The sequence below is a fragment of the Pan paniscus genome, chromosome 12 (assembly GCF_029289425.2).
Source record: "Pan paniscus chromosome 12, NHGRI_mPanPan1-v2.0_pri, whole genome shotgun sequence".
Classification (NCBI taxonomy): domain Eukaryota; kingdom Metazoa; phylum Chordata; class Mammalia; order Primates; family Hominidae; genus Pan; species Pan paniscus.
In genome coordinates this window covers 116,503,227-116,791,584 of record NC_073261.2, presented here as the reverse complement: position 1 = coordinate 116,791,584, position 288,358 = coordinate 116,503,227, and the positions used below count along the sequence as shown (strand labels likewise).

General features: G+C 45.9%; 2 protein-coding genes, 1 long non-coding RNA gene and 1 other non-coding gene across 7 annotated transcripts; 2 read left to right on the top strand and 2 right to left on the bottom strand.

The window, feature by feature from the left end:
• Positions 1 to 5,299: 5,299 nt before the first annotated feature.
• On the bottom strand, positions 5,300 to 5,440 carry LOC112439034 (U4 spliceosomal RNA). The gene has a single exon (XR_003027331.2). It is a non-coding gene; the product is annotated as a U4 spliceosomal RNA (small nuclear RNA).
• Positions 5,441 to 35,816: 30,376 nt separating this feature from the next.
• Positions 35,817 to 49,078, bottom strand: LOC117979063 (uncharacterized). 2 transcript variants are annotated; one of them, XR_004669674.2, is made up of 3 exons: positions 48,819 to 49,078; positions 44,898 to 47,063; positions 35,817 to 39,612 (listed from the first exon to the last, which is right to left on the bottom strand). It is a non-coding gene; the product is annotated as an uncharacterized LOC117979063 (long non-coding RNA). The 2 variants fall into 2 exon arrangements; XR_008624428.1 differs by having other exon boundaries at positions 44,898 to 44,972.
• Positions 49,079 to 108,302: 59,224 nt separating this feature from the next.
• Positions 108,303 to 202,169, top strand: TAF1B (TATA-box binding protein associated factor, RNA polymerase I subunit B). 3 transcript variants are annotated; one of them, XM_024927717.4, is made up of 15 exons: positions 108,415 to 109,637; positions 111,300 to 111,398; positions 115,450 to 115,537; positions 117,620 to 117,717; positions 120,711 to 120,806; positions 134,712 to 134,865; positions 142,323 to 142,476; positions 149,155 to 149,254; positions 171,310 to 171,457; positions 177,193 to 177,370; positions 177,968 to 178,014; positions 180,055 to 180,145; positions 185,657 to 185,727; positions 186,213 to 186,435; positions 201,560 to 202,169. In XM_024927717.4, the coding sequence occupies exons 1-15, from the start codon at positions 109,620 to 109,622 to the stop codon at positions 201,759 to 201,761; spliced, it is 1,767 nt and encodes a 588-aa protein (XP_024783485.2). In that variant the 5' UTR covers positions 108,415 to 109,619; the 3' UTR covers positions 201,762 to 202,169. The 3 variants fall into 3 exon arrangements, 2 of the variants coding, with proteins under 2 accessions (XP_024783485.2, XP_024783486.1); XM_024927718.4 differs by lacking the exon at positions 108,415 to 109,637 and adding an exon at positions 109,652 to 109,821; XR_010109318.1 differs by lacking the exons at positions 186,213 to 186,435; positions 201,560 to 202,169 and having other exon boundaries at positions 108,303 to 109,637; positions 177,968 to 178,013; positions 180,053 to 180,145.
• A 17,254-nt stretch (positions 202,170 to 219,423) lies between these two features.
• On the top strand, positions 219,424 to 269,548 carry GRHL1 (grainyhead like transcription factor 1). The gene is made up of 16 exons (XM_034952595.3): positions 219,424 to 219,607; positions 222,661 to 222,847; positions 226,516 to 226,586; positions 228,773 to 229,163; positions 230,183 to 230,259; positions 231,616 to 231,772; positions 231,965 to 232,076; positions 233,017 to 233,111; positions 253,868 to 254,026; positions 258,441 to 258,492; positions 259,753 to 259,892; positions 260,953 to 260,990; positions 263,598 to 263,689; positions 264,035 to 264,120; positions 266,241 to 266,305; positions 267,864 to 269,548. Exons 1-16 carry the CDS (start codon positions 219,588 to 219,590, stop codon positions 267,976 to 267,978), a joined length of 1,857 nt encoding a protein of 618 aa, XP_034808486.1. The 5' UTR covers positions 219,424 to 219,587; the 3' UTR covers positions 267,979 to 269,548.
• The last annotated feature ends 18,810 nt before the right edge of the window (positions 269,549 to 288,358 follow it).

Genomic DNA, 288,358 nt, shown 5'->3' with positions numbered 1-288,358 from the left:
GAACAGTTCTCTGCAATTTCAGAAATACCTATCATCAAGCTTGAGGGGCAAAACTGCAGAAGTAGTTTAGGGGAAGAAGCCTGACCCCTATATAGGGGATGTTGTATCATAATTTTATCCCACATGACTGTCATATTTCAAGGCCTGGGGCAAATGGCACCTCTTCCAAGAAACTACAATGTCACTATTATCTTTTCTGGAGAAACTTTCTTTAACTTCCTTATGCTCATCTAGCACGTCCCCTACTGACTCTGTTGGAACACCTGCTGGGCCTGCCCTTGTATGAATTTAGTTGGATTATATGAATCCATTAAGCAACTGCAGAGGTCCACCCATGCCAGGACCTGCACCAACTCTGAGGATGTAGAAATGAAAACATTGAGTCCTTGTCTTCAAGGAAGGAAGCTCACCCCAGAGATCACCTGGAGATCTTTATCTGCATAGTAAGACATTTGTTCCTGTGCAGCTCTGCCTCTCACCTTCCTGTAACTTGTCCCATCTAGCTCTGAAAGAGAATCAATTACTAACCATTGTCTGAGCATTGGGCCTAGTCATTTCCCCACTCCCCTCTCTGTTATGAAGAGGGCATTAAGCCTCAACCATCTGGTCCCTCTTCGAGTTCATGTTTTGTAAACACTCTTGCACATGTGTGCACATAATACCTTTGTTATGATTTTCTCTTTTTAACATGTTTTTTGTTGTAGGGGTGTTGGCTGTGACCCTTTATGATGGGGAGAAAGGGGATCACCCCTTTCTGTCCCTACATTTTCAAGGTTTATGTACATTCTAGCATGTGTCAGAATTCCATGCCTTTTTATGGCTGAATAATATTCCATTGTGTGAATATGCCACGTTTCGTGTATCCATTCATCTGTTGAAGGACATTCGGGTTGTTTTGCTATGGTCAATAATGCTGCTATGAACGTGAGTGTACAAGTACCTGTGTGGGTCCCTGATTTTCATTCTTTTGGGTAGATACTTGGGAGTGGAATTGCTGGGTCACATAGCAGTTACTGTGTTGAACTGTGTGAGGAGATTCCTCCCTCTCAGCAGCTCTTAGGCTCACCTTCCTTTCTGTGTCTACTGCTGCCTTCTGCCTTCAGAAGCCCCCTCCTTCTTTCTGCACCTGGGCTAAGACAGCAGCTTCCTATTCGGTGTCTGTTTCCCACACCCACCTCTAGAGCTCATCCCAAAGAGTGATGGTGCTGTGGACCAAATTGTCTCCCAAATGCATGCATTGAAGATCCTACCCAGGACTGACTGTATTTGGAGATAGGGCCTTTATGGAGGTAACTAATGTTAATGGCGGTTATAAGTGTGACCTCAGTTACCTAATCCAATAGGACTGGTTTGGAAATAGATTTCTGTTGCCTAAGCTCCCAGCCTGTGGTGTTGTGTTATGGCAGCCTGAGCAGATGAATGCAGATGGTGAGCAGCTCTTCCCCTGAGCCACACCGCCGAGGCTGCCCTGCTCAGAACCCTTTGGTGTTGCTGCCCTGTAAGACGGAATCCTAACGCTTCATCATTTGAGGCTGGCCCATTCTCAGCCTTGCCTGCACTTCCGGGATGGTCTCTCCTTGCTCTTCCATCCCCAGGCTCTTCTTCAGCTGAGCCAGTGTATTGGCTCTTTCTGGAATAGGTGTTGTGCATTTGGCCTCTGTCCAAATGTCCCCCAACTCCCCCTAATGCCCTACTCACCCTAGTACCCCCCACTTCCTCTAGTACCCCCTACTCCCTCTAGTGCCCTACTCCCTCTAGTACTCCTCACTCCCCCAGTAACCCCCACTCCCCCAGTACCCTTCACTTCCTCTAGTACCCCTGACTCCCCCAGTATCCCCCACTCCCCCAGTGCTCTACTCCCTCTAGTCCTCCCGCTCCCTCTAGTACCCCCACTCCCCCTAGTGCCCCCCACTCCTAGTACCCCCCACTCTTCCTAGTACCCCCACTCCTCCTAGTACCCCCCTCCTCCTAGTACCCCTACTCCTCCTAGTACCCCCACTCCCCTTAGTGCCCCCTATTCCCCCAGTGCCCCCCACTCCCCTTAGTGCCCCCTACTCCCCCAGTGCCCCTCACTCCTCCTAGTACCCCCCACTCCCTCTAGTACCCCCACTCCTCCTAGTAACCCCCACTCCTTCTAGTGCCCCCTACTCCCCCTAGTACATCCCACTCCCCCTAGTACCCCCAACTCCTCCTAGTACCCCCACTCCCCCAGTGCCCGCCACTCCTCCTAGTACCCCCATTCCCTCTAGTACCCCTGACTCCCCCTAGTACCTCCCACTCCCCCTAGTGCCCCCCACTTCCTCTAGTACTCCCCACTCCTCCTAGTGCCCCCCACTCCCACTCGCCCAGTCCCCACCAGGCACTTTGGAATGCCTTCTCCTGCTTTCTGCTTATTCCCCTCCTGCAGAAGCTCCCCTTGGGGATGGGGTGCAGGAGTCCAGTGATGTCCACTCGAGAAGCTCCTTGGGACATTTGCATTAGTACTATCTCTGTGCACATACAGTGGCGCACACAGTTGTTCAGCCCAGAAACTTGTGAATGCACAGCTACTACTGACCAAGCACCTATTCCATGAGGACTTTAAGAGGATACTTTGAGATATAAATAACAGAAAAAGTCAAAATGGCTTGCAATAGTCATAGCTGACACTTACATGACACTTACCATGTGCCAGACGCGATTTGAATACTTTCTGCACATTAACCCCTTAAATCCTCACAATCATCTCATAAACCAGATACGGTTATTATCACCATCCCCATTTCACAGATGAGGAAACTGAGAAAAGAGAGAAAATAAACAAGCCAAAAGTCCTCAGTGGTAGTGGTGGTGGATTGGGCAGTCAAGCTCTAGAGCCTTTGCCCCGACCCCCACCATCCCGTGTCTCTGACCTTGGGACAGCGTTCTCTCACTTAATGAGATGTCTCAAGGTGGGGACATCCCAAGGGAAATTAATTCAACCGCTCAAGGCTGTCACCAAGGACTTGGCTTCTTTTCATCTCGACACTCTGCCATTGTTAGCCTCTTGGCTTTTATGTTGGGTATTATCCCTTTATGTCACAATATGGCTGCAGCAGTTCTAAGTATCGTGTTCTCACCCAACCACACCCAAAGGTCAGAAAGAGAGAAAGCCCCTTCTTTATAGCTCTTTTTTTAAGAATAAGGGAAACTCCCCAAATTCATCCAGAGACTTCCTCTCGTGTCTTGTTAGTCAGAATGAAGTTACATGCCCGTTCATAAACTAATCACCGGGTCACCGTGACTGGCTTAGACCAATCAAGACACTGTGCTAGGCTCTGAGGGAGTCCTGCTTCTCCTGAAGCATGTAGCTGCCAGAAACCCTGAATAAAACAGGCCTCTGGCTTGCTGGTGAGGGAGAGGAACTGGAAGGGTTGCGGGCCCGTCACACACCATCGCTATTTCTGGCTCCCACATCAGCCTTGTGAGATCAGGGCTTTTATCGTTTTACGAATAAGGAAACCAAGACTCAGAGACAATGAGGTGCTTGGCCAAGGTCAGCGGCTGGTGAGTGACAGAGTCCGCATGCTCAGCCCATCCCTAGGAGTCTGGCAAGGCTGGAAATTGGTCTTTCTTTTCCCATCCTAGATGGATTGCATTGGAAAGATTCACGCTCCTGTCAGCTGGCTCTTGCTGTCCTTTCCTGACAGCTGCGACTCTGAGAACAGTTTAATTTCAGAAACCCTCACAAGGTGGCTCCTCTCCCTGCCAGGCATCAGGAGGCCCCAGAGGAGCAGCAGAGGCAAGACTCGCTCTCCAGACTCCCTTCTGGGGAGACTGCGGTCAGGGAGCCCAGGCTGACCCTCGTGTTCTCATGCCTCGGTCCTGTTGATAAGAGGGAAGTCTGTGCTGGGTTCCTATCCACAAAGCCCTTGCGGGGAATGGGTCCCACACGCCGCTTCTGCAGACCCAGCTCATCCTGTTTCCGGTTTCTATTTTCTATTTTCTTTTTTTTTTTTTTTTTTTTTTTGATACGGAGTCTCGCTCTGTCGTGATCCGCCCGCCTCGGCCTCCCAAAGTGCTGGGATTACAGGCGTGCGCTACCGCGCCCGGCCCTGTTTCTGGTTTCCAATTCTCTTAGGATGTCAGTGCCTTTGATCCTCTGAGCCCCCGGAAGGGCTCAGCCCTCTCACATCTGCCTTCCTCCTAGAGGGATGGCGCCTGCCCTTCCGCCAGGGCAAGGGAGGGGAGTGACTTGGCGCCCAAGTCCCGTTTCCCGTCCCCTCTCCCTTGCCTGTGCTCAGAGCCAGGGACTCTGCTATTTGTAGGCCCTGCGGGCTCTGTCTGGGGCCTTTCCCCAGGTGAGGGTGTGCGTCCGGGAAGGAGAGGCAGCCTGGAGTTCCTTCTGGATGCCGGCCAGGCCTGCGCTATTTGCCTGGAGAGGCCATCGGCATCACTGAGAAGGTCCCTGGAACTCGCTGCTCAGACACATATGTGGCAGCCAGTCAGGAGCTACGTTCTTCTTTGCTGGAAACAAGCAAGGATAGACTGTGATTTTCCTCTCCCTCTGTTGTGTATTTTTCACTCCTGTCTCTCCATCAACCCACTCACCCATCCATCCATTCATCCACTCATCCATCCACCCATCCATCCACTCATCCATCCACCCATCCATCCATCCATCTACCCATCCACCCACCCATCCATCCACCCATCCATCCATCCTACCATCCATCCATTCATCCATCCACCCACCCACCCACCCATCCACCCACCCATCCATCCACCCATCCATCCAACCATCTATCCATCCATCCATCCACCCATCCACCCACCCATCCACCCATCCATTCACCCATCCACCCATCCACCCATCCATCCACCCACCCACCCATCCATCCATCCACCCACCCACCCACCCATCCACCCATCCACCCATCCATCCATCCACCCACCCACCCATCCATCCATCCACCCGTCCATCCATCCATCCGTCCATCCATCCACCCGTCCACCCACCCATCCACCCATCCACCCATCCACCCACCCACCCATCCACCCATCCACCCATCTATCCATCCACCCACCTGTCACATAGCGTGGCAAATACAACAACGACTCACATGTGGTTCCTGCCCCTACACCCTCAACACTCATACCCTAGTGGGGACTCCTCCAACCAACGACTGCAGAGGGTTTTAGCTCCCTGATGGGCATTTGTATTTGAAGTTGGGGGGTGGGGGGCTGCACAAATGTGCACAACTTAGTAGAGGTCCTTCTGGCATTGTGCCAAAGTGAAGCTGAGGAGGAGTTAAATTTTTATGTTTTTTTGGTTGTTCAGCCTCTGTAGAGAGTCTCCAAAATTCTCGATGCCAATTATATTTCAAGTTGTCATGGCAAGCTATAGGGAAAAGTTTTCAATTAGCAATAATCATGTCTCAGGCAAACCTCATTGGCTATGGTACCACCACTGCAGAAATCTGAGGAGTTATTTTTAAGCAAGGGCGCTGCCTTCCCAGCATGTCTTAAATTTCTCCAGGGTGAGTCAGATCACCCCTGTTCTTGGGGACCTCTTACACCAGCTACTGGTCGCCAGGTCTAGGGGAGGTTAGTGACCTCAGCCCTGGAAGGGGAGCTTCAAAGTCACTGGTGAGCCTCAAAAGAGGCTGGCAGGGCTGCCTGCCCAGACCCATCTGCTACAGTTATAATGGGGAGTGTCCTTGGGTAATGAACTGCTATGTAGAGCTCCTGATTAAGGACTAATTAATTATTAATGCACTGTGTCATAATTTTGCCTGGCCCTTTCTATGCCAAAGAGTTGTATCCCGCAATTCCATTTGTGACCCTGCATTTTCTGATTTGTGGCCGTGGTGGCCCCTTTTCAAGCTCACCTGTCTCTGCAGTGGCCAGATGGATCACTGAGGGTACATGCACCACGAGGTCATTGTCCACTGGTAGTAGGTGGCATGGATGACGACTCATGGGTGTAACGTTTGAACAACAACAGATACACCGGCTGGAGTCAGCCACACTTGGAATTCTGGCTGTAATGCTACTGTGGTTTGGATATTTGTCTCCCGAAACCTCATGTTGAAATTTGATCCCCGATATTGGAGGTGGGGGCCTATGGGAGGTGTTTGGGTCATGGGGACAAATCCCTCATGAAGGTCTTGGTACTGTCCTTGTCCTTGTTATAATGAGTAGGTTCTTGGTCTATTAGTTCCCTCAAAAGCTGGTTGTTTAAAGAGCCTGGAACCTCCCCCTCCTCTCTCTGGCTTTCCCTCTCCCCATGTGATTCTTACACATACCGGCTTCCCTTTGCCTTCTGCCATGAGTGGAAGCAGCCTGAAGCCCTCACCAGAGGCAGATGCTGGCACCATGCTTGTTGTACAGTCTGCAGAACCATGAGCCAAAGAAACCTCTTTTCTTTATAAGTTACCCAGGCTCAGGTATATCCTTTATGGCAATGCAAATGGACTAAGGCAAATGTACTCACCTTGGTGTTACCTCAATCATGTTACTTAAGCCTTTGAGCCCTTCTCATCCATACAGGAAGGAGAAGAGTAGCACCTGCCTCACGTGTTTAACCAGAAAGAGGACCTCAGGCTCCAGTGATGGATCGGGACATGTCTTGTCCTGAGGTTTCCTTTGCTGTACTTCACTTGGGGCCATCTCAGGAACCAGTGTAAGGTCACTGGAGATGCCACTTGGAGGAGGCACTCAGCTGTGCCTCTGGCCTGCACCTGTGCTTGGTTTATGGGTGGGGTCAGTTGTTGGGACTATTTTAGTTACAGGTTCCAGAAATCCATCTTCAAACTGCAAAGGGGAATTCTTGTAAGGATTTGGGGGTGTCTCCCAGAATCTGAGGGTAAGAACTGAGCCGGCTTTCAGGAGCGATGGGAACTCATGGTTCAGCTCCACCTGAGTCTCATCCTGGCTTCTCTTTATGAATCTGCATTTTTCTTTTCCTGGAGATGAGATTTTCCTCCTTCTTTGTCCATGTGGCATGACATGTAGTCACCACTGCCCCCAAAATTTAGCTTCTCGTAATCCCAACGCTTTGGGAGGCTGAGGCAGGTGGATCACCTGACTTCAGAAGTTCAAGACCAACCTGGCCAACATGGTGAAATGCTGTCTCTACTAAAAATACAAAAAATTAGCCGGGCATGGTGGCAGGCGCCTGTAGTCCCAGCTACTTGGGAGGCTGAGGCAGGGGAATCACTTGAACCCAGGAAGTGGAGGTTGCAGTGAGCCGAGATCTCACCACTGCACTCCAGCCTGGGTGACAAGCGCGAAACTCTGTCTCAAAAAAAAAAAATGCAGCTTCTCCATTCAAGTTATTAGTTAAGACTGAACTGACATGTCTTGGTCCTAAGTTCCAGACGTCCAGCTGGGGCCAGGGGTCTGCAGCCACAGGTGGGGTCTGAGAGAGCCGGCAGCTTTGCTGGCAACATGTGAACAGTGAGAAAGCCAGGACAGCGTCCTCAATGAGGCCAAGTGGTGCTGGGACGAGCGGGGTCCCAGGAAGAAGGGCTGTGGAGACTGCTCTACCGCCCCTGCCTGGGGCTGCTCACTGAGAGGACACACTTTCTTGAGTGTCATCATTCCTCCATGATGGCTTCCAAGAGGCTGAGTGAGCATGCACTTAGGGCACCAGCAAGGCCAGCAACAACAGTGAAAACATTTTTTTTCTGACAAAGATTGTTTGGGTTTTTTTGAGACGGAGTTCTGTCACCCAGACTGGAGTTCATTTGCTAGATCCCGGCTCACTGCATCCTCTGCCTCCTGGGTTCAAGGGATTGTCCTGTCTCAGCCTCCCAAGTAGCTGGGACTACAGGTGCGCACCACCACGCCCAGCTAATTTTTGTATTTTTAGTAGAGACAGGGTTTTGCCATGTTGCCCCAGCTAGTCTCAAACTCCTGGCCTCAAGTGATCCTCCTGCCTCGGCCTCCCAAATGCTGCAATTACAGGCATGAGCCACCACACCTGACCAAAAATTGTTTTTAAAAATCAAATTCATCATAGGAAAAAAATTAGAAGCCTTCTGGACTTTTCTTACACTTCTTATAAAGTTGTTGACTGTTTTTATCTTGAATGATATTATTGGGTGCATTGGATTGCATAGCATCCCCCCAAAATTCATGTTCTTCATGAACCTCCAAGTGTGACCTTATTTGTAAATAGGGTCATTGCAGATGTGATTAGTGAAGATGGAGTCATACTGGAGTAGGGCAGACCCTAACTCCAAAAAAGATTGATGTCATATGAAGAGGAGAAGAGACAGAGACACCACACACCAGGGAGAGAGCCACACAGGGAGGCAGAGACTGAAGTGAGGCACCTGCAAACCAGGGAATGCCAGCGGCTGCTGATGACACCAGAAGTTACAAAAGTCAGGAAGGGTCCTCCCCTGGAGCCTTCAGCATGATCACAGCCCTGTTGAACTTCCTATGTCAGATTTCTAGCCTCCAGTGTGTGAGGGGACACGTTTGTGCTGTTCTAAGCCATTCAGTTTGTGGTTCCTCCTCACAGCAGCCACAGGGAATGTCCACTGGGTTGGGGAGTTTTAGGCTTTTCAATACTTGCAGCATAAAACGCCCCAAATTCTTAGTTTATTCCTGCCTAGAGATGAACAGCACAGGCTCCAGAGTTGTCTGTGTCTGAAGGAAAACCTTAGCTTTGCTATTTATTAGTTATATTCCCTTGGGCAGGTAACGTAACCTCTTTGTGCCTCAGTTTCCACGTCGGTAAAATGAGGTGAATAATCCTACCCAGGTAATGGAGGTGTAAATCAGCTACTGCATGCAAAGGGCTTGACAAGGCGCCTGGCATGTGACAAGGCCTCAGTGTAAAACAGTTGTTCTCATCACATCCCTCAGCAGGTCGGACGATGGTGGGGGTGGCCAGTCCAGGGGCTGTGGGCTCCCTTTCTGGATGGGCAGGCTGAGAGGGGTCATCTGCAGGGACCTGGCTTTGTTGGGGGTTGCCTGGGAACCGTGAACGTCCTGCAGGAAGAACTGTTCTCCTGGGGCAGGCCGCTGTAGGAGGGTCCTCTGGCACCGGGACACGAACTGAAGCCGGTCTTGATCTGCTCAGGGACTCAGCAGAGATGCAGCCCCAAGCCACCCGGCCACTGGTCTAGTGGGAGAGGTGTTTACCACCAGGCCCTTTGCCCCATGATTCTCTGCCCGACGGATGATTGGCCCCAGTCCAAGCCTTGCTGGGTACTTATGACCATTTTAAACACATCTGCAGATGCTGTCATATTCAATAAAATATATCCTTGGAAAGGCAATGTGAAATTTATAGTGGCTTTTCATTCTTGCACATTTTCTCAATTACGGATACTAAAAGCCTAATCATGATCATGTGAGGCTTTGTAATAAAATGGTTTCATAAAATGTTGAGAAAGTGTCTGAAGAATGTTGGAAGCCTGTCCCACTGGAGGGTGACCCCTCCACAATCCTGGCAGGAGGCTGTGCGAGCTGGAGTCCACACCTGCCGCAGGAGCTCCCGCCTCCAGGGGAGCCTGTCTACAGGCAGCTCTGATTTTTGGAAAGCCGACAGCTATGCTGCCTGCGACCCTGCCTTCCTGTCACCGCACTCCACAGTCCTGTTATCCCTCCTGGAGCACCTGAGAACAAAGGTCTGTCTTTTCCCCACCACAGTCCTCCCCATCCCCCCCTTCTGCCGACTTCTATCTTCAAGGTCACTCCCCGGGCCACCTCAGTGCGGCCTTTAGCCCAGCTCAGCCCCTTCTGCAGGCAGCACCATTGGCGCTGGTGGCTGCCCTGACTCTTGGTCCCCTGTGAGTGTCCTGTCTATTTTGCAGCAGGAAGGGAAAGGGTCCAAGGAGAAAGCCAACAGGTGTCCTCATGAATCCAGAAATGTCTCTCCCTTCCCACCACCTTAGAGAAGTGGTGCCTCCCCCTGTTACTGCCATCCCCTTTCCTCCCCACACCCACTGTGTGAAGAAGCACAGTGCCATGGAAAGGCCTAGAACTGGGAATCAGGGCACATTGGGTGTGCATTCCTTTTGTACCACTCACTAGCTTTGCAACCCTGGCAACTTCCTTGACCTCTGACTTCAGTTTCTTCATCCAAAAATGAGATTGGCAATTCCACCTCCCAGGGCTTTTATAAGGATTAGGTGCATGGTACTTAGTAGATGCTTTGTAAATATTAGATAAGCCTTGATCTCCTGGGCTCAAGCAATCCTCCCACCTCAGCCTCCAGAGTAGCTGGGACTATAGCTGCACACCATCACACCCACCTAATTTAAAAATTTTTTATAGCGACAGAGTCTCGTTCAAGTGATCCTGCCACCTTGGCCTTCCAAAGTGTTGAGATTACAGGCATGCACCGAAATTCTTGAACAGGGGCCACAGGATCATATTACAACTTCATAATATTTACCTGGAGAGAATTAAGCTGATAAGTGGATATAACAGGTGTGAATTTCATCTTTTTCCGGGCCAGAGCACCTGAAGAAGAAAACGATCCCAATCACCTTTACTGAAGCAAATCCTATCCTCTGGTTCTATCTTCACCTGGGGGCCTCTAGCATCCTTCGAAGACGCTTCTCCGCAATTCCTTCTAGAAGTCTGCAGATGCTTGCCTGTGCTTGGCCATGCTGGAGTGACCACGTGGATCACGTCCCGGCTCTTCTTCTAGGTGCTCAGGACCGCTGGGGGTGAGGGTAGGACAGTGAGAAATTGGAGGCTGATGCATTACCTATGGATCCATAGTGAGTACCCCAAAACCTAGCAGCTTACAACAGCTTTATGATCTTACACAATTTCTGAGGGTCGGAAGCCCAGCTTAGCTGGTACCTCTGGCTCGGACTCTCCTGGGAGGCTGCAGTCAAGTCGTTGGCTAGATCTGCATCATTGAAATCCCGGAAGGCCGGAGGATCCATTTCTAAGATGGGGAACTCCCATGGCTGGTGGCTGGTGTCCTCAGTTCCAGGATGGCTGTTGGCTAGGGCCCCCAAGGACCCCCAGCCACCTCCAGACTCCACATAGGTGTCTCCAGGGCAGTTGACTCCCCAGAGTAAGTGATTTGGGAATGAGCAAGTGACAGTGCCACTAAAACAGAAGCTGCTGTGTCCTTTATAACCTAACCTCAGAAGTGACATCCCATCACTGTGGCTGTATTTACTGAGTTGAGTCCACACTCCAAGAGCAGGCTGTGAGGGCCGGGAAATGGGATCACTGGGCGCCCCCCTGGAGCGTAGAATCCAAGCAGAGAGGCCTGGCCACTCTTAAGTGACATTTCCCTCAGTCTGGGCAGCCCAAGGAGTTGTCGTCTACTCTGAGCGGGGGTGGGAGAGCCATCTGCTCCCAAGCTTTTCCTGGGGCAGTGCCAGATAATCCAGGCAACCCCCCTTTTCTATAAAGTTTTTCCTGGTGGCCATTACATTCCTCTTCTTTGATCTAGACATCGCCCTACTGTTGCCTTTACCATGAGCTTTCCAAACAAACAACCTCAAATTAATAATAAGCACAGCTCTCGTACTAATTACCATTTTAGTCCTAGGCCTAGTCCTAAGTCCTTGGTGTGGAACTCCCACCTGGGGAGGCTCAGCCAGTTATCCAAAGGACCCGTCCTCATGTTAACCTGCCCCCCCTGGTCTCAGGGGTTCTGGAAGGCACAGTGTTCCTCCTGTGACCCACAAGGCAAACCTCCTGTCATGGCATCAGGACCAGGCTACACAGTTTGGGAGGCCCAGTGCCAAATGAAATGTGTGGCCCCTTGTTCAAAAATTATTAGGAATTTTGGCAGGGCTCAGTGGCTCATGCCTGTAATCTCAGTGCTTTGGGAGGCTAAGGTGGGAGGATCACTTGAGTCCAGGAGTTTGAGACCAGCCTGGGCGATGTAGTGAGTGAGACTCCATTTCTACAAAAAATTTAAAAATTAGCTGGGTGTGTTGGCATGCACCTGTAGTCCCAGCTACTTGGGAGGCTGAGGAGGGAGGGTTACTTGAGCTGGGGAGGTGGAGGCTGCAGTGAGCCATGATTGCACCACTGCACTCCAGCCTGGGCGACAGAAAGACCCCATCTCAAAAAATAAAAAAAAATTTTTTAACATGATGACAACATTAAACTAATCACAGGAGCCTTGGAAGTGCGGGGCTCTGTACAACTCTGCAGGTCACATGGGCATGAAGCTGGCCCTGCACAGCATAGAATGCAGCAGGTCTGTTGGAGTGAAAGGTGTCACAGTGGGTTTGTGTCTCTATCCCAGGTCCTGGCACTGGGATGTCCCCCGCTTGGCCAAGGCTGCTCATGCCCCCAGCCCTGGGGAAGATGTGGCTGATGGTCACAGCATCTTCACAGACCCCTCCCCTACCCCCAGAGAGTCAATTCACTTCACTTCATGGGTCACGGGAGTCTGAAATGTTTATGAAGCTGCCTGTTAGTTCTTACTTAGTTTTAAACGTGGCCCCTTATTCTACAACTCAGACAGAAGTCACATCAGGCTTGAGGATAAACCCTGCCTACTTAATTTCAATTCTCACAGACTCCTCAGCTTTTCAGAAATATATTTTATGTATGTATGTATGTATGTACGGAGACAGGGTCTCACTTTGTTGCCAGCTGGAGTGCAGTGTGATCACGGCTCACTGCAACCTTGAATTCTTGGGCTTAAGTGATCCTCTCGCCTCAGATTCCCAAAGTGCTGGGATTAAGGGCATGAGCCACTGTCTTTCAACATATAGTAGCTGGTTTATTTCATAATTGCTATGTTTTGAATGTGTCCCCCAGAAGTTAGGGCTTTAGAAACCTAATCCCTTTGCCCTCTTGAATGGATTAATGGATTCATGAGGGCTTTGCCTTTATGAATGGATCAATGTCACTATCATAGGAGTAGGTTCATTATCACAGGAGTGATTTTGTTATAAAATGGAGCTCTCTGGCTATCTTGCTCTTGCTTTGTCACCATGTCCTTTGCTGGGATGCATCGTCATGCAGCACAAAGGCCCTCGCCAAGGGCTGGTGCCATGTTCTTGGACTTCCCAGCCTCCAGAACGGTGAGCTAAATAACCTTTCTTTAAAAAAACAAATTACCCAGTCTGTGATATTCTGTTGTAGCAACAGAATACAGATTAAGACAGTAATTCTATGTATTATTTTATTTGATTCATTATTGGCAGCCACCAAACTACCAAAGGGGTCCATGGCACAAAAAGGATAAGACTGTCAGGAAGAGATGACCTAGCAAATGCAGATGTGGAAAAGGAATAGGCTTGGAGCAAATGCAAGGTTTAATCGCTCTTTCAGGGTTGTATGCTCCCTGCCCCTACTAATTTAGTAAATGGCTTTGTCACGGGTGTGTTATTGTTTGCTTTTCTTTATGGCATCCCTCATGTCTGGGCTAAGCAGGTGACTAAGCACTTGGGGCTTGATGGGCTGAAGATGGGGCATCCCCAGGCTCTCTGTTCTTGGAGAAACAGCTGCAGAGTGTTCCTTGAATATGTGTCAGGATCTAATTTTACTAGGAGGAAAACAACCCTGTGAAACTATAGATGCGAATGTGAAAGAACAGAGGGGAGGTTATCTGCCTTGGGCCTTCCCTTCTCGTCCTAGTCATTTGTTGAGCATTTACATGCATTGCCCCCATTTAATTCTCGTAGAGCGTGGGAAGTAGTTTCCTATTCCTACTTAACAGAAGAGGAAATGTTACAGGAGGTATTTCAAGACTTACTCCAGGTAAAGCTGTTTGCAAATGACAGAGCTAGAGCTTGGTGGTCCCAAAGCCTGTGTCATGCTGTTCTCACTGCCTCTGTGCCCAGCCTATGTAGGGCAGGGAGAAGAACACCAGGGTGGCATTAGGCAACTCATGGGTGTCTGGAGAATCAAACAAGGCAATATATACCTGATGAAAGGAGCCTCAGAAATTCAAAGCAAGTGATTGCTTTCATCTAGGATGGTCCAAGAAGTCTTTCTTGAGCTGGATCATAACAGATTCAGACATGGAGAGGTGGAGAGAAAGCTGTGGGGCTGATCGTGGGGGGTAGGGGCAGCAAGCGGATGTGTAAGGACAGATCAGAGGAGGTGGAGGGGATCAGTAAGAGAGGGGGCTGGTGGCCTGGGATGGATGAACGCGAGCTTGATTGCCAAGTTGAGCAGTTTATACTTATTTCAGTAGGATATTGGGGAGCCACCAAAGGTTCTTCAGAGGGGAAGCTGTACAATAAAGCTTCACTTTAAGAAATGAATTGGGAGTTAGGGGGTGGCAGGCCTGGAGACTGGGAAACTGGTTAGGAAGTTATTGCAACTGCTTGGGTGAGAAATGCTGAGGACCTGAAATAAGGTGATGGAGGGGAGACAGGAAGGTCAGCAGGAGCTGGACGCCTGATTGCATGGCAGGGCACGGGTGGCTGGGAGGACCCAGCGGGGCATGTGGACAAGAAAGAAGTCATGGGAGGCTGAGAGGACCAGCTATAGGCTTTTAGCATTGGAGTGGCCACAGGGAGTTTTAGCTAATTCATCCTGCAGGTTCCCATAGGTTCTGCAAGGGAAGCCCAACTGGCCTGTGATAGATACCTGTCTGGAGCCCAAGCTCTCCAAGTTGTCTCCTGGTTTCCAGGAGAGATCAGCCCTTGCCCCAGGCCTGCTACATTGGCTTTCGCTTTTCCCAGTTTAGCCCCAGAAGTGGTGGGAGCAGATGCTTTGACCACAAACTGGAGCCATGAAGCCAGTCGTGGTGGCATGGAATGAACTGGGGAAGTATTGCACCTGTTCATGGAACAGGTGGGATGAATGAACTGAGGAACTGGCCTCAGACCTGGGGAAGTATTGCACCTGTTCATGGAAGATGATCAAAGAAGCAGCAGGTGCATTTTCTTCCTCCTTTGCAAATGGCCAATCGCCCTGAGTTTTCCATGAAAGAAAGGGCCACGGAGAGTAATGGTGCAGCTCTCAGACTCTGGAGCCCAACTATTAGAGTTGGGCCCAAATCCCAGCTCTGCCAGGTACTTGCTGTGAGACTTTGGGCAAGTTACTTAATCTCTCTGTCCATCAGTTGCTTCATCTGTAAAATGGGAATAATACTGGTATGCACCTCCATGGACTACGGAGGATAAGTGAGTTAAAACACGGAATGCTAATCATGCCTGGTATGTAGTTGGTGCTTAATAAATAAATGTTGAATGAATTAGTTTTTTAGAATGAAACATCCCAAGGAGAAAAATCAGAGGTGATTTTTTTTTCTCTTTTGCATGTGAAATGGAAAAATCTAGATAAGAAAGGGCCTAGCTTTGTTCTGGCCACTTCACAATAGTCCATTTGAGTTGGGGGAGAGGGGAGTTACTGGAGGGAGTACCCTAAAAACTCATGAAAAATGATTTCCTTTCTCTGCTTGTTGAAATTCTCCCTTCAAGGCCCAGTTTAAGTGTCACCTCCTCAGAGCAGCCCTCCTTGGTTTCCACCCTTCCTCACCCCTGTCAGACTCGTGGCTTCCTCCTCTATTCTCCCCAGTGTTCAGCATGTAGGTTGATGGTAGCACTCACTAATTCTGCTTTGTTTTACCTGTACTCAAGTTCATGGCTGTCTCCTCTCTGTGGTGGAGCTTTGGGTTGGACGGGTCTGGGAAGTCCCACCTACAGCTGACAGGCTGGGCTGGGCTCCAGGCCATCACAGGTCCCCCAACAGCAGCTCTCTCAACCCTGGCCTTGTGCCTACAGACCAAATGTGGCCAATGCGTTGAATTAGCAGCACTTTCAGGATCAAATCACAAAGCAACTCCTTCCTCTGTCCTGATTTAGTCAGGGGAATCACCTCTTCCCTGGCCACTGCTGCAAACTCAGGCAATCCTATTACGTTTCTGGTTGCTCTTAGTTAATAAAAACTGTCTCACTGCAGGAAGGTTAAATGTCCCGTCCTGAATTTGAGTGAAAACGAAGTCTTCTTGCCTCTGCTGTCTTGAGCTTGCTGCAGGTAGGAAGCCTGCAGCTGGGAAGGGGCTTAGCTTTTCCCTCCTTCCTCACCCAGCTCACTGCCTGCATGCTACTCAGACTTCCCTGCATCTGACCCAGCAGACCGCTCCTGCTCCTGCTCCTGCTCCTGCAAGTGTCTCCCCTGGCTCCTGTGAGGCCCACTGGCCTGGTGTCCGCTCTTTCTGAGGCTGTGACATTGGAGCTGTCTCTTTGGCTCTTCTCCATCCACACTCTGTCCCTGGAGAGCCGCACCCCAGCAACATTCCCGTCTCTCCCTTCAACCCAGATCCTCCCTGAGCTCCAGACTCTAGTTTCCAATGTTGTTTTCCAGTGTTCAACCTGACAGCGGCCGTTGGCACCAAGGCTTCCTGAACTCAGTAACTGCCCCACTTAATTGCTGAGACGAGAAACCCCTGGTGGTGCTTGTTTTCTCTCTTTCGCTCCAAATCCACGCACAATCTAGCCCTAAGTTCTGCAGGCTCTGCAGCAGTGGTTCTCAGCCCAGAGGGACCGTGGCCCCCAGGGGACATTTGGCAATGTCTGGAGACATGTTTTATTGTCATAATTGGGGGTGGGTGGGGCTATAGGTTTCTAGTGGATTGGGGCCAGGGATGCTTCTAAATACCCTACAGTGCACAGGCCAGACCCCACAGTGAAGTGTCTTCCAGTCCAAAATGTCGGTAGCAGCACCCCAAGAAACCCCGCTCTGCAGCCAGAATATGCACCCTGCACCCTACGCTCCTCCCGCCTCCACTGCCGTGGCCCGGCCAGACCCACGTCTCCGCTGGCCTGAGTGACTGCAATGGCCTCTTCCACTCTTGCCCTCCAGCAGACTGGTTTCCACCACGCAGCCAGCAGTGCCTTCCTTCCTTCCTTCCTTTCTTTCTTTCTTTCTCTCTTTCTTTCTTTCTTTCCTTCTCTCTTTCTTTCTTTCCTTTTTTTTTTTTCTGAGATGGAGTCTTGCTCTGTCACCCAGGCTGGAGTGCAGTGGTGTGATCTTGGTTCACTGCAACCTCCGCCTCCTGTGTTCGAGCGATTCTCCTGCCTCAGCCTCTTGAGTAGCTGGGATTACAGGCGCGTGCCACCATGCCCAGCTAATTTTTTTTGTATTTTTAGTGGAGATGGGATTTCATCATGTTGGTCAGGCTGGTCTCGAACTCCTGACCTCGTGATCCGCCCGCCTTGGCCTCCCAAAGTGCTGAGATTACAGGCATGAGCCACGGCGCCCAGCCAGCAGTGCCTTTCTAAAGCATGAGATCCTGCCCTTCCCCAGCCTAAAACCTTCTGGTGGCTTTCCCATGAGAACTGAACTCATCCCTGGCCAACAAGGCTCCAGACAGTCCCTGCTGCCCATCACCCTCCAGGCTCAGTCTCGGGCATGGCTGTCCTGGCCGCTCTCTCGTCCCTTGTTGGGGGACTTTGCTCTTGCCATCCCATGGGCTTAGCATGCTCCTCCCAGACCTCAATGCACCTCCTCATCTCTCAGGTCTCTGGTCCCATGACCCAACCTCAGGAAGCTGGGGGTGCGGTGGGCGGGCTGTGGCCCAGGGCGGGTTTGGGGCTGTGGTTTGTGACTCAGCGCTGGTTCACTTCTCTGCACTGGGGTGTGGTGGGGGTGATGCTGCTTTTAGTCAAAGCAGCTACAAAACTCCGAGAGCAAGTCGGCCGTTTTCTACATCTGGGCCGGCCGGGCTCCTTCTCGGATTTATCGCAGGCGGGCAGCCGCTGACCCCTCCCTTTGCTATTGGAGGTGAGGAGAAGGAAGGGGACACGGGCCCTGGGAACTCGCCCCTGCTGAGTTACTCTACTTTCGGCAGCCTGAAGTTCAGGCTCCTGGCCCAGCATTGCAAGTTCTCCACTGTCAGGGTGGACCCCAGGCTCAGAACCCTCATCAGCTCAGGGCTCTACCCCCGCCTGGAACCGACCCACAGACCTTCCCTTCCCTCCCTTGGCTCAGGACGCAGGCCAGGGCAAAAGTACGGGGCACAAGTGGGGAGAAAACCTGTGGAGGTGCCTGCTTGGTGCAGGCTCAGGCAGAGGCTCTTGACATGACACTTCCCCTTTAACTGACTCATCACGCCCAACTTCCAGGGTGTGTCATGCCCGTTATGCAGAGAAGTGAAATGAATCACAGAGAGTTCATTAACGGGACAAAGCCTCGCAGGGGAACAGGATTCAGTCGTAGAACTCAGGCCCAAATGACTCCGCAGCTGCTGGCACACCACGTGTGCAAGTGCAGACACACACACACACACACACACACACAGCCTGCCTGTGCTGCTGAGGATCGCGATAAGGACCAAGACCAAGAGAAAGAGTAGCCAAGGGGAGAGGGAAAGTCCTTTGTTGGGACAGTCCTGGTGGCAAAGGGCATTTTGGCTGATAAACCCCTTAAGTTAGATTTTACTCCATGACTTGGGGTGGGGGGCACAAGCTTATCTCAGAGCCATCAACTCCCCTGCTCTGGGGTCTGGTTAATCTGTGTCAGGGACACAGCCCTGTGTGCTAAGAGGGAAGCTGGCCTTGTGTATGGGGCGGGACGGGCACCCAAGGGCCCCGTGGCCCTCCCTTTTCTTCCCCAGGTGGCTGCCCCGCCCCAGAGGCGCTCCTGCCACCCGCCCCTCCGAGGGGGGTGCCTCCAGCCACTTGTCCACAGCCTCGGGAGTCCCCACAGCAGAGGCAGCCGTGGGAGGGTGAGTTCTGAGGAGATTGGGATCCTCTCCAGGGATGAGGGAGCCGGGCTGGAGGGGCTCTGTGGGGAGCGGGGAGACTTCGCTGGGGGACTCTGCTCCTGCTGATAGAAGAGAAGAGGAGCGCGCTGTGGGCGTCTAGCGAATTGAGGCTGATAGAAAAGAAGGGGCCCCTGGCCAGGCTCCATGCTGAGGGCCGGGCGTGTTTGTTGCTTTTGAAGACAGAGAGCCTGGGGCGGGGAAGCTGGTGGCTCCTTCTTCCTCCCTCAGCTTGTCCCTTTGCCCTGACCAGACACCCGGTGGGGCTCAGAGTTAATGGGGTCACAAGGGATCTCCTGAGCTGGCAGCTCAGGAAGGAAGGTGAGCAACAGGGACAGCTTCGGTTCTCCCATTCGGGGCGGGGTGGCCTCGGGCAGCTTACCCCATGGCTCTGCTCCTGAGCCTCCTCCCTGGGAAACTGGGCCAACACCTCCTACCTCACGGGCAGGCCGTGAGAACCAAACCTCGGAGTCATTCGCCACCAGGAAATGCAAATGAAAGCCACGGTGAGATGCCACCACACGCCCACGGCAACAGTGACAGACAATCAGTGCTGGCCGGAACGGCAGCTGCCCCCCTGACCTCCCCACTCCTCTCTGGCGGGAACGGAAAACAGCGTAGCCCCCTTGGAAAACAATTTGACCATTTCTCAGAAAGTTCCACGTCACCTCCTTATACTAGATGGGAGAAGAGTGTGTGATGAATGATTCCATTCAGATGTTTCTAGAAAATGCACACTCATCACAGTGACAGAGGCAGATCAGAGTCTGTCTGGAGAGAGAGGGCGGGCAGGGGCAGGAGGGACGGGCGACAGAGGGGCACATGGCTTCAGGGGGCGGTTTCACAGGTGTAGACATGTCAAACTCATCAAATTGTACTGCTTCATTAAATGTCAGTTATACCTGGGTAAAGCTGTAGAAAATATCTTTTTGGAGGCAATAAAGGGCGGATTTACACTGAAAAAAAAACGCAAGGCAAGAGAGGCACCTGGCACAGGACTGTTCAGTCGATGCCGACTGCTGAACATGTGAGCCCAGTTTCTCGCAACTTCCATTCATTCTTTCCTCCCAGAACATGGAAACGGAGCAAGGGGAGGGACAGGAGCTCTCAGCCCTGCCTGCAGGAGCGCCCAGAGACACGCATCACAGAACTGGGTCAGGGTGCTAGGGATCCAGGACAGGAGGGCCTCGCAGATGCCCAGAAGGTTCGGAGGAAGCAGCTGCAGTTTCCGGAATGTGCCAGGCTCCCTGATGCTTCTGAGCGTCTGCAAGTGTGGCCCCCCTGCCTGAAACACCCCCACCCTCCTGCTGGTCTGGCCACCTCCCAGTCAGCCTTGTCCAGTTACCTTTTCCTGCCTCACTTCCCCACAGAGCGAGCGTGGCTCCTCTCAGCTCTCCCAGCCCCTCACCCTTGGGCCTCTAGTTTGGCAGCTGTCACACGAGCTACAGTCACGACTGGTCTGTCACCCATTGCAGACGGGGCTCCTGGAAGGGTGATGCTACGGCTCCCCCGGCCTCTAGCACGGGGCCCAGCACAGAATGGGAGCTGAGGAAATGTTTGCAGCAAGAGATAAAACTGCTTCACAGTGTGTGTTATGAGTTGAACTGTTTCCCCCAAAAAGATATGTTGAAGTCTTATGACCTGAATTGTGTTTCTCCAAAATCCATATGTTGAAGCCCTAACCCCTGTACCTCAGGATGTGACTGCATTTGGAGAAAGGGCCTTTAAAGAAGTAGTGTAATTAAGTTAAAATGAGGTCATGTGGGTGGGCTGTAATCCCATCTGCCTGGAGTCCTTACGAGAAGGGAAGATATGGACATAGCCATGCCCGGAGGAAAGGCCAGGTGAAGACACAGGGAGGAGACGTTCCTCTGCAAGCCAAGGAGAGAAGCCTCGGAAGAAACCAGCCCTGCGGACCCCTTGGTCGTGGACTTCCAGCTTCCAGAACTGGGAGAAATGCATTTCTATTGTTTAAGCCCCTGGGTCTGCAGTACTTTGTTATAGCAATCCCGCAAACGAATACAAAGTCCTAACCCCCGGTGCCTCCGAAGGACCCTTATTTGGAACTAGGGTCATTGCCGATGTGATAAGTTAAGATGATGTCATACTGGAGTAGGGTGGGCCCTGATCCAATATGAATGTATCCTTATAAAAAGGGGAAATTTTGACACACACACACACACAGGGAGACCGCCACGTGGACACGAAGGCAGAGATTGAGCTGATGCATCTAGAAGCCCAGGAATGCCAAAGGTGGCCAGAAAACCACCCAGAGCTGGGGAGGCCTGGAATAGAGTCTCCGTCAGAGCCCCAGCAGGAACCATCCCTGCTCACACCTTGATCAGAGACTTTTGGCCTGCAGAACTGCAAGGCAGTGAATTTCTATTGTTTCAAGCCACCTAGTTTGTGGTACTTTGTTAGGGCAGCTCTGGCAAACTAACAGAATATGGGAGATTAAAATATCATCCCACTACAAGTTCATCCCAACAAGGGGTTCTGCCGGCGGCAGCACAAAGCTACCATGAAAACACCTAATTATGAGAAATGAGCTCCCAGACCCCCCTGCCCGTCACTCCCTGATCTTATCAACTTCTGCCCCGTCCACTCGCACGGACAACTGGTTTACCTGTCTGTGTCGCCCCCAAGCCAGCCACCCCCAGAACCATGCTCTGCCCATTGCTGGGCTCAGTAAATACTCTCACTTGCGGCTAAATCACCCATCCAGAATCATACTCTGCTCCCTGAAATCCCAGACCCAGGCTGCACTGAGCCCTCCCACACGGGTACAAGAGCACATTTAGACCAAATTTCAGCAGGTCCAGGAAGGCCCTGGATGCCAAAGTTTGCACCTTCTGGTGCTTCCCGACATGCCACCCATGGCTGACTTGCATTCTCTGCCTTGGCTGGTACCTGTCCAGCTGCACACCTGATATGCCCCAGCTCTAAATAAGGAGAGGAACTAAACCCAGCACTGCCCTGTGGCAAGCTGTGGAGAAGGAATGGGAGTGGGTGGAGACATACCTTCCTGCTCCATGGACGTGTGGTTAGGAAACACCATTCCCGGCCAGGAGCAGAAGCTGGGCTGGGGTGAGCCGAAGTCTCGGCCAAGACTCCTTGACCTTTAGGGAGTGCCTGAGATGCTACACAGCCAACAAGCTGCTGGGCCAGGGACAGTTGCAGAACCAGGATTGGCCTACTTTAGCCCCCTGCCCAGGGCTCGAATCCCCTCTGCAGTCTCCCTGCTTAGGGGACACCACTGTGTTTGAACACCTCAGCTGATATGGGACTGCTGGCATCTTTCCTGCCTGGACCTGAGAATGGCTGGCCAAGGCTGAGGCTTGGAGCGGCTCATTCCCTTCCAAACTTGCCCATATCCGTGCAGTGGGCCACAGTTCCTGTCTGGGAGCCCCCCACTCCTGCAGGTCCTCCTCAGCAGCCTTCCCCATGGCTCTATGTAAAATTTCACCCCCACCCCTTTTTCCTGCCATATTTCTCTTCTTGTCACTTTCCACCCTCTAAGTCTTGTTTGTGCATTTAACTGATAGCTTTTGGTCACCGTCTGTCTCCTCCCGTAGAGAGGCCGCCCTGGGAGGGAGGGTTTATTTGGGGGCTCGGGGTTGCTACAGCAGGCACCAAGTCAGCAGCTGTGGCCTGACCGAATAGGAGAGAGGCTGGAGTGTTAAGCGGAGGCGTTTCTGCAGTGGGGCCACAACCACGCAGGGCTGGCTGGAGGGGGCTGGGCGGGGGTCCTGCAGGGAGGTGATGGGTCCCGGTAGCTGCGCCGGGTCTCCTGCAGAAGAGGTTGCATTTCAGATCCGTGAGCTTCCCCTCATTCCACACACTGGCTTCCTCCACTTCTTTTTCCTCCCCTGGGAATAATTGGAAAAATGATTCCTAAGCTGTCAGGAGAAAATAAAGGAACCATAGCGACCGATTCGCAGCCTCTCCTAAATCAGCCAAATGAGAAATAGATTTGGAACCACCTCTGGAGGGGGCGGCTAACATCTCCAGGAAGGCGACAACCATAGATTTGTGTTTCAGCAGGCGGGGAGGGGCAAGGCTGGGGGTAAGCTGCCGAAAGCCCGCCTCAGCCACCCGCTGCGCTTCCAGTCCCTTCCCTGGCTCAGGGCTGGCTAGAAAGACAGAGACGTTTCATGCTGGCAGGCGTTCCACACCCATTCCCTCACTTCTCTGGAAATAGCCCCGGGAAGTAGGCAATGTTACTGACTCCGTGTCACAGACCAGGAAATGCAGACCTGCCTTGGCCGCAGAGCTACTTCATGGGAGGGGGATGGAGCCAGTTCTCACGCTGACATTGGCCTGGTCCCCACAACTGTGCCTTTTCTGTTGTGTCCCCAGAATTTTAACATTCTCCAGCCAGACACAGGCCAAGACCGACAATGCTTCACTTGGTGAAGACCATTTTCTGTTCCTCCAGCAGCCTCCGTGACCTCGGGTGGGCCATTCGGTCAAGTAATCCTGAATTTACCTCCCAGTGACATTGTGTCTTTGAGTCATCATCAGGCTTCTTTCAGGGCAGACCCACGGGACTGTGTAGAAAAGGGCTTGAAGGAGGAGATTTGTGACGGAGCCCCTGGTGCTGTCAAAGTCAAATAAAATATACGGACAAATCTCTAAGTTTAAAATGTTTTATTTGGGGAGCAAGAATTTCAGTTTGGGGCATACACACAGACTGGGTGGTCTTCAGTATGTCCAAAGAGCAAAGAGAAGGTTGTAGGTTTCATAAAAATGAGAAATGGTATGGATTGTTAGGAAAGCAAGTTCATTAGCACTAGCAACGTTTTGGGGATCCGGCAAGCTCTGATTGGTGAGTGGGTGAAATTAGTCTTAGATTTCCGCAGGTTGTTTCTGTAGCTATTAGATCAAACCGGTTTCAGGTTGCAACACTTGTTCCAGCAGCCAGGGTTGGAGACAGTTATACTCTTGGAGCAATGTTACGTGGTCCAAGTGCTTTTTCCCGTGGTCTCAACTCTGCTTGGCTATGACAACAGTGTCCTTTGTATGATCAACTTTCACAGTGGCCACAGGAGGAGACAGATTTGAGCCCATGCCCATGCCTTCTGGCTGGCTTTCTCTCCCTTGCTCCTAGCAGGGCAATGCAGGGTGAGTGACAGAAGTGGACTCAGCTACAGGCAACATCGAGTGATCTAGGTTCGAAATATGGCACTTTATCTGTTGTCTTATCAACATAAAGATACAGCGCTTTGAAATTTTGTCGAATTCAGGTTTGAGCAACCTGATGCAGAAATTCCTGGGTCAGGGACTCCAGGGCGGGGAGTTGGAGGGGTGAGCTGGCTGCAAAGTCTCTGGTCAATGTGGGTTCTGGAAAAGAAAGAAAGACGGAAGGGAGTCTCCTCACTTCACCTCTCTGGTCTCTCCAAGTGTCCACCGTTCTGAGCCCTCAGCTGCCTGTAGCTCTTTACAGAACAGACCCCACCCTGCTTTGTATCCAACTTTGTATCCAGCATCTCAGATGTTGCCACAAGGGGCAAAACCAGGGGTTGGGTGACTCCCTAGCCAGAACTCCAAGGCTACACATAGCTATTTAGACAAAAGAAGTGTGCTTATTTATTTGCTTTAGGATGCAATTTCATGAGTGACATTTAGCATTTGTTGAGCCCCTATGTTTACAAAGTGCTTCCACCCACATGGTCTCATTGGACCACCTGTGAGGGAGCACAATGTGACCTCCACCTTAAGGACTGAGGGTGGGAGTTGGCCAGGAGCCCAGGACTGTCCAACTCCTATTCTAGGGGGTTCTTTACATCCACAGAGGTTTTGAAACCCAGGAGCGTGCCTTCCGGAGCACTTAAATTGCATTTGATGTTTAATGACTCTTATTTACTTATCACAAATACAATTTTTAGTGATACGAGAGCCAAGTCACAAAGACTAGATTAAACATGTACTCTCTTCTGTTGCATTGGCTTCTCTACATCATGGTAACAGGTTGTCAGGTTCAACTGCAGCATTGCTGTTAGAGGCAAAGGTAGGCAGGAAGCTCATTCTTGCAATCCCTAGAACTTTAGTAAAAACTCAAAGATATCTATTTTTTCCTTTCCCTAGAATTTTCGGTGTTCTCACTAACCAGATACTATTAGCTTTATTTTGCATCCATTCATTTACTGAAGCCTACATGTGTTTCAGTAACTATGCTAAAAGATTCTGTTTGTCCCTATTTGAGGGCACTCTTAGTTCAGTGGGAGTTGGTGGCAGTGGCAGATATGTACAGTTACAAGGTGATGCAATGACAGTGACAGGCAGAGGGAGGTCTGGGAGCACAGAGGGGAGGCACCTAATCCAGCCTGGTTATATCAGGGAGGGCTTCTTGGAGGAGGTGACATCTGAGTTTCTCAAAGAAGAAGGTAGCCAAGGGAAGGAAAAGAAGATGCAGGAAGTAGAGAGAGGCTGTTGAAGGAACTGGGGCACGGGAGCATTGGGTACTCAAACAAGGAGTGGTTTGCGGACACGGACCTTAGGGAACACAGTGGATGTGGGGAAAGCTCAGCCCAGCCCTCTGTCATGGGTTTTGTATGCTGAGCCACTGGGAGACTTAAAAAAAGAAGACCTTTTATAAAGAGCAGTTTTAGGTTTACAGCAAAATTGAGCAGAAGGTTCAGAGAGTTCCCATAGAGCCCCTGCCCCCACCAGAGTTGTACATTTGTTACAATAATAAGCTTGCATTGACACATCATGTTCATCCCACTGGAAGATTCTGAGCAGGGAAAACATTTTCACATTACCTTTTACAAAGTCTTCTTCCTGGCACTGAGTCACAGTCGTTTTTAAACAATTAATGGTGTAGGTTGCTACTTAGCATTTCCCCAGAGCAAATGTTTCTATGATCTCCAAAAGACAGAGGCTATGATGTCTTCTTGCCCCACCCTGTAGATCTGTAAACCTAGAACAATGGCTGGTCATAGCAGATGCTTAGAAAGTAGAGGAGGGTAGAGGCGGGAGGAAAGCAGGGGTAGAAAGAAGGAGTAGAGGAGGGTAGAGGCGGGAGGAAAGCAGGGGTAGAAAGAGGGAGTAGAGGAGGGTAGAGTTGGGAGGAAAGCAGGGGTAGAGAGAGGGAGGGAGGAAGATAGCCACAAGGTCTCTTGTGTATTTCAGAAACATCATTCTGGCAGCAAACAGAGGAAAGATGGCAGAGGGTGTGGCTTGTGGTCAGGGACGGTTAGGAGACTACTGTCATGCTCCAGGTGCAAAGCGCAAGTGGTCTGAGTAGGTGGCCGCGGTGGAGAGAAGGGGACATCGAAAAGGTGGGATCTACCCCACCAGGTGCCTGAGGGTGTGAGTGCAGTAGAAAACCACTGGGAAGGTTTCGAGGCCCAGGCCCAGCTCTCAGTCTTCTCTGAACCATCCAACTAGAGGGAGAGTTTGTAAGGACTCCAAAGGGAAAGAGAACAGGGGAGGGAAGGAGGGTTGGGGAGGGTCAGGTAGGATGCTTAAGGTGGATTGAGTTTGAAATATACAAACTAAGAAAAATGTCAGATGGTTCTTGTTTATTGTCTAAAGAGTAGAGGGGAGAAAAACAGAAAACACGTTTATGTTGTTGGGTGTTAGATAAAAGGCCCTGCGTCCTCTGCTTCTGAGTGAGAATGACGATGTGCCGTAGGATGACAGGGCCCTTTGGAGGTTCTGTCTGCAAGATAATCTGTTTGCAGATGAGCTCCAGGCACAGGGAAGGTGCGTGGTGTCAGTGTGGCTTGCTGAACTCACAGCAAGCCATTTCAGGGATGCTAGGATGGAAGCTGCCCTCCCTTTCCTGCCTCTGCTTCCAAGTTCTTTCTCTGCAGCCCTGTCAACGCGCCGCCTTTGCTTCATAGCACATCTCCTAATGGGCTCTGGCGGTGCTGAGGCAGCCTTCATATTCCATTTGTTCCTTGGATAATAAGCTTAGCCTCGAAGCCAAAAGAGAAAGCCCTGATGACTATTAAATACACATGCACAGGGCTGACTGCTCCCCAAAACCTCCAGCTGGACATCGCACCAGCTCAGCAAGGCCATTTGCATCCAGGCAAATGGCCCTCAGTGACTAATAGAAATCCAGCTCTGTCTTGGCAAGGAAGGCCTTCGGTACGCAGCATTAATTTGGTTTGCACAGTGGGATGGAACACATCTTTAGTTCCTTTTAGGGAACTGACTTACGCTTTCTCCAAAGGGTGCTTCCTGGGGGCTCCCAGACATTGGAAATGCTGGGTGTAACTCATCTCAGGGGCTCCCTAGTCCCAAGCACAATCTGCCTTATTTTTTTTTCCAGTTTTACTGCTCAGAAAGGATTGTGATGACGAGGTCACCTGAATCCTAATAACGCTTCAAGTCATCATTAGGGCTTGATGCATTTGGCCTGGCATGGACAGCACCGCTGCAGCTCACAGCCAGAATGATTCTGTCTGGCTTCCCCCTCCACACCAGAAGTCTGGAAATGCAGCCTGTTCTTTTCCATGTGGAGTCCTGGGATCTGGGTTATTATTGCCACAGGCAAAGGAATGAGTTTCTAGAATTATCACTTGGAGGAGCAATGCACCAGGGAGTAAACCTAGGAAGTTTCCAGAAAGCTAGAAGGTGATTATCTCCACAGTGTACTCTGAATGTGAAAACCCAACTAACAGAATATTCGGACGTAAGTGCAGGACTCCTCAGCCTGTCTCCATCAGGACTTTTAGTCAGTCTAGGAGGGCAAAAAAAATCACTTCAATTTGAGGATCTTACTGCACTCTTGGGGCAAAAATAAGCCTGTGGCCTTCAGGGGTCTCCAAGACACCTGCTCAATAAGGATGTTTAGTCTCAACCTCCAGAATGAACTAGGCTCAATTCAAATAAAATTGGTGAGGACCCACTAGTGCCAGGTGGGAGGTGACTAAGGTGGGTATAGGGGAAGGGATGTCCTCAGTCCTATGGTCATGGGCTTGCTAGCTGGGCCCTCACCCCAGAGAGCATTCGCCCAGGGGCTGCAGCAACAGAAGGCCTTCCCCACTGTTAAAGCCTAAGGCCTTGTCCGGGAAGACTAAGGCCTGGAGGAAATCACCTGGCGAAGAACCGGGACTAAAGGGCTGTGCTTTGTGCCAGGATCAGGCATTTTCCAGGTTTTCTGAGCAGATCGTGTGGTACATGGGCAGGGCCAGCACATACGGTTGTGCATGTTGTCCACTGTGCAAGGACATCCAGCTGAAAGGTGAGCGAGGGCTAGATTCCAGCATGCCTGCCGCTCACCACACTGTGTGCCTATGGTGTTGCGTCTGTCCAGAAGGGGCATCCTTCTCTAAGTCACACAGACAGACCCTGTGGGCTCACTAGGGCCCTGGACATGAGGAGAATGAAACACCCCAGGGAAGGGGTCAGCGAGATTTGGCTGAGCAGCGCAGGGCTGCAGACAGGATGGAAAATACTCCCTTTACCACACTGGCTGCCTTGCCTTTGGTGCTTTGGAAGGGAATTGCAGGAATTAATAACCAAACTCACTCTATTCTATTCCTAGAACCTTGTACACATTCATGGCCATATTAACTCTACCTACGCCTCCTCCTGGGCTTGCGTGCAGTTATTCCCAGCGAATCCCTGCAGGTGCTGTAAGAGACAGATCTCTGCACAGGCAGCTCGTCCTGCCAGCTGGAGTCAAGGTTATCTCATCCAGGCTGGCCAAAACCCATAAGCAGCCCTCTTTCAGAATTCCGCCTGCTGTGCTACCTAAATATAGTTCATGTTACCTGTCTTTTAAAAATATTTCTAGCCTCTCTTTTCTCCCCTGTATATTCATGATTTAATTTTGTATGCCACTTTTTTCCGTTGCTACATGCTAAGCATTTTCCATAGTGCCACGTCATTTCCACACTGCCCTGTGTCATTATGGCCATATTATCGCCAGCTAAGCAGGGCTCTGTAGTCTGACTAATCATTATCAAATGGTTTACTTAGCAGACACATGTCCCCCTGGTAGGAAGTGTTAAGTGAGGGGTAGAAGATCTCTCCTCAACTCTGTTCTATTCAACATTTTTGCTGATAGCCAAGATGAAGGTGTAGCATGCAGACCACTCAACAAATTGGCAAAAGACACAGAACTGGAAAGGGTAATACATTGTTTGGACAAAGTAATCAAGATTCAAGATTGCCCAGCAATGCTTCCCTGGAACCTTCTTCTTACCTACCCCTATCTGCATAGGGTTTTGTCAGAAAACATTTTAAATGGTCCACTTTCAAGGCATGATAAATCTAAGCACTGGCAGCCAGCCTGTGAATGTAACAAATGGCACAGCTCATGCACCTAGAAGGTCTTGATAAACAAACAGAATGTAGAAGAGGGGTCAGCCCATAAAAGGGAAGAAATTTCTATTATTGGGAAATTGAAACTTAAGAGGGGAAGAGGACAGGGTATAACCTTATAAGGGGGATAATGGCACTTAGGCAACATCCAGGAAGATTGTCACCCCACAGTACTCAACCATGAGGAACTGGGGGAGGGACTTGTGTGCTAGGAGATAAATTACCTGCTGTAGCTGCCCCAGGTGTGCCTGCCTACCAGCCACCCGATCTTGCAAGACCTCTATTAAAAGTCTCACTTTTGCTGTTCTTTGTCCTCTGAGTCCATTGTTTGGGTTTGCACAGGTGAGCGTGTTTCTCCCAGTTTTACTCAGCAGCCACAACCACAGCAGGTGGCTCATTGGTGCAAGGTGGGCAAGAGACCCGAACTGGGCCAGAGAACCTTCCTGATGATTTTGGAATTGGGGCTTACAGATTCCAGGCGTCTCCAGGTGGCTTGAGCATAGCACATCAGCTAGGGAGACACTGTGGCTGTGTTTTGTCTTGTGACCCCGAAGTGGCGGAGGCTGGCTGGGAGAGAGACTCAGTGAGAAGGAAGGTGCAGAGAAAAGCAAGAGAAAAGAGAGGCAACTAGAACCCTGCTTCATTTGTTCCTGAAGCCTAGTCACATTTCTGCCCCCTTATTCAGAAAGTCCATATCATGAGAATACAGTCCCTCAGCCTGGCATCCGTGTTCATTGCAGCTGAGAAGGTCCCAGTGAAGCCAGCAGACAGAAGATCTGCAGTCTTGGTCTCCAGTTGACTCAAAGTTCAACAGAGTCAACAGGCTGCAGAAGAATCAAGCCCCAAATTGGGGGAAAGACCACATTTGGAGGGTGACAGTTTTGGTGTGACCTCAGCAAACAGTAGGATGCCTGAAGAAGTCCCCTGGACAGTAAAATCAGGCTCTACACTCAAGGGCTGAAAGAATTAGATAAATTTTGGCAGAAGAAGGGAAGAAGATTTGGCAGAAAGACACATTTGTCATATAGGGTGTGGAGAACCAAGGTCAGAACTAGGACAAACAAATGAAAGATGCCTGAATGCAGATTTTGGCAAGTTTTTTTCTAGCAGGTATCTGCTAGTGGATGGGGTTTCCTGGGAAGAGGCAGCCAACAGGCAGGAGTTTTAGCAGAGGCTGGGCGGCCGCACGTTGGGTAGGTGAACCTCCTGACAGAGGTGGTTGGACGCATCCAGCCCCAGCCCATGGTTCTGGGGTGGTGTGAAGTGGCATTTTCCCTCTCTTCTGTAGACTGAGAAGTGACCCTCTAACAGATGTTTCAGAAATCCCAGGAGTAGAACGTTTGGCTTGAACTCCTCCTCCCAAGCAGTCCCTCATTTAGGAAATCACCCCAATGGAAGCAGCAAAGGAAGCTTTCTCTGAGTGAAGGGCAGTGCCCACAGTGGCCTGCCAAGAGTATGTGGCCCTCCCTGACTGTCCCTACCTCTGGTGGGAACCTAGAGGGGGCGGGAGGACATATGAGTAAGTGCACCCCCTAAAGGACACGGGGGCTGTTGCCTTGCAGAGGGTCACATGCTGGGCTTGCCTGGTGAACTGGAATCTCTCAATTCAAAGTCCACAGGCAGACAGGGAAGTAATTTCCTAGAAATTAAGTCTGAACACTCCACAGCCTCTCCTCAAAGAGTGAATATGGGCCGGCAGCTGGGGTACACGGGGGCCTTGTGTGTGCATGTGTAAGGGTGTGTACTGTTATGTGTGTGCACATCCTCACACACGTACACACCCTCACACATGTACATACGCTTATGTGTGCACATACCCTCACATCTGTACACACACACCTGCCTCTACACACACACATGTGCACACACTCACACACCAGGGCACCTCAGAGAAAGATTTCTTCTCTTCTGAGGAAGTCGGGGAAGCTCCTGGCAGGAGAGTTGAGCTGGGCCGGCCTGAGGCCTGCAGGCCCAGGAGGCTGAGGGCTGGGAAATGGTGCAGGGCCCAGCAAGCTGCAGAAACCTGCCCCCAGGCTGGGCATGTCAGCACAGTGACCATGCAGCAGCAGCCCCGCAGGCGGGGGCTCCCTCCCCAGCCCAGAAGGTTCCCTATAGGGTGCAGAGCGGCCGGCCAGCCCTGGGCCCACTCCAGTTAGAGCTGAGCCAGCAGTGTCTGTACTCCACCAGCCCTGCCCCCGTGGCCCAGGCTTGTTGCTTCCTCCCGCTCCTGGAGCAGGGCCCTGACTTGTTCACACCTCCCAGGCTTGTCCCCCACCTCCCACTCGGTTCCCAACACTGTCCACAGACATTCTTTTAAAGGAGACTTTGCTTGCATCACTGCCCTGCTTAAAACTCAACAGTGACCCATTCCTCAGCCAAAAAGCAGATCTTCTTCAGCGTAGCGTTTTAGAATACTAACACATTGCTCAAGCCCTGATCTGAGTGCTTTTACATACACAGTTGACCCTTGAACAATACGGGTCCACTTATGCACAGATTTTTCTCAATCAATGTTATACCATACACCCACCCTTCCTGCCTCCCCTCCCTGCCTCCCCTCCCATCTCCGCTACCTCTTCTGCCTCTGCCACCCCTGAGACAGCAAGACCAACCCCTCCTCTTCCTCCCCCTCCTCAGCCTACTCAATATGAACACAGCAAAGATGAGTCTACTTCCCCTTAATGAATGGTGAGCATGTTTTCTCTTCCTGATGATTTTCTTAATAACATTTTCTCCTCTCCAACATACTGTATTGTAAGAATACGGTGTGTATATATTATATATACTGTATAAAGTATGTATTAATCAACTGTTTATGTTATCAGTAAGGTTTGTAGTCAATAGTAGGCTATTAGTTAACTTTGGGGGGAGTCTAAGGTTATATATGGATTTTTTTTTTTTGAGACAGGGTCTCCCTCTGTCACCCGGGCTGGAGAGCAGTGGCATAATCATGGCCCCCTGCAGCCTCGACCTCCCTGGCTCAAGCAATTCTCTCACCTCAACCTCCTGAGAAGCTGGAACTACAGGCGCATGCCACCATACCAGAGTGTTTTTATTCTACTGTTTGTAGAGACAGGGTCTCCCTATGTTGCCTAGGCTGGTCTTCAACTCCTGGGCTCAAGTGATCCTCCCACCTCAGCCTCCCAAAGTGCTGGGATTACAGGTGTGAACCACTGCGCCAGCCTTCACATGGATATTCAACTCCATGGGGGTGGGGGCCAGTGTCCCCTAATCCCTGCTGTTGTTCAAAAGTCAACTGTATTTGCCTCTTCGTCCCCACAATCACCCCCTTGAAGTAGGTATTATTATTATGATCATCTGCATATTATAAGTGAGGGAACTCAGGCAGGAGGAGGAGGTCATCACTTGCCCACTAGCACAGACAACAGGGGACAGATCCAAATTCAAACCCAGACAGTCTGACATCTCAGCCCACACCCTTGCAGCTCAAAGTGTGGTCCCTAAACCAGCGCATCAGCATCACCTGAGAGCCTGTTAGAAATGCAGAGGCTCAGGCCCCCCAACCCTGCTGAGTCAGGAAGGTCCCCGAGACCTGAGAAGCTCTGCTTGTGCTTCAGAGCCAGGTCCCCTCTCACCCACCTGCCTCAGCCCTGTCAGCCCCCTGCCTTTGCTTGGCCGTCCTTTAGCCTGGAGCTCTCTGCCCCGGTGTGTGGACCCTCCAGGCCCCCCACCACGTCCACAAGTAGCTCGCGTGCTCCCTCCTCTTCTGACCTCCCTGGTCTGTGGCTCCCCCATCCCCTAGGGAAGGATCGGTCCCTCCCACCCTGAGCTCTCGACGCAAGGTCATGCCTCGGTTATTGTTCTGACATTGCAGAGGGTATTTGTGAGTGAGTTGGACTTGACGAGTTCCCCTTTTTGTGTGAACACATGCGTGAATACACACACCTTGTGCTCCTCGTGGAACAGGAGAGCCGGCCTCTGAACCCCAGTCCCTGTACCTGTCAGCCGGGGCTCCCCTCCTTCTCTTTCCCACCTCCTTGAATCCAACTCCGAGGACCTTGGTCTTATGTTGTCCTACATGCCTGGCCTGATCCCTAATGAAGCCCTTGATCTCAGAACTCAATGCATCATTCCCCACCAGCCAGGAGGAGCCGGACAGCTTTGCCTGCCTTTTGCCTTTCCCTTCTGATACTTTCCCCTTGATCTCAAGCCCTGTCGGTAGCAAAGGGCAAGCAGGGGCCTCCCAGCAGAGCAGCTGGTGCCCTTCGCCACTGGTCACCCCTCCCTGCCCCAACACCTGGCCTTGGTGGCTGAGGGCGATTGGGAGGGGTTGGCTGGGCAGCAGCAGCCAGCACAGAGGGCCCAATGTGGCCCGAGAGGCAGGTGGGCAGAGTGCTGGAGGGAGCAGGCAGGAGAAGAGCAAAGGCTTGGGAGCTGAATCCTGTCTCCACAGCATCCCCTGCGGCCTCACTCCTCAGCACTTCGGCTCCCTCCTTCTCAGCTGGGGAGAATGAGACAGCCCACGAGGCTGAGGCCATTATGAGGATGAGAGGAGGAGGCTCGTGTCAAAAGAACTGAGTATTTAGCCAATCACCATTTGATGGACTTCGGGACAGTCAGAACTGGAGTTCATAAGGAATCATTACCAGGCAGGGAAGCTGTGTGCCGTGCAAGGGGGCACGGCCAGCTGTTAACAGAATGAGACGACGCTTCTTGCATCCTGTAGTGCTGCCCGTGGCCCTCTGTGGCTCCCCTTCGTTGATTAGGAAAATGGAATCAGGGTAGCGCCTCAGGAGAAAATGCTGTGGATCCCAGGGCCAAAGCTCATTGTGCCCTTGGTGAGCTGTTTGCCCTGAGGAGAGCCTAGCAAAGATGGCTCCCAAGTCGTCTCCTTCAGCCACTGCTGGGCCTGGACGTCCCTAGAGAGTGGGCCAAAGCCAGGTCATGTTCCTGTCGTTGGGGAAGTGGAAAAAAAGGGGCTGCCATCCCGCCTCTCTGACAAACACAGGGAGGTGCCCCCGCGCCTCCGCCACTCTGCCAGGGATACAGACAGACACTCAGGAAGCACCACAGGCCCCAAGAGGCACAGGCACACCGACAAAAGCAAACCCATACCGGGGACACAGATACCACACACATTTAGTCATTGCTGGCGGCCCCCAGGTGCCAGAGACTCTCACAGAAGCTCAAGGACTCGAATGAGGTGTTGGTGTGTTTAACACCCATGCCCCCCCACACACACCTGTGTATGCCCACATGCTGCCACTCTGACCTGTGGGCGGGGGCAGGCACGTGAGTGGGCACTGAGTCTTGGCCTGAGCATGTGCGTGGGTGTCCCCCCCGCACTCAAATGGGCAGCTGGAAAGGAGGGTCAGGCTCAGGTGCGCAGAGCACAGTGGCCCTGAGCGGGGGTGGTGGGCGTTGCCATGGAGATGACAGCCAGAGAGGCAGCACTGCAGGCGAGCTCCGTGTGGGCGGCTGCTGAGCCCGCAGATCCACAGATCTCGGGAGGGACTGGGCAGTGCTGGAGGCTCCGGGATGGGAGCGGGGGGGCTCTTGAGGTGGGGGTGAGGCTGAGGAGCTCTGGAATGGTCATGAATTTGTGGTCTTGGCTGGGAGCACAGACTATGGGGCCTCTGCCTCCCCCATCAGTGCCACTCACTCCCACTCCTGTCCCCCACCAGCAACTGTGCTGAGCTCACAGCCAAGGCAAAGCTATCAGGGAGGGCGAGCAGAGGCAGGGAGCTAAGGATTGTGGCTGGTATTAGGAAAACGGAGGAGGGTCTAGCTGATTCTCCCCACCTCCTGGCATCACCTGACCTCTCTTTCTTTTCCACTGGTCCCTCCTTTGCAGCCTAGTGGAATGGGAATCACGCAGGACTGGGAGTCAAACAGTAAATCAGGATGCCTGTCCCTGTCGACCAACTCTGGGACCATGAGCAACCTGCCCAGTGAATCTCAACCTGGGTCTTCACATCTGTGAAATGGGATGAGGAACCCTGATCGACCTACCTCCAGAGCTGCTGAGAAGGTCAAATGACTCTCAAGAAATTCAACTGGACAGACATGGACAGATGCTTACTATGCACCAGCACGCCGTGGCGCTCCAGGAACGGAGAGAAGTACACTCTTGCGGAGCTCACCAGTGAGTGGGTGGGAGACGAGCGCGTGCAAACAAGACAGCTCGGATAAGCGCCAGGACTCAGCCTGTTCCAGCAGCTCCTGGGAGTGCCTGCTAAGGGCCAAATACCGGGATACAAAGAGGCAAGAGCGGCAGAGGAGCCCAGGGACTGCACGGGATTCAAATCACGAAAGAGCAGCGGCCTCCCCCAGAGCAGCCCTCAAATGCATCCGTCTCATTCATCCTCATACACCGCCAGGTGGAGCCACTGAATGCTCTCCCCATTTTACAAGTGAGAAAGCTGCGATCAGAAAGAAGAAACAGCTGGCCGGGCGGGGGGCTGACCCCCCCACCTCCCTCCCGGACGGGGCGGCTGGCCCCCCGCCCGGCCAGCCGCCCCGTCCGGGAGGGAGGTGGGGGGGTCAGCCCCCTGCCTGGCCAGCCACCCGGTCCGGGAGCTGAGGGGCGCCTCTGCCCGGCCGCCCCTACTGGGAAGTGAGGAGCCCCTCTGCCCGGCCACCACCCCGTCTGGGAGGTGTACCCAACAGCTCATTGAGAATGGGCCATGATGACGATGGTGGTTTTCTGGAGTAGAAAGGGGTGCAAGGTGGGGAAAAGATTGAGAAATCGGATGGTTGCCGTGTCTGTGTAGAAAGAAGTAGACATGGGAGACTTTTCATTTTGTTCTGTACTAAGAAAAATTCTTCTGCCTTGTGATCCTGTTGATCTGTGACCTTACCCCCAACCCTGTGCTCTCTGAAACATGTGCTGTGTCCACTCAGGGTTAAATGGATTAAGGGCGGTGCAAGATGTGCTTTGTTAAACAGATGCTTGAAGGCAGCATGCTCGTTAAGAGTCATCACCACTCCCTAATCTCAAGTACCCAGGGACACAAACACTCTGCCTAGGAAAACCAGAGACCTTTGTTCACTTGTTTGTCTGCTGACCTTCCCTCCACTAGTGTCCTATGACCCTGCCAAATCCCCCTCTGTGAGAAACACCCAAGAATGATCAATAAAAATAAAATAAAATTAAATAAATAAATAAATAAATATAAAAAATAAAAAATAAATAAAAAAAAAAAGAAAGAAGAAACAGCTGTCCCAAGTGCAAACGAACCCTGGGAAGAGGTGGAGCTGGGATTTGACTCCTGTCTGGCAGGTCCCAGAGTCCCTGCTTTGGGCCACTGAGCTCAACTGCTTCTCCCGGCCTCACCCTTCCATGTGCCTATGGCCTCCGAGAGGGAGCTGCCTGGTGTCACAGGCCCTCCCCTGCTCCCTGCCCCGGCCCCGGCCTGGGCTGTGGTCCCACCAGCCACTCACCCCTCCGCCTTCCCTGTTCTCTCCTCCTTGCCTGCCTTCAATAAGATGGTCCAGGGGCGTGGACAGATAGCACAGTGTCACAGAGCCCGACAGCACTGACATCGGCGTCCTGCGCCACCACTTGCGAGCTGGGGCAAGGCCACGGAGCCTCTCTGAGCACTGTTTCCACGCTGCAGTCCACACACGGGCAGTGCGGGGCATGAGCCAGACCCTCAACACCTTCAGTGCTCGCGAGGCACCCTGCACCCCCAGTGCTTCCAGAAGGGGCCATCTGTCCCCTGTTTCCAGGCAGTGGAAGGTGGAGTCTAGCCTGGCAGGACAGGAGGCAGAGGCTGGGCCTTGTCTCCAGAGAAACTGGGGCTCCACTCCTGCCTCCTCCCTCACTCGCTGTGTGTCCTGGGGAAAGTCACAAGGCCTCTCTGAGTTTTGTTCTTGGGGCCTCCCACCCCAGGGTCCCAGACGGGATCCAGCAGGACCCGAGGCCCATGGGTCTGAGCTGGCAGGATCTGAGCTCAGAGACCTTGCCCCTCTCCAGAGGACCCCCACCCCTCCCAGCTCCTCCAGGTGGCCCCTGGTAGCCTCCCTGGGCCCTGTGAATGGGGGAGGGGGAAGTAGGCGCTGTCACCTGGGTTTGAGGTGGAGGGCACTGGTGGATGGCAGAGGAAGCCTGCCTGGGCTGGGAGAGGGCACCCTATGGCTCCCCTCTCTGGGCCTGGCTCCCCCACTGCTGACAGCCTGGGCTGTGAACAGGCCCGTGGGAGGGCCTGCATGGGGCGGGGGATGCCCCCACCTCCCCAGGGAGGATGTGAGGCCAAGGCTGACCTAGGTCTCAGGCACAGCCTTACAGTGGGCAGCTTTGAGAAACCCAGTGAGAAGGGCCAGCTCTGGGCTCAGAGGCCAGGGAGGGCGTGGGAGAAACAGGCAGCGCCCCCGCACTGGCTGGCATCTCTTGAGGTTTCTGTAGAAATGTTTGCTCCGGCAGGAAAAAAAAATCTGTTGCCATGGTAACCTATGTCTTCCCTCCCCAGCTGAGTCCTCAGAGGGAAAATCATCTCAGAATTCCCAGGGATGAGTGGCCAGCTACACTTAGGGGAAGCTTCCCGAACCCAGGCCTCCCAGCAGGGTGAAGGAGCCACATTCGCTCAAACACTGGAGCCTCATTCATTCATTCATTCATTCATTCAACAATCACTGGGACTCTACGCCCCACCCTGTGCTGGGCCTGGGGATGTGGAAATTCATCCAACTCGGTCCCAGAACTCAAGGAGCTCAGACTCTGGTGGGAAGACAGGTGTGTAAGCGTGAAGCCATGGAGGTGGTGAGAGCTTTGACAGGGGATGGCAGAGTGCTGCAGAAGCACAAAGGGAAGGTGGGAGGGCTTCCTGGAGGAGGCCTGCTTTGGCTGGGTCTTTGGGCTGCTCTAGACCCTGGAAGCCCTTAGAGCCCAACCCCCTGCCTGGTGTTCCACCCATTTTACAGAGGAGAGCACTGAGGTCCAGATAGGGTGAATGACTTGCCAGGGTACAAGGAAATGAGTGACAATGTGCGGGTGGGGCTGATGTTCATAAAAGGAAAGGCAGCTTCATATCTGACCTGAATAAATAATGTATTCTGGATTTTAATTATTTAAAAAGCCTCCATTTCACTGGTGTCTCATCAAAAATAGAAACTCTCTTCCTTTCACTCTAGATTTCTTTTGAAAGTGGCAGGTGGGCGCAGAGGTAGGGCCTGGGCCTCTGAAGCGTCCTGCTTGTGGCAGCGGCTGTGAAGCAGAGGCCGCAAGCCCCGAGCCTCCGACGGAGAAATGACAAGTGACCGTCATCCTGGAGCCTCCCCCCTGCCTTAGGCCAGTCTGCACCTAGCCCTCAGATGGGTGGTCAGCGCACCGCTGTTCCCACAAGACTCGGGTGGTCCCCCAAGTCCACCAGCTTCTCTTTCCTCCCGGGCACACGGGGGTCATGACAGCAGCACCTCTTGGAGATGTCGAAAGAATCCTGCATTCGGTGTCTCTGGGGGGTCCCATCTCTGTCCCCAGACCGGACACACCGTAGACCCCCAACTTATGGACAGTTCCATCTTTCAAGGACAGGCCTTAGAGAAAGGAAAGAAAACCAAATCGCCAAGAGGTGTGAGAAGAAAGGGCTGGGGAGGGAAAGCCGGGACACACCAGCCTACTCCTTGCCGTTGGGGTGATCTTGTGGCTTGGAAAATCTGGATCAGTTCCCCAAAACACAGCCAGTCAGGGGCTCTCCCTCCCCACCGTGCTCTGCAGCATTCCTGCCCCTTGTTCCTCGGTATCTTACCAAGCCCAGATCAGCTTCTTTTCCATCGGAAGCAGCCAGTGAGCTGTCAGAAGAAGGTCCCATTCCCCGGCTCCAGCCCAGCACCAGATAGAATCTCGCCGAGGCTCCCAACTGCCACCACCCCCATCTGTCTTCCTTGTCGTGTGTCCCTGGGGCTTAGCTCTGAACAGAGATGTCACCCAAACAGGGTGAGGCCACCACAAGTCAAGGTCTCACTTCCAAACCAGAGCACACTCAACTCCAGTCCACCTGTCCCCGCTTGGCTGTCCCCAGACCCCATCTGTAACATTTGCATCTCTGTTGGAGAAGGTCGAAGGTCAACCACCAAACCCCAAGCTCCCTCCAGCTCCTGTGCCCGCCACACTGCCCTTGACATTCCTCCCTCACGCTTGGACCCTCCGCTGGGCTCTGTCATGAACAAGAACTGCAAAACTCTGGGGAGCGCTGCTGCTCTCCAGGTGATTTCTATCAAATAACGCCGCTGGTCCCAAACCATCCTGGGAGGTAAATACTATTATTAAGTAGCGGGCAAGTGGCCATGAGCTAGGGAGTGGCAGAAGCAGGGCAGAAATGGAGGTCAGCGTCTCCGCCTCCAATTCCTGCCCTTCCCCTCTCTTCAGACTTCTTTATCTCATTTGATCATGACAGCTGCAGACAGCTGCCACTCCCCACTTTACAGGCTAGGAAGCCTCAAAAAGCAAAGTGACTTGCCCAGAGCTCTGGAACAAATCCCTTGACCTCCACAGGGGCTGCATGAATATCGTTGGTGGCTTAAGCCACCAAAACGTGTTGTCTCCCAGTTCTGGAGGCCAGAAGTCCAACAGCAACGTGCAAGCAGGGTTGGTTCCTCCTGGGGCTATAAGGGAGACTGCTCCAGGCCTCTCCCTCTGTGTCTGGCAGTTTGCTGGCCATCTTCCACGTTCCTTGGCTTCTAGATGCATCTCCCAGTCTCTGCCTTCATGCTCACATGGCCTGTGTCTGTGTCCAAATGTCCTATAAAAATAAGGACACTGGTCATAGGTCATAGTGGGTAAGGGCCCACCCTACTCCAGAGCGGCCTCATCTTCACAAATCACATCTGCAATGACCCTGTTTCCAAATACAGTCACATTCTGACTTCCAGGGGGTTAGAGTGTCAACATGGGAATTGGGAGACACAATTCAACCCATAAGAGAGGCTCAGGGGTCATTCCCCAGGAGGCAAGGTGTGGTCATCCCATCTCTACCCGCAGAAGCCACTGCAGAGGCAACTGGCCTGGCCCCAGGAAAGCTTCCCGAGGACTCTGACTTCTACCAAAAGGCTAAGGAGCAGTTGGAGCAGGAAGGAGGGAGCTCACGTGGAGGCCATCCCACTTCTCCCGGGAGAACACGTCATTCTGAGAGCCTGGGCCTGGACTGAGGGGCAGAGTCTGCAGTTCCAGTCCCCGAGATCTACTCTCCTGCCCGTGACTCCGGTCCCAGGGCTCATCTCTGTGGTCCTTAAAGGCAGTGACTATGGCAGCAGGAGTGGGGATGGCAGAAGGACGTCTACACAGGACTGCTTGGGATCCCAGTTTCCACGTGTTAGCTGTGTATCTTCAGACAACTGACTTTTCCCTTCTGAACTTGAGTTTTCTCCTTCAGGAAAAATGGGGCTTTGCAGGTTTGCTGTGGGGACAGCGCCTGAGCTCACCTAGGCAGAGGCAGCAAGTTCCCACCTGGTCCCAGAAGAGACCAAGCTTGCTGTCCTAGCGTCTAAAAAGCCCCCAAACCAAGATGCCAACCCCACACCCAGCATGCCCCAATACCTAGCTCCAGGCACAATCATCTTCACTGGGTTAAAAAGAAAAATCTCTTGGGACCCCAAGGCAGGCGGATTGCCTGAGCTCAGGAGTTCAAGACCAGCCTGGCCAAGATGGTGAAACCCCATCTCTACTAAAATACAAAAAAATTAGCCGGGCATGGTGGCGCACACATGTAATCCCAGCTACTTGGGAGGCTGAGGCAGGAGAATTGCAGTGAGCCGAGTGAGCAGAGGTTGCAGTGAGCTGAGATCACACCACTGCACTCCAGCTTGGGCGATAGAGCAAGACTCCATCTCCGAAAAAAAAAAAAAAAAAAAGATGAGGTCAGATTGTAAGTCACCCTCCGTGTTCTTCCCCGGTGCCAGACAGAGTGGACCTGAGGGCTGGCTTCAGCCACTTCTGTCCGGAAGCCTGCAGGCCGCCTGTGAGTGAGTCGGCCCAAACAGAAAGGTGAGGTTTAGATAAGAGAAAGGGGGACATCATTTGCAATGTATTTTGGGGGTGTCCTGTTTCCTTTCTCTTCCTTGGCCAGGATGAGTCCCTCGGGGAGGGGGCACAACAGGACCTCAGAGGTGGGTCCTGGTTGGGGTCTCAGGAAACGGAACGTGTCGCCATTCTGCCTGCTCTCCACCGTGGGATGAGTCCTCACTGCCATGGGACAAGTGAGAGTTCCAGACAAGGACCTGCCACAGACCAACCCAGCCACATGGGGCAATGACTTTCTCTCCCTCAAACGTCCGTTTCCTCACCTGAGGTAGGGAGATCTCTAACCTCAGCCAGCCCCTTTCATGAAGCCATTGGGATGGTCAGAGGGCCAGTGTCGAATGTGAAAAACGCCTCGGATGCCATGAAATGCCACAGGGGTGTCAGCTTTGGGCGAGGCCACTAGAGTTCCATGGCAACAAAGGGCTGCAGAAGCCATGCTGATGATCCATGGGGACTCTGAGCTCCAGGGAGAGAAGGGGAAAGTTCAGCCTACACAGCAGGTTGGGATAGAGCAAGCGGGGAGCCCAGACCTGCCGACCCCCAGGCCTGGCTGAACCAGCCCTTCCTCTGGGCCTGCAGGGGGTTGGAGGGGCTCCCCTTTGCACAGTAGAGGTGCTCCTGGGCACAGCAGCCTGGGATAAAGCATTTTAAGCCCAAGGTGTTTGGGGACAGGTCTTGCTGTTGGTTACTTTCACAGGGACAAGTCAGACTCAGTGCATAACGGCAGGGGCTGAGGACTGCTCGTGGCTCCGGGGAAGGCTGGCAGGGCTTGGTTGGATCTTGCACTGCCTCCCTCCTCCCTCCTGGAGGCCAGATACACCATCCTGCCCCCCAGCCTTGGCTAGAGATGTCCCCTCAGCCTGGCTGTCCTCCCCACTCCTTCCCAGCTGGGGAGCAGCACCCTTCAACCACCTGTCCACGGCCCCTGCTCCAGGAAGCCCACCTCACAGCCAGCCAGAGGTGACTCTGCCCCCCCTGCCCTGGCCATGAAGTGTGGAGTGGTGGAAAGGGTGAGGCCCAGATCTGGAAACCTGGCTTCTCCTGCCACCACACCGTGACTGTGAAACGTGAGCAAGCACTTCGCCTCTCCGAGCCTGGTTCCTTATCTATAACTGAGTTTAATTCCCAGGAGTACTGAGGGGAGGAGGGTTAAATTCGTACATGGAAGAAATACGTTTGAGCATCTATTAAATGCCAGGCTTAAAAATGTACACTTATGTGTTAGTCATAAAAAAAAAGCCAGGCCTGACTTTAGGCATTTATCAAAAAAGACAAAGCCTGTATAAGTGAATATTCTAATGGGGGACACAGTGGACAGATGAACAACGACTCAAAGAATAACAGGCAGGATAAGGGTGTAGCCTCATCCACGGAGGGTGCTATGCTCTCTATAGACACCGTAGGTACTTAATAAATGCTGAATGCATGGATGGATGGATGGATGGATGGATGGATGGATGGATGGATGGATGGATGAATGGGTGGATGGATGGGTGGGTGGATGGATGGATGGATGGATGGATGGATGGATGGATGCATGGATGGATGGATGGATGGGTGGATGGATGGGTGGGTGGATAGATGGGTGGGTGGATGGATGGATGGATGGGTGGATGGATGGATGGGTGGATGGATGGATGGATGGATGGATGGATGGACGGATGGACGGGGGAACAGGTGAACGGGTGGATGGATGGATGGATGGATGGATGGGTGGATGGGTGGGTGGGTGGATGGGTGGGTGGGTGGGTGGGTGGATGGGTGGATGGATGGATGGATGGGTGGATGGACGGATGGACGGGGGAACAGGTGAACGGGTGGATGGATGGATGGGTGGATGGGTGGGTGGGTGGATGGGTAGGTGGGTGGATGGATGGATGGATGGATGGATGGGTGGATGGACAGATGGACGGGGGAACAGGTGAATGGGTGGATGGGTGGATGGATGGATGGGTGGATGGGTGGGTGGGTGGATGGGTGGGTGGATGGATGGATGGATGGATGGATGGATGGATGGATGTGTGAATGGGTGGATGGACGGATGGACGGGGGAACAGGTGAATGGGTGGATGGATGGATGGGTGGGTGGATGGGTGGGTGGGTGGGTGGATGGGTGGATGGATGGATGGATGGATGGATGGATGGATGGACGGATGGACAGGGGAACAGGTGAACGGGTGGATGGGTGGATGGATGGATGGGTGGATGGGTGGATGGATGGATGGATGGATGGATAGATGGATGGACGGATGGATGGGTGGGTGGGTGGATGGGTGGGTGGATGGGTGGATGGGTGGATGGATGGATGGATAGATGGATGGATGGATGGGTGGGTGGGTGGGTGGGTGGATGGATAGATGGATGGATGGATGGATGGGTGGGTGGGTGGGTGGGTGGGTGGATGGATGGATGGATGGATGGATGGATGGATGGATGGATGGATGGACGGACGGACGGGTGGGTGGATGGATGGATGGACGGACGGACGGGTGGGTGGGTGGGTGGATGGGTGGATGGATGGATAGACAGACAGATGGATGGATGCTGCATCATACCCCCACCTCTCATAACCAACAACGGCCATGGCTGTCACCCACAGTATCTCCTTCTCAGAAGAGCTCGCCAACCCCCCAAGGTGGGCCAAGGAGCAGCCAGAAGAGGGCTCTGAGTGGAGGTGGGCCTGGCACCCCTCCCACGCTACCTCCTCCTCTCCTAGGACCATCTCGGAAGTAGCCTCCCCTTGCAAGGAGGCTGGCAGGGCAGAGAGGGGTCACCCAAGGCCTGGAAAGAGCCCCAGCAGCTGGCAGCAAGTGTCCCAGGCACAGGGCGAAGGCTCTGCCTGTTTCCTGTCTGGACCTCACAATGCCCTGGCACGGCAGGGCGTCCCCCCGGGAGCTGGTGCTGAGAGGGTGGCGGAGGAGGAGACCCCACCTCGGGGGACCAGGGATCAGGAGAGTCAGCAGGGCCTTCAGAAGTCCCCTGATTCAGGCTTCTCACTTCTAGGTGGGGACATGGAGCCCTACAGAGGGTGAGGACTGGCAGAGGTAACCCAGAGTCAGGGATAGGGCAGAATTAAGCCAGGTCTACCTGAGTCCCTTTACAATTTACCTTCAAAAGGCCCCAGCTTCTGCTGAATGTTTCCTCCCCTTTTAAATGCACCCTGCCCTTGTCCTTGTCCTTGACTCTGCCCTTGGCCCTGTCCTTGGCTTTGCCTTTGGTCCTGTCCCTGCCCTTGGCTCTGTCCCTGTCTTGGCCCTGCCCTTGACTATGTCCTTGTCCTTGTCCTTGGCTCTGCCCTTGGCCCTGTCCTTGGCCTTGCCTTTGGCCCTGTCCGTGCCCTCAGCTCTGTCCTTAGTGGCCCTGCTCCCTGGCATTACCTGTCCCTCACCCACCGCTCCCTGTCTTACTAATCCAAGGCCACCCTGCTTGTCTCCCATGTCCCTCATGCCTTTTGTCAACTGTGGAGATGACGACACTCAGTGGGTAACTATGGCATATGGCTTGTGGCTTAAGGAAAGGCACTCCAAGTTTCCACTCCACGTGCTCAGTCTCTAGAGGGTCCTAATGTGAGACCACAGTCTCAGGCAACCCATTCCAGGGCATGAGGCTGAAGAAGTGGCTGACAGTCCCAGGCCAGGCAGCACTGCCAGCTCCTCTCCTCAAGGTGGAGCTCTCCTCTCCACCTCCGCAGGAGTCGGCAGTTCACTCAGCCCATGGGTGCACAGGCACATGTGGGCACACATGGGCGCACACATGGGCACACACGGGTACACATGGGCACATGCAGGCACACACAGGCTCACGTGGACACACACAGGCATACAAAGGCACACATGGGCACACTCGGGGCACACGGGCTCATGTGGGCACAACATGGGCATACACAGGCCCACATGGGCACACTCGGGGCACACATGGGCCCATGCAAGCACACATGGACACACACAGTCACACATGGACACACATGGTCACCCACACGGGCAAACATTCCCAGTTACTCCAACCTACCTCCAGACCTTCCCGACCTGGATCCTCCCGATCTGGGCATCCTGGGTGGAAGGTAGGGCTCCCCCTAACACCTGCCTGACCGAATAGAAAAAGAAAATAAAAAAAAAAATGGAGCCTTTCCTCAGCTTCTTGGGGAAGTCGTGGGCCGGCCAGGGGTTGGCAGGAACCAAATGGGCTGGGTCAGCACTGCATGAATCAGAGGATTTGAGAATTGCTGGGCGAGAGGTTCTGCAAATCACCAGATCAGAGCACTATGGAGACACGGTGTTTAACATCACAGAATATCAGAATCACAGACCCTCGGGAACAAGCACTGCTGTTCCCAGCCTCCTCCCTACAGATGTCTCCAAATCCCGGGCAGCACCCGCTGAAGCCCCTGCCTGGCTTCCCTGCTGCTGTCGGCCTCACTCCCTTCCTGTCCACGCGGCCCACCCTCCTAAGCGACCTTCTGCCCAGCCACAGCCATTAGCTCCCTGCTGCTCAGAAGCCATAGCAGGCTCATTTTTGTGACGAGGACAGAGTTCATTAGCTCACCCTCTGCCAGTCCCCTCACTACCAACCTCCTTTCCCTTCCAGTCTCCCCCAGAGGGGCCACACTATAGCACACATAGTAAAAAAAGTCTGGGCACGAGCCCTGATATACATCTATTGTTTGTTTGAAAATGATGTCCCTGACAGTGCAAGACGACTGGCCTCCTCCTGGGGTGGCTCAGGGCTCCCAGAGAGCACGAGAGGAGGTAGTGGAAGCTGCTGGCCTCCCGAGGCCCGGCCCGGCCACCACCCACCTTCCCTTGGCTGCCTCTCAGTGGCCAGAGCAACTACAGAATCTGCCCGGATTCGGGGAGTGGCATGGGGTGGGGTGGTGGGGGTTGACGATGGCTCTAAGAAACGGCTTTGAAGATGGAGGGAGGGCCATGAGCCAAGGACCGGGGCAACCTCAGAAGTGGGAAAAGGCAAGGAACCAGCCTCCCCGCAGAGTCTCCGGAAGGAAGATGGCCTGCTGGTGCCCCAGTTGTTGCCCGGGGAGATCCGCTGCAGACTTCTGACCTCCAGAACTATAAGATAGTAAATGTGTCTTGCAAAATAACAAATTAGTGGCTTAAAACCACGAAATTTGTGGTAACTGTGACAGCAGCAATAGGAAATTGATACAAGTATGTATCCGACTATTATGATATGTGTTAAGTTTTGTCAGAGTAGCGAGAAAACAGACATCAGCTTTAGCAAAAAAAAAAAAAAAAACCCCACAAAAAACCCAGAAAATGTATGAAAAGATACTGTCCCAGCTCACAGGATCAAAGTGCTGAGCAACCACTCACAGGAAGCAGGAAACACGGAGGCTCTGGGTGGATCAGCGAAGCGAGAAGTTCTTGCTCTTCTCTCAGGGCACCTGCCTGGCGGGGGCTCCATGCAAGTCCCAGGCTCCATGAACCTGGATCCCAAACTCACTGGAAAGGGAAATCCAGACCCAGCCTGCCTCTGCCTGTGATGGCTAGGAGAGGGAATTGCTGGGCCAGGAAGCCACCCCTATGGGTACCTGCCCCATAGTAAGCCCCATTCTAGTAAGCTGCAGCTGGTGCAGAACTTAAACCTGTGGCCCCAAGGCCACGCCTCCCTCCAGGCCACAGTTGCTCTCAAAGGCAGGCTGGTGAGGAGGCGTGTGTGGCCTGAGCAGGATGCTAGAGAGCCGGGGAAGCTGCGGCAGGAAGAGGCATTGGCTCCAGCTGGCAGAGCCCTGGAGTCAGGAGGAGAAGCCGGAGAAGTTCATGAAGCCCAGAGTCTGCGTGCTAGGGACTCGCGAGCCGCATTTGGCCACAGACGGTTTTATTCAGCTTGCGTGGTTTTTGTTTGCCTGTCTGTATAATGGCTACAATATGCTGAAGACATTAACAAGATGGATTTGCAATTTGCTTTCAAATCGTGTTTCTTTGCAGCCCCCCATCTCCAAAGTGAGGAATGAGTTCATGGCTTCAGAGAAGGAGGTGAGGTTTCTACCCTGTGCCAAATAAAAGGTCTTCACTTTGAGACTGAAAGTTCACTTTTCAGAGCACAGAGAACTTTTAGGGGTTGGCACATGTTTCTGCTGAGGGCTGGGTAGGAAATCTTTTAGGTCAGTGGGTTTGTGGTCAGCAGGCTTGTGGTCTCGGTTGCAACTCCTCAACACTGCTGTTGAAACACAAAAGTGAGCGAACATGGCCGTGATTCAATAAAACTTTATCGGTCCTGGAATTTGCACTTCATATAATTTTCACATGTTATGAAACATTCCTGTTTTGATTTTTTTCAACTATTTAAAAATGTAGCAACCATTTTCAGGCAGCTGGCTATATAAAAGACATGGCAGGCTGGCTTTTGGTCCCTGAACTGCTGTTTACAGGTATTTATTCTAAGACTAGAGTTAGAGTGACCACTCGTCCAGGCTTGCCTGGGACCTTCTGCTTTAGCATGAGAGTGCTCTGCTCTGTTGGTGATTAGATGCAGGGATGACCCAGGTTTGTCTGCCTTGGGTCTTCCCTGGCTCCCAGGTGATCCCACCTGGAGTTAGGAGGTTCTGAGGGGACAGGGGCTGTGCCCTTGTAACAGAGGCTGCTGGACAGATGGACCGGGCCCAGGATGGGTTGGGAGGCACAGCCAGACCTCAGGGGGTTCCTATAGCACTGGTGAAAGTGAAGGAGGTTCCTGTGAGAAGGAAGGACCTTGAACCTGACAGGGCTAAGGGACAGCAGATCTCAGACCTCAGACCTCTAGCCTCAGGCATCGCACAGGCCAAGCAGGGACAGGCAGACATGGGGTGTGGGCCCAGCGGCTAGAGGAGCCAGCTCGACTGTCCCCAGCCAGTCCATGTCACTTGGTTTTGTCCCCTGCCTGACCTTTGTAGACTCCCAATTTCCAACCCCTGGTTGGCGGCTGGGAGGTGTGGAAAGGGAGTACTGGGCGCCAGGAAAATGGGGTTCCCGGAAGATGACTCAGGCAGCCCCAGAATATGTCTCCATCACTAATAGAGTCCAGAAGCAAGCCTGTGCCCATCCACTGCGATGAGGGTTTCTACGTGATGTTACTGTCATCAAGCCAAACCTGCGGTAACACCAACCCCTAAAGGCAACCAGGACTTCAGCCAAGTTCAAGTCCTGCATTGCATCAATACATTACGTGGACTTTGAGCATGTCAGTTCTCCTCTCTCAGTTTTACTATCCTTGTCCATATAATGAGGTGGGGTGGGTTTCCCACTGGATCTGAACATCTGTTTTTTGTTTTTGTTGTTTTGTTTTTTTTTTTTTTGAGACAGAGTCTCACTCTGTTGCACAGGCTGGAGTGCAGTGGAGTGATCTCGGCTCACTGCAACCTCCAGCTCCCGGGTTCAAGCCATTCTCCTGCCTCAGCCTCCGGAGTAGCTGGGATTACAGGCATGCACCACCAGGCCCAGCTAATTTTTGTATTTTTAGTAGAGATGGGGTTTCACCATGTTGGCCAGGCTGGTCTCCTGACCTCAGGTGATGTGCCCGCCTCGGCCTCCCAAAGTGCTGGGATTGCAGGCGTGAGCCACCTCACCCGGCCAACATCTCAGTTTTAAAATCTCAAGCTACTACTGACTGGTAAGAAAGAAAAGCAACCTCTTCAAATGGCAAGAGCCTCTCTACTAACCCCTGTAGAATATAAAAAGAAAATCAGCTGGGTGAGCACGGAAATCCTGTTTTAAGGGCAAATTTTCTGTGGGTTATAAATAAGCAGTTCTTAGCGGAAGGTCCCCCACACTGGACCTGGGAGGCCCACACCACTTTACCCTTGACCCAGGCATGCTGATGTCGGCAATAAAGGATGTGACATGCCAGAGGGAGCTGAGGTTCCTGGTGACAGCTGTTGCCAAGGTAACAACATGCCAGGCTGCAAACAGGTAGAAACAAGAGGCTCTTCTTACTCACCTCAGAAATTACCAGGAAGCTGATTAAATCTTCTTAGAATCACAGATAGGAGCCGAGAAGCCTTCTTCTCAGGAAACTCACAGCGCAAAGCCACCCTTGCTGGGCTGGGAAAAAGAAGCCTGGGTTCTCATGTCTGTGCCGTGATTGCAGGCACTGCTTACTCTATTGGACCTCAGATACTGTGCAGTTTTTACAAATTGAAGGTTTGTGGCAATGCTGTGTCAAGCAGGCCTATCGGCACCATCCTTCCAACAGCACCTGCTCACCCTGTGTCTAACGCCACCTTTTGGTAATTCTCGCAATATTTCAAACTTTTTCCTTATTATTATATCTGCTCTGTTGATCTGTGATCAGCAACCTTTGGTGTTATTTGATGTTACTACTGTAATTGTTTTGGGGCACCATGAATCGTGCCCATATAAGATGGTGAATTTGATTAATGAATGGCATGTGTTCTCACTGCTCCACTGACCAGCCATTCCCCCATCTCTCTCTCTCTCACTTCTTCTCTTTCTCCCTCTCCCTGGTTCTCCTTGTTCCCTGAGACACAACAAATATTGAAATTAGGCAAATTAACAACCTTATAATGGCCTCTGAGTGTTCAAGTGAAAGGAAAAGTCAGTCTCTCACTTTACTTCAACAGCTAGACATGATGAAGCTAGTGAGGAAGGCACACTGAAAGCTGAGAAAGGCTGAAAGCCTGGCCTCTTGTGCCAAACAGCCCAGTTGTGAAGGCAGAGAAAAATAAGTTCTTGAAGGAAATTAAAAGTGCTACTCCAGTGAACATATGGATAATAAGAAAGCAAAGCAGACTTATTGCTGAAAGGGAGAAAGTTTTAGTAGCCTGGATAGAAGCTCAAACCAGCCACAACCTTCCCTTAAGCCACAGCCTAATCCAGAGCAAGGCCCTAACTCTCTATGAAGGCTGAGAGGGGTGAGGAAGCTGCAGAAGAAAAGCTTGAAGCTAGTAGTCCGTTCTCACACTACTGTAAACAACTACCTGAGACTGGGTAATTTATGAAGAAAAGAGGTTTGATTGACTCACAGTTCCACAGGATTAACAGGGAGCATGATCGGGAGGCCTCAGGAAACTGACAATCATGGCAGAAGGCGAACGGGAAGCAAGGGCCTTCTTCACATGTTGGCAGGAGAGAGAGCCGGGGGGATGTGCCACACACTTTTAATCCATCAGATCTCATGAGAACTCACTCACTATCAAGAGAACAGGAGGGGGGAAATCTGCCCCCATGATCCAATCACCTCCCACCAGGCCCCTCCTCCAATTCGACATGAGATTTGGGTAGGGACACAAATCCAAACCCTATCAAGGTTGAAGGAAAGAAGCCAGAACATAAAAGTGCATGGTGAAGCTGCAAGTGCTGAAGAAGCTGTAGCAAGTCATCCAGAAGATCCAGCTACCATCCTTGATGAAGGGGGCTCCACCAAACAACAGGTTTTCAATGTAAATGAAACAGCCTTCTATTAGAAGAAGATACCATCTAGGACTTTCATAGCTAAAAAGGACAAGTCAATGCCTGGCTGCAAAACTCTGGAGGACAGGCTGCCTGCCTTGTTAGGGGATAATGCAGCTGGTAACTTTAAGTTGAAACCAATGTTTGTTTACCATCCCAAAAATGCTAGGGTCATTAAGAATTATGCTGAATCTACTCTGTCTGTGCTCTGTGAATGAAACACTCAAGCCTGGATGACAGCACCTCTGTTTACAGCATCGTTTATTGACTATTTTAAGCCCACTGTTAAGACCTACTGCTCAGAAAAAAAGATTCCTTTCAAAACATTACTGTTCATTGACAATGTACCTAGTCTTTGATGGAGATACACCAAGAGGTTTGATGGAGATGTACAGGAGATTAGTGTTGTTTTCATATCTGCTAACACAACATCCATTCTGCAGCCCAAGATCAAGGAGTAATTTCAACTTTCAAGTGGAATTAGTTAAGAAATCCTTTTCATAAGGCTATAGCTGTCATAGCTGCCATAGATAGTAAATCCTCTGATGGATCTGGGCAAAATACACTGGAAACTTTCTGGAAAGGATTCACCATTCTAGATGCTATTAGGAACATTCATGATTTATGGGAGGAGGTCAAAATATCAACATGAACAAGAGTTTGGAAAAAGTTAATTCCTCCCCTTGTGGATGACTTTGAGGGGCTCAGTGGATGAAGTAACTGCTTCATGTGGTGGAAACAGCAAGAGAACTAGATTCTAAGCAAATAAATGTGGGAACAAAAACCAAATACTGCATGTTCTCACTTACACGTGGGAACTAACTATCGGGTACTCATGGACATAAAAGTACTGATGGATACTGGGAACTACTAGATGGGGGAAAGAGGGAAGGGGACAAGGGTTGAAAAATGTTGGGCATTATGCTCAGTGCCCAGGTGACGGGATCAGTCATGCCCCAGACCTCAGCATCATGCAAAGTACCCAAGTAACAAACCTGCACACGTGGCCCCTAAATCTAAAAGAAAAGTTGAAAAAGAAAAAAAGAGAGAGAACTAGAATGAGAGGTGGAGCCTGAAGCCGTGAGTGATCTCATGATAAAACTTGAGTGGATGAGGAGTTGCTCCTTATGGATGAGCAGAGAAAGTGGCTTCTTGAGACAAAATCTCCCCCTGATGAAGACACCATGGACATTGTTGAAATGACAACAAAGGATCTGGAATATTCATTCCCAAGTAGCTGGGACTACAGGCGTACACCACCACACCTGGCTAATTTTTGTATTTTTAGTAGAGGTGGGGTTTCACCATGTTGGCCAGGCTAGTCTCCATCTCCTGACCTCAGTGATCTGCCTACCTCGGCCTCCCAAAATGTTGGGATTACAGGCATGAGCCATTGCGCCCAACCACATATGTGTAAATTAATGTACATTAGGTTTTTTAGACACAATGCTATCAATACTCTTGTACACTTAATAGACTCTGGTACACTGTAAACATAACTATTATATGCATTGGGAAACCAAAAACATCGTGGGCCTTACTTTATGATACTTGCTTTAGTGCAGTAGTCTGGAACTGAACCTGTAATATATCCAAGGTATGCTTGTACTTGCTGTGTTCCTCCAGAAAATTACTTTTTCTCTGTTTCTCCAACTGGAAGGATTATATTAAACCTGGGGAAAGGCCCTTGAAGGACTCTGGCACCCTCAGCGGACACTGTGGGCCTGAAAATGATATTATTTTTTTCAAGGGAACTCTTCTATTGTATAAAATTTTGAAGCATTTAAGTGACAAAGAATACTATAAGCAGAATAATGTTTATTTTTAAAAAAGAAACATAAAACAAGAAAGTAATGGTAGGAAAATGTTAACTCCTTTAGCCTATGAATTTGTTGCAAAATGAATAAAACTACTGATAGGTTCAGTTAGGAGTATCTTTTGGGTTTTTTTTTTTTTTTGGTACGGTTTGCAAAACTCTTTTGAGGTAAATATTAGGGTGTTTTATGTAGTTCTGATAACAGTGCATAGCATATAGAAATGTTCTTTATGGTTTCTCCTGTCTCCATCTGGGCATGTCAAAGTTCAATTATGGTTTAAGCCATAGAGGACCTTTTATCACTTCTCGGCCTTTTGGCTAAGATTAAGTACAACAGTGGATCTTTTGTCTCAATCAAATTACCATACTTAACTATTTCATTCCAGAGGGCCAATGAAAAAAATGTATTTACAAGGATTATATTAAAATCATCAAGTACATGGGCCAGGCGCAGTGGCTCATGACTGTAATCCCAGCACTTTGGGATTCTGAGGCAGACAGAAGGATTCCTTGGGCACAGGAGTTCGAGACCAGCCTGGGCAACATAACAAGACCCTGTATCTACAAAAAACAAAAAAGTTAGCTGGGTGTGGTGGCACATGCCTGCAGTTCCAGCTACTCAGGGGGCTAAGGCGAGAGGTTCTCTTGAGCCCAGGAGTTTGAGGTTACAGTGAGCTATGATGGTACCACTGCACTTCAGCCTTAGCGACAGAGCGAGACCTCATCTCTTTTTCAAAAAGTTATCAAATATATAAAGAACACTATTTTAGGAAATATAGTTTTGTTTTTTTGAGACAGAGTCTTGCTCTGTCACCCAGGCTGGAGTGCAGTGGTGTGATCTCGCCTCGCTGCAACCTCCGTCTCCCAGGTTCAAGCGATTCTTGTGCCTCGGCCTCCCAAGTAGCTGGAATTACAGGTATGCGCCACCACGCCCAGCTAATTTTTGTATTTTTAGTAGAGATGGAGTTTCACCATGTTGACCAGGCTGGTCTTGAACTCCTGACCTCAGGTGATCCGCCCACCTCGGCCTTCCAAAGTGCTGGGATTACAGGCGTGAACCACCGCACCCAGCTCAAAATTACTTTTAAAGAGAAAAAACAGGCAAACATCCTCTGCTGTGGGGCCAGCTGCTGTGAAGGCTGAGTTATGCCTGCATGTAGCTCTGGGTCTGAGAACCCTCACAGCTTGGCCCACCTCCTCCCTGGGGACCTGATGATGCCCAGGTCCCCAGTCATCCAGGGCCGTGCAGGGACAAAGGGCCCTTCGGGAAATGCTAGAACTTAAACTCCGCTTCCCCCAGTTTCTCTCTACTGCAGTCACTTTCATTTCTTAGTTTAATGAGCTTTTTCTCCGTGGAAAGAGCTGCCAGGCTTTTTTGTTTTTGTTTTTTTTGAGACGGAGTCGCTCTGTCGCCCAGACTGGAGTGCAGCGGCGCGATCTCGGCTCACTGCAAGCTCCGCCTCCTCCAGCCACCTTTCTTGAGTGGTTTCCGTAGGAGGAGGCGGTTCCCTCCAGGTCCTTCCCAAGGTCTTGGGCATCTTTCTGCAGAGTCGCGCTTCTCGGGTGTGTGGCTGACGCTTTCAGGCGCACTGGAAAGTGTCTTCTCCATTTCTAAGCAGTAAATTTCCTCTTCGATGACTTTTCTGCGAGTTTCTCCTGATGTTCTTACCGTAGGGCAGGCAGGTTGGGGAGTTTCGCCTGAAGCCTCTGAGTCTCACTTGCAAGCTGCGGCCTTGCAGACTGCAAAGATGCTGGCTCAGTTTGCAGACTCTTCATTTCAACTGGAAGCGCTTCCTTTGTTTGATTTTCTTCACGTGGCTTTTATCTGGCTTTTCTCCCTCAAGCCTTCTTAAAGAATCGTCTAAGCTAACCGCATTGATCGTTTCTTCAAATCCTTTTCTGACGGATTGTCTTCGTCTGCATTTTCCAATGCCCTCTTTCTGTCTGATTCCAAGCTGCGATCTTCTCTAAAGCGAGCATGACAGCTTATCTCCAGCACCGTTCAGTCAGAGGTCTCTGCGGGCTCTCTGTCACCGCATCCTGTCCCATGTGTATGTTCTGGTTTCCAAGCCTTCATGCCTTCGTTCCTGTCCTCTCGCCTTCTGTGCTGTAGTTGCTGGGGAGAGCAGTTGGTATGATCTGGATGTTTTTTGGGGTTTTTTGTTTGTTTTTTGAGATGGAGTTTTGCTCTGTTGCCCAGGCTGGAGTGCAGTGGCTTGATCTCGGCTCACTGCAACCTCTGCCTCCTGGGTTCAAGTGATTCTCCTGCCTCAGCCTCCCGAGTAGCTGGGATTACAGGCACCAGCTACCACGTCTGGCTACTTTTTGTGTTTTTAGTAGAGACGGGGGCTTCACCATGTTGGCCAGGCTGGTCTTGAACTCCCGACCTCAGGGGATCCACCCACCTCAGCCTCCCAAAATACTGGGATTACAGGTGTGAGCCACCGTGCTCGGCCTGATCTGGATGTTTGCTCCCTGCAAATCTCATGTTGAAATGTGATCCCCAGTGTTACAGGTGGGCCTGGAGGGAGGGGTTTGGGTCTTGCAGGCGGATCCCTTATGAATGGCTCGGTGCTGTCCTTGCAGTAATGACTGAGTTCTCACTCTATGAGTTCATACCAGATCTCATTGTTTAAAAGAGCCTGGCCTCTCCCCTCTCTCTCTTGCATCTGCTCTTGCCATGTGACACACTAGCTCCCTCTTCACCTTCCATTATGACTGGAAGCTTCCTGAAGCCTCACCAGCAGCAGATGCTGGCATTGTGCTTCCTGTTCAGCCTGCAGAACTGTGAGCCAAATAAACCTCTTTTTTTTTTTTTTTTTGACAGAGTCCTGCTCTGTCACCCAGGCTGGAGTGCAGTCGTGAGATCTCAGCTTACTGCAACCTCCACCTCCTAGTTCAAGCAATTCTCCTGCCTCAGCCTCCCAAGTAGCTGGGATTACAGGTGCCCGCCACCATGCCTGGCTAATTTTTTTTTTTTTTCAGTAGAGACAGGGTTTCACCATGTTGGCCAGGCTGGTCTTGAACTCCTGACCTCATGATCCGCCTGCTTTGGCCTCCCAAACTCTTTTCTTTATAAATTACCCAGCCTCAGGTATTCCTTCATAGCAATGCAAAAGGGGCTAATTCAGCAGTTTCAGGTTTTCCTGAAGAAGAGTGAAGATGAAGGTTTTTAACCTAACCATTGGTATTTTCTTTAGAAGTTATTCCATGTTATTCGGAGATGCTTTCAGGATGTGTTTGGCATCAGTCACTTGGGATCTGTGGGATTTCAATGCATCATTCAGGGGCCCTGTCTGTGCACCAAGGTGAATCCATGTCACCACATGGAATGAAGGTTTGGGGGTTATTTATTTTTTTTCTAGAGGGTCTCCCTCATCGTCAAGTGAAAAGGCAGAACTGCCACATGTTTATCAAGTGCTGCCAAGAGTTTGTAACTTCAGGGGCCTGACCTCCATGGCAGAGGATCGTGGGCTCCCCACCTGTGGCATCGCTCCAAGCTGCTCCCTGACTTGACTCTTCAACTCAGGCAGAAAGTCTCTTGGCTAGTTCTTTTTCCCTTTTTAAAGTATGTCGGGTCTTTACATAAAGTCAATCATAGCAGCATTTACCAGAATCTTCCAAGCAAACCTAGAGCCCTGAGCCTCATCTTTCAGACCACGCCAGCAGAGCACGGCACAGCAGCCCCAGGCCCACCTGGAAGGACACACGCTGGCCGTCAGCAGGCCCTCCTCAGCAACAAGGGGCCCCGCAGCTCTGCCCGTGTTTGCCAGTGTCCTATTGACTACAACTGACCACATGGAAGCCCAAACAAGTGCCCAGCCACCAGGGCAGTCCGCCATGGGCTGGAGAGCGGAGGCCAGGCTCCATGAGCCCATGCCTTCTTGTTGTTTACTCTGGCCACTGCTCAAATGGACTGTGTTCCCATGTCTAGCACACTGGGGAAGTGGGAAAGGCCGAGGCAGCTCAGGCCCTCCTGGGCCTCCAGGAAACCTAAAGGAACAAAGCAGGGCCCAGCCAGGACCCCTTGTGTGCTCAAAAGCTCGTTAGGGCACGTGGAGGGCACAGAGGCCGCCTAGGGGACTTGAGTGCCACATCCCCAGGTGAGGGTCCTCCTTCTCATGTTAGCTGTCTCCCGCAGGCCCAGCCTGCCTACAAGGTCACAGGACCCTCTTTAAAGTCCCCTCTGTCTCTGCCCTGTCCTTGTTCCTGAAGGCCCCTCCCTCATTTGTGTCTGCTTATCTGCTGGGCAGGGGCACAGGACCAAAGGGCCTCACAGAAGGCCTACTTTTCACTCATGAGAAATAGGGAGAACCATGGAACAGGCCATGTCTCAAGGTTTTATGGATGTTCAGTGGAGCTGCTTTGTCCCCATTCAATCTAAGCATTCTGAAGGGGAGAGGAAATTCTCCTGGGTGTAACCACGACCAGACCCCACCAGGTTTTGAGCATGCAGTTTCCCCGGTTGCCTGGGGTCCACAAGGGTGCCAAGTCTTCAGAAGTGTGCTCTGTGGAGTGGCTGTCCCAGCAGTGGGGACTTCTTTCCACTGAACTTGTCATCTCGTATTTGTCTTTTTTTTTTTTTTTTTTGAGACAGAGTCTCACACTGTCACCCAGGCTGGAGTGCAGTGGCATGATCTCGGCTCACTGCAACTTCCACCTCCCGGGTTCCAGCGATTCTCATGCCTCAGCCTCCCAAGTAGCTGGGATTACAGGCACGCACCACCATACCCGGCTAATTTTTGTGTTTTTAGTAGAGACGGTGTTTTGCCATATTGACCAGGCTGATCTCCAACTCCTGACCTCAAGTGTTCCACCTACCTCGGCCTCCCAAAGTGCTGGGATTACAGGTGTGAGCCCGGCCCACCTCTTATTTCTTTAAACAACATCTCCCTCTCTAGGCCTGTCTGGCGGGCTCAGCTCAGAGCCCCCTTGCCCATCACCTGCCCATCTGCAGTGATTTCCCCTTGGGTCTGGGGGACCAGATAGGCACCTGGAAGCAGGACACGGGTCCCTTGGGATATCAGGGACCGTCCTAGAGGGGAAGAATGAGGGGACCAAATGCCTGATGGGGAGCCAAGAGGTCTTGGAAGCCAGGTGAGGGCTGCAGGGAGGACAGGTCACACTGCCGCAGCCCCCGCTGCCTGCACCTGCACTCCGCAGCCCTGCTCCTGGCCTCTGGTGGAAGAGCTGGCCTTTGCTCAGGCTGTGGTCCCAGGGCTGGCAGTATGGTGATCAGTTTTACATCAGGCTTCTGCTCAAGATTTCATCTGAACAAATGTTTACTCAGCGACAAAAATTAGTTACCACTGAACAGGACACTTGTAAACATGGTTAAACTGGTAAATCCTGTGTGTGTGTGTATATATATATATGTGTATATATATATGTGTGTATATATGTATATATACACGTATATATGTATACACACATACGTATATATATATACACACATATATATGTATACATATATATGTGTGTGTGTATATATATATACACACACACATATATGTATACATATATATGTGTGTGTGTATATATATATACACACACACATATATTTTGCCACAATAAAAAAAATCAATCAAACATCAGACCAGGTCATCTCTAAGACTCTAAGGTGCTCAGATTCTACACTGTAAGGTCTAAGATGTCACCTTTGGCCAGGTGCGGTGGCTCATGCCTGTGATCTTCCACTTTGGGAGGCCGAGGAGGGAGGATTACTTGAGGTCAGGAGTTCAAGACCAGCCTTGCCAACATGGTGAAACTCCATCTCTACTAAGAAAAATACAAAATTTAGCTGGGCATGGTGGCAGGTGCCTCCCAGCTACTCAGGAGGCTGAGGCAGGAGGATCACTTGAACCTGGGAGACGGATGTTGCAGTGAGCAGAAATGGCACCACTGCACTTCAGCCTGGGTGACAGAGTGAGATTGTCTCAAAAAAAAAAATGCATGAAGAGAGGTGGAGAGGGACATTTTGGCAACAGCAGCCAAAAATCAGAGAACAGCCCTTATCTTATGTTTTGTTGTCTCCAAATGCAGTCTCCCAAATAGGATGAGAAGTCAAAGGACTAAATATATACAAAGGTTAAATCCAAGTACTTATATAACAAGGTGAGAAGGATTTTTTAAAAACATCTCTTTAGCAACTGGCACCAGAATTCCTCTTGGCAAGGGGGAGAGGAGTGTCTTTGTCCAGAAAATACTGTGAGTGGCGCCTGGTGTGGGTGACAGGTCAAGGCTCTGGGCCTCCAGGACGGTGGGGGCTGTTCTGCATAAGACCAAAGGGACAATCTGCTATTTTTGTTCCTAAGCAGGGCAGGGGTAGAGGAGGTCCCTGAGATGGGGGAGGAGGGTAAGAGGGGGAGACAGAGCACGGGATGATGGAGAAGGCTGGGCGGTGGGGAAGAGCAGCAGCCTCAGTACTGGGCAGCTGTGCCCACCGCACAGTGTGGAGGTGGTCAGTGCTGCCCAGCGAGGTCTTCTTGTCAGGAGAGAAGCACTGAGAGGGGCTGAGATTTACACCTGGGCAGAATTCCTGAGGGAACAGAGCCCAGAGGCTGCAGCGGTCCTGGGAACTCGGCAAACTTGGGCAAGACTTTGAGCCTTCTCCAGCCATGGAGCTAGGAGGGCTGAGTGGACACAACCCAGGTTTCCAGGGTCCAGGCATCTGAGTGACACCTAAAGAAGGTAGGGACAGCCCAGGCACAGTGGCTCATGCCTGTAATCCCAACACTTTGGGAGGTCGTGGTGGGTGGATCACTTGGGGTCAGGAGTTCGAGACCAGCCTGACCAACATGGTGAAACCCATCTCTAATAAAAATACAAAAATTAGTTGAGTGTGGTGGCGCACACCTGTAGTCCTAGCTACACAGGAGGCTGAGGCAAGAGAATCGCTTGAACCCAGGAGGCAGAGGTTGCAGTGAAACGAGATTGTGCCACTGCACTCCAGCCTGGGTGACAGAGCAAGACTCTGTGGCAAAAAAAAAAAAAAAAAAAAGGTGGTGGGGACACAGTGCCCTGGGATTCCCATGGAAGATGATCTTCCGCTGCCTAACCAGCCCCCAGCCAGACCTGCGAACCTGGCTTCGGGATATACAAGCCCTTGGGGGAAGTGAGGGCCCCTCCCCAAAAGGGGAAATCCTGCCTCGCCTTGACCACCCTCAGATGGCTTTGTTGTTTCCAGAGTAGAGAAGGGGGGACCCTCTGGACATAGGGGGTTTCCCAGGCTCTTCCGCACTGCGGACCTGCTTCCTCCTCAAAAACATCCGGACAGCCCAGCACAGTCGCAGCTGTGCTCAAAATAACCTCACAGCAAGGGCTGGCAGAGCCTCCTCAGTTAAAAATAACCTGCAGTGGCCAGGCGCGGTGGCTCACGCCTGTAATCCCAGCACTTTGGGAGGCCAAGGCGGGCAGATCACGAGGTCAGGAGATCGAGACCATCCTGGCTAACACAATGAAACCCCGTCTCCACTAAAAATACAAAAAATTAGCCAGGTGTGGTGGCACGCACCTGTAGTCCCAGCTACTCAGGAGGCTGAGGCAGGAGAATTGCTTGAACCGGGAGGCAGAGGCTGCAGTGAGCCGAGATGGTGCCACTGCACTTCAGCCTGGGTGACAGAGGAGACTCTGTCTCAAAAATAAATAAATAACCTGCAGCTGCTGCATCCGGACAGAGCTCGGGGCCCCCACAGGACTCATGCTCTCCATGAGGGGAAGGCCTCCCTGCCCCCTGAGGCTAAGGGACAAACAGCACACGCGGGGCTTCCTAGGTGCCAGCTGCTGCTCTCAGTTAAACTCTGCATCAGCCCTGTGAGGTGGGCACTGACCTGGCTTGGCTCTATGTCCCCACCCAAATCTCATCTTGAATTGTAATCCCCACGTGGGGAGGGTGGGGGGTGACTGGATCATGGGGACAGTTTCTCCCTGCTGTTCTCCTGATAGCAAGTGAGTTCTCATGAGACCTGATGGTTTTATAGGGCAGTTTTCCCTGCTTTTGCTCACTCTCTCTCTCTCCTGCCGCCCTGTGAAGGTGTTGGCTCCTCCTTCCACCATGATTCTAAGTTTCCTGAGGCCTCCCCAGCCATGCAGAACTGTGAGTCAATTAAACCTCTTTCCTTGACTGGTCTCGGGTATTTCTTTATAGCAGTGTGAGAACAGACTGACACAGGCACCATTGTCATCATGGCACAAAAGAGGACGCATATGCACGGAGATGTTAATTAACCAGCCCAAAGTGCCACAGCTCGGGAGTGGCAGAGCCAGGCTCAAGCCCAGCAGTGCAGCCAAGTCTGTGGCCCTGCGTGTTGCCTGTTCCTCCTTCTGAGCCAGGAAATAGTGAGGGGCTGAGCCTGCTCCCTCTGCTCGGGTAAGTTGCTGCCCCTCAGCCTCACTCTCCTCACAGGCAGTCAGGTAAGCAGCCTATTCGCAGCTGGGGATGTGAGGTCAGGTGCAGCCAACATGGAGACCTGGTCCAGGCGAGGCGCTTCTGAGCCGGAGCCACGCCAATTCCACAGATGGGAACGCTGAGGTCCACAGGGAGGGGTGGGGTGCATCTGAGTGGAGAACCAGCTCCCCGGACTCCCAGCCCGCACCCTTCACTGACATCTGTCCCTCATACCACTCGCACCTTATATTTGTATTCCATTTTGTACTTTTCAAAGCAATTTCTCATCTACCTTCTGATTTGACCTTGACCACCCAGAGGACAGTCGGGAGCACAGCCCTGCCGTGGTCGCCCCGGCCTAAAGCTCTTCAATGGCTTCTTGTTGTCCTTAAGCCCAAGGCCCAAGCCCTCACCAGGGCACCCCCCGCCCACCGCACTGCAGGGCCCCCCGCTCTGCCTGCCACCCTCTCCCCCATCTCTGATCTCCCCTCTGTGTGTGTTGGACCGGTCACCCATCTTCCTCCATCCCTCGCTGCTTTTGAGCTCCCTCTTCCCCTGGCCTAGGACACTCTCTGCCCTCTACCCAGTAACCCTGTTCCCCTTTCTCAGCTCAGCCCAGCCCACCCTGACACCCTCACCCCCGGGGCAGCAGGTCAAGGCCCCCGTGATAGACTCAGCCCCAGATCGCCCTTCCTTCACAACCTTCTCAGAGCTGCCAATGGTGGCGTTATTTGCATTTTGTCCACTTCTTAAAAAACTTGTATTTTAGGTTTAGGAGTACATGTTCAGGTTTGTTATATAGGCAAATTGCGTGTCATGGGGGCTTGGTGTATGGATTACTTTGCCACCCAGGTAATAAGCACAGTAGGTGGTTTTTTCTTTCTCACCGCCCTCCCTCCCTCCCTCCACCCTCGAGAAGGCCCCAGTGTGTTGTTGTCTTCTTTGGCGTCCATCTGTACTTACATTTTACCTGTTTAATGTCAGTCCGTCTCACATGGTTATAAGCTCTAGGGGGAGGGTTTGCACCTGTTTTTCTCCAAGCTGTGGCCCCCCAGTGCCCTGGGCCTAGCTCAGTGCCCACCATGCAGTCAGCCTCTGTAATATTAAGGTGGACAGGCCTTCCCCACTAACAGACAGGATGAACCCAGAACAATGAGGAGAGACTTGCCGGAAGTGGAGCTGGGCCTGGGGTGCCTGTCTGAACAGCTGTGGCCACAACAGCCAGCTGCAGAGTTGGGGACACAACCCTGGAGCATCCCATCAGGCAGGAGGGGAGCCTGCAAGTGCCCAGAGGACAAAGGTCAACACTCCTGTCTTTGGTTTCTGATGTATGAGATGTGAAGGTGACTCAATCACAGATGTCACAGTTCCCTCCAGTCACGTAACACACGGCCCCGTTTTATTCAGTCTCACGATGTTGTGGGTTAGGAATTCCGTGGGGCTGGACTGAGCAATTTTCTGCTCCTTGTGGCATTGACTGGGGTCACTAAGTGGTGTGCAGCTGGCGGAGGGGCTGGCCTGGAAGGTCTCAGACAGCTGCCCTCATGCTGGGCGCTCAGCAGGGCGAGGAAGTGACTGGGTCCTTGTCCCTCTCCATGGACTCTCAGGGCCTCTCCACACCGGAGGGTTGAACTTGGCTTCAGGAGACCAAGGTGGAAGCCACCAATCCTTGTAAAGTCCAGGCCCAGTCTAGGCTGGCACAGTCACCTTGCTGTACCCTACACAGGCCAGCCTAGGCTCGGAGGACCAGACCCCACCTCTCAAGGCAGGTGTTATTGTCTCTGTCTTACAGATAGGTAGGTTGAGGCTCAGAGACATGAAGTAGCCAAGGTCACAGAACTTACCTGGGACTCACACCTGGAGATTCACACCTGGGACTGCAGCCTGTGGTGTAAGCCTAAAGTCCGGGCTCTGAGCTGGGCACAGTGGCTCATGCCTGTAATCCCAGTGCTTTGGGAGGCCAAGGCGGGAGCATCACTTGAGGCCAGGAGTTTGAGACCAACCTGGGAAACATAGCAAGACCCTGTCTCTACAAAAATGAAAAATAAAATTAGCCAGGAGTGGTAGCACGTGCTTGTGGTCCCAGCTACTTGAGAGGTTGAGGCAGGAGGATTGCCTGAGCCCAAGAGCTCGAGGCTGCAGTGAGCCATGACTGAGCCACTGCCCTCCAGCCTGAGCAACAGAGACCTAGACTCTAAATAGATAAAACCTGAACTCCCCTCCCAGGCTGCCCTGCCTTCCTCAATGTTTGCTACGGTGGCGTGGATGGGTCAGGACTGACTGAGCCAACTCCCACATCTCACCTGTGGTTCCCAGCCTGGCTGCTCACTCAGCTAAACAACTTGGATCATCACAGGTTCCCTGGCCCTGGCTGTAGAAGGTTGACTTGAATTGGTCTGAGGTGGAGTCTGGACATTGGTATTTTTTAAAACGCTCAGGTGATTTCCATTAAAGCCAAGGCTGAGAATCCCTGGTTACAACCAGAGGCTCCCCTCCCTTGCCTGCTCCTGCCTGGAGGGCCCCCCTGAGCATCCAGCCCCTCTCTCCAGTCAGTGGGGGAAGGGAGACTGGGACCTGCTCAGCAGTCGTCCCTGGTGGAGAGGGACACATATAGCAGGGGCTAGAACAAGTGGCCCTCACCAGAGCAAGGCCAGGCCCGGTTCTGCCAGGGGGCTGAGGATGACAGCTCCAGTCCCAGCACTGCCACTTGCTAATTGAGGTTTCTTAACCTCTCTGACCTTCTACACAGTGTGGTTAATAATGACCGTCATGCTGCCTTCACAGAGGGTTTTCAGGATGTAAAAGGGGGAACAAATATAAAAATGCTTAGCAAAATGATGCAAGGCTTTTACGTGGAAATTACAAAACCTCACTGAAAGAAATTAAAGAACTAAATAAATGGAAAGACATCCTATGTGTATGGATTGCAAGATTTAACATGGGGAAGATTTTAAATTGTTCCTATTATTACTACCCAAATTGATGTAGAGATTCAATGAAACATTAGGTTTAAACAAATTCTTATGGTCAGAGAACCAGAAGGCTTTTGGACAACAAATATAGTACATGTGTCTCTGAAATGTGTCTTATAATTGAGGGTGTGTCATACTTTAAGTGTCACAGAGCCTCTTCAGCTGGGGTCCTCTCATGAGGTCAAGGGGTGTGCCCTCCCAGAGCCCATGCTCCTCCCCACATTTCCAGGGCCTTCTTGAACTTCTTCCCAGGGTCTGCCCTCCTGAGGCTGACCTGGTTTGCATATCCCATGGGGCAGCTGTTCGTGGGACAAGGGGATGTGGACGATGGCAGGCTGGGACACAGCATGTATGCATGAATGTGTGCATACTTAGGGTACAGAGCAGAAGGGGGCAGGTGGGGCTGGCCCACCCCACACCATTGCGTTGTAGTGCCGAACTCCCAGGAGTCCAAAAATACTAAATTTAAAGCTGGCCTTCCAGATCCTTGTGAAGGCATATTTATAAGAGGCTGGAACACATTTTATTTAATAGTTTGTCAGCTATATCACTTGTAGATATTTAGACTTAGAGTGGGTGGGCCTTCAATTCTACTCTTGCCTCAGCACCTGGAAGTATTAGGGTAAGGTCTGCAAAGTACCCATTTCTCTGAAAACACCCAGCTCAGGAATTGGTACAGGCAGTCCCCTTTCTGGAAGGCCCTCCCCCACGTCTGCCTGGCCTATCCGGTTCTTCCCTCAAGTTTCAGCCCAGATTCTGACTCTTCCGAGCAGACAGGCCACCGTGGCCTTTATTCCTTCCCTCCCAACACTGTCTGGCCAGCATGTGCGGTTGCGTGAAGACCTGCTAACAGCAGGAGCTGGGGACTCCCTGAAGGCACTGACCTCGGCCGACTCCCCCAAGAATTCCCAGACCCTGGCACGGGTGCCAGCACATGTGCTGCCCAGGGCAGGCTCGGTGGACACATCTACAGTTCATTCTCCCACTTTAGTCCATTTGCTTAAGACACCCTTCCCTGGCAATCTGTAAGATGCACACGTACTGCCTGGGGCTCTCATTAAACTGCAGATTCCAGTTCTGTAGGTCTGGGAGGGGCTTATGATTGTGCAGTTCTAACCAGCTCCCAGGTGAGGCCAATGCTGCTGGCTCAGGGACCACACTTTTCACAGTAAAGCTTTAGAGCTCATTATCTTCCAGGAAGACAAATGCAATACAGGTGTTGCCTGTAGCCAATGCTTCAGCAAATGCTATGGATGCTGCGACTCTGAAACTGGGCTGCACCTGCCCAGCAGTCCTGTGAGAGAGTCTATTAATAAGTAGCAAAGTAGACTCCTCACTGAGGAGGGCAGTTCAGGGACTCGGGAAATCAGGGATGCCCAGAAGGTACACAAGGGGGCTGGGAATCCAGGCTGCAACCTCTAGGCCCAGAGGCCTGGGTGCCAGGCTCAACACAGTTGCTGCTCGCCCAGTGACCTCGCGTGAGACACCTCCTCTCTCTGGGCCTCTGCACCTACTCTGGGTGGTACTATCTGCCATGAGAGTGAGATGGGAAACTCTTCCAAAGAAAGGAGGGCTGGATGCTGGTGAGTTGGCATTATTGGCAAGAGCAGATGTGATCAGCCCTGACCATGGGCCAAACACCATTCTGCCCACTTTCTCTGTATCAGTGTGTTTAACCCTCAGGGCGACCCTCAGAGGTGGGCACTGTTCTTATTACCTTTTCACACAAGAGAAAACTGAAGCCCAGAGGACGCAATTGCCGTTAAGACCCCAGGCAGTCTGGCTCCCAGCCTTCTACTGAACCCTCTTGTCACTCTGCCTCTCCAGCCTGAAGCTCTGGAACCGTAATAGGTTCATTGCCTGACCCGTGCAGGAAGTCAATATGCAAGATGCCGCATTGCAGCAGAGAGAGAGGTCTAATCAATGCAGGGCCACCAAGTGAGGAGATGGGAGGAAACCTCCAATCCATCATCTCCCCAAGGAGTTCGGGGCTCGAATTTTTAAGGGTTTTGAAGTGGGTCAAAGTGTGGAGGTCCTTGATTGGTCGAAGAGCGCAGTCACGGGACAGGGAGATGAAGAAACCTCACTCTCACGCGGATTCCGTTCCTCTGTGGGGGTCTTCGAGCTGGTTGGCATCAGCTGTTCTGATGGAATTCAGGATCTGCTTAAGCAATTCTTAAACAAAATTCCTGTGATTCTAAGGTCAGAGATCCTATCAATAGGAAGCATGGGGATGTGAACTGTCCGTACCTAGGGCTACGTGACTTTTGGTTACAAGGAAGTGGGTCAAAGTACAGCCTGATGAATGCTTAATTATAGCTATATGACTGTCCGCAGTTCTTGTTAACCCTGTGAGGCTGGTTTCAGCTGGGTCTGCACTAGGTTAAGAAAGGGAGAAGAAGGGTGGGGACCTCAGCCCTTCCTTCCTGCCCAGACCACAGCCTGCAAACCTCCTCGGGTCCCCTCTGGCTCCAGGGCTCTCGCTGCAGACAGATCAGAAAGGACTCTGGGTCTGTCCCACCCCAGCCAGGCAGCCCAGAGCCCTCAGAGCAGGTGCTGCCCAAATGTTCCTGGGCATGGTGGGACCTTCTGCTAGGCAGGCTCTTCCTCATAGATTTGGGGGCTGCTTGTTTTAAACCACCCTGTTAGGTTTAAAACAACCTGAGCTTCCCCCAGCCAAGTCCCTATCTCATTGTGTTGCCGTGGTCTGTTTGCCTGTCTGTCTGTCTTGTCCCCTAAACTTTGCACTCTCAGAAACGGGGCTGTGTTCCCTCCTCCCTAGGTCTCCAGCTCAGTGTCTGGCACACAGTGGGTGCTGAACTGACTTGCTCCTAGTTTCCCCTCTAGAGGTGCTGGGATGCAGTGACAATGCGCTTCCAGATCTTGCCACCAGAGGGCAGGAGCGCACAGCAGCCGAGTGTGAGCAGCGCGGCAGAGAGCAGGTCGGGCTGGGTGGGTTCCTGGACATCCAGCCGGCAGGGCAGGGAAGGGCCAGGCGCAGAGGGTAAATGAGGACAGGGCCTTGAGGGAGTCTCTTCATTTCCCATGCCGATTCCAGAGACTTCTTTTCACTTCCTTCCCTTCCATTCCCCTGCCATCTCTTTTCCACTCCCTCCCCTTCCATGTTGACCAGGGTCCAATTTTGACTTTGTGTGACTTTGGGCCAGAAACCTCTTCTCTCTAAGTTGTAGTTTCCTCGTCTGTAAAATGGGGAAGTAGTGCTACCCAATTCTGTGCAGTTCCCTGTCTTCCCTTCCTCGGGCTTTGGGACCCTCTGTAGGGCCACGCTTCTCGGCTCTCAGTGGGGAGCTCCAGACTGTGACCCAGGCAAAGCCAGGGGCCCTTTGAAGTGAGCTGCCTCCTCTGCCCCCTGCCTGGGAGAGGACACCTGCAGGCCTGGCCCTGTGGGGCCGGGTGGGGCTGGCAGAGTGGATGGGCTGGGAGCTGTGGCAGCTGTGCCAGGTACACACAGGACATCAGCTGGGCCTGTTCCACTCAAGCACAGATGAGCAGGCAGGCATGAATGAATGAATGAATGAAGAGTGAATGAATGAGTGAATGAATGGGAGAAATTCAGGCATGGCTTCAGAATACTTGTAGCAAAGGGATTTTCATACCCACTGCCAGTGGAACCTGGAAGCCTCCTAAGCCTCTCGGAGCCCAGCTCGAGTGGAGTCCACTGGGGGCTTGTCCTCTTTTTGAAGCCTCTTGTCCCTTTTGGACTCCTCACTGGCAGAAGCCTAAGAGACCCTTAGTCTAAGCTTTCAGGGGGTGAGAGGAGGAGTCTGCTAACTGGGAGGGTTTACCCAACATCATTTATTTATTCCTCATCAAACAAACACAACATAGCCACCCCCTCCGGGACTGTGCCTGTGTCTGTGCTGTGAACATCCCAAGGGACGGTGCAGCTGGTGGGGGTGGAGGGGCCGGAGTGCTCTGAGGAGCCAGGGAAGGCCTCTCTGAGGAGGGGGCTTTTGAGCAGGATCCCACAGAGGGTCCCAGGTCAGCTGGACCGGCACTTCAGAGAAGTCACTGACTGAAGAATCAGAGGCAGGGGGCCCCATGAGCCGAGCCGGTCCAGGCCCCAGGGAATGAGGGCAAAGCGGCAGCCTGCAGTCGGACAGCAGTGCTGGGTCCAGGGGCTCCTCAGCTCCCACGCCCACTCACAGCGCATTGTCTCCAGGGGAAGGGTTTCTGGGCGGGCCCAGGAAATGGGGATGTGTCATCCGAGTGGGTGCTCAGTCCCCAGCAGAGCTCACGGCTGACAGCCAGGCCCGTCTCTCCTGTCACTAGATCCCACCTGCAGGGACTTGCCCAGAGCTGACCTAAATTTCCCGGCCACTCTGTCGACACCTCCAGGGCGGGGCAAGGCATGGCTTCGCAGAAGCCCAAACAGAATTCGTGACCAACAGCACAGAGACTCAACCTCCACCCTGGGCTCAAAGGGCTGCTGTGGTGGGCTTCCTGGGCACTGCCTGACCCTGAGCTCTCCCGGAAGCTGGCCTCTCAGTGGGTGGGGGCAGACAGCACCCGGGGAGGATTTAGAAACATGGCAGACATGGGGATCTAGGGCAGAGGGTGCCGTTGTGTGTTCGAGGCCCGTTTCCTCTTTGTGAGTCTTCCAGTTTGCTTTTCAGGGAAATAGACTCATTTCAGACCCAGGAGAAACAGTGGGCTTCAGCAGGGCCGCCCCGGGGCCCACCTCCCGGAGTCTTGCTCCCTGCTTCATCCAGGCATCTGGCTCTCCTGCTGCCCTGGGGACGTCAGAGCCTCCTATCCTGGCAGCAGCCCCCACCCCCAACCTCCGCACACTCAGTTCTCTTGCCACACAGCCTAGAAAATTCTGCCTCTGGCTTGGGGCTCCATTTGCTGAGCCAAGATGAGGCATGAATCACAGGGCTGTGAGCTGCCTGAGGCTGTCTGGAACCCGCAGACCTCAGAGCCTGCAGAACTGCAGCCCCTTCCCCCACCACATCCCTGGGCCATGTCGTCGCTGGCTTCTCGGCTCTTCTCTCACTGAGCCTGCCGTAGTTAAAACAGTTCCAACCTCAAGGCAGCTCAGGTCTTGGGAGCCCAAACAGCTCCTGGGCACGGGGGGTTTGTCGGCCTGATCAGAATAAGCAAATAGTATTCTTTTTAGATTTATTTTCTTGGATTACAAACTCACAATTAAGTCTTTCTAGGCCGGGCATGGTGACTCATGCCTGTAATCCCAGCACTTTGGGAGGCCAAGGCAGGCGGATCACTTGAGGTCAGGAGTTCGAAAGCAGCCTGACCAACATAGTGAAACCCTGACTCTACTGAAAATGCAAAAATTAGCTGGGCATGGTGGCACATGCCTGTAATCCCAGCTGCTTGGGAGGCTGAGGCAGGAGAATTGCATGAACCCAGGAGGCAGAGGTTGCAGAGGTTGCATTGAGCCGAGATCACACCACTGCACTCCAGGCTGGGTGACAGAGAGACTTTGTCTCAAAAAAAAAAGAAAAAAAAAAAAAGTCTTTCTAAATAATTTTGGACTCCCAAACAGATCCAGGGGGACTCCAGTTTGAGCCATGTTGAGGGAACAGGGATTTGGTGTGGGATCAGCCTGGGGCTGGCGTGCAGCGTTTGAGGGGCCACCTTCTCTGAGCCAGTTATCTGAGGTGCTGCCTTCTCTGAGCCTTGTTTCTGAATCTAAGGCTCCTCGTAGCTCTGGCATCCTTGCCTCTGATTCCTCGGAAATGTCCCAGGCCCTGCAGCTGACACTGGGCTCCAGGCAAGGCTCTTGGCTGAGTCCGGAGGGGCTGTGGGCCAGCCTCTTGGCATTGGTAGGCCAGCAGCCCAGGAAAGCTCCGTGTTCCCCATCAAGGAGGGGACAGGCATCTGGGCAGCGCAGGGTGCTGTCCCTAGGGGGAATGCCAGCCACATCCTCTAGGGCCCTGGGAGAGAAGTCCCGAGAGCCCAGTACTTTCTCCTCCGTGGCCCACCTGAAACCTGGCCTCAGCTCTTCCCCTGAAGCCGGGAAAGGGCGCTGCCTTAGTTTCTTACAAGAGGATGGGGTAAAAGAAATGTGAGAGCTAGAGAAACGGCTCCAGGGACCGAGCCCAGCGCTTTCTCTGCACACACAGCCACTGTAGACATTTGGACTGGAAGGTCTTCGGCGCACACTTGGCCGATTGCTCCACATAAGACGGCGGGCCCAGGTTCAAGGTGCACTGTCAGGGACACCTGGGCTTCTTGGCTCCCTGCCAGACGTTGGGCAACAGCTCCAATACCTGTGTGCCTCAGCATCCACATCAGCCCGTGCTCTCTGAGAATCAGGCCATGGAATCAACACCTAAGCATCCAGGAAGAGGTGGGAGAGTCACTCAAGAAGCAGGGCTGGCCACATTCGCTACCTGCCTGCATTTCCTCTTCCTATCAGTATCCCAGGGTGCAAAATTGGAATGACCTCTTCCACACAGGAGAGGGTCTGGTGAGACCAGCATTCGAGCCCCTCCCTCCCCACCTGCCCCCTGCCCCTGCCACCCGCTTGCAGGTAAGGGACAGGCTCCTACGCAGCCTGGTCAGTCACTGCTCCCTCCTGGAGTCTGGCTATTGAAAAGAGGGACAAAGAAACTGGCTGCGGTGCCTCAGTCCTCTCGAGGGGCTAAGAGACAGCTGCCTGCCCTGATTGCTGGGCTCTGAGTCAGAGGTTGCGATCCCTGCTCCAAAGCCTCTGGAATTGTCCTGGGTGTTGGCCATGCCCAAGCCTGAGTTCCAGCCTCCTCTGAACTTGGTTCCTGTTATTATTTGAATTATGTTCCGTTATGGCATTTTTTTGTTTGTTTGTTTGTTTTTCTTTTTTGAGATGGAGTTTCACTCTTTTTGTCCATGCTGGAGTGCAATGGCATGATCTCAGCTCACTGCAACCTCTGCCTCCTGGGTTCAAGTGATTCTCCTGCCTCTCAGCTTTCTGAGTAGCTGGGATTACAAGTGTGCACCACCACACCCAGCTAACTCTTTTTTTTTTTTTTTTTTTGAGATGGAGTCTTCCAGGCTGGAGTGCAATGGTGCAATCTCGGCTCACTGCAACCTCCACCTCCCGAGTTCAAGCAATTCTCCTGTCTCAGCCTCCCAAGTAGCTAGGATTACAGGTGCCCACCACCACACCCAGCTACTTTTTGTATTTTTAGTAGAGATGGGATTTCACCATGTTGGCCAGGCTGGTCCCGAACTCCTGATCTCTGATGATCTGCCTGCCTTGGCCTCCCAAAGTGCTGGGATTACAGGTGTGAACCACTGCACCTGGACTACACCTGGGCCTGTTATGGTTTAATTTGTCTTGCTGTGCTCTGAATATTTATGTCCCCTCAAAATTCATATGTTGAAATTTTATCCTCCAATGTGATGTATAAGGTGTGGGGCCTTCAGGAGGTGATTAGGTCAAGGATGTGGAGCCCTTGTGAATGGGGTTAGTGCCCTTATCAAAGAGGGCCAAGGGAGCTCATCCATACCCCCTTCCACTAAGTGTGGACACAGCTAGAAGGTGCCATGTATGAGTCAGAAAGCAGACCCTCACCAGCCACCACATCCACCAGCATCTTGTTCTTGGACTTCCCAGCCTCCAGAACTGCAAGAAATAAATGTCTGCTATTTATAAGCTACTCAATTTATGGTATCTTATTATAGCAGCCTGAACAAACTAAGATGGTTCCCTCAAAACTCATATGTGGAAGTTCTAACCCCAGTACCTCAGAATGTGACCTCGTTTAGAACTAGGATCATTGCAGATGTAATTAGTTAACAGTAAGTGGGCTCCTGATCCAATAAGGCTGGTGCTCTTATAGAAAGGGGAAATGTGGACACAGGAACATATACATGGAAAATGCCACATAAAGGTGAAGATGGCCATCTGCAAGCTGAGGAGAGGGGCCTGGAACAAACCCTTCCCTCAGAGCCCTTGGAAGGAACCAACCCTGTTGACACCTTGATTTCAGACTTCCAGCCTCCAGGACTTAAATTTGAGAGGAGGTAGATAAATTGAAGAAGGAATTCTTGAGACTGCAACACAGAAGTCCTGCCTGAGTTTCCAACCTGCCGTCCTGTTGAGTTTGGACTCAAGCTGCAACATCAACTCGCCTGAATGTTCAGCCTGCCAGCCTGCTGGCCAAATTTCAGATTTGCCAGCCCCCACAATTGTGTGAGATCATTGTTAAAGTCAGTCTGTCTGTCTGCTTCAGTCTCTGTTTCTCTTGAGAACTCTAGTACAGTCTCCCATATATCCTTCCAATAAATTAACTTTTGCTCAAGTTCATTTAAGTTTTATCGGTTTGCAATTAAAAAAAACCCGATATGACAGAATGAGAGATTCTTCTATTTTAATTGAACTTATTAACACAGCTTTTAAAAGTGCTAATCAGAACAGCCAAGTGCTTATTTAAGCTTGGAAACAGAAAAAGGAGACCCACCAAGGCTGGAGCTGGCAAGATCCCTCCCACACAGAGCAAGGAGCTTGGTCAGCAACACTTCATACATCTGTCCAGTTGGCAAAGCCCCTCTGTCCAGGAGTATCAGCTACAACGGTCTGACGCAATTGAATATCCCAGTGGCCCAATTCCCATGTTCCGATTCCATGTTTACCAAGCAAACTTCTGCTTCCTAGAAAGAAAAATGCTCTGGTCATGCCTATGCAAAAAGTCAGTTCTTCTAACATTCATGCCTCAACATAAATTGTATACATCACTCACAAACGTTTGTTCTGTGTGGGTCCTCCCCCAAGAGACAGATTCATCTTGGCAAGTTGACAATTCTTGTTCTGAGCCTGCAAGACTCTGAGCATCTGGAGGCTCTGTTGGGTAAACCTTTTAAGGTTCAGAGTGCTGAGCCCTGCAGCAGCCTTTCTGGGAGGGAGTGTGCCATCCATTCCCTGCTGGGCACAGCCCCTCCCTGGCCTGACCTGCCTGCCTGCCTGCCTGCCTCCCCAGACCCCCCTTGTCTCTGGGCTCCCCCAGAGGAAAGGCTACCATGTTGTTGCTCCATTTACCATTAAGTGGCTTCCTTCAGAATGACACCCAAGTCCCTGCAGTAGCTGTCTTCATTTTCCTCCCATTCTGGGACTCTGCCCATGGGCCTCACCTCCCCACAGGCCTCAGTGCTAACGGCCCACCTTGACCTGGTGTCATCATGGAAGACCCACGACAAACCACCTCTGCTTGAAAGCAGAGTTCACCCTCAGCCCCAGTCACAGGAGGTGCTGCTTCTAAACACCTGGTCACTGGCCCTCCCCGACCACCAGGTCCTGCAAGCCTCCATCTCTCCTGTCTTCTCTGCCTCCCTGCATTTAGCTTCTGGGCTGCTGGCTCTTCACACTTTATCCTCTCCCTCAGCCTCCTTAGGGCCCACCCACATCACACGCCTGCTGGCCCTGCAGTCAAGCTCTTGCCTTTGAGGCCAGCCTGGACTGGTCACCCTGCCCTTGTCAAAGCCCCAGCTTCTGTGCACTCCACTCTGGACAGCCTGACACACCCACTTCTGAGGTGAGCCTGGCAAAGACCTGGAGCCTCTGCCCTCCACCTTGATTTCTTCTCCCAAGCCCTGTCTCTGCCTCAGTTAGAACCCAACTCCAGTCCTGCCTCTGACCCTGGAGCTGACCTCAGTCCTAGGCAGGCCAATGGGAACACAGAAAGAGCATTGGCTCCAGTGGAGATGGCAGATTGGCTCATGTGTTTATCACCTATGGTTTCCCAAGCCCCGCAGGAGGACAGGGCACAGAGACGAGGAGACAAGAGCAGGTGAGAGTTCACCGACTCTTTGCAAGATGGGAAACCAAGAGAACCATGGCAGGCCACTCAGCAGCACCGATGTCAGACCTCCAGGCATGCAGCACATGGTCAGGGCCAGCTTTGCCCTGAAGAACCACTGAGACTCCCGAAGCACCTGCAGCAGAGGGGACCCCAGAAGCCTGGCATGGACAAGAGAGGTGTGGTGGCAAATCTTTAAGAGAGAGCCTGTCCCTCGGTCGGCATCTCATTCCATGCAGCCGGGAGACTGTCCTGTCCCCACCCCATGGGAGGCCACAGTTAGTCTCTAGAGAAACTGAGCCCAAAAGGCTCTACACGTGCCGACAGGCTCAGAAAGGGGATAAAGTCAGTGCGGGAGTAAGCCGAAGTCTCCACATCCACTGGAAAGCCCTCGGCTCCTGCCTCAGCTTTGCTCCCTGGAGTAGACGCTGTCCAGGCTCCACCCAGATGGCCTCAGATCCCTGGACTCTCTTGGGGTGCCCATCCCTCAGCGTCTGCCTCTGGGGCTTCCCACGGCTTGCCCTGCAGCTCACCCTGGAAACTGGCCATGGGCCCTGCATCCACTTGGCCTGCACTCGCTCCATCCCCCAGGGTGGCCCTCAGACAATGACTGGGGGTTGTGCTGCCTTAGTTATCCATCCAGAAGCTTCCATTTGAGCAATCTACCTGGAGCGAGTGCAGCCCCGTCACTGCGGCTTGGATCTCACCATGCTGGCGTGGCTGCCTCCTCCCCACTGGTTTAAGAGCTGTGGCCACCAAGGCCATCATCCCTGCCCCCACGTCCCTACCTCTTTATAAATGTCATTTCCTTTCCTAAGAGGTTCACCCTCTTTTTAAAACTTTGGTTGTTTCCCACTGCAGCCAGAGCCTAGCAGCAGGTTACCTGTGGCCCTGCCCCAGCAAGGCCGTCTCCACCCCTTCTGGTGCTGGGGACTCCTCATCTCCTCCCTCCGCATGTCCAGCGGGCACCCCTTCTGTGTTCTGCCTATTCTGGAAAGCCTGGAGCGGATGCCCCTGTGCCTTCCTTTGCCCCAGACTGGGCTCCCCAGTAAGAGGGGCATAGAGACAAACTGGTGGTGCTTGGCCAAGTAGCTGTTCCAGAAATGTGTGTCAGGTGCAGATATGTGGATGTCTGGAGATACATTTGAGGTTCTGTGAGAGCCACATCTTAGTTCCCCTGCTCCTCTGGGACCTTGGGCCCCAGTGCCCTCACAGGCATTGCCCAGGTCAGGGTCGAGGTGGCACAGTCACTAAGGTCACTCTGATGGCAAATCTCCCCCAACGCCACCCTGCCACCCAGGGTCCCTCTCTCCACGTGGGCCAGCTCCATGTGCTTCTCTCCCCCCACAGCCCCTTCCTTCTCCTCTACTCTCACTCACAAGGGCTGGCTCAGCCCCCTTTTGGGGTTTTGGTTGTAAGGACAGAGTGGCTGGGGGAGTGGCAGCTCCACGCAAGAGGACCCCACATCCATTTCTGGCCTAGTGCTGCCACCCCTCACTGCTGACTCCAGTACAACCTCCTCTCCATACAGATAATCGTATCTCAAAGCACAAGTTTCCAATCACACAGCAACCTTCTAGAAAGCCAGTGGTGCTACTGAAAAGCCCTGGAGCCCAGAAGGAAGGCTGTAGCTCTCCCCACCCGCCCAGAACTCTCTGGGCCTTGGTTCCTGCGTGCCCAGTGCTGGGCACAGCCACCGCATGAAGGGGCCCTTAGGAGTGGCTGTGGGTATTCATGGTGCTACGTCTGCTTGCCATGAAAAGGTGCCACAATCTTGCAGGGACCTTCCTGGATGTGGACAACCAGCCCCAGGCTTGGCATGCCAGGGTATCTCCTTTTCTGCACCCCTCTCATCACCCCGTGTCCACTTCAACGTCACCTGTTTCCCCTTGGTGTGACCCTAGGAAATTCTGGGTGTCCTCGGGCCTCAGTTTCTCCTCTGGAACGTGGAGGATGTAGTAGTGAGGACACCAAGACACCCTGGGACACTGTTTACACCCCACACAGGCCTGGCCACCGTGGGGGTCTTTGTTCACCGGTGCTGGAGGGCAATGGGTAGGCTCCCCTAAGACACAGGCAAAGTAAGCGATGCCGCGCGACCCACCCCCCTCCCCCCCACCCGCGGCCGGAAAGACACTCAGGTCAAGCAGGTTTGGGTGCCTGGCAAGGCAGCGGGAGAGTTTCAGGCCTGTACCCCTCCAATTTCCTCCTGGCCTTTCTCACCGACACAGCACTGGCTGGTTCCAGAAGACCCCTCTGCCCTTCACACTGAGACCCTCTCCCAGGCAGGGAACGAGAGGCCGAGATTGACAAGAAGCCACTGGGAGCAGCAGGCAGCCCTGCTCCGCTCTGGCCTGGCTGTGTGATGCTGGCCAAGAAATTCAACCTGTGAGCCAGAAAACAGGCAAAACCTGCCAGACCATTCCCTCCGAGAGGACGCACTCTCGTGTCTGTGATGAGCCCACATGGTGCTGAGCACAGAGATGCCCCAGCAGAGTGGCTGACATGCCCTCACCCTCAGAGACGGCCGAGCTGAATGCCTAAAGCCTCCCAAGCAGGCCTGGGATTCACTCTGATCCAACCGACATGGGTGTTGCCCTAATTGTCGCTTTCCTCTGCCTTGAGAACCCTGGGAATCTGTGGGTGAAAACAAGCGGGCCTCACACAGCCCCCAAGCAGGACGCACCCAGCCTCTGGAGCAAACAGAGATACAGGCTGCCTGGGCCCAGCCCAGCTAAGGGAGATGGGACCTGCTGCCCTGACCCCTAGGGCAGGGGCTGGGGGTCTCGGGTGTCCCAACATGACGTTCCTGAGTCATGGCCTGGATTACCCCAGGGGGCTGCCTTGGAACATGCACAGGACACGGGCGCAGCAACCAGGCAGGTGCTTGTGGCTGGCAACAGGTGTCCTGGCTGCACCCAGCCGAGGAGGGGGGTCACAGGGCGTGGCCGGGTGACAGGCAAAACTCTGAGCAGACAGGCAGGGCTGACGGGTGGGTGTGTGTGCTTACACCCACTTGCACTCTCAGTCTCGCTCTGTCTCGAACACACACACACTGCACATGCACATAAGCAAACACACACACAAACACAGACATGCACCCAAGAACATGAGGGCACACATGCGGGCAGGGCGGTTTCTGCAGCTCTCCCTTGTTCTCCAAGTGCTCTCTAGGACCCGGGACACCTTCTGCTGTGGCCACTGCTTCTCCCTGTATGAGCTTCTGATGGGCAGTGATGGTCTCCTGGCACAGGTGCCCAGTAAAGGTCTGCAGCAAGGATGGGTGGATGGGTGAACAGATGACGGGTAGGGGTGGATTAAGGCAGTCATGGGTGCCTCTCTCCTTAGTCCTCACAATTTCACTTAGATGGGTTCATAGCAGTGGCTGGAAACAGCTGTCTGTTAATAACAACAACAAAAAGCCCACTTCAATGACCTTTAAAATAACTTCCAAATAACAAGCAGAACTAAAATGTAAAAATGCTTCTCTCCCTTCTACATGGAAGCACCGGAGGGCATTTCTGACATGGGCGTTTGGGTAGATAGACAGCGCTTGAATATGGTTGGCCTGGGTGGGTTTATGTTACCACTCCGTGGGAAACTGTCCAACTGTGTTTTTATTTCAGAATTCCCATCCCTGCTTTTCACAACAGGCATACAAATCTCTCTCCCGGGCTAGGGGGTGGTCACAGTGCTCTCTCTCTCTTCCCCTTTCCTCATCTCCCCTCATCATGCACTTATGGTAAAAAACAAAACAGGCCAGGCGCGTTGTCTCATGCCTATAATCCCAGCACTTTGGGAGGCCAAGGCGGGCAGATCACGAGGTCAGGAGACCATCCTGACCAACATGATGAAACCCCGTCTCTACTAAAAATACAAAAATTCGCTGGGCATGGTGGCACATGCCTGTAATCCCAGCTACTGGGGAGCCTGAGGCAGGAGAATCGCTTGAACCTGGGAGACGGGGGTTGCAGTGAGCCGAGATTGTGCCATTGCACTCCAGCCTGGCGACAGAGCAAGACTCCAAAAAAAAAAAAACAAAACCCTAACCTGATCAATAAGCCAAAAAAGAACTGAATTCTCACGTGGACTCCCCTACGTATACCTATGAGGTATGACCTTAGCAGATTAACCTCTCAGTTTCCTCTTCTGTTAACTATGCATACTTCACTGGGTTGTTGTTTGCTTGTTTGTTTGTTTGTTTTTATGAGATGGGGTCTTGCTCTGTCGGCCAGACTAGCGTGCAGTGGTGTGATCTCCGCTCACTGCAACTTCCGCCTCCTGAGTTCAAACATTTCTCCAGCCTCAGCCTCCCGAGTAGCTGGGATTACAGGCACGTGCACCACGCCTGGCTAATTTTTGTATTTTTAGTAGAGACGTGGTTTCATTATGTTGGCCAAGCTGCCCTAGAACTCCTGACCTCAGGTGATCCACCTGCCTCAGCCTCCCAAAGTGCTGGGATTACAGGCCTGAGCCATCATGCCTGGCCTGGGTTTTTATGAGAACTACATGAATCCAGGTTGGTTTATACTTTTCAAATTGGGGAGAAATTCCCTTGAGAAAATTCAGAAACACATTGAAGATTTTGGAGCCACAGGATAAACACGTTTCTTCATGTTGAAGTGGCAAAGATTTGAAGAAATCATACTGTATTTCCTGTTAAAGCAAACATGACTCAGAATAGAGAATAATGCAGAAATGCAAGAATTTTTAAGCTAAAACTCAGGACTGGAAAGAAACGTCAAGCTTGGAACTCGTAGTGCCAGGCTCTGCCCCTCATCTCACCAAAGCTCAGTTTCTCCGCCGTTCAGGGTTGAATTGTGCCCCCCAAAAAGAGATGTTTTTGTCCTGACCCCAGTACTTGTGAAGGTGAACCTATTTGGAAACTGAATCTTTGCAGAGTAATCAAGTTCAGATGAGGCCATTAGGACGGACTGTCATCCAATACAACTGTCCTTATAAGAGGAAGACAATGGTACATGAGGACAGTGACACACAGGGAGACGCCTCGTGGGGACAGGCAGAGGCCGAGGCACTGCCGCTGCAGGCCAGGACACCAGGGGCTCCCGGCCAGGCCAGCGGCTGGAAAGGCAGGCAGGGTTCTGCCCAGAATATCAGAGGGCCTGGCCCTGCCCCTGTCTTGATTTTGGACCTCCTGGCTCCCAAACTGTGAGGGAGTAAATGGCGGAGTCTCAGCCACCCCAGTCTGTGCTCCATGGCAGTGGCGCAGTATCACACACTCCCTGACTGGGAAAAGTGTGGGAAGTCCTGCAGCTGGCCAGAGAGAACCGGCAGACCCGTTTCAGTCCTGTTATCCTGCCCCAGCGGCCGGGCCAGTTCCCCCCGGGAGCCCCGGTGTCCCCCTCCTGTGTGTCCTGCTGGTTCCCGGCAGATGCTCCGGGCGCCACTGCTCTGTTAGCCGCTGTTGGCCTCCTCCTGTCACATGTTTATGCTTGTAGTAGCAGAATCCAAATCCGGGCCATTATCGCAGGTGGCGGGCCTCAACCTGGCAAGCCTGTGAACCCTTCCCAGTGCTGCCCTGGAGAAGGGCTGGCCGCTCAGGCCCTCACAGCCTGAGAGCTCGGAGAAGCTGCACCCAGACTCTCAGGGCCCTGTGCCTGCCCCAGCCACTTGGGCCTGAAATTAGTGAGGGGCCACACGTAGGGGCCCAGACCAGACCCCAGAGAAGTCCCCTGCCCCTGACTTCCCACACATGGCAGCAGTGAGGTGTCTGCTCCCTGGCTAGGGCAGCATTGTTGAGCCCCCACTGGAGCTGGGCGTCTCCCTGCTCTCAAACAAACCAACTGTGCACAGTGGGGCAGGGACGGTTTCCTAGAGGAAGTGGGGCTTAGGCCGACTCAGGGAGGGGCAGTTTCACTGATAGGATCTGTTTACCCGCCTGCCTTCTCCAGCATCACCATAAGCTCACAGGGCTGGAACGGATTCAGGTCGCCCAGGCCCAGGGCATGGGAATTGGAAAACGTTTGTTGAGGTAAATCAAAGCTAGATGGAAGGCCAGGCGCGGTGGCTCATGCCTGTAATCCCGGCACTTTGGGACACAGAGGTGGGCGGATCACTTGAGGTCAGGAGTTCGAGACCAGCCTGGCCAACATGGTGAAACCCCGTCTCTACTAAAAATACAAAAATTAGCTGGGCGTGGTGGCGGGCACTTGTAATTCCAACTACTCAGGAGGCTGAGGCAGGAGAATCATTTGAACCCGGGAGGCAGAGGTTGCGGTGAGCCAAGATGGCAGCATTGCACTCCAGCCTGGGCGACAAGAGTGAAACTCCATCTCAGAAAAAGGAAGAAGAAGAAGAGGAAGAGGAGGAAGAGGAAGAAGAAGAAGAAGAAAGAAGAAGCTGAAGAAGCTGGTTGGGAAGAAAGGGAATGCGATTCTATGAGGCTGGAGCCAAGACGAGCTGAAGAAGCTGGTTGGGAAGAAAGGGAAGGCGATTCTATGAGGCTGGAGCCAAGACGAGCACTGGAGCAGAGGTTCAGCACAGCGTCCAGGGAACAGACAGCGCTGTGGGGGGAGCGTGGGGGAGGAGGGGGTGGCAAGGACCCCTCCCTGTCCGCCATCCTGGTGGGGGCCCAAAGGTGCTTTCAGTGTCCTATCACTGCCATGGCTGCTGGCAGAAAGTCCTGGCAATGATCTCGCACGTCTGGGGCTCAGGAAGGGAAGCCCACCCGCCCACAGGAAAGGGATGCCTGAGTGGCCTGGCCAAACTCTGCCCACATCTCCTCTCTGGCAGGACGCATGCTACCCAGGCCCAGTCCCAATCCCAGGACAGCACCCACAGGAAGGCTGCCAGTGGTTCTCCTGGAAGCAAAGACTCCAGCTGCCTGGCTTCTCCCTTCCCCAGGGACGCCTCCATCCCAAGCTCTGGCCAACAGGCTGCCCAGGCTCCCTGGGAACCCCTGGGTGCCATGGTGAGTGGGGGCTGTGGTCTCACCCCCGGGCACGCCCTTCCTCCAAAGGCCTGGCCAGTCCCAGTGCATCCTGTGCTGAAACTCCCAGGGGATGGGGTTGGGACAGCCCAGCAGGTTCCAGAACGCTCTCTCCTCTGTCCACCATGAGTTAGAAGTCTGTGTGGAGGCCCAAAGGTACTTTAAGTGCCCCAGCACTGCCATGGCCTGGGAAGCCAGGACACACAGGCTGAAAGAGTGAGGTCTTCCCATCAGAGGCCCTGAGCCCCGAAGCTTTGGAACCAGCAGCGTTCAGCGCGATGGAGGCGCGGTGCCACCAGGTGGCGCCGTCAACCCCTCACTTAGGGCTAAGCGCCCTGGCCCCTCTGGATGAACCGGCAAGGGCGGAGGGGGACCCCGGAGAGCAAGACGGCCTCGCTAAAGAAGGCCCCCTGGCCTTTCAGGATGAGAGACTCAGTCAGCCCAGTGATGGGGACTCCGTGAGAACTGAGCTGTGAAAACGTGTTGGAGGCACAGTACCCACCTCTGCCGCGTCTGAACCCAGATTTGCCAGGAAGGCTCTTGCTCTCTCAATCTCTGTTCCCTGGTCATCACGAATACCCTGTGCTGGTCACTTTGTGCATCCCCATTTTTTTTTTCTTCCAAGGATACGGTCATGTGGGCAGAGCTGCAGAGACAGGATCATAGACAGGCAGGCCTTGAATGCCAGGGCAGGAGTTTGCTGAGGATTCAGAAGATCTCGGGAAGCTTCTTAAAGGCCCTCGACCCCTCTCGCTACCTATGAGGGCAGGACTGGAGAGGAGAAGGGAGAAGGCCGGAGACCAGGGGCAGCCCCCATAGGAAGCAGACTCCAGCCGCCTGGCCTCTCCCTTCCCCAGGGACGCCTCAGTGCGGGGTAGGCGCTACGGGAGACCAGGGAAGCGGCTGCTGCAATATTCGAGGTGAGAGTGTCCTGCACTGAAGCATGGTACAAAGAGGTGGGCTGGAGAGGGACGGTTCCAAGAGCAGCTGGCCACCGTCTGCTGCCCTGGCGTGCCCGCCCATTGTCCTCACTGTCTGCCACACCCTCCCTAGCAGGCCATACAAGGACATGTCCTCCCAATGTCCTGTCCCCCGGCCTCAGGCTCAGTCTTTCTATCAGAATTGGCCTCCCTAATCCCATTCCATCCAGGCTCTGCTAAGAGACAGCCAGGGAAGCTCGCAGGTGAATGTGCGTCTATGAGCAGGCGTTGTGCATGCAAACAGCCCTGCTTGGTGATGCTGAGCATTTTAACAGGAGCCCTCAGCAAGCAAACTCTTAGTCAAGGGGGTGACCCCTAGTGACATTTCAGGCTTTGGGGAGACCAAATCTAGAAGTCTTCTGAAGTCCCTGAAATCAGAGAAATGGGACCATTCTAATAACCAGAAAAATCAGCTTCCTTTGACCCTAGGCGTCTTCTCAGGTCCCCAAGGACAATCACCTGCTTAATGCACATGACATCATGTTGACCCACTGGCCCAGGGTTAGCCTTCAGCTCTGCCCCACCCTAGATCCCTACTATAGCTGGAAGGTGGCGACCATTTGAACGTGGGACAAGGGACCATTTCTCCCCAGCAAGATGAAGTCACTTACCCAAGCCTTTGTGACAAGTCCGCATCAGAGCCAGCCCAGAGCTGCATCTCTTCCAGCCCTAAGACTGATGAGATAGATAGATAGATATTTGCCTTCAGAACAAGAAGGCTTTTTGTTAATGACTTTTTGTTAATGTTTCAGGGAGAGGAGCAGAGGAGCTCAGTCCAGTATGATTGGCATTTGGTGAAACCTAGTGGTGCAAATGTTCTGATTGGGATGTAACTAACACTCATCCATCTAACCCCTCTAATGTAATCCAGAGTCAATGCACCGTCTCGAGTCTCCCTCTCTCTTCAACACCCCACCCACCTCGCGTCAATATGGAAATACCTTCATTAAAGATAATTACCGAAGGAACAAGTCCCCTGGAGAGTACAAGCATGAGGATAACATGCAAAAAGAAAAACTTAAAGCTCTCCATGAAAATTTACTAAGCTAAGGCAACAGAACCTTCTAATGAGTCCAGGTGCAGGCACCATGAGGTCTGTGTGAGGAAGGTCTGGTGACCTCTAAAAAGGACAGCTGTGGAAGAGGCTCAGGCAGGAATGGCGGATCCACTGTCGGCGTCGCCCAGGAATCTGTCTTCATCTTTTCCCTTCTCACGAAGCTGTCTGTTGCCAGGCTGGCTATGGGGCTGCCTTATCCACACAGGAAGCTCACTTTTTGAGAAGGCAGCTGAGCCACGTGATGTCAGACGGAGCAGGGACTTCTGTTTGTCAGTGTCAACCATCTGGGAGCCAAAGGTGTTTCCACAACCACAAGAACCGGTTGAGATATTTTACTTGGATCTCTGGGCATTGCACACATCTGCGTTCCAGCAAGTGACCTCCACGCATGGAGGCAGCGGAGAGGAAGGGAGCTAGCTCCAGGAGCCGCAAAGCTCAGCACATTGGCTACGACACAGCCGGCCGATGACTCTAACGCCAAGAAGGAACTCTGGAAGAGAGGAGATCGTGGTTTATGACTCTCTGTGTCCTCCACACAGACAGCAAAGCACCAACAAAGGATAAAAAAAAAAAAGAAAGAAAGAAAGAGAAAAACCAATACAACATTGATGAATTACGACTCCTTAACATACTCTGTATCCTGTGAGAGAAGTTAATATTCTCCCATTCTCATTGATGAAAATCAGAGGCAGGAAGAGGCCCAGAGGTTTAACCACACTGGGATGTTTCTCTGTGTGTGCATGTGTGTATGTGTGTGTGTGTGTGTGTGTGTGTGACAGAGAGAGAGAGAGACAGAGAGACAGAGTCTTGCTCTGCTACTCAACTCACTGCAACCTCCACCTCCTGGGTTCAAGCAATTCTCCTGCCTCAGCCTCTCAAGTAGTTGGGATTACAGGCACCAGCTGCCATGCCTGGCTAATTTTTTTTTTTTTTTTTGTATTTTTAGTAGAGATGGGGTTTCATCATGTTGGCCAGGCTGGTCTCGAACTCCTGACCTCAAGTGATCTGCCCACCTTGGCCTCCCAAAGTGCTGGGATTACAGCCCTGAGCCACCATGCCTGGCCAGATGTTTCTTAAGGACAGCTTGCCCATGTCCAATCCACAGGGGCCTATAGTCCTACACACTAGTCTGGACTATTCCTAAAATCCACCAGTCACTTTGCGGCCTGCAGATCTTGCCCGTGGACTCCCTCTCCCCGGCATTTCTTTTCCTTTTCTCCCCCAGTACAGTCCTGGTCCTGATCATTGTTTATAGGCTTTTATTTTTATTTTTGAGACGGGGTCTTACTCTGTTGCCCAGGCTGTAGTGCAGTGGCGCGATCACAACTCACTGTACCTCCTGGGCTCAAGCAATCCTCCCACCTCAGCCTCCCAAGTAGTTAGGACTACAGGCAAACATCGTCGTGCCTGGCTAATTTTTAAATGTTTTGTGTAGCTGGTGATCTTACTAGGTTGCTCAGCCTGGTCTTGAACTCCTGACCTGAAGTCATTCTCTTGCCTCGGCCTCCCGAAGTGCTGGGATTATAAGCATGAGCCACTGTGCCTGGCCTATGTATGGTCTTTTTAAAGCCAGCTTCTCAAGAACCTTCTATAATTCCTCTGGCCAGAGTTTAAAAAAAAGAAAAAAAGATGGCCAGGCAGAGTAGCTCACGCCTGTAATTGCAGCACTTTGGGAGGCTGAGGTAGGCGGTTCACCTGAGGTCAGGAGTTCGAGACCAGCCTGGCCAACATGGTGAAACCCCATCTCTACTAAAAAAACAAAAAAATTAGCTGGGCATAGTGGCAGGCGCATGTAATCCCAGCTACTCAGGAGGCTGAGACAGGAGAATCGCTTGAACCTGGGAGGCGGAGGTTGCAGTGAGCCGAGATTGTGCCATTGCACTCCAGCCTGGGCAACAACATCAAAACTCTGTCTACTAAATTGAATATCTGCACACCCTATGAGCCAGCAAGTCCACTTCTAGGTTTACAGCCAACAGAAATGCATGCAGATGTACCAAGAAACAAGTACAGTACTCAGCAGCCATTGATCTTCCCATATGTCCATCAACAAGAGAATGGATGAATATATGTTTATAAAATGGAGTGCTATGTGACAATGAAGGGGAGGCAAACTATTAATACCACTACACACAATGACATGAGTCTCAAGTCCAAGAAACCAGACCCGAGTGTGTATAAACTGTGACTACATTTATATAAAGTTCAAAAGCAAACAAAACTAATGCATGGTAGTCAGGAGACTGGCTACTTTTGGGAGGTAAGGACTGGATGATGATAATATTATAATGTCCTGTTTCTTAACATGGGTAGTGATTTACATGATGTATTCACTTTGTTAAAGTTCAACAAGATATATACTTATGACTTGTGCACTTTTTGTACGTGATTTGTGCACTTTGACTTTTTTAGTTAAAAAGTAAGGTGTGAGTGTGCTTCCTTCACAAACCCTTTTCTCCCAGCTGCTTGCAGATGATGATGAGACCATAGGGGATGGTGGAGCAAGAGGCTGGGAGGAACCTCAATCCTTGAGTCACTCAGTGGAGGAAAGCTACCCACGCCCAGGAACAGCCACCTTGACCAAGACCTGGCAAGCAGTAGACTTCTATCTACTATGTGTGTTTAAGCTAGAAAAAAAAAGAGAAGGAAGGAAGGGAAGGAGGGAGGGAGGGAAATAAATGATGCTTAATATTTCAATAGCAATGATTAGGAAAAGAAGAACATTAGGGTTTTGTTGTTACAAAGGTGGCAAACTCGCCTGGATTTCTGCCTCCATTCCCCTAAAGCAACCTAGTGAATTAAGAAGGCGGCTGAAAAAGGAATGAGGAAGGGCTCTATAAATTGTTATGGAATTATTTTCAGAATATGTTAGTAGGTAGAAAAAATAAAATCCACATGTGGTATGTTACTTTTTGTGTAAGAAAGAGAAATTTTTAAAAATATACAAATCTGTTTATTTTTGCAAAAAGAAACACAGGAAAGATAAACTAGAAACTAATGAAATTAATTACCTACAGAGGTGGGAGGGAATGGAGTAGAAGGGAAAGGGGACAGAAGGATATTTCCCTGAGTATACCTTTTTTGCATCGTTTCAACAGACTTTTGTAACATTGTTAATGTGTTACTTATTCAGTAAGTAAAATTCAGTCAGATTGTATGGGGAGGGGTGATCCCTAAAACAGAGAAAAACCAAAACAAATAAATTGAACTAAACATCAACCATAGGGGAGAAAAGAAAGCATCCCCCACATCTGTGTTTATCTTCACATGGCATTTTCCTGTGTGTTTCTATGTCCAAATTGCATGTCCCGCCCGCCCCCCCTCCCCAGTTTTTTTTTTAAAGAGACAAGGTCTCGCTCTGGCACCCAGGCTGGAGTGCAGTGGCGTGATTATAGCTCACTGTAGCCTCAGTCCTCCTGGGCTCAAGCTATCCTCCTGCCTTAGCCTCCCAAGTGTGAGAAATATTGAAAAGGGCTTCCTGGAGGTGGCGAAAGAGGATGTTCGCCTTTCAGGACCCAAGGCCCCTAGGTGGTTCCTGCCTTCTGAGAATTTTCTGCTTGGAGTCCCTGTTCCACAGGAGCAACCCCGGGAGCCGCCACGCTCGGCAAGGTGTCATCCCTTGGGTGGCTGGGGCACAGAGCCGGGGAACTGAGTGATGTCAGAACCAGGCCTGACCATACCTCGGTGTGGCCATGGGTCCCCAGGCCTCCTCGGCAGCAACGCTGGGCCCACTAAAGATCCCAGGGTCCCTCCAGCGTTCTCAGCTGTAGCGTTTGGCATTTGTGGTGGGGAGACATTAATGATCTGCTGGTATGTGCGGATCTGGGGTTGTATGTGCAGATCTGGGGTTGTATATGCTTCTAGAACACAGGCCTGTGGGTTCTCAAGCTCCTGCTTGACACGGAGCCAACCTGGAGCCGCTTTTTACACAGGGTTTGGTTCCAGGGAGACCCACAAGCCCACACAGGATCCTTGGATATCAGCCTGCCAGGTGTCGGCAGTCACCGTGGGCCTCTCTTCTCTCTTCATACACCAGGAACCAACCCAGCCAGGTTAAAGGACTTGCCCAAGGTCACGCGGAGGAAAGCCGGTTGGTGCCAAGTGGTTAGGAGAGAAAGGGTGAGGTCATGAGAGCAAACCTAAGAGGGCTGCTACCGACTCCCAGGATGAAATCACAGATGAAGTCACAGAATCGGAATGCTGGCTTTGGGAGAGACCGCCCTGCTCCTTCAGGAAGCTGGGGGTGGGGGCGGGAGTGGGGGCGGGGAGCAGGTGCAGGGGAAGGGGTAAGAGCTCAGACTCTGGACTTAGAAGGATCTGACTGATGATTCCAGATCCCAGTGGCTTCATGAACGTGGGCGAGTTACACAACTTCTCGGTCTCCTGCTTTTCTCCTTAGTAAAACAACCCATGCCCCACGGAGGCGCCGTAAAGACAGAACGACTCTGCAGATAGCGTTAAGCACGATGCCAGGCACCTTGGAGGCGCACAGTACATACGGCTCATGGCATTTCAGGGAGCGGCAAGCCAGTTGCCGCCAACCCGCCCGATGACTGTATCTAAGGCGGAATCTGGAAGGCTCTCTGAGCCTCCGTCTCCCTCACTGTCCCCTCGGGGTGAGGGAGCCCACTCTATAAGGAGACCATGTGTGTGGAAGCACCTTGGGAAACGCTGCGCACAGGCCGGGACCCAGGGCAGTCAGCCCTCCTTATCCATGGATTCAATGAACTGCAGATGGAAAACATTTGAAAAAGATGTTTAAAAATAAAAAAATAACAATTTATTAATTTTTCTTTTTTTTTTTTTTTTTGAGATGGAATTTCTCTCTTGTTGCCTAGGCTGGAGTGCAATGGTATGATCTCGGCTCACTGCAACCTCTGCCTCCCAGGTTCAAGGGATTCTCCTGCCTCAGCCTCCCGAGTAGCTGGGATTACGGGTGCCCACCACCATGCCCGGTTAATTTTTTGTATTTTTAGTAGAGACGGGGGTTCACCATGTTGGCCATGCTGGTCTCAAACTCCTGACCTCAGGTAATCCACCCACCTTGGCCTCCCAAAGGGCTGGGATTACAGGTGTGAGCCACCACACAATTTAACAATTAAAAAAATATATATAAATGGCTGGTTGCAGTGGCTCATGCCTGTACTCACAGCTGTCTGGGAGGCTGAGGTGGGCGGATCACTTGAAGCCAGGAGGATCGCACGAGACCAGCCTAGCCAACATGGCCAAACCTGGTCTCTATTTAAAATACAAAAAATTAGCCAGAAGTGGGGGCATGTGCCTATAATCCCAGCTGTTTGGGGTGAGGCCCAAGAATCGCTTGAACCCAGGAGGCAGAGCTTGCCGTGAGCCGAGATCAAGCCACTGCAATCCTGCCTGGGTGACAGAATGAGGCTCTATCTCAAAACGAACAAACAAAAACCCAAAAAGACATGAATACAGTATGACAACAATTTACATAGCACTTACATTGTACTAGGTATTATAAGTCATCTTGAGATAATTTAAAGTATACAGAAGACATGAGTAGGTTATATGCAAATACTACACCATTTCCTATTGGTGACTTGAGCATCCATGGATTTTGGTATCCACAGAAGGTCCTGGGACCAATCCCCCATGGACAGTGAGGGATGACTTTGCTGTGATTACTATTACCGGTGATCTGGTCCTAAGTACAGACCCAGGTGGCTGTGATTTGTATGTTTGTCCCTTCCGAAACTCATGTTGAAACCTAATCCCCAATGTTTCCATATTAAGAGGTGGGGCCTTTAAGAGGTGATTGGGTGAGGGATCCACCCTGCTGAGTGGGTGAATGGATTAATGGATTATCCCAGGAGTGGGTTGTTTACCTGGAGAGCGCCCTTGCCCTTCAATGCCCCCTGCTGTGTTAGGAGGCCGCACAAGGCCCTCACCAGCAGCCCATCTGTCTGACTTTAATTTGAGAAGTCAATCCTAGCCCAAGGCAGCCCATGTCTGTACTGAGCCCCCACCTCAACTCCTTCAAAGAGTCCCGTTCCTGGGTCACCTGTGCTTGGGGACAAGGCAGAGGCCTTGGCTGTGACGTGACAGCACCAGCTCATGAGGGCCTGGCTGCTGTGCCAGCCGTCCGTGTAGGAAGGGCCCAGGGCAGGGCACAGGCCGTGCACTGTGAAGCTGAGCTGGCGTGAGTCAGGGCGTGGAAGATTCCAGGCTGTCAGGTTCCTTTCTCTCCTGCCTGCCAGAAATGCCAGAATGGGACCCCAGAGGAGCCCGCCTGCATCTGTTGCCTTCGCCCTTGTTAAACAGGACTGATGTGGAGGCTAACATCTAAGAACTTCGGAGCTGGAAGGAGGCTGGTTCAATCGCTCATATTCTTGAGGAAAAACTGAGACCCAGAGAGAGAAGAAAGAACTTACTCCGAGACACATGGCCCTGTGGTGGCAACACTCCGTTCTCTCTCTTCCACATGGTGCCCTTTGTATGAAAATTCTGATATGTGGAGACTGCAATGTGGATGTGGTTCATTCTGAACTCACAAATGCTTATCCCCCCAAAATAGTCTCGTTTTTGTTTTTGTTTTTTTTGAGTTGGAGTCTCTGGGCTCTGTCGCCCAGGCTGGATGGAATGCAATGGCGCGATCTTGGCTCATTGCAACCTCTGCTTCCCGGGTTCAAGCGATTCTCCTGTCTCAGTCTCTCGAGTAGCTGGGATTACAGGCACACGCCACCACACCAGGCTAATTTTTGTACTTTTAGTAGAGACAGGGTTTCACCACGTTGGCCAGGCTGGTCTTGAACTCCTGACCTCAAGTGATCTGTCCATCTCGGCCTCCCAAAGCGCTGGGATTATAGGCTTAAGCCACGGCACCTGGCCAGGGTTGTGGATCTTAAACCCAGAATCATCTAACCTTAGTGGCTTAAAGATATTTACATACTGACATTATTATTTGTATATTTACACTCAGTACATTGTTTTACAGTTTCCCCTACATCACCTTATTTAACCCTCCCAACAGCCCTACGGGTAGATATTATGGTTTCTGTCTTGCAAATGAGGAGCCTGAGGCTTACGCAGATGAAGCGGGTCCCTCTGTTGGCAGCGATCTTTCCCCCACACCCCAGAGGTTTTGCCCCAGTAGTTGGGTGTCAAGAGCCTAGACTCGGTTGCCGTCAGTCAGAGAGATGTCCATCCTGGAGGTGGCAGACTACTGGACACCATGGTCAGACATTTTGTTTGGTCTTAACGCTGTTCTAAAGCATCCTGAGTCAGCATTTATAAGTCCAAGGACTGCTGGGTGCGGTGGCTCACGCCTGTAATCCCAGCACCTTGGGAGGCTGAGGCAGGCGGATCACCTGAGGTCAGGAGTTCGAGAACAGCCTGGCCAATATGATGAAATCCTGTCTCTACTAAAAATACAAAAATTAGCCAGGCATGGTGGTGGGCACCTGTAATCCCAGCTATTTGGGAGGCTGAGGCAGGAGAATCGCTTGAACCTGGGAGGCAGAGGTTGCAGTGAGCCGAGATTGTGCCATTGCAGTCCAGCCTGGGCAACAGAGTAAGACTCCGTCTCAAAAAAAAAAAAAAAAGAAGAAGTCCAAGGATGTCTTTAAAAGTAAGGATTTCTGTCTTTAAAAGCCAACCCTGGGCCAGGCAGGGTGGCTCATGCCTGTAATCCCAACAAGGCGGGCAGATCACGTGAGGTCAGGAGTTCGAGAGCAACCTGGCCTATATGGTCAAAACCCGTCTCTACTAAAAATACAAAAATTATCTGGGTGTGGTGGTGGGCACCTGTAATCCCAGCTACTCGGGAGGCTGAGGCAAGAGAATTGCTTGAACCCAAGAAGGGGAGGTTGGAGTGAGCTGAGATCGCACCACTGCACTCTAGCCCGGGCGACAAGAGCGAAACTCCGTCTCAAAAAGAGATACTAAATTAACTAAACTAAACTAAACTATAAACTAAACTAAACTAAACTAAACACTAAACTCCAACCCTGGAAGCTCCGGCCACATGGAGTCCAGCCTGGGCTTTCCCTCCCTCTGCTGGGCAGAGTTGTCCTTGTCCTTCAGTCCATCTGCTTTGCTTGGTCTCACCATCGTGATTTTCACTGTTGCTTCTACCTGTAATAAACCATGGTGGCCGATGTTTGTAAATCACTTCATGGCTTACTGAGCCCCACTCCTGGACAGGCAGCGGGGTCTTTCTTAGCCTGGAAAGAAACTCTTCTGGGGGCAGTAGTTGGGTGTCAAGGAAAGTGACATGCTGATGTCTCCATATGCACAGTTGTGTCCAGCAAAGATTCAGGGGGACCAGCTGTGGCCAGGCTGTGCCTGGTGCTGAGGGTATCAAGCAGAGTAGAATCCCTGCTTCCCTAAAGCAATCTCAGCTGAAATGAACAACACTTGGGTGGGCTCTGGTTCCAGTGCCAGCTAGCTGCACTAACTAGCATATGCTTTTGGTAAGTTGCTTCCCCACTTGTGACTTCAGTGTCCCCTCTGAGGAATGGGAGCTGGTGGCCAGCCATCCTCTCGGTGCTCCTGGAGTCTGTTCGGTTAATAAGGGCCATGGGCAGGTGGACTTGCACACAGGTTGTTCTAGGCATCACCTTGCTTAGAGAGGTGGGGAGTGAGTGACTCTGCCCAGGGCTCCAGAGCCATCTTCAGTGTAAGTGTTTCTCTGGCCTAGAGTTTTCTATTTTTAATAAGACTGAAGGGCACCCCTGGGCTGTACCAGAGTCCATGGATTACTGGCCTGGGGACTGGATGGCTTATGAAGGCCACAAGTCCTGGGAACAGCAGAGGAAAATCCAATCTTGATGAAAATCCTAGGCCCTCTGTAGCACAGACCTTTGTGAAATCTCAGGTCTATTGTTAACATTTCAGGATGCAAAGGGATTTTTGCTCTATTTTCAGAATTAGTGTAAGATTTAAATCAGCAGCCATTTGTTGAATGGGGCATGGTAGACAATGTGGGGTGATGGAGCCTCAGCCTCAAAGGGGACAGCTTCACACAGCTCACATTTCAAATGTGTCGCTCACATTCCAACATCCCTTTACAGTCTACAGAGCACATTCACGTTCTCTCATTTAATCCTTACCACAGGCTGCAAGGAATCAAAAACTCAGAGGGTAAAGTGATTTGCCAAGCCAAACAAACACATAACCAGAAAGCTTATAATCCCAGTATGCAGGGGCCATCACTATGCATTATTTACAGTGTTCCTTCCAGTTTTCTCTTTGCATTTTTTCTTTAACTGGTTATACTCTCTGTGTAGTATACTTGAATATTGTTTACTGCTTTAACTTATTTTATTATATATATTTTGAATGGTTGAATTCCTATAGGAAGTGGTAATGCGTGATTAGGGAATTCTTGACTAAGAACATAGCCCTTGAAATGGTGTGGACCAGGGAACATAGGGTGTGTTCAGGAAACAGGGAATAGTTCTTTGAGGCTAGAACCTGTGACCCTGATGAATTGAGGCTTAGCAAGGAGTCTAGAAAGACATTTTATGTCAGATGATGGAGAGTTTGAGTAACATACTAAGGAATTTTAGTTTATTCTGTTTTCATGAGAGAATAATAATACATGGACACTATATATATTTAGAAAAATACAAGTGAGGACAAACATCTAGAAATAATTCATAAGCCAGTTGCACAGAAATAATTGTTATAAATATTTTTATATATGTGTAGCCTTCTGATTATTTTCTTTTCTTTTTCTTTTTCTTTTTTATTTTTTTAAGACAGAGTCTTGCTCTGTCGCCCAGGCTGGAGTGCAGTGGTGCGATCTTGGCTCACTGCAACCTCCGCCTCCCAGGTTCAAGTGATTTTCCTGCCTTAGCCTCCCAAGAAGCTGGGACTACAGGTACCCACCACCACACCCGGCTAATTTTTGTATTTTTAGTAGAGATGGGGTTTCACCATATTGGCCAGGCTGTTCTCGAACTCCTGACCTTGTGATCCACCTACCTTGGCCTCCCAAAGCGCTGGGATTACAGGCGTGAGCCACCGCACCCAGCCCTGATTGTTTCCTATACATGTATTTCTTTTTTCCCCCAAAAGGGACATAAAAGACATTCTTTTGTAATCTGCTTATAATTCTATTATCATCTTTCTCAGTCATTAAAAATTCTTTTTCAATAATGATCTTTAAAAATTTTTTTCATTGGAGCTCTGTTTGAAATAAAATTTTACTAGGGACCTCAAGAGCCAAAATGGGTAAAAATAGAGCTCCTGGGATCAGAGCAGAAGCAGGAGATGTGACGCCTGCCTGACCTGGTAAGACACCCTGACTCCATCTGAAAATCATTGTTGCATAATGTGATTTGTATGACTGCACTGCAAGAAAAGAACATCACTTATTTAATCAGCCCATCCAGTTGTTTCCAATTATTCCCTTTGTAAATTGATTATTTCCCAATAAAGGTTTTTGAACATGGGGTGTGATATAATTTGAAGGTATTATTGTGAGTACCAAATATGGTAAAATCTTACCTAACTGGAATTCAGCTAACCGCAATCCTTAATTAACAAATTTTCTTTTGCTAAACTTTCAGAACATAAAGGAACCTCTGTCTCTCTCTTTGTCTCTCTTTCTCTCTCTTTCTCACACACACACACGGAGTTATGAAATAGGAATAAATTTAATAAATATGTGCAATAGGTATACTCTAAAAACTATAAAACATTACTGAGAGAAATGAAGGAAGGTGAGTGTAAATGGTAAGATATACCACACTCATGGATTGAAAGACTCAATATTCTTTAAATGCTAGTTCTCCCTCAAATTGATTCTCTAGATGCAATACAATAATATTCAACATCTTAGCAGGTCTTTTAAAAAAAATTTAATAAGCAGACCAGGTGTGGTGGCTCACACTTGTAATCCCAGCACTTTAAGAGGCCAAGATGGAAGGTTGTTTGAGCCCAGAGGTTTGGGACCAGCCTGGCCAACATAGCAAGACCCCATCTCAATTTTAATAAAATAAAGAAAGAAATTTAATAAGAAATTTTAAAAATTTTATACATAGAATAGCCAAAACAATTGTGAAGAGGAACAAAATTGGAAGAGTTATGCTCTCTGGTTTCAAAACTTACTATGAAGCTAATAGTAATCAAGATAGTTTGGTATTCAAGTAAATTTTGACATACAGATCAATAAAACAGAATATAAAATTCAGAAATAGACCCACCCACACATATGGTCAACTGATTTTCAGCAAACGTGTCAAGACAATTAAATGGGGGGAAAGACAATCTTTTCAATAAAAGGTAGTGAAATCATTGGTTGACTCAATGTACAAAAATGAATCTTAACCTTACCTCACACCAATTCAAAAATTAACTTGAAGCAGATCATAAACTATATGTAAGAGCTAAAATTATAAACCTTTAAAAAAAAAACAGAAGAAAATGTTAGTGATCCTGGGCAAGGCAAATATTTTAAAAATAGGGCACAAAAAGCAAAAACTACAAAAGAAAATACAAAACTACATCAAATTTGGACTTCATCAAAAATTAAAATGTCTGCTCTTTGAAAGCACCATTAGGAAAATGAAAAGGCAAGCCTCATTGGCTTGTACCAGACTATATAAATGACTTGTACCAGAATATATAAAGAATTCTCATGGCTGGGCATGGTGGCTCATGCCCGTAATCCCAGCCCTTTGGGAGACTGAGGTGGGCAGATCACCTGAGGTCAGGAGTTTGAGACCAGCTTGGCCAACATGATGAAACCCTGTCCTACTAAAAATACGAAAATTAGCCTGGTGTGGTGGTGCGTGCCTGTAATCCCAGCTACTTGAGAGGCTGAGGTGGGAGAATCACTTGAACCCAGGAGGCAGAGGTTGCAGTGAGCCAAGATCACACCACTGCACTCCATCCTAGGCAACAAAGTGAGACTGTCTCAAAAAAAAAAAAAAAAAGAATTCTCACAACACAGTAATGATAAAAGACAATTAAAATTGTGTATAAGATTTGAGCAGACATTTTATCAAAAAAAACCACAGATGTCGAATAAGCACATGAAAAAAATGCTGAACATCATTAGTCATTAGGGAAATGTAAATTTAAACCAAAAGGAGATACCACTACATACACACTGAAATGGATGACATTTAAAAGATTGATAATGCCAAGCATTAGAATGGAACAACTTGAACTCTCATACACTGCTGAATACAAAACTGTACAATCATTTTAGAAAACAGCTTAGCCTAGGCTGGCACAAGGGCTCATGCCTGTAATCTCAGCATTTGGGAGGCTGAGGCAGGAGGATCGCTTGAGCCCAGGAGTTCAAGACCAGCATAGGCAACATAGACAGACCCTGTCTCTACAAAAAAAAAAAAAAAATTAAAATAAAAAATTAGCTGGGCATGGTGGCACATGCCTGTAGTCTTAGCTACTCAGGAGGCTGAGGTAGGGGCATTGCTTGAGGCCAGGAGGGCTAGGCTGCAATGAGCCGTGATTGTACCACTGCACTCCAGCCTGGGTGGACAGAGTGAGATGCTGTCCCAAAAAAAAAAAAAAAAAAAAAAAGTAAGAAAAAAAAAGAAGAAAAAGAAAAGAAGGGAAAGGAAAGGAGGGGAGGGGAGGGGATGGAAGAGGAGGAGAGGAGAGGAGAGGAGAGGACAGGACAGGACAGGAAAGGAAAGGAAAGCAAAGCAAAGGAAAGGAAAGGAAAGGAGAGAAGTTTAGCATTCACTTATAAAGTTAACTATTCACTTACCATATGACTTGGAAATTCTATTCTTAAATATTTTCTCAAGTGTAGTGAAAACATGTCTACACAGAGATTTGTGCCTGAGTTTTCACAGCAGCTTTGTTCAGAGTAGCCACTGGAAGTGATCCAAATGTCCATCAGTTGGTAAATAGATAAAGAAAAATTACTAAGTGGAATACTACTTAGCAATTAATAGGTATGAGCTGATACATGCAGCAAAATAGATGAATTGCAAAGCACTACTAAGGCAAAAAAGACAACTCCCTGTATGCGCCCACTACATGAAGTTCTAGAAAAGGCAAACCTATAGTGATAGCAGATCAGTAGTTGCTAGCAGTTACGGGATTGGGTATAGAATTTAAAATTACATTTTTGGTACTGGTGGCACTGCTGTATACAGATGTCAAAACTCATCATTGTACACCTAAAATCGGTCAATGTTGTGGTATATAAATTCTACTTCTGCTGACATTTGAATTCCTCTTTGTCTACTTTTTTGTCACTCCTCTAGCCACTTAGGTGCTTCACATTTAAAGGTTCAGGACTGCCATGTCTGCTGTTACAAGGATAGAGTTTGTGTTTCTGTTTAGTTACTTTTCTTATTTTGGGGTAATTTTTCAGAGAAAAAATAAGTGGGAACATTTTTCCCTCATCATCTTAAATTTGGAAGTCCTATAGATGTTAGTTAAAGTCGTGGGGCTGGAGTTATCCCTATTCCTTCGCATATTCATGTACATTTTGAGACTGTGAATGAGTTCCCACAATGATGAATAACGTCTCTGATCTCCCATATCTCCCCACTTCCTCTGCACCATCCCCCCAATATAGTTATAAAACAGTGTTAATTATATCAGTAGTTAGGATACACTTTATTATGATTGTGCAGATGTCATTCACTAGAAAACCAGTAACTTAATGCCCATAACACCTTTCTTCCTCAGTTCTTCATTTTTACTAGAGTTGTTCATTTGCCACCTTTTTTTCATTTGTCTGATTTTCTACACACCCACCATTAATTTTTCCTAATGCCCCAACAAGTCAGCCTCAACTCCATCAGTAATGTTTTCCACTATCTCAAACATCGCATATATTCCTCTAATTCCTCTTTCTCAGAGCCAGCCTTTCTTCCATTTATTCTGTTGAGACTGGATGCTGGGTGAATGTCATTCTGGTTTCTAGTCCCCATCATCCTGGGGGTTCATCCATATTTTGGATCTCTTGCTTCCTGATATCTTGGTCCATGTGTTCTTTTCTTGGTTACTCCCTTGTTTTTTGTTTGTTTGTTTTTTGTTTTGTTTGTTTGAGATGGAGTCTCGCTCTGTCACCAGACTGGAGTACAGAGGCGCAATCTCGGCTCACTGCAACCTCTGCCTCCCAGGTTCAAGTGATTCTCCTGCCTCAGCCTCCTGAGTAGCTGGGACTACAGGCACACGCCAACATGCCCAGCTAATTTTTGTATTTTTATTAGAGACGGGGTTTCACCATGTTGACCAGGCTGGTCTCAAACTCCTGACCTTGTGATCCACCCACCTCGGTCTCCCAAAGTGCTGGGATTACAGGCGTGAGTCACCGTGCCCAGCCCTAGACTTTTATTTAAAATGAGACTTCTGTGGCTCTGTTACTCTCCTTCCTGGAAGGGAGGGAGGAGCAAGACCGGTTTGCCCCAAGCCTATAAATGGAATAAACCAGTCCCCAACAGGTTCTGCAACTTGCCTGAGATCTTATCGCTCCTGAGTTTGGGAAACTCTTGAGTTATTTAAGCCACACTCTTAGAAGGTTGTTTTGCTTCTGTTTAATTGGGGCTGTGCCTTCTGGCTGTTGAGCTCCTTTGACAAAGTGATTTTGCATCCAGAGTACTTTATTCATTCATCCATTCATTCACTAAAAAAACCTTTATTAAGCCCTTGGTCTGTTAGCAGAAAAAGTAGGCTCTTTGGAACAGGCAGAACTGAGTTAAATTCCCTCTTGGCCTCTTGCTGGTTGGGTGACCTGATTAGTCCTCCTGAGCCTCAGTTTCCTTTACTGTTTAATGACAACAGTTAAGAGATCATTTGGGTAATGGGCCTGGTACAGTGCCTGACAGAGTCTGTGCCTAGCAAATACGCACTCCTTATCCTTCCCCAGGGCTATGCAAACTGCAAGTGGTTTCAGTTTCAGTTATGGGCAGACTAGGCTACCAGCAGGCCTTGGAGCGCCTGGAGGATCCATTCAGAGGGCAAGTGCTGGATACTCTCTTCTCTCTAGCAGGAACATGGAGGGTGGATGAGAAGCAGCAAGGATGATGTTTGCTTTCTGGATCATCCCTGTGCCTTGTGATTAGCATTTAATAGGCTCCCAGAAAGCTTTGAAGATAATCATATGTCTACCCCTCCCTTTTGACTGATGATCTTGACGTGATATACACTTATTTCAGTGAGGAAATAGGGAGGCTCTTGCAATGAGCCAAAAGTTGCTCTTTAGCTTTCAAAAACGTAAAGTCTAGTGAAAATTCAGCCCACAATGGAGTGGCACAGGAATTTGTCTTCAGAAATGCCTCCTCCACAAAGCTGTTTTGTGGGAATGAACAGGGGATGATATGGTAAAATAAGCCTAATGACAGTTTATGGTCTTTATACCTCACTTTTCCATGTACAAAGTTTTGACAAAGCCCTTGTATATCCATCATCCCATTCGTGCCTTCAAGCCCCATAAGGTGGTTTGATAAAGTTATCACCCCCATACTGCAGATAAGAAAACTGAGACTCACTGAAGCAATTTGTCCAGGCCATATAGCTAGCAGGGAAGTAGGAGGGCCAGGACTTAAATCTACTCTCTTGAGTCCAGAGACCCTGCTCTGCTGCCTCAAGGTAGCATTTAGCTATTGCCACACCTCTTTAGCTAAACTTTTAGCTGACTTGTCCTGAGTTCTAAGTCCTGGGATGTTGGCAATATCAGGGGTTGAGGAGGAGGCAGTGGGACCAGCTCCAATGTGGCCACACCTGAATATCAGGGTATCAGGGCTGCAGCCTAGCTGAGTTGTGGCCACATTCCTTGAATTCCCGTGACCTGGTCACATAAGAATAATGCAGCCCCTGGGGTGGTCTCATCAGAGCCAGATCTGTCCGTCTCACCACTCAAGGGCTCACTCCTGTAATTCTGCCTCTCTCCAACGTAGCCCACGTTTGATTTCCACTAGCATACAAAATGCTGCAGTCATTCATATTCCCTTCAGCTCCCTTCCGCTCTTGCCCAAGTTTCTGCTCCCCCTTTCAGGGAGTTGTCACCACTTGTGTCCCCTTTCCCTCCTCCCATTCTGCCTTAAACCTGCTCCAATTAAACTTTCATCCTTATCACTTTCCTGAAATCACCGTGTCAATGCTGTGTATCTTGCTGAGTCCTATGCTGAACTCACTCAAACTCTTAATAGCATTTGACATTTCTTTCTTCTTGAAACTTGCTTCATGTGGCTTCTGGTCACCACACTCCTCTGGTTCTCTTCCTTCTCCATCATCTTTGCTGGATGCTTCTGCTGTCCCTGACTTCTAATGCTATGGTGTCCTGTGACTTAGCCCTGGGCTGTCTTCTCCCACCTGCCATGTACCCTCACTTCCTAGGTGTCTTCACTTTGTCCATGGCTTTATATTCCCCATAGACACTGATGACTTCCAAATTCATATCTCCAGCCAGAACATCTCCTTGGAATTCCAGACTCATGTGTTGACTTCCTCCTCAATATTTTCTCTTGTATTTCCAATAGACATGCCAAATTTTGTCCCAAATCTTGAGTTTTCACCCCAATATCTGCTCACAATGATCTTGTAGTCTCCTCCACTCACTACAGTATGGCATCCTTGATTCCTCTCTTTTGCTCACAACTACATCCAGTCCATTGTTGGCTCTACCTTCAAAACACATCTGTTTCTCATTGCCCTTCTCTAGTGTCCTAACAGGCACCACATACATCTTTAGGCTGGATTCCTGGTACAGCCTCCCAATTAGTCATCTCCATTGTGCCCTTATCCTTTATAGTCAGCCTGAGTAAGACTTCAAGGCGTAAATCAGACTGCATCATTCCTCTGCTCAAAATCCTTCAATGACTTTTCCACTGACTTAGAATTAGATCAAAATATCTAACCATGGTCCCAGACAGAATATTCAAAATACCCATATTTAACAACTGGTAGAGGAATGCATAGTCATATATAAGTTTCTATATAAATCAAAAATTTTAAATACATTATCTTCTATTTTCCAAATGAACCAAACTATATTTATCTATATAATAAAACTGCTGGCTGGGTGTGGTGGCTTACACCTGTAATCCCAGCACCTTGGGAGGCCGAGGCGGGAGGATCACTTGAGGTCAGGAGTTCAAGGCCGGCCTGGCCAACATGGGGAAACCCTGTCTCTACTAAAAATACAAAAATTAGCTGGGCGTGGTGGCACAAGCCTGTAATCCCAGCTACTCCAGAGGCTGAGGCAGGAGTATCGCTGGAACTCAGGAGGCAGAGGTTGCAGTAAGCCGAGATTGTGCCACTGCATTCTAGCCTGGGTGACAGAGCAAGACTCCATCTCAAAAGAAAAAAAGAAAAAAAAACTGCTTACAAAATGATATTAATATAACACAGAGCACGCATCAAATCAGCCTAATACTCTAAGTCATTTATTGGTTTTCAGAAATAATTGGTGTGAACAGTGAACAATCTGAAAAAGAAATCAAAAAACCAATCCCATTTACAATATTCAAACAAAATTAAATACCTAGGAGTTAACCAAAGAAGTAAAAGATCTCTATAATGTAAACTATAAAACACTGATGAAAGGAATTGAAGAGGACACCAAAAAATGGAGGCATACTCTATGTTCATGGATTGGAAGAATCAATATTGTTAAAATGTCCATACTACCCAAAGCAATCTACAGATTCAATGCAATCCCTATCAAAATACCAATGACATTCTTCACAGAAATAGAAATAACTGTCCTAAAATTTATATAGAACCACAAAAGACCCAGAATGCCAAAGCTATCCTAAGCAAAAAGGACAAAGCTGGAGGAATCACATTAACTGACTTCAAATTATACTACAGAGCTATTGTAATCAAAATAGCATGCTATTAGCATAAAAACACTCACATAGCCCAACAGAACAGAATAGAGAACCCAGAAACAAATCCACACACCTACAGCAAACTAATTTTTGACAAAGGGGCCTAGAACATACACTGAGGAAAAGACAGTCTCTTCAATAAAGAACAAAACTAGACCTCTATCTCTCACCACATACAAAAATCAAATTGAAATGGATTAAAGACTTAAATCTAAGACCTCAAACTATGAAACTACTAAAAGAAAACATTGGGGAAACTCTCCAGGACATTGGTCTGGGCAAAAATTTCTTGATTAATACCCCACAAGCACAGGCAACCAAAGCAAAAATGGACAAATTGGATCACATCAAATTAAAAAGCTTCTGCACAGCAAAGGAAACAATCAACAAAGTGAAGAGACAACCCACAGAATGGGAGAAAATATTTGCAAACTATCCATCTGACAAGTGATTATTAGCCAGAATACATAAGGAGCTCAAACAACTCTATAGGAAAAAAATTCTAATAATCCAATAAAGAAATTGGCAAAATATTTTAATAGACATTTTTCAAAAGAAAACATACAAATGGCAAACAGGTATATGAAAAACTGTGCAACATCATCAATCATCAGAGAAATGAAAATCAAAACCATGATCTCGGCTGGGCGCGGTGGCTCACGCTTGTAATCTCAGCACTTTGGTAGGCCAAGGCAGGCAGATCGTGAGGTCCAGAGATGGAGACCATCCTGGCCAACATGGTGAAACCCCGTCTCTACCAAAGAAATACAAATTTAGCTGGGTGTGGTGGCTCGTGCCTGTAGTCCCAGCTACTCAGGAGGCTGAGGCAGGAGAATTGCTTGAACCTGGGAGGCGGAGGTTGCAGTGAGCTGAATTTGCGCCACTGCACTCCAGCCCGGGTGACAGGGCAAGACTCTGTTTCAAAACAAACAAACAAACAAACAACAACAACAGCAACAACAAAAACCTACAATCTCATCCCAGTTAAAATGGTTTATATCCAAAAGACAGGCAATAACAAACACTGGTGAGGATGTAGAGAAAAGAGAACCCTCAAACGCTGTCGATGGGGATGCAAATTAGTACAAGCATTAGGGAGAACAGTTTGGAGGTTCCTCAAAAAACTAAAAATAGAGTTACCATATGATCCAGCAATCCCACTGCTGGGTATATACTCAAAAGAAAGGAAATCAATATATTGAAGAGATACCTGCACTCCCATGTTTATTGCAGCACTGTTTACAATAGCCAAGATTTAGAAGCCACCTAAGTGTCCGTCACCAGATGAATGGATAAAGAAAATGTGGTACACATTCACGATGGAGTACTATTCAGCCATGCCAAAGAATGAAATCCTGTCATTTGTAATAACATGAATGGAACTGGAAGTCATTATGTTAAGTGAAGTAAGCCAGGCACAGGAAGACAAACATCACATGTTCTCACTTATTTGTGGGATCTAAAAATCAAAACAAGTCACTTTATGGAGACAGAGAGTAGAAGATTGGTTATCAGAGTCTGGGCAGGGTAGTTGGTCAGGGGCAGGGAATGGTGAAGAGGGAGGTGGGGATGGTTAATGAATACAAAAGTAATAGAAAGAATGAATAAGACCTAGTATTTGCTAGCACAACAGGGTGACTATAGTCAATAATAATTTACTTGTGCATTTTAAAATAACTAAGAGAGTGTAATTGGAAGAAAGGATTGTAAGAAAGGATAAATGCTTGGGAGGACGGATACCTCATTTTCCATGATGGATTATGCATTGTGTGCCTGTAACAAAATATCTCATGTGCCCCATAACTACGTACACTTACTATGTACCCACAAAAATTAAAAATCGAAAAAGTTTTTAAAAGTTTAAAAAAGAAAAACAAGTTGTTGGTATGATCTTTTGTTTGATACATTCTCACTAATGAGATGATGACTTAATCAGAGTTACGATTTGACAGACGGAAATGCTCCAAAATCCTCCAGTAACTTCCCTTCAAATCAGTGGTTTCTAGGTAACTAAGAGTCTCAAAATAGAGAATTTCTCTAAATAACAATATTTTTATGATAATGAATTGTTCCTGAGCTTCTGGTGGACTAAGAACAATTGTATTAAAATTTTTTTTGGATCCTTATCCAATTTCATCTGCGCTTGTTATTCAAATCTTTTTATTGGCTAAGTCACAAAAGTCTTTGGTGAAATGTCACATTTAGTTAGGTTGAGCCTAATCCTTCCTGAGAGGGTCATAGTATGGTGGCTCAAACTGGGTGTGTGTCCCCACCAGGCTGCTTTCTTTTGTTCACTGGCTCAGCTGCTTACATAAATTTTAAATGACTTCTCTTTGTTTCAGTTTTCTCATCTGTAAAATGGGGTGATGATGATGATGGTGATAACTTCAAATGAGCAAAATACATTTAGATTGGTGCTTGGCTCACAAAATGCTAAACATGCATTAGCTCTCACTTTATTAATAAAATCAACGTCAATACCCTTGACTCAAAGGTGTGTGGTGGGTTTTAACGACCATGTCCCCTTAAACGGAGATGAGGTTAAATAAGAACAGTGAAAAGAGGGAGTCCCATGCACCCTCGTGTCCTCAGGCCCCAAATCATCCCCTTGGTCCCTTCCTTCCCCCATAGCCTCCCTCCTGTCATGGAGCATCCACTATTCCAATGAAGCCCTCAATGCCTGGCTGGGGCCTGGGTAGGGCCCCTACTGAGGAAGTTCTCTCCTTGGCTCTCTCTAAGCCCGAATCCCATGAAGGCTGTAATCTCCACACCCAGATATGAGGTAAGTGGGCAGTCCAAGGCAGTCATAGCCGGCTGGCTGGCCACCAGTTGGCTCACCAGGAGTCTGTCCTCTCTTCCCATCATTCCCCAGTGGGAGCCAATGATGGTGGCCAGGAGGTGAGACTTTCAGGGGACAGCCGGTGTAAATATTTTAACAAATGGAACAGGCACTATGGGTGCATTGGCTGAACATCAGCCCTGTAGGCCCAGGACACCTTTGGCCATTGGGTCCTCATCTAGCTGGCATTTTCATCTCCCTAAGACTCATTCCCTCATATTCTTGCAAGTCTCTCACCCATTCCCATTTCTTTTTTCTTTTTTTTTTTTTTGAGACAGAGTCTCGCTCTGTCACCCAGGCTGGAATACAGTGGTGCAATCTCGGCTCACTGCAACCTCCGCCTCCCGAGTTCCAGCAATTCTCTGGCCTCAGCTTCCCGAGTAGCTGGGATTACAGGCACGTGTCACCATGCCCAGCTAATTTTTGTATTTTTAGTAGAGATGGGGTTTCACAATGTTGGCCAGGCTGGTCATGAACTCCTGACCTCAAGTGATCCACCCGCCTCAGCCTCCCAAAGTGTAGGATTACAGGCGTAAGCCACCGCACCCAGCTCTCCATTCCCATTTCTGCTCAACTGGCCCTTCTTCAGAGAGGTCTCTCTGATGACCCTACAAAAATTCTCTTCACTATCTTCCACCCAAGTCATCCTATATATATGTATATACCTTGCTGTGTGGTGTTTTTTCTTACAATGTTTTTAGTCCTCTCTAAAATTGTTTTTTATTTGTATCTGTTTTCTATCATCCTGCCATGTTAACTATGGCCAAAAGACAAGATGACAAATACTGTCACAAATACCACCGGAAGATGTAGAAAACAGTGTGGAAAATTTAGAAGAGACAAATCTTAGAACAAACTACACTGGTCTGCCATTCGAAGCTTTGCAATGCTGCTGGATAAGATGCAGATGTTTCAAACATGTCTCTGCATGAGAGCTGCTAGATTCTATTTCCACAATGGAACACAGGGAAAAAAAAACCACTTGTAATGGGAAGATGCACCAGGAAACACCTATTCTAGACAATAAACCATTTCTTTTTATAAACAACACTTTGTGGTAAAATTGTGTCTGTGTAGCCGGGCACGGTGGCTCACGCCTGTAATCCCAGCACTCTGGGAGGCCGAGGCAGGTGGATCACGAGGTCAGGAGATCGAGACCATCCTGGCTAGCATGGTGAAATCCCGTCTCTACTAAAAATAGAAAAAATTAGCCGGGTGTGGTGGCGGGTGCCTGTGGTCCCAGCTACTCGGGAGGCTGAGGCAGGAGAATGGCATGAACCCAGGAGGTGGAGCTTGCAGTGAGCCGAGATCGCGCCACTGCACTCCAGCCTGGGTGACAGAGCGAGACTCCATCTCAAAAAAAAAAAAAATTGTGTCTGTGTAACCATGAAAGAACCTAGAATACTAGAAGAGCTCTGAGAGAAGACATTGACAGCACCGCGGGGGCAATTCACCCACCGCCTCATCCACCAGCATCAAGTGGCAGCAGAAGTTAAAGGCAGAAGGTGCACACTGCTGGAGGGTGTCAGGATGTAGTCAATTTTATGAAGACAAGACTGTGCAGATAAAGCGCAGGAATCGCCGTCATCTGGACTGAGCACGAATATCCACAAAAGTCCTGTGTCCCCACCGAAGGCTTTTGGATACCTCATGGCAAAACATTTCAAAGACCTGCCAGACCCACAGATGAGCTAGTTACCTTCTTTTTTAAAAAACAGGAAAGTAAGTATTCCTGGAATGACAAGTAGTTGTCAGTAGTATTGGCAGATATTTTTGAAATGGGGAATACACTTAATTTGTCCCTTCAGGGTAAAGGGAATGTTTTAACAAAGTGAGCATCAGAATGGCTGGGTGTCTTGACTGCCTTGTCTTTATATTTATGATTGCAAATGTCAAGTAGGCCCTCATGCTGCTGGCAATTTTTGCTAGATTCCTGATTCCATTCTTCCATTTCCAAGAGTTATTACACCTCTGGTCTCTTCTCAAACTTCCCACAGCCCTCCCCACTCCCACTCTCAACTGATGACTTGCTTCCATTTCAATGAAGCTCAGAGAACAGACCTTCCACCTCATGCACCTGCGCTGTCCCACGTGCTCTCCCTTCTTTCCTGGTTCTGCAGCAGATGAACCCTCTATGCTAGGGCTGACCCCTCCATGGTGCTGCAGATCCTCTCCCTTCTCACGCACTGCATTAGTCTGTTTTCACACTGCTGATAAAGACATACCTGAGACCGGGCAATTTACAAAAGGAAGAGGTTCAAATGGACTTACTCAGTTCCATGTGGCTGGGGAAGCCTCACAATCATGGCGGAAGGCAAGGCCTTGACCTCCTAAAATCCTGGGATTATAGGCATGAGCCACCAAGCCTGATCTAATTTGTACTTGTCTGATAAGTAATGACATTGAGTACATTTTCATATATTTATTGACCATTTAGCTGTTGTCTTTTGTGAAATACCTGTTCAAATCTTTTTGCCTATTTTTAACTGGATTATTATTTCTTAATAGATCGGTAGGAAACCTTTGTTACATGTCTTGTCGAATATGTATTGTGAATTTCTTCTCTCAGTTTTTAGTTTGCTTTAATTATGTCTTTTTTAAAAAATTTTTTTTAAAGACAGGGTCTCTGTCACCCAGGCTGGAGGGCAGTGTCATGATCACAGCTCACTGCAGCCTGGACTTCCCGGGCTGAAGCAATCCCCTCGACCCAGCCTCCTGAGTAGCTGGAACTACAGGCATGCCCACCACACCCAACTAAGTTTAAAAAAAATTTTGTAGAGATAGGATCTCTCTATGTTGCCCAGGCTGATCTTGAACTTCTGGGCTGAAGCAATCCTCCCACCTCGGCCTCTGAAAGTGCTAGGGTCCAGGCGTGAGCCACTGTGCCCAGCCTAACAATGTCTTTTGATGAATCGAAGTTCTTAATTTAATGAAATCCAATGTAATGACCTTTTCTCTTAGGAGTAGTGCTTTTTGTGCCCTGTTGATGAAGTCGATTCCACCCCAAATCATAAAGATATTTACCAATTTTTTTTTCTAGAAGCTTTATGGTTTTACCTATCACATGTAGGATCCATTTGAATTAATTTTTGTGTACAGTGTGAGAAAGGGGTCAGTAATTTTCTCATATGCATGTCTGATTGATTCAGAACCATTTATTGAAAAACTATTCTTTCAGCTCACGCCTATAATCCCAGCACTTTGGGAGGCCGAGGTGGGTGGATCACTAGAGGCTATGAGTTCGAGACCAGCCTGGCCAACATGGCAAAATTCCATCTCTACTAAAAAATACAAAATTAGCCAGGTGTGATGGCACATGCCTGTAGTCCCAGCTACCTCTACTTGGGAAGCTAAGGCCCGAGAATTGCTTGAACCTGAGTGGCAGAGGTTTCGGTGAGCCGAGATTGTGCCATTGCACTCCAGCCTGGGCAACAGAGTGAGACTCTATCTCAAAAAAGAAACAAAGAAAAAGGAGAAAAGCTATTCTTTCCTCACTGAATTTTAGTAGCAGCTTTGTTGTAAATCAGATTATTTTATATGTACTTATAAGTCCGTTTCTGGACTTTCTATTCAGTTCTGTCAATTTTTTGGTCTATCCTTGCATCACACTAGATTACTGTATGATTTATTTTTTTCTCTTTTATTTATTTTTTAAATATTTATTCTTTTTTCTCTACTTTTTCTTTTAACATTTTTTAATTTTGAGAAAAGGTCTTGCTTTGTCACCTAGGCTGGAATGCAGTGGCATGACCACAGCTCACTGCAGCCTCAACCGATCCTCCCACCTCAGTCTCCTGGGTACCTGGGACTATTGGACTGTGCCACCACACCCAGCTAATTTTTTAATTTTTTGCAGAAATGAGGTCTCATTATATTTCCCAGGCTGATCTCAAACTCCTGGGCTTAAGTGTTCTGTCCACCTTGGCCTTCCAAAATGCTGAGATTACAGGCTCGATGTTAAACAAACTTGCATTCCTAGAATAAACCTAACTTGGCTGTGATTTATTATCCTATTTATATATTGCTGACTACAACAGGATGTACATTCAATTTACTGATGTTTTGTTTGGAACTTTTGCCTGTATGTTTATGAGAGGAATTGCTTTTTAATTTTGACTTTTCTTGAAATATCCTTGTCAAGTTTTGGTGTCAAGGTCATGCTTGTCTCCTAAAATGTATTGGTAAATGCTCTTCTTTTTTCATTATTTGGAAGCATCTGTATAAGATGGGTGTTATTTATTTCTTTTTAAAATTATTATTATTATTGAGACAGAGTCTCTCTCTATCAACCAGGCTGGAGTGCAATGGCATGATCTTGGCCCACTGCAACCTCTGCCTCCCAGGTTCAAGCAATTCTTGTGCCTCAGCCTCCCAGGTAGCTAGGATTACAGGCGTGCAACACCATGCCCAGCTAATTTTTGTATTTTTAGTAGAGACGAGGTTTTGTCATGTTGGTCAGGCTGGTCTCGAACTCCTGGCCTCAAATATTCTCCTGCCTCAGCCTCCTAAAGTGCTGGGATTACAGGCGTGAGCCACCATGACTGGCCTATTTCTTTCTTAAAAATTTGGTAGAATTTGGCCAGGCGTGGTGGCTCACGCCTGTAACCCCAGTACTTTGGGAGGCCGAGGTGGGCAGATCAGGAGTTCAAGATCAGCCTGGCCAATATGGTGAAACTCCATCTCTACTAAATATACAAAATTTAGCCAGGCGTGGTGGTAGGCGCCTGTAGTCCCAGCTATTTAGGAGGCTGAGGCAGGAGAATTGCTTGAACCCGGGAAGCGGAGGTTGCAGTGGGCTGAGATGGTGCCACTGCACTCCAGCCTGGGTGAAAGAGCAAGACTGTCTTAAAAAAAAATTGGTGGAATTTTCACATTTATTGGCCTAGAGTTGTTCAGAATATGCCCTTATGATCTTTTTAATGTCTGTGGTATTTGCAGTGATGCCCCTACATATTGGTTAGTGATGCCACTGATATCAGTTTATTTTGATTTTCTTTGCTCCGTTGCTCAGACTGGAGCACAGTGGCCTGATTATAGCTCACTGCAGCCTTGAGCTCAAGCAAACCTCCCGTCTCATCCTCCCAAGTAGCTAGGACTGTAGGTGTGCATCACCAAGCTGGGCTCTTTTCTTTTTGATCAATCTTTCCAGAGTTTATCGAATGTATTAGTATTTTCAAAGAGCTAATGTTAGTTTGTTGAGACTCTCTTCTTAAAAAATATCTCTTAGGCTGGGCGTGGTGGCTCACGCCTGTAATCCTAGCACTTTGGAAGGCCGAGGTGGGCAGATCACTTGAGGTCAGGAGTTCGAGATCAGCCCAGCCAACCTGGTGAAACCCCGTCTCTACTAAAAATACAAAAATTCGCCGGGCGTCGTGGCGCGTGCCTATAATCCCAGCTACTTGGGAGGCTGAGGCAGGAGAATTGCTTGAACCTGGGAGGTGGAGGCTGCAGTGAGCTGAGATTGAACCATTGTACTCCAGCCTATAGAGATGAGGACTCAATATGTTGGGCAGGCTGGTCTCCAACTCCCGCCCTCCAGCAATCTGCCTGCCTTCGCCTCCCAAAGTGATGGGATTACAGGCACCAGCCACCACAGCAAGCCTTTGTGGAGCCTCTCTATCGAAGCTTGCTTTCTCTTTTATTAATTTCTCTTTTTTAAACATTTCCTTCATCCCATTATTTTTCAGTTTAATCTTTTTTCTAACTTCTTGAGATGTACGATTATATCAAAAATCCTCTTCTCAATGAGATCTCTCTTGAACATCACATTTCAGACTGAAATCACCTTGTTGTTCCCATTCTCCTCTCCTCTTTATTTTTCTCCTTGGAACTCACCACCACTTAACATACCACATATTTTCCTTATTTATTTTTGTCTCTCCCCATCAGAATACAATCTCCATGAAGGAAAGAACTTTTGTTAACTTTGTTCACTGCTGAATCCCCAGGACACAAACCAGTTCCTGTTTAATAAATAAAACAAGGAATGAATGTGTTAGATGAAGAAACAATAAGAGCTAAATTTATTGAGCACTTACTGAGACTCAATTATATTCACTCATGCATTTATTTATTCAGTTATTTACTTATGCAGAGAAGGGGTCTCGCTTTGCTGCCCCGGCTGGTCTCCAACTCCTGACCTCAAGCAATCCTCCCGACTCAGCCTCCCCAGGATTACAGGCGTGAACCAGCACGCCCGGTGGAAACTCAATTATAAGGGGCTCACAGATAACATCTAATTCTTACAGAGGAGTAAACTGAGGCACAAGTAAGCAGGAGAGCCGTGATTAGAAACCTAGGTCTAACTCACAGCCCGTGAGCTTTCCTCCAAGCCCTGAGGCTTCCCCTTAAAAAAGCCAGCAAGGGGCGAGACTCGGAGGGCAGAACCCACGGAGGGCGGAACCTACAGAAGACAGACCCCGCGCTCGCGAGCACGGCCTTGTCCGGCCCCCCTGCCGCCGGAGGAGCAAGTCTGTCTTGGAATGAATGATCGTCGGAACGGAGCTTGATCAAACCACTCAGCAGTAGGCGTCGCGCACTTTCTTATTGGTTGGTTTTGGTTCTCAAGAGTAGGAAAGTTAAGTAGTCCGCGAGGGGTCTGCGGGCTTTGCGGAGCCTCGCCCCCGAGCGCGCGGTTTCCCTGCCGCGCAGGCGCACGGAATCCTAGGCGCGGATCTCGCGTTTCCGGCCGGAAGGCTTCTCCAGCCTTTCCCGGAAGCTGCGCGCGCTACCCGGGTAACGGGTCCCGGCTGTGGAAGTTCCCGCGGCGCCGCGATGGACCTCGAGGAGGCGGTAAGGAGGCGATGCGCCTGGCGGGCCCCGATCGCCGGGGCCGGAGGAGAGAGAAGCTGAGGAGGAGCGGCGGAGGACGCCGCGGGTTGGGGCGGCGACGCCACTGGCTGGAGGAAGGCGGGGCGGAGGGCTGCAGGGCGGGCTAAGGACTGGGGCTGGCCGGCCGCATGCGCGCGCGGCTTTGGTAAAGAGGCTGGAGTTTCTGGCTCGGCGAGGCTGTGGGCGAGGGAGGGTGTGGTGTTTGTCGTTATGGGTGTGTTTAAGGATGAAGTTGTGGGTTTTGTGGGGTGGCCACCCACAGGGCTCATCCTCGAGACTGGACCACCCACAAGTTCCCTTTAATGCTGGGGTGGGTGAGGGAGGGGCAGGGGTTGGAACCTGAGATGCCGCCGGGTAACCCCTGTCGGTCTCTCCGGGAATCCTTGCCACTGTCTCCAGCAGGGATTCTAAATTTGGGTTTGGGAACTCCCCAAATTGTCCAGCTATCATTCATCGTAGTGTTAGTACCGGGTCACTGAACACTTCAACAAGTTGCCAAAATTAATTTGGCATGCATTTTGTTTTGTTTTAGGTACTACGTAAAATGGCACATTTTTGTTTTTTATTTTTGAGACAAGATCTCACTTCGTCCCCCAGGCTGGAGTGCAGTGGCACGATCACGGCTCACTGCAGCCTCGACCTCCTGGGCTCGAGAGATCCTTCCGCCTCAGCCTTCCAGTGAGCTAGGACTACAGACATGCACCACCAAGCCCGGCTAATTTTTTTTTTTTAAATTTTTTGTAGGGGCAGGGGTCTCGCTATGTTGTCCAGACTGGTATTGAACTCCTGGGCTCAGGCGATCTTCCTGCCTCAGCCTCGCAAAGTGCTGGGATTATAGGGGTGATCCCCCGCCCTCGGCCAAATGGCACACACTTTGATGGTATTAAATGATACTCGATAATTAGATCAATGCTAACAACAAGTCAAACTCCAAAGAGTTGGGGATCAGAGAATTAGGCCTGTATATACAGGAGCAGTACGGTCTTATAGTAGAGGCTTAAAAAATGTTTACTGATGATGGTTGGCTAACTTCTGTAAATGCTAGGCTGATGAAATGAATAATTGTAACTCACCATTAGCTAGCGTATACCCAGACTAGGGACCATGTCTGGTCTGTTTTGCTCACCATTGAATCCCCAGCACCTAGTAAAAAGCCTGGTACACACATAGTTGATACCCCTTATGCTGCCGAGTGAATAAATCGAAACTTGAAACCATTACAAATCTAGTTCCTCTGTGGTATGCGCTTTTAGTGTCCTGGAGGAGTTCCAAATCGTATTTGCATTTTTTAAAAGTCTTCTCTATACTTGTTTGTCATCTTCTCACAGTATTTTCAAGGAGCTTTGTTTACTCATCTTTGGTTCCAGTTTACCCCTACTACCTCCTTTTCTTTTTTTTTTCCTGTCACACTGCATATTTCAATAAATTTTCTCCAGTAGTTTAATTCGGTTTCATACCGCGCCTCTCCTTGTTTGCGGATAATCTCTCTGACATATTTTTTATTGTCTATGATTTTTTATTTATAAAGTTGCCAGGAACCCATTAAATAGAACTGCAAGGTTTAGGTACGATGTATTGAATGTGGCTTGATGGGAACACCTTTTCTGTCCTCTTCTCCCATAGGAAGAGTTTAAAGAACGCTGTGCTCAGTGTGCTGCTGTCTCATGGGGTCTTACTGATGAAGGCAAATATTATTGCACTTCTTGCCACAATGTTACAGAGGTAAGTAACAAATATCATTTATGAATTTGCTTATGTTTTAAAAATTGCCATTTCAGCCTGATATGTAGTCTAAGTCCAAAGAATTGGGTTGATTTTTGTCACTCATGCAATGCCAACATTCCAAGGATGCATGTGGTCTTAGGTGCTTACACATAGGTTAAGGGATTTGTGAATTAGATTGAGGATGAGTTTTTGAAGTTATGTTGGGCCACATTTATAAATGATTTCTTATTCAGAGTATGTGGTTGAGGGAAATAATTAAAATTGTACTTAGAAGATGATGCATTTCTTTTTATCAGTTAGTACTTATTTACATTTTTTAAAATGTGTCATGGTGGCTTAGAGGTTTGGAAGATGGAATGTTAGAAAACTTGAGGACTGGGCCGGGCACAGTGGCTTACGCCTGTAATCCCAGCACTTTGGGAGGCTAAGGCAGGTGGATCACCTGAGGTCGGGAGTTTGAGACCAGCCTGGCCAACAATGGGAAGCTCCGTCTCTACTAAAAATACAACAATTAGCCAGGCATGGTAGCATGCGCCTGTAGTCCCAGCTACTCGGGAGGCTGAGGCAGGAGAATCGCTTGGACCCAGGAGGCGGAGGTTGCAGTGAGATGAGATCACGCCACTGTACTCCAGCCTGGGCAGCAGAGCAAGACTCTGTCTAAAAAAGAGAAAGAAAGCTTGAGGACTGTTGGGAATATTGGAATTATTCTTCGTTATCCTTTTATCTTTGTATAGTACCTTACAGATTACAAAGTTTTTGGATCCATTATCTCATTTCCTCCTCATCACAAACTGTGAGAGCCTATTAATAGGGCTCAGAAGTTGAGTGAGTTTGCCAAAGTTACCCAAGTACCAGGACTTGAATGTGAGTCTTCTGACTTCAGTGTTCATTTTACCCATCACACCTGCCTCTTAAAGTAGAGATTGTCATATTGTCCTGTGTAACCTTGGTAAACGAGGCTACCTTCACATTGTGAGTGCTAGGTCCTATTGTGGTGAACACACCTTCGGGCCAGCATCACCAAGATGATCAAGGGTGTAGAGAGTCTGCTGCTGGACAGGCTAAATGTGCCAGGACTCTCCTCAGTGGCAAAGGATTTCCTCAAAGTCTACAGATCCAGGAAGGAACAAATGTTACCTTCACCATACAGGCTTAAGAAAGGCAAATTTGGGACATTAAAAGTAACTGTGTAGACTTCTGCTTCTGGCTAAGATGGACTAACAGAGACCAGACTAACCTTTGTCCCCTAAACAATGAAAAACCTGGACAAAATATATTAAACGAGTAAAAGGAAAAAAATTTTCCCTTGACAAAACTGGTGAATTGAGCTTGCAGGTGTGTCACACAGGTGCTTTTCCTTGAGGCAGTGTTCTTGAGTCTGCAGCTGGAATGCTTATCTCTGCTTCCTGTTTAGTCACACAGAATATTAAAAAGATATGTGCTCACTTGATGAAATTGTTGGGGTGATGGAGATATTTATTATCTTGATTATAGTGATGGTTTCATGGAGATATATTTTGTGTGTGTGTCTGTGTGTGTCAGATTGTGCACCTGACAGATGTGCAGTTTGGTCCTCACCCTCATTGTGTAGTAAGGAGCTAGCAGTTTTACTCACTGTTGCTTTTATACTATAGTGCAGGTGTAAACCCAGTGAAGAAAGATTATGTCTAATGGAGTATTTGCCATTAGTAGATGAAGTCAGCGTACTATTTTTATAGGAATTGAACTACATTAACTAATTGCTTTTCTATTTTTGATTTTGATACTGTTTCCGTTTGATTCTGTTTGATCAAATCTGCTGCAGTCATTTTTTAGTTTGAAAGATCCTAATACTTCTCCCTAGCTCCACATTTGAAAGACTGTCAACTCCTGTGGAGTAATTTGTCAAGAATGTAGAGTTCATGAAGGTGGACAACATCTTTATAAAGACCAAGAACCTAGCTCAGTGCCTTCCTTTCAGACGACAGGCTTAAAGGAAAAAAAAGTTACCTGTTGCACAACTTCAGTAGTTATTCTTGGCTTTATGGCGATCCAGGCATGTTCTTCACATGGACTGTGAGAATATAATGTGGTTGGGGCTCCCTGGAGCTGAGCAGTGTGGCGATGGTGATGTTGAAATACAGTGGGTGGGGAATGGCAGGTGAGACAGTTACAGCTGTGAAGAATGGAAGTCATGGTGCAACTTGCCCTATTTTTCTGCCCCTTTTATTGCCCCCTCTTCCTCGGCATGTAACTCTCAAGCTGCAGACATGCTCTGCAATCTGGGAAAGGCCTTCCAGATTGATAAAGGAACCAAAATGTTATCCTAGTATATTTTATCCAGGAAAAAAAAATGTAAGGTCATAAATCTGTTCAATTTAGACAATAGATATTTTTGCAAGAGTTTCACGGATATTTAAAAGGGTGTAGGCTAGACTTATGTGAATGTAAGAGATTGTTATGATCATAAGAGCAATGCATGTTTACTATAGAAAATTTGGAAATTGTGAAGATGAAAGCTAAAATCACCAGCAATCTCTACATTTGTCTCTTTTTTCCTGTGTGTGAAATGGAGAAAGGGATGTGTGAGTACTGTTCAATCTTCTGCCGTAACAACTTGGAAAAATACTTTTATCTAAACATTTGCAGACATTTTTTATAGACTGTAAATATTCCATAATGGCCATTTGGTAATTTAATTAATTATAGCTCTAGTTTTGGATGTTTCACTTTTTCAGCTTTTTGCTCTTTCACGTTTTGTCTAGTACAGATTTTAAGTCTTTTTTTCCTGGCTACCCTTTGCAAGTTTTACTGTCTTTGCTAGATAATGGCTTTTGTATTTATTTTGACGTGTCTTATGTTTTCAGTGTGGCCAACCCAGTATACCAAAATTGCTTTGAATATGGTTTCTGTGATTAGAGAGACTACGTTCCAAAAATCCTGTTGGTAGAGACATTTCTTTTATTCTTATGGAGGGTTAAAGATAAATTTCATTCCAAATCTCTAAATTTAGAAAAACAGTAATGTCCTCTGTTGGTTAAAAATCCTCACCTTTCTTCTGGCATTAAGACTCAATAATGGGGGCTGGGCACGGTGGCTCATGCCCGTAATCCCAGCACTTTGGGAGACCGAGGTGGGCGGATCACCTGAGGTTGGGAGTTTGAGACCAGCCTGACCAACGTGGAGAAACCTCGTCTCTACTAAAAATACAAAATTAGCCAGGCGTGATGGCGCATGCCTTTAATCCCAGCTGCTCAGGAGGCTGAGGCTGGAGAATTGCTTGAACCTGGGAGGCAAAGGTTGAAGTGAGCAGAGATCGCACCATTGCACTCCAGCCTGGGCGACGAGAGCGAACCTCCCTCTCAAAAAAAAAAGAAAAAGACTCAATAATGGGAACATTTATTCTACTTTATGGAATAAAGTGTGGCCCCATTTAAAAAAAAAGACTCAACACTTTATTTTTAGTTGTGGGAGAGCCAGAATCTTTGATATTTGCCCTTGAGAGCAGTTAAGATTGAAGACTCTGATATGAATTATACTAACCATTTTAGTCATTCTAAAGTTCTCTAAGTTTGATTAAAAATAAAATGTAATACGTACTTTTATAATTTCAGAAATGAAAGCAGTTTTAGAGTATTATTCAAAGACATGGAAAAGTAGGCCAAAACTAATCTGTCTGTAGTTTAGGCATTACCAGTTACAAAAAATACATATAACTGTTTTCATACCAAAGTGTATTTTGTGTGGAGAAAAAAGTGAGTAGATGTAACTTTTAGTTTGGCTTGGTTTGTAAAAGTTAAAAAGTGATTTAAAATAAAAGTTATTCATTTAACAAACACTTTATGGTTACTGTATTCCAGGCACTGTTTTAGTTACTGAGAAATTTTGAATGAAAAAACAACATCAACATTAACTAGAATGTTAAATGTTTATAATTTTCCCAAGATTTTACCATCCTTGGTCCTGGCACTCACAATTTGGTTTATTATACTTTCCAGAAAATACCTGGAAAAATGCTTAGGGGGATGTAAAACGATCTTTTTTAATGGTCTTTTTCTCTTTCCTGCAGAGATACCAGGAAGTTACAAACACTGATCTTATTCCTAATACCCAAATAAAAGCCCTCAACCGGGGGCTTAAAAAAAAAAACAATACTGGTAAGTTCTTTCTTCACATGTACTTAACATTCTTTATTCACATCTTTCACCTTCATGATGTCAGGACGTGGAATGGAATTTTAAGTAGGTTCTAGAGAAAATGCCAGATTTTATCTACTGGCATACGTTCTTCTATCCTATGTCTGTTATTCATTGTGGGTGAATATTATTTCCTGTGCTTTTATAGAAAAAATGCTTATTTTCTGAAATAATTCAACCTTGGAATTGTTAGGTTAGGTGAGTTAAATATGATATTCAACTTCTAGAAATCCATTTCTTGTGTTGAATTTTGAACACACCTTTTTAAAATTGGGAAAATTATTTTCCCTTAAAATGACCTCAACATGAGTGTGCTTTGAAAGGCAAAGTATTTCATTAATCCAGTGAGTACATATAATTAACCATTGTTGAGAAGGATCTTAGGTAAAGCCTAACTGATGGTTTTTATTTTTGTGACTAGGTAGCTAGGACCAAATCCCCAAGTTTGAAACCAGGCTGATGATAATGGGGACTCTTCTACATGAGATAGCTTTAAGGATACACACACATTAAAAAAATATATATATATATATATGTGTGTGTGTGTGTGTGTGTGTGTTTATGAAATATGTGAAATACACCGACATTCTTAGATGCTAACAGTGACTGCCTAGGTGCTGTCTCATGTTTCCGCTTAGCCTTTAGTAGTGACTTTTTATTAGGCTAAAACCTGATTAACTTTTAAATTTTATTGGAGTAAAACCTGATTAATTTTGCCTTGACCTACTTAAATAGTTAAAATGTGTAGTTTAAACATGCATTTCTTAAGGAACTTCAGGTGCTTTATATTAGGTGTTAAGTATCTTATAGTCAACCTCATCACCCTTAATTTCTTCATTTGTAAAATGAGAATAAAATGCCATCCATTATGGAAAATAGGAACACAGACTCAAAATTTAAAATACAGCTTCATCAGTTTCTAAGAACAGTATGCAGGAAGAGGGAGTATATGCATATAGCTTGAAGAGTTTAAACTTCCTCGACTTATGGACCCATCAAAATTATTGGCTTTTGAGACAATTCGAGACCCTTTCTGGGAAGGAATTGGGTTAGTTAGCAGAGGTGGGGAGACTTTGTGACATTCAGGTAAGGGAGAAGAGTTGAAGTCCTCTGGCATTCTGCAGAGAAGAGATCTTGAAGTCAGTAACACACCTCAGAAGCTCTGTGTAAAAAGTACTGATAACAAGCTTTTGGAAGAGTTACAGTATTTGTCCAGCAGTGAGGGGCAAAACATAAGGGTCTTCACAGACTTTTCCTTCAGCTCGTAGTTGTCATTAAACATGTAACTCTGTCTATTGTGGTGGCAGGTTTCTTCACAATCTCTTAGGGTAGTTTTGAGTATTCCAGAAAATAACCCACGTAAGATACCTGGCACACACTTGCACCTAGGCTGAGATCAGTATTAATACCTTGCTTTCATTTTCTCCCTATAACCTAGAACCATTTCAGGAAAAGCAGAATGCCATTGAGCAGTTTATTTTCCTTGAATGTTCTTACTGCCCTTTTCTATACTCCAGTATCATGAGATCGTGACATTCGTTCACTCATTCACTAACAGTTCACCGTTCCCTTGTGAGTTGGAACAGAAAAGTGGTGGAAGCAGTGACTTAGTCCTTTCATTTAGGATTCTGCTGGGCATCGTTCTTCATTTAGGATTCTGCCGGGCATCGTTCGGGAAAATAGACGTTTTTAAAACTCGTTTCACTTTTTTTTAACATGGTGACTATTCATTTTTCTGCCTCTTAGGTTAATATTTCAGAAAAATACAGATAATGGAAAACATTTGAAATTGGAAATTATACAAAATATTTAGTTTCAGCATTTGTGTACACATTGCCAGGTTGGAAACAAGAGAATATAAGAATGGAAGCCCTCTTGAATGGTACAAAAAAATTCAAGTTGCTAAGCTGCTAAGTTCTGGGTTAATTAAGAAAAAAAAGAAAAATTCAAGTCGCAATGTGTAAAACACAAATTGTAACTGTAGTAGCATTAAAGTTAGTAAATTAGGAATGTATATGCTAAAACATGCTATTTGTCATTTAGAAAAAGGCTGGGATTGGTATGTGTGTGAAGGTTTCCAGTACATTCTTTACCAACAAGCAGAAGCCTTAAAGAACCTTGGAGTAGGCCCAGAGTTAAAGGTAAGTACATTTGTGACTAGATGTTAGCTTTACATATTTTTGTTTAAAGAACAGTAAGACTTAGAGTGGAACTAAGGAGAAATCAGTAGTAACACTAGGGCTACTGGAAGAATAATTTTTCTGATGTTTTTGCTTTAATTCTTTTAGTAGGTTAGCAGTTCTGGAAGTGTGTTCTACAGGATGTAAATAAGCAATACATCCAAAAGAAACATTTAAAGGTTTTAGTCTTCAGATACTTAGGAAACAACAGGTTAAACAAAGTAAAACTCAAATAACTTTGGGGGTTTATTAGTACCTTTTGTGTGTTAATGTGCTTGTTTAATTTCCAGGGAATGTCTTGTGTGTTATTCACAATTTGAGAACAAAATCGTTTGGTGTATGTACATAACGTCTATCAGGACTTGAGTTCCACAGAATGCACTTTGGACAGTGATATGCTAAACCAGTCGTTCACCTGAGTGTGCATCAGAATCACCTGGAGTGCTTGAAAAAACACCAATCACTGGACCTTAATCCCGGAATTTCTGAGTTATATGTCTGGAGTAGGGCCCAAGAATATGCTTTTCTAACAAGTTCTTATGGGACACCCATGCTTCCGGTCTGGGGACCACTCTTTGACTTTGCTGCCTTCCTGGAGCAACACAGTATTTCTGCAATTATTTGAATTTCATATTCCTTCATCTAGTAAAAGTCATTTAAGGAATGCTTTAAAAAGCCAGTTATTTAGCAACAAGTTGTTCACTTGCTTCATATGCTTCATTGGAAACCAAGTGTTGAGAGGTCCAGCCTAGTTGGGGAGAGGGATTTATGCATATGTGAAATGAATAGACATGAATTTATATGGTGATATGCTAAGTGATTTTTTTTTTTTAAGAGACGGAGTCTCGCTCTGTTGCCCAGGCTGGAGTGCACTGGCATGATCTTCGCTCACTGCAACCTCCGCCTCCCGTGTTCAAGCAATTCTCCTGTCTCAGCCTCCCGAGTAGCTGGGACTACAGGCGCACACTACTATACCCGGCTAATTTTTTATATTTTAGTATAGATGGGGTTTCACCATGTTGCTCAGCCTGGGCTCAAACTCCTGAGCTCAGGCAATCTGCCCATCTCAGCCTCTCAAAGTGCTAGGATTATAGGCATGAGCCACCGCACCTGGCCCTCATAAGTGATATTAAAGGCAAAAAAAGAACAGAGAAAGATCAACATGGGCTGCAGTCACCAAGGAAAGATTTGTAGAGGAGCCTTTGCTGTTCAAACTGGTGGTTGGGGCAAGTCCAAACAGAACAACCACGATTTCAGTGCATGGCCTAAATGGATGCTGGGCCTACCCTGAAAGGCGTTAAGAATTAAAAATTCAGAAGCATGAAGCAACAGAGGCTAACCCATAATAGTCATTGCATTAGGTATGATAGCTGATGGGGGGGGGTTGTGATCTGATTTCTGCTTACATAGTCATTCTATGTATAAATGTTTAGAAACAGTTTTATATAGTTACACTATATAGCTGTAGCAGGGTTTGTTCCTATGTAGCTTTATGCTGACCTCATTAGGGGTTAATTCTGAAAACAATTTTTCTGAAATTAGCCAATGAGCATAACTGTTTAGACCTGATCAGTTGAGTGGCATTATGCCATGTACACAGGCTCCAGAATCAGAACTGACTCCAAATCCTATTGATAGTTTTTCTACTTACTGGCTGGGTAATCTTGGACAAGTTATTCAGTTTCTTCAATGGTAAAATGAAGCTAATAGCTGTCTTACAATATTGTGTTGGAGCTAAGGGATGCCTGGTACCTAGTAGATGACGAATAAATGGAAAATTCTGTTTGCTTTTTTTTTTTCTTTTTGAGACAGGGTCTTGCTCTGTCGCCCAGACTGGAGTGCAGTGACCTGACCATGGCTCACTGCAGCCCCAACCTCCTAGACTCGAGTAATCCTCCCACCTCAGCCTCCCAAGTAGCTGGGACTACAGGCATGTGCCACCATACCTGGCTAACTTTTTGATTTTTTGTAGAGATGAGGTCTCACCATGTTGCCCAGACTGGTTTCAAACTCCTGGGCTCAAGCAGTTTCTCCTGCCTTGAAGTCTGGGGATCATAGTAGTGAGCCACCGTGCCCAGCCGGAAAAGTTTTTTGTTTAGTTTTACTGTCACTTGGGACTGGTTAGTAAACCTGGTAACAGCTTTGCCCCTAACTAAAAGTGTAGTCATGTATCAGTTGCTTTGTACTCTGATCCTTAATTTACTTAATATGCAAAAGAAAAGGACTCAACTCGGTGATTTTAATGTCTTTCTCTATCTAAAATTAAGAAATATTTTTTCAGCATTTCTCATGTACCTGACACTATGATGATATTATAATTCTTTTTAAGGAAAGGCAGGTAAGAATACATTTAGATGGAAGACTTAACCAGCCCTCCAGGTGATTCTGATGCACACTTAAGCCTGAGAACTACTGGTTCAACATACTAATCCCCAGTGTGCATTTTGTGGAACTCAATGTTCTGATAGATGCTACATACAGACCCCAGAGATTTTGTTCTCAACTTGTGAATACCGCATAAAACATTTACTGGGCCGGGCGCGGTGGCTCACGCCTGTAATCCCAGCACTTTGGGAGGCCGAGGCGGGCGGATCACGAGGTCAGGAGATCGAGACCATTCTGGCTAATACGGTGAAACCCCGTCTCTACTAAAAATACAAAAAATTAGCCGGGCGTGGTAGCGGGCGCCTGTAGTCCCAGCTACTCGGGAGGCTGAGGCAGGAGAATGGCGTGAACCCGGGAGGCGGAGCTTGCAGTGAGCCGAGATCGCGCCACTGCACTCCAGCCTGGGCCACAGAGCGAGACTCCGTCTCAAAAAAAAAAAAAAAAAAACATTTACTGGAAATTTATATGTAAGTTAATGTTTAAAGTACAAGAGAGCTGTGGTGTAGATGTGCCTGTACATTTGTTGTCATAACCTGAATCACCCACCACTCATTTCCCTTCCACCTTAGAACGATGTTTTACATAATTTTTGGAAGCGCTACCTTCAGAAGAGCAAGCAGGCATATTGTAAGAACCCAGTTTATACCACTGGAAGGAAACCTACGGTAAGTCACAAGTCTGAAAAGTTGGATTAAAAAACATGTCTGTTGAGATGTAGAGATGAAGATGGGTTCATGACCAGTTTGAGTATCTGAGATTATGATGCTTGTCAAAGGATTTTCAGTTAAGAGGCTTCTGTTACAGTCTAGAGGACGGGGTCACTGATTTAAACGTTGGAATAAAGTTTTTTCTTCACTTTTTTCCTGCAGTATGGAATTAATTTTGACATCTTATCAGACTAGTTGAAACATAAAGGAATTTGAGGTTGATTTTCTAGATAGAAGATAGTTTCTATCACTGTACTATTAAAATAATTTTTAATTTAATAATGTATTTATTCTGTTTGCTTGGAATACCTACTTACTTTATGTGGCATTTCAAGATTCAGCTCAGTTATCATATCTTCTCAGAAGCCTTTATGTGAAGAGAAATAAAATCTGGGTATTCTCCCACATCCACCAGCTGTTTTTAGCAGTTTCTTTGTAACTGCTTTATAAATGTGCCATGTAACATTTTATTTAGGGTCGAGGATGATTCTACTTTTAAGAAAAGCAAGTTTGATAATTTTTTTTGTTCATTTGTTTGGTTTTTTTTGAGACGGAGTTTCGCTCTGGTTGCCCAGGCTGGAGTGCAATGGCGCCATCTTGGCTCACTGCAACCTCTGCCTTCCTGGTTCAAGCAATTCTTCTGCCTCAGCCTCCTGAGTAGCTGGGATTACAGGCGCCCGCCACCACACCTGGTTCATTTTTGTATTTTTAGTAGAGATGTGGTTTCACCATGTTAGCCAGGCTGATCTCGAGCTCCTGACCGCAGATGATCCATCCTCCTCGGCCTCCCAAAGTGCTGGGATTACAGGCGTGAGCCACTGCGCCCAGCCAGTTGGATAATTTTTGATGTGTGGTACAGATGCCCCTTGCCATGGGGTCACATCCCGATAAACCCATTGTAAGCTGAAACTATCATTAAGTCGAAAATGCAGGCTGAGTGTTAATGACTCATACCTGTAATCCCAACACTTTGAGAGGCTAGGGCAAGAGGATTGCTTGAGCCCAGAAGTTCAAGACCAGCCTGGGTAACATAATGAGATCCCAACTCTACAAAAAATTAAAAAATACGTACTGGGCATGGTGACACATGCCCTATATAGTCCCAGCTACTTGGGAGGCTGAGGTGGGAGGATTGCTTGAGCTTAGGAGGTTGAGGCTGCAGTGAGCTGTGATGACACCACTGCACTCCAGCCTGGGCAACAGACTGAGACTTGTCTCAAAAAAAAAGAAAATGCATTTAATATACCCAACCTACCAAACGTCATAGCTTAGTCTAGCGCACTTTGAACATGCTCAGGCACTTACATTAGACTACAGTTGGGCAAAAGTCATCAAATACAAAACCTATTTTATAATAAAGGGTTGAATATCTCATGTAATTTATTGAATACTTTACTGAAAGTAAAAAACAGTATGGTTGTATGGGTGCTTGAAGTATAGTTTTGACTTTGTGCATATTGCTTGCACCATAGTAAAGTCAAAACATCACAAGTAAGGGACCATCTATAGTTACTCTTCATATGGCTAGAAGAGATTCTGAATCTGTTTCATACACATTTGTTAAGGGCTTGGGAATTTGGCCCAGTGTTTCCTTGTTTGCTTGGATTCTCATAGGTTTCACATCCAGAGTTGAGAGACCCAGTACTGAGAAACCCAGGTCTGGGTGAAGAGTAGGTTACAGAGATGAGCAAAAGAGATAACCTCTGAGCTCCTTCAGTATCCTCATGTGATACCAATCCTAAGAATGAGAAGTTTAGAGTAGTCAAGTCATACAGGATAGTGATGGTTAAATGTCATCCTGGGGGGCAGTTGTGGGGGCCAACCTGAGAAAGCTACCTGAAAAAAAAAAGGCAGGGGAATAACCTGAGGGGTTCGTTTGGGGAATGTTTTAAAATATGAGATAATGAATTTAAATAAACTCAAGAGAAATAACTTGAATTTACTAGAAAAGATAGTATTTTATAATCATAGAACTATGAAATATTATACTGTCTTGATACATGAGAGAGATACTTCCCAAGAAAATCGAAAGATGCTATATGGTTCTAAGGTAACACTTTGAAAAAGAAAGGAAAGAATTACCTAAACTACTAAGAACTTGATCTTTAAAATTTCATATCTAAGGTATTTGTTGATTGTATTTATGCCCTGGGAGTTTGCCTAGCACATAGAAAATGTGCATCAGAACCTGGGATTCTCTGACATTTAAATATTTTTGGGTTAACTTAAGTTTTTTTTTAAAAAAGGTTTTTCTAGAGTTGAGTAAATTCTCGTGTAAAGCAATATTAGCATCACGCTAAAATCTTGGTGAATAAATAAGCAATAAGTAAAATATTAAGCTGATATATGAATTGGTAAGGTAATTTCTACTTCAAGAGTACAGCTATACTCTATTTTGAAAGGAAATGGAAACAATTACTTTTAATTAGAAGCATAGTTTTCTCAAGTATATCCATTAAATATTTCCTTAGTGCTTTGGAGATAACTGTTTTGAGAACAGTAAGAGGCCTGGTCCCTGCTTTTGAGCTGTATTATCTTGGGTGAGGTAAATTACTGAAAATGTGCAGAAGAAGCAAATTAACAAGCAAATATAGAGAGGGGGACAGTGGGGAAGGGTGCTATTTAATAAAAGGTGGTCATGGAGGCCCTTGCTGATGTGGGAGCTGAAGTGATGAAGAAAGTGAGAGAGTAAACCATGGGATATCCAGGGCAAGAAATGCAGAATTTCAGGTCTTACCAAGACCAGTTGAATGCAGATATGCATTTTAAGAAGTCCGTAGATGCTTCCTATACATGGTACACTAAAGTTTGAGAAGCACTGGTGTAGATGAGAAGTGATGGTGGCTGGTACCAGGTGGTAGAACTGGAGGTGATAAGTGATAGGATTCTATATAAAGTCTGAAGATAGAGCCAACAGAATTTCCTGATGGATTGGATGTGAGAGAAAGAGAGGAATAGGAGTGAATGATGACTCTAAGGATTTTGACCTAAGCAGCTGGAAGGAAAGAGTTGCCATCAGCTGAAGGGTAAGTGGGCCAGGAAGGTCAGGGGTTCCATTTTGGACATGTTAAGTTTGAGACAGCTGTTAGCATCTATTAGTCCATTTTCACACTGCTATAAAAATACTACCTGAGACAGGGCAATTTCTAAACAAAAGAAGTTTAATTAACTCACAGTTTTACATGGTTGGGGAGGCCCTAGAAAACATGTAATCATGGCCGAAGGAGAGGGGAAGTAAGGCATGTCTTACATGGCAGCAGGAGAGACAGAGAGAGTGCGTGCGTGTGAGCAAGCGCATGCAGGGGGAAACTGCCACTTTTAAAACCATCATATTGCATGAGAACTCCCTCGCTATCATGAGAACAGCATGGGGGAAACCACCCCCATGATCCAGTCACCTCTTACCAGGTCCGTCTCGCAACATGTGGGGATTACAATTCGAGATGAGAGATTTGGATGGGGACAGAGCCAAACCATATCATTCCACCCCTGGCCACTTCCAAATCTCATGTCCTTCTCACATTGCAAAATCAATCATGCCTTCCCAACAGTCTACCAAAGTCTTAACTCATTCCAGCATTAACTCATTAACTCAAAAGTCCAAGTCCAAAGTCTGATCTGAGACAAGGCAAGTCCTTTCTGCCTATGAACCTGTAAAATCAAAAACAAGTTAGTTACTTCCAAGATGAAATGAGGTTACAGGCATTGGGTAAATGTTCCCAATCCACATGGGATAAATTGGCCAAAACAAAGGGGCCAATACAAGGCCGAAACCCAGCAGGGCATTCACTAAATCTTAAAGCTTCAAAATAAGCTTTGACTCCATGTCTCACATCCAGGCATGCTGATGCAAGGGGTGGTTTCACAAGGTCTTGGGCAGCTCTGCTCCTGTGGCTCTGCAGGGTACAGCCCCCAAGGCTGCTTTCATGGGCCAGAGTTGAGTGTCTGGCTTTCCAAGTGCATGGTGCAAGATGTCAGTGGCTCTACCATTCTGGGATCTGCAAGACGATGGCCCTCTTCTCACAGCTCCACTAGGCAGTGCTCCAGTGGGAATCTGTGTTGGGGCTCCAACCCCACATTTCTCCTGGGCATTGCCCTAGAAGAGGTTCTCTATGAGGGCTCTGCCCCTGCATCAGACTTCTGCCTGGACATCCAGGCATTTCCATACATCCTCTGTAATCTAGGCAGAGGTTCCCAAACCTCAGCCCTTGTCTTCTATGCACCCGCAGGCCCATCGCCACGTAGAAGCTGCCAAAACTTGGGGCTTGCACCCTCTGAAGCCATGGCCTGAGCTATACTTTGGTGCCTTTTAGCCACAGCTGGAGCAGGAGTGGCTGGGATGCAGGGCACCATATCCTGAGGCTGCATAAAGTAACTGAGCCCTGGACCTGGCCCGTAAAATCATTTTTCCCTCCTAGGCATCTGGGCCTGTGATGGGAGGGGCTGTCTTGAAGATCTCTGACATGCCCTGGAGACATTTTCCCCATTGTCTTGACTATTAACATTCACTCCTCATTACTAATGCAAATTTCTATAGCCGGCTTGAATTTTCTTCCCAGAAAATGGGTTTTTCTTTTTTACCTCGTCGTCCAGCTGGAAATATTCCAAACTTTTATGCTCTGCTTCCCTTTTAAATAAAAGTTCCAGTTTCAGATCATCTCTTTGTGAATACACATGACTGAATGCTTTCAGGATCAGCCAGGTTACCTCTTGAATGCTTTGCTGCTTAGAATTTCTTCTGCCAGATACCCTGAATCATCTTTCTCAACTTCAAAGTTCTACAGATCTCTAGGGCAGGGGCAAAATGCCACCAGTCTCTTTGCTGAAACATAGCAAGAGTAACCTTTACTCCAGTTCCCAATAAGTTCCTCATCTCCATCTGAAACCACTTCAGCCTGGACTTCATTGTCCATATCACTATCAGCATTTTTTTGTTTTTTTTTGAGATAGAGTGTTGCTTTGTTGCCCAGGCTGGAGTGCAGTGGCACCACCATCTTGGCTCATTGCAACCTCCGCCTCCTGGATTCAAGCGATTTTTGTGGCTTAGCCTCCGAGTAGCTGGGACTATAGATGCACGCCACCATGCCCAACTACTTTTTTGTATTTTTAATAGAGATGGGGTTTCACCGTGTTGGTCAGGCCGGTCTTGAACTCCTGACCACAGGTCAGGCCCACCTCCACCTCTCAAAGTGCTGAGATTATAGGCATGAGCCATCGCACCTGGCCGCTAACAGCATTTTGATCGCAATCATTCAACAAGTTTCTAGGAATTTCCAAACTTTCTTTCATCTTCCTGTCTTCTTCTGAGCCCTGCAAACTGTTCCAACCCCTGCTTGTTACCCAGTTCCAAAGTTGCTTCCACATTTTCCAGTATCTTTATGGTGGTATTCCACTCCTGGTACCAATTTCCTGTATTAGTTTGTTTCCACACTACTATGAAGATACTACCTGAGACTGGGTAATTTATAAACAAAAGAGGTTTAATGGGCTCAGAGTTCTGCATGGCTGCAGGGCCTCAGGAAACTTAAATCATGGTGGAAAGCAAAGGTGAAGCAAGGCATGTCTTCCATGGCAGCAAGAGAGAGAGAGTGTGCAGGGGGAACTGCCACTTTTAAAACAGTCAGATCTCATGAGAACTCCCTCACTATCACAAGAACAGCATGGGGGAAACTGCCTCCATGATCCAGTCACCTCCCACTAGGTCCCTCCCTCCAGACATGGGGATTACAATTCAAGATGAGATTTGGGTGGGGACACAGAGCCAAACCATATCAGCATCCAAGAGGAAATTTCAAGCATGCATTGAGATGTAAAAGTCTGCAGTTCAGGAGAGAGGTCTGAGCTGGAGACATAAATTTCGAAGCTGTTAGTTTATATTATAATCATGAAATCTAACATGCTATTGTTTGTAAGATACGCCATTATTTTAAGTACTGCTAAGAAAGAAAAGAGTGCTACAAATTCAATTTTGACATGCCAGTGATTGTAAGATAAATCTTGATTTCTAGGATGTTAAAATGTGGTATGGGGGGAGACATTTTAAAATTTGAAGATAGTAGCTAGTATTTAAAACTGTAAGACCAGATGACATCACCAAGGTATGAAGACAGAGAGAGGACCAATAACTTAGCCCTAGGTCATTCTACAGTTAAGATGTTTGGGATAAAAGAGGAACTGGCAAAAAAATTCTTGGGAACAATGTGAAGTAAGAGGACAGCTGAGAGAATGAGCACTCTGGAAACCAAGGGAACAAAGTGTTTCAAGAAGAAGGCAGTGATCAGCTGTGATAAATGCTGTCACTAGGTCAAGAAGGAAGAGGGCTGCAAAGTGGTTAGTGGAGCAGTGGGATCAAAACCTTGATTGGAATGGAATATAAGGTAGACTGAGAGGAGAGAAATTGGAGACAACAAATTTGGACTTTTTCAAGGCATTTTGCTGCAACAAGTACAAAGAAATTGCATGGTTGCTGGGGTCAAGGGAGAGCTTTTAAAAAGTGGGATAGAGGGGTGGAGCCAAGATGGCCAAATAGGAACAGCTCCAGTCTACAGCTCCCAGCATGAGCAACGCAGAAGACGGGTGATTTCTGCATTTCCAACTAAAGTACCGGGTTCATCTCACTGGGGAGTGCCGGACAGTGGGTGCAGAAGTCCCGGGTTCATCTCACTAGGGAGTGCCAGACAGTGGGTGCAGGACAGCGGGTGCAGCGCACCGTGCATGAGCCGAAGCAGGGCGAGGCATCGCCTCACCCAGGAACTGCAAGGGGTCAGGGAATTCCCTTTCCTAGTCAAAGACGGGTGACAGACGGCACCTGGAAAATCGGGTCGCTCCCACCCTAATACTGTGCTTTTCGAACGGGCTTAACAGCACACCAGGAGATTATATCCCACACCTGGCTTGGAGGGTCCTATGCCCACGGAGCCTCGCTGATTGCTAGCACAGCAGTCTGAGATCAAACTGCAAGGCAGCAGCGAGGCTGGGGGAGGGGCGCCCGCCATTGCCGAGGCTTGAGTAGGTAAACAAAGCTGCTGGGAAGCTCGAACTAGGTGGAGCCCACCACAGCTCAAGGAGTCCTGCCTGCCTCTGTAGGCTCCACCTCTGGGAGCAGGGCACAGACAAACAAAAGGCAGCAGTAACCTCGGCAGACTTAAATATCCCTGTCTGACAGCTTTGAAGAGAGTAGTGGTTCTCCCAGCATGCAGCTTGAGATCTGAGAACGGGCAGACTGCCTCCTCAAGTGGGTCCCTGATCCCTGAGTAGCCTAACTGGGAGGCACCCCCCAGTAGGGGCAGTCTGACACCTCACACGGCCAGGTACTCCTCTGAGGCAAAACTTCCAGAGGAACAATCAGGCAGCAGCATTTGCGGTTCACCAATATCCGCTGTTCTGCAGCCACTGCTGCTGCTACCAGGCAAACAGGGTCTGGAGTGGACCTCCAGCAAACTCCAACAGACCTGCAGCTGAGGGTCCTGACTGTTAGAAGGAAAACTAACGAACAGAAAGGACATCCACACCAAAAACCCATCTGTACGTCACCATCATCAAAGACCAAAGGTAGATAAAACCACAAAGATGGAGAAAAAACAGAGCAGAAAAACTGTAAACTCTAAAAATCAGAATGCCTCTCCTCCTCCAAAGGAACGCAGCTCCCACCAGCAACAGAACAAAGCTGGAAGGAGAATGACATTGACGAGTCGAGAGAAGAAGGCTTCAGAAGATCAAACTACTCCGAGCTAAAGGAGGAAGTTCAAACCAATGGCAAAGAAGATTAAAAACCTTGAAAAAAAAATTAGACAATTGGCTAACTAGAATAACCAATGCAGAGAAGTCCTTAAAGGACCTGATGGAGCTGAAAACCACAGCACAAGAACTACGTAAGGAATGCACAATCCTCACTAGCCGATGCAATCAACTGGAAGAAAGTGTATCAATGATGGAAGATGAAATGAATGAAATGAAGCGAGATGAGAAGTTTAGAGAAAAAAGAATAAAAAGAAACGAACAAAGCCTCCCAGAAATATGGGACTATGTGAAAAGACCAAATCTACGTCTTATTGGTGTACCTGAAAGTGACAGGGAGAATCGAACCAAGTTGGAAAACACTCTGCAGGATGTTATCCAGGAGAACTTCCCCAATCTAGCAAGGTAGGCCAACATTCAAATTCAGGAAATTCAGAGAATGCCACAAAGATACTCCTCGAGAAGAGCAACTCCAAGACACATAATTGTCAGATTCACCAAAGTTGAAATGAAGGAAAACATGTTAAGGGCAGCCAGAGAGAAAGGTCGGGTTACCCACAAAGGGAAGCCCATCAGACTAATAGCTGATCTCTCAGCAGAAACTCTACAAGCGAGAAGAGAGTGGGGGCCAATATTCAACATTCTTAAAGAAAAGAATTTTCAACCTAGAATTTCATATCCAGCCAAACTAAGCTTCATAAGTGAAGGAGAAATAAAATACTTTACGGACAAGCAAATGCTGAGAGATTTTGTCACCACCAGGCCTGCCCTAAAAGAGCTCCTGAAGGAAGCACTGAACATGGAAAGGAACAACCGGTACCAGCCACTGCAAAAACATGCCAAATTGTAAAGACCATCAAGGCTAGGAAGAAACTGCATCAACTAACGAGCAAAATAACCAGCTAACATCATAATGACAGGATCAGATTCACACATAACAATATTAACCTTAAATGTAAATGGGCTAAATGCTCCAATTAAAAGACACAGACTGGCAAATTGGATAAAGAGTCAAGACCCATCAGTGTGCTGTATTCAGGAAACCTATCTCACATGCAGAGACACACATAGGCTCAAAGTAAAGGGATGGAGGAAGATCTACCAAGCAAATGGAAAACAAAACAAGGCAGGGGTTGCAATCCTTGTCTCTGATAAAACAGACTTTAAACCAACAAAGATCAAAAGAGACAAAGAAGGCCATTACATAATGGTAAAGAGATCAATTCCACAAGAAGAGCTAACTATCCTAAATATATATGCACCCAATACAGGAGCACCCAGATTCATAAAGCAAGTCCTTAGTGATCCACAAAGAGACTTAGACTCCCACACAATAATAATGGGAGACTTTAACACCCCACTGTCAACATTAGACAGATCAATGAGACAGAAAGTTAACAAGGATATCCAGGAATTGAACTCAGCTCTGCACCAAGTGAACCTAATAGACATCTATAGAACTCTCCATCCTAAATCAACAGAATATACATTCTTTTCAGCACCACACCACACCTATTCCAAAATTGACCACATAGTTGGAAGTAAAGCACTCCTCAGCAAATGTAAAAGAACAGAAATTATAACAAACTGTCTTTCAGACCACAGTGCAATCAAACTAGAACTCAAGATTAAGAAACTCACTCAAAACCGCTCAACTACATGGAAACTGAACAACCTGTTCCCGAATGACCACTGGGTACATAACGAAATGAAGGCAGAAATAAAGATGTTCTTTGAAACCAACGAGAACAAAGACACAACATACCAGAACCTCTGGGACACATTCAAAGCAGTGTGTAGAGGGAAATTTATAGCACTAAATGCCCGCAAGAGAAAGCAGGAAAGATCTAAAATTGACACCCTAACATCACAATTAAAAGAACTAGAGAAACCAGAGCAAACACATTCAAAAGCTAGCAGAAGGCAAGAAATAACTAAGATCAGAGCAGAACTGAAGGAAATAGAGACACAAAAAAACCCTTCGAAAAATCAGTGAATCCAGGAGCTGGTCTTTTGAAAAGATCAACAAAACTGACAGACCTCTAGCAAGACTAATAAAGAAGAAAAGAGAGAAGAATCAAATAGATGCAATAAAAAATGATAAAGGGGATATCACCACCGATCCCACAGAAATACAAACTACCATCAGAGACTGCTATAAACACCTCTACACAAATAAACTAGAAAATCTAGAAAAAATGGATAAATTCCTCGACAAATACACCTTCCCAAAACTAAACCAGGAAGAAGTTGAATCTCTGAATAGACCAATAACAGGCTCTGAAATTGAGGCAATAATTAATAGCTTACCAACCAAAAAAAGTCCAGGACCAGATGGATTCACAGCCGAATTCTACCAGAGGTATAAGGAGGAGCTGGTACCATTCCTTCTGGAACTATTCCAATCAATAGAAAAAGAGGGAATCCTCCCTAGCTCATTTTATGAGGCCAGCATCATCCTGACACCAAAGCCTGGCAGAGACACAACAAAAAAAGAGAATTTTAGATCAATATCCTTGATGAACATTGATGCAAAAATCCTCAATAAAATACTGGAAAACTGAATCCAGCAGCACATCAAAAAGCTTATCCACCACGATCAAGTGGGCTTCATCCCTGGGATGCAAGGCTGGTTCAACATACGAAAATCAATAAACATAATCCAGCATATAAACACAACCAAAGACAAAAACCACGTGATTATCTCAATAGATGCAGAAAAGGCCTTTGACAAAATTCAACAACGCTTCATGTTAAAAACTCTCAATAAATTAGGTATTGATGGGACACATCTCAAAATAATAAGAGCTATCTATGACAAGCCCACAGCCAATATCATACTGAATGGACAAAAACTGGAAGCATTCCCTTTGAAAACTGGCACAAGACAGGGATGCCCTCTCTCACCACTCCTATTCAACATAGTGTTGGAAGTTCTGGCCAGGGCAATCAGGCAGGAGAAAGAAATAAAAGGTATTCAATTAGGAAAAGAGGAAGTCAAATTGTCCCTGTTTGTACATGACATGATTGTATATTCAGAAAACCCCATCATCTCAGCCCAAAATCTCCCTAAGCTGATAAGCAACTTCAGCAAAGTCTCAGGATACAAAATCAATGTGCAAAAATCACAAGCATTCTTATACACCAATAACAGACAAACAGAGAGCCAAATCATGAGTGAACTCCCATTCACAATTGCTTCAAAGAGAATAAAATACCTAGGAATCCAACTTACAAGGCATGCAAAGGACCTCTTCGAGGAGAACTACAAACCACTGCTCAATGAAATAAAAGAGGATACAAACAAATGGAAGAACATTCCATGCTCATGGGTAGGAAGAATCAATATCGTGAAAATGGCCATACTGCCCAAGGTAATTTATAGATTCAGTGCTATCCCCATCAAGCTACCAATGACTTTCTTCACAGAATTGGAAAAAACTAAAGTTCATATGGAACCAAAAACAAGCCCTCATCGCCAAGTCAATCCTAAGCCAAAAGAACAAAGCTGGAGGCATCACGCTACCTGACTTCAAACTATACTACAAGCCTACAGTAACCAAAACAGCATGGTACTGGTACCAAAACAGAGATATAGACCAATGGAACAGAACAGAGCCCTCAGAAATAATGCCGCATATCTACAACTATCTGATCTTTGACAAACCGGACAAAAACAAGAAATGGGGAAAGGATTCCCTATTTAATAAATGGTGCTGGGAAAACTGGCTAGCCATATGTAGAAAGCTGAAACTGGATCCCTTCCTTACACCTTATACAAAAATTAATTCAAGATGGATTAAAGACTTACATGTTAGACATAAAAACCCTAGAAGAAAACCTAGGCATTACCATTCAGGACATAGGCATGGGCAAGGACTTCATGTCTAAAACACCAAAAGCAATGGCAACAAAAGCCAAAATTGACAAATGGGATCTAATTAAACTAAAGAGCTTCTGCACAGCAAAAGAAACTACCATCAGAGTGAACAGGCAACCTACAGAATGGGAGAAAATTTTTGCAACCTACTCATCTGACAAAGGGCTAATATCCAGAATCTAAAATGAACACAAACAAATTTACAAGAAAAAAAAAAAACAACCCCATCAAATGTGGGCAAAGTTTATGAACAGACACTTCTCAAAAGAAGACATTTATGCAGCCAACAAACGCATGAAAAAATGCTCATCATCACTGGCCATCAGAGAAATGCAAATCAAAACCACAATGAGATACCATCTCACACCAGTTAGAATGGTGATCATTAAAAAGTCAGGAAACAACAGGTGCTGGAGAGGATGTGGAGAAATAGGAACACTTATACACTGTTGGTGGGACTGTAAACTAGTTCAACCATTGTGGAAGTCAGTGTGGCGATTCCTCAGGGTTCTAGAACTAGAAATACCATTTGACCCAGCCATCCCATTACTGGGTATATACCCAAAGGATTATAAGTCATGCTGCTATAAAGACACATGCACACGTATGTTTATTGCGGCACTATTCACAGTAAAGACTTGGAACCAACCCAAATGTCCAACAATGACAGACTGGATTAAGAAAATGTGGCACATATACACCATGGAATACTATGCAGCCATAAAAAATGATGAATTCATGTCCTTTGTAGGGACATGGGTGAAGCTGGAAACCATCATTCTCAGCAAACTATCGCAAGGACAAAAAACCAAACATCGCATGTTCTCACTCATAGGTGGGAATTGAACAATGAGAACACATGGACACAGGAAGGGGAACATCACACACCGGGGACTGTGGTGGGGTGGGGGGAGGGGGGAGGGATAGCATTAGGAGATATACCTAATGCTAAATGACGAGTTGGTGGGTGCAGCACACCAGCATGGCACATGTATACATATGTAACAAATCTGCATGTTGTGCACATGTACCCTAAAACTTAAAGTATAATAATACAAAAATTTTTAAATAAAGTGGGATAAATGATAGCATATTTGTGTAGTGATAGGAATGATGCAGGAGAGAAGAAAAATTTGCAATGGAGAGAAAGAGTAGATGTGAATCTTTGAACAGATATCTTTGAGTGTACGGAGAGGTGGGATCAAGTGCACAAATAGAGAAACTGGCTTTAAACAGGAGTTTGAATCGTCCCGAAGAATCAGGCAGAGGCAGAGTATGTGGTAGAGTTGCTGGCAGTGGTAACCTGTGGGAACCTGTGGAAGTTTTCTCTGTGTTCATGCTCATCAGCCAGCTTTCTGGTGTAGCCTCCTTCTCACGGGGCTTCCCTATAGGGAGGGGATATGCTTGACAGAGGACACAAGCATCTTATTTCATTCTCTGAGGTGTTTGTTTGTTTTTTTGTTTTTTTGTTTTTTTGTTTTGCTTCATTGTCTTGTGAGCCTCTTTACCAGGAGTCTTAGTCTTATCTTCCTGTAATAAGGTCAAGTTTCTTGGCCTGCAGGGTTGAAATCATGGCTTTTTGACTGTGATCGGTTTGCCTGGGTAATGTCAGCTAATGAGGCCTTTAGGTAGCCAGCCAGCTGACCTTTTTAGGGACACTCTGTCATTTCAACAGTACATGCGTGAACAGTTAAACAGTAGTATGAGATAGTATATCCTTGTTGATTACATGTTACAAATCGTATGTGCTATAGGAGTTCAAGGAAAGGAGAAATCACTGAAGAGTGGGTTGGAAAGATGGCATGATGAGTAAGTAATGAGTTAGGGAGAGGCAGGAAAAGGCATAGTTCAGGCAGGAGAACCAGAATTAACAAAGATACAAAGCAAAAATTCCCCAGGTAGGTTTGGTAAAAAGAAGCCAGCCAGCATGTGTGGGGTCATTGATGCACGGTGTTTTCAGTGGTGAAGATATTAGCGCTGTAAGAGAGATGTCCATGGAAGAAGGAGACCTGATGGCAGGGCTGGCAGCTGGTTTCCTCGCCCATCCTTGTCTGTGACTCCTCTCCAAGAAGCACTGCTGGGAGCTGTCAGGAGCATGTTTCAGAAGTAAAGGGACTTGGCAGGCAGTTGCAGTTTTCTAGAGTGGTTTCTTTTAGGGTGTTTGTGATAGGAGTTGTTTAAGTTCACAGAAATTAACTGTTTAAAACTGTTACACAATAATTTTATTTATATTGTTTTGCAAACAGGTATTAGAAGATAATCTAAGTCATTCAGACTGGGCTAGTGAGCCTGAGCTGCTAAGTGATGTCAGCTGTCCTCCTTTTCTTGAAAGTGGAGCGGAGTCTCAGTCTGACATCCACACTCGAAAACCTTTCCCCGTCAGCAAAGCATCACAATCAGGTAAAAATGAGAACCAAACATTTAGAATTTTAGAGCTGTTATGCCCCTTAAAAATAATTTAGTCTAATCTTCTGATAATCCAAGGAAAGGGAACTTGGTCTAGCGAGGGAGAATCTAGCAAGGAAGAATGACTTGCTGAATCATATGGCTAAGACAAACTAAGTGAAATCTTAGCGCAATTTTTTAAAAGGCACATTGTCTCCATGTGAGTTTTTTGTGTGTGATTTTAAAGGGACATAAAGTTCAAGTGGATCCAGAAAGAAGGAGGCTACTTCAAAAAGATCTATATGTGTGGGCTCAGCGTCTTCAAAGAAAAGTTGTAGCAGAAAAATGTTATCATGTAGCCATATAGTAAAATAGACAAAGATGATATGTCCAGTTTCTAAGCATAGACTAAAGCAAGCTGAGTAAAATTTACCTTGTTACATGTGTGTTTTACTTTCTGATATAATTCCATAACTTGAAATAAATAAGGAATATATTTAAGATTAAAATATAGGCCTTCATTCCTTTATCAGTGTATCCACATCTCTTGCTGGACTGCACAGTGACATGGATATCAAATAAGTTACTTTGGTGTAAAGTGTTAGGATCATTGACTAATTGGGCAACAAAGAATTTCTAGAGTTTTCTTCTCCACCTTTTCAGACAAGCCTGAGCTCAAATAGTCCCAGAAGACCATGACTGTAAAACCATCGAACCTTTTTAAAAAAAGATATATTAGCTCCTTTTAAAGCATCATGATTGTTTTGTTTACCTATGTGTAACAGTTTTGTTTGCTTATTTGTTTTTTTTGTTTTGTTTTGTTTTGTTTTGTTTTTGAGATGGAATCTAGTTCTGTCACCCAGGCTGGAGTGCAGTGGCGCAATCTCGGCTCACTGCAACCTCCACCTCCCAGGTTCACGTGATTCTCCTGCCTCAGCCTCCTGAGTAGCTGGGATTACAAGCATGTGCCACCACGCCCTGCTAATTTTTGTATTTTTAGTAGAGACGGGGTTTCACCATGTTGGTCAGACTGGTCTCAAACTCCTGACCTTGTGATCGGCCCGCCTCAGCCTCCCAAAGTGCTGGGATTACAGGTGTGAACCACCGTGCCCGGCCTGCTAATTTGTTTTTTAGTAAATGATGATCCCTAGAGCTTTCTTTTAGTTTTTACATTAAAAGTAATCAATGGCTAGGCGTAGTGGCTCACACCTGTAATCCCAGGACTATGGGAGGCTGAGGCGAGCAGATCACTTGAGGTCAGGAGTTCGAGACCAGCCTGGCCAACATGGAGAAACCCCATCTCTACTAAAAATACAAAAATTAGCTAAGCGTGGTGGTACGTACCTGTAGTCCCAGCTTCTTGGGAGGCTGAGGCAGAATTGCTTGAACCGGGAGGCAGAGGTTTCAGTGAGCCAAGATCACACCACTGCACTCCAGTGTAGGTGACAGAGCAAGACTCCATGTCAAAAAAAAAAGAAGTATTTATTAGTGAAACTCAATATAAAACTATAAAATGCAGATAGTCACAAAGAAAATAAAATCACCAGTTACTGTACCAACTAGAAATTACCGCTACTGCTATTGTAGATCATTCCAGAAAGTTTTTCTTCATGTATGTATACGGAAAGAATTTATTTTGTTTTTGTAAAAATTTGAATTATTTCTTCATTCTTTAAATTTTTAAAAACTTAAAGTATAATAATAAATAAATAAATTTTTAAATCAAAACTCTACAAATCATTCTATAAGTCTTGTTATAAAAAAATCGCAAAAATAAAAAATTGTTTAAAGTTGTAGTCCACCAGTCACGGCAGTGGACTACACCTATTGTAATCCCAGCATTTTGGGAGGCCAAGGAGGGAGGATCAGTTGAACCCAGGAGTTCAAAACCAGCCTGGGCAACATAGTGAGACCTCCATCTCTGAAAAAATAAAAATTAGCTAGGCATGGTGGTGCATGCCTACAGTCCCAGCTACTCAGGTGACTGAGGTTGCAGGAGTGCTTGAGCCAGGAGGTCGAGGCTGTAGTGCACCGTGATCATCCCACTGCACTCTAGCCTGGCCGACGGAGCAAAACCTTGTCTTAAAAAAAAATAAAATTTGTAGTCTACCTTCAGCTAATGTCCTGTTCCCAAGGGGCATTCATTTTCAACTCTGTTGTGACTTCCATATTTCCGTATCACGTGCTTCTAGTATTACATCTTGATTTCTAGTTTGGGACATTAGCTATTGAATTCCGTTTTAGCTCTTTCACACATTCCTCACTGTCCCTTATCTGCATATAGTCACCAGTACATGCATGTGCATTTCTCATTCTCTCTCTTCTCAATATAATTGCTGTAATTTTTTACTAGATCAGTATTTACTGCTTAAATTATTATAAATGTATACACATTATTTAGACTGAGCTGTATAGCTTACTATGATTACTTTTTCTGTATATCCTGTGGTTTTCTTGGAGTTGATAATTGTTATTTATTTAGTTTTCTGTTTATTACTAATCCATAATTTATTACTAATGTATCTCCACACTTCCTCCCAGTTCTTATAATCTCTTAATACCTTATGCATTCTATCAGTTTCATCTTCTGGAAGAAGTCTCCCTGGAGCCTCTGATCTCCTCTGATCTAGAATGATATCTCTAGACCTGTGGCCTGGCTGACTTTAGGATCTCTCCTTTTTTGTTGTTGTTTTTTTTTTGAGATGGAGTCTTGCTCTGTTGCCCAGGCTGGAGTGCAGTGGCACGATCTTGGCTCACTGCAAGCTTCGCCTCCCGGGTTCATGCCATTCTCCTGTCTCATCTTCCTGAGTAGCTGGGACTACAGGCGCCCACCACCACGCCCAGCTAATTTTTTTTTGTATTTTTAGTAGAGATGGGGTTTCATCGTGTTAGCCAGGATGGCCTCGATCTCCTGACCTTGTGATCTGCCCGCCTCGGCCTCCCAAAGTGCTGGGATTATAGGCGTAAGCTACTGTGCCTGGCCAGGATCTCTCTTTACCACCATCCTGAGATTCTGTCATTTTTCTTTTGTTGGAATTTTTTATTTTCTGCATCCCATTTCTTCTTTCCTGGATTACCCTCTCATTTTTGTGGAGCATCTTTTATTTCACAGAGAATATTAATGATATTTCACGCCTGACTTGATTGTTTTGGCCTCTGCTTTTTACATGAAAGGCTTCAAATGTTTAGTGAGCCCAAGATAGCTATTCTTACTTAAACATGGAGACTAAAAAGTTGATAAAAGGCTTTGTTTCCGTGGTTAGTCTTGTCAGCTCTGCTCTGCATGCAAGGTTATTTTCTCAGTGAACCCCAGCATTATCATCTTTAAATCTTTTCCCCCCGAGCTGATCAGATTCCTCAGAGAAATCTCTTTGAGTCTTCTGTTTGGCAGGTTTGTAATCTTGGCTGTCACTGTTCTGGAAACTGGGTAGGAAGAAGAAGACCGGAGGGGAATGGGGGATTGTTTTAGTATTCAGTATGTAAACTTTCACTTAAGCCTCCTGTTTTCACTTCTCAACAGTGCATGTGAGTGGCATGCCTTATTCTAGAGACCCTTCTCTCTGGAGAAGAAATTTCCAGTTTTTGGCCAAGACTAGGGAGGGGCATCACTTGGCTGCATGGATTTGGGATAAGAATCTGGATGTCTGGCTGGCTGTGGTGGCTCACGCCTGTAATCCCAGCATTTTGGGAGGCCGAGGCAGGCGGATCACGAGGGCAGGAGATTGAGACCATCCTGGCCAACGTAGTGAAACTCCGTCTCTACTAAAATACAAAAAATTAGATGGGTGTGGTGGCGCACGCCTGTAGTCCCAGCTACTCAGGAGGCTGAGGCAGGAGAGTGGCTTGAACCCGGGAGTTGGAGGTTGTGGTGAGCTGAGATCACACCACTGCACTCCAGTCTGGGCAACAGAGAGAGACTCCATCTAAAAAAAAAAAAAAAAAAAGAATCTGGATGTCTAACTGCTTCTTAATCTGGATTTTAAGCAGTCATCCTGGTGTTAGGCCTGCCTTCATCCAGTTTCTAGGGGTATGAGTTTCTCCAATTCCTGAGCCTTCTTTAGGGATCCCCAGTGAAAACTGCTTTTTGGCATATTCCCCACTGCTGACTTTGAATCTAGCTTTCCCAGGACTGCCAAGCCAATAATCACCTATCTGTATTCTTTCCAACTTCTAAAATTTTATTGTTCTTGTCACATTTTTCATGTTATTTGTCCTCAGGTTTACATGTTTAAAAAATTCTCTTTATAATTGTTGTAGCAGGAGAGAGCAGAGGCTAACGTGTTTTCAATTTGCCACCTTAACTGGAAGTCCTTACATATTATAAGGAATATACAAAAAATTGTGTGTGTGTACACAACACACATTTATTTTATGGAAATCTGTGACTTTATATATTCATTTAAAACCGATGGTCCTTAAACTTTAGCATCCATCAGAATCACCTGAAGAGCTTGTTAAACCTTAGTAATTTGCATTTCCATTACGTTCTCAGGTGATACTAATACTGCTGGTCCAGGAGTATACTTTGAGAACCACTGATCTCAAAGTTTTATGGACATTGTTTTGTAGTATACCATTGCATGGAATTACTTAATTAAACTTCTATTCCTGGCATTTAGGTTGTTCTAAATTTTTTTATATTATAAACAGTGCTGCCACAACATTCCTTGACCCGAAACCTTTGCATGGCTTTCAAATCATTTCACTGGGATGAAATCTTCAAAGTAGAACTGTTGGGCCTATTTGCACATCAGGTTTCTACTCTGTGCTAGAGACTGTTCTGGGCACTGGGACATAATGGTGGCAAGACTGTCCGCCTTCAGGGTGTTTATATTGTAGTAGGAGGAGATAGGCAATAAACGACCAAATAAAGAACATTTTAGTCACTGATAAGTGCTATGAAGAAAGGACTTACAGAATTTGGAGAAAGGGATTTTGAGGAGTTACTTTGAGAGTTTGTGTTTAAGAAAGTGTAGCTTCTCAGGGTCATTCCTAGTCCTGCTGCTTTTCTACCCTTACTCCTTATGTGACTTCACCTAATAGCGTAGCTTTAGCCAACCACCAACTATATGCTGAAACGAAAATTCCTATCTCTAGTCCCACCTCTCCTTCAAAGTATAGATTCTTATATTCAGCTGCTGACTCAACATTTCTATTGGTGTATTTAATAAGATTCACACTTAACACACATAATTCTAACATTGATTTCGCTCATCAAACTGGATTTTTTTTTTTTTTTTTTTTTTTTGCCATCTTCCTTGTCTTGGTAAATGGCAATGCATTCTACTTGTTGCTCAGGCCAACAACCTTATAATCATACTTGTTTTCTTCTTTTCTCTCATGCTTTACATCCAATCTATCAGCAAATCCTTTGACTCTGCCTTTAAAATCTATCTAGAATCCAACCATTTCTCACCAGCTGCAATGCTACCGCTCCAGTCCAAGTACCAGTCATGGCTTTCCTGGAAGAGTGGTCTTCTGTTTCTACTCCTGCCCTCCCATAACTCCATTCTTCCCTCAGCAGCTGGAGTGACCATTTTAAATACATAAATGAGGTCCTGTTGCTTCCATGTTTTAAAACTCTCCAGAAACTTCTTAGAATAAAATCCAAAGTACAAATAATGACCTACAAAATTCTACATAATGTAGTTCTTAATCTCTCTTCAGTATCATTCCCACCACTTTCCCTCAGAAATTTCTATTCTTATAAAGAGAAAGAGGTTGAATGGACTCATAGTTCCACATGGCTGGGGAGGCCTCACAATCTTGGCAGATTTACGTAGAAACTATATTATGTTGCATCCCATGATGCTCTCACTACACTGGCCTTTTTGCTGTTCCTGCAATTCACTCCTGCTAATATACTTGGTATTCTTCCCAACATCCTTAAGACTTACTTTCTGAATTAATTCAGGTCTCTGCTCAAATATCACCTTCTCCATGAGGTTTCTCTGACACCCATATAAAGTAGCGCATCTCTCTTCCCTTCCCATCACTTACTATGACTCTACATTGCTATTTTTCTATGTAGCATCACTATCTGTCAATTGTAATTTTTTTTTTTTTTTTAGAGAAAGTCTCTCCGTGTTGCCCAGGCTAGTCTCGGATTCTTGGGCTCAAGTGATCCTCCTGCCTCATCCTCCCTAGTAGCTTGGATTACAGGTGCACACCATGGCACCTGGCTCTGCCAATTGTATTTCTTGTTTGTTTGTTTATTGGTCTGTCTCCCATTACTAAAATATAAGTTCTAAGAGAGATGAGACATTATTCACTTGTCATTTCCTGAGACATAGAAGAGTGGCACAAAGAATGAGATGAATAAGCATCTGGTGAATGAATGAAGATACTATAATGTCATATGGTAGAGGATACCTGGAAGATGGGGATAGAAGAAGGTGCTTCTCTAGCTAAGTTTTGGAGTTTTGGAGAGGCCTTGTAGAGAAGGGGACATGGGAGTTGAGGTCAGAGTCAAAGCAGTTACACATCTTTTGTTGTGCATTGTAATTGTGTATCCTTTCCTTTATTTAAAAAATTGGTTTATGTTCACTATTAAAAAATTCAAACATTCAAATCCTTTTTTTTTTTTTTTTGGAGACAGAGTCTTGCTCTGTTACCCAGGTTGGATGGAGTGCAATGGCACGATCTCGGCTCACTGCAACCTCCCGGGTTCAAGCAATTATCCTGTCTCAGCCTCCCAAGTAGCTGGGATTACAGGCGTCCACCACCACACCCGGCTAATTTTTTGTATTTTTTAGTAAAGACAAGATTTCACCATGTTGACCAGGCTAGTTTCGAACTCCTGACCTCAAGTGATCCACCCTCCTTGGCCTCCCAAAGTGCTAGGATTACAGGCGTGAGCCACCGTGCCTGGCTCAAATCCCTCTTTAGAATCCTGTCCCATCCCACTCCCACAGATATCCCATGATTACATTTTTGGCTGATTTTATTCTAGTCCTTCATTACTCTTTATTGCCAAATTGCTCTTTGTAAAGGTTTTATAACTAGTTTTAAGATAATTGTATTAGTCCATTTTCTTACTGCTATGAAGAAATACCCAAGACTGGGTCATTTATACAGAAAAAGAGGTTTAATGGACTCACAGTTCCACATGGCTGGGAGTGCCTCACAATCATGGTAGAAGGTGAAGGAGAAGCAAAGGCACGTCTTACATGGCAGCAGGCAAGATGAGCGTGTGCAGGGGAACTACCCTTTATAAAACTATCAGATCTCGTGAGATTTATTCACTCTCATGAGAACAGCATGGAAAAAACCCGCCCCCATGATTCAATTACTTTCCCCAGGTCCCTCCCATGACACGTGGGAATTATGAGAACTACAGTTCAAGATGATTTGGGTGGGGACACAGCCAAACCACGTCAATATTTAAAATGCCTGTTTAGATTTTTTGTTGTTTTTCTTTTGTTATCCAAAGAGTTCACTGGATTTTTAAAAATCTCCATTTATCTCCTAAGAAACGTCTGTCTGCTCTGGATCTCTGGATGGAGTTGAATACTCACAACGAAAGGAGAAGGGAATCGTGAAGATGACCGTGCCACAGACACTTGCCTTCTGTTATCTGTCCTTACTTTGGCAGAGAGAAGCAATAACACTTTCAGATCTTTTGAGGTTAGCTAAACCTCTTGTATGATATTTTTGCTGGTTATTACATGAACTAAGTAGACAAACTTTGGATATTTTGATTTTTATAAGAAGGCTTAACTTGAGGAAGGAACTGGAAAGGTTGAGTAGCCTGAATTCTAATTCTGAAATGTAATCCCCCCTGGGCTAGTAATTCATCTTCTTGATTTTCTTATTTATGTAGTAGAAATTATAGTACTTACCACACATAGGCTATTGGAAAATTAATTATCTAATATAATCTTTTGAAGAGAAAAGTGACATTTAAGTACCTGAGTAATATTAGTAAATATTTTTCATTTCTAAGAAAAGATAAACAGGTGATCTTTACATTAGCAAAATGGTTATTCGTAGTTACACAAAAGCATATATTGGTGTTAAGAGCTAAAATATAGGTTGTCTATGTTTATAAGGAAAAGTTGAAGACAAAACTGTTGAAAGGATGTGTTATCCAGATAGTAAGCATTTATATTTTTCAGGATAATCTACAGAGTGTTTTGGTTAATGAATAAATTACAGTTTTATGTGTAAGAATTTCTCACTTAATAGATGTGCCAAAATTCTTATGTGCTGATTTTTTTCTCCTTGCTTTATATGTGTTCTGAATAGTAACATTTGGGTTTAATCAATATGTAGGATGCTTTTAACAGCACAAATTAGGAACCAAACTGCTGGGTTTGAATCCTGGCTTTGCCACTTATTTATTATATGACCTTGAGTAAGTCATTTAATTTCTCTCTGCTTTTGTTTCTTCATTGGTAAAATGGGGCTAATAATAACTACCTCATAGGGTTGTAACTACTTTCAGTAATTAGCGCTACATGGAAAGCACGTAGAGCAGTGTCTGGCACATAATAAGACCTCAGTGCTAGTCATTATTGTTTTTGTTTTCATCATCACCACCATCATCGTCATTATTGGCTCAGCCCCTTTGATTAAATGTAATGCCTCCAGTAAATGATGATAGTGCCTTTGAATTTGGCCACATCAACCAAATAAAAACGCTTTCCTCAGGTCTGATTAACTCTACAAGCAGATAGCCCATGATTCAGTGAATTTTACTATTAATTTAAAAACCTGATCTTGTTTTGTATGCCCCCATTGGGTGATCTCATCTTTTCCCAACGCTTTAATTACCACTATACTGATGACTCTCAAATTTATATCTCTAGCCCAGACTTGTCTACTGAGGGCCAGACCCATAGATGCATATATACAGCTGTCTGCTGGACACGGCTACTTAGATGTCTTTATGGTATCTCAGAATCAGCATGACTAGAGGTTCATCATCTGTCTCCTTGATCCAGCTCCTTTTCCAGTGTTCTCTTTCTTAGTAAATGCCATCCACCCTGTTGCATCCTATCCAGAAGCCTAGGAATCATCCTTGACTCTTTCCCCTCTACGTACACTGTTGGTCAATTGTCCACTCAGTTATATGTCCAAAAACTCACAGAACCATTCTTCTCTGCATTCCCTCTCTCTCTCTGTCCTCTCTACCCTCATTTGGATTGCTTAACAGTCTCCCAGATGAGCTCTGTGTCTGTAATCTTGTGTCATTTCTATCCATTTTCCTCCTGATAACCAGAAGGATCTTACAAAAACATAAACCTAATCATGTCATTAGAGCTGGATAAAGGGGCTAGCCATCCTACCCAGGACAATCTATAAGGGGCTAACAGAACTCTCCTAGAAATCTAACAAGGTGGAGAAAGTCGTATTTACCTGGAATTCTTCTCAGGGAGAATATTATATGTGGTTGGAAGAATAGGGGTAAGATACTACCCACCCCTCTTCTCTCCCTCCCTCTTTTCTCCTCCCTCTCTCTCTTTCCCTCTCCTCCCCCACCAAGGGGAATTCTAAAATGCCTTCAAGGAGATTAAATCTAGTTAGCTAGGGGGCTTTTGTTTTGCCCTGTGGAGTACACAAGTTTGGGAACAGAGCTTAGTTGCTTGGGGCTATAGGAGAAGAGACTGTCACCACTGATATTCTTCCTTTGCTTTTCTCCCAGAAAGAGCTCTAAGTCATAAGTTCTCAGAATGTGGCCTCCTGACTTACAGCTTCAGTATCACCTGGGAACTGGTTCAAAATGTGAATTCTTAGACCTATCCTACACCTTCTGAATCAGAAACCCTGGGGTAGGACCTGATAATCTCTGCTTTAAAATAAGCCCTTCAGGGGATTATTCTTTTTTTTTTTAATTGTTTATTTTTATTTTTTCATAGAGATGGGGTCTTGTGATGTTGCCCAAGTTGGTCTGAAACTTCTGGCCTCAAGCAAGCCTCCTACCTTGGCCTCCTGCCTTGGCCTCCCAAAATGTTGGGATTATGGCATGAGCCACCATGCCTGGCCCAGAGGATTCTTATGGATGGCAAAGTTTGAGAACCACTGCCAAACTTTGAAAAAATATTTAAAGAACACAGTTTTAAGGGAGTACGTTATTAGCCTGGCCAAAGTACCCATATACCTTAACACTGCGCATGTCACTCCCTTTTTAAGTCCTCTAGCAGCATCCATAGTCCTTAGGATAAATTCATTACCCTGCAAATAGCCTGTAAGGGACCCTGCCTACCTAGCAATAATGGCATTAATGAATAAAAATAGCCAGCCCTTATTCATTCTGTAAATTTGTATTGAATATCTACTATATGCAGGTGTCGTTCTGGCATCTAGACCCTTGCGATGCAGTTGTGAATCAAATAGGTCAAGTCCTTGCTCTCACAAATTTCAAGACCAGAGGAGGAAAAAACAAACACATACGTATGGTTGGTGCAAAGGTCATTGCAGTTAATGGCAAAAACCACAATTACTTTCGCACTAACCTGATAAATAAGAGAAGGATCAGACAGGGAAAGGCTATTCAGAAGATTGAAATAGGATGGTATGATAGAAAATGACTAGATGGCTACTCTAGATTGGTTATTCGGGAAGGCCTCACCAAGAGGGTGGCATTTACTCTGCACCTTAAATGAAAATAGAGCCAGTGTGAATATCAAGAGTACAATAGACCTCACTTACCACAGAAGATATGTTCCAAGACATTGGATGCCTGAGAATGTAGATAGCACGGAACCCTATATACACTATGTTTTTTCCTATGTGTACATTCCTATGATAAAGTTTAATTTATAAGTTAGGCATAGTAAGAGATTAACAACAATACCTAATAATAAAATAGAATAATTATTACAGTGTACTGGTACTACTACTCTTGAGCTTTGAGGCTGTTATTAAGTAAAATATAAGGGGTACTTGAATGCAAGCACTGCAACACTCTGACAGTAGATCTGAGAATGAGCCAATGAACTACAAGTAACTCATGGCTGGGTGGTGCTACAGCTTGGCTGTGCTGGACAAAGAGAGGACTCGCATCTCAGGTGGGTCAGAGAGAGATGGCATGATATTTCATCATGTTCTTTAGAATGGCATACAATTTAACACTTATGACTTGTTTATTTCTGGAATTGTCCATTGTATATTTTCAGACCACAGGTAGCTGAAACCATGCAACACAAAAAAGAGGATGAGTGGGGACTGCTGTACTGGCATTCCAGGTAGAAGGAGGTTGCTAGTGCCAAGCCCTAAAGCAAGAGCTGTGTGATGAAGGAGCAGAGGAGAGTTCGTGTGACTGGAGTCAGAGAATTCTAGGGCGGAGTAGGAGGATGGGAGTGAACAGATCATCAGAGGCAGATATCTGTCTTTGTAAACCAAGTTAGGAATTTGGATTTTTAAACATTGAGGTATAATTTATATATAATAAAATTCACCCTTTAAAAATATACAATTCAGTGGTCTTCAATATGTTTTCAAAGTTTGCAAAGCTGTGCAGTCTCTATTTTCAGGACATATCACTCTGGAAGGAAACCTCATACCCAGGGGGACTGTGGGTTTTCAGTGTGAGAGTAAGCCCCTGGAAGATTGCAGCAGGAGAGATACGATCTGATTGATGTTTTTAAAAGATCATTCAGGCAGCTGTGGAAAATGAGTTCTGGGAAGGGTGGAAGCACGGAGATCAGGTGGTCTTTTGCTATCCTCCAGGCAAGAGATGGTGGCTTGGATTATGGCAGTGGTAATGGTGACTGGGTTCAGGATCTGTTTTTACAGGTAGACACGACTTAATTCTAATGCAGTGCTTTTTTTCAGTGATCTGAGACAAAGGATGAGTTTACTAAATTTCTAACCCATCATAGATTGAAACTTTGGAAAATTACATAATTATAAGTAGAGACAGTGTTTCCAGGGGACATGGCTAAACTCTGTTGGTCAGGAGAGGCATATGAGATGCTTTTAGTCTATACCAGTTTTTCTGTCAACTTCCCGGATTGATCTAGAGAACCAGCTGATAATACCTAGGAAGGGAAATAGATTGTTCAGAACTTTCAGTAAGCAACCTTTTTTTTTTTTTTTTTTGGAAAAACAAATACTTTTCTAAAAGGAAATTCAAAGAACTATTTATAAATGGTGAAAAACTGTTAGAACTCCAGATGCCGAAGACCTGCTCTTTGCGGACATTTCTGCTTCCCCTAGTCAGGTCTCTCATTTCTTCCTCTGCTCCTACAGAACTGACTGTGCCTCTGTTGTGCTGCTTGAAACAGTGTCTCTGCTGACTCATGTGCAGGCTGTTTGTCTGACCTATTAGGGTGGGAGTATGGAAGACCCTTCATCTCTTACTTATCTCTGCAGACTCCTAACACTCCACATAGTGCTGGCATGTATTATCACATAGGAGTGAAGACTACATAAATAATGAGCACCTTAACATAGTGGAATACTAGGTAGTTTAAAAAGTGACAGATATACATTACATCTTGTATGTAAAATAATATTAAACCAAAAATACAATTTCACAGTAATACAAATACTGATTACTGCGCATAAATACTTTCATATAAACAAAATATACTAATAAAAACTTAGCTGGGGAAGCTTTAACACCATTTTTATGTAAATATTTCTCAACTTTCAGTAGAGTAAAAATTAAAGAAAACACATTTTTAATTGAAATTAAAGTTGAGGCTGGGCCTGGTGGCTCACTTCTGTAATTCCAGCACTGTGGGAGGCTAAGGCAGGCAGATCACTTGAGGTCAGGAGTTTAGGAACAGCCTGGCCAACATGGTGAAAACCTGTCTCCACTAAAAATACAAAAATTAGCCAGGCCTGGTGGTGGGTGCCTGTAAGTAATTCCAGCTACTTGGGAGGATGAGGCAGGAAAATCACTTGAACCCGGGAGGTGGAGGCTGCAGTGAGCTGAGATCATGCCACTGCACTCCAGGCTGGGCGACAGTGAGACTCCATCTTAAAAAAAAAAAAGTTGAATCAGTTTTGTCCTTTAAGTGCTACAAAGCTGAAAGCCAAATGTCAGCCCAGCTCTTCAAGGCAATGCATTTTGTATACTTATTCCTGTCTTTAGCTCACTTTCCTTAATTTTCTTATTTTAAATATATATAGGTATATGTATATATTTGACATGGTTGCAAGACCCCCATTTCTCATTCTCAGTTCTCCTTTATTTTTCTCCTTAACATTTCACTCTACCTAACATACTATAGATTTTACTTATCTGTTTTGTATCTTTCTTTTCTCACTAGAATGTAAACTCCATAGGAACAAGAATGTTTTTCTGTTTTGTTCACTGCTGTTTCCCTGCAGTCTAGAATAGGACTAGGTATATAGTATTCAATAAATTGTTAAATTAATGAATCCTAAATAAATATATTTGTCTATTTATGTGTATGTGTTATTTTCTTCAAACTCAATAATTGACTCAAAATATTTGATCCACTGTGTACGAGGCATTGGGGTGGAGTGGTGAGCAAACAGGCAAGGTCCCACTCCTTAATGGTTCTTTCAGCAACAAACATCTAACATGTACTATTACAGGTATTGGAGACAGAAGGGTAGACAAGGGAGGTAGGCTGTCACAGAAAATGGGGATCAAGGTAGACCTTCTTGAAGGAGTGATTTATGAGTAGGAACCTATCATGCGAGGGGAGCTAGGGATACAGGGAATGCCATGTTGGAAAGCCTAGTGGTGAACTAACAAGTAGGATACACACTTCTTGGACACTTTTTTTTTTTTTTTTTTGAGACTGAGTCTTGCTCTGTTGCCCAGGCTGGAGTGCAGTGGCGTTAGCTCACTGCAACCTCCGCCTCCCAGGTTCAAGCGATTCTTCTGCCTTAGCCTCCTGAGTAGCTGGGACTACAGGCACAACCCACCATGCCTAGCTAATTTTTGTATTTTTAATAGAGACGGGGTTTCACCATATTGGCCAGGCTGGTCTCGAACTCCTGACCTCGTGATCCGCTTGCCTTGGCCTCCCAAAGTGCTGGGATTACAGTTCTGAAACTCCAGGGCTCAAGCAGTCTTACTGCTGCTGCCTCCCAAATAGCTAGGGTGTACAAGCATGTGCCACTGTGTCCAGTCCTTCTTAGACATATTTATTTAGACAGGAACTTAAGAGAATCATTCAGTAATTGGCTAAATAGGCCAACATATGGGTAAAGAGAATAATAGATATGATTAGATTTATTGTCCTTAAAATCGTGGGAAATAGAATATGCTTAACTAATTCTTACCTTGTCTTTGAATTAAGAGATTTTTCTTAAAGCATTTACTCTGCTATATCAGTATATAACTCTCATTAAACCTTTTTCTTTTTAAAAATACAGGTTTGTTGAAGAGGACCATATTCCTTACATAAATGCTTTTCAGCATTTTCCAGAACAGATGAAATTATATGGACGTGACAGAGGAATCTTTGGTATAGAGGTAAGTTATTTTCTTTTTTACTTTCTAGTCTCTGATAAGGCACAAGAGTGGTATGATAATTTCTATTTCTTGCTTGACTTATTATTTGGTGTTTTGTGTTTTATCCCAATATGAAACATCAGTCATAATTTAACGAAGAGTAGAATTTTATTATTTTTTATTTTCCTTATGTGGATTCCTCTAATCCTTTAGGTTATCCTCAAAATATAGCTGTAGTGTGATGTGTGTGCATTGCAGATAGGTATGTTGTTGAGCCTAAACTTGAGAACTTTTATCTAGAGACCTTTAGGTAATTTCAATTTTTTAAAAATAAAATATGTGTTTTGTTGTTGTTATTTGCACACTATATTGCTATGGAAGAAAGAGAAGAAAGTTATTACCGTGTTTCTAAAGGTACTATTTTAAGTTCTTCACTTATGTTAGTTTGTCTTTTTCTAGATCTGTTTTCAGATGTCTCCAATGGAAGGGTTTCTGTCCTTTGATTATGAGTTTGTGTCACTATTGGTGGTACTCAAAGATTATTTCCCCTTGGTTCTCATCAGAAGTTTTTTTTGATGTACTAAATGTTAAAGATTTTCCTCCATTCACCTACTTAAGGAATCATTTTCATAGAACTTCATGACCCTGACATTGTTGGCGGTGTGAGAGTCATTTGTTAAGTGCTGTTTAATAGTGGCCTGACTTTGATGAAGGGTAACCTCTATTCAGATACCCTTTGATGTTCAACTTAATGTTGAGGTTTATCCCTTTCCATTCTGTCAGTGTTAATAAATGCAGACATAAAGTGAATTTGCAAATTTTATGGAAGTTTCAGCATTTCATGTTATCTTTGAAATTAACGTAGGAGAACTGCTTGCAAATCCATTGACAAACACAGAGCTGGCAGAGAATTTAAAGTTGAAGAAGAGAAAACCAATAATGAGGATGGCACAATAGGTGCTTCCAAAGGGAAAATTTGAATGTCAAAGGATTAAGAGTACTCCCTGGCAAAGCTGATAGAGCCCCTGAATATTTTGTAAAATAATTCTCTTTGTAGTTATGCTGTAATATCGAAGGCAATAGGAAGGATGTCATATTGTTGCAGAATCTTTGGGGTGCCGTTTTTCTGGCTGGAAAACCTTTGTGGCCGGTGGCATCTTTGCCCGAGTTTTGCACTAGGCTCATTTCGCCCACTCCGCCTGGCAGGCTGTGCTTGGCTCACGCTACCGGTCTGGGTCTCATGCCTGCCAAGGGCAAGTCAGGCATAGAATGGTGATGGATGTGTGAGCAAGCATGGGGTCTGGCCAGTCAGATATGCCACCTGCTGCAGCGGGGCAGGCAGCTCCAGGTGCCAGCATGATTGCCAGCCATCCGCGAGGCTGCGACCGGACCAGTCGCACTGCAAGCAGTTTCCGCAGCTGGCATTGGGGAACACGGTGGTACCTGGGAGCTTGGAGATGCCAGGAACCACAGGGCTTCAAAGAGGGAGTCACAGCCCTGGCTCGGGGAGCTCCCAGGTCTGGACTCCCCGAAGAACTGCAGCTCTTCTTTCCTTCTCTTTGCCCACAACATGGCGAGCAAGGGGCATGTCTCAGACCTGTTTGTGTTACAACTGTTTTAGCCTTGCCATTCTGTGGGTCCTGAGTTCGTGTCCTGCAACCAGGAAGAATGAGGTACATAGATAAGTGGAGGGTGAGCGAGATGAAGAGGAGCTTTATTGAGCGACAGAACAGCTCAGTCTACCACAGCGGGCAGCTCCTTTCTGCAGCCAGGGTGTCCTGATGAGTGTTCAGCTCCTAGCAGAAAGGAGACTCTGGAATGGGAAGCTCCTGTCTGCAGGCAGATCATCCTATTGTCTTTGCAGCTCTCTCAGCAGAGAGGAGGCCCTGGAGTGGGTTGCTTCTCTCTAAAGCTGGTCATCCCTTCTGAGTTGGGGTGGGAGCTCCCCGGGTGCTGCTGCAGCCACCCAAGCCACAGCTGTGGACGTGGGCATCCTTGTGCTCTCAGGACGACCTGCCCGCAGAGAGGAGCTTCCCACTCTAAATCATTCATAGTGACCCACATTCTAACTCAGTGCAAATTCTGCCAATATTTAATAATCTGAGATAAAATGTTATGATATGTTCCATGCATATTCAGCTGTATTTGTAGTCATCCATTTCCTTCTGGCTCAGCGCTCCAAAATTAGTACTTTGTAGAAGTATAGTGTAACAAATTCTTAGTATATCTTCATAGAACCTATTTAAGTGCTTTGGAGAACTAGGATAGTGAGAAGGGCAGAAAAGTAGGCAAACAGGCTAAAAGATGATACAATGAGTAAAAAGCCTAAAATACTGTAGTTGTAAGTCAGATTACCATCTGTGTGACCTTGGTGAGGCATTCTGTCTGTCTGAGGTGTCTGCTTTATATGTAAAGTTGGGATATCAGCTGAACTGTTTATCATGCAGAGGTTTAGCAGGGATCACATGAGATCACAGATGTCAAAGAACTTTGTAAACTATACATGACACAAATAGAAGGTGACACTGGTACAGAAAGAATAATTGATCCTCCACATGAAAAACTGTAAAGGATATTGCATAAATGTAATTAATTCATGGTTTATTTTGAATGTGAGTCATTATGAGTGATTTGTAGAAACATTAGATTTTTACAGCAAAACTGGTTTCGCCCTTAGAACAACTTGAGTGCGAGCAATTCCGATAGATTTGGAGAGCAGAAAGCAAGCTTGGACGTTTGGTTCCCTCATTCGAGGTGTGAATCTTTATGTCTTCACAGTTATTCAGTTTTCCTAGAGCGACTAGTGGAACTCAGTTACTACTTTTGCATTAGCTATCAGCTTTGTCTTGGTTAATAAAAATGTCTTTCTTCTGTATGTCTCCCTTCTTTCTCCCCACCCCACCCCCCCACTTTGTCCTTCTCTCCCTTAATCTCCAGCAATTCTCAGAGCTATTCACTACTCAAGTTATATTGATAATTTTTGCTTAGTTAAGGTTATGTGTATATTTTCCTAGTGCCTGAAATCATCATGTTATCTTTAACTCACTAACCAAATTATAAGCTCCTCAGGAACAGACATCAGAATATTTTATGTAGAATCATGGATTATTAAACCTGGAGGGAAATTTGGAAATCATTTAGTCCACTTTTCTTATTTTTCCAATAAGGAAACAAACCTAAGAAGAAATATGACTTGGGAATAAGTAAACCTATTCTTCATTAGGATTTTTCATGAGGATTATTTGAGATAGTATATTCAAAATGCAGACATATTGCAGGTATTCAAATGGCAATAGGCTCCCTTCCAGACTGGAAAAACTTTTCCCCCCAAGATAGGGATTAAGAGGGTAATCAAGCTGTTTGGATCAAAAAAAAAAAAAAGAGGTACCATTTTGGAAAATAAAGTTTCCATTTTAAGATTCTGTTAACTTTTGAATGTGTTCATTTCTAGATTTTCTCTTGATCTGCAGTCCAGTGCTCTACTTCTGAGCTATACCTGCTCCTTCGTTTCTAGGTTTTCTCAAATTAGGTTCGAGGAAGTCCATGGATATGGGAAAGGATAATGTATCTTGTTTCTCATGATGGTATTTTATAATTTCAGTTACCATGTATTCAACTTTTTGCAAAGGATATTGCTTCCTATGCTGAGTTTATATGCTTGGAAATGGTATCTAACCAGTAATTTCCTTTTTAAGAGGTTTAGTTTCATTTTAAATGTACTCACATAGACACTCAAATTTCACTATTTAAAAGTAATTATTTTCAAAAATTTATTCTATGTGTTCTTTCAAATAGTAATAGATCCCATTATTACTAAATGTTTAGGGGACTGCAGGAGAGAGAGATATAATACACCAAATTAAGAGACTGTTTCTATAATAGCTGTTGTGGCTTACATTGCCCAGAAGCCTAGCTCATTCCTTCAGTTAAGATTTACGTTGCCGGCCAGGCGCGGTGGCTTACGCCTGTAATCCCAGCACTTTGGGAGGCCAAGGCAGGCGGATCACGAGGTCAGGAGATTGAGACCATCCTTGCCAATATGGTGAAACCCTGTCTCTACTAAAAATACAAAAATTAGCTGAGCGTGGTGGTGCACAGCTTTAGTCCCAGCTACTCGGGAGGCTGAGGCAGGAGAATCGCTTGAACCCAGGAAGCGGAGGTTGCAGTGAGCTGAGATTGTGCCACTGCACTCCAGCCAGGCAACAGAGTGAGACTCTGTCTCAAAAAAAAGAGATTTACATTGCCCACCTATGGGGAGTGTGGTAAGAAATACCTACAACTGTAATAGTCACATTTATTTCTGACGGCAATCCACAGTTTCAACCTGAAATATTATTTTCTCAGTATTGTATCACATCTAAACTGTTTCCTTCCTCTTTTAAGTTTTAACAATTTGAGACAAGTTTTGTAAATTAAGAGGTGAAATGAGTTATGTTTACTTGCTCTTTGATCTGAAACCATTCAAATACTAATTTTTACTCATCCTATCAATTACTGAGAGAAGAGTTTTGAAATCTCCAACTATGATTGCAACTTTTGTTTCACATCCTGTCAGTTTTTGCTTCTGTTACTGGAGCTCTATTACTAGGTGTGTAACATTTACAGTATTTTGCCTTCTTGATAAATTGACTCCTTTATCATTATCTAATGTCACTTTTTTCTCCTGGTGCTGTTTCTACTTGTCTGATGCTAATATAGCCACTCCAAGTTTTTTTTTATTGATGTTTGCACAGCATATCTTTTTCCAATCTTTTAATTTTGACCTATCTGTGTCTTTATATTTAAAGTGTTTTCTGGTAGTTAGTATGTCATTGGGTGTTGATTTTTAAACATCTAATTGATAATCTCTGCCTTTTAATTCGTGTGTTTAAGCCATTTACATTTGACATAATTATCAGTATAGTTGGGTTTGAATCTACCATCTTGCTATTACTTGTCTCATCTCTTGTTTTTTCTTTTTTTCTTATTTTCCTGCCTTTTGGATTAATTAAGAATTTTTTGTTGTTGTTGTTCGTTTTATGTTTTTTAAGGCATAGGGTCTTATTCTGTCACCCAGACTAGAGTACAGTGGCATGATCGTAGCTCACTGTATGTAACCTCAAACTCCTGGGCTTAAGCAATCCTTTTGCCTCAGCCTCCCTAGTAGCTAGGACTACAAGCAAATACCCCCACAGCCAACTAATTAAAAAAAAATTTTTTTTAGAGACGTGGTCTTGCAGTGATGCCCAGACTTAATTAAGAATTTTTTAATAATTTCATTTTATCTCCACTGTTGATTTATTAACTGTACCTCTTTGTGTTTTTTTGTGGTTGCTCTAGGGTTTACAGTATTCATCTTTACCTTTTCTCAGTCTACCTCAACTAATAATATACCATTACTTGTATAGAGTAAGACCCTTACAACAGTATTTCCACTTCCCTCCTCCCATCCTTTAGTGTCAAACATTTCACTTCTACCTTAATGCATTGGGATTTTTTTTTTTCTGTAAGCAATCATTTATCTTTTCAAGAGATTTAAAATGAGAAAAATCATTTTATATTTACCTGTATATTTGCCATTTCTGGTAATCTTTTTATTTAGATCCCAATTTCTGTCTAAAAAACGTCCTTTAACATTTCTTGTAGTACAGTTCTGCTGGCAGTGAATTATTATTGCTTTTCTTGTTCTAAAAAAAAGTCCTAACTTTGCCTTAATTTTTGAAAGATATTTTCAGTAGGTATAGAATTCTGGTTTCATACCTTTTTTTCAATACTTTAAAGGTGTCATTCCATTGTCTTCAGGCCTGCCTAATTTCTGATGTCAATCTGCTATAATTCTTATCTTTACTGTTCTTTATATAATGTGCCTTTTTTCCTTTAGCTGCTTTTTAAGATTTTCTCTTTATCACTGGATCTCACCAATTGGATTATTATGTGCCTTGTCACAGTTTTCTTTATGTTTCTTCTGCTTGGGTTTTTTTTTGTTTGTTTGTTTGTTTTTTTAAGACAAATTTTTGCTCTTGTCGCCCAGGCTGGAGTGCAGTGGCACGATCCCGGCTCACTGCAACCTTCGCTTCCTAGGTTCAAGCGATTCTCTTGCCTCAGTCTCCTGAGTACCTGGGATTACAGACATGCGCCACCACACCCGGCTAATTTGGTATTGTTAGTAGAGATGGGGTTTCACCGTGTGGGCCAGGCTGGTCTCGAACTCCTGACCTCAGGTGATCCACCCGCCTCGGCCTCCCAGAGTGCTGGGATTACGGGTGGGGAGCCACTGCACCCAGCCTTCTGCTTGGGTTTTATTTACCTTAGATTTATGGGTGTGCAGTTTTCATCAAACTTGGACATTTTCATCCATTATTTGTTTAAATTTTTTTTGCCTCCCCTTGCCTTTTTCTGGGATACTAATTACTTGCTAGACCACTTGATATGGTACCATAGCTCCCTGAGGCTTTTCCTTTTTATTTTTCTGGCCTTTCTGCTTACTATGTTTTGTTTTGATAATTTCTATTGTTATGTCTTCAGATTCAGTGATCTTTACTTGAGTATCTTCTAATGTGTCATTAAACCCATTCAATGTGTTTTTCATTTCAGATACTACATTTTTCATTTCTGGAACTTGCATTTTAGTCTTATTTCTTCTCTTTCTCTTCTCATTATGTTCTTGTTTTCTTTTATATTCTTGGCTATATTGACAGTATTTGTAATAGATGTTTTAAAACCCTTGTCTGCCAATTCCATTGTCTTTGTTATTTCTGGGTCTGTTTTATTGTCTGTTTTATTGATTGGTTATGTATCATATTTTCCTGCCTCTTTGCATGACTGGTAATTTTTTTTTTATTAGATGCAATCGTAATTTTTATGTTGTAGAGTGCTAGATTTTTTGTTCTAGTGTATAATTAAGTAACTTGAAGAACAGTTTAATCCTTTAGAAGCTTGTTTTTAAGTTTTGTTGTGTGTGGTTTGTTATTAATAGTCCCTTTTTTTCTGGGACTATTTTAGCCTCACTACTAAGGCATATCCCTACTAAAGACTCTACCCAATGCCCCTGGTATTACGAAGTCTCTGCACTTTGGCTGTTTGCCTTCCATGAGCTTTGGAAATTGTTTGCTCTACTGCTTTTCTGTTATTTTTTTCCCTGGCCTCAGATATTTTCTCATACATGCACATATTGATACTCAGCAAAACACATGAGAGGGCCCCTTTGCAGGTCTCTGGATCTCTCTTTCTGTGCAATTTTGTCCTTTGTGGTACTAAGCTTGCAAATTTTAGCCACCTCAGCTTCCAGAAACTCCAGTCCCTGTCTCCTCCGCTCATCAAGACCACTGAGCTCTGTTTCACTTCCCACCCTTGCACCGCACTGCAGTTTGGAAACTGCCTCCAGGCAGTAAGCTGGGCCATTTGTTTCTCTTCTCTAAGGGATTAGTGTCCATGCTGTCTGTTGTCCAATGCTTGAACCTGTTCTTTCATATGTTTTTTCCAGTTCTCTGTTGGATACGGTGGAAGCTCAGTTCCCATGGTTGGTAATCCTTCATGGGCAGAAACAGAAGTGTTCCAAATACTAATTTTTAGACATTTAGAAATAGAGTCAGTATTCAGATGCTTTTTAGGTATTACCTGAACAGTTCTTCCTTAGATGCCTGAAAGCATGTTGTTGCTCACTCATTCTTGGATTTTTTTTAAAAAAAATTATAGTCTCTGTTCATGAATATTGTCATTAATCTGATCTTTACTTAAATCTTTTCCCCTAAATACCTTCCCTAGTAATAATCCCTTTTGTTGATCTATTTTTTTCTTTTTTGAAGTAATATTGTTTTTAATTGACAAATTATAATTATATACATGTATGGGGTACAGTGATATTTTGAGATATGTTTACCATGTGAAATGATTACATCAAGCTAATTAACATGTCTGTCACCTCACCTATCATTTTTATGGTGAGACATTTGAAATTTACTCTCTTATTTTATTTTTTTTGGGGACGGAGTTTCCCTCTTGTTGCCCAGGCTGGAGTACAATTGCATGATCTATGCTTACCACAACCTCCACCTCCCAGGTTCAAGCGATTCTCCTGCCTCAGCCTCCCAAGTAGCTGGGATTACAGGCATGCGCCACCACGCCTGGCTACTTTTTTGTATTTTTAGTAGAGACGGGGTTTCTCCATGTTGGTCAGGCTGGTCTCGAACTCCCGACCTCAGGTGATCCACCTGCCTCGGCCTCCCCAAGTGCTGGGATTACAGGCGTGAGCTACTGCACCTGGCCGACTCTCTTACTTTAAATTATACAATACAGTCATGTGCTGTATAACTGTTGCAGTCAACAATGGATCACATATACAACGGTGGTCTAATAAGATTGTAATGGAGCTGAAAAATTCCTGTCACCTAGTGATGTTGTAGACTTCATAACTTCTTAGCACAACACATTACTTGTGTGTTTGTGGTGATGCTGCTATAAACAGACCTGTACTGCCAGTGGTAGAAAAGTATACCATATATAATTATGTATGATACAGAATACTTTTTTAAAATTACTGTCCTGTTTCTTTTATTCCCCAACTTTATTTCCCTGTAAGGTGTAAGAATTTTTTTGGTATGCTTAATTTTTTTAACTGATGCCTGATACATGTACCTATTTCTGGGGTACATGTGATAATTTAATACATTTATATAATTTGGAGTACATAATACTTGATAATAACTGTTACTGTTACTGGTTTATGTATGTACTATACTTGTAATCATTACTTTAAAGTGTACTTCTTCTACTTATTAAAAAAAAGTTAACAGCCTCAGGCAGGTTCCTTAGGAGATATTCCAGAAGAAGGCATTGTTACCACAGAAGATGACAGCTCCATGCATGTTATTGCCCCTAACCCCATATAGGCCTGGGCTAATGTGTATGTTTGTGTTTTAGTTTTTAACAAAAAAGTTTAAAGAGTAAAAAATAAAAAATAAAAATTTTAAAAATAGAAAAAAACATTACGGAATAAGGATATAAAGAAAACATTTTTGTATAGCTGTACAGTATGTGTTTTAAACTAAGTTGTATTACAGGAGTCAAAAAGTTAAAATTATTTTTAAGTTTATGTAGAAAAGATGCAGTAAGCTAAGGTTAATTTATTACTGAAGAAAGAAGCATATTTTTTATAAATTTTGTGTAGCTTAAGTGTACAGCATTTATGTAGTGTGCAGTAATATTGTAAGCCTTCACATTCACTCACCACTCACTCACTGGCTCACCCAGGGCAACTTTCAGTCTTGAAGGCTTCATTCATGGTAAGTGCCCTATAGAGGTGTACAGTATGTTTATACTGTATTTTTACTGTACCTTTTCTATGTGTAGATACATAAATACTTACCATTGTGTTACAGTTGCCTACAGCATTCAGCAGTATATAACATGCAATACATGTTTGTAACCTGGGAGTAATAGGCTATCTCATATAGCCTAGGTGTGTACTGGGCTGTACCATCTAGGTTTGTGTAAGTACACTCTTCACACAATGAAATTACCCAATGATGCATTTCTCAGAAAGTATCTCTGTCATTCAGCTACGCATGACTATACATTATTATTGACTGTAGTTGCTCTGCTGTGCAGTAGATCTCAAAACTTGTTCCTTCTGTCTTCTGAAACTTTGTACCCTTTGACCAACAACTCCCCATTCCCTCCCTCCTCAGCTTCACCCAGCCTTAGATTCTTCATATAAGTGAGATCATGCAGTATTTGTCTTTCTGTGCCTGGCTTATTTTACTTACGGGCCCTCCAGGTTCACGCATGGTGTCGCAAATGACAGAATTTCCCTCTGAATTTAAGGCTGAATAGTTTCCCATTCTATATCAGTACACATTTTCTTACATTCATCCATCGATGGACACTTAGGTTGAGTCCATATCTTGGCTTTTGTGAATTATGCTGCAGTGAACCCCGTTAACATATTGATTTTGATTTTTTTGGGTATTATCCAGCAGTAGGATTGCTGGGTCATATGGTAGTTCTGTTTTAAGTTTTTTGAGTAACCTCCATTTCATTTCCATGATGGCTATAGTAATTTACATTCCCACCAACAATGTACAAGAGTTCCCTTTTCTTTGCATCCTTGCCAACACTTACCTTTCATCTTTTTAAATTAATTTTGAGTGAAGGGACAGGGTAAAAAAGCAGAGAGACTTCTTAGAGATTTTGGTGGAAGATATAAGCATAGAAAATGATATGAAATTACATCTTGGTAGCAACCACTGCACTTTGCTTTTTTTCACTTACATCTTGGAGAGCACTTAAAAAATTATTTTGGAATAATTTTAGATTTATAGAAAAGTTGCAAAACTAAGAATAGTACAAAGAATGCCCATATATCCTGTATCCAGATTTAACTGTTGTTAGCATTTTATGCCATTGTTTGATCATTTGTGCCATTTTTCCTATCTGTCTACCTACCTGCTTGTGTATCTGTGTAATTTTATTTCTGCATCATTGATTATAAGTTATATCCATCCTGACCCATTACTCCTGAGTACTTTAAAAGACTAAAACAAGGTAGCCAAGTAATGAAAAAATAAGCCAAACAAAACAAGAAACAATCTAAATGTCTATCAACAGGAAAATGGAAAAAATGTGATATAGTCATATAATGGTACAGTAAACCACCATGAAAATTCATGAACTGCAGCTGCAAGCAACGTGAATGAACCTAAGAAACATTATATAGAGTGTGAAAGGCAAAGCTCAGGCTAGACGTGGTGGCTTGCCCTGTAGTCTCAGCTACTAGGGAGGCTGAAGTGGGAAGATTGCTTGAGCCTTGGGAGGTCGAGGCTGCAGTGAGCTATGATCATGCCATTGCACTCCAGCCTGGATGACAGAGCAAGACCCTGTCTCAAATAATAATAATAACTTTAAAAAAAAGGCAAAGCTCAGAAAACTACATACTATGGTATAATACTGTCTTTTTAAAAGGCAAGTTAACAATGAGCAAAATTCAGTTACCTCTGGAGGCAGAGACAGAGGGATGGGATAGGGAAGAAGTATACTAGTAGATACAACAATATTGGTAATGTTTTAGTTCTTAAGTTGGGTAGTGGATTCATAGGCATTTATTATTACCAGACTTCATAGCTTACAGATATAGTATATGTATTCTTTTGCATTTTTCAGAATTTTAAAGGCAGCTAAAGGATGTTGTCTGAATAGAATTTATAAAAGAGAGGAGTAGAAGACAGTATGTCATGCATGATTTGTTTGTATATGTCTTACATCCCTAACTAAAAGTGTAAATTGAGCATAAAGACCGTATTTAATGCTTCTATTTTATTATCTATATTATAGATTCTGTAAGACCTACTATAATTCCATCTACAAAATAAGGACTCAGTCTGTGTTTATTGATTACATGATTTGAAATAGCTATAAAACAGTAAGTTTAAACACTTTATTTTCAGAAAAATTCAAATTGATCTGTTGGGGAGTTTTTCTCACATAGGTAGGAAATTTCTAGACTGCTTCTGATATATTTATTATACAATATATCAGAAGGCCACTAAATAGTGGCATTTGGTTAAGAGAAATTTAAAGAAAAAACATTCTATTAAATTTTAGTGGTAAATATATAAAGGATATAACTTCTGCTTGTTAGTAAGGACATTTAAAAATAAGAGTTATGGGTGTGTCAGTATCATTCATATGAAAAAGTTACCAGATCATATTCTTACCAGTATGCTGAAACCAACAGTGAATTACTCAGGCTAGAAAATGTATCTGAGGCTACATTTATATTTCTTTTAGAATCATACCTCATGTTTGCTAAGTGAAGCTGATAATTTTGTGTGGATTACCTGTGATTTTGTTTCATCCTGGGCCAGTATGCCCCAGTACCCAGTATACCTGGGGCTTCCCTCACCTCTCTCTCCCAGGAGGAGAGAATGGGAACCTGGTGTTACACTAGCCTAAACTAAACCGAGTAACAGCAGAGGTAAATCTGCTGCAAGAGTAATCACATAACCCTTCCAAAATCAAATAGAAATTATTTTGAGATTATCTACTGTTCTCGATACCATCTTTTGAACTTCATTACCACAGATATGTGAAATTGGAACATGGCTATGCAACAATCAGCAGAGCGTTTAGAGAACAGACACATATTAAGGAGGACTCCAATAGGTTTTTACCAGCTCTGATCCTGGGGCCAAAACGAATTATTATCTCCTGTTCAGTTGGCAAATCCTTGTTGGTCAGCAGTTCATAATTTTGTATTTGTTCATAAGGTTTGTGTTTGTCTGTACAAGTTGACAACGCGTTTCTAAAAAGGCCTCATCCTCAGGGCCAAGACTATATTTCACATAAAGCAATATGTTCACCACAAACTCCCAGAAGACTAGATTTTGAACACAAAAAAATTTTTTCTGGTTAGGCATGGTGGCTTACACCTGTGATCCCAGCACTTTGGGAAGCTGAGGCGGGAGTATCCCTTAAGCCCCAGAGTTTGAGACCAGCCTGGGCAACATGGTGAAACTCTGGCTCTACAAAAAAACACAAAAATTAGCCGGGCGTGGCGGCACCTGCCTGTGGTCCCAGCTACTCAGGAGGCTGAGGTGGGAGGATCACCTGAGCCCAGAAAGTGGAAGCCGCAGTGAGCTGTGATTGTGCCACTGCACTACAGCCTGGGCGACAGAGTGAGACCCTGTCTCAAAAGAAAAAAAAAAAAAGTATTTTTTCTACTACATGGTAGGTTTATTGTCATTAAGAAAAGTCTAGCAGATTAAAAATGCAAGGTGAACTATTTATGCATCATGATACATGTGGAATTCATTTTATTCTTTTTCCATAAATAATTACAGTGCTTTGTCATTACTTCTGATAGTTTTATTCCTTGTTAATTCTCCTTTGTTATGGAGAGTCTTGGTAACAGTTTGGATTAACAGGTGCACTTAGCATTAGCTTTTTCTCAGTTGAATCTGCCTCAAAACAACAATAAGAATAAGTAAGGGTGAGGCACTGCACTCTTTTTTTTTTTTTTTTTTTTTTTTTTAAATAGCTGAGCAGGAAGTTTGCCTCTGACAGGGTATTGTAATCAGGTTTATCACAGGAGCCTGCTGTTGTGTAACAGAAACTCTAGCCTGTCCTTACCTGTCTTAAAGTATTGCTTCACGAAGGAAAGTAAACTCGGCTGTAATATTTGTGAAATTCAATAAAATGCTTTCCCAAGCACTCCGTGTTTAATGCATGCTGGAACAGTTTATTGTAACTTTGTGGTCTTTTAAAAAACATGTTAAACTTGTGATTTCTTACTATTGTAATGAAATGGGCCTGTATCACTCTAGAAGCCCTGTATGTCACATTTATTATACCTTTTAGACACATCCTCAGCCAAGTGTAGTAAATGTCCACACTCCCTCCCTGCTTCCCTCCCTTCCTTCCCTCTTTTTTCAAGAAGAGGAGGTTTGTGTTGCCTTCAGATGACTGTTGATTTAATTGACAGGCAGCTTTTCTTCATTGTGTGCTTTTTGCTTTTGCTCACAAAAGTGCATTCACTATTCTATAGTATGTTGAAACTTTTAAATGGAAACGGCTTTTCATTAACAAAGGAAGCATTTTCTTCCCCCCTTCCATGCCTTAGCTTTCTCCGCTAAGTCTTGGCTTCTTCAGCAGCTGTACCTCCACCAGAAATGACAAAAGGTGCAATTGTGCTAGGAGATGGTGATGAAGATATGCCAGTGGAGTTTTGTGTGTGGGCTGCTGGGGACTGTTTTCCTTCTGTGTTTGGTTTTGTTTTATTTTTGTTATTCCAGAAAGTTGAGAGCACATCTAAAAACCAAAAAAAAAAAAAAAAAAAAAAAAAAAAGCTTTAAAAACCCTTTTCAAACCTTTATCCCAGCTGAGCTGTTTCTTTCCATTAAGTTGTTCTGTTAGTATTTCAGTGGCCCCTCTGTCTTAATAACAACAAATCTGGCAAAACTCACTTAAAGCAGAGGGACATGGAATACAGAGAGTGTTGATGTGGTTTTTCTTTTTCTAAGCAGGCCGTGAGAGTCTGAGTCTTCCTGCCATTATCCTGACTTAAGAGCAGAGCAGAGCTCAGGAGAGGAGATAGGTGTGCAAATTAAATTTTAGTCTTTCCAGCCATCTCCTTTTTCTGAGTTGTGATTCCTGAGCCCAAGTAGATAGCCAGTTCATTTCATTTACTTAAATTAATTTGGAGATAACCCTCTTCTCCTTTTTCTGCCTCTGCCTCTTCTGCTGCTTCATTTGTGACTCAGCTTCGTGGAGTATGGTGCTGACTTGAAGCCCTATTTACTTCTAGCAAAAATCTTTCAGTTTACCTGGTAGAATAAACTGAAAATCTAGTACCTTTCAGGGGCACCATCTCTTCACAGCATACCAAATAATCAGATCATTGATTGAACCGAAGTATTGGGTCTAGATATACTTGTCTGTATTAGATACAATTTATTCTGTCAGTGACTTAAAATAGGGCTACTTCTATCTTTTCAGCCTTGATTTTCTTTATATATTTTAAACCTACAGATCAGTTTAAAAATAGATAATATGTAACATAGATACTATTCTACCACAGTCCTTGGCAGTGTTTCTCAGTCCTCTCAAGAATTAGTCATTTCATCATCCCTCACTAGACGCAGCAAGAAGGGATAAAGAGGAAACTGGAAATTTGTTCTGAAGTACATCTCCAATATTTTGAATGTTGATCAACAGCATTCTGATCTTCTCCCTGAATGAGTAAAAAGAAAAGATGTAATACTGGGTCAGCCAAACCCACTGCGTGGCACTTAGCCAGGATGATTCATTTTGCTTGGAGCAATCTTACACCCTTTGTGAAACTGGGTTTCTTTTGGTTGAAGGAAGAAAAAGACTCATCCAGAGCTGTCAGTCACTTCTTAAGCACCTTCAAATGAAGGCCTTATTGGATTGTTTTGATCTGCCCAGAACCTTCAAACCTGACTCTAGATTTGTTCACCTTCTTACTCTGTAGGCCACATGTAATGCTTGGGATTTTTTGTACAATCTTTGTTAGAATAATAACCTGACAGGTTTCAAATCTACTTGAGGGAAGTTGAGGTGAACATAATGATCAGGTTCCCTCATTTCTACTCTTCCCTCCCAGACAGCGTGAGGGAGAGAAGCCAGCTGGTGTTTTCTTGTGTTCCTGGCCCACTTCCCCCCACCCCCCACCCCACCCCCAGCTACCATCATCTCAGCCTCCCTGGAATGTGTATGTGTGCTTCTCTTTCCAAACTTGGAGAGTAAAACTATCTGAGCACTTCCTCCTGTCTACAAGAAAAATAGCCTCTGCATTTTATTTTTTGTTTCCTACAGCCGGCATATTCTGTTTTCTGGGGATCCATAGCAATTTCATTAATCTCTAGAGGCTCTCAGGCTTTAGTATGCATAAGAATATCCTGGAGAGCTTGTTTAAACTGCAGATTCTTAGACCCAGTGTCAGAAATTGATTCAGTTAAGTATAGTGTGGGCTCTAAGAAGATGTTTTTCGTAAGCATCTTGCAAGTGATTCTGATGGAGATTGTGCTTTGAGCAGTGCATTATATAAGCCTCATCTCTATGTCTGTCTTTTGTTATTCCACCTTGCTCCACAGAAGATTTGAGGTAGAATTAGCAGATAACCAAAGGGTCAGTATAAAACAAAATGCTGTTATACCTTATTAAATATGTGTTGTTTTAAACAGGATTCTGTTTAAAACTGTTTGGGAACTGTATCTATTGAGAAACTGGTCTATGAGTTTAACATATATGAAAACAGTGAAAATCAAGGCTGAAAAGATAGAAGTATCCTTACTCTCTCTGTAAGTCATTGACAGAGTACATTGTATCTAATGGAGAAGATTCTGGCAGGCTTCTTATTCTGGGAAATGTAGACACATATCTTGGTGTTACATTTTTAATAATTATAGTTTAATAACTCCATATTTCCCCCAAAAGTATATTTCTATTTATAAGAGGTTTCGTGTAAGATAAAAGTAGATATTAGCAAGTGGTATAGATTTTGAATGTCTGTAGATTTCATATATGCTGAATTTTTTAAATTTCCAGCTTTATTACACTTCTAATTATGACCTCTTTAACATGTTGTGTTTTTTTTTTTCCTTTAGACAGACATTACTTACATTCCTTTTTTCTTTTTTTTTTTTTCTCCTGCCACCTTGTCTGAGAACTTAGGTTCCATTTTATACTTTTTTTGGTGGCAAAATACACATAAAAGTTACCATTTTAGCCATTTGTAAGTGTGCAGCTCAGTGGTATTAAGTGTATTTATATTTTTGTGCATCCACCACCACCCTCCATCTCTAGAATTTTTTCATCTTCCCACGTTGAAACTCATACCCATTAAACACCAACTTCCCATTCCCCACTTGTTCCAGCCTCTGGTAACCACCATTCTACTTTCTGTCTCTAGGAATTTGACTTCCTTAGGTATCTCATACGTGTGGAATCATACAACATTTGACTTTTTGTGTCTGGCGTCTGGCTTATTTCACTTAGCATAATATCTTTAAGGATCACCTATATCGTAGTTCGTGTCAGAATTTCATTCCTTTTCAGGCTGGATAATATTCTATGATACATATAAAACATTCAAAATCTATATATACTACTTGCTAATATCCAGCTTTGTCTTATATAAAATATATATACATTTACGTACATACATACCACATTTTGTTCATCCATTCATTGGTGTACATTTGGGTCGTTTCTACCTTTTGGCTATTGTGAGCAGTGCCAGTAGGAACATTGGTATACAAATATTTGTTCGCGTCCCTGCTTTCAGTTCCAGAAGTGCAATTAGTGGATCATATAGTAAGTCTATATTTAATTTTTTAGACAACCACAATATATTTTTGAATGTTTTTTTCTTATTACAAAAGTAATGTATTCAGAATTAGAAGGAATGTAGAAAATAATGAGAAGTATAAAGAAGGAGATGAAAATCACAGTCTGATTTCTCATGAATGCCATTAACATTTGCTATTTTTGATTGTCTTGTTTAATGTGCATAAACATATTTGCAAAATTAGGATTGAAGCACGTATACAAATTTGTCTCCTGCATTTTAAAAATTGAGTATTGTACTATGAATATTTTCCTAAATCATAAAACAGCCTATCAAAGCACGTTTTCTTAGCTGCTTAATATGATGCATGATATGTATATCTAACATAAATATCCAGTAATAAGGAAATGATGGATTCATAAAGAAGAATGTTTTCCAGTCACTCAAAATAATGTTCTCACAGGCTATCTCGTGGCATTAGAAAATTCTCACAAAACATAATGTTAGGTCAGAATTCAGGAGATGAAACTATATTCCTAATCCAGTTTGTACAAAAGCTCTCAGACAGGCAGGAGCTTAGCCTAAGAGCAGTGTAAACTATTAGAGGGATTTTAGTAGGGGAATGACATACCAGATTTTCATTTTGTAATCTTACCCTGGGCTGGGTGCAGTGGCTCATGCCTGCAATCCCAATACTTTGGGAGGCCAAGGCAGGCAAATTGCATGACCCTAGGAGTTCAAGACCAGCCTGGGCAATATGACAAAACTCCATCTCTACAAAAAATACAAAAAATTAGCTGGGTGTGGTGGTGCATGCCTATAGTCCCAGCCTACCCAGAAGGCTGAGGCAGGAGGATCACTTGAGCCCAGGAGGTCAAGGCTGTAGTGAGCTGTGATCATGCCACAGCACTCCAGCCTGGGCAATAGAGTGAGACCCTGTCTCAAAAATAATAATAATAATAATAAAATAAAATCTTACCCTGGCTCCCAGTTGCAAAGAGCTAGAAGCAGATATAGGGCTGTCAGGAGGTTTTTGATAGTTCGGGTCTGGGGTAGAGTTGTTAAAGTGATGAGAAAGACTATCACTGAAGACCAGGCTTGGAGGTGGAGTAAACAGTCTGTGGAATGGAATGAACGTGGTGTGTGAGAAAAGGGAGGTGTCAAGGATGTTCCTAAATGTTTGCTTTTTGCGACAGGGTAAGGAACACTGCTGGAGGGATTAAAATTTAGGGATGTGGAAGATGTTGGGATATATAAGTTTGACATACTAGAAAGATAATCCAAGTAGAGATGTCAAATAGGCTGTTGAATTTAAATCCCAATGTTATAAATATGGATGTGCCCAAATGAGCTGAGAGAAAAGTCCACCCAGATCCTAACAGAGGGTTTCTCTAAGTTGTCAGAGATTTTTATTATCTTTTAGTATAGAATTTTATATTTCCTAAATTTTCTATAATGTTGATGTGTTATTTTTATAATCAAATTTAAATGTTGCTAACATATATTCATCATAGGATTCTTTATACTGGTTTAAAAATGGGAAACAACCTAAATGCATAACAATGAGGCAAGACTGGTTAAAAGAAAATGGGATAGGATTGAAAACCTTTAGCCACCTTTAAAAAAATATTTTGAGTGTTACTCAAAAAGGAAAAGTTGGTTCAGTTTAAAAATAAAAGAAATTTTAAACAATGAAATCTGTAATACTGAATTGAGACTAGCAGAATCTGGAATCTAATCTATAGGATAAATAGGTAGATATGCACACTTAATAATTATTTTCTCCTCAATTCATATTCGAAAGAATAGTGGCCTCTTTGTCACCAGATGTTGAGTTTCATGTATCAGCTTTTAGTGTGGAAGTTTTGAAAAGATGCTAAATCCTTGTAGCCTACCAAATTGCTTCTCATTAGTGACCTTACACATACTTGTCATGAATTTATCATCCATTAAATCATTTTTTAGATGATTTTTTTTTCTAAGGGGAACATTCACTGCTCTAGTGTTTTGTTTGCAGATAAAAGTACTTAATTGCATCTCTTACCTGCATTATTTAAAAGGATTAAGATTGCCATAAATCTTATTAGTAATGTTAAATTGTCTCAGCTTGAAAAGATGCTTCAAATTCTGTGCAGAATGAACCAGAGGTCTAAATTAATTAATTTTACAAATAAAAAGGAAGACACCTTCTTTTCGAAGGTCGCTGAGAACTTATGTTTTTATTTTCTCTCTTTAAAATTCACAGATTAAAATACAATTAATAGTATTTTAGTGTACAAGTAGAATAACTGTATCCCAACATTAAAAAAAAAACTTAAAATGCCACATTGCTACTTTGGATTAAGAGAAAATTACTTTGTATTCTTCAGCTACAGATCAATCATATGTTGATAATATAACATAAACTGAAGGCATTTTTCCTAAGGAAATGTAAGAGTTTAGCTATTGAAATAGTTGTACCAAAATAAATATAATACAGGGAAGATTTTAGCTTCAGGCAAAGTAAAATCAAGCATAGTTATAAATTCTAAAAATTAACAGTGTAATTGTCTCCATATAAGCATATACCCCTGTACCATTAAGGTCTTTCCACCTTTGTATTTGAGCGATGATTTCTCCCACAAAGGTGATGTATGAAGCATTTTTTTTTTTTTTACTTTTTATTGAGGTAAAATAGACACATAGGAAAGTCTACACATCATAAATGTATATACAGTGTGATGAATTTTCACAACCTGAACACAGTCACAGCACCCAGCTTCATGGAGAAGCGTTACCAGCGCCCCAGGAGCTCTGCTGGGTGCTCCCTTCCAGTCATGTCCTACCCACCCTTAGAGTAATCAAATCCTGACTTCTAACAGTACAGAAGATGGGGACAGAGTTACTGAGTTTTATACTTTATATAACTGGAATCATTCTCTTTTGCGTCTGGCTTTTTTCTTTGAACATTATGTTTTGAAGATTGATTCATTGTTGCATGTAGCACGTTCACTGTTCCATTGTGAGATTATATCACAATTCACTTATCTATTCTAGATACGTAATTTATGGACATTTGAGTAATTTCCAGCTTAGAGTTTTCGCAAATAGTGTTGTTATGAACATCCTAGTACATGTCTTTTATGGGCATGCATACGCATTTCTGCTGGGTATACATAGCTAGGAGTAGAATTCCCTTGACCTAGGAGGTACATATGCTCAACTTTAATAGATACTGCAAAATGGATTTTCAAAATTTTTATATTAGGCTCAATTTTGATAGTGTTCTACCATATCAGAAATGTTAGTTTTCTGAAATGCCACATGCACATGTGTGTTGTACTATAGGTATTTATCCAAGCCTTATATCTCCTTTCTCGATTGTCAACTGCTTAAGGAGATTGTCTTATTCATCTTTTTATTTCTGAGATGATCTTATTCATGTTTTTATTTCTCAAAGTACTTTGCACAATTCCTCGCATAGAATAGGCTCTAAACTAAATTTTATGTTATGTTATGTTATGTTATGTTATGTTATGTTATGTTATGTTATGTTATTTGAGATGGAGTCTGGCTCTGTCGCCCAGGCTGGAGTGCAGTGGCGCAATCTCGGCTCACTGTAAGCTCCACCTCCTGGGTTCACGCCATTCTCCTGCCTCAGCCTCCCAAGTAGCTGGGACTACAGGCGCCCGCCACCACGCCCGGTTAATTTTTAATATTTTTAGTAGAGATGGGGTTTCACCGTGTTAGCCAGGATGGTCTCAATCTCCTGACCTCATGATCCGCCCGGCTCGGCCTCCCAAAGTGCTGGGATTACAGGTGTGGGCCACCGTACCCCGGCCACTCTAAACTAAATTTTTTATGTGAATAGATGAGTAAGTGAAAAATTACATGCAGTATTAATATTAGGAATGTTTATAAATTGCAAAAATACAAATGGTATATGCAAAAAACTTCGAGTTCTTAAAGTAAGTGCTAGACAGAATATATTAATATTTGTTCATAGCTTTTCTGAACTTTGTAAGAGAATCTTATATATTTTTATATGTGCGAGTTTAGTATAAAGTTGAATTGTGGATTTTTAACTACTAGACTTAAAGCCTGGTGTTACTCCCATGTGGAAGCACATGAATATTATGTAACAGTGAGCCGCATTTGTTAGCTATGAATTTGAAGAGTAATGAGAGAGTGCAGGTGGGAAAGGTGAGAGGGAGGTTGTGTATCAGAGCAGTCATGACAACATTATAACTCTGATTGGGTTGTAGCTTTCATCCTTTCTCCAGATTCTTCTAAGGCAAGAAGTAGTGATTTTACGATATCATGGGAAAACCCAATAAGAGTTTTAAGAGCCAAATAGAATTTTAGTGGCTTTTAACATTTAGTATTTATGACTTAAAATTGCTGAGTTAAAATATTAAGGATTTATGGGGGTTTTCTCCCTTCATGCTTTTCTCCAAATTCCAAATTTTATTCAGTAAGTGCATATTAGTTTTATCTGTTCCTTTTTCTTTTCTTAAGCATTCCAAATACTCTGGCTTGGAACATATTACTTGCTAAATCAGAAATTTTTTTTTTCTTTCCAACTTTGATTTTAGGTTCAAGGGGCACATGTGCAGGTTTGTTACATGGGTAAATTGCGTGTCTTGGGGGTTTGGTGTACAGATTATTTTGTCACCCAGGTAACAAGCACAGTAAAGGTAGTTTTTTGATCCTCACCCTCCACCCTCAAGTAGGCCCTTGTGTCTGTTGTTCCCTTCTTTGTGTGCATGTGTACTCAATATTTAGCTCCCATTTATAAGTGAGAAATGCAGTATTTGGATTTTTGTTGCTGCATTAATTTGCTTAAGATAATGGCCTCCAGCTCCATCCATGTCACTGCAAAGGACATGATCTTGTTCTTAGGGCTGTGTAATATTCCATGGTGTATATAGACAACAATTTCTTCATCTAGTCCACTGTTGGTAGGCATTTAGGTTGATTCCATGTCTTTGCTGTTGTAAATAGTGCTGTGATGAATACACACATGCATGTGTCAATGACATATTCCTTTGGGTATATATCCAGTAATAGGTTTGCTGGCTTGAATGGCAGCTCTGTTTTAAGTTCTTTGAGAAATCTCCAAACTGCTTTCTACAGTGACTGAACTAATTTACATTCCTTCCAGCAGTGCATAAGTGTTCCTTTTTCTGCACAACTTCACCAGCATCTGTTATTTTTTTACTTTTTAATAATAGCCATTCTAAATCAGAACATATTTTTAAAAATAGTTTTTGTTGCAAAAATTGCAACTATGATGGTCTCTCTTTTATTTCAGTCTTGGCCTGACTATGAGGATATCTATAAAAAAACAATAGAAGTTGGCACATTTTTAGATTTGCCTCGTTTTCCAGACATAACTAAAGACTGCTATCTTCATCCCAACATACTGTGTATGAAATACTTGATGGAAGTCAACCTCCCTGGTAAGTGTGTGGCATATATTGTGGGGACACTTTAACTAGTAGAGTAATAATAAGCAGAGTATAGAATCTTTTCAAATCACAGACTATTAGAACCACCTGAAAAGGTCCATGGTTACATGAAACTTAATGTCAAAATCCTTTCTTAAAATAATTCAGACCTTTTAAAATCATTAAAGGGACAATATTCAGAAATAGAGTTTGCAGAAATAAGAGTTCTGTTTTGGTGTGAGGGGTTTATGCTTGAGAGAATATGTTTGATTTTTATGGTAAGTTTGCTAAGTGCAAGTAAAGTACCAAATGTTTCAGTATATGTTTTTAATGACCTGTCCTCCATCCCAAAACGGCACTTTTTAATTTGCATGAGGCATTATTATTACATAATGAATTCTAATTTTTAAAAAAATCCCAGAAGCTAATCTATGGTAACATTTTTGTTGCTTGATAATATATCCAGTCCATAAAACAAATGGAGATCAAAATCTGGTCAGATCATATTGAACTCTTTAAGGCAGTGAAACATAGAATGTAAAAAGAGCCTCACTATACCTGGTTCATAGTATACCAACACAGAGGTAACCTCAGTGGAATCTGCTGGTGGAATCCAGTCCTGAATTTCTTGTTAGACTAGAAATGTGAGAAATTTTGGACTTATATTCTTAAGAGAAAATACAAACGTAGTGTGACTATACCATTGCTGAAGCAATGTAAAAAATGTGATTGAATGTATTGTTAATAGGAGAGTAAAATACATGTGTTATGTGAAAAAAGCAATATATGAAATTGTATGTACAGTAACTATAAATGTGACTGTAAATATGTAGTAACATGTATATAAATGTAAGTATTGTCATAATTTAAAAATATTTTTTAAAACAGGAACAAAAATAATTTAAATTTTTCAAATGTAACATTTCTAAAGCTAAGGAATATGGCTCTTATTGAGATTCCAGAAATCAGTAATTATTTAAGATTCCAGAATTTGGAAGATCTTATTTCTGCATTTGGACATGTTGTATAGATCAGAATTACTATTTTGGATTTTTTTTTCTTTCTGCTTCTTTGATGGGTCTCTCAAGTGCGGAAAGTTCCTGTGTGCTGTCTTATGTTCTAAATCCTGAGTTTATAGAGAGAATACTGGGTTATGGAAGGAATACCAGGGATTATCAAAATATAACTGATGCAGCCTGGTTAATAGCAAGCAAGCATCTATGTCACGTGTTTATTATTGGACAGAGAGGGGATGATAGGTTTTCTGGCTGTTATCTATAGTTTAACTGTATTTCTTGCCTAACATTTCCTGTGCGTAAGGAGTAGAAATAAATCCGTTATAATATACAGAGAGACATTATTGTCATTTGATATTTATTAAGTGACTTTTGGGAGGCAGTATTATAAAAAATGGAGGTAGAAAAATTTCACTTCTCACAGTCTGTTCAATAGAAATAATTTGAAATATAGAAAAAAATTACCCATAAATGTCATTAGTCTCTTTATTTATAATATTGAAAAATCAGAAACAAATATCCAAAAGAAAGGGAAGGGTTATGTAAACAGTGTTGTGTACATTCAGTGGAACTTTAGGTATGTAGCTTTTAAAATAATGTTTATGAAGAGTTCATAAAAGCATGGAAAATGTTTATGTTATAATAAAAAGTCAAACAAGCCAAATTACAAAATTATGTATAACGTAACCACAGCTACAGAAAATGAAGACATTCATGAAAAGATTAGAAGTAAATATACCAAAATGTTAAAGTGGCTATTTCTACCTTAGGGTAACACATGTTATTTTTTTCTTCTCCTACCTTTATGTATCTTATAAATATCCTATATTGAGTTGTATTACTTATTAATGGGCACGGGGAGTGCTTTTTCTTTTTTCTTTGAAGATAAGATCTTGCTCTGTTGACCAGGCTGAAGTGCAGTGGCGTGATTGTAGCTTATTACAACCTTGAACTCCTGGGCTCCAGTGATCCTCCCACCTCAGCCTCCCGAGTAGCTGAGACTGCAGGCACGCACCACCATACCTGGCTGGTTTTTTTTATTGTTATTATTTTTAATAGAGATGAGGTCTTGCCATGTTCCCCAGGCTGGTCTTGAACCTCCAGGCTCAAGCCATCTTCCTGCCTTGACTTCCCAAAGTGCTGGGATTACAGGCATAAGCCACCAAGCCTGGCCTGTTTTTTTTTTTTTTTTTTTTTTTTAACAAAAAATAGATCTACAAATTAAGTTACGATAGTCCCTATACCTTAGGATGTAGATTCTAAAATGTTTACAGTTGGTTTGCAAACCACCCATACATAAGATTATAAGAGTATTTCCAGAATGTGCCATTTGTAATTACAAATATTGCTCTCGGTAATGCCATCAGTTGTGCGGTGCCGTTGATCAAAAAGAAGAGATCTATGTATGTGGTACTTTTACAAAGAGAGGGTTTAGGGTTCCCAGAAAGCTAAAAGTGGTTTTAAACATGCTGAGACAATAGCCGCCCCTCCTCAACGCCTTTAAAGGTGACCAGGTAGCCTCTGGGGCTCGGGGAAAGGTTTCGGCAAGTATGTCACACACACCCTGCCTGAGTAAGCGCTGCCCCTTTGATGGCCATGAGTGAGCTCAGATGCACTCTCCACCCTCTACTATGGTTCCTCCCATTGTCACCCACGAGCCTGCTGGATAGAGTTTCTGACGGCTTTCATGATCATTTATGTAATTTCTGTTTCATGTATGTAATTTCTGAAGTTTCCAAAGTGCCCATATATAAATTCTCTTCTTTGTGAAGGTGGGAAGGGAGGGCAAGCAGGCTTCCCCTTGACAGATGAGACTTAGGGCAATTCAGGGACACCCAGCTGGTAGATGGCAGAGTAGATTCCTACAACCCAGTCTTCCCCTTCCAGGGCCTGTGCTCTTCCCACCCTCTGCTCCCTTCCAAGACCCTATACTGTCCTTGCTACCATTCTCATCATTTCTTCCAGTTGCTTTTTTTATTAGTCTGTACTTTTGGCATAAGGGGAGCAGTTAGCAGTTCAAGATCTTAATTCTTTTTTTTTTTTTTTTGAGACAAAGTCTCACTCTGTCACCCAGCCTGGAGTGTAATGGCGTGATCTCCGCTCACTGCAAGCTCCACCTCCCACGTGCACACCATTCTCCTGCCTCAGCCTCCAGTGTAGCTGGGACTACAGGCGCCCGCCACCACGCCTGGCTAATTTTTTGTATCTTTAGTAGAGATGGGGTTTCACTGTGTTAGCCAGGATGGTCTGGATCTCCTGTCCTCAGGTGATCTGCCCACCTTGGCCTCCCAAACTGCTGGGATTACAGGCGTGAGCCACCACACCTGGCCAAGATATTAATTTTAAAAGAAGAGAAATATTTCAAGAAATGTCATATTTTTAGAATAATAATACTAATATGGTTTTGATTTTTAAATTATCTGAGAAGAGACTGTAGCTTCTACAACCCAATATAGATAATGGTTAAAATTTTAGTGAAGGTATTTTAAAATTAATTTTTTCCATGTTTGAAGTGTTCATGTTTGAGTGCAAGAGTCCTATCATTCATTTCTCTAATTTCCTCCATTATATTAATGCACAGTATCTTGTACCTAGTAGACACTCAGTAAATGCTTGTTGAATTGAGCTTAATTTTCTATCTCCTAATCTTTTTGCATCTGAATGAAGCCCAGGAGTAAATTCAGGTGACACCTGTAAATTGAAATTATCTTAATAGTATAATAGTCCAAATTCTCTGCCTCACAAAGACCTGCACTGTCTGGCTCTGCCAGCCTCTTCACATTCAACACTAAAGCCTTGTTGGACTGTTTGCATTTCCTGAAAGCACCATCCCATGTTTGTCATAGCCTGTACCATACTGCATTCTCATTAGGAAAAGGACTTGAGGAAAAGGACTGTGTCTGTGTCTTAAGTACCCAGAACACACTAGTTGCTCAATAAATGTTTGTTGGAAGAATAAAAGCCAAGTGAAAACCTGAGCCAAGCTACCAGAATCTGGTAGACAAAAAAATACTTTGATGCGATATTTTGAATTATCATTGTTATATGTGTTCTGTTTCTATGTTAACAAAGCATTTTTTAATCAGCAAAATTTTTTTACTTAAATGTTTCAAGAAAGAAGTTAATTTTGTGTTTTATTTATTCTTTATCATAAACATGTAATTAGTATGAATTATGTGTGGGTTGTAGCAGTTAGGAAGACAAGATTGAGTCACCCTCAAGTTTAAGAGGGAAACAGAAAGATAAACCCTTAACTGTGCAGTAGAAGGGTACATGCCAGGACATCTGCTTTAGCACTCAGAAGAGGGCCAGTCACAGGAGGCTGTGGTATCATGTCTGTTCTTAGAGGAAGTCACTGGTATAACCAAGTTCTCTAAGATGAGTGAGCTTCAGCCAGGCAGAACCTGAGATGAGGAATGGGGAAAAGAAACTGGCTTTCTAGGCAAAGGGGCAAAAGTAGCTGTGCAAAGCAGAGAGGCAAGTGAGAATATGGCTTGTTTGGGGGAACTGTGGAGATTAGGCTGGGAGCTAAAAGCTTTAGTGAGTTTATGAGAGCAGGGGAATACGATGATTGGGCCACAGGAGAGTAAGACTAGAGAAGGGGAGAGCAGTTATAAGGGTGGCCTAAGGAGCAACAGTGAAGGGAAGAAAGGGGATGGATTGGAAAGCAGTCAGCACTGATCCAAGTGCCTTAGGTGTATTCATTAATTTAGTCTTCACAATAGCTATGAAGCAGGTACTATTCTTATTCCTATTTTAGATAGATTGTTTAAAAACTGAGGCACAGAAAGGTTGTATAACATGTCCACGGTCACAGAGCTAGTAAGTGATGGAGCAGGGACTCTAGCCCAGGCAGTTTGGTTCCATAGTCTATTCTCAACCATGGTACTATATGCCACATTGAGAGAATGGAATTAACAGGACATGGTGACTGAATGCATGTAGAAGATTCAGTTCAGTTCCATGCAAGCTCATTATCTGTTATAAAAAATGGCTATCATACTTGAAATTGATTAGAGTAGGGTGTGGTCACAGCTTACATACTTAGATTGGGAAGTACAGAAATTTTTTGTTTAGTTTTCAGAGTCTATTCACTTGAGCATAACCTCAATTTATTCTCATTATAACCCATTTTACATGTGAAGAAACTGAGGCTAAGTGACTCTGATCCAAGAGTCACAAAGCTAGTGATTGGAAAGCTTAAATATAGGTCCTAGGTTTTCTGGTTCCAAGTCCCACATTATTCAGTCTTGAGTAATAGGTGTAGTCTATGCTGAACATATAATTTCTTTAGGAAAGCAATATATCTAGTTAAACAGTCATTGAGGGCTTCCAGTGTGCTAGCCAGGATGCCAGCCAGTGCACATACATTGCTAGAGAAGCTTTTGGTCTCATAAGGGAGTTAGTTTTAGGTGAGCAAACACTGCTGTAGAAACACAGACAAGAGACGTGGATGAAACAACTGGTATGTGGCTGCCAGATGCCAGGATGTGTCCTAGAAATAGTAGATGTTTTAGGAAGTCGGAATAGGGAATGATACGCCGTTTTAAGATTCTACCATTTGTTTTTCTATACGGATGCCATGTTCTGATGTTTTATTCACAAAATGTGGGTCTCTGAGTTCTTGCATAGTGTCGTGTTTTAAGATAAAGGTTATTTTATGGATATATACATTGGGGATGGTCTAGTTGCCAAATAATTTACTTTACATTTTACTGTTTTGTTCTTCAGATGAAATGCATAGCTTAACTTGCCATGTGGTAAAAATGACTGGAATGGGAGAAGTGGATTTTCTGACATTTGATCCTATAGCTAAAATGGCAAAAACTGTTAAGTACGACGTACAAGCTGTAGCTATCATTGTGGTGGTATTGAAACTGCTCTTTCTATTGGATGACAGTTTCGAGTGGTAAGTGTACGTCAATTTTATGACAAGTAACATTTTATGGTGCTGATCTTAGTTTTTTAAGAAAGCTTTAAATGTCATGAAGACACTTTAAAAAAAGAGCTAAAGAAAAAATTTGTACTGTATTTACCTAATTATATGTTATCTCAAAAAATGGAGACTCTCAATTGTTACAGAACATTGACTAGTAGTCACAATTATTTCTTACACAGTACTTTGACTCAGCTGGTTGTCAGTTGTTTGATCATGTTTTATACCTGTTATTCTTTAGGTAGCAATGTTCCTCATTGCTCCACTGATTTCCTAGTTTTAAAGTATCTTCATAAATCTCTATCTATATCCCTTTAGGCTCCTGGCAATATGTGTTCTCAAAGATTATTTTAGAAAGTAAAGGAATCTTAATATGTCACCCCTCCCAGATGCCAACAAAGAGTGACAGTATTTATAGTGTCTCCTCCTCTGTTTCAGTGATTGCTTCTCCATTAAAACATGGTATCAATTTCAAATACTGTTCTACACTTTTCTCTCAGAAGAATTCAGAATTTATCTTTCCAAATACATGACTTCTAAATAAATTGATTTGTTTATTGTTATCTCTAGGTCTTTGTCTAATCTTGCTGAAAAGCATAATGAAAAGAACAAAAAAGGTATGTTAATTTTTTATCATTCAAATTCAAAGTGGTTATAGATGATAGATTAAAAGATGGAATAAATGTAGGCAAACAACTTTGAAAAATACACATATACACATAAACACATGTATACAAATTGCGTATTGTACCAGTATTGTTTTTTCATATAATTACCTACTTGTATCTCTAGGGTACTAAAAAATATCAGTGAGTCCGTATTATATGTAAGACCAGGCTGCTTTGTATTCCCAACTTCTACTCACCAGCCATGCTAGATCATGAATTTACAGGCAGCTTTGTGACCATCCTGTCGATTCTGATGCTTTCAGCCTTTGCTCTTGTTGGTCCCTCTATCTGAAATGCTCTTTCCTTCTTACCCCAACTCCTGTTCAGTCCCTGGCAAATGCCTCTTTATTCTTGAAGATGCAGCATAAACACCACTCTTCTTTCTGGTCTTCACACCTATCCACTTCACAATGCTTCACCTCTTCCCAAATCAGAACTAATAACTCCTGCCGCAGTCACTCTTGTTCAGACTTCTGCTAGATGTTTAGTGCCTTGAGGTCTAACTAATGGCCTAAGTACGTCTGTCCCTATTAGATTGCCAATATTTGTAAAGTGCTTAGAAGAGTATCTGGCATCTAATAAGTACTTTATAAGTGATAGACAGATAGACAAGTGAAGTGTGAGCTTCTGGAGGGAGGGATCATATCTTTTTTTTTTTTTCTTTTAATGTATCTTTAGTGCCTAACATAGTGACTAGCCTAAGAGCAACTCAGTGAAGTGTGGTGAATATGTGGATTATTAAATTCAATTCCAGTTTCTTAATGTTCTCATTAGGATTTATGTTCATTGGTTTTAGAGGCTTGAATTTATTGGAAGCAGTAAGTTTGTGTGTTCTTTCCAGAATATGTGCAAAATAAAATACTACTTTCTGTACATTGCTCATGTTGGCTTCTATGTAGAGTGAAAGGTTGAACTAGCTGTCTTCTACCATCCCCTCTAATGCTAAAAGGTGATAATTTACTACGTAGACATGTAGAATAAACAGAGCGCTTTGACCTGTCTCCCTGTAAGCCTCAAAATAAATCCATGCTGTCAGCAGGGCAAAGATCACTGTCATTTCTCTCTGCTCTGTCTGCTAATCACCATCCCCTGCCCCCAGCATTATTGATGGGGAGATTGAGGTTTAGAAAAGTTGTGATTTACTCCAGGTCAAAGAACCGTGAGTTCTATTGATTACTCTAGTTTTCCTCTATTCTTACAATTCTTTCAGTACTTTCCTCTCCTCTGTGGCTGTATGGTCTACAAGGTCATATTGGATTAAACAATTATCATATTGACCAGTTGAAAAGATTTTTAGTTAGGCATGGAAAGAGACTGCCTTCGCCAGAGAATAATGGAGAATAATCCCTGTATGGAGTGAAAGAGTGAGGAGTGAGTTTTTATACTTTACTGCATTCAGTTCTGTTGTCTCTCTAATGTCTGCATCTTGATCACACACTCACACCAACTGTCCAATGCAGTCCACTTTCTTACTTGTCTCTAGATTCTTTAAATTAAGATTATGAAGAATGGGAATAGGAGCTGGTGAAACTGGAAGTCTGGGTTCAGCTACTATAGTACCATTTTACACATTTATCCATCATTTGTTCCTTTATACATGTATTCATCATATTGGAACACCACCGTGTGCCAGGCACTGTGCTGGGTGTTGGGTTTGAGAGGAGGAGCAGGACTTCTTTGTAGTGGGAAACAAAATATGTGTTCTGTTCTCAAGGAGGTAATAGTCAAGTCTAGGAGAAGCAGACATGTAAAAAGATGATTTCAGTATAATTTAGTTGGGGCTGCAATATAGGTAGGATCTTAGAAGAGGGATTGACAGATTCCTCAGGAGAGTCCTGTTAGAGTAAAGAGACAATGACTCCATCCATAGATTCCAAGAGCTAGTATATAAATGTTTAGCTATGTCAATTAATGAAAACTCAAATGAACAATGTATATTATTATAGTGTGGTTTATTTGGTTAATAATCTTGGATTTTATTTCTTTCAGATAAGCCGTGGTTTGATTTCAGAAAGTGGTACCAAATTATGAAGAAAGCTTTTGATGAGAAAAAACAAAAATGGGAAGAAGCAAGGGCCAAGTATGTTCTCTTTCCTGGTTTAGATGCACCTGCTTTACTTCTGTGTCTGTTACTTTACATTTGAAAGCTGAAGCTTCATCAGTATACACTCATCTACATTGTGACTTTTTTTTCTGGAAATATTAGCCCTACACTCTAATTAACTTTTCTCTTTTTTACATTACTATTAATCAAAGTTTAGATTTGATGTGGATTTCACCAGTGTTTTTATTAATGTCCTCTTTCTGTTCCATGATCCAATGCAGGATACCACAGTATACTTTTTATAATTTAACTTTTTATAATTTGCATGAGACTTGCCTATATTTCTAATACTCCTCCCTCTTCCCCTTTCTCAAATTTAGTCATTTCTCATCTATGCTTCCCAATATTAAAAAGATTACAAATGTTACCTTGCAACATATGTAATTGGAATGTTCCCCCAAAATAAAGATCCCTGTGAAAATTAAAACAAAGGAAAGCAGATAGCAAGTCCATTTGATTCAGCCAGTGTCACTGCCTTTCTTTGAACTGTCATTCTGATGTGGGCTCATTGTGGTAGGGTAGAGAGAGCATAAGCAGCACTAGATTTGAATCCTGTCTGCATTACAAGCTAGCTGTGTGCCCATGGGCCAGTTACTTAAGCTTTTGCTGAGTCTGAGTCTCTTTGAGGCTTTGAAGAAAGAGACTCTGAGTCTCTCTGAGTCTCTTTGAGTCTCTGTATTTAATGTAAATTTACAGTAATACTAATTCGACTCAGTAATTTTATATCCTTTGAGAAAAATCAAGGTTCCCCATATTAGTTGAAATGAGAATTTGTTCAGCTCCTATTTCTTCATCAGTAAAATAGACATAATAATGCCCATTATATACTGTAATTAAGACCCAATTTTCCAGTATGAGAGTAGAACTAGATTATTTTTCCTCTAAATTTCAGAGGGCTTTTAAATAGAAAAACAGACTCTTGGGGTGGAAAAGGCACTGTGGAGATGATCCTTTCCATAGCAGGGAAGTGTGACAGGTTCCCTCTCAGTAGGCAGGATTGATGCACAATGAAGAAGAGGGGTGGAGGTGAATTTATCCCAACAGCCCATGGATTCCCAGGAAACCAGGCCCCCCGCCTCCTCATCAGAGAAGGAGTGACTCTTCAGTCAGTGGCTCTCAGTGGGCACAAGAATAGCAGCAGGAACAAGATTTTGTTATGTGTCTTAGGTCATTTTGGAGAATCAGCCTTCCTTTCTGTGGTGCTAGCTGGGGTTAGTCCTGACGGATCCTGAGGACTGGGTGCCTAGGGGCCATTCCTCCCTGGTGTCTCAGTGGTGACAGGGCTTTCCTTACCCCAAGCCAGACACCAACCTACACTTTAAACATAGCTCTTGGAGGCCCAGTTCATTATTGCAGTGTTATATCAGTTGCACATTTAAGACTTACCGGCTTTTAGCTACTTTAGGGAATAATTTATCGGCCAAAGAAAGTAAGTCTGGTTATAAAATGGCACTTTCCAGGGAGGTACCGGGCCCCAAGGTGGAGGCTGTCGAGGGGACCCGTTTCCAAGGTCCTTCTTCCTAGAGTATGTGCTGAGGGCTGACACACACGTGCAGTGTGAGTCACTGCTGAGTAATATGCGAAGCACTACCAACTGCTGCTCAGGCCCAGAGCTCGGTGCGTGGTGGCCACCTGTCGGTTTCACCCTTCCCCACCCCCATGTTGACATACATTTCTAATTTTTCTCTTTGTTTCTCTGAATATTATCATCCATGTTGTCAGATGAAAATTATTAAAGCATTTTCTATATCTGAGCATGGGTTCCTATGCATGAGATTATGAAAAACACTAATAAACAATAGTTGAAAACCTAAAACAGCATAAGAGGCTACTTTGATGACTTCTAGCTGTTATAGAAGATGTTGAGAAGAACATGGAGAAAAATTAAGCCTGTGCAGAAAATCTCTATGCCCTAATTGGTGTATAGTGATATCTCATTATGGTTTTAATTTGAGTTCACTGCTAATTTTTGCTTTCCCTTTTGGGTTAGGCAGAAATTTCTTAGATGTGACACCAAAAGCATGATCTATAAAAGAAAAAAAATTGGTAAATTGGACTTCATCAGAAGTAAGAACCTCTGCTCCACAAAAGAACTTAAACGAATAAGAAGCTACAGACGAGGAGAAATTAAATGCAAATCACATATCCGTTTGAAGATTTGTATCTAGAGTATATAAAGAATTTTTAGGCAATAAGAAAAAAACTCCATTTTTTTAAATGGGCAAAATATTTGAAAAGACGTTTTACCAAAGATGATATCAAGATGGCATGTGAAAAGATGTTTAACATCATTAATAGGGAAATGCAAATTAAAACGACAATGACATATCATTATATACCAATTAGAATGGTTCAAAACAAAACAAAAACAAAAACTGATCATTCCAAGTGTGGGAATTCAAAATGGTACAGCTATTTTGAAAAGTTGTCAGTTTCTCAAAGTTAAACATACATTTATTATGTTATCCAGTATTTTTCACTCCTAGATATTTACCCTAATGAAATGGAAACAAGCTCACACAAAAATCTGCATAGGAATGTTTCTAATGGTTTCATTCATAATTGCCAAAAACTGGCAACAAACCACATGTTCTTCAACTGGTGACTAGCTAAACTGTTGTATCCGTATACAGTGGAATACCATTTAGCAGTACAGACTTCTGATGCATCCAGCAATATGAGTGAATCTTAAATGCATTATGCTACGTGAAAGACTCAAAAGGTTACTTATGCTATGATTCCATTTATATGACATTCTGGAAAAGGCTAAACTACAGGGACAGAAAAACAGACCAGTAGTTGCCTGAGATCAAGGGTTGACTGTCAAGGGATGTGGGAGATATTTTGGAGTGATGGTACTGTTCTACGTAGTAATTGTGGTGAGTACACACATGCAACTGTATGTGTTTGTCAGTGCTAGCAGAACTACACTGAAAAGAGTAAATTTTACTGAATGTAAATTATACCTTAATTTTTAAAAATGAGGAAACATATGCAGACAGACAAGAGAGAAATATATAGATAACATCTAGCTGGAAAACATGGTTTGTGATGTGTCTCTTTTTGTAGTTTTATGTAATGAGAAAAGGCAGGCAAGGTAAAGTCAATTTTGGAAGAAGCTTTCATTTCAGGTGTCTAAACACTTAGAGTATTTTTATTTTAGATCACCTTTCCCATTCTTGGGGCATATCACCCCAAGGGCATCATAATGCTTTCTTGATCTGTGGCATGATTGCCACTTGTGTAGGCATTTACTGTAAATGCATAAGAAACTTCCATTTAGATTAGATATTCACAAGGAATGTTTAACAGTGAGTGTGCCCAGGGATTGGGATTAGACTGTTCAGGGAACTTCTTTATCCTTTGAGATTTTATTATTTGAGAAAATTAATGGCAAAAATATATATTTTAAAGAATCGCTAACTCATTTACCATAACATTAAATGACAAACTGTCTGATATATTTTAAATGTGGTATGGTTCACTAAAGTTTAGTTTCACATGATTTTCAGGAAACCATCTCCTGTATAACATTAGTTACATCTCTACTGCTCCCTAATGATTAGAAAAATTTCCTTTCTGTTCTTTTTTTTTTTTTTTTTTTTTTTTTGAGATGGATTTTCGCTCTTGTTGCCCAGGCTGGAGTGCTGGAGTGCAATGACACGATCTCGGCCCACCGCAACTTCCGCCTCCCGGGTTCAAGCAGTTCTTCTGCCTCAGCCTCCCAAGTAGCTGAGATTACAGGCATGTGCCACCATGCCCAACTAATTTTGTATTTACTAAAGAGACGGGGTTTCTCCATGTTGGTCAGGCTGGTCTCAAACTCCCAACCTCAGGTGATCCTCCCGCCTCAGCTTCCCAAAGTGCTGGGATTACAGGCATGAGCCACTGTGCCCGACTCCTTTCTGTTCTTAACATTTAATATCATTGCAGAAATTCAAAATAAAAAGTCAACATCTGTTTTATGTGTAGTCATGATTTTACTGACTTGATCAAGTATTTTTTAAAATTCTTGAAAAAATCAGTTCTTAAATCGGTTAAAATGATTATTTGCTAAATGATATTACTAAAATATTGTTAAAAATGTGTGCTTTTATATACGTATTACTTCCTAGTATTAAAAATAAATGGTGAGAAATTATTATAGATGCTACAGATTTAAAAAATATTTGTATTTCTGGCTTCCTATTTTTAATCTGTTTTTCTGGAAAGTTCACAGATATGTCTTGAGTATCTACTAGCCAGGCACTTTGTCAAGTACTAATAATAATTCTAATTATTGTATAGGATTTAAAGAACTGATACATACAGTATCTTATTCTTCAGAATAACCCTGTGAAAGTAGAGGATAAGTTTAGAGATGCTAAATTCATTTCTTTGTTCATTTATTCACCCAATTATTCTTCAACAAATGTTTAAATGAGTTCCTACTCTCTACCACTCCCTGACAACACTAGGGGCATAAGGGTGGCTGAGACAGTCTCTGCCTTTAAGAACCTCCATAATTTGTCATTCAAGGTCATGCCACTAGAAAATGGTGGAGCCAGGTCTTCTGATTCGGTACTCTTTCTTGTTGCCACAGTGTCTTTCAAAATAAGAAAATGGCCTGGGATCAAGAAGAAGGTGGATTTGTAAAATTATTATAATTTATGAAAGTCCTCTGCTCTAGAGAACACAGAAATAATAAAAATGAGACCAAAAATGAACCTTGTTGTCTCTGTTCCAGAGCAGCAGTGTCTGCTTGGCAAAGTTTAGCAACAGCCACTAGAACCAGAAATAGAACATGTCACTTCCTTTTGGAGTCTGGAACTGATCACCCTCATCTGTAGGAACCTTAGATGGCTCTTAGTGTTTGTCCTGGAGGGAACCCCAAGAGCCAGAGCAATCCAGGATCCCCATTTTACAGTGGAAACTCCCTGGCCATCCTTCCCTTGGCAAGAATAGGCTGAGTCAGAACAGGGACTACTGGGACTGTGTCATCCTGGAATCCAGTCTTTTCCTCTCCTTTACACCAGGAATAGAATAGATTTCCTGGCATCAGGTGCCAGAGAGAGGCATTTACTGTTCACTGTGTGTAAGTTATCAGAATCAGAAGTACTACTAACAACTCTCAGCAAAAAGGCATTGGGACAAAGGCAATGAGGAACAGTTGTTTCTGAGGTGGCTTCACTTTATGAGAATGAGCAGCAAGGGAAATTTATGGTGAAGGAAACCGTTTCTATGTTTTTTTGTATAATTAATAGCTTCTTCAAGATGTCACAGCATCTGGGTGGCTTTTGAGAGGAGCACACCATTCTCTTGGCCCGGGCTGTTGGTCAGTGGTTCCTTCTAGGGCCTAAGTTCAATAGGCAATATAGACATGTGCCAGTAGGCCATTCCAAGCCAGAACTATAACGAAATATCAGAAATCTCAGATAGTGCTTCAGACAATGTGTTTATGTCCGTTTCATCTCCGTCCTGCTCCAGCTTTTTCTTTACCTTGTACAGGTACCTGTGGAAAAGTGAAAAGCCACTCTACTACTCATTTGTCGACAAACCAGTAGCATATAAAAAAAGAGGTAAGTCAAATTTTGTCTTTTTAATACCAAGTAGCAACACAGTTGTAGAAAAATTAAATATCTGGACTTGAAATGTTGAATGCTTAAGTTTTTTACTTTTCTTAAACAAATGTTCCAGGGCACGTGTACATCCAAAGCAGCATCATACTCTGCAAGAAATCTCTGCAGGAATCTACTTCAGGAATATGTTGTTCTTCAAACAGAGCCTCAGTTCCTGCCAAAATCTAAAATCCTAAATCGTTATGATTTTGGGAATTCTTTGCTTATAGAATTCCTTTTAGACTGTACATTCTTTTTGAAGTAGGGTTTCCCTCATGCACCTCATCCAGTTTCATCTTCCCTTAACGTTATCCTGTTACATTACCGTGGTACATCTGCCAAAACAAATGAACCAATATTGGTACATTCCTATCAGGTAAATTCCAGGCTTTATTTGTGATTTAACATTACTTGTTATTTTGTTTCCTTTTTTTCTCCGTTTCCAGAAATGGTGGTGAATCTACAGAAACAATTTAGCACGCTGGTTGAGTCAACAGCAACTGCTGGAAAAAAAAGCCCTTCAAGTTTTCAGTTCAACTGGACTGAAGAAGACACTGATAGAACGTGTTTCCATGGACACAGCCTTCAGGGAGTCCTGAAAGAGAAAGGCCAATCACTGCTGACTAAGAATTCATTATATTGGCTTAGTACACAGAAATTCTGCAGATGGTAATAATGCTTTTAGGAAAAGTCACATGTAATTGAAGTAGTTGACTGTATAAGAGCCAGATAGGTTTTTTGTTGGAATTAGAAGCCGGTGAGCTTAAAGTCACGAAAATCAGAATTATACATTGAGTCTTGTATAGGAGTTCTAGGAAAGCTGGTAAAAATCAAGAAAGAGGATACAGGGCAATTAGCACAAACTATCCCCTCTAGCTAAATTAACCTGCAGTGTGGCAGGCAAGCAATAGAAGTGGCTGTAAATGCTGATCAGGAGAATGTGCTGTATTTTTTAGTACATATCACTTCTCTGAGTCAGTTACCTTTATCATGTCTTTCTACCTCTTAATACTTCCTTAAGTATTTCCTAAAAATAAGGATATTCTCTTAAGTGACCACAGTACAGTTATCAAACTCAGGAAACTTAATATTGATACGATACCTTTATCTCACCCACAGTCCATATTCCAATTTTCTCATTAGACCCCTAGTGTCCTTTTGTAGCAGGATCAAGTTCAGGAATAGGTATGGCATTGATTGATTTTATCTCTTCGGTCTCCTTTAATCTGATTGTCCCTCAGCCTTTCTTTGTCTTTCATGACATTGAGCTGTATTTTTCAGAAATGTCAGTGATGTTATACAATGTTTCTGAGTATGCTTGTGATGGTTCCTCATGTTTAGATTCAGGTTCTGCATCCCTGGCCAAAACAAGTGCCGTGTCCTCCTCAGGGCATCATTTCTCGGGGTATGGCGTCTGTAGACTGGGGGGGTCCATTTGCCCCTCAGGTGTTAATAGTGATCACCCAGTCAAGGTGCTGTGTGGTTTTTCCACAGTGTAGTTACTATGTTTCCCCTTACAACTAATAAAAAATCTGCAGGGAGATACTTGGTCAGTGAAATACTCTGATCTTCATTCAACTTTGTCCCCTTGATTTCATGTTTTATGTTCTGTCCTCGTATCTGTCGAGTGTGGGCATGTGAAGTCTAGAAAACAACACGTGCTTTTGTGGTTATTGGGTCTGGATAAAGTAGGACTAAAGATGGGAAGCTGCACTGAGGAGAGGAATCTGTGTAGGACATAGTGGAAAACTTGTATGTCTAAATAGTAAGACACAGGCTTTTGACTTCATCAGGTTTAATTAATGATCGGCTCTGTGGCATACTGGCTCTTAGACTTCCGGCTTAGTAATAGGCTGCCTTCTTATTTTTCTTTATTTTTTCAGAAGAGTTATATATTCCCTATAAATGGTCGATATTGGAATAATACAGTGTAAATTCTTGTTTAAGTAATTTATGAGGTCTTGCTGTGTCACCCAAGCTGGAGTACAGTGGCACGATAATGGCTCACTGCAGCCTCAACTTCCTAGGCTCAAGCAATCCTCCCACCTCAGCCTTCCAAGTAGCTGGAACTACAGGTGTGCACCACCATACCCAGCTAATTTTTTATTTTTTGCAGAGACGAGGGTCTCCCTATGCTGCCCAGGTTGGTCTCAAATGCCTGAGCTCAAGCAGTCCTCCTGCCCCAGCCTCCCAAAGTGCTGGGATTACAGGTGTGAGCCACTGCGCCCAGCCATCTATTTTCATATGACTCAGAAAATTTCCTCAGGCAGTAGATAGTGAAGAACATATTACTCCCCAGAGCACATTCGTTTTTCTTTAATTGTACTGAAAATCAACTCCAAAAGTATTTTTTGAGGACTTGAAAAAAATAAGTCATTATCCTAAGTCCTAGATGGACACAAAGGTAACTCAGGAAGTTTGTTTTCCAAGTCCACTTGGAGAGAAGGTTTTTTTAATAAGAGTATGTTTTCCCCACTCCTTCTGCAGTGTCTTCATAGCTGTAGAGAGGAGTATATGGATTACAAATTACAGAGATAATCATTGGGGTAGACAGGTGTTTACCATAAAATTCTTTCAACTTTGCTGTATGATTGAAATTTTTTATAATAAAGTTTGAGGAGAAAAACTAAAAAGATTCGGGCTATGCCATAAAGTTTTTTTCTCCTTGCCTATTTTAACTTTTAGTTCCATTTTATATAATAATAGCGAAAAGGCCATTCAATAAAATAGTTCTGTGACTTTGAAGTTACTTTATCTTTCAGTGTCTTCCTGTTAAAAATAAAAAGACTAGACTAATATTCCCTCACTAAAGTTCTCAGTAATTAACGTGTGAAAAATAAAAGCATAAAGGCTTTTCTCATTGTGACTATATTTAAAGTAATCTCATCCCCATATTGACATAGAAATTGCCCAAGAGGAAATATTCTAGTAGCTAAGAGGACTTGCTATAGAATCATAGAATCGGGCTGTTTCTATCCTAAGTCTGCCACTTGCTAATTGTAGGAAGGTTACTCACTTCTCTACAGCTGTGCTGACCCAGTTGTAAATGTGGGGATAATACTGATCTTTTCCTCTTCTCAAAACCTTCAGTGGCTCCCATCTCATTGAAAGGAAGACCCAAAAAACATTGTGGAGCCAACACGGCCCTCTTGACCTTCCCTCTGCTGTCCTCTGACCTCCTTGCTGTCACCCTCTGTTCGGAGTGACCTCCCAGCTGCTCCTTGAGCTTACCAGACACTCCCCACATGGGCCTTTGTACCTGCTGTGCCTCCTGCCTAGAATGTTCTTTCCCCCATGTATCCACATGGGCTCACTTCTTTCAGGTTTTTGCTCAAATTTCACTTCCTTGGAGAGATTTTTCTTAGCCATCCTGCCTAAAATAGCACCAATCATTCCCCCAACACCCCTCATTATTCTCTGTCCCCTGGCCTATTTCATTTTTCTTTGTAGTTTTCATCACTATTTAATAGAATATATTATTATATATTTATTTTGCTTATTTATCCATCTCCCCACACTAGAATATAAGGGCCTTGAGAATGTAAGGACTACTAGAATGTAAGGAGGACTCTGTTTTATTTAACGAAAAATCCCAGCGGCTAGACCAGGGCCTAGCACAGACTAGGTGCCCACCAAGTATTTATTGAATGAATGAATGGAAAATAGGGCCTGCCCCAAGTTCTTGTGAGAATTGAATGAGGTATTTGATGTGTGTCACATAGTAAGTACTCAATCAAACATAAGTATGACCATTATTATTTTAAACAGAGCTAATTTTCTGTTAACTAATGTTATTTCCTGGTCTGGGCTTGGTGGTTCCACCTGTAATCCTAGCACTTAGGGAGGCTGAGGCAGGTGGATCACTTGAGTCCAGGAGTTCGAGACCAACCTAGCCAACATGGCAAAACCCTGCCTCTACTAAAAATACAAAATTAGCCGGGTGTGGTGGTGCACGTGCATAAGCTACTCGGGAGGCTGAGGCATGAGAATCACTTGAACCTGGGAGGCATTGGTTGCAGTGAGCTGAGAGCACACCACTGCACTCCAGCCTGGGCGACAGAGCAAGACTCCATCTCAAAAAAAAAAAAAAAAAAAAATTATTTCTTAAGTTGGTATCAATCAAAGATAATTGAACTGTAGAAAATACAGTGGGAGATGATAAAGTTGTCTATATTAAGATTTGCTGCTTAAAAAAAAAGTTGAGCTGCATCTACAACGATTAAAGAGTGGCACTGTTGGCCGGGCACGGTGGCTCACACCTGTAATCCCAGCACTTTGGGAGGCCAAGGCGGGCAGATCACCTGAGGTCTGGAGTTCGAGACCAGCCTGACCAACATGGAGAAACCCCTGTCTCTACTAAAAATACAAAATTAGCCGGATGTGGTGGCGCATGCCTGTAATCCCAGCTACTTGGTAGGCTGAGGCAGGAGAATCACTTGAACCCAGGAGGTGGAGGTTGCAGTGAGCCGAGATCACGCCATTGCACTCCAGCCTGGGCAACAAGAGCGAAACTCTGTCTCAAAAAAAAAAAAAATTGATTTAAGAGTGGCACTGCTTAATAGCAGCCACGGGGAAAGGCCAGAACCCCAACCCAGGGTCAGCGCCATGTCTGAGGTAATCGATTCCTTTGCATTGGTCATGTCAATGATTTTCAGATTTTATCCTGAAGAGGAGAAAGAGTTATAGTCCCCAGTGAAGAGTGCTTGCCCACAACTCCAAGTGAAGACATGGTGTGCCACGCCCTGCCTCCTCCAGCTGCAGAGTTGGTCCTGAGCAGCTTATGTCGTGATCCGTACCTTTGTGCTTTTTCACAGGGCAGGAGGGTGGATTGTGGATTATCTCAGATTTAATACTGCAGTATAATGCAGTGAGTTATACATAGAGCTTAGTATAGTCAGCGATGAAACTGCTGAGATTTTTTTCTCTGCATGAAGTATAAAACTAAATTCTAACTGTATGAAGTTTCAGTGATACCATGACTTTCGGCACCAAACTTATCTGTCAACCTTACCTGTTCTAGACCAGAGCCTAGAACTGCAGAGGAAGCAAAAAAGGCTTCAGCTGGGCAGTAAAAATGCCACAGAGACCGTGACTAAAACAGCCTTTTTTCTCAGAGAGCCCCTTAGCCCCTCGCTCAGAGCCCCTGACTCTGCCCTTAGGCTGAGTTGTCTGATTTACAAACTCCTCATCATCAAAGAAACAAAAGGAGAGGTCTGAGAAGCACTCTGCTGATAGACATCTTGACGGCAAACATAAATGACACCCTTTGACAACAATAGGGGAGCCAGCATCAGAATCCAAAGCAGACAGAGCTCCAGTCGCAGAGCCTGAAGTTCATGGCTCCATGCCACTAAATAAGGGGACCACATCCCTGCTTCAGCACAGCACCTGTCCTAAGACGCTGTGTGCCTTCGTGGTGGGTTTTATTAGCATGTTTTCTAATGTTTCTACAATAAAAACAGGCAACTGTAATAATATCATTGTAAAGGCGAAAATATGCTGAATATGCTCTAAGACAACCATTGAAAATGATTACAATGAAAAGTGATGCTTATGAGAGCAAATATTTAGCTATGTAGAGAATTTTGTTAGGCAGAAGGACTCATTTCTGAGTGTTCAGAAGAAACAAAACATTTGCTGTAAAATTGTGAAAACACTCAGAGCTTGGGAACTAAGCAGAGAAAGGCCACAAGAGTACTTCAGGTATGGGAGGCTGTTTATTCTTCCTAGCTGAGGCAGAGTTAACAATTTCAATGAATTGAAATGCCCTTACTATTCCTCCAATTGTTATAACAGTTGGCTAGGTCAGAAGACCTGACTTCTTGTAGGTGGTGGCCGTCACCTCCCTGGGAGTTCCACAGATGAGGCAGAGCAGTGGTCTTTAGTTGTATTCCACAGGAAATGGAAGTGCTTTGGCAGCCCCACAAAAATGTGATTTTAATTTTTTAAAAATTATTTTTTAACTATTTTTTTAAACTATAGTGAAAAAACAGTACTCAGGCCGGGCAGGGTGGCTCACACCTGTAATCCCAGCACTTTGGGAGGCCGAGGTGGGCGGATTACGAGGTCAGGAGATCGAGACCATCCTGGCCAACATGGTGAAACCCCTTCTCTACTAAAATACAAAAAATTATTCGGGCGTGGTGGTGCATGCCTGTAGTCCCAGCTACTCAGGAGGCTGAGGCAGGGCAATCACTTGAACTCAGGAGTTGGAGGTTGCCGTCAGCCGAGATTGCAGCACTGCACTCCAGCCTGGTGACAGAGCGAGACTCAGTCTCAAAAAAAAAAAAAGAAAAGAAAAAAAAAGTACTCAAATATGTCATATGCTTAGCTTAGGCAGGTGTGGTGGCACATGTCTGTAGTCCCAGCAACTTGAAAGTCTGAGGTGGGAGAATCACTTGAGGCCAGGAGTTTGAGGCTGTGATGTGCAATGATTGTGACTGTGTATAGCCACTGTACTCCAGCCTGGGCATAGTGAGACCCTGTCTCTTAAAAATATGTATCTCTAAGCCGGGCGCAGTGGCTCACGCCTGTAATCCCAGCACTTTGGGAGGCCAAGGCGGGTGGATCACTTGAGGTCAGGAATTCAAGACCAGCCTGGCCAACATGGCGAATCGCCATCTCTACTAAAAATACAAAAATTAGCCTGGTGTGGAGGGGCACGCCTCCCAGCTACTTTGGAGACTAAGGCACAAGAATCGCTTGAACCTGGGAGACGGAAGTTGCAGTGAGCTGAGATCGCACCACTGCACTCCAGCCTAGGTGACAGAGTGAGACTCCGTCTCAAAAAATATATATATATATATGTATTATATATAGAAAAGCAAGAGGCCATTTTTGCGAGAATTACTGTAAATGGCTTATTTTTTATCTTTATTAAACCAATCAATGAACAAACATTTGAGGCTTTTGTATTTTCTACTAGTAATAGGGCATTGGGTTTACTGTGTGTAGTATTAAAATAGCCTTAAGATTTTAAGTGAATACAAAAAAATTAATTTTAAAGGACTGTAGAGGAAGTGAACATTTTTGAGCCTTTGCTGTGTACCAAGAATTGGGTTGTTTAATATACATTCTTATTTAATCTTGTCAACTCTGTCAAGTGTAAGTACTGTTGGCCGGGCACGGTGGCTCACGCCTGTAATCCCAGCACTTTGGGAGGCCAAGGCGGGTGGATCACGACGTCAGGAGATCAAGACCATCCTGGCTAACACGGTGAAACCCTGTCTCTAATAAAAATACAAAAAATTAGCTGGGCTTGGTGGTGGGCACCTGTAGTCCCAGCTACTCAGGAGGCTGAGGTAGGAGAATGGCATGAACCCGGGAGGCGGAGCTTGCAGTGAGCCGAGATTGTGCCACTGCACTCCAGCCTGGGTGACAGAGTGAGACTCCGTCTCAAAAAAAAAAGTGTAAGTACTGTTATTTTTTTCCGTTTTACAGATGAGAGAACCAAGAGTAGTTACCCATAGTCACAGCTAATGGGTGGCAGAGGGTTTTGTTTGGTTGGTTGATTGGTTTTGGGTTTTTTTGTTTTGGGGTGTTTGTTTTTTTTTGAGACAGAAGCTCATTCTGTCACCCAGGCTAGAGTGCAGTGACACAATCTTGGCTCACTTCGACCTCCCCGGGTTCAAGCGATTCTTGTGCCTCAGCCTCCCGAGTGGCTGCTACTACAGACATGCGCTACCACCCCTGGCTAATTTTTGTATTTTTAGTAGAGACGGGGTTTCATCATGTTAGTCAGGCTGGTCTCAAACTCCTGACCTCATGATCTGCCCGCCTCGGCCTCCCAAAGTGCTGGGATTACAGGCATGAGCCACTGTGCCCAACCAAGTGGCAGAGTTTTATGGTGCAAACATAGACATTCAGGAATTTAGGGCCATATATATTATGTAAGTCATAATATCTCAATGTCTATAGCTTCTATATGTTATTTCTTTACTTGCTTTTTAAAGTTGATAATGGGAAATTTCTGGTATACTCAGAAGTAGAGTAGTATAAAGAACCCCCCGTCTCTGTCACTCAGTCTCAGCAACTGTGACATGGCAAGACTTGCTTCACCCAGGCTCCAGCTTACTCTACCCCTCTGCCCCCCATTATTTGGAAACAGATCTCAAACATCATATTTTTTAAAGTAAAACCATAATACCATTAATCAGATATAAAAAATTAAGTCATTTCTTAATATTCTCCAATATGCAGTCAGTGATTAGATTTTCCCTATTGTCATAAAAATTTTTTAAATGAGTTTAACTCAGAATCCAAATCAGGCCCATATATTGCAAGTGGTTGACATGGCTCATAAGTGTTTCAGTTCTTAAGGCCCCACCTCTTTATCTCTCTCTCTTTTTTCTTCTTACAATGTACTTACTGAGTAATCCTGGTCATGTGTCCCATACAATTTCTCATAGTCCAGATTTTGTGTATAGACAGTGCCATATGATGCCATCTAACCTCTTCCTCTATCCCTGGATAGCCTATATGTTGATGTAGTTAGTTTGAGATTGGCAGTTATGGCCAGGTGCGGTGGCTCATGCCTGTAATCTCAACACTTTGGGAGGCTGAGGTGGGTGGATCACCTGAGGTCAGGAGTTCGAGACCAGACTGGCCAACATGGTGAAACCCCATCTCTACTAAAAATACAAAAATTAGCTGGGCATGGTGGTGCATGCCTGTAGTCCCAGCTACTTGGGGGGCTGAGGCAGGAGAATCACTTGAACCTGGGAGGCGGAGGTTGCAGTCAGCGGGGTGAGACTCTGTCTCAAAAAAAAAAAAAAAAAAAAAGAGATTGGCAGTTAACATTAGTTAGAGATTTGATCAGATTCAGGTTTAACTTTTTTTTTTATATATATACTTTAAGTTCTAGGGTACATGTGCACAACGTACAGGTTTGTTACATAGATACATGTGCCATGTTGGTTTGCTGTACCCATCAACTGGTCATTTACATTAGGTATTTCTCCTAATGTTGTCCCTCCCCCTGCCCCCCACCCCACGACAGGCCCCAGTGTGTGATGTTCCCCGCCCTGTGTCCAAGTGTTCTCATTGTTCAATTCCCACTTATGAGTGAGAACATATGGTGTTTGGTTTTCTGTCCTTGTGATAGTTTGCTCAGAATGATGGTTTCCAGCTTCATCCATGTCCCTGCAAAGGTCATGAACTCATCCTTTTTTATAGCTGCATAGTATTCCATGGTGTATATGTGCCACATTTTCTTAATCCAGTCTATCATTGAAGGACATTTGGGTTGGTTCCAAGTCTTTGCTATTGTGAATAGTGCCACAGCAAACATACATGTGCATGTGTCTTTATAGTAGCATGATTTATAATCCTTTGGGTATATACTCAGTAAGGGGTTCACTGGGTCAAACTGTATTTCTAGTTCTAGATCCTTGAGGAATTGCCACACTGTCTTCCACAATGGTTGAACTAGTTTACAGTCCCACCAATAGTGTAAAAGCATTCCTGTTTCTTCACATCCTCTCCAGCACCTGTTGTTTCCTGACTTTTTAATGATCGCCATTCTAACTGGTGTGAGATGGTATCTCATTGTGGTTTTGATTTGCATTTCTCTGATGACCAGTGATGATGAGCATTTTTTCATGTGTCTGTTGGCTGCATAAATGTCTTCTTTTGAGAAGTGTCTGTTCATATCCTTTGCTCACTTTTTGATGGGGTTGTTTTTTTCTTGTAAATTTGTTTAAGTTCTTTGTAGATTGTGGATATTAGCCCTTTGTCAGATGGGTAGATTGAAAAAATTTTCTCCCATTCTGTAGGTTGTTCACTCTGATGGTAGTTTCTTTTGCTGTGCAGAAGCTTGTTAGTTTAATTAGATCCCATTTGTCAATTTTGGCTTTTGTTGCCATTGCTTTTGGTGTTTTAGCCATGAAGTCCTTGCCCATGCCTATGTCCTGAATGGTATTGCCTAGGTTTTCTTCTGGGATTTTTATGGTTTTAGGTGTAACATTTAACTCTTTAATCCATCTTGAATTAATTTTTGTATAAGGTGTAAGGAAGGGATCCAGTTTCAGCTTTCTACATATGGCTAGCCAGTTTTCCCAACACCGTTTATTAAATAGGGAATCCTTTCCCCACTTCTTGTTTTTGTCAGGTTTGTCAAAGATCAGATGGTTGTAGATGTGTGGTGTTATTTCTGAGGGCTCTGTTCTGTTCCATTGGTCTATATCTCTGTTTTGGTACCAGTACCATGCTGTTTTGGTTACTGTAGCCTTGTAGTATAATTTGAAGTCAGGTAGTGTAATGCCTCCAGCTTTGTTCTTTTTGCTTAGGATTGTTTTGGCAATGCGGGCTCTTTTTTGGTTCCATATGAACTTTAGTTTTTTCCAGTTCTGTGAAGAAAGTCATTGGTAGCTTGATGGGGATGGCATTGAATCTATAAATTACCTTAAGCAGCATGGCCATTTTCACGATATTGATTGTTCCTATCCATGAGCATGGAATGTTCTTCCATTTGTTTGTGTCCTCTTTTATTTCGTTGAGCAGTGGTTTGTAGTTCTCCTTGAAGAGGTCCTTCACATCCCTTGTAAGTTGGATTCCTAGGTATTTTATTCTTTTTGTAGCAATTGTGAATGGGAGTTCACTCATGATTTAGCTCTCTGTCTGTTATTGGTGTAAAGGAATGCTTGTGATTTTTGCACATTGATTTTGTATCCTGAGACTTTGCTGAAGTTGCTTCTCAGCTTAAGGAGATTTTGGGCTGAGATGATGGGGTTTTCTGAATATACAATCATGTCATGTACAAACAGGGACAATTTGACTTCCTCTTTTCCTAATTGAATACCTTTTATTTCTTTCTCCTGCCTGATTGCCCTGGCCAGAACTTCCAACACTATGTTGAATAGGAGTGGTGAGAGAGGGCATCCCTGTCTTGTGCCAGTTTTCAAAGGGAATGCTTCCAGTTTTTGCCCATTCAGTATGATATTGGCTGTGGGTTTCTCATAAATAGCTCTTATTGTTTTGAGATATGTTCCATCAGTACCTAGTTTATTGAGAGTTTTTAGCATGAAGGGCTGTTGAATTTTGTCAAAGGCCTCTTCTGCATCTATTGAGATAATCATGTGGTTTTGTCATTGGTTCTGTTTGTTGTTGTTGTTGTTGTTGTTGTTGTTGTTGTTGTTTAGAGACGGAGTCTTGCTCTGTCACCCAGGCTGGAGTGCAGTGGCACAATCTCGGCTGACTGCAACCTCCGCCTCCCGGGTTCACGCCATTCTCCTGCCTCAGCCTCCTGTGTAGCTGGGACTACAGGTGCCCGCCTCCACACCTGGCTAAGTTTTTGTATTTTTAGTAAAGGCGGGGTTTCACCGTGTTAGCCAGGACGGTCTCAATCTCCTGACCTCGTGATCCACCCACGTCAGCCTCCCAAAGTGCTGGGATTACAGGCGCAAGCCACCGTGCCTGACCTTTGGTTCTGTTTATGTGATGGATTATGTTATTGATTTGCGTATGTTGAACCAGCCTTCCATCCCAGGGATGAAGCCAACTTGATCGTGGTGGATAAGCTTTTTGATGTGCTGCTGGATTCAGTTTTCCAGTATTTTATTGAGGATTTTTGCATCAATGTTCATCAAGGATATTGATCTAAAATTCTCTTTTTTTGTTGTGTCTCTGCCAAGCTTTGGTATCAGGATGATGCTGGCCTCATAAAAATGAGTTAGGGAGGATTCCCTCTTTTTTCTATTGATTGGAATAGTTTCAGAAGGAATGGTACCAGCTCCTTGTTGTACCTCTGATGAATTCGACTGTGAATCCGTCTGGTCCTGGACTTTTTTTGGTTGGTAAGCTATTAATTCTTGCCTCAATTTCAGAACCTGTTATTGGTCTATTCAGAGATTCAGCTTCTTCCTGGCTTAGTCTTGGAAAGGTGTACATGTCCAGGAATTTATTCATTTTTTCTAGATTTTCTAGTTTATTTGCATAGAGGTATTTATAGTATTCTCTGATGGTAGTTTGTATTTCTGTGGGATTGGTGGTGATATCCCCTTTATCATTGCATCTGTTTGATTCTTCTCTTTTCTTCTTTATTAGTCTTGCTAGCGGTCTATCAATTTTTTTCATCTTTTCAAAAAACCAGCTCCCGGATTCATTGATTTTTTTAAGGGTTTTTTGTGTCTGTATCTCCTTCAGTTCTCCTCTGATCTTAGTTATGTCTTGCCTTCTGCTAGCTTTTGAATTTGTTTGCTCATGCTTCTCTAGTTCTTTTAATTGTGATGTTAAGATGTCGATTTTAGATCTTTCCTGCTTTCTCTTGTGGGCATTTAGTGCTATAAACTTCCCTCTACACACTGCTTTAAATGTGTCCCAGAGATTCTGGTATGTTGTGTCTTTGTTCTCATTGGTTTCAAAGTACATCTTTATTTCTGCCTTCATTTCGTTATGTACCCAGTAGTCATTCAGGAGCAGGTTGTTCGGTTTCCATGTAGTTAAGCGGTTTTGAGTGAGTTTCTTAATCCTGAGTTCTAATTTGATTGCACTGTGGTCTGAGAGACCGTTTGTTGTGATTTCTGTTCTTTTACATTTGCTGAGGAGTTCTTTACTTCCAACTATGTGGTCAGTTTTGGAGTAAGTGTGATGTGGTGCTGAGAAGAATGTATATTCTGTTGATTTGGGGTGGAGAGTTCTATAGATGTCTATTAGGTCCACTTGGTGCAGAGCTGAGTTCAAGTCCTGGATATCTATCCTTGTTAACCTTCTGTCTCGTTAATCTGTCTGATATTGACAGTGGGTTGTTAAAAGTCTCCCATTATTATTGTGTGTGTGGGAGTCTAAGTTTTTGTAGGTCTCTGAGGACTTGCTTTATGAATCTGAGTGCTCCTGTATTGGGTGCATACATATTTAGGACAGTTAGCTCTTCTTGTTGAATTGATCCCTTTACCATTATGTAATGGCCTTCTTTGTCTCTTTTGATCTTTGCTGGTTTAAAGTCTGTTTTATCAGAGACTAGGATTGCAACCCATGCTATTTTTGCTTTCTATTTGCTTGGTAGATCTTCCTCCATCCCTTTTTTTTGAGCCCATGTGTGTCTCTGCATGTGAGATGGGTCTCCTGAATACAGCACACTGATGGGTCTTGACTCTTTATCCAATTTGCCAGTCTGTGTCTTTTAATTGGGGCATTTAGCCCATTTACATTTAAGGTTAATATTGTTATGTGTGAATTTGATCCTGTTATTATGATGTTAGCTGGTTATTTTGCCTATTAGTTGATGCAGTTTCTTCCTAGCCTTGATGGTCTTTACAATTTGGCATGTTTTTGCAGTGGCTGATACCGGTTGCTCCTTTCCATGTTTAGTGCTTCCTTCAGGAGCTCTTGTAAGGCAGGCCTGGTGGTGACAAAATCTCTCAGCATTTGCTTGTCTGTAAAGGATTTTATTTCTCCTTCACTTATGAAGCTTAGTTTGGCTGGATATGAAATTCTGGGTTGAAAATTCTTTTCTTTAAGAATGTTGAATATTGTCCCCTACTCTCTTCTGGCTTGTAGAGTTTCTGCTGAGAGATCAGCTGTTAGTCTGATGGGCTTCCCTTTGTGGGTAACCGACCTTTCTCTCTGACTGCCCTTAACATTTTTTCCTTCATTTCAACGTTGGTGAATCTGACAGTTATGTGTCTTGGGTTGCTTTTCTCAAGGAGTATCTTTGTGTGGTGTTCTCTGTATTTCCTGAAGTTGAATGTTGGCCTGCCTTGCTAGGTTGGGGAAGTTCTGGATAATATCCTGCAGAGTGTTTTCCAACTTGGTTCCATTGTCCCTGTCACTTTCAGGTACATTAATCAAATGTAGATTTGGTCTTTTCACATAGGCCCATATTTCTTGGAGGCTTTGTTTGTTTCTTTTTACTTTTTTCTCTAAACTTCTCTTCTTACTTTATTTCATTAATTTGATCTTCAATCACTGATACCCTTTCTTCCACTTGATCGAATCGGCTATTGAAGCTTGTGCGTGTGTCACGTAGTTCTCATGCCATGGTTTTCAGCTCCATCAGATCATTTAAGGTCTTCTCTACGCTGTTTATTCTAGTTAGCCATTCGTCTAATCTTTTTTCAAGGTTTTTAGCTTCCTTGCGATGGGTTTGAACATCTGCCTTTAGCTCAGAAAAGTTTGTTATTGCCGACCTTCTGAAGCCTACTTCTGTCAGCTCGTCAAAGTCATTCTCCATCCAGCTTTGTTCTGTTGCTGGCGAGGAGCTGCAATCCTTTGGAGGAGAAGAAGTGCTCCAGTTTTTAGAATTTTCAGCTTTTCTGCTCTGGTTTCTCCCCACCTTTGTGGCTTTATCTACCTTTGGTCTCTGATGTTGGTGACCTACAGATGAGGTTTTGTTGTGGATGTCCTTTTTGTTGATGTTGATGCTACTCTTTTCTGTTTGTTAGTTTTCCTTCTAACAGTCAGGTCCCTCAGCTGCAGGTCTGTTGGAGTTTGCTGGAAGTCCACTCCAGACCCTGTTTGCCTGGGTATCACCAGTGGAGGCTGCAGAACAGCAAATATTGCTGCCTGATCCTTCCTCTGGAAGCTTTGTCCCAGGGGGCACCTGCCTGTATGAGGTGTCAGTCGGCCCTTACTGGGAGGTGTCTCCCAGTTAGGCTGCACGGGGGTCAGGGACCCACTTTAGGAGGCAGTCTGTCCGTTCTCAGAGCTCAAACACCATGCTGTGAGAACCACTGCTTTCTTCAGAGCTGTCAGACAGGGACGTTTAAGTCTGCAGAAGTTTCTGCTGCCTTTTGTTCAGCTGTGTGCTGCCCCCAGAGGTGTAGTTTACAGAGGCAGCAGGCCTTGCTGAGCTGCCGTGGGCTCTGCCCGGTTTGAGCTTCCTGACCGCTTTGTTTACCTACTCAAGCCTCAGCAATGGTGGACGCCCCTCCCCCTGCCAGGCTGCTGCCTGGCAGGTCAATCTCAGACTGCTGCACTAGCAGTGAGCAAGGCTCTGTGGGTGAGGGACCAGCTGAGCCACACAGCTCAGGATATAATCTGAGCTCAGGATATAAATGCTCAGGATATAATCTCCTGGTGTGCCGTTTGCTAAGACCATTGGAAAAGCGCAGTATTTGGGTGGGAGTGTCCCGATTTTCCAGGTACAGTCTGTCATGGCTTCCCTTGGCTAGGAAAGGGAAATCCCTTCCCAGGTGAGGTGATGCCCCGCCCTGCTTCGGCTCACCCTCCGTGGGCTGCACCCACTGTCCAGCCACTCCCAGTGAGATGAACCAGGTACCTCAGCTGGAAATGCAGAAATCACCCGTCTTCTGATCATGCTGGGAGCTGCAGACCAGAGCTGTTCCTGTTCAGCCATCTTGTAACGAAAGGCTTTCCTATTTTAAAATAATGGAAATTGCTTGGTAAACTCTTCTCTCACAATACATATAGTATTGCAAGCTACATTATAAAGTCTAGTGTCTTATTTTGGGTGGAAGTCAGGAATTATTTGTTTTCTTTAGTTTGTTTTAGAAATATGTTCAGAATCTCTCCCTGTGTGCTTTTGTTTGCCTTGACCATGGTAAGAAAGTGGAGTGGTGGCCCATCTGGAGTGAAGAAACTTTGAGCAAAGAGTTGAAGGACCAGCTCCTAGCACCACCTGTGGCCCTTGTGTGGTGGCCATGGACAGTGTGAACATGTTTTCCTTTGTGCAGTTAAGGAGTTAACAAATTCTTCTAAGTTTCCTTCCAGCTCAGGGTCCTGTTTTAAGCCTAACCATATATATTGGCTAAGTTATTTGGGGGGATGTTCAGGGGTTAGTGTGTGCATTTCTTGGTTACCATCTAAAGAGAAATTCTTTTTTCTTTTTCCCTTCTAGCTATTGTACACATGTGACAACCTATGAAGAATCAAATTATTCTCTGAGTTATCAGTTTATACTAAATCTCTTCTCCTTCCTGCTCAGAATAAAGACTTCCCTTCTCCATGAAGAAGTGAGCTTAGTTGAGAAGAAACTTTTTGAGAAAAAATACAGTGTAAAAAGAAAGAAATCAAGATCCAAGAAAGTGAGACGACATTGAGAAAATGAAATAGAAACTTTCTGGAAAAATATTTTAATAGTGATAGTAACATCAGATTTTAATTATAACATTCCAGAGAATTGTGGAAAATACTGCATATATATGTATAGACTCTGACACATATTTACATATATATCAAGTGTGCTTAGAAAAATGTATATTGTAAAGCAGGTGAGCTTCATTTGATTTTATTTTTCAGAGTATGAACATTCTAAGAGAAAGTTAAAACAATAGCAAATTGTATGATTGTATCCAGAAATGTATACTCATCGTATTTTAAAGCTAAATTTATTTTTTAAACTAGATCCCTTCATTATTCTTTATGCCCCAGAGTAAATCCCAGATGGATCAAAGATCTAAACATCATCTTTCATATGTAAAAATATAAAAGTATTAGTAGAAAACAAATATGAATGCTTTGATGATCTTGGAATGGCAAAGTCAATTTTTGCAGCATATGGTGGACAAAGAAATAATTTCTTTAATGTATCAATAGCTCTTGCAAAGCAAAAGGAAAAAAGCAAACTGAGTAAGGGATATGAAAAATTAGTTTTCTGAGGCTGGGCGCGGTGGCTCACACCTGTAATCCCAGCACTTTGGGAGGCTGAGGTGGGCGGATCACGAGGTCAGGAGATCGAGACCATCCTAGCTAACATGGTGAAACCCTGTCTCTACTAAAAATACAAAAAATTAGCCTGGCATGGTGGCGGGTGCCTGTAGTCCCAGCTACTCAGGAGGCTGAGGCAGGAGAATGGCGTTAACCTGGGAGGCGGAGCTTGCAGTGAGCCGAGATTGCGCCACTGCACTGCAGCCTGGGTGACAGTGCAAGACTCCGTCTCAAAAAAAAAAAGAAAAGAAAAATTAGTTTTCTGAAGGCCAAGCCAAAAAACATCATAGGATACTCGACCTCACTTATACTCAAGAAATACAAATTGAAATGAATACTGTTTCCCACATACTGGATTGGCAAAGATTATAAAGATGTGTAAAACCTGGTATGGACATTGGAAAATCAGGCATTCTTGTTCTGAGTTCATTTATGCATGCAACAGATAGCAACTCCTGTGCTCAGGCATGTTCTAAGCACTGGGGATACAGCACTGAACAAGACCCCCACCTTTAAAGATCATAGGTTCCAACTAGGTGAAAGCTGATAGTAAAAATATATATTATTTTTGAGGGAATTAAGTACAATGAAGAAAAAGCAAGAAAAGATAAATGATAAGGTAGGCCATTTTTTAAAGGGCGGCTGAGGGAGGATCCTCTGGGGCAGTGGCATTAGAGCAGAGACCAACTTGCCTGGAACACAGTAGCACGAGCAGCCATGCAGCCACCCAGGGGGAGATCAGCCCAGGCGGAGGAAAGATGTGCAGAGGTTCTGAGCAGGGGCATGCTGGATGCAGTCAAGGACTGGCAAGGTGTCCAGAGTGGCTGGAGCACTGTGGATAAAGGGGAGAGGGAGAGCAGATGGGCAGTTGGGATGGTAGAGGTTGCTCTGAGGTCATGGTAAGGATGACCTTACCATGGTTGGCTTTTTTCTCAAATGTCACAGGAAGCCACTGGAAATTTTTAAACAAAAGAATGATGTGATCCAACGTATATCATAAAAGTATCACTGACTACTTTGGTGAGTACACCGTAGTGGGGATGTGAGCAGTGGTTAGAGAGTTCATTTTGAATTGAATGTATTTTGTTACTCTCTACCTGTTTCACTTATTGTAAGGTTTTCTTTTTTCTTTTCTTTTTTTTTTTTTTTTTTTTTTGAGACAGGGTCTTGCTGTGTCACCCAGGCTGGAGTGCAGTGGTGTGACCTTGGCTCACTGCAGCTTTGACTCCCTGGCTCAAATGCTCCTCCTGAGCCTGACTAGCTGAGACCACAGGCATGTGCCATCATATCCAGCTAAATTTTTTATTTTTTGTAGAGACAGAGGTCTCAGTATGTTGCCTAGGCTAGTCTTGAAATTCTCGGCTCAAGTGATCCTCCCACCTCAGCCTCCCAAAGTGCTGGGATTACAGGTATGAGCCACCACGCCTGGCTGACTACAACTTTTAATATTTTTTAATTTTTGCAACTTTTTTTTTTTTTTGAGACAGAGTCTCACTCTGTCGCCCAGGCTGGAGTGCAGTGGCACGATCTCGGCTCACTGCAAGCTCCGCCTCCCGGCTTCATGCCATTCTCCTGCCTCAGCCTCCTGAGTAGCTGGGACTACAGGCGCCCACCACCACGCCAGCTAATTTTTGAATTTTTAGTAGAGATGGGGTTTCACCATGTTAGCCAGGATGGTCTCGATCTGACCTCGTGATCCGCCCGCCTTGGCCTCCTAAAGTGCTGGGATTACAGGCGTGAGCCACCGTGCCCAGCCTAATTTTTGTAACTTTTTATAATGAGACTTATACAGTGATTTAAATTATATACAGGATGCTCAGCCAGCACAAAGCTGTGGTGAGATTTGGGCCCAAGTCTCCGACTCCAGATTCCAAACCACATTTAAAAAAAAAAAATCACCTGCAGACTGCCTATAGCTTTAACAGTCTCTGTCTCCCCTTCTTCACATCCTTCGGGTGGAGAAAAGTTTGTGAATATTAAGTAAATTTGATTCAATAGACATTTTATTTTTTTGTAAAGATGATGGGGTCTTGCTGTGCTACTCAGGATGGTCTTGAACTCGTGACCTCAGGTGATCCTCCCACCTCTGTCTCCCAAAGTGCTGGAATTACAGATGTGAGCCACTGCACCCAGCCTGGTTTGGTAGTTTCTTAAAAGTGAAAATTAGACCTACCATGTGACCCAGCCATTCCACTACTAGGTGTCTACCCAAGAAAAATGAAAGCATGTTTCCACACAAAGACTTGTATACAAATATTCATAGCAACTTTATTTGGAATAGCAAAAAAAAGGGAAAACAACCCAAACAGCCATCAGCAGGTGAATGGATAAACACATGGTGGATATCCGTACAATGAAACAATGCTCAGCTGTGAAAAAGGAACAAACTATTGAAACAATATCCCTGTTCAGGAGCAGGATTTGGAGAATATAAGAAGCATATCTTTTATAATTTAAAAACTTGCTTTCTAAGATTTGAACTGAAAGATCTTTTTTGAAGATGAGTGTCATGGAATTGACATGATTTGAAGTGTTATGGCACTTCATTTGAATAAAAAAATCGAAGTTGCTAACAAGTTCCATGTACTGAAAAATATTGGGACAGAGCGCTCAAAGCTATGAAAAGTTTTGGGCCACCCATGAATATGAGATAAGATTAACAAGAGAGGAGAGGAAGTGAAAAATATGGCTTTCCATGCATTTCCAGTTGTATGAATTACCATTGAAGGCTAGTGATGAAATGTTACTCTCTAGGAGTCAGTGTTTTCACATCTAAAAATGGTATCAGTCATAGAAAAAGCTTATCTGTCTACTGCCAAAAAGGGAAGAGGGTAATAGCACATATTGAGCACCTACTGTATATTCAGATGAGGTCCTGCCATACGAAATTCAGTCCCCACTGTTCTGGGGGCCATGCAATCGTCTTTAGATAATAGGTGTGGGGCTGGGGGTTCCGCTGTGAAGTTACCTTCCTTCCCAGGGTGCTCAGCCAGCACAAAGCTGTGGTGAGATTTGGGTCCAGGTCTCAGACTCCAGATTCCAAACCACATTTAAAAAAAAAATCATCACCTGCAGACTGCCTATAGCTTTGACAGTCTCTGTGTCTCCCTTTCATTCGCATCCTTCGGGTGGAGAAAGGTTTATGAATATTTTAGTAAATTTGATTCAAAAGACATTTCTTGATTATCACATTGGTTCTCAAAGTGTGGTCCCTGGACCAGTGACATCAGCATTACCTGGGCACTCATTAGAAATGCACATTCTCAGGCCTACTCCTGACTCCCAATCCAGAAACGCAGTGTGGGTCCAACGATCTGTTTTAACAAGTCCTCTGGTTCGCTCCGGGCTCCAGGGTGGGACAGTCACTGGTGCTTCTGCTGGCTGGGACAACAGGGCCCCACTGTGGAACTTGCAGCCCGTGACCCCCTCCTAACGGCTCCTCTCAGTTCCCGTGGTCCCAAAAGCCCTCTGTCCTGTGCAGGGCTGCCCCACAGTGGCCTTCCACATCCTCCTGATAGCAGAGGCCCCCGCCACCCCCAGGGCCACCTCTGCAGCTGTGCCGCAGCTTCTCTGCCCAGGCACCTGCACTGACACGGAGCACCCTGTAGGTTGTCTGCTTGAGGCCTTTACCTAAATGCTTGCCGCAGCTGTTTCTAAACTACAAAAGCACACAATCATGAAATGAGGCAGAGGTGGGCTGAGTGCCACAATGGATGCCAAGAGGAAGAGAGATGGACATGGCGCTGGGAGGCTCTGGGCGCCACTGGAGGGGGGCGCTGAGTTCCCGGGCTGCCCCGGCTGGGAGAGGAGTCGAGTCTTAATCTCCTTTAAGGAAACATAATAAATAAACTACTTTGCCACTAGAGTGATTTATGTGTTGATTTGGGTGGAATCTCTTTCATGAACACATTTTATGTCTTTTTTAAAAAATTAGATTATTTCTTGGCCAGGTGTGGGCACAGGGTGGCTCATGCCTGTTATCCCAGCACTTTGGGAGGCCAAGGTGGGTGCATCACTTGAGGTCAGGAGTTCAAGATCAGCCTGGCCAACATAGTGAAACCCTGTCTCTACTAAAAATACAAAAATTTGCTGAGAGTTGTGGCAGGTGCCTGTAATCCCAGCTACTTGAGAGGCTGAGGCAGGAGAATCGCTTGAACCCAGGAGGCAGAGGTTGCAGTGAGCCGAGATCATGCCACTGCACTCTAGCCTGGGCAACAGAATGAGACTCCATCTTATAAATAAATAAATTAGATTTCCTACCACTACAGTGAAGCATAATTTTATGATTTAGGCAACTACCCTAAAGGGAAATAAAACTAAGTGAGATTCCACATGGTCTCAGTAATACCTGTAGTGCCAAATCAAATGCTTAGAGGGAGTGAAACAGAATGCGGCCGATACCTGTGGAAAAGAGTGCTTCAATTGTCTTATGTCTACGACCAGCCTAAGCTCATAGCCATACAAATATATATACCATACATGTGCTGAAACTAAGTTAAATTTCTTGTTTTTAATTGTCTTAAGTATCAAACTTGGATCATCAGAACATGTTGGAAAAACACGGCTCTGAAGCCAACTTATTAAGCACCTGTGCTGTATCGAACATTTTACATTTGTTCATTTAACATATCTAGATAAATCTACTCATTTACAGCTATAGTGATCCAAGATTTGGTCACAGCAGATTAAAACAAAACCTTTAAGTTAAAAATAATTTAAAATCAGTGAATATATTAATACTATGAGAGTCTTTGCCTATGAGAATACAGAACTTTGGCCCAAATATTTCATTAATCTACAGGGTTATATACATTTGGAGCACAGTTTTGTTGTTTGTTTGTTTTTAATCCTCTTCCCAAAAATGGGTTTCTTTAGGCAGCTCGAGACTCCTGTGTTAGACAAGAGGAAAAGGAGTGGGTGCCTCTCGACTGGGACCAGTGGACATTATTATGGGAATATACCAGTGGTGGCAGGTTGATGACCTTACCTCCCTGCAGGGTAGTATTTCTCTCTGGGCTCTCAGCAGGTCTGCCTGTCACTGCCACCCAGAAGTGGAGCCACCTTCTGAAGCCCAAACCGAGGAGGGAGAGCCCAGGGTCCTCTGAAGCCCAAACCGAGGAGGGAGAGCCCAGGGTCCTCTGAAGCCCAAACCGAGGAGGGAGAGCCCAGGGTCCTCAGGCGCCTCACAGCAGCAGGCCAGGAGTTCACCCACAGTGTCTAGTTCTTTGTTATCTTTTTCCCTCCATTGGCACAAAGCCACCTAGAAAAAAAAAGGAGTATTAATTCATCCCTCTATTCACACAAGAAGACAACATATTGTTTAAGAAAGGAGCATGATTTCCCGAATCTTCAGCAAGACCTTGAATACAGTTTCCAAAGTATGCCTGCCGTAAAAGTTCTGTGGATTATTATAAACTGCAGGTAGTTAAGAGTATGTGTTTTTATCTTGAGTATGTAGCTGGTGACTTTTTAAAAAAATTAAAATGCCTCTGTGTTCCTGAAAGCTGAGTAAATTCACACAGTATTAAGTCTCTCACAAAACGAATTCAAGCAGCTCTAAGTGTATGTTCCCTTGTTTCGTGCCCTTGTGAAGTATTTAAGCATAAAGAGCTTTAGTGCCAGACTTACCTGATAATATGCTATGACTTCAGAAGAGCTTACAAAAGAGTGCTTTTATTGACTTTATAAATTAAGAACCTGGTATTTCAGCTCAGTTGGCCTTCTGCCCTTCTGAAACAATCATTCCCTTCTGGGACAATTAGTACATGTTTTATGGATATTTGCGTTGAACTGGGTGACTTGTAGACACTCCCAAAGGAATTTTTAGTTAGAATACCACTTAAACGCAGTTGCCTTTTGTCACCATTGTCCACATTAATTTAAATTAAGTAAGTAAGTTAAACATTACCTACAATGAAAAAGGTGGTCTCTGAATTTTTAAAACTCCCCCCAAGGTTTAAAGTAGGAAAAAAATGTATTCTTTGCCATGTTCGAGGATAAGAAAATGTTGTAAAACATGAATACTTATTTTTACCTTTCTCTCCTTAGCAATTGACACCAGAATAAAAATCTCCCTGGAAAGGCTCCTCTGGTCCCAAGCGGTCACCTGCTCCGGCCCCAGAGCCCCCGGGGGTAGGGAGGTGGGCTCTGTGCCTCTTCCCCCTCCACTGTCCATCCTGCCACAGCAGTTCACAGGGTCAGCTCTTCCGCTCTAAAACTGGTTTTGTTTTTTGTTGTTTTGTTTTGTTGCAATTGCCCCGTGCTAAGTGCAGCCCACGGCCCTCATGTGGAATGGGAATCAGGTAGTAAAGTCAGTAACGTTGGTTTCGCCTGCCCCTCCTCACCACAGCCCAAGGGTCAGAGCTGTGGAATGGCCTCTTAGAACCCAGCTCTATCACGCCCTCCCATCTCCCACTGCTGCCCAGGAAGGGTAGGGACCCAGGTTCCTGCACCCCTCAGATCATTCTGTCTCCACTCACTTTCTTCAATTCCTCCGCACCTACAGCACAGCCTATTTTTGACATTATCATAGCCTGCTTATGTGTGTCCCGGTTTACTAACTAGACAGGCTTTCGTGAGACATGGCTCCTACAGAACCCTAAATCCAACAGATGTTCAGTAAATGCTTTGATGAAAGTAGTGATGAGAAAGGGGAAAATTACAAAAAGCTTCCCACTTTCTGATCAGCTACTGCTGTACTGTTTTCACTATTCAGTGATTTCACCATTCTGTGAATGGGCTCAGTTGTCTGCCTACAAATGTTGGTTTTGAGTCAAACTGAAGTTATTTGAAGACAGAAGGAGGAAATGGGCCTAAGTTTCGCCCCTGGCATTCCTGTGGCCATATCAAATATTTATATAGTGCTTAGAGTGGGCCAGGCATTTCACATGTATGGACTCTTTTATCCATACTTTTAGCAGCCCTACGGTCCTGTAATATTGTACAAAGGACGACCTGGAGACACACAGAGGTTCAATTACATCCCCAGGGCCGTGTTGGTAAGCATGGAGCCGGGCTCTGATTCCAGGCTGTTGGCTGAAGTCTGTGGGCTTGGCCAGCCTACCGTGCTGCCTCACCAAGACTCAACCCCTGGTGATGTCAGTTCGGAATCTAAGGAGCCCAAAAGCTGCTCAGAAGAAAACTAGATCATTTACAACTAGCATATATCCTCACCACCCCTCCTCCATGCCTCCACCCCAAACCTGTTCTTCCTCTGCCTTCCCTGACTCAGTGACAGCCCCGTCCACCTAACTGCGCCAAGTCATAAATCTCCAGCCCCTCCCTCCCTGTCACCTCCAAATCTCATCCTCACTTCGCTGACTTTCTACCACCAAGCACCTCTGGACTCCGCCCTCCTTCGACAGTCACTGCCCAGCTCTGGCGCTCCTCGTGTTCTCCCAGGGGCTGCAAAGCTCTCTCCCCTCCAACACACATTGCCCCTCTGCCAGTTATTTTCCCAAATCGGGTCTAAACCCACCCCCCCCCCCACACACACACACACACAATATGCAGCATCCTGCCACGGCTCCTGTTGCCTAGAGGCAAGAGACAGTGTGTTCTGGTTGAGCTATCAGAGTGTGGCCCCAACACTTTTCCCATCCCCCGCCCTGCCTTGCGCCCTCGATCTCAGGCAAGCCATGGCCTCTCACACCCTGAGGCCTTTGCCTGTGTTGTATGCTCTATCAGAAATGTCCTTCTCTCTCTTCTTCCTTTAGGACTCTTGCTCTATGCCATCTCCCTTCAACCCTCCCTACCTCAGCTCCCCAAGCAGAGTTCATGGTTTCCGAGCACAGAGCTCAGACCTCCGTAAGGGCATGCACCGTCTGTGCCACATGCCCGGGTCTCTAGATGGAGCCTCCTTGTGCTGGCCCATGAGCTTTCTGTGCACACAGATGCCAGTACCCACAGGGCAGGTAGGCACTACGGTTAGCGCTCCCTCCCCAACCTGACAGCTTGGTAGATTTTAAGATTAAGAAACTTGAGATCTTACAGGAAAAATATCACAACGATAATAGAGGCCACATGCCAAAGAAGCATATCTAGGAAATGTTACACATCTAGTTTGTAATTACAAGTTTTATACAATTAATTTCCAGTTACCAGCTCATCAGAAACTGTCCAGGTTTGCTCTTCTCTGCATTTTCAATGCAATGACTACATTTATTTAGCTTTATTAAGAATCCTATGCATACTAAGATTTGGCTTTTGCATGTTACCTGGTCCTCCATCTACACGAACAGCTCTCTAATTTCATGTCAGTTAGTGCCTGCCGTCTGCTGATCCCCATAATGGCCCCAGAGCAGAGTAACTTGAGGTTTTATGATGCCTTGAGGAACTTTTATTAAAAGGACCACAATACCTAAGTAAATAATGCTCAAGGAGCTCCCCAGTTCTAAACCAGGAGAGCATGGTTGTGCCCATGATAATTTCAGGCCCAACACACACAAGTCTCTGCCACTCCTGAAGAGCAATCCCAAAACTCCAAGACCTGCTTCTGTTCTTTTCCCTCTGATGCTTATCACAAAATTCTCCTGATTTGGCCAGGCACGGTGGTTCACGCTTGTCACGCTTGTAATCCCAGCAACTTTGGGAGGTCAAGGCCGGCGGATCACCTGAGGTCAGGAGTTCAAGACAAGCCTGGCCAACACAGTGAAACCCCGTCTCTACTAAAAATACAAAAATTAGCTGGGCGTGGTGGCAGGCGCCTGTAATCCCAGCTACTTGGGAGGCTGAGGCAGGAGAATTGCTTGAACCCAAGAGGCGAGGTTGCAGTGAGCCAAGATCGTGCCACTGTACTCCAGCCTGGGCGACAGAGCTAGACTCGGTCTCAGAAAAAAAAAAAAATCTCCTGATTTTTCCCTTTACCTTTTTTCAACCTCTAGCTCTTCCTTTTTCTAATCATCACCAACAGTGATGCCCACTGATTTGAAAGCTCCTGTGCTGTATGGAACATTTTACATTTGTTCATTTAACATACTAGATAAATCTACTTATTTACAGCTATAGTGATTCCAGATTTGGTCACAGCAGATTAAAACAAAACCTTTAAGTTAAAATTAATGTTAAAATCAGTGACTATATTAATACTGTGGGAATCAACTCAAAAGTACAGATATTGAAATCAGTAGTATCATGGTTTAGAAAAGACATAGCAACATGGGTTGCAAAAGGCTCAGACTTCAAGTAAGGGAGCTGGCAGCTGGGGAGGGATTACTGTAAAAACACAGTTAATAAAATGTCAATTTTGGCTGGATGATTTAATCCCTCTTTGCTTTTTCCCTACCTATAAAGCAAAGATAAATCTCTCTTGTACTAAAATGTGGTGAGATGCTCCAACAATTTTTTTTTTTTAAGATGGAGTTTCACTCTTGTCGCCCGGGCTGGAGTGCAATGGCGCGATCTTGGCTCACTGCAACCTCCGCTTCTCAGGTTCAAGTGATTCTCCTGCCTCAGCCTCCCAAGTAGCTAGGATTACAGGCATGCACCACCATGCCCGGCTAATTTTTGTATTTTTAGTAGAGACGGGGTTTCACCATGTTGATCAGGCTGGATGGTCTTGAACTCCTGACCTCGGGTGATCCACCTGCCTTGGCTTCCCTAAGTGCTGGGATTACAGGCGTGAGCCACCACACCCAGCAGCTCCAACAATTTTAAATGGACATTATTTTATAATAGAGATGTTTGATCATTAATAACCCTTTCTTCAAAGAGTGAAATATGCACCTGTGAGCCAGCAAGCCTCACCACAGCCTCTCAGCTCCCCTGTTTGGGGTGTTTGCTTGAAATGGCATTGAGCCGAATGGCTCCACCCCGCTCGGTGTCAGTCAGAAGCAAGAGAGGTTCACTGGAGGTTAAGGCCAGGGCGCTTGAGCCCAGGGCTTTTTGGTAACTGTGTTGCAACTATTGAGCCTCCTTTGGAATGATCACTCTACAGTGAAGCCACAGGAAAAGAATGTGAGAGACCTAGGTTCTTCTAGCTGCCAACAAGTGGGTGACACCCAACATGACATAGCTTCTTCTGCCTACATTCTGAAACAAGGAGAGCTGGCTGCTGGCTTCTTGGCGACTGGGTCTGGGTCAAGTCCCAAGTATTTGACAAGACTCACCTGAGACTCCAGTCATCCTGGCAGTGGCAGGCAGGTATAGTGGGGACGGGTGTCAAACCTTCATAAGCAAGCACGCTCAAGACAGTGTCACAGAAGACACAGGAAAACAGAGCCTGTGGATACCAAACAACCGAGAGCTAATCCACAGTCAGTGTGTTCTCTAAGTTTGAGAATCAACTTAGAGAGTAATCAAATGCCATCTTCTGAGCCAGACACTGTCACTAGCACTGCCACGGCTGCCACATGTGTCCAGGTGCTCTGTAATGAGTGCTGTGGGCTGAACCCAAAATCTCATGCAGAAACACCCACCCATTGGCAGTACCACCACTAGAAGGAAAATACGGGGTTTGGAAACAAGATGTCTGGGTTCTAGTCCCAAACTTATTGACTATGAGACTGAATTACGTTATTTGATCTCTCTGGACTTTGTTTCTCCATCTACAAGGTGGGTAGAACCCTGCCTACTTCCAAGGGTTGTTTTAAGAATCAAATGAGCTCAGGTATGTGATCACATTGAGCACTGAATTCTGCCAAAAGAAGGTACATGTCATTATCATCCTGAATAACTACAGTAATTGTTGATCATCTACCATATGCTTGTCTCTATGCCAGATGATGAGGACGTTTTAAAAATATGAGATATAGTTTTTGTCCCTTAAGCAGCTTATGCTACAGTGAGGGAAAATGGGGAGGTGGAAAGTTTAATATTGACCTAGTTCCTGAAATGTGCCTGGCATTGTCTGAGATACTTTTCTTAAACCAAAACAAACACAACCTTTGGTGATAGGAATGATTATCCCGTATCCCACAGCTGAGGAAAGTGAGGCTCAGAGGGTAAGAAACTTTGTCACAGAGCTGGTGGTGAGGGTGGAGATTTTACACTCCCTGCCTCCCACACCAGTTTCTCCAGAGTGGAAAGACTTTCATCTCGCACTGGCACGACCTTGAGACCCCGGGTTCTGATGAACTGGGGGGACAGGTGCTTGGATGTCAGGGTGAAGGCTCTGCCATCATCTTTCAGCCCCCTGAGATGTCCCTTCAATATGGGCTGTTTCATCAGGGCTGAAGTCCCTGAATGTGGGGAATTCCACACATGGATTAGGTAACATGTCCAACCAACAAGGATGTGGAGGAATTGGACAGGGTTCCTACTGCCTAGTCTTTAAAGAAGATGAACGCCATCTGCCAGCGTCTGTCTGCCAGGTATTGTGTGAGTCTTTAAGTACTTTATTCATAGTTAACTCCACGTCTCTTGATGTATTTTCCATGTTTTACAGATAAGAAAAGCAAGGACTGGCAGTGAAGTAGACTAAAGATAAAAATCAGAGGCAGCCCTGGCATGTGAATCTGTATCTGCCTCAGTTCCTCCCTCGGAATTGTGCGGAACTGAGTCAAGTAAAGGCAGAGCCACTTGCGATGAGTGGCTTCACGAAGGACAGCAGAGGTGCTTGGGGAGTCCTCCTACTGGGATGGGAAGGGTTCCTGGAAGAGCTGGCATTTGAAGTTGGCCACTAAAGATGTAACTTGGGTGGCAAGGGAGAGAGGAAAAGCACAGGCAATGCCAGGCGCCTGAGATTCAGGACGTGCTCAGAGAACTCTGTGACAGGGGTGCAGTGACTCTACTGAGATCACCCTGCTGGTCAATAGAAGAACCTGGACTAGAACCCAGGTCTTGTAACTCTAAATCTACTATCCACCTCCCAACCCCACTCAATGCACCCATGAGCCTGTTAGTACAGTACCATATGGTCTCCAATGGGAGCGGGGGTCCCAAATTAGTTCTCTACTCTGAAACTCATGGCTTGGGAAGGTACCTTCAAAGATCCTCTTTCTTTGAAAAAACACTACCTTTGAGCTTAAAAAGATTATTGCCAAACAAATAAAAAGATGAAAAACCTCAATCATAACTTAAAAAAAAAGCAATTCAAAACAACGAGATCCCATTTTTCATCGAATAGACTAGCCAAGCAAACTTCAATGTTGCCCATGGTTGTCTAGGGTGCGGCACGGTAGGCAGTCTGATATTCTGTGGTAGGAATCTAAATAAGAGCAGCCTTTTGGAAAACAATCTGGCAAGAGCCAGGAAAATGGCAGCTGCAGGCCAGGTGCGGTGGCAGTGGCTCATGCCTGTAATCCCAGCACTCTGGGAGGCCGAGATGGGTGGATCACCTGAGGTCAGGAGTGTGAGACCAGCCTGGCTAACATGGCAAAACACCATCTCTACTAATAATACAAAAATTAGCCGGGTGTGGTGGCAGGTACTGGTAATCCCAGCTACTCTGGAGGCTGAGGCTTGAGAATCACTTGAACCCGGGACGTGGAGGTTGCAGTGAGCAGAGATTGCATCACTGCATTCCAGCCTGGGCAACAAGAGCCAAACTCCATCTCAAAAAACAAACAAACAAAAAACCAAATGGCAGCTGTGCATTCCCTTTTCTCAGTAACTCCGATTCTAGGAATTTATCCTATGGCAATACCTGATCAAGTGTGCAAAAATGTAGTTAGAGGAATGTGTTATTGTGAATGTTTGTAATTAAGAAAAGCTAGGGGAAAAAACCCTAATTGCTCACCAATACATTCAAGTTATCATATAGCCATTCAAGGAAGCACCATACAGCCATTTTTTAAAGTGAACTAGATTTCTATGTGCTGATGTGGAAAATGTTTAAACCATAGAAAGGAAAAACAAGCAAGCTGTGGAAGATTGTGCAGTCCGAATCCCATTTGTCTAAGACAATAAACCACGTGAGTGCTTGTACAGACAGAAGATATCTGGAAAGATCAACACAAATTGTTCACAGTGGTTGTCTCAAGGATTAGGGGCTGGGGATGGAGGAGGCCAGGGACTGCATTCTGTATCCTTCTGCAGAGCTTCAATTTCTTCCTTTCTCCTTTCTTTGTCCCGTTCCTAATCCCTTTCTATCTTTTTTTATTTTTGAGATGGAGTCTTGTTCTGTCACCCAGGCTGGAGTGCAGTGGCGCGATCTTGGCTCACTGCAACCTCCGCCTTCTGGGTTCAAGCGATTCTCCTGCCTCAGCCTCCCGAGTAGCTGGGAATACAGATACCCACCACCATGCCCGGCTAATTTTTGTATTTTTGTTAGAGATGGGGTTTCACCATGTTGGCCAGGCTGGTCTCAAACCCCTGACCTCAGGTGATCTGCCCACATCGGCCTCCCAAAGCTCTGGGATTACAGGCGTGAGCCAGCACGCCCAGCATTTTTTCTTCCATAAAAACTATGTGCATATATTACTTTAATAATTTAAACAAATAGTAAAGAACTTAAAAATGAAGAGGGTAGGCCAGGCGTGGTGGTTCACATCTGTAATCCCAGCACTTTGGGAGGCTGAGGTGGGAGGATCGTTTGAGCACAGGAGTTCAAGACCAGCCTGGGCAATATGGTGAGACCCTGTCTCTACAAAACATACACAGACACACTAGCCAGGTGTGGTGGTGTGCACGTGTAGCCCCAGCTACTCAGGAGGCTGAGGTGGGAGAATCACTTGAGCCTGGGAAGTCAAGGCTGCGGTGAGCTGTGATGGTGCCACTGCACTCCAGCCTGAGTAACACAGTGAGACCCTGTCTCAGATAAAATAAAATGAAATAAACAGGGTTCATGGCAACAGGTCATAGATAGAGATTTTCATTTCTGTTTGAGAGAGCTATTAGAGACAAACTAAACAATCCCATATTCAAATTGACAAAATAGACCCAATGTTTTTAATTACTACAGCTGTGGTCTAATAACCTCAGGCTCTTCCTGTTCTTGTTTTTGGCTTTATGATTGGATATTTCTTCATTCATCCCCTATTTATTTTGTGCCTACCATGTATTAGGCTCAAGGACTTTCATCTTCTGCAATGGGGGGGTCATTTAAAAGAGCCCCAGCTACGCTACAGAAGGGAGGAGACTGAGCGCAGAATGCATGCCTGCAGAGGACTGGATCCATTCAGTAGACATTTGCTGGATATTTTCTATGTATATACCAGGCACCAGGAACATAAAAATGAAGGTGGTACAACCTCTGCCCTCTCTGGAAAAGCTCACACTTGGTGGAGACAGACACAAACAGGAAAGCCCATAAGACAAACATGGTGATGGGCAATGCAGAAGGCGCTGTGGATCCCACAGGACACCTTGTCCAGCCTAGAGGGTTGGGAAGGCCACCTGGAGGAAATGAGCCAGGCTGGAAGTTGAGTGGAGTGGGCCAAGCATGGAGGGAAGGAGCAGGGAATGGGGGGACGGTGCTTGGGAGTGAGCAGTAAGGGAAGTGCTGGGCCGCCAAGGGGAGGCTGAGCTCAGGAGTGTGGACTTTATGGTGAGTATAACTGAGTGACAAGAAATCTGTGTTTTATAAAGGCCACTCCAGTGGCAGTGTGGAGCCGGGTCAGAGGAAATAGAAGAAAGGCAGGTAGAGGGACACTGTTCCCAAGTCAGTCCCTTTGGCACCACCCTGATGACTTGTACCCTATTTGGGACCATCTGTGCTGTTATTGACTAGCATTTTTCTTAAATTAGCGTGCTTAGAAAACATAATTGATTTGGCAGGGCGCGGTGACTCATGCCTGTAATCCCAGCACTTTGAGAGGACGAGGCGGGCAGATCGCCTGAGGTCAGGAGTTTGAGACCTGCCTGGCCAATTTAGTGAAACCCCATCTCTACTAAAAATAGAAAAATTAGCCGAGCGTGGTGGTGGGCGCCTGTGATCCTAGCTACTTGGGAGGCTGAGGCAGGAGAATCGCTTGAACCCAGGAGGCAGAGGTTGCAGTAAGCTGAGATCACGGCACTGCACTCCAGCCTGGGCAACAGAGGGAGATTCTGCCTCAAAAAAAAAAAAGGAAAAGAAAAAAATAATAATTGATTTAAACAGGAAACTAGTGATAAGAACAAACAACAGGCTGCATGGATCCTGTGCTGGGCCCGGGGTCAGAGGACAGAAACTGCGAAGGGCGGTCTCAAGTGAGGCTGCCGATTCCGGTCCCTGAAGGCCTTGGACCAGGGCACAGAGGAGGGGCTGCTGGCTGCAGGAGGGCCCTGTGACCTCATGCTGCTCCTCACTTCACCTCCTTCCCTTGGCTTCCACGCTTCCATTGCTTCCGACCTCGGTGTCCCCGTCTTCTGTCTCCTCCACTGGCTCTTCTTCCCAGCCTTTCTGTGTCGGAGGCTCCTGGATCCAGCATGGGTCCCATCCTCTTTCCTTCCTGCCTTCTCATGGCTTTAAATGGCCTCTAGACGTGGGCGGCGCCCAGATGTGAGCTTCAGCCCAGACTTCTCCCTTGCACTCCAGCCTCGTACCCAGGAGCCCACCTGATTCATGGATTTTTATCTCCCATACATCTTGAGCTTAGCACGTCCAAAACAGACTCTTGTTCTCCCCCAAATCTTCTATGCCCCAGGTCTTCCGTATCCCAGGGGATGGCAAATCATTCCTCCAGTTGCCCAGCTGGAAACGCTGTAGTCATCCTTGATTCTCTCTTTCTCTCACACCCCATATCCAATTTTCAGACAATCCTGCTGGTCCCACCTTCAAAGCATATCCAGAATTCGGCCACTTCCCACCACCTCACTCTATTGCCCTCGGCCTGCATCATGGCAATGGCCTCCTACCTGGTCCCCACCACGCAGCAGCAGAGAACTATTTTAAAATGTGAGACCCTGTCACTACCCTGCTCCAAGCCCCTCCAAGGCGTCCCCACCTAGCCCAGAGGCAAAGCCACAGTCCTTATGGAAGCCCGCAAGGCCCTGCTCAATCCGCTCCCCTGCGCCCACTATCTCTGACCGCAGCTCCCGCCTCCCTGTGCCCCTCCAGCCACCCGGGTCTCCTCAAGGGTCACAAAACACACCAGGGTCCCTGCCTCAGGTACAGTCCCACCTTCGTGGCCCCTCATCTCCTTCAAGCCTGAAAGCCTCGCTCCTCCCCGCCTCCCCAGGGCCTGCCTGCTTTACCTTCCAACCAGCCACACCATTTACTTGTTTTTGTATTGCCCGTTACCCCAACTAGGAAGGCGAGGAGTTGTGTCTGTTCTGTTGACTGCCCTGTCCCCGGCGTCTGGGGTCGCGCCTGTCCGAGGGTCAGGTCCGACGCTGGGCATGTGGGGACTCAGTGAGCAGACCCTGGGAAAGACGGCAGCTCGGGAAGGACAAGTGGGGGCCGTCGCGGTGGAGTGGTGCCCGGAGCCGGCCCGGGGCGCGCGACTGCACGGGCAGCGTGGGGCGGCCGCGCGGGGAAGTGGCGCCCGGGAGGCTGCGGGGCACAGACATCGCGGAACCCCAGGGACTGCCGCCGAGGGGACCGCGGGAGCTGCGAGGGCAAGAAATCCTAAAAGCGCGCGGCCGCGGTGGGCCAGGAGAAGGGACATTCCGGAGACGGCTCTCGGGGGAAGCCACGGGACTCGGGCGTGACAGCCTGCGAGAACCGAGAGGTGAGACGCGCGACCGGGGAGCGCGGCGACCGGCAGAGGCGCCCCCGCCGGGCGAGCGCAGTGGCAGCGCGGGGCGCTGGGGCCGGAACAGCGGGCAATGTGGGCACGGGGCGCGGAGGCCTGAGTGAGCGAAGAAGGAGGCGGCTGTACGGCCGGGGCTCGTCGCGGAGGGGATGGCCGGGGACGGCGGGGGCGGTGGCGGGGCGCGAGCGGGGGCGCTCTCGGTGCCCGCGGAGGTTGGCGGGTGCGCGCCGCAGCCGCAGCGCTCCCTCTCCAGTCAGGGCAGGCGCGTACGGCCGCGAGCCGGGCGCGCAGTCCCGGGAGCGCAGTCCCGGGCGCAACCTCGCGGAACGCGCGGCCCCCGCCCCCCGCCCCGCGCCGCTCGTCCCCGTCAGCCCCGCCCCGGCGCTCTTCTCGCCGACCAATCAGGAGGCGCGACCGGCCTCCCAGCCCCGAGGCCTCGCCCCCAGCCGGCGCATCGCCAGCCAATGAGCGGCCGAGCCCGGCGCCCAGTGCGCGCAGCCCGCGCGGAGCCGGCTCAGAGCGAGAAAAGCAAACCCAACCCGTCGGGGCCGCCGCTCCGGACCCGCAGCCGCCGCCGCCGCCGCCGCCGCCTCCTCCCCCCGGATCGGGTGTACTGTCCCAACCCGAAAGTCCAGTTCTGCGGCCCGGCAGCGGCGAGCGGGCGCGATGACACAGGAGTACGACAAGTGAGTGAGGCGCAGGAGTCCGGCCGCCGCGGGGGGGCCGCGCTGAGGGGCCGCACCTGCAGCGAGCGAGCCGGGCGCAGACCCGAGGCCGCGCGGGCGGGCGGGCGCGGGGCGCGAGCCGGGGGCCGCTGTCCACTCCACGCCGCCACGGCCTCTGCCCCTTAGCCCTGCCCGGCTCTTTGTTCGGTCGGAGCCTCGGGAGGAGAGACCCTGTCCTCGGGGAAACTCGACACCGGAGGGGCCACCCTCCTCCCCGGCCAGGTTGGGTCCCCTCGGGCGCGCACCTTGGGGTCCGGGCCCCCGGCGCGGTCGGGTGCGGCGCGAGGTCGGGGCGCAGCCAACGCCCCCGGGCCTCCCCGCCCCCCTCTCCTGCCCGGTCGGCCTCGGGAGCCTGGTGGGGCTCGCGCCGCGTCGGGACAGGTGGACTTCTCCAGGTAATCTGTGGTCTCAGGCTCGTCACTCGGCGACCTGCTGGAACCTCCAAAACAGAAATGTAGGGAAAGGTTGAAGTGCCCCGATGTCCGGGCGTTTTCTTTTCCCTGGCTGGCGGCATGAGTGGGAAAACGGCTGTAGGAGTTATTTTGCCACTTGCATCATTGATGGTAATTACAGATTACCGTGTTTTTAGTGCTCGAGAGAATCAAGAGGATGAAACTTTGAAATCCGGGTGTTAAACGAGAAAGTACTGTACAAGCTAACATGCTTTTTAGAGTGTGTGATTTAAAAGCGTATTTCGACAAATGTGAGGTGGTAGTGTAATAAGGCATGGAGGATTAACTGGGCGAGGGAGTTTTCTGTATTTTCTTTGCAGCTTTTCTGAAAATATAAAATTGTCCTAAAAATTTTAAAAACTTACTAAAGAAAAAAAGGGAAATCGCACCAGGCCAGTCAGTATATTTCAGATCAGTAAGTTTAAGGCAGATAGGTACCCCTCCCAGTTTCTTAGTTATTTGTGAAGGATCGGTTTTTGTCAGTGTGTTCTTTTTCTGGATGAGATAGATATTTTGTATGGAGTATCTTAAATGGATTACTCTTGTGTTGTAGAATATGCAGTTAAATTATTGCCTGAAACATATTTCAGAAGTCTGGGAGATCGCAGACGCGGAGTTTAAGGCTCACCTGAAAGTGATGATGAGCCTTCGGCGACTGAAGCCTACTTCCTGACTGTCATGAGGAAGTAGACTAAGAAAGGCAACTGGTTTTGTGTTTATTTCTTGACGTATAGTTTAGATAAGGCAAATTTTCCAAAGCTAACATTTTGGCCTTAGGCAGGCTTTGGAAATATGAAACACCTTCAGGGTGATTCCAAACATAAAGCCATTTCTTTCTCTGTTTTCTATTGCTTGTACAAATTTGGGATGTGGGTGGGAGAAGAAGGGAAGTTGCAAACTAGCATTAAGGGAATTGAACAGCCAAGTGCTGTCATAGTCTTCTGCAAGTAGCTATTACGCTATTAATTATAGCTTAGCAGTACATCAGTCAATCAGTCCATGGCACCAGCCGTTCAGTAGCTGTTGTACTCTGGTCCTGATGGCTCAGGGAATGCCACTTTGTATATTTCTTTATTTTCTTCAAAGTTGAGATTTGTGTAAGCAATCTTCTCCGTTTTTAGACAAATGATCTGCTGGCTTTGAACAGTCTTTTATGTTTGTTTTGTGTTAAAATAGTATATCATGTCAAGACTTTCTTACCAAATGTAACATTTATGCCAAAACGTGAGTAAAAACATTGGCTTTCAAATAACACTTCATTTTGACTGAGGATACATTGTTGGATTTTTGTCCCCGTTTTTGAAGATGCTCTCCTTTTTCTAAATCTGTATCTGTTCTTAAAGGCCCTGGGTGACTCCCAAACGCTAACCTTTGTTGATTACTTGAAAAGATAATCAGTCTTTCTACATTCACTTTTAAAATAGGTAGGTCACCTTTAGGCCATTTACATATTTCATTTGTATGTTGCAATGAGAGCCAGTCCTTCAATTTGCTTGTTAGAATTGTAATAATTCAGAGGAGTTCCAAACATTTAAAATTTATTTTTCTCCTTGAAAATAAACTGCTTTGTTTTGCTAGAGTCAGTGTTCCATTTTTTCTCTTTATTGACTTATTAAATAGTACCAACCGAACAGTTGTTGAGACTGTTTACATTTCAAGTTTTTGGAATTAGTAATGTTTGCTTTAATCTTTTAAATTAAATCTTCTGTAAGGTTTCACTAAGATCGCCATTGATTTTTTTGGATTTTTCCCACCAAACTACAGTGTTAAAATGAAACAGTTCTTGTGCAATGTGGAAAACTAGCAAAGATTTTTTAAAAGCCAGATTTTCCCACCTATTTTTTTTTAAACTTTTTGTTCAGTGGCTTCATTTATTGTTGGATATCCTTAAGTGTTTATCTCTAAGATAAACAGTTAACTCCCATGCCAGAAAATTATGCCTCTTTATTGATTTACAGTCCCCTTTGGCCACATTCCATGCTCAATCTGCTGGTAATCAGTAGAATATTCTGGCTTTCTCATATACCCTGGAGGATTGCGTGAAGGATCCCTTTTTCTTTCTGCTGCTTCTCCCCTCCCCACTCTGTTCAGGTAGGAATTTTTAAGGCATGGCAGCCACAGTAGAAAGAGGGAATAACATGTAGCAGTGTGATGAACGGCACACGCTCTTCTCAAGAGGGGACAGTCCTGATTGTGTGTTGGAAGAGAACAAGTATTCTCTTTTCTTTACTGTGTCCTTGTGTTTGTTTATGGAAAGTATTTGAATAGCCTGGCATTTTCTCGGGGATGGTTTTGTTTCGCTTTTTTGCCAAATAGTATACCCTGGGTTCCACGTGTAGGTGAACTGCCAGTTCTCTGGCTGCCTAGATACTTTATGTCTTACTGTGGGACCCATTGGTCTGCACTTACGTGGTTTGTCTTCTGGTCTTGTCTTAATTTGACTTCCTAGGGTCATTGATGAAACAATAGGCTATTTTATAGGAATGTCAAGGAATTGGTAGCTTATGATGCCTTGCAGTAGAAAAGTGTGTGTTTTTGTTTTTGTTTTTAATTTCTCTGAAGCAAACGGCCAGTGTTGGTTCTTCAGAATGAAGCACTTTATCCACAGCGGCGGTCCTACACTAGTGAGGATGAGGCCTGGAAATCCTTCCTGGAAAACCCTCTCACTGCAGCGACCAAAGCGATGATGAGCATCAATGGAGACGAAGACAGCGCCGCTGCGCTGGGCCTGCTCTATGACTACTACAAGGTGGGTTTGCCTGCCTTTAAAACCCTTAACAGCAGTCTCCAATGCACTTGATTCAGCAGCATAGAAACAGACATTTGCTGGTAGAATGCCATGCAAGTTGCTTCTGTAGTGACTATAAATAATTTAATGAGTACTTTGACTTACTGTGATTCAAAGCTAAAAATCTGTGATTGTAGAATCAAAGGGTTGTTTTTAAAACTTGCAAAGCGGTCAGCTGCTGTGGCTCTATCCAGAAGGTGAAGCTGCCGTAAAAGAAGATGCTAGATGTGCCTTCTTGGGTTTGAGCATCTCACTGAAGGTGGTTCTTAGTGCCATGGAAAGTGGGCAGGGGTCATTTACCTTTTCACCTTTGTTCCTGGGTAGTCAGGATGATTTCCTTTCCCTAAATGATACTACAGAGCCTTTGAAATCATATTCTGTAGTCTAGGACTGTCCAGTACCAAGATCAGGATATGTTTTGTTGCCTGTTTCTAGAGATTTGGAGTACTCTTAATTAAATATAATCTATACTCTGCATGGAATTTTACATGATTTTCATTATCTGGAAGTGACACTACTGATTTGTCTCATCATCATTGTCCTGATAACACTAGCTGCCACTATTATGCTAGACATGTTACCAGCCTGTGTGTGACTTCTCACTCAGAGGTCACAGCTAGGATGTGTGCATCTGGGGCCCTAGTCTGGTCCATGGCCGAGGCCACTGTCTTTCTAATGCAGCGTGCATACTGCTCTCCTTCTGGATTCACCTCTCCATTCTTCCTTCTGACCAGAAACACACATTTGGGGGTGGCTACGTCTTTAGGGTGCTACTTAAAACAGCAGACTGAGTTGAAGCACAGCTTTGCCACAGGGCCTTTGTCTCATTGTCACTCTGTGTGACTAACTTGTGTAATCATTGTGTTGTCATCAGTACCTGTATAAAAACAGGATCTGTTTGGGATTACCAGAAGCTTCTTAATGACAGTGTCTTCTCATGAATGTAGTGTATTTTTTTTACAGTTTATTTTTGCTATCTTTTTGTTTTAAAAACTTTCAAACCTACATAAAACTTAAAATAAGAGGATAATTAATTCCTGAATACCTTTACCCAGAATCGCCAGTTGCTAGCCATTGGCTACATTCTGGCACTGTATTCTTTCCTTAATATAAGAAATACAGAGGTGAAAGAAGCCTAGGAGATAGTTTTATTATTAAAATTAGGGTGATTAGCCTGAGCAACATGACGAGACCCTGTCTCTACCAAAAATAAATAAATAAATAAATACAGAAATTAGCCGGTTAGTACACATGCCTATAGTCTCAGCTACTTAGGAGGCTGAGGTGGGAGGATCACTTAAGCCTGGGAGTTGGAGGCTGCAGTGAGCTGAGATCATGCCATATCACTACACTCCAGCCTGGGTGACAGAGACAGACCCTATCTCAAAAAAAAAATGGGGTGATTATTTCCTAGTATGAGGCCATGTGTCTAACTAAGTTGGGGCTGAGGGATTGAGGTAAGCTCTTTTTTCTTTGAATATGAGCAGAAACTTGTGTAATAACTAATGATGCTAGAAGAAACCCTTACCAGGGAAACATAGCCGTGAAGAGTTCCTTTGAAGTGGAAATTATTATATATCTGTTCTTATAGCTTGTTTTATTGACTTATTATAAATTAAGTTCCTAAAACATTAATTATGAAGTTATATATTTTTAACTGAAACTTTTGAGAATGGGAGAAACTCGTTGGTACAAGTTTTGTGCCAGAAAGGCCCGTGTGATAACACTAGGTGTACTACTCCTGCGTCTCAGAAGCATATAAATCCTCATGTCTGTCCATGAAGGGTGATGATTTTAGTGGTACTTACTTGTCAGACTTCTTGTGATAGGTGTAAATTTATTTTCTTCTTCTTCTTTTTTTTTTTCTTTTTTTTTTTAATAGAAGCAGAGTCTCACTCTTGCCCACGCTGGAGTGTGGTGGTGCAGTCATAGCTCACTGCAACCTCAACCTCCTGGGGTTGACTGATTCTCCTGCCTCAGCTTCCTGAGTAACTAGGATTATAGGTCATGCCTGGCTAATTTTAAAATTTTTTGTAGAGATGGAGTCTCACTATGTTGCCCAGGCTGGTCTCAAATTCCTGGCCTCAGGTAATCTTCCTGCCTTAGCCTCCCAAAGTATTAGGATTACGGACGTGAGCCACTGTGCCTGGCCTATTTTGTTTTTCAAATAAACTGAATTATTTGTTTCAGGTCTTTGGCTGTATAAAGCATCAGTCATTATTACATAATAATTTTGATAAAGCTTGAAAAGCATATTGTTAATACATGAAGCAGTATTTTTTTTTTTTTTATACAGAGTCTCGCTCTGTCGCCCAGGCTGGAGTGCAGTGGCGCAGTCTCAACTTACTGCAGCCTCTGCCTCCTGGGTTCAAGCAATTCTCCTGCCTCAGCCTCCCGAGTAGCTAGGACTACAGGCGTGTGCCACCATGCCCGGCTAATTTTTTGTGTTTTTAGTAGAGACGGGGTTTTAACAGGATGGCCTCGATCTCTTGACCTTGTGATCCACCCGCCTCGGCCTCCCAAAGTGCTGGGATTACAGGCATGAGCCACCGCACCTGGCCAGCAGTGTTTTGTCTTTAATGGTGAAAACAAGGATGCAGGAATAGAATTTTCACGCTGAAAGCCATTTTTAAGCACCTTAGCCATTTTGGAGTGCGCAATGGGGTTAAATCTCAGTTGAGTTATTTCTACAGGACACTCACTAACATTTGCCTACTTTTCACTTCCCTTGCAAAGAAAAGAACCAAAAAAGGAATAGAACACTGAGTTAGACTTGTCCTTTGGGTGATGGACGTATGAATCCCAGCGTATCTAAAGACAGTGATCATATGAAGCCCTCATTTGGATCTTAGAAGAAATGAACGGTTAACATGGCTGTTCCTTCTGCTTTTGCATTTGATCTGAATGGAGGGTGGTAGGAAAGAGCACTGAGAAAGTTGGAAGAGCTCCGTTGTGTTTTCAGTAGCTTCTTCTCTAATGTTGTGTAGATAAACGAGTAAAACCAGGGCAGAGGTATTTCTTTTTTTTTTTTTTTTTGAGTCAGGAAGGGTCTTGCTCTATCGCCCAGGCCAGAGTGCAGTGGCGCAATCTCTGCTCACTGTAACCTCTGCCTCCGGGCTGAAGCGATCTTCTCACCGCAGTCTCTCTTGTGTAGCTGAGACTACAGGCACATGCTACCACGCCTGGCTAATTTTAAAAATTTTTTTGTAGAAATGAGTTTCACTGTGTTGCCCAGGCTGGTCTTGAACTCCTGGGCTCAAACAGTCCTCCCACCTTGGCCTCCCAAAGTGGCTGGGATTACAGACATGAGCCACCAGCTTTGGCCAGCGGAGGTATTTTTTTTTAAGAGATGAGACCCAAACTCCATGACAAAATAAATTTATCATGCCCTGAGTTTATTTGGCAACTCAATAACAGTTGCTTTTTACATATCAACCAGATGGGTGACTAGATTTTAAGCTCGTTGAGGGCAGATATTATTCTTTGTGTGTCCCCATAGCCTGGTGTTTGCTAGGCAACCAGTAGATAAATGAATGATTGAATTTACTGAAAAATAAAAGGCTGTATCTTTGGGTAAACTGCACTTCACTGGATAAGAGCTAAATTCTTTTCATGTGTGCTAATATCAGGTTCCAAGAGAGAGAAGGTCATCAACAGCAAAGCCAGAGGTGGAGCACCCCGAGCCAGATCACAGCAAAAGGTAACATTCAGTGCCTAACAGCATAAAGAGTGCAGGGGGGAAATGCCACGTTTCTGTAACAGCAAAATGGGAGTTTGTTTAAATGAACAACCACTAGTGAAAGAGATAGGTAAGTTGGACTCTTACTATCTAAATTCAGATTTCATCACTGATTTGCCTCTGTTGCTCTGAAATTTCCTTTTTTCTTTGGGCGTAGTAGTTGCCTTTTCTAGGATGAAAGCACTAACATTCTCCTCCTCCAAAGGGATAGTTTTAGTAATAACTTCAGTATTTGCTTATTTGTTTTTGAGGTTTTCTTCAGAAGGATGTGGCAGTGGTCTATTAGAAAAATTAAGCACCAGTGACTCTTGAACAACTGCCTGAGTAAAATTGAATAAAGCAAGTTAAATTGTATTCAAATTCCTGTTGAAATTATTTGTGAAATATTTTAGATTAAAACTTTCAGAAAATTTAATTAACGTTTGGCTAGCCATGAAAAACTTTAAAAAGACACCTTTTAAATTGTCTTGTGTTTTATTATCAATCAAGGAATGAAACATATTTAAAGGAAGAATGATCATCACCCAGTATCCCATTATCGTGATGATTGCTTTATTCATTGTTTTGATGTGTATGCAAATTTTATGTAGCGTAGTTGTGTTCACAGATAGGATTTGGTAGTGTACTTTCTTCTACTTAGTTTGTTTCATAAACATTTTCTCTGTGTTTTAATCTTCATAATTATCCTTTGGAAGAGGACTTGTGGCTTTTATCTTTTACTTTTCATTATGGGCATTTTCAAACATAATAAAAATAGAAAAACAGTATAAGCCCACATGTATCCATGACCAGCCTCAACAGTTATCGACACAATTCCTCTTGTTTGGTTTGTTCTTCCCTCTTCTTCAACTTTGAGATTAATTCCTGGTTTTATTTTATTTATTTTTGCTGGAACATTCTGAAGCAAACTAAATATCCTTATAATTGCTGCTATATCTAGTTTTCACTATTATGAAGTCTTAAGGAACAACTTTCTAGACTTTTTCCGTTTTAGGATAAATTCCTGGGAGTGAATTTATGGTTCAGGGTTCAAACAGTTTTATTGATCTTGAAATGTACAGAATTCTCAATTTGCCTGTTTCTTGAAGCTTCAGCCTATATGATTTCTGGGGGCTTTGAAAATTCATTCATTTTACCCACTGGAAATCATCTTGTATTGCTCAAATTATTTATCAAACCAAAATTTAATTTTATAAAAAGCAGATGTGTCTACTGATACAATGTAACAATAGGTTTTCTTTGGTGAAAGAGAAAGCCAGGCCCGGCACAGTGGCTCACGCCTGTAATCGCAGCGCTTTGGGAGGCTGAGGCAGGTGGATCACCTGAGGTCAGGAGTTCGAGACCGGCCTGGCCAACATGGTAAAACCCAGTCTCTACTAAAAATACAAAAATTAGCCAAGTGTGGTGGCGCGCACCTGTAATCCCAGCTACTCGGGAGGCTGAGGTGGGAGAATCGCTTGAACCCGGGAGGCGGAGGTTGCAGTGAGCCTAGATCACGCCATTGCACACCAGCCTGGGCCATAAGGGCAAGACTCTGTCTCAAAAAAATAAAAATTTTTTTTTAAAAAAAGGAGAAAGCCAAATGGCATAGGTGGTAGGAAAAGTGGTGACCAAGTAATAATAGCTCATACTTCTTGAAGACTGTGTGTCAGGCATTATTATACACCTTTTAGTGTATCATCTCATCTCAACCTGATGAGAATGGATGCCATTATTGTCCCCATTTTACAGATGAGGATTCAGTTACTAAGAGATGAAGTAACTTGCTCAGGTGACACAGAACTTGAACCCAGGCAATTTGACCCTGGCGTCTATGCTGTAACCCCAGTTGATCAGATCACATAGCTTCAGGTTTCTAGTAAAACACAGTAATTGTTTTTAGGATTATGGAAAGTAAAGCTTGTTAGAGGAGAGCTCTGAGCCCTTAGTATTTCGAATGAAATTTTACTTAATATGTTTGGATTTTATTTGACCGATAACCAGAAAGCCTTTTTCCCTTTATCTAGTAATGGGTAGTTTCGATGTTTTCTGTTTATTCTGTCAAGTGTTATTGCACAGGACCCAACAGCCCAATGCCATTAGGAAAATAAAAATTGTCAAAGAACTACATCAGCATCGTGTTTGAAAGCAGTTTTCTTTTCTTAAAGAAACAGCATACCAGTTGTGACAGAGCAGCCCGTCATCTCTGCTGGAGAAAACAGAGTGCAAGTACTGAAAAATGTGCCGTTTAACATTGTCCTTCCCCATGGCAACCAGCTGGGCATTGATAAGAGAGGCCATCTGACAGCTCCAGATACGACAGTCACTGTCTCCATAGCAACGATGCCTACCCACTCCATCAAGACAGAAACCCAGCCACATGGCTTCGCTGTGGGAATCCCCCCAGCAGTGTATCATCCTGAGCCCACTGAGCGGGTGGTGGTTTTCGATCGGAATCTCAGTACTGACCAGTTCAGCTCTGGTGCTCAAGCCCCAAATGCTCAAAGGCGAACTCCAGACTCGACCTTCTCAGAGACCTTCAAGGAAGGCGTTCAGGAGGTAAGGAAACAAAAACATCTTCCTAAGACGCCTGCGTGTTTGTATAAGTATTGGGTTCCACCTTTTCCTTGTTATGTAAGCGTGAAACTCAGCCTGAAATGAATGGATTAGGAATAAAAGATTTTTTTTTTAAGAGAAAAGGCCCATGGGTATAATTTGTAAACTAAACCTATACAACCAGAAGTTATTATCAAGGGTGCGAGGCTAATCTTACCAGCAGCTGAGTTAACAATTATGATTTCAGCTAAGGGGTTTGCTGGAGAAGGAGAACCCCATACATAATCTTCTGTTGACCACACGTAGACTCTCCTAGTCTGTTTTCAGCACTTCTCCCAGTGCCAAACAAGCTCCCTGGAGCTCATATAAAATGAGTTATTATGTCTTTGCTTGGTGTTTCTTGGTTGGTAATATAGTCAGGGAGAGCACAAATGCATTGTGTGAGGTTTACAAATTAATTCCAAATAATTCTGGGGGTTTTATGGTGATGAATACCTCACTCAGCTAAAAGTTAGGGACTACAGGACTAAAGAAACCATACTTAGTGACTTGGTGGGGTAAAGAGCATCCATCTCTGCGTATGGAGTTAGGGGCAGAATGTTAGCCTTTCCTGAGAAAATGCACCACATCTCTTCAGCTGTGGTGTGAACTTGATGCTGTCTCTTAACTTGGTATAATGATAGGGTGACTTTTAAAAGTCATGAAATTTTGGTTGCAGGTCCTAGTGTTTGAACAGAGTTGGGATGTGTGTGAAAGACAGAAAAGGGGGTCGTGAGTCAGAAGCACTTAGTGGGAGTACCTACACAGCTTGTTGTAATTTACTTGAGTGGCATATAAAAGTGGATATTTTCTCTGTTTTAATTTTTTAAGTATTTGTAGAATCAAAATTTTTACTCAAAAATAAATATGGAAAGGATAGTGGGTTGCTGTAAGCCACATACTTTTATGCGGTACCAGAGCTTGGTCTTTAGTAAGCATGATAACCAGTTAAATAGTTGTGGCTTATCACATTGATATTTCAGGTTTTCTTCCCCTCGGATCTCAGTCTGCGGATGCCTGGCATGAATTCAGAGGACTATGTTTTTGACAGTGTTTCTGGGTAATAGATGTCTTTTAATTTGATTTTTAATTTGCAGCTTTTATAACTTATTCCTTTCTTGTTAACTTGATAAATCAAAGGTGGCTTTAGCAGGCTTTCCCCTTATCTTACTACTTTTACTGTGGTACGGTCTTGGGCAGAGGGCATCTGCTTCAGTGCTTTTAATTTTGAACTCTTTGAACTATGTTTCAAGTTTCCTTAATTCTTGGTGTTGGTGCTTTTTCTTTCTTTTGGATTCTTTATGTGATGGTAGTAGAATGGAATCTAATAGGAGAGGTGAGGGGATTAAATTAGGTCTCTGAGGTCCTTTCTGTTGCCAAATATATATAATTAGGTGAGAATTTAGGAGTAATATCAAGTGATAAAAGCTTTTTTTTTTTTTAAATCAGCCTCACTAATGATAAAATAAATGAAGTCAACTTTTTTTCTGAGCTGACAACTTTCTTTTGACCTCACAAAATTGTATCTCACTCTGGGAGTATGAATATTTTCCAAGTTAATTAGGAACTCATATTTTGTTTTATGTGTTTTTTACATGTGTTATATTTTACAGCTTTAAAAGTGTCTAAGATTTTATGGGAATTGAGACTTCCCTTATAGATCTGCCTCAAGATGCAGGAGTCCCAAATGGAAATACCTTTAGGGTTTAGGATAGGGGTCAGCTAACTTTTTCTGTAAAGACTCAGAGAGTAAATATTTCAGGCTTTGTGGGCCATACAACCTCTGTATGTTTTTGCAACTACCCCGGTCTGCCGTTGTGCAAAAGCAGCCATAGGTAATGTGTAAACAAATGATGTGGCTATGTGCTAATAAAACTTTAGTTACAAAAATAGGTGTAATCTGCTGAGCCGTGGCCTGGGAAGGTTCTTAAACAACTTTAGGGGCATATATGAGTGGTAGTGTTAGGTAATAGGTAATGTCGAGAATTGTGGCGTGCCTGCCTATTAAAGACATTTAAATTACAAGTAGGAACAACAAAAAAATGCTATATAGGCCAAAAGGAATTTAGTCAGAGGAACACCAGCCACCTGTCTGAAACCTCTGCTGGATAAATATCAGATTGGCAGCATGTCTTGTGAGAAGTTCCTTCCAAAGTCCTTTCCACCTATCAGTATCTTTAATATCTCGAGCCCTCAAACTCAGGATGTCCGATTACTGACATCCATCACGTCATAGAATTTTTAATCGGCAATTTGTACTTCCACCTCTGAGAGACTTGAGAATTTTTAGCTGCTGAGTACTTTTGTTTCAGATTTTCTTTAAGTGAAAAAGATAGCAAATGCTATTTATAATATGATGTATAGCAAGCTTCCACGAGAGTAGATTTAGAGACCTGTGACTTTTTTTGTCCTTCAGGAACAACTTTGAATATACCCTAGAAGCTTCAAAATCACTTCGACAGAAGCCAGGAGACAGTACCATGACATACCTGAACAAAGGCCAGTTCTATCCCATCACCTTGAAGGAGGTGAGCAGCAGTGAAGGAATCCATCATCCCATCAGCAAAGTTCGAGTAAGTTCTGCTCTTAGTCCTGTTCTCTAGGAAAGCTAGTCAGAGCCTAACATTTCCAGGTCTGAAGCAGCTCTGAATGACCGCCTGAAATTGCAGCTTTAAGCCTTCACTGTAAAATATAATACTAAATACGTTTTCCAAAACATACTCACCCTTTAGTGTCTTTATGTTGTAATGCATTCTCTTTCACAGAGTGTGATCATGGTGGTTTTTGCTGAAGACAAAAGCAGAGAAGATCAGTTAAGGCATTGGAAGTACTGGCACTCCCGGCAGCACACTGCTAAACAAAGATGCATTGACATAGGTAAGCAGCTCAAGAGCCTGCTTTTATTCCCAGAGGTGCAGCCATCCAGTTTTCTAAATCCAATTATTTTTGGCAGTGATCAGCTTCCTGCCGAAAGCATTTGAATTTTTATGCCAGCTACTGATCTGTTCCAAACACTGTCCTCGGCCTCCTGGAACCAGTGCTCTCACCATTGCTCCCATGCAGTAATGGGACATGTGCCCACGTGGTGGCTTTCCACAGGACACTAGGGCCAGAAGCCATGTAGCTGGCTAACCTGAGAATGTCCCCACTGTTCAGTCTGCAATTGCTTTAAGGGGTAATATCTTCTTTAAAAGATTCTGATTATTATTTGGAGATGATGGAGGTAGAGAAAAAAACAAGTAAAAGAAAGATATTGCTGCTGTGCAGTTGCCTAACAGTCTTCCCTAGTCACGTGCTAAACCGTGTAACTAACCTCTCTGTGGGCTGTAGTGGCAAACCTGTGCAAATCTGCATTTACTGAAGTAGCGTTACACAGACCTCTGTTCTTGCCATGTATGTAATTTTCATGTAAAACCATTGTCTGTATCACAGATGGCTGTTTAATATTAGTGTTACTTTTTTTCTTTACCTTTTGTAATGCTCTTGTTTCCTTTTCAGGAGAATGAGAACTCAGTTCTAATCTTGGTTCTACAGAGTAGTTTTGTGACCTTGGGACTGTTATTTAAACTTTTTAGACCTAAATTTCCTAATTGTGACATAATGAGATTGAATTAAATATGTCTAAGCTTGCCTCTATTACAAAAACTCTGTGATTCTTTTTCTTCGTATTTTGAACTTCTTCTAATTGAACAAAATGTTAATTTAAATTGTCCAGAGGTGATAATGTTAAAAACTAGATCTTATTTTGAACTGCTGGGATCCCATGTTGAAACTAAAACTCATGAGTTTTCATTTTCTCTTCCACCGCTTCCTATAGCTGACTATAAAGAAAGCTTCAACACTATCAGTAACATCGAGGAGATTGCGTATAACGCCATTTCCTTCACGTGGGACATCAACGATGAAGCAAAGGTGGGTGGTGAGGTCTGGTTGCCTTATGTCCAGCCATTTGAGAAATGGGAGGAGTTTAATGATTTGACAACTGATTTTTTTTTTTTCACAGTTTTATGTGTTTCATTCTCAGGTGTTATGAAACTATCCTCTCCCCTTTTTATTCTCCCCTCCTCCAAAACAGATCATTTTTGTTGCCATCCTTTGCACAGAGTCCAGTGTGTGAAACATTGAGATTAAGTTGCACTCTGCCACTCCTGCCTGTTCAGCCTTGAGTCTGACTCCTCATTTGCTTTGCCTCATTTCCTCATTTGCACAGTGGAGGTGATATCTGTCTCCTCCCTATTCAAGGAGGTGTAAGGAGTAATGAAACAATGCCCATCAGACTGTTGGAGTGGCTTTGAGAAAGGCTCTTAAATATAAGTGATTATTAGTAGTACTCTGTTTCATATCATCACCTTGTAAATATGACTCTGTGTTAAGATTCTTCTGTCTTGGGCTTTTCCCATTGAAGAGTTGCCTCCAGTTCAGTTGGAGTAACTCTAATTGGCCAGAGTTACTCCATGTGGGCGACTCTAATGGGAATTTTTGTGCCCTTTAAGAAAAATTCAGCATATTCTTAAGTCCTTTCTGCCTTGCCCCTGCCTTCTTCCCTGTGAGTGTGATCCTTCTCCACTCAATTATTAGAGTTCCTGTATTTCTTTCTTTCTTTGGATTACTTTAAAAACTGGGAGCTCAAGAAACTGAATAGAGGCCAGAAGTGGTGGCTCACACTTGTAATCCCAGCACTTTGGGAGGCTGCGGCGGGTGGGTCACTTGAGGCCAGGAGTTTGAGACCAGCCTGGCCAACATGGTGAAACCCTGTCTCTACTAAAAATACAAAAAGTAGCCAGGCGTGGTGGCACACGCTTCTAATCCCAGCTACTCTGGAGGTTGAGGCAGGAGAATCGCTTGAACCCGGGAGACGGGGGTTACAGTGAGCTGAGATCACGCCACTGCACTCCAGCCTAGGCAACAGAGTGAGACCCTGTCCCCCCCAAAAAAAAGAAAAAAAAAAACTCAATAGAAACATAGGTGATTTTTCAGACAGTTGTTAACAGAAGACTGATCTTTAGTTTTCCTTACAATATTAGGTATAGCATTCTCTCAGAGACCTGGTAGAAAGAAGTGATGTTCATCTTCTTGTCCTTTCTCAGTCTCTGTTTTTTACTTTTTCTTTTATTTATTCAATAAGAATTTTAGTAACTTTTAGAATAAGACACTGTATTAGGTGCTGACTATTAGGGTTTCATTTTCTCCTGCCCCAGAATGCTTTTGAAAATCATGTGACTGGGTCTTGAGAGCCATGTTCTGCTTGTATTATAATTGCTTTTCTTTCTTATCGTTGTCATCATGTCCAAGACAAACATGTGCCTTTCAGGCTGCAGACTCTAGGCAGTTGGGCCCACCAGGCAGTGAGGAAGCTTTAGGTGATTGTGGCTTTAGAAGGGTTTTCCTGCCAACCACCTCAGTCACATACAATTGTCAGGTGGCTGCATAGTCCGGAGTTTGTTGCTTGGCTAAGCAATAAATAGAGAAACTTTCCATTTTATATAATTGTTGTTACAGTTGTTTTAAAATTAAATATCATAATAGGACTCAGTCCACTGGCTACTACGAACAGCCTATGAAAAGTATTGGCCTTGTGCCCCAGGATGCTTTTATTCTTAAAGCAAACTGGAGTGTTACTTGCTGTTTGCCATTGGGGCCTCACTGAGAAATTGTGGAGGAGGCGATAAAGAGCCCGTAAGTCCTGAGTTCCCTTTTCCAACTTATCCATGACCTTGGGTTAGTCCTTCAGTTCACTAGCTCAGTCCTTTCCCCTTGATCCCCCAGGAGAGTCACGAGGTTAGAGTGGCCAGCTCTTCTTCGTTGGGTGTGGTCAGGATTAATAAGCGCTTGTCATAGGCTTGGAGATCTTGGCCGAAAGGCCCAGCGCATGGGCAGGGCGCTTTGTTTGTTTGATGTGTCACTCTTTGGGGTGGGAGTAATGAAAGCCTCTGATGACGGGTAGGGATAATGGCTTGTTTTATTCTGAAGGCCTGCAGCATATTTGTATTAGAAATATTGTTGGAGGAGTGGCTTAAGTAGCCTTAATAGCATTGCTAATTGATGTAGGTAAACTCAGTTTCATTTCCCCTTTCAGACCCCCAGCACTGATGTGATTTTAAGCCTTTGCCTGCCGCCAGAAGGGTGTTGTGCCATTTCTTAATGAGGCTGCTGTCTTTTGAAGCTGATATCAGGCAGCAACTTCAAGCATGTGTTCTAATTAAGTATCGAGGTTTTTTGCTTTCCCTGGCCAACTTGATGTTTTCTGTTTTTATTCTTAAAGTAATTAATGCCTCAGGGCAGCAAGAGTGAACAAGTGTACATGCAGAATCCTGTATAGTTGGTTTTTTTTTTTACTGTTTTCTGAAAATATCTACTTTCTTTGCCCACTTTCTTGTTCTCATTTAGGATGCGTTTGTTGATTTCTTTTTTTAATTTTAAGGTTTATACTTGGCTCATAATAATTGTACATATTTATGTGGTACTTGTTAATATGATTTCCAGTTCTTTCTCCCTCACAAACATAAGGGTTTATTGGAGCTATGTGGCATTTCCTCCCCTCCCCTTTTAGTGATCTCTAATGTACCCTTTTGGCCATGCCAGGATGAGTAAAACTGAAAATCTGGCCCAGTGTCAACATCTGAATCTTACCTGTAGCTTCTGCTTCTCCGTTTGGAAATGATGATAGTTTGAGGATGTTTTGGGTTGAATTGTGAATGCTTTGGCTTACATTCCACTTTGGGAAAAACACTGACGAAGCTAGGACCTATCTTACACTGGCCCTATGTGCACTCCATTCATCACCATAAACATATGTCTGCCATTGTCATGGAAACTTTTGGAAGTTTTGGAACTTGTGAAAATTTGTTCGTTTTCAAAGTGGTGGAAGAGAAGGAAGTTGCTTTTTGAAAAGCAGAAATGTCTCAGAAACAGGCCGTTAGTGGGATTTGTCTGCTGTGTAGACGTATTTCATTCCTTTTATTGTCCTTCCACAAAATTAGATTTGTTTGGGTAGTTAAGAGTCAGAGGTCTCTGGACAGGTTAAAGGCCATCAGGCGTTCACATTTCATTGTGAAATAATCAGTATTCTTCCTGATGCACAGCTGAGATTAGCTGCTTGAGGTAATTTTTGCAGAAAGAAGAAGCAATTGCCTTTGAAGCATTAAAAGATGGAGCTTTGGTAAGATGCTGAAGTTTAGGATTTGCAGGACAAGATGAGGGCACTGGTCTCCTGCAGAAGAGAGGCCTAGGAGCTGAGGGGAGGGGTGCATACAGCGAGATGGGAGAAAGATACACATAGACTCAGCGGATCAACATTTTCTCTGGAGCCAGCGATGCAGCTTTGCAGGAATTCAGAACTGAGCCCAGCACATATCCGAGAGCCTGCTGTGGACAAGGCGTGGGCTGGATCTAGGCTCCTGCCACTAGTTCTGCAGGCCAGGTAGATAGTGGCATAAGTGTCCCCATTTGTGGTGACAGCCTGAGATCTTAAATATGACATCATGTTTTCTTAGGAAAAATGTTTTTATCCCACTTTAAAAATGAACTTTGGGAACGCAATTTATAAATTGGGGCTATTTGTTCTGCAACAATTTCAGTATTTCCAAACCAAGCGAGTTTAGAATAGGCTGAACTGAATGGACTGCGCATCTTGGCCTAGAGTGTAATTTCTTGCCTGAGTTGTAAATCTTAAGAGTCTACAACAGCATTGAGATTTGCTGAGTGATAAGAAGCAAGGGCCTCTCGAAGCCTGAAGATCTAAAATAAACAGAGGAAAAAGAAGTTAGGGAGAGAGAATTAACTTCTTTGAATGCCTGTTATATGCTAGGTGCTGTGCTAAGGTGCCTCACCTATGTCCATAGTTAGTGGGGCATGGCTGCCTGCCCAGCACCCATAAAAAGCACCCAGTACTCCATGCTATTACGTGCTTGGTGCTTGGACATCCAAATGAGGCCTTCTGAGGAAGCTAAACTCTAGACCTTGAAACGGATAGAAAACATTCTTGACAGGGAAGATTACTTAAAAATGTAGGTATTACTATTAATAGAGCAACATTATGGACTCACTAATATAAATAAGAGCACCTTTGCTAGTAAGAAATAATTTGTGTTGGATTATATTATAACGTTTGAGTTGGATGAGTAACATTTAAGCACAGAGGAGAAATTATAAACTAAAAAGCTGCTGTATTGGAATCCAGTGAAAACTGGGCCAGCCAGCTCTGAGGGAGGCCTGTGAGCCAGTAGGCACTAAAGGAGGGGATGTCTGGGGGTGGTGTAGGGACACCTTTGAGAGAGTCAGCTACCCAGTATGGCAGATGGGAAAACAGCTGCGGTCAAAGGAAATTGCAGGATTTCTCTGATCATCTGTGCATAGGTATGACCTTCATGAATAGTTAGCACACTTTTTTTTTTTTTTTTGAGACGGAGTCTCGCTCTTTCGCCCAGGCCGGACTGCAGTGGTGCTATCTTGACTCACTGCAAGCTCCACCTCCCAGGTTCACGCCATTCTCCTGTCTCAGCCTCCCGAGTAGCTGGGACTACAGGCGTCCGCCACCAGGCCCGGCTAATTTTTTTGTATTTTTAGTAGAGACGGGGTTTCACCGTGTTAGCCAGGATGGTCTCGATCTCCTGACCTCGTGATCCACCTGCCTCGGCCTCCCAAAGTGCTGGGATTACAGGCGTGAGCCACCGTGCCCGGCCAGTAAGCACACTTTTAAAGGATGTAATGAATCCTGGGAATATAAAATAAGAGGTTTTTCCAGTGGTAACATCTAAATCCTTACACTGTAAGGTGAATTATGTTGTAGCTTTCATTCACACATTTAATTTTAAAAATAGTTAACAGCAAGAACTTTCTGCCAGACACGCGCCAAGCTCCTGCTGGAGTAAGTGGCGTCAGAGAAGTAGATAGATGTAGAGTCTGACTTGGTTTTACTGTGTTGTGCGTTCCACGCTAAAACACCCTGGAGATTTGGGCATTTCTCCTGAAGAACTGTTTTTGGAACTTGGTTGCTTTGGAAAGTCTTTATCAAACCTTCGGAAGGAAGCTCTTTGTCCCAGTTTGTGAGCAGGTTGCTCGCAGAGAGATGGAACTGCGTCTTTTTCTTGATGGCGTGATCTTATCTCTGGGTGTGCCAGAGCCAATTTCAACATACTTTTGTCTCTTCCCAGTTCAGTCCCCGTCCATTTTTTCCCTTCAGTGTGCTGTCTCAGCCTGTGGAGAAGGGGAAGGGGCAGTCAGAGACAGGACAAAATCAGAGCGCCTTGTTCCCTGGGGGAAGAAAACCCTGTCAGAACAGAGGACGCTGTGCTTTTCATTATAATCTATCAGCTATAAGAAGGAGCTCCGAGGCCTTTGGAAGGGTTGTCCTTCAGAGCCAAATGGTTTATGTCATGGAAAGGCTCATGTTACAAAGGAAAGAGGATTAAAGTAGAATTTGGAGCCCAGCTAAGTACCAAGAAGCTTTTCCATGAGGGAGCCTGTGTTTGGATGGGAAATCGGTATCTCTCTGTTTTGTCTCCTTGTCTCAGCAAAAGCTGATGGAGTTCTTCGTGAGGGATTACTGAGGCTTGTAGAGTCCATTCTGTAAAAGAGGGGTGTAACCATCCTGGTAACCTGAATGTAAGTCTTTCTGCTTGTGGGATGCAGGTTTATGGGTTTAATAAGTTTGTTGTTTTGTCTAAGCATAATATTTGGAATTCATTGTGAGAATAATTTTCAGTTTGTTTGGACTGAACATATCGCTTGCATTTATAAGAATTCCATTCTAGTGAAGCATCCGTCAAGTCTGCCATTAAAATAAGGTGTTGCCACGTTTGGTTCCATTAGGCAGGGACAGGTTTGGTTTGTTTCACAACTTTAAATTTCCAGTGTGATGGGAGGAAGGAGCGGGGAGAGAAGTGAGTCAAACATCCTACTTGCAATTGCAAATGAAGGCAGGAGATTTAAAACTAAAGGGCATACTCCCTGGCCTAAATAGAAAAAGATGTCAGGAAGCACTGTTACTTTTAAAATGACAGAGAAGAGGCTTTTAGTGTCTAGGCAGATTACAAAGCTAACTAGACTGAGATGGATTATTCATGCATTTCTATCCTTAGACCCCAAGGAAAACTCAAGGTATAGCTGTGGAGGCATCTGAATTGAGATTCGTTTGATCTCAGGGATTTTTTCTTATGCAGTTTAGCAATACATATCTATTAAAATAAACAATGAAATGTTTTTGTACCAGAATCGAGATAGTCACATTCCTTTATAGGGAATGAATAGTCTTTAGAGTTGTAGCTTGACCGGTATTGGAAATAACAAGAAAACTTCCTTGATTGGAAATTTGTAGAGAATGCCTTTAATTAGCTGATACAGAATAAAGCCTTTATTTAGCAATTGGACATTTTGCTTTGACGAAGCTGCTGTTCTGGGGGTGATTGTGAGGATGATTTCTCCTAGAAACTTCTAATTTTTTTTTAAAGCTAAGTCTGTTGGACTTTGGCTTGAAAACATGTTCCATGCAGATGTAAAATAAGTACATCGAACCATGGCAGAACTTGGAATCCACAGGTAACAGAAGCGTACATTTGTCATCGCGCAGGCCGGAGGGTAAGGGCCAAGTAGAAGCTGTCTCTGGACCAGGGAGGGACTTGGCAGCTGAAGAAAGCTTTAGTTTGATAGTGAAACTTGCGTTTTGTGAAACAGGTTTCAAGCACCCATGTCTATGTAGCCTGCATCTGGGCTGTCGCTTGAATTCCTTTTTCTTTTTTTTTTTTTTGGTCAAATTTTTCCCCTTCCTCCACCCTGTCACTGTCAAGAAACAATTGACTCCTCTATAGAACTTTCTTTTTTGACAGCTTGTCACCTTAACCCTCCTTCTCCTAGGTCCTTCCTGGAAATTCTGTCGGTGGTAGCTTTCTCAAACTGTCTTTTCGACCAGTTTTGCTACTTGGAAACTAAAGCAGATTGCTGGACTGTGACCTGCCATTATTAGTAGTAACTGAACTTACCCAGCATAGCAATTTCAAGGTGGCATGGGGGCTTGGAGTTCAGATTTCTTTTATGTGGAGCTCTTCTGCCCACAAGACCCTCAATCCTTTAGTAAATACAGGGCACTCCCTACATTAACTTAGGGATTTTGCTTTTAGCTTTTCCTTGTAAATGAAAGAGAACTTCTGACTGGAAGGCAGCCTGCCCGCCAGATCTTCCTTTCTGGCCCATGGGCCTGCCTGCCGTGTTCCGTGCCTGGTGAGGATGGAATGTGGCCTGTGTGCCTTGTGTCACACCTGCATCCAGTTCTGCATATTTCAGAGCAAACATTGTACTTGTTTGGAACAACAGGTGCCAAATCACTGTATATGCCAAGTGTCCTTAGGTTCACCAGCTCCTGCTTACAGGACCGTGACACAGGGGAGAACCGTGTGCAGGTACCTCCAGAGTGGTTTTTTTTTCTGTCTGTCTTTTTATCTCTGTGACTTTTTCCCTGGCTCCCTGCACTCCACAGAAACCAAGCCCACATGTGGGCGGTGTGGGAAGGTGGTGCTGAGGCAACAGCCAGGCTGCTGACTCGTCCTTGTTTTTCTTCAGGGAAACGCCCCACATAGATGTGGGAAGATTTCAAGTTAGTGCCTCTCTATTCCCACATCTCTGTCCTCCCTGCCCGCCTCCTGCCAATTCTTTTTCTTTTCCCTTGATGGTGATTGGATAGCCTGAGAAATAACACAAATGCTGGCTGCCGCTGAAAGTCTTTTATTTCTTGGGGGGCAGCATTCTGCCCTGGGAGAGGCTGGTCTCCTCCCACCATCAGAGCAGGCGTGTTGGGGTTCTCTCAGTGGGAATGGGTTCTGCTTCTGAGTCTGTGACTCAGTCCCCAGTACCTTCTTGGGCCTCACGAATTAATGGAGCCCGCACACATGGAGGACTAGCAGGGGACCACGAGGCCCAGACAGAAGGAAGGTCATCAGTGTTTGTTTATTTTGGGTTGGGGAAGGAATGCTATGATGATTGTCTGCTGTATCATTACTTAGTAAAATGTTCCTGGCTAATTCAACTTTGATTTGTTAGTTTAAACTATTTCCCACTCTACTGACTTCAGCTGAATTCTGTAACTGTATATAAATGTCTTAGAAAATGGTGATTTCATTCTCTTTAGTGCTGTTGGATTCAGAGTTAGAATAAACTACATTATGGACCTCACATTTTAATTTTGATTGTTAGATTTCTATGAACTGTCTTAGAGCAATCTTTCTGACTGATTTAGATAATTAAATTAGAAACTTCCCTAGGGTTTCTACATTCAATTTAGTAGATAGGTTACTTTCTGAAATGATATGTCAGAATTTGACTAAGTTGAATTTAAATAAATACTAAGATGGGTTAAAATGATAAAAACTCCCAGAGGCAACTGGGCCTGTGTCCACGACCGCTGCTACTGTCTCATGGAGCCACATCACCAGCTGGACTCATGACTTGTGTGAAGTCAAATAGGAAGTTTGGAACAGCCTAGCTATTTGGTTCGAAATGTAGAGACCTTTAATTTCATGCCTCATGACCAAAAAACAACCTGCTCAGAACCATTTGGGGTTCGCCCTTTTCTCTAAGTTCGTCTACTTCACCAAACAATTTTTCCACAAGGTGCTTCTCTGGCTCTCTATCCGTCACTGTCGCAGTGTGGTTTTGAGAAAAGAGCCTTGAGGTTGGAGTCAGGAGACTTGGGTCCTGGCCTTGGCTTTGTCACCTGTTTAACTGTGTGTCTTTTGCCATCTATATCTTCAAAGCCTGAGGCTCAATCACAGCTTGACACTGTCTCTTGAGTTCAAAGATATTGAAAGCCAGAGACTACGTGCTGTGTGATATTCTCGTGAAAGGTGAATGTTTTTAGGGTAGGCAGTGAGGATAAGTGCATTTTGGGAATGTAAAACTTTTTTTGGTGACCAACTTTCTGAAGCATCTTCCACAGTTAAATCAACCTACATTACTTTTTTCTTTTCTTCCTTCTAGCAGATATTTTCTTGATATATTTACCAGGCAGTTGGAACTCACTTGAAGCTTTTTAGTTGGGCGTGATAATACACACATGACAGCAGGCGATACTGACGTGGGCCAGCAGGCACTCTCAGCTCTACGGGCTGGTGCTTCCAGAAGCCTGCTGTGGATCACCCTCTGATTCACAAAAGCAAAACACTTCCTCAAAGTTTTTATTTTCTCTCTCTCATTATTGACCAATTTGACTGTTTTCTAACATCCAGGAAATTCTATGCAAGGTGATCACTCTGTTGCTACCCTGTGGAAGAACTGGCTTAGGAAGTCATGTTGCAGGGAGTCAGCTTCCCGAACTATACATTCATTCATTGAGCGAATTGTTCATTGCACTTCTCTATGTAAGCACTGCAGAGGAATAAGAAAATGACTGAAGCATAAAGCCTGACCTCAGAGGAGATTACACTGTGTATTCTGGTCCATATTGTAAGTGACGGTAAAAACATGCTCTTAAGATTTCCAGGGACATGGACTTTCAGCTGAGGGAATCCCCAAAGTCTTTGCTGGAGCTGCAGAATATTTTTGCAAAAGATGTTTGATTGGGTCTTATTTCTTTTTCCTTATCTTTCCCCTCATAGAGTCGCTGTTGTGAATGTAAGTGGAAAAGGGGCAGCTGGAACAGCTTAGTCTGAGGAGGTGCTTTCACCTTCTAAGGCCTGTGTAGTACAGAAGCAACAGCTGCAGACTTGTCTTCTGCAGCCCTAAGTCACAGAGGAGTCTGAAGTCACGGACATTACCACATCTGTAAATGCACCATTGAAGGGATAAACCTGTATTTATCAAATAAAAATTGTTAGGTACCTGCAGCTTCTGTAACAGAAAGATAGTCACTGGAGATAGCAATTGAAAACTAAAAGTGAATACACACAATAGAAAACCAGGTCATAGCCTGTGAGGTGGGTTTATCTCTACCCTGGCACTTACCTTGTATATCTCAGTGTATCTCAGGCAGTCTCTAAATACTATAATCTTTTCTGAAATGATTCAGGGGATATAAATAGTCAACTTAAGTATTCAGCAAATATTTACTGTTCAGTATGTGTAAAATACTGCTTGGCATTTTGGATTCTACCCAGATGACCTAGGAGTTCAAGTCAGCTTAAAAGAAAGATATAAACACAGGCCGGGCGCGGTGGCTCTTGCCGGTAATCCCAGCGCTTTGGGAGGCCGAGACGGGTGTATCACCTGAGATCAGGAGTTCGAGACCAGCCTGACCAACGTGGTGAAACTCCGTCTCTAGTAAATACAAAAAAAAAAAAAAAATTATCTGAGTGTGGTGATGCGTGCCTGTAATCTCAGCTACTTGGGAGACTGAGGCAGGAAAATCGCTTGAACCCAGGAGTTGGAGGTTGCAGTGAGCCGAGATTGCACCATTGCATTCCAGCCTGGGCAACAAGAAAAAAAACTCCGTCTCAAAAAACAAAAAAACAAAAAATAATAAACACAAATAACTTGTGGATTTGGACAAGTTACCTAACCTCTAAGTCTTGGTTTCCTCATCTATAAAATGGGTCCAAAATAGTACCAATTTCATAGGTGTTTTTGAGGGTCAAAGAATGGTATAAAAGTAGCACAAATACCACAGCAGCATGTAGTTTTATTTGGCTGGAGTTTAGGAAAGTGAGTCATTCGTCCAGGAAATGTGTATTTCTTATTGGCCAGGCACTGCCAAGATGCTCTTGGAATGGAAAGATGAGTAATCCATGACCCAAAACTCAGAACTCAGTGGGAAGATTGCACTCTAGTAAGCGTAGGGGTGCAGGTGACACGAAGGAAGGGAACCTCACTTGGAATAGGAAGATTCGTCACACTTCTCAAGTGACCCTCGGCGGGGGTGGTGGTGGGGGTTCCTAAAGGATAGTGGGAACCAGGCTGGCATGCAGAACCCAGAATGAGCTGTGACCTTTGATGTCTTCTGAGCCAGGAGTGGTGGGGACTGCAGAGGAAGGCCCTGGGGTGCCCTCGCAAGGAGCTTGTCTCCAATCCGTGGGGTCTGTGGACCAAGGGTCTTGGGGTTGGAGGTTCGTTGAGGCTGTGTAATGTTGTGACCCCAAGGGTCTTGGGGTTGGAGGTTCTTTGAGGCTGTGTAATGTGTTTTCAAGTCAGTGATGAGACTTTTTAGTCAGAAGCATATCCTGCATGCCACCAGAGTCAAATGCTGCCAGGAGACGTCAGTGCCAGGGTGTGCGCTTAGGTTTGGGGTTGAGGCCAGATAAAGGCCACATGAGGTCTTGGGGTGCTGGGTGATCAGACGTTTTGCAGTCATTTGAATAGAGTGGCATTTCTCAGACTCAGATCTGGGTATATTTTTAGGGGTGAAGCAACTTTTGCCTTTTAAAGAGGATGTGTGTAGTATTCACATTTGGGAAATACCGTTACAGGTGGGGTACAAAGTATGGCTGGAAAGGTGGATTGGAGTCACATAAATAGCTTGAATGCTAAGGAATGTTGTCTTTTTCACATAGACTGTGGTAAGCTACTGCAAATGTTTAGGAATACATTATTAAGATTCTGAAGTGACACTAATATTTGGCAATTGCCTAATATTAAGTAATCTGTCTCTTTTTCATTTCATTGCCTGATTTGTAGCCATTTTATTGTTTAGGGGGTCCTCTACTAGAGGTTGGAAGAAAATGTTTAATTTCTGTAACTTTATATTAGCTCTTTTTATTGTTTGTGTTTATTTGGTGGGGGGGCACTGTTATGTATTTAAAGTTTTATGAGGATTTGAAACTTGTTGAAATAAGATTTGGAGACAGTATGTAGATTTTGTATGCCCGTCGTTTTTCTGTCTCTCATTACTAGTATTTAATTCAGTACCATTTAATAACAGATAATAATAAACACTGGAAGAAATTTTTTTTTTCAGACGAAGTCTTGCTCTGTCACTCAGGCTGGAGTGCAGTGGCATGATCTCAGCTCACTGCAACCTCCGCCTCCGGGGATCAAGCAATTCTCGTGCCTCAGCCTCCCGACTAACTGGGATTATAGGCATGCGCCACCTCACTCAGCTAAGTTTTTATATTTTTGTTAGAGACAGGGTTTCACCATGTTGGCCAGGCTGGTCTCAAATTCCTGGCCTCAAGTGATCTGCCCACCTCGGCCTCCCAAAGTGCTGGGATTAACAGGCATGAGCCACCACATCCAGCTGGAATAAATTTTTAAAATGAACAACATCCCTGCCTTCAAGGGACCTAGGGAACTTACTAACTGCAGTGTTACAGGGACAGGAGTTAAACAGAGGTGAATGTTAAGGTTCTCACTCCGTCCTCCGTGTCCTTGATCTGGGTGATGACCTTGACCGAGGCAATGAGAGTATAGAGAAGTGGCCATTTCCCTAAAGAATCTCATAGTCTGGTGTATTAGTCCATTTTCATGCTGCTGATAAAGACATACCCGAGACTGGGTAATTTATAAATAAAAAGAGATTTAATGGACTCACAGTTCCATGTGGCTGGGGAGGCCTCAAAATCATGGTGGAAGGCGAAAGCCACGTCCTCCATGGCAGCCAGCAAGAGAGAATGAGAGCCAAGCAAAAGGGGAAACCCCTTATAAAACCATCAGATCTCATGGGACTTATTCACTACCACGAGAACAGTATGGGGGAAATCGCCCCCATGATTCAGTTATCTCCCACAGGGTCCCTCCCTCAACACGTGGGAGTTATGGGAGCTACAATTCAAGATGAGATTTGGGTGGGGACACAGCCAAACCATATCATCTGTCCTCACAGGGAGTTTGAGGGAAGGAAAAAGCTACTTAGTCCAACTTGGTAAGTGGTAAAAGGGAGCTATACATAGAGTGCAGGGGACACAGCTGAGAGCGTGAGGGATTCCCTTTGGGCAGATGAGGGGATGGTGATGAGAAAGGGTGTATCCGCTGGTGCTGGATCTTTATCCATAAGGGAAATATATGTCAGTAGACGATGGAGGAAAGGGTATTTTAAAATTCAGGGGCAGAGAAAATGAAGATCCCCAGAGTTTGGAAGTGCCTGTAAAGGAGATGTGAACGAGAATGGACATTTGGAGCTGGATTTTGGAAGGCCTTGAGAATTTGGATTCCTGCCTTCACACTGCAGAGAACCACTGAAGGCTATTAGTGGTTTTTCCTAGCTAGGCTCTTTCATTTTCCCAAGCACTGAGATGATGCTGCCTCGATGAGCACCTGTGACATCTCACTTGGTCTTATGAACTTACTCTATTTTAGTTTGAAAATCAGGTCTTTAAAAAGGAAACCAGCCGGGCATGGTGGCTCATGCCTGTAATCCCAGCACTTTGGGAGGCCGAGGCAGATGGATCACCTGAGGTCAGGAGTTTGAGACCAGCCTGGCCAACATGGTGACGCCCCGTCTCTACTAAAAATACAAAGATTAGCCAGGTGTGGTGACGGGCACCTGTAATCCCAGCTACATGGGAGGCTGAGGCAGAAGAATCACTTCAACCCGGGAGGCGGAGGTTGCAGTGAGCTGAGATCGCGCCATTGCACTCCAGCCTAGGCAACAAGTGCAAAACTCCCTCTCAAAAAAAAAAAATTCAAAAATTAGCCAGATGTAGTGGTGCGCGCCTATAATCCTAGCTACTCAGGAGGCTGAGGCACGAGAATCGCTTGAACCCGGGAGGTGGAGGTTGCAGTGAGCCGAGATCGCGCCACTGCATTCCAGCCTGGGCAAGACTCTCTCTCAAAAAAAAAAAAAAAAAAAAGGAAACCTTATCCAAACTGTCATAAAGTTGCTTCATATTAGTCTTAATGGATCTAAATGTTCAATTTTTTTTTTTTTACTCTAAAGACAGGGTCTCACTCTGTTGCCCAGGCTGGAGTGCAGTGGCATGACACAGCTCACTGCAGCCTCTGCCTCCTAGGCTCAAGCCATACTCCCGCCTCGGCCTCCCAAGTAGCTGGGACTACAGGCGCACACCACCATGCCCCGCTAATTTATTTTATTTTCTGTTTTAGAGACAGGGTCTCGCTATGTTGCCCAGGGTGGTCTCAAACTCCTGGACTCAAGCAATCCTCCCACCTACAGGCGTGAGCCACTGCCTGGCCAGTGCTCAAATTTTGAAATTGTTTTATTCTACTCAGTTGGGCAAACTATATTATGAAAGTCTTATGGAAATTATTTTCAGCATCATAGCAGCAACGTTACAAAACCATGTAAAATTCTACCTAAATTTCTCAGTGGAAAAAAAAATTAAGACTAATATTTGGATGTTGGATTATTTTCTTATAGGTGAATGATAATACAGAATGAGTATTACTGTCATTGTGGTAATTTTTAAAGAGTAACAGCCTTTTTGCTAGTTCATGAAAAATACCCTGATATGTATTAAACATTTGCAACCCTTAGCTCCTGACTTCACCACTTGATGTTTTTGTAACTTTTGACTCATGGACTCCAAGTGCTTTGTTCATGCATTCTTCTCTGTGAATTAGGAGATTTAAAAATATTTCTATAATTTCTCTCCACAAATTAAATTCACTTGTTAAAGTTCACGTTCCTGACTGCTCTCTTTAGACTGGACAGTTAGCAAGCTTTACTGGAATTGTGTCTTGGTTTGCGGTGTTGATAAAAGCTCGAAAGGAGTGGGTGTTGGGGGTTTTATAGAATTGATTCTCGGTTACTTTCCCTATCCCTGCTGTGCAATGAACCTCTGATGGTGATCTGTGTTTTGAGCACACTGGGTTTGGTGGGTTTTTTTTTTTTTTTTTTGCCTTTTTCCTCCTTGTTTTCTCTTTGAGGACTAACTTGGCAGACGCAGCCAGGTGTGAACAGCGCTTATGTGGCTGCCGCGGTGCTTCCTGGAAGAATCATTATAAATTCGTTCAAGATCTGATTTCTTGTTGGTTTCTGTGCTTGTGAGCATTTAGAATAAAAGTCTGTATCAGTTAATCCTTTGATTATGTAAATCATTTTATTTTGTTTTCCTCTCATTTTCAAACTGAGGTTTGAAAACCAAAAAAAAAAAAAAAAAGAATTAAATATTTTGAAACATTCTAAGTGCATAAATTCTTGGTCAGGAATGAGGAACTGTCCTTAGAAAAATGGGCTAGACATTTAAAAAGGAATCTTGTAGAGCACCTTGGCCTGTTCAGCAGTTTATGTTTGTGGTTAGTTTTTTTCTCTTCCAATAATTTGGGTGGGAATAGTAGTTGCTCATCTTTTGAGATTAATGTTCTAATTATTTGAATACAAATGTTTTCTCTCAAAATAAGTGGGAAGGAAGTATGAAAACAGAAAAGGTCATCTTTTGAGTTCTTAAAGTTTTATGTCAGAGATCTTCACATCTTTCTAGAGAAGGAAGGTTGTAAATCATTCAGCCTACTCCGATTCTGAAATGGGGCTTTTTAAGCGTGAATGCATTCCCGTATGTTTTATAGAGGAGGAGCTGGATGTGTCCTCATTCATCTTACTTTTTACCTCTTTCCCATCCTCTGTAAAGATAGTGGAGTGTTTTCTGTAATCACAGTGATAATTTGTCTGCAGGATAGGAATGGTCCGAGCCTGGTTTTACCTGGATTTGGGTGAACAGCCCTGTGGTCTTGCTCACTCGGGGCTGCCCATTAGGTAGAATCCATGGGAAGTGTTAAAACTGAGGAACAAAGTGTGCCCATCTTGTTGCTCCCACTGGACCCAAGGGAGAGCTCTGGCTTGTGTTTCTACACTCGCCATATGTGTATGCCAGCAGCTTTTTAACATTAAACAAAACTGTTCAGTTGCAGACTAAAGAAGGCCACCCTCCTAACCGTAAAGCTCCCCGGAAGCTGCACTTCTCCCTCAGAACTTACCTGGTCCCCTCCATGAGTGTGGGCTGGGCTGATAGGGACAGTGTGTTTCCACAGGCGAGTGACGCATGGGCACAGCACACACTGGATGTCTTGCCAGGAAGTCGCTTATGCGGAAAGTGGAAATACTCAATTACAAACAGGGAAATACACCTCCTCCCTATTTACTCCATCGTGATGATGTAAGGATAAATTAATGTCCAAGCAACTTAGAGGATGGTTTAGATCACTGGTCAGCAGACGACAGCTCTGAGGCGCGGGCCAGCTAGCTGCCTGCTTATATAAATCAAGTTTTATCGAAACACGACCACACTCATATCCGTGGCTGCTTTTACACTATTACTGCAGAGTCGAGTAGTTGCATATGACCTACGGATGTGAAAATAATGTCGGGCCCTTTACAGAAAAATAGTCGCTTCTGATTTAGATAAGGGTATGAAAAGATATTTTATATATCTACATTTTACTTATTCTTAGCTATACTTACTTACTACCCAGTATGCATTTTCCTCCTTTTATTAAAAGCATGCGATAAGCATATGTTATGAGCCAGGCGTGAGACATAGAGATGATTAAGACAGGGTCTTCTCAAGGACATTGCCATTTAGTGAGGAAAACATCACATCATGCCTTGTCCTGTGGTTCAGAGTTACAACTTCAGCCTTCAGCTGAACACACAAGTTCATCCACAAATGCAAATCCCTATGAAATCAAACATAACATGAGTAATAAAAATAAGCGGGAGAGTTTAATGTGTGTGTACTTGTTTATTTTTGTGGTTAATATCTTAAGAACTCTTGAGTATTTGAGGATTTGCATGACCTTATTGAATAGCAGGGTTGAACAAAATGGCTTTAACCTAGATCTTTCTGTTGATTACATGAATATTCTTATTTGATAGGGCTGTGCCTCTGTAAAAATTTTGTTTAATGTTAAAAACTTGCTGGCATACATATAAATACATATAAAAATATCTTAACTCTTTAAGGAAAGGAAACCATGTATTGGAACTTGCTTTAATAATCTCAGAATTTTGGAGCCAAGGTAAACCTTTTGTGGATCACAGTGTATAAGCAGCTAGAAGACTAATCACGTTACCGCAGTGGTTTCTATCTTGGCCAATCACTCGAATTACTCGAATTTGGTAGGAAGCACCAAAAAAACAGTCCCAGCATCTCAAACCCATTCCAGGACAATGAAATCAGAATCTCTGGGGTGTAGCCAGGACATCTGACATCCGTATGTTTTAAAGTCCTGCCAGGCGATTCTAATTCAGTCAGAGTTGTGAGGCACTGTTGTACAGACAGGATTCTGAAACTTTAGTGTGCATAGAATTAGCTGGAGAGCTTGTTAACCTCCCGCTTCACTCTCCCTGAGTTTTCGGATTCAGTGAGTCTGGGGTGGGCACCAGGATCTTCATTTCCAACAAGTTCCCTCGTGCTGATGCTCCTGGCATCACACTTTGAGAGCCATTGCCGTATGAGATTCTTAAGTTTTACATAAGTAGTTACTGTGATGACTTTAACTGGCAACTTACTTGGTATTTTTAAACTAATATGACTTATAAAAAGTTGATAGGTAAATGTATTACACAAAATTATTGTCACCAGTAAAAACAGTATGGATATAGGATTCATCCTTTGTCAATATAAGTATATAATCATAGACGTCCAGAGGTAGTCATCTAGAGATCCACGAACTCACCCTGCCCTTTGACAGGTAAGGACCCTTGCACTGGGTCGCAGTGCTAGTTAGGGGCCAGCTCAGATGCTTTGATGTTCAGACCTAAGCGGCTGGGCACGTGGCTCCCCTTGTAGACTTTGGTTGAGGGTGAAACCCAGCACGTATGTCCCCTCCACACCAGCATATCCCCTTGATCGTCTGTGTTCTTACCTGGGATCCTTTCCTAAGAGCAGGGGCATCGTGAGCACCGGCCCCATCTTCTCTTTGGCATCTTCGGCCCACTGTTCTTGTCTCTCATGTTCCTGGCCTGCAGTGCTTACGTTGCACAGCTTTGTCACTTTCTCCTGGGATGTTTGTGTATTTATCTAGGCAAGGTAGCATTTTTTTTTTTAATGCTGAATTAGGACCATTGTAAACTTTCTTTAATACATTTAGAAAACTGCCAAGTTTGGGAAGAATTGATTTTTTAGAATAAGAGAGAAATGTGTATCAGTAAGAGACTGCAAATCATCACGAATGCACACCAGCATGGGCAAAGCTGTGCCGATGCTCCATGTTTGCCCCGATCCTGGGATTTGGCCCCTGCTCATTTCTTTTTTGAATAGAAACTTGAAACTGGGAAGCAAGGGGAGGTTAGGTTTCGGGTTGGATTACTGTGAAATCTTCTTGTAAAGGGAATATCACTTCCTGGAATCGTGAGGATGAAGTCGAACTTTCCCAGGCAGCTGTTTTTGAACTAGGAATTGAGCCACGTGGCCTAGAATGACAGAAAAAATTCGGATTTTCCATTGGTTGTAAATTGAAAAATATATGGTGGTTTAGTTACTTTGCTTAGTTGTTTGCATGGACTTTTTTTTTTTTTTTAAACCTGAATGCATTCCACAGACTCTCCTTACCTCTGATTTGTGGATTTAGAGACTGTACTTGAAGTGTTTAAAAAAAAAAATGTGGCCGGGAGTGGTGACTCACACCTGTAATCTGAGCACTTTGGGAGGCCGAGGTGGGCAGATCATGAGGTCAGGAGTTCGAGACCAGCCTGGCCAATATAGTGAAACCCTGTCTCTACTAAAAATACAAAATTAGCCAGGTGTGGTGGTGCAAGCCTGTAATCCCGGCTACCCAGGAGGCTGGGGCAGGAGAATCGCTTGAACCCAGGAGGCGGAGGTTGCAGGGTTGCTGTGAGCCGAGATTGTGCCATTGCACTCCAGCCTGGGCAACAAGAGCAAAACTTCATCTCAAAAAAAAAAAAGTTACTATAGCTGCCCCCCAACCCCATTATAACTTAAATTTGTCCCCATCTGCCCTAGTTCAGCCAGTGACACCCAGTGCTGCTTGTGGTGGACCCATTCTTGGCTGTTGACCCAGGGGCTAGAAGGAATCTTCCCCTGTCAGCTCACGAGGTTGGGTCTGAAATGGGCCAGTCTTAGTTTTAAAAACTGTAATTCCAATAATGTCCACTATGTGGTGCACATGCATCCGCAGTAAATTCTAAAACTAGTTGAAAGGGAGCTCAAAAACATTTTTAAAATCCACAGTGATAAAAATAGTGGGGAAATGGCACATGTTTATTTGCTGTACACTGGGTTCCTCTTAAGTAGCAGCTTCCAATGTCATATTCATAATGTGACTCAGCTTATTTTAACTTTTGAGAAAATGTGCGGGAGATAACTGATTTGGAGCCCAGGAGAGGAGAGAAGGGTGTGACATCTCCTGCCTTCCATTTCGAAGGTGGGGGATCCCCCTGGATGGGTTCTCGCCAGCTTAGTGCATTGCTCAGGCACATGCTAGCAGCTGGAGTGAGTGTAGCTGGTGCTAACCTACTGCACTTGGAAGTCATCTTTAAATATTGTCCTTGTGGGCTGGGTGTGGTAGCTCCTGCCTGTAATCCCAGCACTTTGGGAGGCCAAGATGGTAGGATTGCTTGAGCTCAGGAGTTGGAGACCAGCCTGGGCAACATAGTGGAACCCTGTCTCTAAAAAAAAAAAATACGAAAATTACCTGGGCATGGTGGCGCACACCTGTGATCCCAGCTAGTTGGAAGGCCGAGGTGGGAGCATGGCTTGAATCCAGAAGGCAAAGGTTGCAGTGAGCTGAGATCACACCACCACACTCCAGCCTGGGTGACAGAGCCAGACTGTCTCAAAAAAAAAAAAAAAAAATTGCTCCTGTGGGAAGTGGTGGCTTGGGCACTGATAGGAAAGCAGACTTTTGAAACTGTGGGTTGAGAAGCTCAAAGTCTGGTTTAGACAGTTTCTCTGAAGTAATTTCATGATTGAATAGTAGAACTGTTGCTTAAGGAATTGGATTCTTCGTTTCTCTCATGGAAATAGACCCACCAGCATAACATCTTCCCGGGTTATTCTAGGGAGTTTTGACCACATCTGTGTGGAACTTCTTGAATGAGGAACACATTCCTGGGTGTTTAGTGATCGTTAAGTTCTCAGCCTATTAACAAACGTTACCACTTTTGTCTTAGGTTTAATCTGGGCATGTAAAGAATCCAGTTATGTTTAAATAAAAGACCCTTGCACTGATATTTCCATACCTAGAAAGGAGTATGGAAATAATTGTAAATTACAAATCATCCCTTGAAGACTGGGCCCAATGTGATTTGATAACCAAAAGATTAATAAGAACAAACTGGAAAGAAATGAGGACTGTTTAGTCTGCATGGGCAAAGATTGAGAGAGAACTTTATTGGAATCTTATAAAAATTGTGGATTAGAGGAACACTGATGTCATAAGTTCTAAAATATGAGGACACAGAGTACTACAGGTTATCCTAAGAGGTGGTGTCAACGCAAATATAGGTGGATTCCTAGGAAGTTTTTACTAAGTTACAGAACAGCTGCAGAGGGAGCTATGCTATTGGTAACTTTGGAAAATGACATCAGGAAAGCTAACCAGTCTCTTCCCCTGTCCTAGCTGATATTAAATAGGGATTCTGGAAGGAAACATAAGCAGAGGTTCAGAGCTGCCGACTCTTCCTCCTCTTTAAGGTCTGCTATTTCTATGACCAAAAGCAGTTTTAAAATAAACCCCTGATCACCTCTTTTTAAAAACCCTTTTTTAAAAAATGAGAAGCTGAGCTTCTCATTTAAAATAGACTTGAGTAATTTCAGTGATGTTAATATTTTCATGAGCTGTGCTAGGTTTGACTTGGTGCCTGTTGCTTATGGAACCTTCTCTTCCCTTGGCAGGTTTTCATCTCTGTGAACTGCTTAAGCACAGATTTCTCTTCCCAGAAGGGAGTGAAGGGGTTGCCTCTTAACATTCAAATTGATACCTATAGTTACAACAACCGCAGCAACAAGCCTGTGCACCGGGCCTACTGCCAGATCAAGGTCTTCTGTGACAAGGTAAGGTCGGCAGGGATGCTTGGAACAAGCGTTTGAGACACACTCATGGAAAAAGACCAGGGTCTCTTTAATATTTAATGTCAAAATGAGAATATAGCTGCTAATATAGAATAACTTTTAAAATTATTTTTATTTATTTATTTATTTATTGTTGAGACAGAGTCTCCCTCTGTCTCCCAGGCTGGAGTGAAGTGGTGCAATCTCGGCTCACTGCAATTCTGCCTTCTGGGTTCAAGCAATTCTTGTGCCCCAGCCTCCCCAGTAGCTGGGATTACAGGTGCACACCACCACGGCCGGCTAGTTTTTTGTATTTTCAGTAGAGACAGGGTTTCGCCATGTTGCCCAGGCTGGTCTCCAACTCCTGAGCTCAGGTAATCTGCCCACCTCAGCCTCCCACAGTGCTAGGATTACAGGTGTGAGCCACCGCGCCCAGCCTTTATCAGAGATGAGGTCTCACTCTGTCATCCAGGCTGGAATTTAGTGGTGCAATCACTGCTCACTGTAGCCTCAACCTCCTGGGCTCAAGCGATCCCCCAAACTCAGTCTCCTGAGTAGTTGGGACTATAGGCACATCCCATCACACCCAGCTAATTTTTTAATTTTTTTGTGGAGATGGGGGTCCTGCCATGTTGCCCATGCTGGTCTTGAACTCCTGTCCTCAAGTGATCCTCCCATCTTGGCTTCCCAAAATGTAAAACAGCTTTTTTTTTTTTTGAGACAGAGTCTGGTGCTGTCGCCCATGCTGGAGTGCAGTGGCGCAGTCTCAGCTCACTGCAGCCTCTGCCTCCCGGGTTCAAATGATTCTTGTGCCTCAGCCTCTCCAGTAGCTGGGATTACAGATGCACACCCACCACACCTGGCTAATTTTTGTATAGAAACAGGGTTTCGCCAGGTTGGCCAGGCTGGTCTTGAATTCCTGGCCTCATGTGATGCGCCCACTTTGGCTTCCCAAAGTGCTGGGATTACAGGTGTGAACCACCGTGCCTGGCCTAAAATAGCTTTTAATTATTGTTTTGGCCTTGCAAAGACACATTATGTAGAGATTTTTGAAATTACGTTTTAACTGATAGATTAGAAGGGTTGATAAGTACGTTTTGTTGGGCATGTCTGATAAGTAAAGGAGGTGCACACAGGACCCTCTGAGCCCAGCTGCTGGAAGTGTAGGCAGTCACCCCTGCACGGGAGCTCTTCCTTAGCTGTGTCCGAGTGGCTGAATCACAAAGTGCTGTGCCTTCACAGCCCTCTTCCCCAAAGGCCCTTCAATAAGCATGGGGAAGGAGAGGTGCGGATTCTTCTCTACAGCCACAGGGAGGCAAGAAGAAAAAGTGCAGGGCCCAGAGGGATCTCTGCATGACCTGTTTTCCCTGGTGTGGCTCTTTTTTTATCTGGAGAAGAGAGGCTTACTTTTGCCCAGTGCAGAGCCAGGGGCTGAGCTGGATTCAATGCAGGGAGAGTCTGGAAGGTGCGTCGAGTCTTGAGGGGAAAGTTTGTGCTGGCTCGAAACTGGGGAGCAACCGTGGATGAGTGGACATTCCATTGAACTAAGACAGCAAGATCTTGAGTTTTTCCTACTCAAAAATATTGGACCTATTTTTGGCAGGGGACGGGGGCAGTTCTTTTCATCCTATTAAGGGAGCTTGTCTTTCATTGAGATTTTTAGAGGGGCTAGGTAACTGGAAGTATGTTTGCTGTCAGAGGCCTGGTCTGTCACCCTGGCTTTTGCATCAGGTACACAAAGCACAGTGGCTGAGCACAGTGAATGAGCCTGAGGCCTTTTTTGGATTTTTTGGATGATGTTTACTCTTTGTGTGGCATTTTGGTGATTTTCACCTTCCTGGGTGCTCGACATTTTTGTATTATTGTGAATCTCCTTGAATTTTGTCCTGAAATCTGGTTAAGTTGCTTGGAAACCATCTGCTTGTTAAGATCTTATGTCTATGATTTGCTAGGCGGATCTGGAGCTGTGCTCAGTGTAAGGCTAATCATCCCGCGCTCCTGAGCAGGATTTTTCTGAATATTCTACCAAGTGCCCTGCTCATTACAAGTTTTTCCAGTCACATTACTTCCTTGTAATAATCCTCATGACAGGGATTTCCAGTCCATCCCATATGGTGGGAACAGGTACTGTTTCTGGCTCTGTGTGAGTTTTGGGCACTGTTTCTCTAATCTTTTCGGATGTCAGTTCCCAACCCTGACCCCCAGCCTTGGGCAGCTTCCTGGTACCTGTGTACCTGTTGGTACCCGGCCACGTACTGGAGTGGGGCTCACTGAAGATCTCGGAGCTCTTTCCTCTTTGGTACTTTGTCCTGCTGCCTTGGTCTCTGTGGACTTCCAGCTCTGTCTCCTCAACCCTGGGCACCTGGACTGAGAATACATGAGAATTCCCATGCCATGGCCTGGGAACTCTGAAGGCAGCAGCCAGCATGGTTTGAGGACTTGCCGCGGGTTCCTGTCTCCCAGGGATCACTGTTCTTTAGTTGCCTGCTGGTCAGGGCCTTCTCGTTCTTGTTTCTGCATTTCGTCTGGTTTTTGTTGTTGTTTCAGGGTGGAGGGTAAATCTGATCTGTGTTACTCCATGTTATGTAGAAGCAGAAATGCCTTATTCTTTATAGATACACAGATAAATAAGGAGGGACAGTCCTATTTTGTAATAGGACTGCACCCTCCACCTTTTGGAGGAGGGTGGTGTTTATCATCAGAATGAAGTTATGGTTAGACTTGTTAGAAGGGACAGAGAGACCCAGACCAACTTCATACAATAATGGCTAGGAGATTGGGGATATTTACCTGTTTTTCTGTGTCAGGGAGGGACTGTTGTGTCAATGTTACATAGCAATTTTTATAAGCAGGTTGTATATTTACTATGTTAGTATGCTACCACCTTCTAGAAAAGGCAGAAGGTGGTTTTATATTCTGTTTTTAAAATGTGGTCCTTATTATATAATAATGCTAATAAGATCAGTGGGATTTTTATTGCCTCTTTTTGCTATCAGCAAATTTATTTAACAGAAAAATAAGCTACCAGTTCATCCTTAACTGGAGCACTATGTAAAGAAATCTGTACCATCCAGAAATTAATTCCAGTAAGTCAAGCAAAATGATTAAATGTAATGTTTTTAAATATGCTTCATGGCCTGATTTTGGGCCGTGTTTGTTACTAATATGGTTCTTTTGAACTTTGTTGTTGTGGGTTCAGCTGCATGGTACTATCGGTCTTTGAGCAGTTGATATACAGAGTACACGAGTGTCTTTTTCTAGGACTCTGAGTACACTTTTTCTCTTTTTTCTTTGAGGGAGTCTCACTCTGTCACCCAGACTGGAGTACAGTGGTGCGATCCCAGCTCACCGCAATCTCCACCTCCCAGGTTCAACTGATTCTCCTGCCTCAGCCTCCCGAGTAGCTGGGATTACAGGCATGCATCACCACGCCCGGCTAAATTTTTTGTATTTTTAATGGAGACAGGGTTTCCCATGTTGGCCAGGCTGGTCGTGAACTCCTGGCCTCAAGTGATCCACCCACCTCGGCCTCCCAAAACGCTGGGATTACAAGCGTGAGCCACCGCGCCCAGCCCACTTGTTCTCTTTAAGTGATGATGCAGATTTCTAGTTCCATCTTCACTTTGTGAATTCTGCTTGGTTAGATCTGCCACATGGTTGATGCCAGGCCCTTGGACTGAATCACAGCCTTCAGTGATAACCTTGGCCGTATAGGAGAGTATACTCAAGAGTAGGGCCAACTTGGGTTTTTTCTTTCATTTCCTTTTCCTACTGGACAAAGGGAAAATACCCTTGTGTCTTTGCAGGCATGTGGTATACTCACAGATTTTCTCAGCTTTCATTTAACACGACCACATCCATTATAAGGAGAAATTTTGCTTTTTTTTTTTTGAGACAGAGTTTCGCTTTGTCACCCAGGCTGGAGTGCAGTGGTATGATCTCAGCTCACTGCAACCTCCACCTCTCAGGGGTTCAAGCAGTTCTCCTGCCTCAGCCTCCCAAGTAGCTGGGACTACAGGTGCCCGCTACCACGCCTGGCTAATTTTTGTATTTTTAGTAGAGGCGGGGTTTCACCATGTTGGCCAGGCTGGTCTTGAACTCCTGACCTCAAATGATCCACCCACCTCGGCCTCCCAAAGTGCTGGGATTACAGGCATGAGCTACCGCTTCCGGCCGGAATTTTGCTTTATTTGTTTTTCAAATAAATGTTGTTCCCTGTGATTTCATAGAATTAAAAATAATTTTAAGACTAATCTTTTTAGAAGAAACTACTATGATAAGCCTCATGAATATAGTAAGTAATGGGGTTCCTGTCCAGAGAAGGGAGAAAGGCTTCTTCCATTGGTCAGGATAAGAGTTAAATATTTTAAAGAAGATTGGAAAACAGAATCATATCTTGTCTTCTCTTAACTTACAGGGAGCTGAGCGGAAAATCAGGGATGAAGAACGAAAGCAAAGCAAAAGAAAAGGCAAGTGTCCTGACCCCAGCTCCCAGTTGAATGCCTGTAAGTAGAAATGTTCCCGGCAAGCTTCAGACCTTTTCCATTGAGAATGGTGGCTGGAGTTTGCACGCAGAAGACAGTGGGTGTTCTTCCTGTTCTGCAGTGTGGCACTGCCTCTTCCTCAGATCAGCAGCAGATGCCAGCTCAGCGGGGGGGTTTTCCTGGGGATTACAGGATAGATCCCCGGGTTTTCCCGACCCCAGCGTTTTTGGCTCTCAGTTCTAGTTCAGACATCTGTTTCCAGTCTTGAAAAATGACAACACGTTCTGCATGAATCACTGTTAAAATTGGGACTTATCTAGATTTTTTAAAGTAATAATAATGGTCTTGAGAATTCAAGATGTCTTAACTCCAAGTAAGATCATATTTTGTATCTAAAGTATAGTATTTTAATATTTGCAGAATCTATAGGGCTTCTGTTTGGACATTTCACCAGGAAGGCTTTGTTTTCTTTTTTTTTTAATTGTGACCAGTATTCATATTCACAAAATCTTGTATCTAAAATGAAGAAAGTGCTGCTCTGTGCCTGTAGGGTTCCATCTGTAGTACATGGGCTTCTGGCAGCTCTTTTGAATGGTCTGTCTGGCTCAGCAGACATTTGCCCTGCAACACCTTAGTCAGGATTCTCCTACTGGTATCAAAGTGCAAACTCCCAGTGACACTTCAGAGAGCAGCTGACTAACTAGGAGACCTCATTACTGAGTACTTCAGGGCCAGCCAGATCATTGGGGAAGATGGAGTCTCTAACTTACTAAATTAAAAATTGGATGGGCATGCTTACACTTCACCTCATTGTCGAATTTCTTGATATGTTCTGAAGTCAATGGGTCCATGAGTGTTGGAATGTAAATTATTTAATGAGGACAGCTGAGGTGAAATTTCTTCCAAATTATGTTTACACAATTATAAATTTTAGCCTTTCCAATGAAAACTAAATACGCTCTGCCTCTGTCGCAAATCTTCTGTGGATATGCGTCTGTGTGTGTTTGAAGATACCTTTTCCCTTTTGATTTGATAAGACATTCAGTTGATTTTAGTGGAAATACACACAACAAATTCCTTTACATAAACTGGGATTCTTAGGCAGGCAGCGTGCCCTGTTGTATCTTACAGAGTGCTACACTTGGAGTATCTTACGCAGAGGCGAGCACTCCGTGGCCTGCATCCAGTCTGTATGTAATCCTTTGACCTTGGCTTCCTCTTTTTTAATTTTTTTTTTTTTTTCAGTTTCTGATGTTAAAGTGCCACTGCTCCCCTCTCACAAGCGAATGGATATCACAGTTTTCAAACCCTTCATTGATCTCGATACTCAGCCTGTCCTCTTCATCCCTGACGTGCACTTTGCCAACTTGCAGCGGGGCACTCATGTAGGTAACCAGGATCCCAGGGGAGGTTACCAGGAAGGAAGGCATGGCAAAAGGAAATTCTTTGGCATTATTCATGGGAAACAGAAGCCAAAATTGAGTGAGGTTTGACCAGTTAGTCAGCTCTTTGGAATATTCTGCTGGGGTGACATGATGCCCATGCAATAAAAATGGTAAGCATCGTTGATTTGAAGGTGCAGTGCAGCCTGTCAGCTTTATTCTGTTTGTATTCATTCATTCATTCGTTCGTTCTTCATACCTACATATCCTAGCTCATTTAAAAGATTCTAGAATAGTAGCATAATTTGGAGTTTGAGCCTGTCCTCTTTTTAAATTTAACTTGGGGCAATACCTAGGTTAAGGAGCTCTTATAACATAAGAACATCCGAAGGCTTTTCTCACAGTTCCAGTTACTGAGCCGTCCTTGCCATGTGTAGTTACCAATGGCCATGTCTTGGCAACTAAAAGTAAATTTTAAAAAATAGTCACGCCCTGTTTTGTGGCAAAGGCTTACAAGGGGTAGAAACTTCAGTAGAATGAAGCATGGTTTTATGCTGAGTGCAAATAAATATCAAAAAGACAGTCTTTCATGCACTTTGTGGACAGATTTATAAGGACTAAAGATTCGTCAGAGTTCTTGGGGCCGTGGCCAGTACATTTAGTTTCTAATGGGAAGCTGGAGGTGAGCAGGGGTTAGCACACTGTTTTTGTGAAGGGCTGGGCGGTAAAGGTTTTCGGCTTTTGGGGCCCCGTGGTCTCCACTGTGCTGCTCAGCGCTGCCGAACTAGTGCACACATGGCCATAAGCAGCATGTGAATGAATGAGCGTGGCTTTGTTTCAGTAAAGACTTTATTTACATGAACTGGCTTTAGACCAGATTTGGCCCAACCACTGAGTTAAAGGAGTTCAAGACATCTGTAAGAATCTGTTATTGAAAACTAAGGCTAAAGGATTTTATATTAGATTGGTGAAATTCAAAATTATTTCCATTTTAGGAATAATTCATTTATGGTCAAACATTTTGAGCATACATTTGAAAAGCAATCTATTCCTTTGGTCTTAGGTCCTTCCCATTGCCTCTGAAGAATTGGAGGGTGAAGGGTAAGATTTATGTTTTGTTTTGTTTTGTTTTAATAATGGAAATGATTTCAAACTTGTAGAAAAACTGCAAGTACAGTACAAAGAACTCATTTTTCCCTGAGCCATCAAGGATAAGTTGCCAGCCTGATGGCCCATCACTCCTGAATATCGTGGTATATATTTCCTACCAACAAGGACATCCTCCTGTGTCACAGGCAAGATTAGAATATTAACATTGCTTCATTAGCACCAATAATGTCCTTTATAGCAAAAAAGGATCCAGTTCAGGATCACACATTGTAGTTGTTTGTCATGTTTGTTGATCTTCTTCAGTCTAGAACTAAGCCACTCCTTAACTTTTCTGACCAAATATTTTTGAAGATTACAACCAGCTGTTTTGTAGACTCTTCTTAGTTTGCGTGTGTCTGCTGCTCTCTCATGGTTAGATTCCAGGCTTGGCAGGGATGTCATAGAGGCCAGGCTGGGTTCTCCGTGTGTCCTAGCAGATGGCGCTTGATGTCAGTTTATCTGTTACTAATGGTGTTCTTTGGTCACTTGATTAAGCTGGTATCTTCCAGCTTCTCCACTGCAAAGTGGCCCCTTTTATAGTAAGTGTTGTCTGGGGAGGTGCATTGTAGCTTTGTAAATATCTCATTCCCCATCAAACTTTCAGTTTACTCATTCATTTATTGCTATCAGTATGAACTCATAGTTTCCTGTTTTATTCAATAAGCTGTGATTCATTAGTCATTTACTTTGATGCTCAGGTTGTCCCAGAATTGGGCTCTGCCTTCCTGTGCCGGGCAGCCCCCTACTCATGCTGCCTAGTGGAGGGGAGCTGACGCTACCCCTCTTTGGGCTATCAGAACCTTCTTGATGGCTCTGGGACTTTTTCAACAAGGCAAAGATTCTTTTTGTTTTTATTTCATTTTACTTTTAGAGACAGGGTCTTGCTCTGAGGCCCATGTAGGAGTGCAGGGGTGCAGTCACAGCTCACTGCAGCCTTGAGCTTCTGGGCTTAAGTGATCCTCCTGCCTCAGACTCCCGAGTAGGTGGGACTACAGGCACATGCCACCACACCCATCTAATTATTATTATTATTGTAGAGATCCTGGTCTCAGGCAATCCTCCCGCCTCAGCCTCCCTCTTTCTGTTATCTGCCCTCAGAAAGGTGCATCCTGATGGAGAGAGCCAAGATTTCCATGGGAAGTTCATTCCTCAGCATCCCTCTTCCCTCATCTTCCATCCGTTCCCAGGGCTTAAACCGTCATACTGGGGACATTCATGCCCCACACGTTACCCATCGTGCCTCTCTTTGAAGGCGAGGCCTGCGCTGCCCCTTTGATTCTTAGTGTTTCAGGCTTGAGTCCTGCCGGCACCTTCACTAGACGGCTGCGGTGTGCTAGGAACTGAGATGGCAGAGTCTCGGAGGCTCAGCCCCTGCTCCTGAAGTGGCCATTCTGCTCCAAATCCAGCACTCCCTCCCTTCACTTTCAGTTATTTACCTCTTCTCTTGCTTGCCGTGACACCACCTGCTGGACCCTCCATGCCAGGTGCCCCTGGTAGCCAGGCGTTCGTTCGATCTGAGTTTTTCTCTCCTCAGACTCTCCTTGGTCTGTTCTCACCTTTTGGCTTCCATGATACCACCATATTTTAAACCTGTGGAATCCTGTGCTCGGATTATACCAGCCTCCTTCCCCTGGTTTTTCTGCTTGAAGGTCCTGGGGTCCCCTCCAGTCTTGACCACACACTTTGGGTACCAACACACTTTGGGTACCACACTCAGTCTCACAGAACTTTCAACTATTCCCTCTTCTCTGCCATGTAAAATTTAATTCCTTAGAGCTGAATGATCAGGACATTCACGGTAGAGTCGGCTTCCCGAAATTTCTAGATATGGCTTCCTGTGGGCCGTTCTGTTTGAGCCAGGCTGGCCCTGCGTTTTCCTGCTCACACTTCCTCAGTGTTTTGAAACATCATCTCCTTTGTCACTGCCTGTACAAGGTTATCTCAGATCCTACCTCCTCCATAGAGTGTTTCCTGAAAAGAAGCACCAGACAGCCAGGCGTGGTGGATCATGCCTATAATTCGAGCACTTTGGGAGGCCAAGGTAGGAAGATCGCTTGAGCCCGGGAATTTGAGAACATCCTGGGCAACATAGGGAGAACCCATCTCTACAAAAATAAAAAAATTAGTTGGGTGTGGTGGTGTGCGCCACTTGGGAGGCTGAGGTGGAAGGATTGCTTGGGCCTGGGCGGTTGAGGCTGCAGTGAGCCGTGATCCATGATTGCACCACTGCACTCCAGCCTGAGCAACAGAATGAGACCCTGTCTCACACACACAAAAAAAACCAAAGCGCCTCATCTTTGAGAAGGCAGCTTTATCTGATGAGAGTGCAGATACCTGCAGGGAACCTGAGTGTGGTCCCATGTCTGCCTGTAAATATCCATGAGCCCTGGAGTCAGGATCTTCCCTTCAGCCTGATTTTTCATCCACAAATAAGGAAGCTGGACCAGATAAAGAATGAAAGTCATTTTAAATCTAGTTCCATGACAGGCTCTAAAACACCTTAATGTTGATGCAGCTGGTTAAGTTGAATCACTAACGGCATATTTTGGATCACTGCAGCTCTGTCTTGAAAAGGGGGCCGTACGGCACAGAAGATGACTTTGCTGTCCCTCCTTCTACCAAGCTGGCCCGGATAGAAGAACCAAAGAGAGGTGTGTTGGTTTCCATTTCTTAGTGGGAGTTTTAAATCAGAAGTGAGTTCAGAATCTATCAAAAGCATAAATGGTTCAAGCACATTTTTCCCAGTTTCACTTGCTTGGGAATTCTTCCATCAGACTGACATCTAGCTTGAGCTAGGACTTAGAGCAAAGTTCAGAGAAGCCGAAACCTGTGTTCCTTAAGACAGAATTGATATTGGCTGATGCTTGTCATCCTTGATGTGAATGTGGTTTTTATTTTAGCTGGTACCGTGGTCTGTTTTCCTCTTTTGCTCATGTGAACTGTATCCTTTTTTTCCTCTCTTTTCCCTTCCTTATTCCTGGTTGGGGATTGATTAGTGCTGCTCTACGTTCGAAAGGAGTCAGAAGAAGTCTTTGATGCCCTGATGCTCAAAACCCCATCTTTGAAGGGCTTGATGGAAGCTGTAAGTAGGATCAACTCTGTAATCCCCTGTACAAAATGAAAGGACAAGTACATAGGATTTCATGGAAACACTTTATCAGATGATCCAAATCCTTTGTCAGACCTTCTGGAATCCCTGACACCTTTCTCGAGTTGTCGTGCGTCCCACGTTTTATCCTCACCCAGGGGTCTTAACTCACACAGTCACTCAGTCACACCTGTTCCACTGAAGTGAATGCATCTGTGATGGCCTATGAAATGTTTAATTTTTATATACGTGGTTAAAGGGAGATTGCCATTTAGCAAGCCACTTAGAAGCTAACAAAAGTGATTTTTAATCAAGTACAATCTTAAAAACTTCATACATAAAAACAGTGGCTCCTCAGTCTACCTTTAAAACTCCCAATCCTAGGAAATTACTGAACTTGTATCAAGACCTCACTACAGCCTATTGCAGAGAAAGTAGACATGTAACCAGTGATGGCCGTAAGTCCATCTTACAAGGATCTCAGCACGAGGCTGGAATAAACTGACCCCATGCTCCCTGTGGGGATATCAGTAAGAGAGGAAACATGGAAGGCTGCTGTGTTAATTTCCCGTTCCAGCTGTGCCCTGGAAAAACGCATGTCATCAGCACTGAGTGCAGATATTTACCAGCCTGTCTCCTAGAGACCGTAGAGATCTTTAAGCTCAAAGTGTGTCCATAATTGGGCTAAAAGCATCTCCCCCAGCTCCCTCTGATGACTGTAGTGTGTTGAATTCATTTAACACATCTTGATAAAGGGCTTGCTTCATGCCAGGCACTGTGGCGGGCACTGGAGTTATGCGCGTCAGTGACACAGTGCTGAATGGAGTTTATTTTGTAGTTAGGAAGACACAGACACCAAAATAAGCAAAGAAGTTGAGGTCATTTTTCAGGTACTGATGAGTGCAATGAAGATTAATAAAGCAGGGAGATGGGGCGTGGGTTTGGGGAGCTGCTGTGTGGTCTCTCAGCCAGGCGCCCCAAGTCCACGGGTGTCACTCAGTGCATCCCTGCCTGCCCACAGCACAGGCAGCGCCGTTCCCACTGTCACTTCCTGCCTCCTAGGATGTCCCCTGGGTTTCTCTTTTCTTGCCTTTTGATGACCCTTCATCATGTCTTAAGAATCATGCAAACTGGCCAGGTGCGGTGGCTCACACCTGTAATCCCAGCACTTTGGGAGGCAGAGGCAGGAGGATCACCTGAGGTCAGGAGTTCGAGACCAGCCTGGCCAACATGGAGAAACCCTGTCTCTACTAAAAATACAAAAAATTAGCCAGGCTTGGTGGCAGGCGCCTGTAATCCCAGCTACTCGGGAGGCTGAGGCAGGAGAATCACTTGAACCAGGGAGGTGGAGGTTGTAGTGAGCTGAGATCCCGCCACTGTACTCCAGCCTGGCATAGCAAGACTCCGTCTCAAAAAAAACAGAACAAAAAAAAAAAAACATGCAAATTCTGATTACAGGGAAAGAGGAGAGTAAAGAGGATGCAGAATTACTGGGCCAGCATAACTGTTCATGGCTCACAAGGAACTCATGACAGGTCTTACATGTCAGAACACAAAGTATTATCATCCACTCGTACAGAAAAGAAAAAGGGTTTGTGTGGTGAGAACTCGGAGCTGGGGTCTGGTCTGAAACACGTGTTTGGAAGGTTGGCAGGATCTGCAGGTTTGCCACCTGAGGCTCTGTTTCTCAGCGCCACCTTGAGCTTTGCTCTGTGGCTTGAGGTGAAGCTGGTGATGCCAGCCTGAGGATGGTCTGGATGACAAGTGTAACGTTTGATCTAGAGTGAATCAGCTGTTTGTCCTTGGAGCAATTCACCCATTCTCTTTAAAAATATTAAAAATAGCCTCTATGTCCCTAAAGGAAGACAGCCACAGCTCCCCAGAAGCTCATTACAGTGAGGGGCAGCCGGGCTGAGGAGAGGTGGAGGCCCCCAGCACACGAGCTAGGGCTTTTCCATGTCTTTGTGTCTGCGTTTTTGAAAAACAAAAAGTCGAGTGACTATGCGTGTGTGTGTGTGTGTGTGTGTATATATATATATATATATATATATTTGTTGTTTGGTTTCTAAAGCCTTGATACAGGGTTTTGTAATTATTTTTCTTTCCTCTTTTAGATCTCAGACAAATACGATGTTCCCCATGACAAGATTGGGAAAATATTCAAGAAGTGTAAAAAGGGGTAAGCAGCCACTGCGTCCTGTGTACCTCGGAAAGTGCTGATGCCCCCCGCAGTGCTAGTGTGACGCACCCCCCAGTGCTGTTGACACCCCCCAGCACGATGTAACACACCGTGCATGCTAGTGACACCCTCCTGTGCCAGTGACACACACCCTGTGCCAGTGTGACACGTGTGCATCGTGCCCAGTCCAGAAGCAGCCAAAGAAACCTGGGTGCTGGAATGTGGCTTTTCTAAATTATATACGAAATTACTTAGATAAAATTGATCTGCCTTGAGGAGATCTTTGTGTATTGTTTCTCCAAGTCACCTTCTTTGCCCTCCACATGCCTGGCAGCAGTGCCATGGCTCCACACTCCAGGGTGTGTGGCCAGCGCCACTGAGGATGGCCAGGGCAGCACCTCCGTGTGTCGAGCCCGTTGGAGCCGGGCACTGGGTTGGGCACGTCCCACGGTGCTGCGCTTGGTCTTCACGTCTTCTTTCTGAGCTGGTCTCAGGGCTTGTTCATAGTTTATAGACAGGCGGCTGAGGCTCAGAGTTCAAGAGGCTTTTCGGGGCCGTGGTTGGTATTCCCTGCCTCTGCAGCCCGTGCCCTGCTCTACCCTCCTGCCCAGGATCCTATTTCCAAGTTATATCACGTTGCTGCTTTGTCTAGAAATCAGTATTTTTAGTTCTTTTTTGTCTGTCTATGATGTTTGGCATGGATAAGCAGTGGCTAGCATAAGAATTTTTTGGCTTAGTTTTAAAACAAATTCTAATGGGAAATTTCTAGATGGTTCTAGTGGAAAGAGTTGGACTTAGTAGTTAATTTATTTTTGTTTATTTTCTTGTTTTTGTATTCTTTATTTTTTGTTTGATAATAGTTCATTTAAACTTTGAGGCTCACTTGCTGGAGTGTGTAATTTGTCAGGGGGCTGTGACTTCACATCATGTAAGTTAGTGTTATTGATGTGCTTTTGCTTTATTCATTTAGAGATGGTTTCACTCTATCGCCCAGGCTGGAGTACAGTGGTGCAATCAGAGCTCACTGTACCCTTGAACTCCTGGGCTCAGGCCATCCTTTCACCTCAGCTTCCCAAGTAGCAGGGACTACAGGCATGTACCACCATGTCCAGCTAGTTTTTAAAATTTTTCTGTAGAAATGGGATCTTGCTATGTTATCCAGGCTGGTCTCAAACTCTTGGGCTCAAGTGATTCTCCTGCCTCAGTGTCCCAAAATGCTGGGATCACAAGTATGAGCCAAGTACCATTTACTAAGTGACTACTATGAAATACATGCTGGAAATAATAATCATAAATAAGCTAGTATATTTCATTTTCCAAATGCTGTGATATAAATATATCACCTGATTTCCTCCTAACTCAATTCTCTCAGCAATCCTGTAAGATGGGTACTATTATTATCCCCATTTTATAGATGAGGAAGTTGAGGCTTAAGGAGATTTAAATAATTTGCCTCACATGCCGCAACTAGTAAGTGGGAGAGCTAACAGGTCAATCTAGGTCTGACTCCAGGACCAAGTGGCAGTGAAGTTGGTTGGTCTTGTCCCTCCCCATCCAGGATCCTGGTGAACATGGACGACAACATTGTGAAGCATTACTCCAATGAGGACACCTTCCAGCTGCAGATTGAAGAAGCCGGGGGGTCTTACAAGCTCACCCTGACGGAGATCTAAAGGCCTGCGGGCCACAGCTCCCCAGGAGTTCAGTGCAGGTGTTTCTAGATCTTACGGTTTGGCAAGTGCAGGTAACTCCAGTCAGCCATGTCGCCAGCACAGGTCTATGTCAAGGGAAGGGGTTCCTTGCAGGTTGGAGGCGGGGCTGCATCTGGCTTGGTGGTAGCATTTAATCTATTGCATTGGCGTTTTTCAGATGAAAGAGAAATCCATATACCATTATGTTTGAATTTCCTGATATATACAGGATTTAAAGTGAAAACTTTATTCCAAGAGTTAACAGAGTCTCTGGGAAGCTTTAGGACATCTGCTACGTTATTTATCAAAATATTGGGATCTCTGCCTTGTGCCTACAATGTCGTGGGCCTGCTCGCTAGCAGAAGTCAGAAAAGGCGATAGGCTTGGCTTTAAGGATTTCGTGCCCTTGCCTGAATTCAGTACAACTCCACTGCCTCACGTTAGCGGGAGCGCACCTGAAGAGTACAGGGGGGAGCCCTCTCTCCCTTACCCTCTCACTCTCCACCAGATGTTTACTAAACAGGGCATGTTACTGAAATCTTCCTTTGCGACTTTCTCGGACATATCAACTGCCTTTCTCATGAAGAATTTTAATGGGTTACAGTATGAAATCAGTTAAGATAAAGCTGCATTGTATATAAGTGCAATATATTTTTGAAGGTCTGTAAATGTGTACATACATGTCTTATATAAATATATAATATATAAATATGGTGTCTGTGTACATATAGTGAAGATATGCAGTAAGAGCTACCTTAAAGACTTTCCCTAGACAAAGGTTAAGTTATTTTTGATCGTGTATACCAAGCAGATAGAATACTGTGCTTAGTGGAACCCGCTAAAAACCTTTTTCTCTGTTTTTCCAAACACAGGCATTCCGTAGCATAGCAAAACCTTCTCAAATGACAGAGATTCTGTTTGCTGTTGAGAATGTTGTTATTTGGATTTCTGCACTGTTTAACAAATGAAGTAAAAGAAAAACACTACTGCAATCACATCTTTTGTTATGCTAGTATCAGTCAGATGCACTTAGAGTGAAGAAACACTGTAATTACAGCACACAGATTGCAAGTATTGCGTACGAAGTGATACAACTCGAAATGCAGTTCTCATCTTCCTGTTTTGAGAAATGATTATTTTATCACGCATCAGAGCCTTCATGCTTTGGTTATCTTGTATGTTAACAATTCTAGAAAACATTCATGAATTCACAAAAATACGTTACTATGGCAGGGGAACATTTTGTACACATTTAAGTATATAAAAATACTAAAATATGTAATTTTATAACAAAGTCACAGGTATCTTTAGGTTCAGGGAACTAGACTAGGTCATTCGTGTAAATGGACTGGTAGTTACAGTCTTAGGTTAAAGTATTCTAATGAAGTACGGGAACTAAATTGCTGGTTTTCTAAGATAAGATATGGGATATGGGTCATATAACTTTTATATTTTTTATGAAATTGATTTTGTCTTGTGTGTTATTTTTAATTGTATCATTGAAGATGTATTTTAAACCAAAGGGATTAAATTTTATATGTCTATTTCGTAATATGTCATTTCCTGTTTTTCAATTTGACTTTGCATTGCTCAGTAAAACATGAGAGCTGAAAAGCATCTCATTGCTAGCACTTTCTGCTTATTTCTTAATGTGTGCGCTTAGGTTGTTTTCTTCATGTTAACTTTTCCTTACTGATGCCTGAAATGATCCACGTAATTGTTAAGTCAGGGATCCCTGAATGATTTTCCAATTCTTACCAAAATTTAACCACTAAAGCTGAAGGTAAATGCTTTCATACCTAAAATCTTAGTATTCTTAGTGTTTAAAAGCCTAACAGAAAATACTTAGTTTAAAAATTTACCAATATTTAAATCATTAGAATCTCTAAAACAGGCGTCCTGAACATATTCCAGGGTAATCCAGGGCCTAAATATGATAGACACTAGGATATATTTTTAATGGATACAAGATCAGATTAATGACGTAAACTCCCTGATAGGGCTCCTGGGACATCTGCATTTTTCACAGTAACCCTCGGGCCAAAGTGGAGACTCTCCTGCAGCCTGGGTTCCCGTTCACTCAGTGCTTCCAGAGTCCAGCTCCACACAGGAAGCCTGGGGACCCTGCCAGCGCATCCTTTCTATGGGAGCCCTTCCTCACACCATGGGTCTCCTTCACCCCCTGGCTTCCCGGGACTTACCTTTGCCTCAAAACTCATCTCTTCCCGGGCGTCCCCAGGGCCATTACCTCTGGTTCCTCAGCCCAGCACCCACTCCCTGCTCTCACGGCTCCAAGTACTGACAGACACCTGCTGGCCCTCTTCTCAGCCTCTCGTTTCTTGGCGAGCAGGTTTTGGTGTCTTAGCTTTGGATCTCTGGCACCCAACCCAATGCTGGTTACATAGTCGATGCTCAGTGAATGGTTCTGTAATGATAAAGCGACTAGTTTATCCTAGGAACTGCCTTCAAGTAACACAGTCACTTGCAAAACATCAGCAGGGAGCGTTTTTAGACATTACAGGCTCAGAAATCAGTCGGGGCTGGACTCGGACCAGTAGGCCACAGAGCAGGACCAGTAGGTGGAATTGTCTGGGACTCAGGTGTGTGCCACTGTGCCTGGATTTCTGGCCTGGATCTTTGCAGTAACCCAACTGGACTCATCGTTTCCATCCCTGGGCCCCTTCGTTTTATTCCTAATCTAGGAACCATGATGATTCTTCTAAAATATAAATTAGGACTCTGCTCAGAACCCTGCAGTAGCTCTCCACTTCACTCATAATGTACACGGGATCTGTCCTCCGGCCACTGACCTCAAATTACACCATAGCTGAAGGTCCTGCAGAGTTAGGCCTGCTGAGGTTACGCGATGTCGACAGCAAATGTCGGCATTCCGGTAATAAATGCCTTTGACTCTTAGTTTTCCGTTGCTGAAAGTCATGTTGGAGACGTTTGCCCAATCTTGGTCATGTTTCCAAGAAGAAAGACTCGTTTTATGAGCCTCATGGGATATTGATGGTATTAATAACAAGATGAGTTGAAGGCTGAGTGTCAGGATTGCCATTCTTAGCAAATACTTCTTTCTCCCTATTAAAATTCATCAGAAGCAGTTCACTTGCAGCTGGCAGGGCCAACGATACACCTTCAGTGTCCCCCCTCGGGCTCTCCTGGATTCCTCAGCCCAGCACTCGCTATGTGAGGGGGTCTGGTCTGCAGCAACTGTGGTCAGCTTTCCAGCCCACAGGGCATCAGTCAGCCCATCCCATTGCTGAGAGTGCAGGAAAGACCGGGAGAGCAGGGGGTAGCATCTTCCCCAGACAGCGTTAGGAGGTTACGTGAATGTCAAACGGTAGAAAAGTATCCCTGCAAAAATGCAGAGCCTGCCTCAGTAAAATTTCTAGGGGACCAGCAATCTGGGGCATGTAACAGATCCCCTCCAGGGTGAAGGACAAGTGCTGCGTGGGCCCTCCACCCCCTACTCTCCAACCTCCTTCACCTGCTGTATTTTTTCCCGTCGCATTTATCACTCTCTAACCTGGTATCTGTTTTACTTGATTATTGTACTTACTGCTTGTCATTTGCCTTCCTTTGCTAGAATGTTCCCTCCACCAGAGCAAGGTTTTTTGTCTGACTTGTTTGCTGACAAATCCCAAATGCTCAAAAAATGCCTGGTGCCTTGTAGATACTTGCGTGCATACCTTCTACTGGCCCTCCAGGTCCTCTCTCCACTCCTCTCCCCGGGAGGCTCGCCTGTGGGGCCCACACCAACCCCTGTGGGTTGGGGAGAGATGGAAGGAGAGCGAGGTCAGGTATTGATTCCCCACCTCTCACAGGCCTCTCAAGCAGGGTGTTCCTGAAGCCCACTGTGCCTCCTCTGTAGAACTTTCCCTCCATGTCCTCGCAACCACGTCCTTATCCCCTCATGAATTAGCTGCTGCCTGCTGGAGGGTAGGACACTAGCCCTGCAGGTTCCCCTCCATTCCCATCTTGGGAAATAGTCCCTTAAAGAAGCCCTTCTTGAATTATCCTCTTTTGAGTGTGCCATCTGTTTTTGTGTCGCAATCCTGGTTGATACAGTGGTCAATACATTTTCACCGACTGAATGAATGAATGGTGTAAGTTCTGGTCTGAGTCCAAAGGTCTCTTAGTGCTGAGTATCTTCTATTGGCCCTTCCAGATCCCCTCTCCACCCTTCTCCACGAAAGGCTCACCTGTGGGGACCACACCAACCCAGAGACTAAAGGCCCCTTAGTCTATCCCACTCCCCACCCAGTTCTCAGGCCTTCAGACTCTGACACCACCAGCTTTCCCGGTTCTGCAGCTTGCTGACAGCAGATCTTGAGAGGGAGGGACTTCTAGGCCTCCAGAATCATATGAGCCAGTCCCCATAGTAAATAAAACATATTGGTTCTGTTTCCCTGGAGAACCTAGCACAGATGTGGTTCCAAAAATGGCTTCAGAAGAACAGAAGTTTTCCAAACTGGTTCTGAGGTTTCCGGAACTGGCTCTCTAAATGGATTAGATTTAAAGGTGCTAATGACACCATTTCAGTTAGTAAAGAGAACACCAGTAGTCCATGCTGTGAACTGTTTATAGTGATACACAAAATCTGTATTGAATACTCCTAATCAACCACTTGTAAAAACCAAGAAGCTAAGTGATTCTGTGGATGAGAACTTCAAACATTTTCTTGTAAACTAAGAAATATAATGGCATTGGTTGGTCGGTCCTAATGTCACCGGACAAAGTGGTGAAAGAAGGAGATGGGCTCAGGGATTCAAATTCCCACCCCAAGCCAGCTAGGTTTCCCTCTGGCCTCCCCCTCCCATGTGTGTGTCCTGTTGTGTCCAGAATTGGTGGGTTCTTGGTCTTGCTGACTTCAAGAATGAAGCCACAGGCCCTCGTGGTGAGTGTTAGAGTTCTTAAAGATGGTGTGTGCAGAGTTCCCTCAGATGTTCAGATGTGTCCGGATTTTCTTCCTTCTGGTGGGTTCGTGGTCTCGCTGACTTCAGGAGTGAAGCTGCAGACCGTCGCGGTGAGTGTTACAGCTCTTAAGGGTGGCGTGTCCAGAGTTGTTCATTCCTCTTCCCGGTGGGCTCCTGGTCTTGCTGGCTTCAGGAGTGAAGCTGCAGACCTCCATGGTCAGTGTTACAGTTCATAAAGGCAGTGCAGACCCAAAGCGTAAGCAACAGCAAAACTTACTGCAAAGAGCAAAAGAACAAAGCTGCCACAGTGTGGAAGAGTACCCCAAACGGTTGCCTCTCCGAGGCTCCGGTGGCCTGCTTTTCTTCCCTTATTTGGCTCCACCCACATCCTGCTGATTGGTCCATTTTACAGAGAGCTGATTGGTCCATTTTACAGAGAGCTGATTGGTCCGTTTTGACAGAGTGCTGATTGGTGCGTTTACAAACCTTTAGCTAGACACAGATCGCTGATTGGTGTGTTTACAATCCTTTAGCTAGACAGAAAAGTTCTCCAAGTCCTCACCTGTCCCAGCAGCCCAGCCCGCTTCACCTCTTACTGTCACTCGCCGGGGACTCTGCGGCACCTAGCCCAGGTACTCCGGCAGCCCAGAGGGAGCTCGTCCCCGACAACCAAGAGGAAAAGAGGGGAAGCGAGAAAGACGGAGACCCGCCATCGTGGCCAACGACCCCGTGAAGAGGGAACGGCGGTCCACGCACGGGACCCAGCCTCCAATCAAGCCCAGCAGGCGCCAGCCGGCCACGCCTAGTGCGGGGGCCCGCGGGCCCGCGTCCACCCGGAACCCGCGCCGGCCCAGGAGCGCCGCGCGCACCCCTGGCTCCCGCCCGCGCCTCTCTTTTCACACTTCCCAGGGAGCAGAGGGAGCCGGCTCCGGCCTCGGCCAGCCCCAGAGAGGGGCCCTCATAGCTCAGCGGCGGGCCGAAGGGCTCCTCGAGCGGCCAGAGCGGACGTCGAGGCCGAGGAGGCGCCGAGAGCCAGCGAGGGCTGCTAGCAGGTTGTCACCTCTCACCATCGGGTCTGTGTGGGTTGGTGGAGTCCCTCCCCTGTCACTGCAGACGGAGCACAGGGAGAGCGTGGCAGCCAGCAGGGTGGCTCAGTTGCCAGGCGCCCACACGAAGCACTTGGCTCTGTTCACAGGGCTCGTCTTGATAAGAGAAAGCAAATGTCCTGCGGGCCATGCAGGCTGGGGGTGAGGCTGCCAGGCTGCTCCTGAGACCAGTAGCCCCTCTGGAAGCATCCCCTGAGGGAGAGACCAAACAAGAGGAGAACCCCGCCCTCAGGCTGCTCCGGCACCTTCAGGCAGACAGGGCAGGGCTGACCAGGCAGGATCGTCATCCCCAGGGCTGTGGGCAGTGACTCGTCACAGCAGCAGACAGAGTGGCAATCTCTCGACTGTCCCCAGAGCCCTGCACGGTGTACAAAGGCTGTGCCTTTCCAGGTTCCATCCCACACCCAATACCCAACTCCCCCCCCTTTTTTTTTCCGCTCTGTCACCCAGGCTGGAGTACAGTGGCGTGGCCATAGCTCACAGCAGCCTTGATGAACTCCTGAGCTCAGGAGATCTCCCGCCTCAACCTCCCAAGTAGCTAAGACTACAGGATCAAGCCTAGCTTATTATTACTATTATTATTATTATTACTATTATTATTATTACTATTATTATTATTATTTTGGAGAGACAGGTTCTCACTACGTTGTTCAGGCTGGTCTCAAACTCTTAGCCTCAAGCAATCCTCCTGCCTCGGCCTTCTGAGTGACTGCGATTACAAATGTGAGCCACTGCGCCGGGCTCTTTGTCATTTTTGTTCTTTTGGATCTATCCTTAAAGCAGGGTGTGCCCAGCTCAACAGTGCCTGAGGACTGCCCCCTCTGCCTGAAGCCACCGCCTCCTCGGAGGCCAGGCTGACTGCTGCTTTCATTCCAGCTCCCTTGGACTTGAGGGGGCTCCTAGTGCCTCCTCAGACCGATTTCTAATCTGGTAGCTGTTTGCAGGCAACTTTTGGAGGGTGGGGTGGCTCTGGCCTGCAGACGCAGAGGTGCTATGCAGTGAGATCATCGTCCTCATATTTTAATTCTTTAGACATGCTTTCCTTTAGTTTATTTAGCATGTTTTAAACAACAGATTTAACGTCTCTGTCTAATAAATCCAGTCTCTGGGATATTTCAGGAGGTTTCTGTTGATTTCTCCCCTGTGCATGGGCCATAATTTTTTGTTTATTTGCATGTCTGGTAAGTTTTTGTTAATAACTGGACATTTTAGGCAACATAATGTGGCTACTGTGGAAATCAGATTCTCCCTTTACCCAGGTTTTGTGGCTGCAGTTTTGTTTGGTTAGTGACTTCTCTGGACTAATTCTGGAGTCTGCTTTCTGTGTTGTGTGTGGACCCTGCAAACTCCATTCAGCAGTGCGGTGGGTGGCTAATGATTGGACAGAGATGGCCTTCGACGCCAGAGCTTCCCAGTCCTTGCCAAGGGCTCTGTGGGGTGATGGGGGTACCTTAAACACTCAGCCAGACCAGCAGCATCTCTGCCCTAGCCTGCACTTCCTGCTGCTCAGAGCGTCAAGGTCACCCAGAGGTGAGATCTCAGCTGCCCCAGGTCCTTGCTGAGCACTTCCACAGCCCAGGAATGTGCACAGCCTCCCGGGTGCCTGGGAACGTGCACGGCCTCCTAGGAGCCCGGGAACACGTTGGAGCCTCTGAACGCACCTCTGCACTTTTCACCGCCCAGTTTTTCCTCCTAAGCCTTTTGGTGAGCCCAGTGTCTGCTCCAACGGCCATGTGCCTCCTCAGCCATGAAATTAGGCAATTTCTTCCACATCATTTTTGACAAATCCCCTTGAGAAAGGCTTTTCTTACGGGGGGAGCTCCCAGGCAGGTCAAATGAGGGCAGGCTTGCAAGTAGGGTTCTCCAGGGAACCGCCAGACGGCGAAATAACGACAGTTCTCAGGATTAAGCCTTCGAAGGAGCTCCAACCCCGATCTGCCACTCCCGGCGCTTCCAGGCTGCTGGGTGTTGATGTGGTTGTGGCTTTTGGTTTTCAAGGCTCCCGCAGGAGCTGAAGAATACAGTGGATACCACTCAGCAAGAGAGGAACAAACCACGACCACACAGAGACACGAATCTCAAAATAACTGCGGAACTCAAGAAGCCGGACCAAAAGAACACATTCCACGTGACCCATTCATCTACAGCTCTAGAAAATGCAAACTGATCTATGGCGACAGAAAGATGGGAGGCTGCCTGGGATGGGGGCGGGGCGGGAGAGAGGGAGTAAAATGGGGCTTGAAGAACCCTTTGAGGGTGATGATGGAGATGTTCGGTATCTGATGTGAGGACAGTTTCAGGAGTGTAGATGGGAGAACTTACCAAATGGTACACTTGAAGTAGGTGCAGTTCATTGTATATGAATTTTATTTCAATGAAGCTGGGTTTTTTCATGAAAAGATGACCTGGATCTCTCTCTACCTGAAAACATCTGTCTCCATCTCCTTCTCCTGGCTTCCCCCAGCTCCAGTCTGCCTGCATCCAGAGTTGGCAGGACCCTGTCTCTGTGTGAGATGGCAGCTCCCAGTGGGTCCCTGTGGACACGGCTCTGCCCTTGCCCACCTCTGCCTGCACAGCTCCCCGGCAAGAGCGCCCCCCTCGCCCTTGCCCTGGTGAACACCTACCGACTGCCAGCCAAGCCCATGCGCACAGCCCCTCCTGCTCTCCCTGTCCAGGGCTTGCCTCTGGTTGTTCTGGAATCCTCTGTGTATGAAACCTTCTGTCCGCAGCAGGTGGCTTTGGAAGGGCACTGGGATGCGGTGGCAGCAGCTGGGCTTCCGCATCTGCTGTTGAAACAAACTCAGCAGCAATCTGGAAACAACCTAGAAGCCTGGCGGAGCGTCCCGCACCTGTGTTCGGTGGGGGCTGTGCGGTCCTGGCCGCAGCCTGGAGGGGACAGGCCTAGCTGAGGGATGAGCACAGTCCGCTGCTCTCCTTCCTGCCTCTGCCTCTCTCCTCTATGAGCCCCTGCCCATGGGTGAGGAGGGCCGGATGGTTAGCAGGGGCCCCATGGGGAGGCCCCACAGCCACCAGACCCCTGTCCAGCCAACTCCTCCCCTCCAGCCGTCGCACCCTGGCATGGCCCCAGAATGCCCTCCTGTTGGGACAGCAAGGGCTGGGGCCTGGAGGAGCCTTTCCAAGCAGGAGGAGGGAGGCACCACCATGGGGCCTCCTCTTTCCACGGCCCTCCCTCCCCACGCTGGTCTGCACCTGCCCTAGAGACCAGAAGCCGGCCAGGCCTGTCCGCAGGTCTGTGTAGCTGGCCCAGGTGGCTGGCGGCCAGGCCAGGGCTGGCCTATGGATGTCTGGCCCGGCTGGCCACCGGCCACCTTTCTCCCACTGGCCTTGGCCACAGCCCCACAGCTGGCGCGACGCTGCGACCTTTCCCCTACTTCCAGCTCTGACCTCCAGATCATTCCAGGCCCCTGAAGTTTACATGAGTCACATGTCGCTGGCAGGCTCCCACCCCGTTCCCTCTTCTTGCTCTGGGTTTAAAGGGCCACACTGGAGAGCAGGCATGGGGCCTTGTGCCCCTGAGCAGGGCCAGGTGTGGGACCAGAGCCTTCGTCGTGCCCAAGGCCTGCAGGCCTCAGAAACCCCAGCCCCTCACCATGCCGGTGCTCCCAGCTTTCCCTGAATGTCATTCGTCATGAGGGCTGAGGTTCAGTGACCCACTTACTCTGGTGGCCGACAGGATGGTGTCCGTGGGCCACACCCCTCCCACAAGAGACTCTGACCTCTGCCCCCTGATTACTGCCCACAACCACCACCTCAGCCTCTTCTCTGCTCCCTGCAGCATGGCATGGCCTCCCAGACATCCCCTCCCGCACACCTGTCCCCAACACAACAGTGACAGGTGGGCCCCTCGTGTCTGCCCTGAGGAAGCCTGAGGCCCAAGCAATCTTCCCAGAGGCCCGCAGCAGGGACACAGGGCTGCCCGCCTTCAGAGCAGGGGCCGGTCCCACTGCACCACATGGGCCAGATGGAGAAACTGAGGCCCAGAGGGGGAAGGCTTCCTGAAAGCAGGGCCAGATACATGAGGCCCTGGTGACCCCCAGTCCTCGCTCTGGATCAGGACTTGCGGACCCAGGGGCACAGAGCTGAGGGTGGGAGGTGTAGGGGGAGCTGATGACTCCACACCTCTCACACCTGCCTGAGGGTGTGGGGCAGGAATGTGGGGAGGTCATCTTGACCCTCCCCTGGCGTTAGGGGAGGGAAGCAGGGTCCTGGGCAGAAACCACTGCCTGCCATGGAAGCCTCCAGACACCACCCGCCTCTGCCTGGCCTCTGCGTTCTGAGACCCTCCCTGTCTCCAGCCTGGTGCTTTGTAGACCTTGGGCAGAGGATGCCCCGATCGCATGTTGATTGCCCGGTAAATGGCACCAAAGTCGGCTCTCGGCTTCTTGCCACTCTCCCCTCCCTTCTGGCGACTCTTGTTCTTCAGGTTTGGGGCAGGACACAGTAAGCAAACTTGGCAGGTGGCATCCATCAGGCCACCCGAAGGAGCCTACCGTCTGCCGCCAGGTCCTTTGTGTCTGTGCCCTTCCCAGGCTGAGGCTCCTTGGCCTCCCAGCAAGCAGCGGGTCCACCTGCACCTGCCCAGCTCCTGGAATGGGCTCTCGCTACTTTCCCGTCCGCTTGGGAGATCCCTCATGGGCACACAGGTTGCAAGGGGTCACTGCAGTCCCCAAGAGGAGCCTTTCTTATCTGAAACTCACAAGGACCACCACACCTGTGTGAGGAGACCCCAGAGCTCAAGGGCCTGGGACAAGTAAGAAAGGGAATCTAACCATATTTCCAGAGGTGTCCCAAGCCTGCAGAAAGAGGCAGGGAGGTGGCCTGTCTGCCTGCTGCACTTAGGCTGTGTGACAGGTGACTCGCTGCACCCCTTCTGAGCTTCCATTTCTGCAGTTTGAAAATGGGAGCCATGATGAAACTGACTCATGGGCTAGCGTGGAGATGGAGATGGGCGCACAGAGCATGCGGAGCCCATGGGTGCTCGGTGCAGCTGAACGAGGGTTGCTATGGCAGCACTTCTGAGCGCGAAGCACAGGCCTCAGGCTTCTATCCAGAAATAACATTGGCTGCACACAGTGACTCATGCCTGAAATCCCAGCTCTTTGGGAGGCCAAGATGGGAGGATCACTTGAGGCCAGGAGTTCGAGACCAGCCTGGGCAACACAGTGAGACCTCATCTCTACTAAAGATTTTTTAAAAATTAGCTGGGCATGGTGGTGTGTGTCTGTAGTCTCAGCTACTCAGGAGGCTGAGGTGAGAGGATCGCTTGAGCCGGGGAGTTTGAGTTTGCAGTGAGTTGTGATTGCATCACTGCACTCCAGCCTGGGCGACAGAGCAAGACACTGTCTCAAAAATAAAAGAGTGGGCCTGTGTGTGTGTATGCACATGTGTGCACCCATGTTACTGTTGTGAGTGTGTGTGGCTGCTGTCTCAGGTGCAGGGAGACACTCTAATAAGAACAATCACCCTGGTGCCCAAATCTTGGCTTCTAAGTGTCATTCTTCACTAAAAGAAACCAAACCTCCTTGGAAAAATGGCTGACTCCAGGGACAGGGCAGGGAAAGGAGTAGGTGGGCCTGGAGTATCTTGTTGAGCCAGAAAGCAAGGACTTGCTGGAAGAATGATGGCACATGTCAAAAGGCCGCAAGAGCCAGGGCGAAGGGGCTCTGTCTTAGTCTGTGCGGGCCTCTATGACACAATTCCATAACTTGCTGGCCTCTGCACAATAGAGACGCATCTCGCGCAGTCTGGAGGCTGGGGAGTCTGAGATCGGGCCACCATGGCTGGCTCTGGTGTGGGCTCTCTTCAGGGTTGTAAACGGCTGACTTATCACGGTGTCCTCCCATGATGGAAATAAAGGAGCTAGCTTTCTGGCCTCTTCTACCCCCATGACCTAATCACCTCCCAAAGGCCCAGCCTCCTAATGCCATCACCCTGGGGAATGAGGATTTGGACACCGGAATGTGGGGAGGGTGCAGATGTTCAGACCATGAGGGCTTCCACCAGCCAAACCTAGCAGAGTTTTGAGCATCTAAGTAAATAAATGATTATAACACATAACTCACTGAACAAAACAGAATATCACCCCTCCACACGGATATAAACTGCTACATAAATAAATTGAAATGTTAATGAGAAATGGATATTTACATAATTTCAATGTATCTCCCCTCAAAACACTTAGTAATTACAAAATAAAAATGAGTCACTTGACATGGAGACGCCTGGCAGACAGCACCTGATCAAAAGACCACAGTGTACCTTGTTGGTAACAGGAGAAATCAATCGTATTAGGCACCATGAGCTCCAGTGAGAAGAACACAGCATTGTTTGGGAGATTTCCTGCCAAAGATGCAAACCCTGAACCCAATTGTAAGGAAACATCGCACAAACCCAAATGCAGACCTGCTGTGGGCATTTTCCCTCACTGGACACCGCAGAGAACCCTCCGGCCTGAGAGCGTCCTAAAGCACGGTCCGCTGCTGTCTGTTCCCGGGGCACAGCCACCTCTGCCTCACCTTGCCAGTGCAGACAGAGCCGGGCAGCTGCAGAGGGGGGTCCGTGCACAGGGTCTCTCTTATGGATGTCGTGCCCGAAGGGTTTCATGAGAAAGAGGGGAGGGGTTGGACCCCGAGGAGTAGAGGGGAACTGAGGAAAGACGAGGAGAGAGATGGGGCTCAGTGTAGTCAGGGAACCCAACCGAAAGTGGCCCGTCACTGGGGGAGCCCCAGCAAAGCAGCCCCACAGCACCCCTGCTGTTGTGTGCTGATGGGGGCTGCCCTGGCAGGGGCAGAGTCTCATGTGGCAGCCAAGGACTTATGCGGGCAAGGAGTGGCAGTGAAAGGTGCATGCATGTGTGTGTGACCTTGTGCACACAAGCATGTGTGTATAATTGCATGTGTGTGTGTATAACTGTATGTGTGTGTATATAATTGCGTGTGTGTATAATTGCATGCATGTGTGTGTATAATTGCATGTGTGTGTATAATTGCATGTGTGTGTATAATTGCATGTGTGTATAATTGCATGTGTGTGTATAATTGCATGTGTGTGTATATTGCATGCGTGTGTGTGTATAATTGTGTGTGTGTATAATTGCATATGTGTGTGTGTATAATTGCGTGTGTGTGTGTGTGTGTGTGTGTGTGTGTGTTGGGGGGTGGGTTCCCTTGGCTGGTGCTGGTAGCTTGACTGCTAACTTTGCGAAGGGAGGCCATGTGGAAGGGTGGTCCCGGGGCTTCTCAAGAATCCCTGTGTCATGGGACATTTTTGCTGTTCTGTTTCTTCCCCAGGGCAATTTGCCATCAGGTGGGGCCTGTCAGCCTGGAGAAAGAGGGATACCTTCCAAAGGAAAAGGAAGAGGAAGGAGCTCACCTTCCTGGGCTTTCACCTGGTTCTGGGCCTTGCACTGGGTGCTGGGAATTCAGCTAATTCACACTGATGTCAGTCAGCGCTCTTGGTCACAAGCAACAGAAAACTCTCCAGCTAACTCGGGCAGAAAGGCAGCTCTAAAAATCCATAGTACGGCTGGAAAAACAGGAACACGGCTGAGGTCTTGGCCCAGGAACTGCCCAGGACACAGCCTGCTGTACTGGGAGAGGTGAGACTGCAGAACAAGGGCTTCCTGGAGACAAGAAGAGTGCGGTGAAGGCACCCATGAGTGACACAAGTCCCTAGGCTGCCCCAGGTCTCTCTGAAGGGGGACGGTGGCAGTACAGCACCTGGAATGGCAGGAACTAGGCAGGGAATCCCAAGGTAGTCTTGGGGACCTTCACAGAAGTGGTGATGTGGCGGCAAAGGCTGGGCCGGAGCTGGGAGGAGAGCATGGAGGAGGGCGTTCTGGGGCTGGGGCAGGTGGGGTGGGAGCCTGGCCTGCCTCAGAGTGGCACAGCTGTGATGTGAGGGCTCCGGGCTGGGCTGGAGAGCTCGGGAGAGGAATGCGATGAAACTGTTTGCCTCTTCCCTCTTCGAGGGTCTCCTGTCACGGGAAAGGGGGTGGGCACCTGTGCAGCTCCTCAGGCTGAGCTCTCCTCCTCCGACCTCTCTCAGCTGATGCAGTCCCCTCCCTGTCACTCCCTGGAACACCTGCATCATCTCCAGCAAGAAACAGCAGGGCCGGGGTCCACGTCCAGGCCTGGGACTCTGCATTCCTCACTCTGCTGCCGGAATTGTGTTTGGAATTGGTCCAGAGGGAAGCGGGGAGCAGAGAGGGGTTTGAGCAGGAGAGTTCCAGAGCAGCTGGGCTGTGGAGAGCTGATTTGGCTACGGCTGGACAATGGACGGGAGAGACAGTGAGGCCGGAGGCAGAACTCCGGGCACAGAGGAAATGATGGTGGGGACACAGGGCAAGCGTGGGCTTGGCAAGAGTGTGGAAAGAGGAGGAATTGGTCCAGCTTGGTGACTGATTGGATGTGGAGGGTGAAAGGGAAGTGGCTTTACCAGAATAAGCCTTCTTGTCTAAGGGAAGGCACTGTGGTTTTCAGGCCCCCTGAGCCTGTGGCCCCTCTGACCTGTCCTGGCCCCGCCTGCGGGGACATCTCCTCCCCACAGCAGGGCCCTGGGCAGCAGGCTCAGAGCCATGGGGTTTTCTGGAAAGACCTGATTTCCTGGAAGACCCAGGCAACAAACACATAGCATATCCCTGCACCTGTGACTGTGCCAGGGCCTTGACTTGGGGAGATGAGGCCGTGTACACGGCGATCACATGTAGAGAGCTCACCTTGGCTCCCTGGAAGCTGGTGGGAGATGAGGGGAGGGACAGGGAAGGAGTCTGAGGGCACAAAGGCCCAGGAGATATGGTGCCCTCCTCACAGGGCTGCATCTGAGACGGGGTCCCAGCTAGAGGCCTGAGTACGCCAGGCTGTGAAGCTCTGCCAAGTACCTGGGAATCTATATCCATGCGGGGCACCATCTCAAACTGCATGAGTCAGGTGGGCAGGCGTACATATGCGCGAGTCAGGTGGGCAGGCATGCGTATGGGCGGGTCAGGTGGACAGGCGTGCGTATGGGCGAGTGAGGTGAGCAGGCGTGTGTGTGGGCGAGTCAGGTGGGCAGGCGTGTGTGTGGGCGAGTCTGGACAGGCGTGCATACGGGCGGGTCAGGTGGGCAGGCGTGAGTACGAGCAGGTCAGGTGGGCAGGCGTTTGTACGGGCGGGTCAGGTGGGCAGGCGTTCTTATGGTCGGGTCAGGTGGGCAGACGTGTGTATGGTCGGTTTAGGTGGACAGGCTTGAGTATGGGTGTGTGTATGGACGAGTCAGGTGGACAGGCGTGCGTATGGGAGAGTCAGGTGGATAGGCGTGCATGTGGGCGAGTCAGGTGGGCAGGTGTTCCTATGGTCGGGTCAGGTGGACAGGCGTGCGTATGGGTGTGCGTATGGGCGAGTCAGGTGGACAGGATTGCGTATGGATGAGTCAGGTGGACAGGCGTGTGTATGGGTGTGTGTATGGGTGAGTCAGGTGGGCAGGCGTGCGTATGGGCAAGTTAGGTGGACAGGCATGTGTATGGACGAGTCAGGTGGGCAGGCGTGCGTATGGGTGTGCGTATGGGTGAGTCAGGTGGACGGGATTGCGTATGGGCGGATCAGGTGGACAGGCGTGTGTATGGGCGAGTCAGGTGGACAGGAGTGCTTATGGTCGGGTCAGGTGGGCAGGCGTGTGTATGGGCAGGTCAGGTGGACAGAATTGAATATGGGGGGGTCAGATGGGCAGGCGTGCGTATGGTCGGGTCATGTGGGCAGGCGTGCTTATGGGCGGGTCAGGTGGACAGGCGTGCATGTGGGAGAGTCAGGTGGGCAGGTGTGCATGTGGGCGAGTCAGGTGAACAGGATTGAATATGGGCGGGTCAGGTGCGCAGACATGCGTATGGTCGGGTCACGTGGGCAGGCGTGCGTATGGGCGGGTCAGGTGGGCAGGGGTGCATATGGGCGGGTCAGGTGGACAGGCACGCATATGGGCGAGTAAGGTGGACAGGCATGTGTGTGGGAGAGTCAGGTGAACAGGATTGCTTATGGGCTAGTCAGGTGGACAGGTGTGCGTATGGGTGTGCCTATGGGAGAGTCAGGTGGACAGGATTGCGTATAGCCGGATCAGGTGGGCAGGCATGCGTATGAGTGAGTCAGGTGGGCAGACATGCGTACGGGTGGGTCAGGTGGACATGCGTGCGTATGGGCGGGTCAGGTGGGCAGGCGTGCGTATGGGCGAGTCAGGTGGGCAGGCGTGCGTATGGGAAAGTCAGGTGGACAGGCCTGCATATGAGCGAGTCAGGTGGACAGGGTTGCATATGGGCAAGTCAGGTGGACAGGCATGCGTATGAGTGAGTCAGGTGGACAGGATTGCGTATGGGAGAGTCAGGTGGACAGGCGTGCGTATGAGCGAGTCAGGTGGATAGGCGTGCATATGGGTGTGCATATGGGTGAGTCAGGTGGGCAGGCGTGCGTACGGGCAGGTCAGGTGGGCAGGCGTTTGTATAGGCCGGTCAGGTGGGCAGGCGTTCTTATGGTCGGGTCAGGTGGACAGGCATGTGTATGGGTGTGCGTATGGACGAGTCAGGTGGGCAGGCGTGCGTATGGGAGAGTTAGGTGGACAGGCGTGCGTATGGGAGAGTCAGGTGGACAGGCGTGCGTATGGGAGAGTCAGGTGGACAGGCGTGCATATGGGTGTGTGTACGGGCGAGTCAGGTGGGCAGGCGTGCATATGGGTGTGCGTATGGGCGAGTCAGGTGGGCAGGCATGCGTATGAGCGAGTCAGGTGGGCAGGCGTGCGTATGGGTGAGTCAGGTGGGCAGGAGTGCATATGGGTGTGCGTATGGGCGAGTCAGGTGGGCAGGCGTGTGTGTGGGTGAGTCAGGTGGGCAGGCGTGCGTGTGGGCAAGTCAGGTGGGCAGGCATGCATACGGGCGGGTCAGGTGGGCAGGCTTTCTTATGGTCGGGTCAGGTGGGCAGGCGTGCGTACGGGCAGCTCAGATGGGCAGGCGTGCGTACGGGCAGGTCAGGTGGGCAGGCGTTTGTATGGTCGGGTCAGGTGGGCAGGTGTTCCTATGGTCGGGTCAGGTGGACAGGCGTGCGTATGGGTGTGCGTATGGGTGAGTCAGGTGGACAGGCATGCGTATGGGTGTGCGTATGGGCGAGTCAGGTGGACAGGCATGCGTATGGGTGTGCGTATGGGCGAGTCGGGTGGACAGGCGTGCGTATGGGCATGTGTATGGGTGAGTCAGGTGGACAGGAATGCGTATGGATGAGTCAGGTGGACACGCGTGTGTATGGGTGTGTTTACGGGTGAGTCAGGTGGGCAGGTGTGCGTATGGGCGAGTTAGGTGGACAGGCATGTGTATGGACGAGTCAGGTGGGCAGGCGTGCGTATGGGTGTGCGTATGGCTGAGTCAGGTGGACAGGATTGCGTATGGGCAGATCAGGTGGACAGGCGTGCATATGGGTGAGTCAGGTGGACAGGATTGCGTATGGTCGGGTCAGGTGGGCAGGCGTGTGTATGGGCAGGTCAGGTGGACAGGATTGAATATGGGGGGGGTCAGGTGGGCAGGCGTGCGTATGGTCGGGTCATGTGGGCAGGCGTGCTTATGGGCGGGTCAGGTGGACAGGCGTGCATGTGGGAGAGTCAGGTGGGCAGGTGTGCATGTGGGCGAGTCAGGTGGACAGGATTGAATATGGGCGGGTCAGGTGCGCAGACATGCGTATGGTCGGGTCACGTGGGCAGGCGTGCGTATCGGCGGGTCAGGTGGACAGGCGTGCGTACGGGCGGGTCAGGTGGGCAGGCATGCGTGTGGGAGAGTCAGGTGGACAGGATTGAGTACGGGCCGGTCAGGTGAGCAGGCATGCGTACTGGCGGGTCAGGTGGGCAGGCGTGCGTATGGGCGGGTCAGGTGGGCAGGCGTGCCTATGGTCGGGTCAGGTGGGCAGGCGTGCGTATGGGCGGGTCAGGTGGGCAGGCGTGCGTATGGTCGGGTCAGGTGGACAGGATTGCGTATAGGCGAATCAGGTGGACAGGTGTGTGTATGGGTGTGCATATGGGCGAGACAGGTGGGCAGGTGTGCGTACGGGCGGGTCAGGTGGGCAGGTGTGCCTATGGTTGGGTCAGGTGGGCAGGCGTGCGTATGGGCGAGTCAGGTGGACAGGATTGCATATGGGCGGGTCAGGTGGACCGGCGTGCGTATGGGCGAGTAAGGTGGGCAGGCGTGCGTATGGGCGAGTCAGGTGGACAGGCGTGCGTATGAGCGGGTCAGGTGGACAGGCGTGCGTATGGGCGAGTCAGGTGGGCAGGCGTGCGTATGGGCGAGTCAGGTGGGCAGGCGTGCGTACGGGCAGGTCAGGTGGGCAGTCATGCGTGTGGGAGAGTCAGGTGGACAGGATTGAGTACGGGCCGGTGAGGTGGGCAGGCATGCGTGTGGGAGAGTCAGGTGGACAGGATTGAGTACGGGCCGGTCAGGTGAGCAGGCGTGCGTACTGGCGGGTCAGGTGGACAGGCGTGCGTATGGGCGGGTCAGGTGGACAAGCGTGCGTACGGGCGGGTCAGGTGCGCAGGCGTGCCTATGGTCGGGTCAGGTGGGCGGGCGTGCGTATGGGCGGGTCAGGTGGGCAGGCGTGCCTATGGTCGGGTCAGGTGGGCAGGCGTGCGTATGGGCGGGTGAGGTGGGCAGGCGTGCCTATGGTCGGGTCAGGTGGGCGGGCGTGTGTATGGGCGGGTCAGGTGGGCAGGCGTGCCTATGGTCGGGTCAGGTGGGCAGGCGTGCGTATGGGCGGGTCAGGTGGACAGGATTGCGTATAGGCGAGTCAGGTGGACAGGCGTGTGTATGGGTGTGCATATGGGCGAGACAGGTGGGCAGGTGTGCGTACGGGTGAGTCAGGTGGGCAGGCGTGCGTATGGGCGGGTCAGGTGGGCAGGTGTGCCTATGGTTGGGTCAGGTGGGCAGGCGTGCGTATGGGCGAGTCAGGTGGACAGGATTGCGTATGGGCGGGTCAGGTGGACCGGCGTGTGTATGGGCGAGTAAGGTGGGCAGGCGTGCGTATGGGCGAGTCAGGTGGACAGGCGTGCGTATGAGCGGGTCAGGTGGACAGGCGTGCGTATAGGCGAGTCAGGTGGGCAGGCGTGCATATGGGCGGGTCAGGTGGGCAGGATTGCGTTTGGGCGAGTCAGGTTTGGGCAGGCGTGCCTATGACCGGGTCAGGTGGGCAGGCGTGCGTATGGTCGGGTCAGGTGGGCAGGCGTGCGTATGGGCGAGTCAGGTGGACAGGATTGGGTATGGGCGAGTCAGGTGGACAGGCGTGCATATAAGCGAGTCAGGTGGACAGGCGTGCGTATGGGTGGATCAGGTGGACAGGGGTGCGTATGGGTGTGCGTATGGGCGAGTCAGGTGGGCAGACGTGCATATGGGTGTGCATATGGGTGAGTCAGGTGGACAGGCGTGCGTATGGGCGGCTCACGTGGACATGCGTGCGTGTCAGCGTGTCACGTGGACAGACGTGCGTGTGGGCGGGTCAGGTGGGCAGGCGTGTGTATGGGCGAGTCAGGTGGGCAGGCGTGCGTATGGGCAGGTCAGGTGGGCAGGCATGCCTATGGGTGTGCGTATGGGCGAGTCAGGTGGGCAGGCGTGCCTATGGGTGAGTCAGGTGGACAGGCGTGTGTATGGGTGTGCATATGCGCGAGTCAGGTGGACAGGCGTGCTTATGGGCGGGTCAGGTGGACAGACGTGCGTATGGGTGAGTCAGGTGGGCAGACGTGTGTATGGGCGGGTCAGGTGGACAGGCGTGCGTATGGGTGAGTCAGGTGGACAGGTGTGCGTATGGGTGAGTCAGGTGGACAGGCGTGCGTATGGGTGAGTCAGGTGGACAGGCGTGCGTATGGCTGTGTGGGCGAGTCAGGTGGGCAGACGTGCATATGGGCAGTCAGGTGGACCACTGTGTGTACGGGCGAGTCAGGTGGACCACTGTGTGTACGGGCGAGTCAGGTGGACCGGCGTGTGTATGGGCAGGTCAGGTGGATAGGCATGTGTATGGATGTGCATATGGGCGGGTCAGGTGGACAGATGTGTATATGGGTGTACGTGTGTGCACAGGTGCTACTTTACTGTGTGTTCAACACGTGTTCGTGGACGTGCTCCAGGCCCAAGGCGAAGGAATAGGATGTAGCAGGGGCAGGGTCTCCGCCCCACACTCAGAGTCCTTGGGCTCCGGGAAGACACAACCGATAAGTGGTTACGGGGATGCCTGGGAGCTACGGGCACACACAGACCCTCCTGGGCCCAGCATAAGGGCCAGGGAAGACTTCCTGGAGTCCAAGTGGAAGCTGCAGGGTGAGTAGGAGGAG

Excerpts from the sequence above, each read along its gene's own strand:
- TAF1B (XM_024927717.4), top strand. Across the intron at positions 111,399-115,449 it reads CTTGCCACAATGTTACAGAG|AGATACCAGGAAGTTACAAA; the intron begins GTAAGTAACAAA and ends TCTTTCCTGCAG. Across the intron at positions 180,146-185,656 it reads TGGGAAGAAGCAAGGGCCAA|GTACCTGTGGAAAAGTGAAA; the intron begins GTATGTTCTCTT and ends TACCTTGTACAG.
- GRHL1 (XM_034952595.3), top strand. The coding sequence starts at position 219,588 with ATGACACAGGAGTACGACAA. Across the intron at positions 226,587-228,772 it reads GAGCCAGATCACAGCAAAAG|AAACAGCATACCAGTTGTGA; the intron begins GTAACATTCAGT and ends CTTTTCTTAAAG. Across the intron at positions 258,493-259,752 it reads AAAGCAAAGCAAAAGAAAAG|TTTCTGATGTTAAAGTGCCA; the intron begins GCAAGTGTCCTG and ends TTTTTTTTTCAG.